At 44.6% G+C, this 282,378-nt stretch overlaps 3 protein-coding genes and 3 long non-coding RNA genes across 25 annotated transcripts; 3 read left to right on the top strand and 3 right to left on the bottom strand.

The window, feature by feature from the left end:
* Positions 1–67,782: 67,782 nt before the first annotated feature.
* On the bottom strand, positions 67,783–97,924 carry STAC3 (SH3 and cysteine rich domain 3). 4 transcript variants are annotated; one of them, XM_081900765.1, is made up of 12 exons: positions 97,678–97,924; positions 94,138–94,207; positions 85,011–85,239; positions 82,098–82,195; positions 81,145–81,205; positions 80,955–81,046; positions 79,725–79,791; positions 75,244–75,290; positions 74,264–74,355; positions 71,579–71,630; positions 70,745–70,894; positions 67,783–68,830 (listed from the first exon to the last, which is right to left on the bottom strand). In XM_081900765.1, exons 2-12 carry the CDS (start codon positions 94,204–94,206, stop codon positions 68,732–68,734), a joined length of 1,056 nt encoding a protein of 351 aa, XP_081756891.1. In that variant the 5' UTR covers position 94,207; positions 97,678–97,924; the 3' UTR covers positions 67,783–68,731. The 4 variants fall into 4 exon arrangements, with proteins under 4 accessions (XP_081756891.1, XP_081756889.1, XP_081756892.1 ...); XM_081900763.1 differs by having other exon boundaries at positions 85,011–85,272; positions 97,678–97,922; XM_081900766.1 differs by lacking the exon at positions 97,678–97,924 and adding an exon at positions 96,264–96,707.
* Positions 86,032–86,969, top strand: LOC309364066. Its single transcript, XR_014165713.1, has 2 exons — positions 86,032–86,175; positions 86,593–86,969. It is a non-coding gene; the product is annotated as an uncharacterized lncRNA (long non-coding RNA).
* Positions 97,925–101,367: 3,443 nt separating the features above from the next.
* Positions 101,368–167,578, bottom strand: R3HDM2 (R3H domain containing 2; the record flags this gene model as incomplete). Of its 9 annotated transcripts, XM_081900727.1 has the most annotated exons (24): positions 101,368–102,187; positions 105,673–105,757; positions 106,436–106,536; positions 107,170–107,317; positions 107,422–107,591; positions 109,691–109,791; positions 111,599–111,753; positions 113,894–114,129; positions 115,276–115,402; positions 116,709–116,951; positions 123,032–123,133; positions 127,054–127,205; positions 134,887–135,122; positions 139,626–139,679; positions 139,787–139,818; positions 144,000–144,095; positions 145,567–145,675; positions 146,627–146,767; positions 157,588–157,647; positions 159,298–159,376; positions 160,761–160,887; positions 162,457–162,543; positions 165,383–165,424; positions 167,414–167,578. In XM_081900727.1, 24 exons carry the CDS (start codon positions 167,576–167,578, stop codon positions 101,847–101,849), a joined length of 3,189 nt encoding a protein of 1,062 aa, XP_081756853.1. In that variant the 3' UTR covers positions 101,368–101,846. The 9 variants fall into 9 exon arrangements, with proteins under 9 accessions (XP_081756853.1, XP_081756854.1, XP_081756855.1 ...); XM_081900728.1 differs by lacking the exon at positions 139,626–139,679; XM_081900729.1 differs by lacking the exon at positions 123,032–123,133.
* LOC309364064 lies at positions 167,546–243,427 on the top strand. 8 transcript variants are annotated; one of them, XR_014165704.1, is made up of 7 exons: positions 167,546–167,637; positions 232,453–232,616; positions 234,823–234,953; positions 237,218–238,850; positions 239,232–240,065; positions 242,593–242,720; positions 242,864–243,427. It is a non-coding gene; the product is annotated as an uncharacterized lncRNA (long non-coding RNA). The 8 variants fall into 8 exon arrangements; XR_014165705.1 differs by lacking the exon at positions 167,546–167,637 and having other exon boundaries at positions 230,780–232,616; XR_014165706.1 differs by lacking the exons at positions 167,546–167,637; positions 232,453–232,616 and adding an exon at positions 232,702–232,902.
* Positions 243,428–253,819: 10,392 nt separating this feature from the next.
* LOC309363195 lies at positions 253,820–257,790 on the bottom strand. Of its 2 annotated transcripts, none has more exons than XR_014165294.1 (3): positions 255,908–257,790; positions 254,003–254,423; positions 253,820–253,904 (listed from the first exon to the last, which is right to left on the bottom strand). It is a non-coding gene; the product is annotated as an uncharacterized lncRNA (long non-coding RNA). The 2 variants fall into 2 exon arrangements; XR_014165295.1 differs by having other exon boundaries at positions 254,900–257,790.
* Positions 257,791–268,373: 10,583 nt separating this feature from the next.
* On the top strand, positions 268,374–276,370 carry LOC309363700 (inhibin beta E chain-like). The gene is made up of 2 exons (XM_081900078.1): positions 268,374–272,185; positions 274,551–276,370. Exons 1-2 carry the CDS (start codon positions 271,825–271,827, stop codon positions 275,270–275,272), a joined length of 1,083 nt encoding a protein of 360 aa, XP_081756204.1. The 5' UTR covers positions 268,374–271,824; the 3' UTR covers positions 275,273–276,370.
* The last annotated feature ends 6,008 nt before the right edge of the window (positions 276,371–282,378 follow it).

Consider the following 282,378-nt stretch of genomic DNA (forward strand, 5'->3'; position numbering starts at 1 on the left):
GAAATGGAGAGAGGAAGAACCATGTAGGGCACCCAGAGCTCCTTGGAGGAAGCAGGATAAAGGAGACCAGGGGCGGATCTACACTCGTGGCTTTTAATGTTAAGAAAGGGTGAAGGAATGGTTTTGATAACCATATGGAAACATGATGTCCTACTTTGAACGTTCATAATGCGTTTTAAAAAACTGACACCAGAGGGCGCAGCAGAGCAACCAGCAGCAGTGAGGCAGCTGTTTTGAGGGGGGAAAGCAAAGGTAAAAAACACTTTATTTTACAAGTGTGACGTTTTAGAATGACATATCTAATATCATTCTAATAACCTTAAACAGGTCAGTGTAGATCCAGCCCAGACCAAGCTCCACTTAAGCCCAACATTCTTGGCAAGCATCTCAGCAACCAGCAGGCACTAGGCTGCCACCAGAAATCGCCCAGGAATCCACCTGTGAATGTTCCTCTGCCCTTTGCCCATCCCAAGTCAAACTCATTGGTGTCTGTTCTGAGTGACAAAGACTCTCCAAAGTCTAAATACAAAAGAGCTTTCGTAGTACAGTCATTCCTCTAGTTGCGTTAGGTTCATGTTGTGGATTTTCGGGTTGCGAATGCGGCAACCCTAGAAGTGTATATTTCCAGATTTCGCCACATGTGCATGCGCAGAAGCACTCTATTGCACAGGAGCACTCTACTTATGGACTTTTTGGGGTGCAAACAGCACCCCGGAACAGATCGTGTCCATAAGTAGAGGTACCACTGTATAGTGCTTCCTAGTGTTTAAAGTTTTTCGAACACATTATCTTGTAATTCTTAAAACTACCTTGTAAAGGAGCTGAATATTAAACACCCCCCCCCCATATTTCAGTGTGGGGACTGGGACTAGGAGTCCCTCCTGGCCGAAGCAAGATCTGAACCAGGGACTTAGCTCAGTCTCTTAACCATTACGCCACACAAACTCTTCTTATTCTGCTTCTTACATTTTTATCCTGCCCTTTCTCCAGGGTGCTCGGGAAAGTGTACCTCATACAACAACTCTGCAAGGTAGGCCAGGCTGAGAAATGGTACGTGACCCAAGGCTACTAAATGAACCGTATGGCTCAGCCAAGATTGGGGCTCCGTTCCCTGAGTCCTTGTCTGAAACTCTGCTCATTAAAACTACACCCGCTGTCACCTTAAGAGAGCCTTCCCTGCGCTAGACACCAAGGATGCCAAAACTGAGAACTTTGGTATGCAAAACACCACTTTCCATTTAGGAGTTTTCATTGTGGGTCTCCAGAGAGACTCACAATGCCAAGGTCAAGGACGTTCACAGGGTGATGGCGGTGCCCCACAGCAGTGGCAGAGTGCAAGCTACCGCCTCTCAGGGCGGGTGTGCAGTGCAAGTCCCCAAGGGGGTCAGGGCACAGAGGGAGCTAAGGAGAGAGGTGGAGACAGTGCTGCCACTCTCTTCCGCTCCAACCCGGGGTCAAGCCTGACCCAGGAGCAGAGCTGCTGCAGCCCATTACCTTGGCAGCACCATCACACGCTGGAGCCAGGCTCCAATGAGGGAGCCGGTTGTGGGAGCACCTGGTCACACACACCCCTCCCTGCCCCCTCAGCCCCCATGCTACACCAGTGCCCCACAGCATTTAATTTCTAAATGTTTCTGGGGTGGGGTAGACAGATAACTCACCAGAGGCATGCCCTTTTTTGACAGTACCCCAAGTAGTGCCTGAAATTTGTGATCTGGGCCAAAACTAGCTTACAGAGCAGCTGAGCTCTTCCCTTCAAGCCAAGATATCAGATGTTGCACAAAGCTTAATAATTGGGGCTGGGGGCATGCAAATGATTACTTCGGGGGGGCACTCACTGGTGCAGGACTTGTTTGGACAGCAGGGGTCAGAATCAGTTGAGCCTCAGAGTCTTTTTGTTCTGTTTTGCAGTCTCACATTTTCTTCCAGACGCACCAGAATCACAATTCTTCCCCTTCCCTGAGTCTAATAAAGACATTGCAAGAAGCGACAAGGGAAAAGAAATGAGAAAGAGAGAGAGAAACCATAAAACCCACAAACACGGTCACAAAAGCATGGAACAGCTTGAAAATCCGAGTGCTGAGCGCGATCAGCCCCATCCCTGGCGGAGGCTCCATCGCTCCTGCTTTCCTTGGGCCTTGTAATGGAAATTAAATTTGGACACAAGTGCTTGGGCATATTTATTATCCTGCTGCTATTGATCTGTCAGGGAGAACAGAAAACTGCTATTTCAGCTGATATAAGGCAGGGAAGCACTGTGATTAGACTAATAGGCCTTTCATGGATTGAGATTTAAGTGCCGGGGTGGTGAAATTTGTATTACCCCCCGAAGCTGCTCTGTCTCCCTCACCCAATCCTGTTAGCATAATGTGCTCACAAACCTATCGCAGGAGCATCAGCAAATTTCATGTGCTTTTTGTTTAGGAATGCCAGGAAGAGAAGAGAGGGAAAGAATCATACAATCATAGAGAGAGAAAATACAAAACTAAAGCCGGTTGCAGAAGGAAATCAGGGGTGCAGAACAATATCCTGGATATAGAACTTCCTGAACATTTTACTGGGACTATGGCTGATAGCCAGAGCCAGCATTTTATGGGTCCAACTAATAAAAACAAGCTTTGTGAGGCCAGTAATGGGCTCTGAAAAGGTAGTGATGGTCACCCAACTCCCATGTAATATTTCAGGCTCCATTCTAGCCCCACCCCTAAATTTGACCAGCCAGATTCTGCCATAAACTTCACCCTGATGTTTTTAATAGTGTGACATTGAATTCCACCTGCCATAAGTATCTGGTAATCAAAGCCTAATCCCATACTATACCAGCATGTTCAAAAGATCAAACTAATGATTTTAGCGAGCAGCAAATAGAATTCAAATTTTATAACAGTTACCTAAATCTTAGCTAATCAACATGTTAGCTGGGAGCCACCTCACACAACAAAAATGTTGTATTTGGGGTCCATTTAGACAAGAGGCCTGTATCTCAAGTGGACTGCTTGCCTTAAGCATGAAATCTAGATGCTTAAAATTGCTAACTGACTAGAAAAAACAACACAGCATGGCTCACCCTTACACCTTTCATTGCAATTCTGATCTGTAGAAAACAGCACATGGAGCTTTAGATCGGGAATGATTAAGCTGTGGCCCTTCCACATGTTGCTGAACTACAGGTTCCATCAGTGAATGGCACCATGAGGCAAAATCGCTTACTTGACCTCCTAGCAGGTGAGTCACTGCTGCTTATCGGGAGGGAAGAAATGGCCGTCCTCCCCACTGCCTCTCCTCTCTCCATAACCAGCACTGACTCATCTGCTGGGAGGTCAGATAAGGGCCCCACCAGGCCATCGACTACTGCAAACACCACCTGCTGGTTAGTTACTCTATATTCATTGTTGTTCACGTTAGAGGAACAGGAGCCTGAGTGGGAGGTGAAGTGGCCACCCTAGCCATATTGTGTCAGTCATGATTTGATGAACTACATTATAACCCTGTGGTGAGCAATTATGAAAGGACCATTTTGAAGAGCAGACAGAATGAGGTGGTCCTGGGCTTCACCTATGTTTCCCAATATACCGCCTCTGAATTCCTTTCCTGCATCGTACATATTAGTAGAGCAGATTTGCTCTTGGGGCCTCCAGTTCCTTATTTCTATTGTAAAATGTTGACAATTAGGTTTACTCACAGTCACTTTGAGGAGGATATACATGCCCATGCCCACATCTCCTTTTCTTTCTTTCGTTCTGTTTCTAAAAAGCATATTTATGACAAGGGCAGAGAGGGGAAACTTCAACTTGGTTCTGCAACTGATGACTCAGATGGCGTGCCCAGGGGGCTCAAAGTGACCTGGGGTTTCCAGTTGCCAATCTTGGCAATGAGAGGGAACTCGCTGGTGCTTTCTGAGCATGGGAAGAAGCCAGCTGGACCACACTAAAAATAAAAATTTCAGAGAACCTGATTCTTGTTTTGCTTTTTGTTACAGAAACACGTTTTTCTTCAGCTTGACAGAAGAAGCCAGACAACACTGCTGCCTGCAAGGTCTTCACAGCTCTGAATTGCTGGCCAGCAAAGGTCATCTGTTGCTGTTGCTGAATGGCACATCTTTTGCATCCCAGTTCCTTCCTGGTCCAGGCTCTTTTGTCAGATATGACAGCAGCTGTCAAATAGGTAGTACAATGTCTGATTGTGGAAACGGACCAAAAAAAAGAATTCCACCCAGTGATGATTATATGAATTTGCATAGAAGAGGGGAGGGTCTCTCTCTCCTTCCCTTCTAGGCAAACATTTGTTTTCATCTGGAAGATTCTAAAATGGGATTTAATAGGCTTTTGTTTTGTTTTCAATCTCCTCTACCAGCAATGGAAGCTATCAACATTTCAAAAGTTTTGCACTAGCTGCAAAACTTTGCACAGGGTGACATGAAGAATTGGGTTGAGCAGCCTCCCCCAATTTCTGGCCCTCCAGACATCATTGGACTTGCTCCTATCGGCTCTGGTCCACATGGCCAATGAGCAGTGATGATGGGAGTCACAGTCCAACATCATCTGAAGGGCACCTGCTTGATAGGGTTGCCATATTTCCAAAAGTGAAAAATCTGGAAGAGCCATGCAATGGCGTGAGGCTGGGGTGGGGGCAAGGGAATGCAGCAGCAGCAGCAGAGAAAGGGAGGGCGAGTGTCGCAAACAGAGGAAGACCCATGGGGGGTGGGAGTCAGGAAGCCCAGTGAGATGCAGGTAAAGGAGGGGGGAGAATCAATAAGGTTGAATGTAAAAGTTTAAGTTTAAATTTTGCTTTGTTTGTGAAAATCAATAAAAAAGTATTCCCCCCCCCCCAGTTGGAGGAAGGGAGGGTCTCCCTGAACCAAATATATCCTCATTTTTCTGGAAGGAGCCCCCCCAAAGGGGGGAGAAGGGTGGTTGTGTGGGGGGAGGGATCATTGGATGGAAAATGAGAGGGGATGCGGAAGAGGCCCATAGAGGGGGGGAGAGGAAGGGGAGGGACAGAGCGATAGGCTGCTACTGATTTTGCCCTGGGGGGTTGGATTGGGCAGTGATGAGAGTGGGGTGCCGAGAGGTGGCTGCCTGTCTCTCGGTCCCCTCCCTCCTACTCTGTCCCTCTGCTACACTCGCACACTTACATACACAGCACACAAGCACACAGGCTGGCGCGCACAGCGCGCTCCCTTGGCTGGATCCTGCACAACCAGGGGATCCGCTTGCCTAGGAACTGAGGGGCGCAGGGAGAATTCACAGAGTTTCCAGCCAGACCAAAGCTCCCTCTCATACCCCCCTCCTGCCTTGGCTTTCAGTGTGGCTCGGCTTAGCACTCCTTCCAGGTTAGGGAGGGAGGGAAATAGCAAATCCGCCAACAGTTCTCTGAGAGAGCGGGAAAAGGCTGCCAAGATGGAGGCGCCACTGGCTGCTTCTCCTCTTTAAAAAAGGCCAAACCCCCCCACACACTTTCAAGAGGGGTTGCCATACGTTCAGGTTTCCCCGGACATTACAAAGGGAATTGAAAATTCCACCCGGACGCCATTTTTGGATGCCAAATCCCGGCGATGTCTGGGATTTTCTGGATGTATGGCAGCCCTACATTATGGGGAAGGCTGCAGTAGAGACCTGGGTTCAAATCCCACTCAGCTGAGAACTGTGGATTGGTAACTTCCCTCCTCAGTTTATCAACCTTATGGGGTTGTCATTAGGATAACATTTTAAGGGGAGCACAATTTAGTTCTGCTCTAGTGGTGATCCTAAAAGGTAAAGGTAAAGGTACCCCTGCCCGTACGGGCCAGTCTTGCCAGACTCTGGGGTTGTGCGCCCATCTCACTCAAGAGGCCAGGGGCCAGCGCTGTCCGAAGACACTTCCGGGTCACGTGGCCAGCGTGACATCGCTGCTCTGGCGAGCCAGCACCAGCGCAGCACACGGAAACGCCGTTTACCTTCCCGCTAGAAAGCGGTCCCTATTTATCTACTTGCACCCGAGGGTGCTTTCAAACTGCTAGGTTGGCAGGCGCTGGGACCGAGCAACGGGAGCGCACCCCGCCGCGGGGATTCGAACCGCCGACCTTTCGATCGGCAAGCCCTAGGCGCTGAGGCTTTTACCCACAGTGCCACCCGCGTCCCTCAGTGGTGATCCTACTGCAGTGTAAAATAAAACCCTCAAGAAGAAGCAAGAAAAATCTGCCTTCTCTCTTCTTGGTCGGGAAATTGAAAGCACATAGTCTTGTTTCTCCCAAGCTTCCCCCGCACGCACCCACAACGACTTCTGCAGGAAGCCCCATCTCTGAGAGTAAGTGGCTATAACAAGCCCTCCTCTCTCCCCAGGGGCATTTAATCTGAGAAGAGAAGACAGCTTTTGGATAAATATCATGAATATGCAGATTACATTTATGCTGATTTATCTGGAAATCAGTTCGCAGGCTTCTGGTTATTCTCTCCTTCACTGCAGCGTATTTCCAGCATTTTGATATTTCCTCTGTTGGACGGGCACTCTCCTTTTTCCAGATAACCCACCGTGGAAGCCTTGGCACTCATTTCTATACTGAAGTACGTGCTTGGCTATTTCCACAGGAAATCAAGAACTGATTATAAGTAATTACTAAAACTTATGGTAGGTGTGTGGGTAGGTGTTTAAAGTTCTCAAAGTCTTTGATCTAAACAAAAGAGAGAAGCTTTTTTAATGGGTAAATTGTATGCATTATTTTTTAAAAAAATCTGTAGATATATAAATAACTCAAAAGTGGGGATCAGTCTGCTTACAAGGGGCAGCTGTGAACTGAAGGATTTGTTTGTCTACTTGTTTATAACCTGCTTTCCTACCACATGGACCCAGAATGGCTCACAATAAGGCAAATGATTCAGTTTTAAAATACAACCCACCCCAGAGCAACCCTCTGCCCCACTTTTTTACAGGAGCATCTCAGAACTCCTCTAAGCTTTGCAGTTCGTGTAGCTTCACAGCAGAGGAAGTTGCTTCATACTAAGGGAGGCCACTTGGTCCTCCTGGTTCAGTACCATCTACACTGTCTGGCAGGCAGGGGTCTTTTCCAGCCCTACCTAGAAATGCTGGGGTTTGGACCTGGGAACACCAGCATGCAAAGATACACTACCCCTGAGCCACGACCTTTCCATCAATGAGCAAGAATTGTGGAAAGCAAATGGTGAGACAGCCATTTCCAAGTATCTCCACTGGCCCCTCTAGTGATGGTCATTCTTTACCCACCATCACTACCTTTAACCACTTCGAACAGGGATGGGGCACCTGTGGTCCTCCAGTTACTCTTGGAATTCAGGCTCCATCAGCCCCAGCTGGCACAGCCAAAAGTAAGGCATGATCATTATGGCAGCCCAGCAACATTTGGAGAGCCACAGGTTCACTGTCCCTTGACCTCTGAACCATTCAAGGAACGGCTGCACATTTCAGGTTGTGCTAAAGTAGCTGTCCACCCACTCTTCAGGCTCCAGCTGTATCAGTGGGAAAGCTCAGATGGCCAGACCTAATTAAATCAAGAGTTTTGTTATCGGTCTGTTACATCATGGTGCCAATCAGCTAATCACACCAATTAATCAATTAATTCTCCCCAGAATTTATATGAAATCAGGTTACTGGCCATGGGAAGTGGGCCAAGCACCTAGCTAAATTTCATGTGCAACTATGAAATGGTCCATTTGTCTTAACTCTGGGTCTGACTTGTGTACGATTTACCCCCAACTCCCAAAAAGGGGAAGGGGGAATATATGGCATTGTGCTTATTTCCCTGTTCTCCACCCCCATCCTGCCATCTTTCCCTTGCTACAATCCTTTTCCAAAGTGCAGGTGCTAATTGTGCCCCTTAATGATGTATAGATCGGCCTCCAGTGTGGTATTTTCAATTACCTGCAATGTCTCCTGACCTTTTGCGGAGGTGTCAAGAGAAATAGGGGTGATTAATCAAGTGGGTTCAGGCTTAGAGATGGGGAGATGGCCTAGGAGGAATGCGTAAGCCTCCCCCCCCATTTTTAGTGTGTGGCATGCTGGGTGGGGAGAGAACAGCACATTAGTTGGGGATTTTCACATGGCCACAAAATCTGGCCTGATTAAGCTGGTCTTTGCATATGGGCGTAGGTAGTCAGGATTTATTTTAGGAGGGGCAGAACCAAGTTATCTGTGATGCAATTGGTCAGTTAAGTCTGCTTGTTTGATGCAGGGCAGCCAGCCACCCACACCCCAGCGATGCCCATGTCTTTGCAACATGCTAAGAGGCAAGGGTGGCAAAATGTTTTTTTCTGTGGACATGCTTGTTAAATTATTCCTTCTGAACAAAACACAATGTGTTTAGAATTCAATGGGCGTTTTTTTTCCAAAAAAGAAAGAAAGAAAAAGAAAAAATACTGTAAGCGAGGGCAGCCTTACCTTTGTCACCGATTCCTGAAAAATCCACATGGATTTCCAATAATTGTGCAACCTTGACATATGGGGCTGCTCAAAGGATTTATAGGCCCTGGAGTGATTTGGGGCCTCCATTCCGGTTTTGGACCTGATCAACACCAGATCTACACAGGCCACACGCCTTGGGTCTAGTATATTAACACTTTAAAAGCTTCCTAGGAGGAAATGGTGGTGCTGCTGCTGCTTCCTCCCACTGGGAACCTGTCTTTAAACAAAGCTGTAAGTCTTCTCTTCAGGGTCAGGTGTTCTTTGAGAGTGGAACAAATTACTCAAACCAATCAATTTGCAAATAATTTTAATGGGCTGGGTGGGTGAATGGCTGGGTTGTACAATACTTTGACGACCAACCCTCTCTAATCTTTGGGATTTCTGCTGAGCCTGGCTCTCCAGTTCCTGAAATCTCACCATATATTTCTCAAGCTTACCTTTTCACCATATGGACTAGGAACTTTATATTTTAAAAAAAAACAAGGAAAGGAAAGGGGGGAAAAGGAGGGGAGAGATATTTGAACTCCTGTTTAACTTTTCATAGCATGAAATTGTTGAATATTTTCACCTGATTAATATCTACTGTCAAGGTACAGGAGCAAGGGGGAAGTAAAAAAGAAAAGATTCCTGCATTGCAGAGGGTGGGGACTAGATTCCAACTCTACAATTCTATGATTCTACGAAAAGCGGGCAAGCAGAAAATGGCAGCACGAGATACGTACAACCCCAGGACACGACTTCCCGAGGCTCCTGCCATAACCACCTCCCCAACAGGGCTGCTCTGAAGCTTTAGCGCTTAATTTCCTATTAACTGCTGATAAATCCAATTAGGCCCTGCCTATAATGAGGGACATCTGCTCTGTTCCTTCGCAGGGAGAGGCAAACAGCCTGCAGACTGCGAAGGGAGAGCAGACAGGGCTTGGTAGACCCCAGTGGCTCATTCACTCTTCCCAGCCCGGCCTGGCCTTGCCGCTTGCATCCCTCGGAAGCAGCCTGACGTGACTGTTATTTTCCAGATGAGTCTAATTAAGTTGTTCTTTTCAGTTTGTTAAATTAAAGAGGGGGAGGCGCTGGCTTCCTCCCCGCTCCTCCTGAACACACACATTCTGCCCTTCCTCGTTACACACACACACACACACACACACACACACACACACACACACCCTACTCCAGCTGCAGCAAATTGGATGCTGTGACACCTCTCTCGCTCTCCCTCCCTCCCCATCCAGAGTGGCGCAAGTAAATAAATAGACAAGGCTGGTAAAAATTAACTGTAGACGAGATGGGAAATGAGGTGGAAAATTGTACCGGTTTGCCGTTTAAAAGCTGCCTGGCATATCTTAGAGAATGAGAGTGACGAGTTATCTTAGCCTGTAGGTAAACGAACACCCATCCAGAATTTACTGAGGGCAGCGAATGTGTAATTGAGTAATTTGGGTCCAAAAGTTGTTAAATTAGGAGAGGGAAGGAAAGAGAGACCTCGATTCCCAGACACTTTGGAACGGTGCCACCCCTAAGCAGCAGCACAATCACCCCCTTGTTTTGATGCCACCATCGATTCATTGGGTTTGCTGTGTGCCAGGATTTGACCAGTCTGACCAATGTACGTAAAATTGTGTCCTCCTGACTTCTGTCAAGTAACCAGAACTGTGATCTGCCAAATTAGCAACCAATATATTTAATTTGTAACCTGCCCTGTGATTTCATGATGAAGTCTAATCTAATTAATCTAATTGCATTTATATCTAATTCATTTGTAACTGAAAATCAATAAAATACAGATTAATAATAATAACAGTTGTTGTTATTGCTATCATTATCATCTAGCTACTTGTCTTGCTGCCAGTATCTATTGCCCTGATGGCACTGAAGAAGCATTTCCTACCTGTACCTGCTGATGGGGTTGTGAACTGCTGCAAGATCTTATGATGAAAGGTGATATATAAGTCAAATAAATAAATTAAACACTGGAGGAAAGCAGCACAACTGCTGTGATTGACTGGCAGAAGAAAATCATGTCTGCTTGGAGAAGCAGGGTTTGCAACTAGAGTAAACTGCTTAGCTCATTTGGTCCCAACACCAATATGGACATTCCTGGAGCTTCCTATCTATGTATTCTTTGTTGTGGAATACGCCAACAAATGAGCACTTGGCAATGTGGACTTCCAAGTGTGCTGCTGTGACCTTGTGCATTATCTTATGAGCATGTAAGATGCTTACAGGAGGGCTGGTGCCCAATGCTACTTTGCCCCAAAACAAATAACTCCTTGACACAATGTGTGCGATGATTGCCTTCTAGGGCACCCTGTAATGTTATCAAGAGATTACTAGGTTACTGGGTGCTCAAGCCAGAATTGATAAGTAAATGGCCCTTTGCTACTACTGATATGAGCAGAAGGGTTACATTTGAAAAAGATTATCTGCAACATGGCTGAGTGGGCAGGAAAGCAGAGGAAATAAAGCTGAGATATTTAAGCGAAGATAGGAAGTCAGCTACTGCAACCTCTCTCCTAATGGTACAAGGCCATACATCATACCTCTCTGAGCCATTTGGAGACATTAGTCTGCTGATACTTTCTTTGCAGTGCACCTGCTCTCCGTTTCAGATTTATCTCTTCTGAGTTGAAAGCAGGGAAGGATTCCGCCATGTCCAAATGCCAGGCCTATGCTTTGATTGCTCGAGCTTTCATTGCAAAAAGCAGCATATTGAAAACACCTTTATTATTATTATTTGCTCTTGTGACATCACTAATGCTAATAACACAGGTGGTGGCTGTTTTCTTTCATTGCAAAGGGATTTCTGCCTTTTGCATGCATATCGAATACACATAAAAAATTAAATAATATATTTCATCTATCCACACAGGTCAGAGCCTTTTCTGCAATGGAATCCCCTGCATGTAGAGATGTACCATTAACCCTTCAGTGGATGGGCTTCCAGAACCAAGTCTAAACACACTCTTTCACCCTGGCTTTTAGTGATACATTGACACCAGAAGGTTTCAGAATTTGAGGAGTCTTTAGGTAGCCTACTGTATTTTTATCTGTATTCGCTGCTACATTTCCTGCCTAATGTTTTAAATTATTCTCTTATGTAGAGTTTATATCTGTATTTATATTTTTAGTTGTATTTTATTGATTGGTTTGTAAACTGCCCTGAGATTTGTTTGCATGAAGGGGATGAACTGCAGCTATTTGTTTAAGGTATTAATTGTTCAAAACAGCAATATAGCGGATAGGGAAACAACATCCTCCTGCTCCAGCTCTCCATCAGCTGAATTAGATTGCACCTGACGAAGTGAATTTCAACTCACAGAAGCTTCTGCCACAATAAAATTGTGCCACAGGACTCCTTGCTGTTTTTGTTGCAGCAGACTAACATGGCTGCCTCTCTGTAATTTTCAACTATTACGGAGGGCGGGGGGAAAGAGTTAAGAATATTCTAGGGTAGCCATATTTCAGAAAGTGAAAATCTGGACACAAAAGTTGTTGAGCTTTTTGGCCACTTCCTACATGTTTCCTGGTATGTCCAGGAAATGGCAACCCTAGAATATACTATTCTATACTATTCTGTAAAGTTGTGTTAAATATTGCTCTGCAAAAACAAAAAGGGGTCCTATGGCACTTTAAGTACTAAATGGATTTATTGTGGCGAACATTTATGCCCCAATAAATCTGTTAGTCTTTATGGTGCCATAAGATTCTGTCTCTGTGTGTATTTGTTTGCTGTGGCAGAGCGTCACAATGACCCCAGTAGTTTATGTGTCTATTGAGTAGAGGGCCCCCATTGCTCAGGAACTGGGTGACACATAACTATTGCTCTTTCCAAAGCACAAACTTCTTATAACTCCAGACAATGGCAGGCTGTCCTGAATGTTAGGACAGAGCTGAACATGCCTTACTCTGGATTCTATGTGGAGGGAAGAGATGTTCTCTTTTAAAACCTGTCTATTTCAAATTCAGCAGTTATACTCCTATTGCTATAGAGTTCATCCACAGTGGAGGTTAATGTGGATTGGAAACTGCTTGTGTTTTATTATTATTTTATTATTACTTTTTTAGTATCCACATGACAGCTTTCTCATGCAAGTGACAGCCTGCACTTCCCTCCCTAGCAAATTCGGATTTTCCCAATCTGATAAGGTCTCTGATAAGGGAAGAAACTTCAATATAAAACCACATGTTTCCCTGCTGTGGACACACTGAAGTGCTTTGGGGGGGTGTCTTTTTACATTTGTGGTGAGATTTCACTGGCCATTTCTATCACCACACACCCCGACTTCCATTTTGTTTCTATCAGCTCAAAGGAAAAGATGCTGCCTGTCCCTTTTCACCAGTTGTGAAGGCCTGTGTGTGGTACTTAAACAAAAAACGCAACCCACCTGATTTGCACAGAAGTGCCCTTGCATAAAATAACTGTATTAAAAATTACAGTAAACATAAAATTTGCTCTCATAGGTACAGGAAGTGGGAAAGGGAAGTAAAGGAAGTGGCAGCCGCAGCCTTTCATGTGAGAGACACCAAATACTGTATTTTTTGCTCTATGAGACTCACTTTTTCCGTCCTAAAAAGTAAGGGGAGAAGTGTCTGCGTCTTATGGAGCGAATGCAGGCTGCACAGCTATCCCAGAAGCCCGAACAGCAAGAGGGATTGCTGCTTTCACTGCGCAGCGATCCTTCTTGCTCTTCTGGCTTCTGAGATTCAGAATATTTTTTTTCTTGTTTTCCTCCTCCAAAAACCAGGTGCGTCTTGTGGTCTGGTGCGTCTTATAGAGTGAAAAATATGGTACTTGTCTGACTTGGAGCAATGCACTTTTTAAAAAAGGCTCTTCCGTACAAATTTAGTAAATCAGAAAATTTGCATTCCAAAACTAATAATGCATATTTTAACACTGTACTGCACAGGTAAACAAATACCTGTGTTCATGTCCATAGCTTCCTGGCTTGAAGCCACACAAATATATTTTAATGTTATTTTTACAATTATTATATTTACTATTATATTATTATTTTCTGCTCTTTTGAGCAAATCTGGTATATTAGATAACTTGTATGTCTTTCATTCACACACACGCATACACACACACACACACACACACACACACACACAGGTACACCCAGACAGATGAACTAATACCCAAACATATGCCCATAATCAACCTCGGGTTTCTAGAATTCGTAATATGATTCAGTTGGAGGGGGCAATAACACAGAGAGCAAGCATATCCCATCAAACACCACCCACTAGAGTGGACAGGAAACATTGGAAGCATAAAATTGAAAGTGCTCATGTATGGACAAACACACACACAGAGAAACAATGATCCATGTGCACAGGAATGCCCTAGTGTGGACCCAGATATAGTAAACTGATAGGGAACAGGGGCTAGAAACCTGTGGCTTTGCAGAGGTTGGGTACAACTCCCATCATCTCTGACTGTGGATTATGGGAGTTGGCCTGGACTCAACATTACTGGGTCAAATAGTCCGTCTACTATAAGGCAGCTTCTTACAGGTCAATGAATGAATGAATGAATGAAATGGGTCACTTGGTTAATTAAATTGTTTTTTTAAATTGTATTTTAATCAGCTTGTTTTTATTATTGGTTGTTAGCCGCTCCCTGTCTTGGCTGGGGAGGGCGGGGTATAAATAAAATTTTTTTAATTATTATTATTATTATTATTATTAGGCGTGATCCTGTTAATAATAATGATGATTCTAGGATGATTCTAATAGTCGAATCTTGTCTCACTTTAATGCTTTTGCCCTTTTGGTGAAATTACTGAGAAATCGTACAGTAACCCCCTTAGAAGAAGGGGGTTATTAGAGACTAGAAGCTAAAAGATATTTAATTCTGCAACCCCAAGTAGTTTTTTTAAAGGAGCTAAAAGCAAAAGAGCTACCTGCCTCTTGTAACTATTAAGGGTTCCTGTTGCTCACTCAGTAGATGGGACGGAGCTCCTTTTAGGGTGTACTTATCCAAGCAGTGAAACGAAACCATAAACCCCCAACTCACCCATTTTACTAGTGCCTTCAGAGGTTCCAGGGGGGAAGAGCTGTAGACAGGGGTGCCAACTTGAATAAAATATTGGCGGGGGCGGGCAGGTAAGCCCTGCACCACATAATCAATCACATGATGCTGTGCAGGCACACCATTTGAATGGCAATGTCTGTCAACATATTTTATTGGGGAGCCAAAGACCCCCTGGGCCACTAGAGGTTGGCACCTCTAACAGAACTATCATGAGGGCTGATCCATGCATGATTTCTCTCTCTCCCATACTATTTTATATATCTTTGTTAGCTTTCAAAATGCAGAGCAAACACTGCATGTTGCTACATGGGGACCGAAGGGAAAAGAAGGCATGGCTCTTGCTGCTGGAGATGGTGGATGAAGCATGAGATCTGGAACCAACAGAGAACCATGGGCATTGCAGCAAAATAACAACTCTAAAAAAACAACTAAGATCATAGCCACTGGGCCCATCACCTCCTGGCAAATAGAAGGGGAAGAAATGGAGGCAATGAGAGATTTTACCTTCTTGGGCTCCATGATCATTGCAGTTGGTGACAGCAGTCACGAAATTAAAAGACACCTGCTTCTTGGGAGAAATGCAATGACAAACCTAGACAGCATCTTAAAAAGCAGAGACATCATGCTGCCAACAAAGGTCCATATAGTTAAAGCTATGGTTTTCCCAGTAGTGATGTATGTAAGTGAGAGCTGGACCATAAAGAAGGCTGATCGCCGAAGAATTGATGCTTTTGATTCGTGGTGTTGGAGGAGACTCTTGAGAGTCCCATGGACTGCAAGAAGATCAAATTCTGAAGGAAATCCTTCCTGAGTGCTCACTGGAAGGACAAATCCTGAAGCTGACACTCCAGTACTCTGGCCACCTCATGAGAAGAGAAGACTCCCTGGAAAAGACCCTGATGTTGGGAAAGATTGAGGGCACAAGGAGAAGAGGACGACAGAGGACGAGATGGTTGGACAGTGTTCTCGAAGCTACTAACATGACCAAGTTTGACCAAACTCTGAAAGGCAGTGGAAGACAGGAGTGCCTGGCGTGCTCTGGTCCATGGGGTCACAAAGAGTTGGACACAACTAAAGACTAGGGTGGGTCCTAAATGCAGAACACTCACATTGGGATTAGGTATTAAGTGTTCCACATGGCCAAGAACAATACATGCATCTTTGCTTTCAGAGGTTTTTAGAAACTTTTAGACCTGTATTTATACGCTTACTTTTATTAATGTTTGGCTAAGCAAATGCAACAGCTGTATTTGAGATCAGAATTTCTGTACAATGTGTTTGTAAAATAGTTTTCTAGAGTCTAAGTTTGTTGTTGTTGTTGTTGTTGTTTAGTCGTTTAGTCATGTCTGACTCTTCGTGACCCCATGGACCAGAGCACACCAGGCACTCCTGTCTTCCACTGTCTCCCGCAGTATGGTCAAACTCACGCTGGTAGCTTTGAAAATGCTGTCCAGCCATCTCATCCACTGTCGAGATTCTAAGTTTAGGAATCTCTGTCTCCAGCCACATGACACAATACATGCAAACAATAAATATCATTGCTATAAAACTGCCTAGTCTTTTAATATAATTTCTTCATTGGCCAAATCCAGATAAAACACTAAGCACTTGTGGTTTGTCTCTCTCCAAACAAGCTAAAATGCATATCGGGGGGAAATGCTTCCAGAAATGTGTATATTAGCAAAAATGCATATAAAAATCTGTTTGAATTTGTATGAGGACTTAAATACAATTATGCTTATTAACACAAGAAATACAAGATGAACCAGAGCAAAAGCATTTGCCAATAATGTTTTCATTAATCAAGAACAAAAGTCGGAGGTTTGAAGAAGATCAGATACCATCATAGTTCCGACCATAAATGATGCTGACTAGTGATCCAGTAGCATTAATAATAATAATAATAATTTTTAAAACCCACAAGAAATATTAATCAAACAACAGAAATTCTCAATATTTGACTCTCCTCTTTAATATAACCCTCCCTCCCTCCCTCTGATTTAAGTCTATTCCTTCATACATAAAAATATAAATCTACTATCAGGCTCTGCCGTTCACAGCTGCCGATAGGTGCTGCTGCAGAATATAGCCTGACAATGGCCATAGAAATATTGGCCAACGGGAAACATTTTGAAAATGTTTGCAAGTTTCAAGTCACTGGCCATGTGGCCCCATGAAGAGCAATGTCAAAGAGGTACTAGGGATGTTTCTGCTAGCTAGCTAGCAAAAATAAAATAAAATAAAACAAAACATATTTATGTGGGGTGCACTATGCCTTATTCTACAAGGCATGAGGCCCCCAAAACCGTGTTTAAGGTCAGCATCCCAAAATAGCCTTTTTGGAGGAAATCCAAAAGTGGTTCTAAAAGGAGGTGGAACTTACAGTGAAAGGGGCACCTGTCACTTTTTTTTTAATAATAGATTGTTCGTCCTATATTCTTCTCTCCTGCATACTGCTGCTGAGCATCCCAGCCACCTGCTATCTTAATTTCCCAGCACTATCTATCCAAATACAATGGTATCCTGGGTTAAGAACTTAATTCGTTCTGGAGGTCCGTTCTTAACCTGAAACTGTTCTTAACCTAAGGTACCACTTTAGCTAATGGGGCCTCCCACCGCCACACCGCCGCCGCTGTGCAATTTCTGTTCTCATCCTGAAGCAAAGTTCTTAACCCGAGGTACTATTTATGGGATAGCGGAGTCTGTAACCTGAGGTACCATTGTACAGTAATCTGGCACATGTAAATAGGTGTGTGCGCCGATCCTTTACCTAGCAATGCCTCTCTTGCACTTTTTATTCCTTTGACTACAACTTCATGTTCTGCTGCCATGTGAGCCTTTTTGTGGCAAACCACAACTGAGAGTCTTTAGAAACAAACATATTAATTGTGGCAGGTGCCTTTGTGGACTGGAACCCGCTCCATCAGATGTATAGTGTCTTATCTTCTAGTTACCTTCTGTGTGGGGTGTTAAATAATAATCCTGATCTGAGGAGACTCTTAATTGGATTATTTTATAGCAAGTTAATGCCTGTGGCCTTCAAGACAAATTCCAGGTGGGGGGCGGGGGGCAGCTGGGTGTTTCTGTAATTCGCTGAAATCTCTAAACTACTACTGTGGCATCTGAATATAGACTGCATTTTTAATCAAGACTTATATTGGCTTATATCTTGATCAGGTTCCTAAATTAAATGGGCTTAGATTTTCAAAATGTTTCATGCCAGGCAGAAAAAACCTTGGCAAGAGGTTTTCTCCTAAGACAAGAGGGCCCCATTGATTTATGGTAGAAAAAACAATTCTCAAAGTCATAAAAAGGGAGAATTACATATGCTGCCCCAAGGCTGAAAAAACACTATTAAGAATGGGTAAATAAGTAAAATGATACCAATGGGCCTCACGTTAAACCTTGAGCTGAATTCTCTAAGGCCAGAAGCAAATGGGAAAAACATTTAGCTGACAGAAAAAAGAGAACATTTTTAGGAAATCTTCTAAAGCTGTTTCTTTCTCAAACTGAGAGAGTTAAAAAGGGCAATAAAATGTTGGGGAAAGGCAACTGGCTTGGCTGGAGAAGAAGCTTCTTTCTACTTTATTTTTAGGCTGGAAAGGGGGGTGAAAGGAGGAGTGTAAACTAAAGAGGCTTCTTTTAAAAGCTGTTTTTTACTGAGTTCCTTCCTTTTTACTTTGAGAAGCTTTATTCTTTTAAGAGGCTACCTATGATAATGTATGAAATATATTAGCTTAAATATATTGGCTTAAATGTAATTATGCAAAGGATTTAAGGAATGCTAGATTCTTATTTCATATGGTTGTAAGAGTTGTATTTATCCTGAAATTAAGTCAGCCACCAGCCTAGCCCCCCTGCCAGACAGAAGACGCCATCCAAGCACTCTTGATATATAGTTGTCAGGCATTTGTTTAGAAACCTTAAATGAAGGAAATCTTTCAATGTTGATGTGAACTCAAGATCCTTGACATCTGTTGAACATAAAAATGTAAGATTAAACATTTGTTTTAGAAGGCAATAGGGCAAGAGGTGAGCTGGTAATTAAGATTCCATGTAAGATATATTATTACTTATATGTCATATATATAGCTCTTTGTCTCCCTTATAAGGGCAAGGAAATGGGTGTATCTTTTGTGGGTGTATCTTTTGTGATTGGTTCTACCAAACAGCCAATAGGAATTCCAACCAGGCTGATTGGACAGAGGCAGCCACAGGAGGAGCAAAGGGGGCTGGATTAAGGGAATATAAGTGCTGGCCAGAATGGCAGGAGGCCAGGCCAGAGCTTGGTAACCATATACCACTGTGCCTCTCATTTATTTGTCTGACAAATAAATTAATATTTTAATTTCTCTATTGCTGCGTTGAATATTTCATTCCAGCTAAGCGTTAACCACAAGCAGAGGTGCTACATTTTATGGTGCCGTGACTCGGATAAGTGGTCTGCTGGAACGCAGCCCCTTCGCCCTACTGGGCAGGGTACAAGAGAGAGGACAACTGCTTACCCAAAGCGCGCACTGGTAAATTTTTCCAGGGGGAACGCAGAAGACTCGTCTGTCTGATACCCTGCTCACTGGCGGCGACGGAACCGGGGGAAACAGGGAACCAACCAAGGGTAAGTGCACAAAGGGATTTTTGGCCCTCCAATTAATTAGGAGGAAGAGAAGTCTTGATCAAACTTCTGCGTCTCAGTAAGGGGAAACTGAGTACGCTAGGTGGTTGGGTACATCAGATGGTGGTCTGGTGGAGGAAAAGGGAAAATTGGGAGGTAGAGTGTGGTGAAGTATCCAGCGCATTGTATGTGTGAGAAAGTACAGAGCAATCTGTAGCTGACCTGAGTGTGGAGTGGGCAGTACTTCGGTTCCTAGTAAGGCGACTTCACTAGGCAAGGAAACCCACAAAGCGTGTCTGTGAGTGACTGAGTGGATACTTCACAGGGCCATACAATGGGAGTTGGGGGTTCAAAGGGGGAAAATACACCTCTTGAGTGTATGTTAAATAATTTTAAGAAAGCCTTCTCAGGGGCATATGGAGTCAAAATGACGCCAGAGCGCTTGAGAACGTTATGTGAACTAGAATGGCCAAAACAAAATACTGAATGGCCATCCCAGGGAACCTTTGATATAAATTTAGTAAGCAAACTTTGGTCTGATATCGCCAAAGAAACTGGAGGGTGCCCAGAACAATTTCCATATATAGATTCCTGGCTGAGCACATTAAATAAAAATCCTCCATGGATAAGGGAATGCAAAGTCCAACGATGCAAATTATTGGCTGTAAAAGCTGAAGCTAGGAAAGGAATCTTGCCAAATAAACTTAAACCCATTTTTGAGGGACCAGAGGAAGAGGTGCTTCCACCTCCCCCCTATGCTCCACATCGAAGGGAGCCTAATCCAAACACTCCACCAGTTGTAACCCCGAGGCAAGAAAGTGGAATGAATAATGGGGGTGGAGTCACAGAGCTTGATTCCTTGATAGATTATGATAAATATCTTCAGGAGGCATTGGAGTCCTATAATAAAGCCCAAGCAGAAGTGGTTATTCCACCTGTGACTCCTAATAGACCTCCATCTAAAGTCTCCTTTAGTGGAACAACTGATTGCCCACCCCAAACCCCTGTACATCCAAGTCCTAGAGAAATATTACAGAAGTTACAGGGAGACCTTGATCGGTCAGCAAGCAATACAGCCAGGCGTATAAAGCTGCTAAAAGAACGCCTTGGAACAGATACCATCCCTTATGATTTGAGGCCCCTAGAGCAAAGTGAAGAGAAAGGTCACGTAGTAGCCCCTCTTAGAAGAGTATTTGATGCACTTGAGGAGCCTGCGCTGGTTAACGGGCAACCCGGACCACGGCCACCTCGAACTTCGACCCTGCAGTACATTCCATTCACAACTACGGATCTGATGAATTGGAAAACACACACCCCATCTTTTGCAGAAAAACCTCAGGCTATGATGGACTTGGTGACTTCAATAGTAAATACTCATAGCCCTACTTGGACAGATTGTCGCCAGCTCCTAAATACTCTTTTCACCACTGAGGAAAGGAGAGACATAATTGAAAAGGCACAGATATATTTGCGTGAGCAGGCCAGAGTGGGAAATATTTTTAATATTGACCGTCATCTCCAAGACAACTTTCCCTTGGAAGATCCTAATTGGGATCCAAACAATGCAATTCACCTGACCAGACTTACCACCTACCGCCAGACGCTTGTGCAAGGTATCCGCAGGGCATGTCAGAAGCCCACTAATATGTCTAAAGTTTCAGAAGTAGAACAGAAACCAAATGAGAGTCCGGGAGACTTTTTAGAGAGGCTGCAGGAAGCCTATCGTATATGGACTCCTTTTGACCCTGAAGCCCCTGAAAACAGCAGAATGATTACGGCTACATTTGTGGCCCAGTGTGCTTCTGACATTCGTAAGAAAATTCAGAAATCAGAAGGATGGGAAGGGATGCTGATGAGCCAAATTATGGCCATTGCACGCCGAGTTTATCGGAATAGGGATGAGGCTGAGAAACAAGAGAAGAAGAAGTGGCAGAAGGAAAAGATGGTGATGCTAGCCACAGCAGTGAAGCAAGACCACCGCCCCTTAAATGGAGGGAGAGGGCGAGGAAGGAATCCACCATTGGGAAGGAATCAATGTGCAAATTGCAAGAAGGAGGGTCACTGGAAGCGGGAGTGTCCTGAACCCTTGAGGTTGGAAGAAGTACGCCCAGGCCCAGGCCCAGGCCCAGGCCCAGGCTCCGGCCCAAGAAACCAGGGACGGGGACGGGGAATGATCCGAGATGGAAGATATCAGAGACCAGGACAGGGACGGAGTAGAGACAATTTTATTGGACTGGCAGAAGAGGATTTTACCCAAGACTAGGAACGACCGGACTCCATAAAGTTAGGCTTCCAGGAGCCCACGGTCACGATTCAATTAGGGAGCCATTTAATAGACTTTATGATTGATACTGGGGCTGAATACTCAGTACTCCCAGAACTATTGCAGAAAAAGGCATCCAAAAGTGTAGTCATTAAAAGTGCCACTGGACAGTCAGCTAAGAGGTCTTTCCTCCAACCTTTGGAATGCCAGATTGGGGGACATCGTTTAACCCATCAGTTTTTGTATATACCTGAGTGTCCAATACCTCTCTTAGGCAGAGATATGCTGTCCAAATTGCAGGCCCAAATCACCTTCACTCCTCGAGGTCCAGAAATGAAACTGCCATCAAAAGCAGCAGGAATAATTACCCTCTCAGTACCTAAGGAACAATCATGGCGCCTAATGTCAGCCTTGCAAGTCCAACCCACATTGGATACAGAATTAAACAAGCTCCTCCGAACTCTACAGGTGCCACCAGGAGTATGGGCCGAAAATAGCCCACCAGGAATGGCTAAGAATATAGCTCCAATTGTAGTAACCCTAAAACCTATGGCTACCCCTGTATCTGTAAAGCAATATCCCTTACCCCGGCGAGCAGCAGAGGGCATCCAGAAACATTTGGACCGCCTATTAAAATATGGTCTGCTTAAGCCTTGCCAATCAGAATGGAACACACCCCTTTTGCCTGTTCGAAAACCTGGGACAGATGAATACAGGCCAGTGCAGGACTTGAGGCTCGTAAACCAGGCTATCGAGACCTTGCACCCAAATGTACCAAACCCATATACCTTGCTGAGTTTGATCCCACCAGAAGCAACATTTTTTACTGTATTGGACTTGAAAGATGCATTCTTCTGTTGCCGGCTGGCACCACAGAGCCAACCTATATTTGCCTTCCAGTGGGAAGACCCTTTAACAGGAACAAAAGGCCAGCTAACCTGGACAAGATTGCCCCAAGGATTCAAAAATTCCCCAACTTTATTTGGCACTGCCTTGGCGAGGGATCTAACAAGTTACCCCTCAATACCGGGAGAAAAGGTGGTTCTGCAATATGTAGATGACCTTATATTAGCGGCAAAGGATTTTGATACCTGTAAAGAAGGGACAGAGGAACTGCTCCACTTGCTCTGGGAAGCTGGCTACCGAGTTTCCCAGAAAAAGGCACAGTTATGTTTAGAAAAGGTCAAATATTTGGGCTTTGACATCTCACACCAACAACGAGCATTGAGACCAGAGAGGAAAGAAGCTATTTGCCTTATCAAGGAACCTACCACAAGAAAACAACTTAGAGGATTCCTGGGAACAGCAGGGTTTTGTAGACTATGGATACCTGATTTCAGCAGTCTGGCCAAGCCCTTACATGAAAGCACTCGAGGTGCAGAAAAGGACCCATTCGTATGGGGACCTGAGCAGAAACAAGCCTTTTTAGTTATCAAACAACGACTTATGGAGGCACCAGCCCTTGGATTGCCTAATTCGGAAAAACCCTTTCAGCTGTATGTACATGAACAGAATGGGATTGCAGCGGCAGTCCTGACCCAGAGACTAGGAAGTTGGAACCGTCCAGTAGCTTATTTGTCTAAACAATTGGACTCAGTAGCAAAAGGATGGCCTCCATGCCTAAGGGCAGTAGCGGCCACTGCAAGCCTTGTCAAAGAAGCTGATAAATTTACCTTTGGCCAGACGATGTATGTGAATGTACCTCATGCTGTTCTGACACTCATGGAATATAAGGGTAGTTATTGGCTAACGAACCCAAGGATGGCTAGATACCAAGGCCTATTGTGTGAAAATCCCAGGATTCATCTACGAGTAGTGAATATGCTCAATCCAGCGACTTTGCTGCCCCTACCAGAGGTAGATGATGAAGAATCACATGATTGTCTCCAAATAATGGATGAAGTTTATTCCAGTAGACCTGATCTGAAAGATGAGCCATTGAAAAATCCAGATGTTGTATATTATACGGATGGTAGCAGTTACCTGCATGAAGGTGCCAGACGAGCAGGATATGCTGTGGTCACCAATGAGGAAGTTGTGGAAGCTGATGCTTTGCCTGCTGGCACCTCAGCACAAAAAGCTGAACTTATAGGCTTAACTAGAGCTCTGCAGTTGGCAGCTGGATGTAAGGCAAACATCTATACTGATTCTAAATATGCCTTCTTAACCCTGCATGCACATGGAGCTCTATGGAAAGAAAGAGGTCTAATCGGAGCCCACGGGAAGGCCTTGAAATATGGACCTGAAGTAGAAATCCTGTTAGAAGCAGTATGGGCTCCAGAACAGATTGCTGTAATGCACTGCAAAGGTCATGGACGAGGAAGGGATCCAATAACCAGAGGAAATCATGCTGCTGACAAAGCAGCCCGAGAGGCAGCCCAAAAGCCTGTGGGAGGATTTATAGCAGCCCTCATACCAGAGGTAGTTCCAGAAGAAGTTAAACCTCACTATACCCCAGAAGAGAGGAAGTGGGCTGAACAGGAAGGAGCGGTTGTGAAGGACGGTTGGATGATCCTGCCGGACAATAGGATTTATGTACCTCATCATCTAGCAGGCACAATTGTAAGAAATTATCATGAATCTACTCACCTTGGCGGTACTGCAACCAGAGAGAGTCTCAGTCGGAAGTTGTATATTATTAACCTATCACAATTAGCAACTTGCATTTCACAGAAATGTGTTCTTTGTGCTAAAAACAATCCCAGGCAGGGACCGGTACAACCTCCTGGAATTCAGCATGTGGGATACGTCCCCATGGAAAGCCTAATTGTGGACTTCACAGAGCTGGTCCCTTCTAAGGGATTCAAGTATCTCCTTGTGTTTGTAGATACTCTTACCGGATGGGTTGAAGCTTTTCCCACCCGAACTGAAAAAGCACGAGAGGTAACTAAGAGACTCCTCACTGAATTGATCCCAAGGTTTGGATTACCTAGATGCATTGGAAGTGATAATGGGCCAGCGTTCATTGATCAAGTAGTACAAGATGTATGTCGAGTCCTACAAGTAAAATGGAGACTGCATGCAGCATATAGGCCTCAGAGTTCAGGGAAAACTGAAAGAATGAATCGGACTCTGAAAACCCAATTGGCAAAATTAACCCAGGAAACGGGATTGGGATGGGTAGATGTGTTACCCATAACACTGTTTCGTGTTCGGTGTGCACCCACAAAAAGACTTAAGTTGTCACCTTTTGAGCTCCTGTATGGGAGACCGCCCTCCTTTGTTCAGGATATTCCAGCTGACCTTAAACAAATAGGAGACCATGTGACACAGGGACAAGTGCAATCTCTCTCCCGTGTTTTTGTTTCTCTTAACAGGTGGGCCCTCGAACGCACGCCGTGCAGCATTGCTGAGCCGATTCATCAGTTCCAGGCTGGCGATAGCGTATGGGTGAAAGAGTGGAAACGCGATCCACTTGCACCTAAATGGCGTGGACCTTACACCGTCTTGCTCTCTACTCCAACAGCGGTGAAGGTAGCTGAGGTGACCCCCTGGATTCATCACTCTCGTTTGAAGAAGTCCGAAGGCAGTTGGACATGCAAAGGTGACCCCTCTAATCCTTTAAAACTAACTCTCTCCAAAAACCCCTGTATCTAGCCCTACCGGGAACGGGCTAGGTCACGGGCAACATTTGACGACCGGCCTGCTGCAGCCACAACCTGGAAGCTGGCTGACCTGCGCACGCCTGAAGCTTGAGGAGCGTCTAAACCAGCGATTGTGAACGGGAAGATTCTCTTATACAATCGATTGACTGCCCCCTTGTGGAACAATTATAAGTGATATTACTCATTGGGGATCCTCGGGATATATGTTTTGGTCTTGGTGGTTCCCCATTTCTGTCATTGGGGGAATTATATTGGGGCTAATAATTATTTGCTATCACAATAAGGTAATCTTTTGTGGAAGGAATGCATATGCTAGACATCAACATGATTTCATTATTAATCCTGATCCCTTGGGAAGGGGAAGGGTCCATGAATCTGACCAAATTTGCTAAATATGGATTCCGCCATGACCACAATATGTGGGTAGGCTTAGCTGAGATGGTAGCCAATGTTGCAAATAGGACTAATTGCCTTGTTTGCTCTCTTGGGCCAGATGATTCAGAGGGAGGTATGCCCTTATTACCAATACCATTAAGTGCCATTGGTATGGTAAGCGAAATGCCACACCAAACAGAAGTACAGAATTTCCCCGGATGGAACTCAACTAAACCAATACGAGTTATACCTGTGCAAGGGGAAATCTGTGTGCATAAATCATCAGATGCAGCTGATCCTACCATGATAGGCTCTTCTCATTGTCACTATACTTGGGATTATATTAAGAATAGTCAAACCTGGGCAAACGGTACTACGTATCGAACTCGGAATACCTTGCCCTGTGCACCTCCTTTTATTCATGCATGGAAAGTGGTGTGGAACATAACTGTGACAGAAAAAGGCAATCTAACATACTGCACTGTGAACTCTCTACCCCTTTTGATATTTCGCCTTATGCACTCCACGTACCAAAAACCTCAGACCCGATGGTTGTGGTGGATATGTGGAGAATGGGCATACAAGAAACTCCCTTCCAAATGGAGTGGGACTTGTTTCTTGGGTTGGGTATTACCACCAATGTGGATTATGCCCACTAGTTCGGCCAAGCGTACACGAAGAAACGCTGATATTTCTCATATAGCAGGAGGAAGTACCCAAAGTTGGAGCGGTACTGATGATTGGCCGCCAGAGCGCATTATAGCCTATTATGATCCTGCCTCCTGGAATCCTGGTGAGCTCATACAAGGGGCACGGGATCCTATTTATAATCTAAATAGAATAATTCGATTGCAAGCAGTAGTGGAACTTGTAACCAATGCAACGGCCCAGAGTTTGAGACTTATTGCACAACAGTTGGATGAAAGTAGAGCCGCCATTTTGCAGCTGAAAATGGGAATGGATTATGTACTTGCCAGGCAGGGAGGCTTATGTGGAGTCTTGAACTTGACAGGGAATGCCTGTTGCTTTAACATTTCAGATAATGGTGAGGCAATCCGTGTGTTGGCTACAAAGATGGAGAATATAGCACATGTCCCAGTACAAACATGGGAAGGATGGGATATGGGATGGCTCACCAATTGGTTACCTAATGTCACAGGACTTAAAGGGATACTATTGTCTTGCTTGTTTTTCTTGACAGTAGTGGTAATGGTTTTATGTATGATGCCATGTATCATTTCATGTTTTAGAAGTACAATTAGCAAGATGGTTTCAAATGAAACTCTACCTCATATCATGGCCCTATACAGAGCTTTACCTCAGGAATATGATGAAGGTCAAGCTATCAAGGACACTTGGGATGAAGGTCCTTGAGCTTGAAAGGGGGGAATGTGGCATCTGAATATAGACTGCATTTTTAATCAAGACTTATATTGGCTTATATCTTGATCAGGTTCCTAAATTAAATGGGCTTAGATTTTCAAAATGTTTCATGCCAGGCAGAAAAAACCTTGGCAAGAGGTTTTCTCCTAAGACAAGAGGGCCCCATTGATTTATGGTAGAAAAAACAATTCTCAAAGTCATAAAAAGGGAGAATTACATATGCTGCCCCAAGGCTGAAAAAACACTATTAAGAATGGGTAAATAAGTAAAATGATACCAATGGGCCTCACGTTAAACCTTGAGCTGAATTCTCTAAGGCCAGAAGCAAATGGGAAAAACATTTAGCTGACAGAAAAAAGAGAACATTTTTAGGAAATCTTCTAAAGCTGTTTCTTTCTCAAACTGAGAGAGTTAAAAAGGGCAATAAAATGTTGGGGAAAGGCAACTGGCTTGGCTGGAGAAGAAGCTTCTTTCTACTTTATTTTTAGGCTGGAAAGGGGGGTGAAAGGAGGAGTGTAAACTAAAGAGGCTTCTTTTAAAAGCTGTTTTTTACTGAGTTCCTTCCTTTTTACTTTGAGAAGCTTTATTCTTTTAAGAGGCTACCTATGATAATGTATGAAATATATTAGCTTAAATATATTGGCTTAAATGTAATTATGCAAAGGATTTAAGGAATGCTAGATTCTTATTTCATATGGTTGTAAGAGTTGTATTTATCCTGAAATTAAGTCAGCCACCAGCCTAGCCCCCCTGCCAGACAGAAGACGCCATCCAAGCACTCTTGATATATAGTTGTCAGGCATTTGTTTAGAAACCTTAAATGAAGGAAATCTTTCAATGTTGATGTGAACTCAAGATCCTTGACATCTGTTGAACATAAAAATGTAAGATTAAACATTTGTTTTAGAAGGCAATAGGGCAAGAGGTGAGCTGGTAATTAAGATTCCATGTAAGATATATTATTACTTATATGTCATATATATAGCTCTTTGTCTCCCTTATAAGGGCAAGGAAATGGGTGTATCTTTTGTGGGTGTATCTTTTGTGATTGGTTCTACCAAACAGCCAATAGGAATTCCAACCAGGCTGATTGGACAGAGGCAGCCACAGGAGGAGCAAAGGGGGCTGGATTAAGGGAATATAAGTGCTGGCCAGAATGGCAGGAGGCCAGGCCAGAGCTTGGTAACCATATACCACTGTGCCTCTCATTTATTTGTCTGACAAATAAATTAATATTTTAATTTCTCTATTGCTGCGTTGAATATTTCATTCCAGCTAAGCGTTAACCACAAGCAGAGGTGCTACACTACCCATAGGCTGCTCAAGGCTATTAACAGTTTTGATTGCGTACTTGACAGCTGGTGACATTTGTGTGTGAGAGAGAGTTTAGGTTTAACCTCAGAAGTAAAGTTAGAGTACTTAAACCCATGTCTAAGGCCTGCGGTGAGGGCAGCCACAAAATACTCTCCAGAGAACCCTCAAGGACTTACAGCCCTTCTGAAATCTGAAGAGAGGTGGGCTGACTGAATAGCCACCATATTCTATAACAGAAGTGTTGAATAGTGGGTAGACATAGCAGACGACAGCGATTTCTCCAAAGCAGCTCTTTATTTGTAAGCTGGAACAGAAAACTGAACAGCAAACAGCTCAGCCGGCCTGCTTTTATAGGCAGCTGGCTGTCAACATTGTAGCAACAACAACCCAGGGTTTCCCGCCTAAAATAACTGATGTGGACCTGAGTGAAAACTACATACACAATACTCCTGGTGGCCAGGGTGAGAACTCCAATACATAACAAGTAGAGTCCTTCCTTTTCTTATCTACGGAAGCTTTACTTCTGTGCAAGACATTTGTTTCACTGAGGTGTGAGCATAATAGTAATAATAATAATAATAATAAATTTTATTTATATCCCGTCCTCCCCAGCCGAAGCCGGGCTCAGGGCAGCTAACAACAATAAAACAGTACAACAGTACAACACAACATAACACTCTAAAATCATTCCTTATAAAATTAACTCAAATCAAACCAATGGCAACCATTGGGCCAGAGCTCCGCGAAGATTGCCAAAGGAGGGAGTCAGGCTGTGCCCTGACCAAAGGCCTGGTGGAACAGCTCTGTCTTGCAGGCCCTGCGGAAAGATGTCAAGGCCCGCAGGGCCCTAGTCTCTTGTGACAGAGTGTTCCTCCAGATCGGGGCCACATCCAAAAGGTCCCTGGCTCTGGTTGAGGTCTGCCTAACCTCCCTGTGGCCTGGGACCTCCAAGATGTTTTTGTTTGAAGACCATAAGGTCCTCCATGGGACATACCAGGAGAGGCAGTCCCTTAGGTACGAGGATCCTAGGCCGTATAGGGCTTTAGAGGTTAAAACCTTGAACCTGATCCTGTACTCCACCGGGAGCCAGTGCAGCTGGTATAGTACCGGATGAATGTGATCTCGCAGCGAAGACCCCATAAGGAGTCTCACCGCGGCATTCTGCACCCGCTGGAGTTTCTGGGTCAGCTTCAAGGGCAGCCCCACGTGGAGCGAGTTACAATAATCCAGTCTGGAGGTGACTGTCGCATGGATCACAGTGGCTAGGTCAGGGCGAGAGAGGTAAGGAGCATGTCATTTATACCTTTATATACAGTGCTGCTGTTTTTTATCCTTCCCCTTTCCCCAATTCTTACAATAAATTCAACCTAAAACCTCCACCCAGGAAAAAAACCACACGTGTGTTTGGAGGTTGCCTGTCATGTTCTTTGCTGACTATGTGTTTAATAAAGCAGAACCAAGTTATATAAAATGTGTCTCTAGAGCACAGATTTCAAAGCACTGTTAAAAGAATTCCAAGGTATCAAACATAGAATAAATATCCATAAATGCACACATATCTAAATATATAAACCATGTGTCTGAAATAGTACAGGAGAGCAATCCCGAAGCAGTTTCTGACTCTCCCAATGACCTCAAATATTCCTCTGCAATAAGGGAGGCAAATAAGCAAAGCTTTCCCATTGTCTTTTTGCTTTCAAATTCTTCAAATCCTGTCTTTAGGGCGTATTTGTGTATAATAGGGTGAGCCTGTGACCTGGATATGATGATTTTGGGGTGGTCTTTGGCTAAGGGGGTTGGCCAATGTCAAAAGTCTTTAAAGGTTCCTGTACACTTTTGTTCTGGGCATCTCTCTCCTCGGAAGGAGGGCAGGGGACTCTGTTGCAACAGAAAAATAAATATATGCCTTGCTTTCCTCTGGATCCAGTCGCCATCCATTTTTCTCTGACCAATCATGGACTTAGGGGACTCAGATTTCCATGGGGAGTTGGGCAGCAAAAGCCAAACCCCAATTTTTACATCAGCACCCTGATTTGTTTTGATAGTTTCTCTGTTAGAGCTTTCCCCATCCTTGTTGGTACCAAAAGTCCATCACGTTAGCATCAAATATTTTCCAATGCATTGATATTAGATCTACCGAAAATTGCTTTGCTGTTTCTGGTGCTTGATTTTATTGTTTTTGTAGCCCGGGTTTTATTCTGCTTTCCTCTTGCACACCACTTTGATGGCTTTATGTTGTGAAGCAGTCTATAAATTTAAACAACAGCAACTTGGCCTCCAAAGCCATAGGCCAGCCTTTCCAGGTGTTTTGCACTACACCCCTGACCACTGACCATGCAGGCTGGGGTTGATGGGAGTTGTAGTCCAACAAGCTCTGCATTGTACCAGGTTGGAGGAGGCTAGCACAGGCAGGCTCTAGTTGAAGGTGCCCTGCTTTTAAAAACAATATATCTTGAGCTTTTGTTAATAGGGGTTCTAATAAAAAAAGCAAGCAACCCCAAACTAGATATGACAAGGCATATCAACTTTACATTATAAATCAATATTTGAGAGGGATCTGATGCTCAAGAAGCTCATTTGCAATCTCTGTTCAGGCTCTCATGGGTAGCAGGAAAGAAGAGAACCCTCCTTGTGGGAGTACAAGCAGGGCTGGGTGAGATGAACCAATGTATGAGGCAACCACATATATTCATATAGCATATCCCACTCACTTATCTACTGAATTCACATAAAGTCCCAGTAAAAGATTGATTCAACATAAAATAAGATCCAACATTATGTCACTACAATGACATGGGTTACGTTCAACAAATATGAGCAGTCAGAGACTATCATACTTACCCAAAATGAAATCAAAGTGTACTTATTTTCCTGGTAACAAGTGGTGGAGGATATGTGAATAAGCTTATTCACATCATATACGAATACGCATCATCACACGCTTACTGGCTCTCTAAGCCATCACAGCAATAAAGTACTCAATTAAACCAGTACGGAACTGAGCAATTTAAGAGGGGGTTTAAGAAAGAATTCCAGAATATAGAGCTCATGCACGGCAGACCTTCAACTACACTAAATGTAGCAGCTATGGCTGCATCAAAAGTTTGTGCAAATGTGTAATTTTGAAGGGGCAACAATATTAACTGAAAACATCCTTCTTGACACAGGTGCAGTTGTTTCCTACATCTGTAACAAGCTGTTGTCTTCCTAATCTGCTGTTAAAGCTTCAGCATCATTTTTTAAAAGGACAACTCAGGTGGGATTTTTCTTTGTCCCTGTTTAATCTCCACCAGTCAGGGAGTGGGCAGTGATCCTAGCCCTAACCCCTCCATTTCCCCTAAGCCAAGAGTCACGTATCTCCTGCCAGCTTTACTCAGATTCACAAAGGCAGTTAAGACACCTACCTGGGAGATGTGAAATGGGCTTTCGTACCTGACAAACACAACTCTTCTTTTTCGCAAAGAGCCAGGGTCCACTCCCTCCAAGGACAGCGGGGAGAGCCTTTAAAACCTGCCCTTTGAGTTTTATCCAGGCTGAATCTTCCTGTATACTGCCCAGATGGGGATCATCCACCTGGGAAGGTAGCCCATCTCAGAGAAGGAAACTGATCCTAAATCTCCTCTGCCTTGTGTTATATCTTAGGGATAACAAAAGGCTCAGGAGTAAACCCTACACAAAACCGGAGTGGAGTCTCCTGCAGCCAGGCTGGTGTTAGATGTATTGCTCTGCTTTCCTTTGGACTACATCAGTAAGGCCGAGAGGTGAGTCTTGCTGTTTGACTCCATACACACTGCCCAGGTGTGCACCCCGGGAAGGTTGCTTTGGTGTTGCGGTTTGACTTCACCCCTGGAGATGAGCTCCATTGTCTCTCAAGACAGCTGGATGCCAAGAACTGCTCAGAGAAACTGACCATTCTCGCTGCTTTCGAGTAAGTAGACTGTGATCATAGTGTTGTTAGTAAATAAGTAAGTAAGTTAGACACAGTTAGGTTTTGGAGTCATTGGGCTCCTTTGTGTTCAATATTTTTGTTTAACCTATTTCAAAACTGGGCAAGTGGAGTCTATATGCATTTTAAAGTTACAGCATTTGGGAATCCCCGAGTGCCTAGATCACTTTGAGTGTCACTCTATTGGAGGTCTGAGACCAGAGCTAGGAAAGCTAGGAATTGGCTCTTCTTGCAAGGAGAAGCAGAAGGATGGAGAATTGGCTTTATGCTCTGTGCAAATTGCAAGGGGTTGGCTGGAGGTGCAAAACATGCTGATCTGAGATCCCAGGATCTAACCATTAATTGGACATTCCCAGCTGTCCCCTTTCTCCTGGTGCTGGAAGGGACCCCAAGAGGGGCTGGTGGTAGCACTTTTGGGAACTTGGAGAACTAGAAGAGGTGTAAAGAGACTGTCCAAAGGCTGCCCTTGTGATACAGCACCTACATGTGGTTTTCTCCATTTCTGGAATGGGGAGCAGTTTTCTGTCCGAAGGCCATGTCCCCTGTTGGGCAGCCTTCCACAGAGTGTAAGCCAATGGTGGTAGAGGCAATAGTGGGTGGGGCCAGGTGCAAAAGTGGGTGGAGCAATGCATAGTATAATAGGCTGCGTTCCAACGATTGACAAGCCGGAGGTTTACATACACACACCAGCAATAGGCATCACTAGAGTTCCATTCAGGCCAAATTGCCCAAGCAGTGTGCAGCACAGGGCTTCTGAACAGTGTGGCCTGGGGTTTTCCTAACCCCCCCCCACTCTATTTTTTCCTCTCAACAGCTCTATACAGCCATGTCATGAAAAGATTACTGGCCAGAGATCACCCAGGAAGCTTCATGAGTGAGTATGAATTTACACCTAGGTCTCCTGGGTTTAAGCTTGGAATTCTGTCCACACAGCCAGCACAGCCACATCTGAGAAACAGTCTGAAGGAGGAGGGGAGCAGAGCAGCCACTAGTCAGCGCCTACCCTGCACTGAGGGCTGGCTTCCTGGCAATGGGACCTGACAGCCTGGCAAGGGGTGGGCTGGTGCCTGGTTGCTGCATCACTGTCAGCTTGTTTTATTACAAGGCCAGGCAGGGTTGCCGTGCGATGCTGTGATAGCGGTGCTGTGTCCTTAGATCAAGAGCAAGTTGTTTAATAACCCTTTGACCGTTTCATTACAGTAATCAAGAAGAATCAGTAGAGGTGGCAGGATGACTTAGGAGCCCAGGCCTGGCTCATTAACTCTGAACCGAAGCAGATAGCTGCTGGACAGGTTGCAATTGCTTTTCCCTGAGACTGCGGTGTGTGCGGCAAGGCCACTTTATTAGCGGTGGATTCATGAAGTTGGGGTTGTGGTGCCGCTCCCACCACTAGCCTGCCTTTGGCACCCGGCTATGGGTCTTTGGGGAAGAGGAGAGAAGAGACAAGGTGAGCATCCCAGTTAGTTCCCCATTCTCCACTCAAGACAGGACTCAATTACTTTTTCTGCAAATGGAGAGATCATATGGCTCCTGGGAGACTGGAAGCCATACCTTGAATAAAACACAGCCTGTGTACATGCTATGTGTTGAAAGCATGCGCACACACCCTTGAAGAATCCAGGGATTTGTAGTTTGTTGAGTGTGCTGGGAATTATAGCTCTGTGAAGGGTAAACTACAGTCACAAGGATTCTTTGGGGAAAATAATATGCTTTGAATATATGGTGTGTCTGCAACAAGAGGCAGCAGCCTAAGGGGCTTTGCACAGATAGGTTACAATCTTCTATCACCATCCCTGACTAGGCTGCATGCAGAAGACAGATGCTTGCCAGTGCTTAAGAAGTGCACTGACTTCCAACCTGTGTCCAAGCACTGTGTTTATCCTAATAAAACCTTTGGCCACTTGGGACCTGACACAATGTCAGCTTGCCCATAGGTTGAGGTCATCAGGGGAGACTGTCCTCCGGGTGTCCCCATCAACTGAGACAAATGGGAAGGACTTATTAGTGATGGCACCCCTTTTATGGAAGTCCCTGCATAGGGAAGCTTATGTGGTGTCCAATCTGCTTAATATTTGCTGCTAGGCAACCCTACCATAGCAACATTTTGAAAGACGTTGTAATGGGTGTGTGGGGGGGGAGAAAATCCACCCTCTGCCAGGGGGTAGACCAGACATGTCCAAGGAAAAATTTCCTGGTCAAAGACTATGGAAGCCGGGGCAAGGAGGGTGCCTTCAGACCTTTTTGTTGTGAGCTTGCTTTTCCTTTCAATAAAACACTAAGACCTGATCAACCTGGTAGTGTGGGAAGCCTTCTTTGGGAACCTGACTATCCGGAACCCTGTCAGCCCCCCTCTGGCTCTGCGGGATAGAACACTGGGCCACAAACTGCGCTCTGGGTTTAGCTAGTTGTGGAAGGAAAGCTCCTCCTCAGGCCTCCCTAGTTTACAACTGGATCCCTTTTTAACAAAACACTTGTTATAAATGCTCTTATGTTTCTTAGTTTTTAAATAAAATGCTATCAGCTGCATAAAAGAAAAGAAAAGGGCTGCAGAAACATGCAGAAGAGGCAAATAGCACCTTTCACAACATGGAGAAACGGATATATTGGAAACCAAAGAGGCCACTTTTGGTGATAGCATGGTTGAAGGGGCTCCGTACCACTGGCGGAGGAATGGGGGCGGGGGAGTGCACTGCCCCTGACACCATCGAGGAGGGAGGTACCATCATGGCCGCCCCCGGACATGTGCTGGGCACCCCCCCCCCTGTGCCAAGCGCCAGACCCCCGGGACACACGCCAGCCACGCCTCCGCCTGCTCTTACCCCCGGTGTCGGAGCATGCAGCTTCACCGCTGCTCTGTACACAGCTGAAATGCATATATTGTGCAATATGGCATAAAGAGGAGGGTTAATTGTGATAAATTGTTAAATAGTTGAGCTCCTTTTGCTCTGCACTGGAGTACTTATGCTGCTCATCTTTCTTTTGGGGTGTATATCTTTTGAAGTGATCAATATATCAGTATATCCTCACTAGATGGGGTTCAGAATTCAGCTCAATTCACTTTTAAAGGCAAACTTCCTGAATCTGCCCTTTCTAAAACACTATGTGAACTGAAACATTCTTCAAAATCTGCATTTCTCCAAACCTTCATCCAAGTAAAATGCAAATATGAGTGTAGTGTCTGTAAAAATGCATATATTAGTAAAAAGAACAAATGTTCAAAACTGTGTTATATATGGGATAAATTCTTTGCAAAAATATGCATATATGGAACAACTGCATTGACACTAAAATACTGGTGAATTTCAGGAATTTTGGGTGAATTTCGGGATGAAAAAGTTCTCCCAACTCGAATACAAGCATTTATAGTTATGTTCTTTTTTCGTTTTAAAAAAGATTCCCACCAGTTATGGGTGCTGTAGGATTTGGAAGTTTTAGAAAAACTTACAAGTTGAATTTGTAAGAGAACTTTGTCTCAGAATGTATCTACAAGGGTTTAAGTTTTAGGGTTCTTTTTTTAAAAAGCAGGGATTTCCAAAGAAAGTTTGTGAGATGGTACAAAAATTTAGACTAATTGCCGATTTGTAACTTCAGTTCCACCTTCCCCCCATCTCTCTAAGTCAGTTCTTGCAATAAAAACACTAAGTTCAATTTGGGGCAGAATTTTGAACAATTTCTAGGTCATCTTCAAGTGCATTCTCTTACATATTGTTTATATTATTTAGACTCTAGGCCTTTAATAATTGTTGAGGGAAATAAATGAAGCTATTCACATTCTGCATGTGTTTTATACTTCAGAACAGCTGCTTGAAGAAGGAACTCAGGAGAGAGGTTTGGGTCAGGGGGATCATAGCCCTGGGCACATGATTTTTAGGGGGCACAAGCCAGGTGCCCCCCTGCAGGGATTCCCCTCAGAGCCCAGCCTGGCCTCACCACCACGTCCCTGACCCCCTTGCTGAATGGTCGCCTGGCCAGTCTCGGGGAGGGAGATTTGCCCTCCAAGGGTCGAGAGCCTGTATGGGCAGGCAGGGGTGCAGCATTGCCCCTCTTGGCTCTGGGTGCCAGGGCTGAGCTGGCACACGGGCACTAGGATCCCTGTGCGAATGCGTCCAGCTGGCATGGCATGGTGGGTTCTGTTGACCACACACACACCCCGGCGCGCGTATGCATGCTCTGGATCACAAAAAAGGAAGCAACATCGCTGGTTTGGGTGGTCTTAAATTGAGCTGTGAGCTGAGCTGGTTCTTCTAGTAAAGGGGTGAATGTGAACTGGGATTAGTTCCTTCTTGGACATGTTGAACTGGAACTAGTTCCTTTTCAAGATGAACATTCTAAGCTCTAATCACAACACTATGCAGCCAGTTAGATTTGCCTACGAAATGACATCATAGAGCTAATTGAGAGCGAGAGCAATTGACCTCACTTATTCCCTGTCAGAGAGGTAACACAAATTCCTAAACCTGTGTGTATTTGTACTTTGCTGCTTCCATTTTGTGTGTGAAAAGTGCACCCCTTTCAGTTCAGAGCTAGTTGACAGACGGCTAGCAGAGGAGACGGGTTTTTGCTGCTGAGCGGGAAGCATGACCTTGCTCTCCTCATTGCACAGCACACATGTTGGGCAAAGAGAGGGACACCCAGACCTTTCCCAAAGCTCTCATTACACAAGGGAAAATAGACCAAAGAACCGGAGCCAAACAACTGCCTCTTTCTGTGGTGTTGCATCCATTTTGCTTGCATGGAGCCAAAAGAAATCAGACTGCCAAACAAAAATTAAAGCTGAGAGGAAGAGGAAGGCAGCTGTGTGGGAAGAAAGAGTGAGGGATCTCAGAGGATCTAGTAATTTAAGTGAAGTTCAGAGGAAAAACGGGGGCTGGATGCAGGGCATCGGAAGAGCTAGCAGGTAGTGTGGAGGTGAGGGCAGGGCATTTTGGTGAGGGCTGTGGGAAATCAGAAGTAGTTAAGTGAGGCTCTAATTCTGGAGCTCCCCCCCCTTCCTCCCTCCCCCCTCCATTACTTTGATGGGCCCAGGTTCTCGGGGTCTTTAATATTCATATGGCAGGGATGCCAGCTCCAATGTTGTTTGGGGCCTTGTGGTTCTGCCTGCCCTGATCCTAATTGGCTGTGACAAGGACAGGCACATAGATGGTGCCAGCTGCATCTTAAGCAGTGCCAGCCAAGGCAGGAGCCAGTCCCGGGTGAACCGGCACCTCCGCCCCACTCTTTGCATGCATTGCGCACTCACGGAGATCTGTCTCACCTTCCTTCTCAGCCCTTGCTGCACCTCTGATGGCCACTCTGGTCCCACCCAGCTATTTCATTCCCAGCCATCTCCCAGGAAAAAAGCAGAAATCAGAAGTAGTTAAGTGATCCAGTCTGGCTGGATCAGACCAAGTTCTGATCTGGTTCAGCATCATGTATCTAACGGTGGGTCAGCTGGATGCCTCTGGGAAGCTAGGTACCAAAACTAGGCAGTGGGGGCTAGGAAATGCTTTTTTAAAAAATGCATATTGCCAGGAATGTTAACAGGATCAGAGCAGGCATGGAAGATGGGATTTAACCCTTTCCTCACCTTCATGCAGTGCTGAAGAAATCCCTCCTCTAAAGCTAGCATTTGCCTTGGGATGAACTCCCCCTTTCGCTGCTGCCACCGTCAGTGCAAACAAGTAAGCACTCCATCCTGCCGCTTCCCATGGAAATCTTACTCAACACTGCCCACCCCTCCTCCTTTTAGACGAGAGGTGAGTGATGGGAAGGAAACTCAATATGCAGACAAGGTTCAGGCGCTGTCTGTCAGAGAGGAAGCCACGTTCTGTTCCTGGGGGTTTGCAACTGGTCTGGGAAGTGGTGCCAACTTCAAGGGGCCCAGGCACCCACATTTTTTTGTCGTTGTGGGTGGTCAGCCCCCAAACCCCTCTGCCCCTCTGCCATGCACTGCCACCGCTGCTACCCCCCACTGCTGACCCCCACTACCCACACCACCGAAGCTACCACGTTGCCTTACCATGAAACTGCATCCACAGGCCAAGAGAGGCCCAGGCCCCTGTCGAGCCTTCTGGAGGCCATGACGGGTCCCAGTGGGCCTCCTCCTGCCAAAAGGTGTCACTTGATGCCACAAGCCTGCACTGGTCACCCACAAAGTGGGGCAGAACCTCGCGCCCCTGGGTCTTGGAGTGCCTGCTCAACCCTCCACTTTCCCCCAGTGGGCTGAGCACGTCTAGAGCCTTCCTTGTGACCAGGGAGCCCCGACAGCATAGAGCTCCTGATCACAGGGAGATTTCTAAGCACAATCGGCCTGAAGATATCCCCCACCAGACCATTGGGAAGGTGTGCCTGCCCCTCCCTAGTTGAAGTCCTCACACTTCCTTTTTGAACTCCTTCTCTGGCCTGGCATTATCAGTAGAAGTCCAGGTTGCAGTGGTGGCCTGGAGTGCCTTTTACCAGGTGATGCTGGTACGCCAACTGCAACCCAATCTGGAGAGGATGTTATCCATCTGCCAATGACATTCTGGCTGGACCACTGTAATGTGTTGTACACAGGGCTGCCTTTTAATGCTGCTCAGAAACTTCAGTGGGTTCAAAAGCAGTGTGGGGGCAGTTGTACTGGTTTCTGGTGCATTTCAAAGTCCAGTTCAAAGTGCTGGTGTCCACCTTTTAAAAGCAGTGGTGGAAAACCCTTCAGGGCCCTTCAGATGTTGATGGGCTCCAACTACCATCAGTCTCAGTCAGTGGGGGATGATGGGAGCCTTAGTCCAACAATGTATGGAGGTCCACAGATTCCCTATTCCTGCTTAAATGGTTTGGGGCCAGATTATTTGAAAGGCTACCTTCCTTTATAGGGACGCGGGTGGCGTTGTGGGTAAAACCTCAACGCCTAGGACCTGCCGATCATCAGGTCGGCAGTTCAAATCCCCGCGGCGGGGTGCATTCCCGTTGCTCGGTCCCAGCGCCTGCCAACCTAGCAGTTCGAAAGCACCCCCGGGTGCAAGTAGATAAATAGGGACCGCTTACTAGCGGGAAGGTTAACGGCGTTTCCGTGTGCTGCGCTGGCTCACCAGATGCAGCATGTCACACTGGCTACGTGACCCGGAAGTGTCTTCGGACAGCGCTGGCCCCCGGCCTCTTAAGCGAGATGGGCGCGCAACCCCAGAGTTGGACACGACTGGCCGGTACGGGCAGGGGTACCTTTACCTTTACCTTACCTTCCTTTATATCAGCCTGCCTGCCATTTGAGGGCAGTTTTGGAGATTCTGTTCACGTGCCCACTGGTGAGACCTTTTACTGCAGATTTCCCATCCCTGAACAGCAGCAGGTTGCCAGAGTGGAGGTTAAAGGCCAGTCTCCATTCCCAGAGGACTATGAGCAGGAACTGGTGGTCGTTGGAAGGAAGTGATATTTTCTGCTATGTGATGAATTGACCTCGCTTCCTCCCATCTCAAATCTCACAGTCAGGATTCATGTAATCTTTGCGTGTTTGCAGTCCACTCCCCACCCCACCCCCCACCCACCATTGTTGTGCTGTGTTAAACACAAATGGACGGGATTAAGCCCCGTAGTTTGTTTTTTTCCTTTCAGACTGCACAGGAAGATCCTGCAAACTCCTGAAGGGCACTCAGGGAGCAGTAGCGAGACTGGCAGGCGTCAGCACCACTTAGCCATTGTGCCACTCAGGGCCAACGAGGCAGCTCCTCGCTGGGGCTGGGAGTGAAGCACCCAGCAGACTTCATGTCCACCTGTCCATTGCTGTCCATCAGGGAGGCAAGGCTATGATTGATGCCCTAAGAGAGCTGTCACCACTGGGAGCCTCTCCTGAAGATCTGTGTGAAATTGAGCTAAGCGTAGGAGTCAGATGTCCTGATCTCAGCGCCCTTCCAGTCATCCAGGGGGGAAATGCTTCAGAGGCAATTGGCACCAGTGGCAAGATTAGCTCTAGGTTTGAGGGGTCCCCGGCAAAGTGCCCCCAAGTGAGCCACCCCCTGAAAGCAGTGTTGTCCCACCACAAGCAGGCTTAACTGCTGGCAGCCCACAATCTGGGTTACAATGCCCCCAACCAGTACATTGGAGCCATTATGAGTAATCAAAATGGTACATGGACACAGTTGGTATTACCTGTGAGCCCTGCAGGGCCCCAGCAGTTGCATAGGGATGCTGGGTGGTTCATGTACAGAAGCCCACATCCCTGTTATGAAGATGCTATCTTCCAGCAGCAGTTCTGGGTGCCAGCAGTGTCAGTTCACAGCAGCCATGTCTGCTTCTCTGGTTGGCTAGATTGGGGTTAACCACACTGCCTTTTCCACAGGGTCTACACCTTCCAATTGTGGCACACAGGTTGTGGCTGGTAGGTGAATGAATGTGTTTTGGCAGGGGTGTGGGGCTTCCTTCACTGACAGAGTTGATCCACACAGCACCGTTAACCCATGTTAAACAGTCCTAGCTCCCTTTCGCCAAGGAATCACCAGAACTGTAGTTTGCTAGGGTACTGAGAGATTTTAGCAGATCCCTATTTCCCTTACAGAGCTACAATTCCCCAGGGTGGTTTAACAACCGATCTCTCTTTCCAGGGAACTATGGGAATTTTACAAAGCAGTATAATGGTTTTTTAAATGTATAGTGTGGCTGCGCCATAATCTTTTAGCCTAGAGGATAAGCATGGAATGAATCGCTCTGTTTGGCTGAAATAAGCCATTTGGGACTACTGTAGAGAAAGCTGAGGATTGCCTCCCTCATTTTATTAATTACTCATTCATTTGCTGCCTTATTTCAACTGAATGAATTATACACAGCTATATTTTGAGGGGAAGCATTAAGCTTTTCTAATCCATTGTGGTGGGTGTGGCATATAATTATGCAAAGCCAATGCCAAAACTAGACATCCAGAACTTTATACAAGGCAATGAACGTTTTGCATTGACTGGGCATTGTTTCCACGACTCATAATCTATTTATTTGCATGTAACCCACCCAAATAATCATTAGGACCCCACACACCCCTCCCTCATCAAAAGCTTGAATACATTCCGGGTATTCAGACATAGAATCCACCCCAGCAGTCCAAATGCCTGTTCACAACAGAACACATTAAAGTCATTTGCTGTTTTCTGTGAGTAAAGAGAGTTTGCTACCTAGTCTGGATCTCTCACTCAAGTTGATGGAAGGTTTCTTTCGAATTGCAAGGTCAGGATTCATTATGCACTGAGAATCTGTGTGGACACAAACCGCAAGATTTCAAATTTAGCAGATGCAAAAACAGAGCAATAATTGGCTTAGGGAGGAAATCCCCCCAACAACTCCCACTTACAGGGATTTGTTGTTATTATTAGTAGTAATAATATTATTATTGCTTTTGGGTAGGATTATCACCTCACAAGTCAGCCACCAGCCACATACCTTGAATTCTCCCTGTGCCGTGGGAGAAAGGGCAGGTCTGGCGCCTTCTGCTGGCCAGTGGTGAAGCTGCATGCTCCGCTACTGGGGGCGGAGAGTAGGTGGGGGTGTGGCCCGAGGCCCGCAGGGGTGTGGCACACATTCTGGGGGCGTGACGCACTGCCTGTGGGGGCGTGGTGCCTGGCGCACGGGGGGGTGCACGGCGTGTGTTGGGGGGGGCACCGTGATGGCACCCTACCAGAATAGTGGTGTCAGGGGCGGTCCGCTCCCTCCGCACTCCTGTTCCTCCGCCAGTGCTGCCGGCTCCATAGTTGCCCCTGCCATTCGGACTGGGAAAATATGCCAATTTTGTCTTCTCTCCATTTCTCATTTCTCCAATCTCACATTCAGCGCACCACAGTTCCTTATCTATATCTCTCTCTATCTATATCTACACACTCATGTTTCAGATTGAATGAGGGATCACATGTTGAGATTCCTGCATTGAGGGATGACCCTCGGGATCCCTTCCAACTCTATGATACCAGCCTACTAAAAATTTGTTTTTTCTCTTAAAGTACATATTTTTGTATGCTAGAGCTTTCCAGAACTTTTCATATCGGTGACACACGTTTTAGACCTGCATCATTTCGTGACACAGTAATTTGATTTTACCAGCAAACCAGAGGTTAAGCTAACCCCTTTCCAGCCCTGTGAGGAACATCGTGTGACGTGTGGAGAGCTCTGTTGCATGCAATCCCCCCTAATGTAATGCATTTTTGTATGTTATTTTCACTAATATACACATCTATATGCACACTTTGCCCTAGTTGATGTCACAAACCGATGTGGAAATGTGGAGAACTGAACAAAGAAACTGGAACAATGCATTTGTCCTTTCTATTGGAGACTGAGCCTGGAGTCTTTGCATCAAGCATAGGGGATTCTGGTCTTCCAGATGTTGCTGGGCTCCATCTCCCACCATCCCTGCTCCCTGGCCGTGCTTGCAAGGGCTGATGGGAGCTGGAGTCCAACAGCAGCTAGAGGTGCCACAGCTTCCGCTCCTCATGCGTATGCTCTTCCCCACCGCAACACTCAGGCAGGTCACTGCAGCACCGTTTGTTTTCAGCCTCCATTTGACAAACTGATCTGAAAGGTTCCTCTACCCTATTTTAAAGAAGGATAACAATCTAGCAGCATTGGCTTCTGCAAATAATAAATTCAATGTTCATAAACAGAAATGGAGTACAGTGGTATCTCTGGTTACATATGCTTCAGGTTACAGACTCCACTAACCCAGAAATAGTATCTCGGGTTAAGAACTTTGCTTCAGGATGAGAAGAGAAATTGTGTGGTGGTGGTGGGAGGCCACATTAACTAAAGTGGTACTTCAGGTTAAGAACAGTTTCAGGTTAAGAATGGACCTCCAGAACGAATTAAGTTCTTAACCTGAGATAGCACTGTACAGCTTCATTTGTCTGACCGGCCTGGGCAATGTCCATACAATTAGAGAGGAAATACTGTGACAGAATATGTGGAGGGGACAGCTTTCTCTACTGTTACCATTTCCCCCTCTTTTAAGGATTCCCCTAGAAAGAATTGTGATAGGCTGCCACCCCAGACTGAACCTAGACTAGCTGGTGGGGAGCGGGGCAGGGAGCCAACTGGGCTTTGTGAGGGCTGAGATTTTAAGCCCAACTGACAATAAAATTTCCATCCAGCCCTCATCTAGAAATAAGGAAGAGAAGGAGCTTTTAATTTACTTTCCTAAATCCCAAAGGACACAAAATTTAACAAAATACCTTTCGATTGCAAGGGTAGCTTAACCTCCTTGTGGTCTGGTACATGGGGGAGATTTTAGCAAGAAATTCCAGAGGAGTGCCCCTTTTAAACCAATAAAGCTCAGTGTCAATATATGTTAAGAAAATTTATTTGGAAATGGATTTGGACACAGAAGAAAAAAGGGCAAAGAAGGGTTGGCACAAAAAACACAGACAGATTTTCAAATAAAAACAAAATGTTGCTCTAACAGCTAGATTATATCTACAAGAATCATAGAACTGTAGAGTTGGAAGGGACCCAAGGGTCATCTAGTCCACCCCCTGCAATGCAAGAATCTTAACTAAAGCATCCATGGTAGATGGCCACCCAACCTCTGCTTAAAAACCTCCAGTGATGGAGAGTCCACACCCTTCCAAGGGAGAGAGTACCACTGTCAAACAGCTCTTACTGTCAGAAAGTTTTTCCATAAGTTTAGTCTGAATCTCCTTTCTTCTAACTTGAAGCCGTTGGTTCAAGCCCTGCCCTCTTCCATGCGACAGCCCTTGAGATATTTGAATATGGCTATCATATCACCTCTCAGTCTCCTCTTTTCCAGGCTAAACATACCCAGCTCCCTCAACTATTCCTCATAAGGCTTGATTTCTAGACCCTTGATCATCTTCGTTGCTCTTCTCTGCATGCATTCCAGCTTCTCAACATCATGGGCAACATTCTGGACACAGTATTTCCGGTGTGGTCTGACCAAAGCATACTAGAGTGGGACTATGACTTCCCTTGATCCGGACACTATACTTCTGTTGATGCAGCCTAGAATAGCGTTAACCTTTATTTGCTGCTGCATCACACTGTTGACTCATGTTAAGCTTGTGGTCCACCAAAACCCCTAGATGTTTTTCACAGCCAGGTGTCCCCCATCTTATATTTGTGCCTAAGTGCAGAACCTTACGTTTGTCCTTATTGAAAATCAATTTGTTAGCTATGCTCCAATCTGTTAAGGTCATTTTTAATTCTGATTCTGTCTTTTACAGCATTAGTTACCCTTCCAAGTTTGGTGAAATCTGCAATCCCACAGTTTACCAGCTTCCTCATGAGAATATCATGGGAGACTTTGTCAAAAGCCTTACTGAAATCAACACACACTATGTCCACAGTATTCCCATGATTCACCAAGTTTGTAATTCCATCAAACACTTGCTTATTCTTCCTCTTACTTTGGACATAGCCCAAATAAACCTTCATTATTATTATTATTATTATTATTATTATTATTATTATTATTATTATTATTATTTCTAATGTCTCTTGCAAGCCTGAGCTCATTCTGAGCTTTAGCCAGCCTGACTTTCTCCCTGCAACTGTTGGCTACTCATGTCTACTCCTTCTTTGTGATTTCCCCTTTCTTCCATTTCTTATACATGTCCTTCTTAACTCTCAGCTCATCTGTAAGCTCCTTATGCAAGCATACTGGTTTCTTTAGATGACTCCCACTTTTCTTTCTTGTTGGAATTGTCTCCATTTGGGCCTTCAATAGTTCTCCTTTTAGAAACTCCCATCCATCTTGGACTCCCTTCTCTTTGAGTATTTCTGACCATGGGATCACACCCAATAGCTCCCTCGGCTTTTAAAAATTGACCAGAGTGCATACCCGGCTATACTCAGCTTCCCCTTTCCTCTGTATTGTGAAACCCAATAGGGCATGATCATTTCCTCCCAAGTTTCCCAGTACTTCTGCTTCATCAATCAGTTCCTCCCTGCTGGTTAGGACCAAGCCCAAGATAGATAATCCCCTTGTTGCTTCATTCACCTTCTCTCAAAATTCTCTCACTGCAGCCCTTGGGGTTGTGTCTATGACATGCTCCTCACCAGTCTTGTGCTGCATCTTACTTAAACACTTTTGTATAGCTGAAATCTGTCCTCTGTCCAGCAGTGTTGCGTGTGCCCATGGCACCTGGGGTGAGTGGGGGCAAGCTCCAGGGGGTGGGTGCATGCTGGGGCGGGGAGTGGAGGGGCACAATGCAGCACCCCAGCAGTCCTGTCCATTCAGTGTGCCAAGGGAGAAACGAGCTCCCTTGGCCACAGCACATCTCTGATGCCTCCGCCCCCTACTGATTTAGTCCTCATACCTGGGGCAGTAAAAATCTAGATCTTCCAATTATTCCAATGTACTACATGTAAATTGTGTTTTTTAGTGGCATCTGTGCTCTTCAGGAGCAGCAGACAATAGCGATCCCAAATTAATTGATCCAGATTCATTGTGTGCATGCACTAACCCAATTATCCCAAGGACCCTCCTCCCAACCGATGTGCACGCATGTATGCCGTTTCCAATCAAAAAGCAAATATAGCTCTTGAGAAAACCGGAGAAAGCGAATGGGTGTAGAACTTAACCCAGAGAGCTGTCATTGCAAGACTCCCAGGAGCCCACAAGCCAGGTAGGTTAATGAGAACTGCATGAGTGAAGAGCCAGACTCAAGTCAGCTACCAAATTGCCTCAGAGACCCAGGGAGGAACCTATGTTCCATAGCAGCTGCACAAGCCTTGTCACCTCCAGAACTGAGCCTCATTGTTTGGAAGGGCGTGGTTGCCTGAACGTCACAGTCCTGGGCCTAGTTGTTGACCTTAAGAGCAGGTAAAGGAGCTATGCCTAGGCAGTACCACTTCAGACCGTGGTAGGGGTGGACATCTACTATGGTGATGACGCTCTTTAGGCTTTTGCATTAACAACTGGCGCTGGGTGGAGTAGCTCTCTCTCCCTGGAACACCAAGTGCAGAGCTTGGGGATCTTCCTGAACTGAGTTCAGATTGGGAAATCCCAGTAGCACTGGTGGTCAGGAATGAATTTTATCAACTTTGATAACTGACTGTGGTTCTTTTTAGAGAGGGCAGACTCAGCAACAGTGATTTGTGCTCATGTCACCTCCAGACTAGACTACTTATAATGAGCTGTACTTGGGGCTGCCTTTAAAAATGCTCCAGAAACTTCAGCTGGTTCAAAACACAGCCACTAGAGTCCAGATTGGGTTCCAGTAACACCTGCATTATACTGCTCTACTGGCTTCTAGTGTGTTTCTGGGTCCAATTTAAAGTGTGGGCTTCAACCTGAACAATTTGTGTGGGATTCAACTAAGTTTTACCTAGAGCAGGCCTACTGAAATTAATGGACCTGAAATTCATTACTTTCAGTAAGCCTACTTTGAGTAATACTTAGTTGAATATCAACCATTGAGCCTGAATCATCTGAGCTTTGGAGCAGCAGGGTATACATCTTTTCAATAAGTAAATAAGTCTTTAAAGGAAAAACGTGAATGTGTATTTTAACTTGCCAATACAGTGGTACCTCGGGTTAAGAATTTAATTCGTTCTGAAGGTCCATTCTTAACCTGAGGTACCACTTTAGCTAATGGGGCCTCCTGCTGCCGCCACGTGATTTCTGTTCTCATCCTGCAGTAAAGTTCTTAACCCATGAACTGGCGGAGGAAAAGGGGGGCGGGGAATGCACTGCCCCTGGAAGCCTGATCCCAGTGGGGTTCCATCGCAGCTGCCCACCCCGCCCGCACTGCCCCCCCACCTGCAGGCGGTGTGCCATGCCCCCAGAACGTGCACCATGCCCCTTTGGACGGCGCGCCACACCCCCGGGATGCACACCAGCCCCACCCACACCTGCTCTCTGCCCCCAGTGCCGGAGCATGAAGTTCTGCCACTGAACCCAAGGTACTATTTCTGTGTTAGCGGAGTCTGTAGCCTGAAGCATCTGTAGCCTGAAGCGTCTGTAACCCGAGGTACCACTGTACTTTAATGAGAGGCTGGGAGATGGGAAGAGCCAAGGCTTCTACTTTTTGAAACTAAGAGAGGAGAATTAGAAATAAAAGGTGGGGGTGAAACTCTCCTGGAGAAGCCAAATAGCGTGCAAAACCCAATTAAAGGTGGACCCAGCTTAATGAATTGACAAGCAAGCGATAACCTCTCAGCTGGTTTCCTCCCCACTGGACTCAAGCAGAAAGTTGTGGGGGGGAGCCCCCACCCCTTCTCCCACTCTGCTATTGCTGGCACTGTTTCTCCAGGCTCCTGTGATGAATTATTGAAGCTGCAAAGAACAGGCAGTGACAGGGCAGCGCTAAGAACATACCCGCGTGTCAACCTTTGATCAAGCTGGAGAGTGTACAGATCAATTCTTCAAGACGAAGCACAGTTAAAAGGGATGCAAGGCCATGCCAAGAATGCAGCAAGGTGGGGGGGGGGGACTGCTCTCTGCGGTGCTATCAGAATGGAGGGCAAAGGTGGGAGGGGAGAACCGCCTGCACTTCTACCTGGAGCCTGAAGATCCAGCCCCTCCCCTATCAATACAGGTGTGTCTGCATTGGAATTGCTATTTTTTAATTTAATGGTTTTTTGGGGAGCGGGCATATGTCCCAAATGACCAATCAATACAAGGTTTTGGGACAAGGAAATTTTCTTTGGGGAATTTCCAGCCACTCACAAAACAACAGCAAGGACGCTCTTCTCTGTCTCTCCATCTAAATCAGGTGGGAGGATCATTGGCCTGAGCTCAGCAATGGGCAACAGGTAAGAGGAACCGCGGGCCTAAAGCCTGAGTGCAGAGAGTGCAGGCCACACCTCTTCTCCCCAGGCCACACCTCTTCTCCCCAGGCCACACCCCTCAGCAGCCCTCCTTTGCACACTCCTTGAGTGTTTTTGTATGTGTCCCTGATTTTTGCCACTTGAGGCACAGTTTATTCTCTGTGGCATGGGATGTTTTTGGTCTTTTTGGTCTTTGTTTTTTAAATTAAAGATTACTTGGTTTACAAAAGTATGTGCAATGTCTTTTTTTTCAAGTTACATTTTCTATAGGTCAGTTTCATTTGTTGAAGGAAGAGGTGGAAGGGGTCATGGGGGGTGGGGTGGGGTGGCATGGGATGTTCAACTTGGACTTGAATGTCAGCTGGAGCCTCTCCTGGGACAGTCTGGCAACTGTGATCCATGATAAGGTAATATTCCATTTAGACTACTATAATGCGTGTATGTAGGGCAGCCCTTGAAGATGGTCCTGAAGCGGCAGTTAGTTTGAAACACAGCAGTCCAAGATGGCACACTGGGAACATACCTTGGCAGTTTGGAGAGCTCTGCACTGGTTACTGGTTCACTTAAGGACCTCTGTCTGAACACGAAGGTCTTCCACTGAGGCCCTCTTATAATGCCACCCTCCAGAGACAACAACTTCTTCTTCTTCTTCAACAACAGTGTCCCAATGAATTCTACCATTGAAAGTTTGTCTGTTGCTCTCTTTCTCTTACCTTTTCAAGATCAGGCTAAGATACCTCTCAGGTATTTTGATGGTTGGTATTTTCAGAATTAGGAGGATGCTGTATTTTGAACATGCACTTCACACTCTGCTGTTTTGGTTCTTTTATTCGTTTTAGTTGTCTAATTTGTTTCTTATTTCAATTGCTTTATTATAATAGTTTTTCTTTTAATATACATTGGAAACCATGTGGGAATCAGTATTATGAAAGGCAGCAACCAGAAATACCTAAATTGTTTTTGCATTCATTAGGGAATCTGCCGTTGCTTCAAGATCAATCCATTTTCTTAGCTTTTCCCCCTCCTCCTTTCGGATTCTAGCCAATCAGGAATCACGCAGGAATGATGAGCGGACAAGGCAGATTCAGGTGATTCAACCAAGTGGACCTGCCTGGACACAATGGGAAGAATGCAACACAGCTCTGAGCAGTTTGCTCTGTCAGCTGAAGCATTCCTGCTTGCCTGAGGGAACAATGTGCCCTCTCTTTACCACTCGTGCTATTCCGGGGGTTGTCTGACACCCCCCCCCCCCCGCAAGCCAATGCGCTGGGCATGTCAGGAGGAGGTGGGGGGAAAGCCTTGCACAAGCTTCTGCTGTTGGGACTACTAAGTTGAATCTGGCCCTATGGTAGAAACAAGGTATTCTAGATCAGTGTTTCACAACTGGTGGCGCCTCCCCGCCCCCCGGATATTCTATGGGGCCCACAGGTGAAAATTGCATAAATGGGGGGGCACAGCATGAGACTAGGGGGCCACAGAGTAAGAAGTGACCCTGCAAGGTGTAGGGTACAATCCACCCCAACGCTGAGTGGAGTGGTGCCACCCGAAGTGGTCGAGGGGTGCAGGGCCCTTTGGCAGCATCAGGCAGCTGGGCCTGATTCTGCAAGGCACGGGGTGAAATCCACCCCAGGACAACTTGCATCTAGAAAGCCACGCTGAGTTCAGTGGGCCTTACTTCCGGATAAGGGGGGTGGGTGGGCTATAGTGTTTTATCTAGGCAGCCAGGGCTCCTTCAGATGACAATATCTTTTTGTACCAGGTCAGTGAGGACCACTTGCTTTTTAAAATTCTCCCTGTGCACCTTTTGGACTGTATCTGTAGGTTTCCTCCTCTGTGTCAAATAACTGGGGTCAAATAAGTGTTGTTTACTTTTTATAATACATGGATCTCCCTCGGGAGGTTCTGGACTCTCCATCCTTAGAGGTTTCTAAGCAGAGCTTAGATGGCCACCTGTCATGGATGCTTCAGCTGAGTTTCCACCATTGCAGGGGGTTGGACTAGATGATCCCTGGGGTCCTTTCCAGTTCCATGATTCTATGTTTTTCTGCTTCAACAATATTTCATTATGGTCCTATCATTTTATAGAAGTCATGTTTCACCTTTAATGCTATTTTCGACTCAACTTATAATTTAGCTACCAGGACAGTAAAATAGTCTGTGTGTCCCCCCCCCCCCCTTCAGATGATTTGAGCCCATGTGCTTTTGGGTTTGATTCAGATGTAGTAGACACAGTCCATTGTGGGAGAATATGAATGAATGTAAGCGCAGTCTACTGTGTTTTGCACAGCACCTGACACTGAATTAGAGGGACGCGGGTGGCGCTGTGGGTAAAGCCTCAGCGCCTAGGACTTGCCGATCGCATGGTCGGCGGTTTGAATCCCCGCGGCGGGGTGAGCTCCCGTCGTTCGGTCCCAGCTCCTGCCCACCTAGCAGTTCGAAAGCACCCTTAAGTGCAAGTAGATAAATAGGTACCGCTTTATAGTGGGAAGGTAAACGACGTTTCCGTGTGCTGCTCTGGTGCCGGTTCGCCAGAGCAGCTTCGTCATGCTGGCCACGTGACCCGGAAGTGTCTGCGGACAGTGCTGGCTCCCAGCCTCTAGAGTGAGATGAGCACACAACCCTAGAGTCTGTCAAGACTGGCCCGTATGGGCAGGGGTACCTTTACCTTTACCTTTGACACTGAATTGGTGCTAAAGATGCTAGCGAGTAGTGGAAGCAGATGTTGCTACACATCGAGGCAAGAAGAAAATCTCCTTCACTGTGTTGCGCAAGCTGGTCTACTCAATACAAAATAAATCTCCAGTTGTGGCCAGTTCTAACGTTTTAAAATAGAAAATGAGATTTCGGGTGGGGAGAGGTGGAATCTGCAAAATCTCAGGAGGGAATTAAGTCTTGATCTCCAGCAGGGCTCTGCCAAAGCATCAGATTAAAAGTCATCAGATACAAAACCCTCATAAATTTAGCCAGATCTCTTGTAAATCAAATGCTGTTCTTTGCTCCCACACCTGGCTCTAGGGAGCAAATTTGCCCTCATCTATCCAAACACATGCCGACCTCCCCTGTATTATGCAACCCTAAGTAGGCTGCCCACATGCCTTGTTCACTCAGAGTCACTCCCTCCAGGCTAACCTGCTGGTGCTGCTGATGTTATCCCAGGGGGATGCTCCAGGGGGTTCAAAGGATGGTTCATGGAAGCCCTACCAGGTTCTGCCAAAAGCGATTGAAGTGTTATGTAGCCACAGAGGAAAAGCCCTGGGTAAGAGTGATCTGACTTTTGCTATAGTCCCTGGGCAAAAAGCTGAATTTAGGCAGAACTGCACACTTCCTTTTGAACTTACATGATATTTATATGCAAAATGCAGAGGACTCAGATTCACCACCTAAGAGTTCATACCCATGACATCAAAAAGCTGTGCGGCAACACTATGGTACAAATCATAGAGTCACAGAATTGAGATCTGGAAGGCCCCTTGCTGGTCATCTAGTCCAACCCCCTGCAGTGCAGGAATATGCATGGATACAAAGCCCTGGTTCGCATGGAGGCAACTTCCCTATTTCAAAAGGAACCTCCCCTAACACACACAAATCATCTTATCTGAGTGCTCAGCATCCTTGGCAAGTGATTGCTCTGCAAACAGCACGGATCCAGCCATTTGTGGCACCACCAGAGCACAAAAATGCAGATACATGTGAATCCTCAGGATTTTTATAAGCAGACTACAGAACCCCACAGTCTTATCACGTATGCACACAATGCATGTCTCACAGGAAGCTGCCTTATCAGCCAGCTCTATCTATCAAGCTCAATATTATCTATACCAACCAGCAGCAGGTCTTGGGGGTTTCAGGTAGGAGTCTTTCCCAGCCCTGCAGATTGAACTTGGACCTTCTGCATGCAAGGCAGACGCTCTGCCACTGAGCTGAGGCCCTTCCCTCTGCATGGTCATGGCTCATGGTTCTTGCACTTTGTAGTTTCATTGTAGATTGACTATAAAGCTCCAAAGCAAAGGTCTTCATGGTGCTTTCTATGATAACTCTCATATGCTTGTAAACTCACATTCATAGTCATGGAGTGCATCATAAAAACCTCAACTAGAGTTCTTCATGGCACCAATATAGTAGAAATATATCTGAGATGTAGATATTAGTTTTTACAGGCAGAGTCCTAATCCATCCTGTGTAAGAACAAGAATGTAAGAAAAGCCCTGCTGGATCCAGTCCAAGCCCATCTAATCCTGCATCCTGTGTTCACAGTGGCCAACCTGCCTGCTTGATGGAACGATCTGCCTTCTCCTCCTTCCAGCTGCCATTCAAGGGGTTCTCCTGACAACCCCACCAAGCCAATAGAGGGGGGGCACTGCAGTGGCAGAAAACCTTGCATGGGTTTCCACTGGCAGGATTCATTAAATGAATATGTAGTATGGATGGATGTGTGGATGGATAGCTAGACAGACAGACAAATTCTCCTCTATCTTCCAGGAATGCTATTCTCCCTGCTATAGGTGATGAAGCTGCTGGTTGAAAAACTAAGGTGCTGGAGGTCATCACAGCCTTTGGCAGTCTGGCTGGCTTCTATATCAATAAAGAGAAGACCAAAATGATAATCCAAAATATGGGAAAACAGGCAAAGAAAACCTTGAGAAGAGGACTGGTATCCAAGCAGAAAAGATAGTTAAATACTTGTGAATCTGGTTAGCACCTAGAAATCTGAACTTATTCCAAGATAACTACACCAAGACCAGGATAGAAATTAAGAAAGACCTCGAGAAATGGAATCAAATGAAGTTCTTGTTTCTTGGAAGAATATCTGCAATTACCGAAGATGATATTTTTGTTTCAAGTCCTAACATTGATAAACGGCACCAACTGTTTTAAGCAATGGGAAAAGGACATCACTAATTTCATTTGGCAGGGTAAACAGCCCTGGATCAGATACAAAATTCTAATCACTGCAAAGAACCAGGGGAGTGGATTTGGACTCCCAGACCTGAAAGTGTACTACGAGGCAGCCTGCCTTTGTTGGATGAAAGTCTGGGTGGAGCTGAAAAATTCAAACACTCTGGACCTAGAAAGATTCAATCTGGTGTATGGGTGGCATGCCTACCAATATTATGACAAAGCTAAGGCGCATAAGGGATTTCATAATGATGTGATTAGTAAGAACATCTACAGCATATGGGCAATATATAAAGATTTTCTAGAAAGAAAGATGGTGGATATCCCCCATCAAGACAGTGGCAGTAAAAAACCCTAGCATGAATAAGACATTGTGGCACAAAAAAGGGACCTCCTTCAGCATAGAGAAGGTATTGTGGTATTAAAGAGAAGAGAAGAGGTCCCAAATTGGGTATTGGATTGGTTCCAATACTTTCCATTACACGAGGTCTTTAGGAAAGACAAAGAAAAAGGTTTTTTGGAAGGGGGGTCAGAATTTAGGCAAAGGATTTGCATGTGTGTCTTGCTTTCTTGATTGGGAACCACAGTTGTAAATCAGATGCTCACCTACATGAAGGTATTATCCATCGGCATCCTTTCCATGTGAGTGGCTGGGAAACCCTGCCAGATGGGTGGGGTATAAATAATAAATTATTATTACTATACCCATCTGAATGCACATTCCAATTCTGTTGCAACGTGTCACATGGCAAATACTATTTTGCATATGACTTGAGCTGCATCAGGGTCCTAATGCCCAAAGATTGCAGGTCACATTCCTTGGTTGCATAAAGGCTGTTTCATTGCAGACCAATATGCTTTAAGGTTATAGCAACTAATTAGCACACATGCTGCTCCAAGAGGTACAGTGGAACCTCAGGTTGCGAACATGATCCGTGCGGGAGGCACGCTTGCAACCCGCAGCGCCACATCTGCACACACGTGGGTCGCGATCCTGTGTTTCTGCGCATACACAAAGTGCGATTTAGCGCTTCTGGCACATGCGTGAGCACCGAAACCCAGAAGTAACCCGTTCCAGTACTTCCGGGTTCGGCACGGTGCGCACCCCGAAAACACATAACCTGAAGCATCAGTAACCCGAGGTACCACTGTATATCAAATGCACAATGGACAAATGGATTCAAATCAATTTAAACAGTCCCTTTTCTCTTGGTGATTAAATCACTTTAGATTGCCTGGACTTAAATCCAGCTGCCATGATGCAAAGGACAAGAGGCACCTTTAATAAGCCCTGTCCTCATTTGCATTCAGTTATCTGATTGGTGGCTGAGGGACCACAGAGAATTGTGTGGGCATGGCAGAAGTCTTAGGAAATGTGCTAATTGATTGGAGAATTCTGCTTTCTTCCATGTAAAATATAATGGCAGGTTCGTCAATCCCTCTCTCCCCACCCTCCCGCCACCACAGAGCCCCCACCTGCGTCACCTTCCCTTGCTAGCCCGTTTCTCTCTCTTTCCCTCTCCAGCTGGGTGTTCAGGTGCTGTGAAATTGCCATAATTACTTGAACTTAGAGATAGTTTTATCGGCACTTCAGGATTTCTTACGTTCAACCCTTTTCTTTTCATTAAAGAACGCTGATGTTGGAAAAGGAAAGAGAATGAAAGCTAGACGGGAGGTGTGGGGGGGCAGCACTGGAGTTCAAAAGCACCCAGCACTAACGAGCTCCAGGGAATTGTTGGCTGGGCCCTTAACAGGCTTGGAAACCAGACACAGAGAGAAGGAACCTTTTGTTCAGGGACAATGAGACTCAGGTGGGAGACGTCTGTGTGGGAGAAAGAAGGACCCAGGTCCCCAAGCCCACGGATGTCTCCATGCTGCCCCCTGCTGGCCAAGATCTGTTTGATTCCAGCTGCTACTTCACAACTGGTGTGTGCGTGTGAATGAGCAAACCTCAGTTGAATACACTGAATGTGGGATGCAGGGACTTCCAGAGAGCAGCTCCAATACTTAGCCATGCAATCTGTTTTTCATGCCACTGTTCCACCCTGGAATATGCAGATAGATATGCAGATAGTTCACAATCATGTCTCTGCCTATAATTCTGGACCTTCGCACACTTTTTCCTTGCGCCACCACTGCTTGAACATTAAATAAGAACACTGATTCCATTGCAGTCAAATGCTAATATGCTACCCACCTATTCAGAGTTCACTCTCCCCTCCCACCCAATCCTATTAAAATGTATTACTGTATTTGACAAAATAATCTGGGCACATGTATGCCAGCAGAATTCTTCCAGCACTCGCCTTATCTCACAACAGTGAGCTGCATCTGCTCAATGGCAACTGCTGGGCTTCAACTTGACCCTGGGCAGAAGCTACCTGCCAGATGGGTTGATGATGTCATTGATGATGCCCAAGCTGGCCCTGGCCTAGCAAAGCCAGCACTGAGAGGTGACTTGCTCGGAGCAGATTCTCTAAAGCTCTCTCAAAATCCAGTCTTAATTGCATGAGGTTATTGCACACACACAATCAACCTCAAGGTTTGGGTATAAGCAGTATGCTCCGTAGCAGCTATGCTTCCTGATTATCCTACCTCACTTGAATCCAGTTGTGATGGCCACATAGATTTTCTTATGCTTCAGGATATTGACAAGTTGGAACATGTACAGAGGAGGGCAACCAAAATGATAAAGGGTCTGGAAACCAAGCCTTTTGAGAAATGGCTGAGGGAGTTGGGTAAGCTTAGCCTGGAGAAGAGAAGAGAAGAGAGAGAGGATAGATTTTTGTTGTTTTTAGTCGTTTAGTCATGTCCGACTCTTCATGACCCCATGGACCAGAGCACACCAGGCACTCCTGTCTTCCACTGCCTCCCGCAGTTTGGTCAAACTCATGCTGGTAGCTTTGACAACACTATCCAACCATCTCGTCCTCTGTCGTCCCCTTCTCCTTGGGCCCTCCATCTTTCCCAACATCAGGGTCTTTTCCAGAGAGTCTTCTCTTCTCATGAGGTGGCCAAAGTCTTGGAGCCTCAGCTTCAGGATCTGTCCTTCCAGTGAGCACTCAAGGGTGATTTCCTTAAGAATGAATAGGTTTGATCTTCTTGCAGTCCATGGGACTCTCAAGAGTCTCCTCCAGCACCATAACTCAAAAGCATCAATTCTTCAGTGATCAGCCTTCTTTATGGTCCAGCTCTCACTTCCATACATCACTACTGGGAAAACCATAGCTTTAACTATACGGACCTTTGTTGGCAAGGTGATGTCTCTGCTTTCTAAGATGCTGTCTAGGTTTGTCATTGCTTTTCTCCCAAGAAGCAGGATAGATTAGCCATCTTCAAATATATCATGGATTGTCACATGGAAGAGGGAACGAGCTTGTTTTCTCCTGCTCCAGAAGGTAGGACCCAAAACAATGGCTTCAAGTTACAAGAAAGAAGATTCTGACTCAACATACGGAAGAACTTACTGGCAGTAAGAGCTGTTCGACAATGGAACGGTCTCCCTTAGGAGGTTGTGGACTGTCCTTCCTTGGAGGTTTTTAAGCAGAATTTGAAGGACCATCAGTCATGGACTTTTTAGCTGTGATTCCTGCATTTCAGTGGGTTGGACTCGATGACCCATGAGATCCCTTCCAGCTCTACAATTCTATGATTTTGTTTCAGCCTCACGGGAAAAAAGCATTCTGTGTTTGCACAATTCCCATCATCTCTGACTGTTGCGCTGTTTGAAACTGATGGGAGGTGAATTTCAGCGGTATCTGGAGACCACTAGTTAGCAGTCCCTGTCCTCTAATCTTGCTAAAACCCACTGTATCATTTCAAATAATGATCTCATAAATGTATGTTATCTGATTTTATTTTCTTGTCACAACACTGCACAGTCACATTTTCATGGAAAAAACAAGCAGCAAAGCAGGGAGCCACGTCAATGATGGAACTGTTTGTGCAGTTTTAAAGCTATGAACTCCATTACACAGTGTAAGCTTGAGTGGAACATCTGTGAGAGAGATCGTTTTTGTGAAGTCCCAGGTCTGCAGGACTCCCAAGGCAATGTGACTGAGCGCTGAACCATCCAAAGCCTTCACTGGAGGCAAGTCAGAGCAGCAAAGGAACCAGACTGCAAATCAAGCCAGACAGGACAGAAACATTCAAGACTTTGGCAACCTGTTGCCCTAAACCAGGAAATATACCAGATGGCAAAATTCTTCTGGACATTTTACAACATCTCTGCATATTACAGTCATTTGCCTAATCAGCAATATAGCTCCAGGTTTGCTTGCTGGTGTCATATAGCCTTTCCATATTGCACTCATTCTATGGGAAAGAACAACTGTCACGACAGTTCCTAATTGCCAACATCCCGTCACACTCCAGGGTGACAAAGGAACCAAACACAGAATAGGACCTATACCAACTAAGGGGTGGGACTCTGAAGTGATGTAGAAAAATTGGTGCTTGGTTCTTGCTGCCCAGTTCCCCAAGGGACTGGGCCCATGATCAGTCAGAGATGGAAGGATGGTAGCAGGATCCAGACAGCAAGACAGATCTTTATTTTTCTGTTGCAACAGAGTTCCCTTCTCTCCTTGCAAGGACACCCCAAACAAAAGTGTCAAGGAACCTTTAAAGCCTTTTGAAATTGTCCAACCCCTTAGCCAGAGACCATCCAAAAAACATCAAACATACATCACAGAAGGAGGTAGTCTCCCACAGAAATTTGAAAGTGTTGCTTTTCTTCTGTCTGCCAGGATACTCAGATACTGGTCACTGATTGTGCTACCTGGACAGGTTTGCCATTCTTTTTGATGGTAAATACTTAAGTTCCTGAATCTCTTATTTACAAACTTACACCTATTGTCAGTTTGCTCAGCTTAACAGAAACTTTCCAGACTGGATTTACAGTGGGGGGGGGATAAGCCCCCTACATTCAAGACGGTTTTATTAACTGGATTTGCAAGTGAAAAGACAATTGGAAAACCTTCCCCATTTCCTTCTGCCTACTGCAGAAGAATATTTGTGCTCATTTTCAAAATGACTTTTTGAGATTGTTCTGTTTGTGTGTCTGTTGTGTGAGGGCACCCTAAGTTTTTACAACAGCAGAGAGGGACAAGCCTCGTTCTTGTTTGCTCATGGAGTTCTGTTGGTGATAATCAGGGGCCTTTTATTTTTTGTGGTTCAGGGGACCTGCCCCAGGGGCAAAAAGCAGGTTGACCAAAACCAACCCAGCTGTTGTCTACAGCTGAAGCTCTTTGCTTACTTTCCATACATCCAAATGGCTGTCCTTCTCTGTTGGAGACTGGGGAGTTCAAGCCTGTCCTTGAGGGCAAACCCCACCCAACATTGCTGCCATGAACCGGCAGTGGAGATTCAAAACATCTCCTGTGTGGAACTCTGCAGACATTGGCTGCACACAAGCCATGCATTTAAAGCACATCACTTTCCTCAAAGAATCCTGGGAACTGTAGTTTACCCTCCAAAGAGCTAGAATGCCCAGCACCCTTAACAAACTATAGTTCCCAGGATTCTTTGCATGAAGCTATGTGCTTTAAAGGCAAAGGACCTTCTCGGTAGTGGCACCCTCCCTGTGGAACACCCTTCAGATGTCAAGGAAATAAACAGCTGACTTTTAGAAGACATCTGATGGCAGCCATTTTTAGGGAAGTTTTTAATGTTTGATGTTTTATCTTGTTTTTACTATTCTGCTCCGAAAATTTTTACACATCACTTGGGAAGATAGACTACCGTAATATCAGTGTATTGGAAAAAGCAAAGATCACCAGTGTTGAAGCAAAGCAAATGATTCTTCAACATCAACTTCGTTGGACTGGTCAGGTGGTGCGGATGCCTGATGATCGTCTTCCAAATCAACTCCTCTATTCCGAACTTAAAAATGGAAATCATAATGCTGGTGGTCAACAAAAGAGGTTTAAAGACTGTCTCAAGGCAAATCTAAAAAAATGTAGTATAAACACTGACAACTGGGAAACACTGGCCTGCGAATGCTCCAGTTGGAGAACAACCTTTACCAAAGGTGTCATGGGCTTTGAAGACACTCGAACTCAGAACGCAAGGGAGAAACATGCTAAGAGGAAGGCACGCTTGGCAAATCCACACCGTGATCAACTCCCACCCAGAAACCAATGTCCCCACTGTGGAAGGACGTGTGGGTCCAGAATTGGCCTCCACAGTCACTTACAGACTCATTGTTAAAACCATGTTTATGGATGACAATATTAACAATCTTACTCGGCTACAAGTGATCACCAAAGAAGAAGAAGAGGAGTGACTGGGGAAACCTAACACATGGGCAGGGTATAAATTATTATTATTATGATTATTATTATTAGTTTGGTGTGTTTGCAGATTTTCTCCATACCTGCCTTTCTCTCTCTCTCTCTCACACACACACACACACACACACACACACACACACACGAAGAATAGCATACTGTATATTGTGCTAGTCCAGAGACCATAGCAGAATAAAGTAACAAGACTTCCAAGAAGTTGCAGGAATTGCAGTTAAAATTAGGATGTGAAAACTATATACATGTCATTGAAGTAAACAGAGCTTTGCATGCACACAGAGTGTGTGTGTGTGTGTGTGTGTGTGTGTGTGTGTGTGTGAGAGAGAGAGAGAGAGAGAGAGAGAGAGAGAGAGAGAGAGAGAGAGAGAGAGAGAGAGAGAGAGAGAGAGACGGACACACGTTTATTACTTTCCTTTAAACTAAGAGAGAGAGAGAGAGAGAGAGAGAGAGAGAGAGAGAGAGAGAGAGAGAGAGAGAGAGAGAGAGAGCACCCGCCCTCACTCTTTGCTGATTTATACAGCAGCAGCGGCCCGGGGACTGGAGAAAGCGCCGCCTCCTCGCGTCCCCTCCGTCCCGCCGGCCACCAGCCCCGGCAAGGCAATCCGGGGTGGGCTGCAACAAACAGGCCCCTCGGGGAGCCGCTCGGGGATTGTGTGAAGGCTGCAATTTGCCGGCAATAAGATTACAAGAAGGTATAACAAAGCTGGCTAATTTAATTAGGCTCCTGATCGCAGAAAGATTAAAGATGTGACAGACTGGCTGAGCGTGGAGAGAGCCAGCGCGCTGGGATGGAGGAGGGAGGAGGAGAGAATTCTCTTCCCAGGCCGACCAGCAAGAGGCGCGGAGAGGCGCGGGACCAGGAGAGCCGGGCTGGTCCGAGCAAGGGGGCAGGAGAAGGCGCCCAGCAGCCGGGAAGGGGCTTCTCCCCCGGCCTCCCCGCATTTCTCTATCAAAACGACACCCCCCCCCATCAAAGGGAAGTGGGAGCAGCCTCCATTTAAGCCTCCCCACACACCTGGCAGACTTCAGTCCCAGCTCTTGCTCAGAGGAGCCTCCGGGGGGGGGGGACACAGGAAACCATGCACTGGGGGGAACGAGTAAGGGGGGTGACTAATGCAGTGCCCATGGGCACCAGTGCACCCATCAATATTTGCTTGGGCGCCCATGCCATGTTGCCAGGAGCCCGCCGGATTTTCCTGTTCACTTTGGATGGCAGCCTCTGCTTGCCTTCGTTCTGGGCAGGAGGGAGAAAAGGGATCAGCACTGAGGGGCAGCACTGCCAAGCACGGGGCCTATCCTTTTGCTTTATCTACAGTATAAAGTGGTGCTGAGCCTAGGGCTTGCCGATCAGAAGGTCGGCAGTTCAAATCCCCATGACAGGGTGAGCTCCTCTTGCTCAGTCCCAGCTCCTGCCAACCTAGCAGTTTGAAAGCACGCCAAAGTGCAAGGAGATAAATAGGTACCGCTCCAGCGGGAAGTTAAACGGCGTTTCCGTGCGCTGCTCTGGTTCGCCAAAAGCGACTTAGTCATGCTGGCCACATGACCCGGAAGCTGTATGCCGGCTCCCTCGGCCAATAAAGCGAGATGAGCGGTGCAACCCCAGAGTCGGCCACGACTGGACCTAATGGTCAGGGGTCCCTTTACCTTTAAAAAGGTAAAGGCACCCCTGACCGTAAGGTCCAGTCATGACTGACTCTAGGGTTGTGCACCCATCTCACTTAAGAGGCCGGGAGCCGGCGCTGTCCGAAGACACTTCCGGGTCACGTGGCCAGCATGACGAAGCTGCATCTGGTGAGCCAGCACCAGCGCCGCACACAGAAACGCCGTTTACCTTCCCGCTATAAAGCGGTACCTATTTATCTACTTGCACTTAATTGTGCTTTTGAACTGCTAGGTGGGCAGGAGCTGGGACCAAACGACGGGAGCTCACCCCGCCGCAGGGATTCGAACCGCCGACCTTACGATCAGCAAGTCCTAGGCACTGAGGTTTTACCCACAGCGCCACCCACGTCCCAGTTCCCTTTACTTTTACCTTTATATTATTTTATTTATCATGACATTGTAGCTCCAAGAGCAGCAACGCTGGCACTTTTCAAAGGTGTATGCAACAGCTCTGGTCTACCTTGGCCTGGGTCTAAGGAGGTCCCCTGTGGGTGGGTCTCCTTCATGAACCAACCTCAGACTCACAAAGGGTGGCCTACACAGTGGTGTGTGGAGTTTGGCTCAAAAGAAATGGGTTTTTGATGCCATCTAGTGGCTGGAAGGTAGAATACCTGATATTGGTTTCAAAATAAGAGCTGTTCAGTACAGTTCACCTCTCACGTCCTCTGGAGGATCCGGCCCCCCAAAGGATCCCATCTCACTTTGCACCACAGGAGGTGGCAGTGAGATGCCTGGCCAGATCCAGAGGAGAGCGAGGTAGGAAGATGCTGGAAAGGGTGCTGTGGAAGCTGGACAAAACCTTCAAACATTACATGGTCTTTTCTCTCACACTTCCCCCCCCCCTTTACTCACACAGCATAAGTAAAGGACACCATGCTGCCTAGAGAATGATGAAGCTGCCCTTTCATTGCACCAGCAAGAGCTGAAAGGGGGATGTTCCTTTCAATGAGAATTAAGCTTGGCTTCTTGGCATTAGCCATCTGCTCTTTGCTATACTCTCAGTTTGGGTGCCTTCTGGCCCCTCATGGTCTCTTGCTGGGTCTCCCTGCCAGAACCCAGAGAAGCAAGTGACACCACTTGAATGTCTCTTAACACTCACCCACACCCAAAAAAGACTGTTAATAGTGGCTGGGCAACTTTGCTTTTGTTAGGGAGATTGCTTGTCAGTTTCAGGTACATGTTTCTTCAAAAGGAGCTAATGACTAGGAAATAATTGGGACATTCTTAAGTGTTCTGACGGGGATGTGGGTGGCACTGTGGGTTAAACCACAGAGCCTAGGACTTGCCAATCAGAAGGTCAGTGGTTTGAATCCCCACGATGGGGTGAGCTTCCATTGCTTGGTCTCAGCTCCTGCCAACCTAGCAGTTCAAAAACACATCAAAGTGCAAGTAGATAGTGCTCTGGCAGGAAGGTAAACGGTGTTTCCGTGCGCTGCTCTGGTTCGCCAGAAGCGGCTTAGTCATGCTAGCCACATGACCTGGAAGCTGTACGCCGGTTCCCTCAGCCAATAAAGCGAGATGAGCGCCGCAACCCCAGAGTTGGCCACAACTGGACCTAATGGTCAGGGTTCCCTTTACCTTTACCTTAAATGTTCTGAATGGGAGAGGTAGTGACACACCCCTTCTCCAGCCAAGGGGAGGGGGCTGACATGGAGAGGCTGGAAACAGCTGTTCTGGAAGAGAGTGAGATTTAGGTGAAGGTTGAATGCATCTTAGAGTACAAGATGCCACTTTCTGGAGGTCCGATGTGACCAGTGTCAGTCAGAGGGGCCCAGGAAGGCTCTTTAGCTTAGGCCTCAAGCTCAAGGGACAGGGACTCAAACCTGTTACATTTTCTTTGCATCTGATAAGTTTTGCCATTTGTTTTACACATATTAAATGAAAATGTGATTTACGCTCTCTGTACCTGTCAGGGAGAGCCTGGATCAGGCATAGGCAAACTCTGCCCTCCAGATGTTTTGGGACTACAACTCCCATCATCCCTGACCACTGGTCCCGTTAGCTAGGGATGATGGGAGTTGTAGTCCCAAAACATCTGGAGGGCAGAGTTTGCCTATGCCTGGCCTGGATGTTAGTGAGCTGATGTGAATCTGCTGCCTGGCAGGAGCATACATGCCACTCGCCTCCACCTCTGCCCTTGCTGGTTTGTGTTTGGTTTTTTTAAGCCAAGTAGTGCAAGCAGACCCATCAAAGCCTCCATTGCTCCCTCCTCCAAAGAAAGCCCAACCTTGGCAGCTCTGCCCCCTTGAACATCTCATCACTGCCAGGGATGTGGGAGAAATCTGGTTTGGTTCCCATTTCCAGAAAGAATGAGCAAACCAAAATGCAGTTATCCACTGACGTTTACAGCTCTATGAATTTTGCAATGCAGTCCCCATTCCCCCTCCCCATATACTAGGGAGAAGGTACACATGAAAATGCACATATTAGCAAAAGTAACATGCAACAATACATTATATTAGGAAAAAGTCCCATCATTCAGCCCTGACACTGAGGTCCAGCTCCGAGGGCCTTCTCGGCAGTGGCACCCTCCTTTCAGATGTCAAGGAGACAAATAATTATATAACCTTTAGAAGACACCTAAGGGCAGCCCTGTTCAGGGAGGTTTTTAATGTTTGACATTGTACTGTGTTTTAATTTGTTGGAAGCCACCTAGAGTGACTGGCATAACCCAATCAAATGGGTGGCATATAAATTATTAAATATATAATATAACATTACAGTAGTTATTACTAAGCAGGGCACTTGCACTCACGGGGGATTCCTGTTGAAGTTCAGTGACTGGGCTTTCCTCAGTTACCTGCTCTGTTTAACCTCCATGGAACTGCTAAAGGAGAGGCAACCTCGTCTGGAGGCTCAACATTTATTCCTGAACTGCACAGTTCAAGGAGGCTGCTGCTAACAGAAGGGGAAAGGAGTTCCAAAGAGGGTAAAGGAAGGCAATACACTGACAGCACTTAAACATTTCCCAGACATAAAAGGAGGAAGAGAGGGAGCAATTACTTGCCACATCTAGTACTGCATAAGAGCAAAGCACAGTTTGCAGGGCAGGGCAGGGCAGGAGACTTAGGTTCAATAGTTGGGAGAATTTGCTAACTATCAGCATAGCTCAGTGATGGACTCCACCTGGACTATGGAAGGAAATAATTTGTTGGGTGACAGGTATCTTGCCCTAGGTGCATGGGTTGTTGGGCTGTTTGAACCACTGGTTCCCCCCTCAGTATCATTCCATTAGCCTCCATCTCTCAGCAGCTCACATGTTCACCAATGTGGCCATTACTTTAGCATGTTCTGCAACAGATGTGGGCAAGCATTTGCCATGCCAAAGGTTGCACCCATCATACCTCACCATTGGCTATGCTGGTCAAGGCTGATGGGAGCTGTAGTGCAGCAACCTTTGGAGGGCCCCAAATCCTCCATCCCTGTTCTACAAGCTGGCTTTAGAAAACCATGAGGTAGGGCCACCGGGATTTGGTGGTGCAGTAAAGAATCTTTCTGCCAACTGTGCCAGATGTCATTGGTCTACAGCTTCCATCAACCAAGCCCATAGGGTCATGCCGACTGGGGCTGATGGGAGCTGGAGCCCAAAAACATTTGGAAGGCATTGTGCTGGCCGTCCCCTAGAGCAGACATGTCCAGCTCCCAAGAGACTGCCATCTACTCCCAGTATAAAAAAACTGGCAGTCATTAGAGGGAGGAGGGGCGTGCATGGGTGTGTGGAAGGGGAGGATTGCCCATAGTTGTTGAGCTTTTTGGGGGGGGTATACCATAAATTGCTCACAGAAAACTCTCATGCTAACAAACGCACGCAGTGCTAAAGCCAATTAACAACTCAACAATCGTCGTCAAAATAGCACACAATTGGCGCAAAGGAAAGACAGAGCGAGGGGGTGGGGCGGAAACATTATTGCAGCAGTTTTTTCAATGAGAAGATCTAAAAGCATCCCATGATCAACTGCAATCTCCAGTTGATCCACCGGTTGGACATTGCTGCCCTACAGCAGTCTCAAAGACCCCATTATTTCATCCACACCCTTTCTGTTCTCTCCCAGCCTCAAAAAGCCAGCTTGTCTGTACACCAGGATGAAGTAGCTGCCCAGTGCTTAGATTTAGTGGATGAACAGGATTGGGACCAGGAGTGAAAGGGGTGTGGGAAGTCAGAACTTCCTATTAAAATTATATTTATGAAACTTTTGCCTTAAGACTCTCAATGCAGAATAATGGGATACACACAAAATATCCGTGCATGCTCACCCCAGTGATCAAACACTTCACACCAGGTTGGGAGTTATCAGGCTGAAAGCAGAGTATATTTAGAAGGCAGAAGACGGAGAGAGGATCCAAAAGGTTTGAGAAGCATCATTCTAAACCTGAGATGCCAAATCCTGAAGGGCACTAGTGCCCCCTTGAGGTATAAAAATCATATGACTTTTTGTTGCCAAACTTTTCTTCCTGACTCTCCTGTTTGACCCTAGCAGCAATTCAGACACCACAAGTGGACAGGCAGCACCTGTTTGCTTAGGATCAAGCAGCAGAAACCCCCTATTCCACGCTCCCGCCTCCCCAAATGTTTGCTCCATCCATGAATTTTCCAATGACTTAACTGTGAATCAACAAATTCAGCTGCACCTGTCTCATGGCCCCATATATGGTAGCCACTAGGGCAATGCTCCAGTTCCCAGCGATGCTCTCAGGTTTCACATTCCAGTCAGGGACATGGCTTCTGGCTTGACTGTTTCCACTAGGCAAGAAGAAGCATGGTACATTTTCTGCTGAAAATAGATCCAATTTAGAGAGAGGAGGAGGGAGTCTAGATTTCATGCAACTCCACTCTCAACATGATAAAATGCTAGAGCTCTTTTCCAGAACTTGTCACAACTGTCTTCCCAAATAGCTTTTTGCCACATAGAACCTTATTAACTCAAAGGCTTCAGGGGGCCAACATCATGGTGCCTGCATTTGCAGGAAGATTGCACTGTGGTGCACAAAATTCTGTGCCCGGGTGGTTCACAGAATGTGCCAAAGTCAAATTCTGCAGCCCGAATCAATTATGCAAATCACTCTGTTTGTTTACACTTTTCACAGATTTTATTCAACTTCTACGAATAAAGCATACTTTGTGCCATGACAACTGGAACTCCTGTTCAGCCCCATCCCAGTTTGAGATTCCACTAGTCTTTTGACCAGCCATTTTCAATTTTGTCTCCAGTGGCTTGTGGATTAGAAAGATGCTTAAAAAACACAGAATGCTGAGATTCTCAGGATACTAAATTCCGCATCAGATACCAAATTCCCCATTTGTGCTGTGCAATGAGACACAGGGAGACTTGTATGATAGCCTTGTACCTGCCACAAACAGACACAAGTCCCTGGGAAGATGTTTCAAATATGTCCAAAACAATGGCTTCTCATCACCTGCCCTCATCTTATCATTTGAGATCAAATGAGACAAGAGACGGGTAAGGTGCTGTAGACACTGAGTTATGCTTGTATTAGGGACCAAAAAAACATGTTTGATTTCATGTTGCCTTATCTAGCCCAACTCCATCATTCCCACTTTGAATTGCTCTTCACAGATACAACCCTGAAAGGTTCTGGGACAGACAGCTGGAGGTGTATATTCAAAAGCACTTAGCACCCACAATATACATTCATTGCTCTAGCCATCTTGATCAGAGGACTATACCAACACTTCCTGCACACATATCCTGACAAGTGCATATTAACCCTGTTTGCTAACTTCTCTTCCTTGCCCACACAGGACTCAACTTGAGTTCTGAGTGAAGCTGAAATGTAGCTGGTAACACAAATCCTTTGGCGCAAAAATCACTTGGAGTTCATAAAGCTGCAAAGAAGGTAAAATGAGCAAGAGACAAAGGCTGCTATCCTAATTCCACTTACCTGGGGGGGTAAACTGCATTGAATTCAGTGGGATTTACTTCTTGGTAGACATGGTCAGGATTGTGCTGCAAGTACCTAGCCCTGCTTTGTTCTCCTTTTCACTCCCCCCACCCCCACCTACACTTATCTGAAACTGCAAAGTGCCCATTTTGGGGACACAGGAAGTAGACAACTTCCTATGCTTTAAACACAGTATTGGGGAACCTGTGACTCTCTTGCTGGATCAGGCCAAAGGCCCATCTGGTCCAGCATTCCTGTTCTCACAGTGGCCAACCAGATGCCTAAGGAAGGGCCACAAGCAGCACATGAGCCATTATGGCTAATAGCCATTGATTGCCTTAACCTCCCTCCCTTGTCTAATCCTCTTTTAAAGCTCTCCAAGTTTGTGGCTGCCACTGCTTATTGGGGGAGCATATTCCACAGTTTGGCTATGTGAAGAAGTATTTTCTTTTGTCTGTCCTGAACCTTCCAGCATTCAGCTTCACTGGATATCCGTGAGTTCTAGAGTTAAGAGAAAGGGAGAAAAACTTCTCTCTTTCAGGCTATCAGGATAATGGACATCAACAGATGCTATGAAGGGCACCAAAATGTGTGTGTGTTGTATGTAAATGTGGGTGTCAGCTAAGCATGCTTTGGAGCCTGTTGATTCCTTAGCGTGCTTTGGCACATGTGATCAACTGTGAGTAAATGAGACTGAGGAAGTGGGCTATTGCAAGCTTGCATGGTCTCTCATGAAACCAAATGTTGAGTGCCTCCTCAGTGTGCAGGTGTGAAAGTAAGCCCCGTACACCATAACTGCACATGAGAAGGTGTGCACAAATAAACTTTGTCTGTGTTCCATGTGAGTAGGCAGCAGGCTTTAGTGAAATGAGTGCAATTGCACCAAGAGTATCAGCAGATTGCATACCACAAATGAGCTGACCCCTCATAACAAGCCTAGTCATCAAATACTATCTGTAACTTTCTCAGCAACCCTAAATCCTGGCAATAACTCAGAGCAGGACAGGCTCAATTTATGTAGTATCCTCACTACCCTTGTGTCATTGTTCTCCAGTAATCTTGAATATTAGAAGGAGAAAACAGTCTTCTCTGTCATGCAAGGAATTGGACTTTCACTAAGGCAGATTCAAATGTACAAATAAGAGCTCCCAGACAAATAAGAGCTCCCAGACCACCTTCTGGGGCCTCTCTCCCACCAAGCAATTCAGGAATTCCAGATGAGCATGTAAGTGCATACCTCTGTGGAGAATGTGCACATGTGGCCAGTTCAGATATTATAATGCAAGCATGGAAAAATAAGAATGGGAGCATTACTTGTGGGCCCTTTGTTGCTTTATTCTCATAGCATCCAAAGGATCATAGAAACAGGCAATGCTCTTTTTCCATAAGATGCAGCTTTCCCACTTTGCTGTGGCCAAGTTATTAGTCACCTTGCATGCTCCCTCCCCCAGAAAGAAAGTCATAGCACTGACTGTGTATAGAGAAATGCATGTATATACATGTAAAGAAATTCAGTTGTCTAGAACATCTAGCCTCCCTCATAAGCAGACCAGAAGGTGCCTAAAAGGGAACAATCTAAAAAGATTCAGTTTCACAACAGCAGGGAAATGGAAGAAAAGGATAATGGGAGAGGTATATCATTTCAACATAACTGGAGCTGATTAGCCCAACCGAGAAAATCAGGTCACTTCATTGGACGCTGACCCCAAGTCCTGCAGCTTTATGCTAAAGTAGGTAAGCAGGCTACTGAGGGGTAGAGAGAGATAACATATATAGGCAAAACATAACAAAATCTAAGCAATCCAAATAATGGGGGGAGTTGCACCACCAGCAGCAAAGGGACAGCCATTTGTCTCCAAGTAAACACACACACACAAGCCTTGCGCCACCTGCAGGAGACAGCAGCAAATGCCACTTGTCTAGTCTGGCAGTCAATATGAACTATCAGTATCCACTTCCTTTGCAGACAGGAAGCAGAACAGCTTTGTCCGCATCCCAGCACCTCTGTGGCTTACATCATCAGTGGATTAATGGCTAAACACATTCTGGAATCTGCCACCACCACCAGAGTCCAAGAGGAGAGCCAAGGGCCCCCCTGCCCAAAGGTGACAAAATTATGTGCTCCTCGTCTTGTATCCTAGCTCAGAGATACAGGTCCTGGTGGAATATCTTCACTGGGAGCCACACAGGCACTCGCAGAACCCAGCTGCATTGCAGGGAGTCCTTGGTAGCTGGGAATCTCTTTCCAAAGAAACAACCTGGCCTTCGGCTCTGGCCATGAAACCCATAAATGCCAGGGCTGGGTCTCAGATCTCCTGCAGGAAGTCGACAGGGAAGAGCCCCACCTTGCGGCCAGTGTAGACTTTCACGTACCCATTCAGCTCCTCACCTTTCTGCACCACAATCTATTGCAGGATGAAGGAGGAAAGGGGAACAGGTAAGAATCAAAGCCAGATTGCTATATCACATGCTATTATACTGTTGCCACCTCTCCCAGAGAGAGTGAAAACATCCATGGCTCATTTCTGTAAGTCTGAATACCTTTAAAAGCAGCCACAGAGCAGCATGTAAGGCTTTGCTCTAAGCTAATACAATACACAAACAAACAAACAGGTGTTGTCGTGGGCCTTAGAACCACCCGGGTAAAGGCTTAAGACCCTGGATCTGGAACATCCAGCTAGTGTCAAATTCTGTGCCTGGACTGTTGAGGCCACATAACTCCAGTGCTGGAAATCTTGCACTGACTGTTCATACACTACCAGACCTGGTTCAAGATTTGTGTGTTCCTGTACAACTTGGGTCCAGGATACCTTAAGAAATGCCTGACTCCTTAGCTCCCTCAGATGTCCAGAAAAGTCACTGTTAGTGGTCCCCTAGGGCTCAGATGCACAGCTTGTAAATACCAGGGTCCATGTGTTCAGTCTTGTGGACCCCATTTTGTGGATGAGATTAGATAGGCAATAAAGCTTAACAAATAAGATACAGGTAACATGAAGTTGAAAACTACCTGCTGAACTTCCAGTGCCTCATGAGGACCTTTTGATTTCAGTAGGCATCTTAAACCACTTCTGATTGTACAGTTGGTTTTAAATTTCATGTTACCTCTATTGTATTTATTAAGCTTTATTGTACAGTGTTTAGAGACTATTGTAATTAAGTGGTATATAAATTGACAAAATAATAGAAATCAAAGTCATGTTCAGTTTGGCCCTAGGAGACGCTTGGGCTGGATGTACATTGATCTATAAAATGTTATCAACAATAATGTTATATGACTCACAATGCAGTTTTCCATCGTTGAAGGCTCGCTGCTCTACAGCGTCCTCTGGTGTCACATTTTTATAACACATTTCTAACGTCATAACTGATTAGTGTAGTGTTAAGTGCCTATATAGTGCCTATATAGTGCCTAAGAAATTGGATCTCATGGAAGAGAATGTTCAACACTGGGAAAGCTGTCACAAGAGACACTTAAGGACTCATTTGTGTCTATTTGTCATGTCTGAATGATTCTAACATAGACCACGGGGGCGAGGGTGTGGAGAGACAGAAACGGGCAGAGAAGAGATTCGTTTTTTCCGTTCAGTGTACAGAGCTGGAAAATGCAAAACTGTTTTGAACATCTGGTGTGAAATGGCCTAGGAATTCTGGAAACAAAAGTGTGTAAGGGCTGGTAGGGTTATTTCCTGTTTCTGGATCTGGTTTATGGGTCTAATAATGAGAAAGAGAAACACGGATGGATGTGCCTCTTTCAGATGGAGAGAATGGAGAGAAGGGTAAGATAAGCTACTGACTGTTAGCAGTGCATGGGTTTTAAGACAGCATGGGAAATATCTGTTTTTGGGTGGATGGATCATGAAACTTCAGAATGGCCTCTACAGGTCAGATGATTGAGCCACTATTTTCCTGCCTGCTCCACAACATTTAATCCAAAATTATGCCACAGTCAGTTAGGAACACTCAAGAATTTCATTTGGTCTGCATTTTTTAAAGGTCCATGATTTGCAATTCCTAGATGGATATGCAGATTGGAGCCCAATTATCCTTTGGTTTTCAACACTTCTCTGAATTTTGCAGTAAGGTTCTTGACTCAGGAAATGTACAAAATGAATATAAAAATGCATATTTGACATTAAATAATGTAAATTCCCATGTATGTGTTGTTGTTTTTAATGTAGAAATGCATAGAATGAGCTTATGAATGACCATATGTGAAACTGACTCAGATTGAGTCATCCATCCCTCCTGTAAGAGTGGCAGGCAGCGGGGAGATAGGGTGTTAATTGTGAGAGGATAAGAGTTGCCTCCAAGTTACTTACCTGATCCTTTTTTAGTGTGATCTGCCCAATCTCTTTGTTGCCCACAAAGGACCGCATCACTTTGTGTACCCGTTCTCCTGCACGTACCCGGATAATAAAGTTTGGTGGGAAGTATCCAATTTTATCACCAATCTCTCCAATCTTCTTGCCCTAGAAGAGTGCCGCACATGGGGTTAAGGTGTAAAGAAGTCAAACCACCAGAAAGCCACATTCTTCTGCTTGCCACTAATTAGGACAGTTCAAATGCATTTAAACATTTAAAGCAGCAGTGGTGAAAGGGGCAGGAGGTACAGGGCCCTGCACAAAAGTTCCAGGGTGGTGGAGTCTCCTTCTTTGGAGGTCTTTAAGCAGAGGCTTGACAACCATATGTCAGGAGTGCTCTGATGGTGTTTCCTGCTTGGCAGGGGGTTGGACTCGATGGCCCTTGTGGTCTCTTCCAGCTCTGTGATTCTATGATTCTATGGGTTTGGGAGCCCCTGGCAACATCCATAGTTAAACCAGTTTACATTTACCATGTGAACATGCCCTGACTAGCCCTGAAGCGGTAGATAGAAGCCCATAACTCAGATGTCAAGGGAGCTTGCAAGTCAACATCAAGGGGGGTAGTTCTGAAACCACAACTGAGACAAGCCCCAAATAATGTTTGTGGCCCCACCACTTATTAAAGTTCTTTTAATTTTTTTACATCGGTTCTAAGAGATCAAATACTTTCCCCTCAAATGACCAGATTTGACCCTGAAGCAGAAACACAAGTTATCTTCTGCTTGTTATGTATCTTCCCTGCCCCCCCCCCCATGGCACATCGCCTCAAGGCAGTGAGCTCCCTTTTCTTACCCGCCACCATTCTTCATTGGAGTCGTCAACAATGGCAATTTTGTCCCCCGGGCTGAAAGAGAATGAGTCTGGAGTTAAAATATCGCCACAAATGATGGTAAACCATATGTTCCAATTTGCTCACAGAAATTCTGGAGTCTTGGATAGGTTTATCTGTCCCCCAACCTAGGTACTTGACTAAGACCGGCCCAAACAAACCTCCCCTTTTATTGCTACCACCACTCAGCAAAGCAAGGAAGTCATCAGTGAGCATTGGTAGTTGCCTAGCAACTGCCATATTTATTCTTCTGCACCACACATCACAACAAGACCCAGTAGGTGGCCTTAGTGTGAAGGCATCAGCTGGGATATGTTTTGGGTGGGGCTCTGCTCTCCTCCCTATTTTCGCCCAAATCTGCACATGCGATGTCGTATTTTCATAGCACCCTGTTATGTACTGAGTTGAATACAATCCAAAATGCAGCAGTCTGATTGGTCCTAAAACAATAGGATTCAGAATGCAGCAGTCTGATTGGTCCTAGAACAATGCAGTGGTATGATTGGTCTGCAGAAGCCACCCAATCCAGCTCCAGGTGGAAGTGAATCCACAACCTGATTGGCCTACAGGAGAATCCCGGAATTAGCCAATCACATGCAGCCCATTGTGTAAATAATGTATATAAAGCAGATATTGTGGGGGAACTTCCATTCCTCCTTAGTACTATGAGCTGAATAAAGAGCATGAAATCCACTCTCGACTCCAAGTATATTTCACACCCCATGAGAAGCTGTTCTAAGATGGCTGTCAAGCTGTCAAGTCAAATCCCAGCATTCACCTTCCCATGTGGAATACTGTCATTCACTCAGGATTAGAGGTGCTTGAGGCAGAACCAAGTATGTCACCTTGAGCTCTTTGGAGAAAAAGTGGCATATAAGTGTAATAATATTTTTTTTTAAAGGAAATCCTTCAGTGTGAAGTAAAACCTGCCAATGGATCTTTTGGCTCAGCTCCTCAGTTCTAACTGTTCATTACATTGGCATCCCACCCTCAAGAATCAATGTGTGTTTACTGAGTTGAAGAGCTTTACTTTCCCCCTTTCAGCTGTGATCTTTCAGATGTTTTCCCAGAATGGCAACAGTATATTACTGAGGGGAAACTGAGTTTACATTTTATTATTCCAGTGTCATCACCACCAAACCACTAGCTATAAAATTACTGCTCATTCAACTGGGAAAAGCAAACTTTCCCATCACTGTTGTTCCCTAGCACAAATATTATTTTCAGTGTCAGAAATGGAAACATGAGCTCAGAGACCAAGACGATAAGAATTTTGGAAAAGATTGGGAAATGTTTAATGTATATATTAAAAAGTATTGCTAACACATTGGCAGAATTTTAAGAACACTTGTAATCTTAGAGATACTATAGGAGAAATTAGATGATTTTTAAAAATATAATAATAATGATATGCATTTGGAAAGAAAAATTAAGGAACCAGGGGAGGGGGTGGAGGGAAGTCACAGGTTTTGGGGAATCCTTTAGATTTGAAATTGGTTTTACATACAAGTAAGTGTGTGTGTGTGTGTGTGTGTGTGTGTGTGTGAGAGAGAGAGAGAGAGAGAGAGAGAGAGAGAGAAAACTGTTTTTGATATGGTTTTTAAATTTTTGTATAGTTTGTTAAATTTCAACATTTATAAGCCACCTTTCTTGACCAATGCCACCCAAGTCAGTGAACAAACTACAAATATTTTGTTTGTTTGTTTGTTTTATTAAATTTCTACTCTGTCCTTCCTCCCAAAAGAACCCAGGGTGGCAGAACACAATAACATTATAATTTACCTTTCAACCTTTTAAAAAATACTGGTACATCCCCAACAATGCATTAAAATATAATTCTGCCAGTATAAAAACCATTTCCAGAACCAAAGCAATTAAGCATCAATGCAACAGCAGCATGGCCAAAAATCCCATCAGTTAAAAGACATTGTAGAAGAGGTGCACTTTCAAAGTCCTTTTAAATACTGAAACCGAGGAGGGCCAAGGGTACAACCCTTGAGAGGCACTTCCACAAGGGAAGGAGCCACCACAGGGAAAGCCCTGTGCATAGTAGCTGCTAGTCTGACTGAATTTAAAGGAACTTTCAATGAGTGTGGCCTCCAACACCAGTCTTGAAGCACTGGGTTCAAACCCCCACTCAGCCATGAAGCTCACTGCGTGACCTTGGGCTAATCCCTCCTTCTCTGGCCTAACCTGTGTCACATGGCTGTTGTGAAGATAACATGTGGTCTTCTTGGAAGAAAGGCAGGATATAAAGGTAAACAAATATGTCTAGAGGCAGGTCCTTCAAATAACCTGGCTCCTCCAAGCCATTTAGGTTAGGGCTTTAAAAGTCAAACCCAGTATTATGAATTATGTCTGAAACTGCCCAACTGGTACAGAATGAGCATAGCATGTTTTGACCGTCTAGCTTCCAAGAGTAAGCAAGCAAGTAAGCAGCCACATCCTGCGCCAAGTGAAATGGTTTATAGGTGACAGCCAGGAGTAACCTATAAGATCTAGATTCTGTTGGCATCAGGTTGGCTAAGGATATGAGAAATACAACCCAAACATTTCCATGCTGGGACTTGCCTCTGCAAGACAGTGAATTCAAGATCATCTGAGCTTGGTAAACTCTGACCAACACATACAAATTCCAAACCACTTACTGAAAATCCAGGTCATCCTTCTCCAAAGCTTTGAAGCGATAGAGTGCAATGAAGTAGTGAGACTGCTGGAACCCAGGTTGCTGCTTCTTATTCTGTCCAAGGGAAGAAAAGGAGCCCATCAAGACTTAAGCAGTGGAGTTTAGGAGAGAATCAAACCCAAGGTCTCTTCAAGATTCAAAAAGAATGGCCTATACAAACACTTCCCAAAATCCACCCTGGCCACAGAAGCTGGACAGTTGTGCATTGCAAAAAGAGTGATTTTTGTACCACCTAAAACAATGACTTCAGTGTGCATAAATGCAAATTTAGAAATAGTGACTATAAAGAGCAATAGTGACTATAAAGACCAAAAGTGATTTGTGCGCCTGCTCAGTCTGTTCACCAGGTGCCGCGAATGGTTGATGGGCAACTTCAGTGCTTCTATTCTTTAGTTTTATGGATCTTTATCTTGAAATGAGACTTGGACAGCCCTCCAACAGAGGACACCTTCCAAGAGAAGACTCTCCACTGGCAGTCATTCAAAATAAAGGAATGTGTCCTGTGAAGTAGGACACAGAGCCACCTCCCCAACTGCCAGATCTTCAGTGGTGCACAATAACTGCCCCAGAGAGTTCAAGCAGCTCCTTGCAAGCAGGAAGAACCAGCCCCAGGCAGCCATGTAAACTGCCCTCCTCACAGTGCTAGATACTCTTGTCCCTGTCCATTTTGTAAAAGTATTTCCATAGCAGCCTTCAGTTAAAAAAAACCTCCAGGACAGTTTGCAACAAAAACCACAGGAAAATCAGGAAAAGGCAATGCAATAACAGCAGATATCAGAAGGTGGGGGAGATAAACCAGGGTATTTCTGGCTGTGGAGGAGAAGGCTTGTGGGTGGGTGTGAACGTGCCTCATCTCAGTGCTGCTGGCATCTCACTTCAGGAAGGGCAGACATTACACCCCCACCTCCCAAAGGGGGGAAGGGGGCAGGCAGAGTCAGGTACCTTATCATCAGGGGCATTCTTCTCAGCCTTCTGGGCTTCTGGATTTCCTGGACACAAAAAGAAAAAACCCAGCATTCAGATAGGGGCATAAGTAGGGAGAGGGGGAGATAAAAGAAGAGTGAAACTCAAATTTGTCCACTCCCCAGGCGTCTCTACACTCTCTCCTGGTTGAGTTTTCAGGGCCTAAAAATGAGGAATCTACCGTATTTTTCGCCCTATAGGACGCACCGACTCATAAGGCGCACCTAGTTTTTTTGGGAGGAAATAAAGGGGGGGGGGTTATTTTCCGCCCAGGTGCGGGGCTGGGGCGGGGGAAGCCCGAGCTTCCCCCGACCCCAGCCCCCAAACAGGCAGCTCTCTGCAAGCCGTGGGAGCCCAGCGCTGGCTCCCGCTGCTTGCGGAGAGCTGCGCGAAGCCTGGAGAGCGAAAAGGGTCGGTGCGCACCGCCCCCTCTCGCTCTCCAGGCTTCAGCAAAAGCCTGCATTTGCCCCATAGGACGCACACACATTTCCCCTTCATTTTTGGAGGGGAAAAAGTGCGTCCTATAGGGCCAAAAATACGGTATATAGCGAATCTCTCCCAATCTCCATTGTTGCTTTTACTATGTTTATTACCCTTACGTACAAGATTGCAGCATTTCCTAGTTTAGTTCTCTGTGCATTTTACTCACCCCTGCCTGCCTTTTCATGCTCTCTCTCTCTCTCTCTCTCTCTCTCCCTCCCTCCCTCCCTCCTCTCTACTAGAGACCAGTACAAGGAAGACAGCAACTCTCACCAGTATTACAGGTGCCAAGGTCGGCAGTGGCAGGGCCAGTGGCAGCGCAGGAGTGATGGCAGGGGCAGGAAGCGTCAGGGAGACAGCAGCAGGGCGCTTTGCCCAGTGTCAAAACATCCCGCACCCCCCCTTGACAGGTGCAGCCAACTGCCATAACTGCAACAGCCATTCAGTCAAAGGAGAAGAAGCAGAACATTAGGTCCTGCTTCTTCTTCTTCTTTCCTTTCCTGTTCTTCCTTCAGTGCCGCAAGGCAGCAGCACCAGTCTATCCACTCCTGGGCTAGTAAGGAGAGGGAAATGGTGGCCCTCCGTTAGGGGTAGGCCAATGGGGCAATTTTGGTTTCTCTCACTTTGTCATTTTTCCAGTCTTCAGTTTTCCATATTTCTACGTTAATCGCAATTTATTTATTCTGAAAAGTAATTCATCAGCATTTTAGTGTGAATTTATTCTAACAGACATAATAAAATGCATTTTGAATGTTATCTTCTCTAATACAGTGGTACCTCAGGTTACAGACACTTCAGGTTACATATGCTTCAGGTTACAGACTCTGCTAACCCAGAAATAGTACCTCGGGTTAAGAACTTTGCTTCAGGATGAGAACAGAAATCGTGCTCCGGCGGTGCAGCAGCAGCGGGAGGCCCCATTAGCTAAAGTGGTGCTTCAGGTTAAGAACAGACCTACAGAATGAATTAAGTACGTAACCCGAGGTTACCACTGTATATGCATTTTTTGCACTTTACCCAAATATATGACTATTTTTTTAAACTCATTACTTGGCTAGAGAACTGCCTTGTAAATTTGAAGGACTGTAGATTTCAAAGTTTGGCTGTAATTTGGTTCTCAAATTATCTTGGAGTTTGCATTTACATGTGAACTGGTTCAATTTTTTTGCCCCATCCTTAAGGGAAGGGGAGAGAGAGAGAGAGGAGAGAGAGAGAGAGAGAGAGAGAGAGAGAGAGAGAGAGAGAGAGAGAGAGAGAGGAGAGAGAGAGAGAGAGAGAGGGAGAGAGAGAGAGAGAGAGAGAGAGAGAGAGAGAGAGAGAGAGAGAGAGAGAGCTGTCCCTGCAGCACACCTGTTCCTGTTAGCATTGCCTCGAGGAAGATACAGACAGCAGCCACTTTCTCTGGAGCTTCATGCACACATACACCCACTGGCGGAGGAAGAGGAGTACGGGGGGGGGAGCGCACCACCCCCGGCAGCGCGATCCCAGTGGGGTGCCATCGCGGCTGTCCCCCTGCCAGCGCTGAGCGCCCCACCTGCTGTCCGCGACTCGACTGCATACACCCACCCACCCATGTGCCCAGTCTTCCAGTTCTTCAGAACAACAAATAAACAAACTGTCCATTTATAGTTTTGTTTGAAATGTTATGCATTCTACCCCTAAAGATGTCTGTCAGTGTTTTCCTACTCCAAGAGTGCCCTTGGCCGACCTGCAAAGAGAATCCAGCTTATCCCAGTGTTTATGGCAGTGTCAGAAAGCCCAGGAAATAAAACCTGGCACAAGTTCCAAAAGGGTTTGGAAGAATGCCACCCTCCGTAATAATCACTAGGCAATCTTGTCCCAAATACTCAATATGTCATTCCCTTGGAACCTAAGACTTGTTAAAGATGAGTTCACCAACATTTGAATTGAACATATATTAGGTAAACAACAGCAAGGGCTAACTAAAATGATTAAAATTATGCAGGAAGTTAACCCAACTTCTGCACCAAGACGAGCTGGATATCTCTATCTACATAAATTATGTAAAGCAAACTGGCACACATTTGTTAATTTTGCATCATTCTTTCTGCAGGTAAAGTGGCACTAAAGGAAGGTCCTGAAGTCCAACTCTTCAGAAATCCCAGTAAGACTCCTTCTGGTATGGTGAAGGGGAAGATGCAAAAAGTCCCCAACATATCCATATGGAACTGGGAATGTATACTGTCTGAAATTCTGTAAAGTTCCAGACTTTCTAAAGCTTTCGACTTTCCAGGGCCCAGTCAATGCAGACAATACTAAATTAGATGGCGCAATGGACCAGCACGGTATAAGGCAGCTTCCTATGTTGTTCCTATATCTCAGACCATATATTTTCAAGCCTATTTTTGCACACATAGAGGCTTGGAAGCTTGAGTGTGGGGTGCTGCTTTTAAAATCAAATCCAATATCCTCAATATGCCAAACTATTCAATCTATAATATAATATTATAGATTATGGCTGAATCTAGACACATCAAAAAAGCGTTTCAGGATCCCCTCTCTACACGCAGCACCCCGCCAGGGGTATTGCATACCAAATTTCCAAACAAATGTGGCATCATCAATAGCATCCCCACCAGATCTTGTTCAGACACATATACTGTATTTTTCCATGTATAAGACTAGGTTTTTTTCCTAAAAAATAATGTATAAAATTAGGGGGTGTCTTACACAGAGATATATCTCTCCCCCCCATTTTCTTAAATCTGAGTTCCCCAAAATAGGGGACGTCTTATACATGGGGGAATCTTATAGACAGAAAAAATATGATATATTATTATTAATCTTTATTACGATCCAACGATCCATAATATAGATACAGAATAAAATACAGACTCATGTAGACAACCCCGCAGGGAAGGGAGACTGAAGTGTTATTTGTTTAGTCATGGGTATGTTGATCTTGACGCAGGTGGCGCTGTGGGTTAAAGCCTCAGCGCCTAGGACTTGCCGATCGAAAGGTCGGCGGTTCGAATCCCTGCGGCGGGGTGCGCTCCCGCTGCTCGGTCCCAGCGCCTGCCAACCTAGCAGTTCGAAAGCACCTCCGGGTGCAAGTAGATAAATAGGGACCGCTTACCAGCGGGAAGGTAAACGGCGTTTCCGTGTGCGGCTCTGGCTCGCCAGAGCAGCGATGTCACGCTGGCCACGTGACCCGGAAGTGTCTCCGGACAGCGCTGGCCCCTGGCCTCTTAAGTGAGATGGGCGCACAACCCCAGAGTCTGTCAAGACTGGCCCGTACGGGCAGGGGTACCTTTACCTTTTACCTTTATGTTGATCTTTGATTCGTATGACTACTGAAAGAAACTTTGCCATGGCCACTGATATCGTTGGAAGTCGTCCAGAAGATATTTGATGTAGTAGGCTTCAGACTGACCCGGCCAATTTGCCAATAGTGGTTAAATCAATAGGTCCCTTGCTTGATCGTATTGTACGTAATGCAATAAAATATGCCTCATGCAGTTGAGTATATACGGTACAGTGGTACCTTGGGTCAAGTACTTAATTCGTTCCGGAGGTCTGTTCTTAACCTCAATCTGTTCTTAACCTGAAGCACCACTTTAGCTAATGGGGCCTCCTGCTGCCGCTGCTCGATTTCTGTTCTCATCCTGAAGCAAAGTTCTTAACCCAAGGTATTATTTCTGGGTTAGCGGAGTCTGTAACCTGAAGTGTATGTAACCTGAAGCGTCTGTAACCTGAGGTACCACTGTATATGGAAGAAGGTGTTTCATTAGACACCTGGGCCCTGGAGTCCTATATGGCTCTGTAGGTCCACATTTGTATGTACTGTATGATACAGCCTGGCTCGGTTTCATTCATGGTGATAAATTTCCACAACCCCTTTTTATTATTGTTTATCTGGTCTCTTCTAGAATTGGTCTACATGAGTTCTAGATCTAACAAATAAGCCTTTGGACTGCAGAGTCTTTGAAGAGCAGGGTTTTCCAAGGTCTGGCACTTACCTGCCTCAGGTTGGCCACCCTCGTTTTTAGGGGCCTCTGTTTCCTCCTCCATCATAGCAGCCAATGGCTAGAAAGCAGGATGGGAAATGTATCAGAAGGCATCAGCTTTGTTGCAGATGACTGGAATGAAGCATCCTCACTAACTGAGGCTGCATAAGACTCAGGGTTGGGGCACACAACAGGGAATTCTGGGTTATGTGAAACTAGGCAAGGCCTCAGGAGTTTCTGGCAGATATTTCCAAGACAATGTGCATAGGAGCATGAAGAGGATAAAGAAAGAACCTCAATTTGTGGGTGGTTTATATGGGTCTCCAGAGAAGCATCTGGAGAGACAGGGTTGCCAACTCGCAGCCAACCTCAAGCTGCTATATCCTTAAGTCTTCCAAGGCTGGGAAAAATGGTTAAGTATCATCTTCCCTGCTAAAGAGCTGAAGAAGTCAGATTTACCTACCCCGTCTATTGTCCAAGAACAGAGCTATACTTTACATTAATTAATGCAGTAGGAATGATGTCCCAGTAATTTGTATTTGCACATGCATAATTAAATGTTGACATGCCTGCTGCATTTTGTACTATGTTTTTAATGTAAACGAAATCATGTATTAAATATTATATTTAAGATTTTTATTGTGTATTATGTGTTAGATGCTAGCATTATAAGATATTTTGTATATTTCATAAATTTACTTGTAAAACATATTACTATTACTATTGGCTGCTACTGGCAACAGCAGTTTACGGGCACAACTCCTCTTCCCCATATTGTAGCTCTCTTACCCATGGTCTCACTTTACAACATTGCGCGTTTATCTACCCCACAGAAGCAGCAGCAGCAGATGTGGGCAAGAAAATGTCTACACCCTGGGATCTGATAAACTCTTCCTCAAGGTTATGGTTGGAAATGGGGAGCTAAGCTGCACAGCTGGTATTTTTAGCAGACTCCTGGCAGAATGCTTGAGAAAGAGGGCTGCAGCCTTGCAGCCGGTGGATAAGTTAAATGTATGGCAACACGGAAGGGGAGTGGGGTGAGGAAGAGGTCTGAAATACTGCACGCCACATTAACCCTTTAATTATTTTACTGTAAAAGCATTAACCCTTTAATTAAGAGCTAATTTAGTCCTGATTCCATCAGTCCTATCTGGAGGGCACTTGCCATGGCTGCTATGGTTACGAGACGATGATATGATACCCTTCTGTGTCATGATTGTTTCCCCACACCATCTCCCTTACGTTCTTTTTGTCATCCTGCCCTTTCTTGCGCTCCTTGTTTGCCATGACAACACCTGTCCGCAGCGTCTCAAACACAGGGTCACTTCGGTTTGCTGTGGAGTGAAAAGCAACAGCAACAAAATTAGGCTGCTGTTTGTGGCAATGGAAGCCCACCTTTGGAATGGGTAGAGGCTTGCAGCAGGTTACTTACCACCAGAAAGTTGTTCTGCACCGTATAATGGAGAGCTGTAAGCACGACGGAAACCCGGGGGCTGCAGGACAAAAGAAGAGTGTGACACACAAGGGAAAGGGAGAACCCAGCCTTCTCCAAAACTAAGGAAGGAGGACAACTCTTTCCTAAATACACTGCCAGTAGACCAGCTTATCCTTGGAGAGGCAGGAACATCAATTTTTGGAAATATTTTCACCAGTTGCAGAAAAAGCCTCTGGTGATTCTTTGGGGACTACTGTGGAAGGGGCAAAACAGTTGGCCCAACCTGGGGCCCTCCAGGTATTGTTGGACTACATTCCTGAAGTAAATATTATGAACAGCTTGATTCAATGCAGTTTTCTTTTTCTTAACTTTTAAAAATTGCTTTTCAGATATATACCAACAGAAGAACGAAATACAACTCCCACCCTAGAGGAACAAGAATCTATCTCATGGATTAAATAAATACACTTCTATAATACCGCTAAGATGCTGATGGTCCCACATCAATATAAAATGGTTTTTCTACATTTTCAAAAGCAATTATTGCAATATTCTCTGTCCTTGTAATTGTTTTTTTAATATCATCAAACTCAATACTATACCAGATCCATGCTTCTAATGACAGCATGCAGACACAAATTCTTCCTGTTTTAGCTCGATTTACTCAAGCTGCAAGCACTAAACTGCTCAGGAACACAAGAGTATTTTTAGCATACAAATTCTGTTATGTTCCCTATTAAAGCAATCAAAGAAATTTCTCAGTTCTCAGATTAGCATGTCTCTTTGGGGAAGATTTTATCTCCATGCCAAAACATTTCCCACCCTCCACCTTATGGTGGCCAAAGCAACCTCTGAACTTGGCGGGCCAAGCCTAAGGCACATGGCATAATATCATGTTAAGTGGCAGGAAGCTGGAACTTGGGCAATGGGGCCAGGCAGGGAATACTTACAATCTTGCCAAAGCAGCGCTGGAACTCCACATAGTGTTGGCAGCTGTGGTGGATGTGGGTTTTGCAGTTCTTGCAACGCAGGCCATATTTGTTATTGACTACAGTAGAAAAACAAACAAGCTGTGGGGGGCAATTTGGGCTGTAAGAGCCAACCCCCTGCCAACCGTGCCCCCCACCCTTGCAACTCCTGCAGACCAAATCATGAACTGGGAGCCTGAGGTCCTCCCAGTGTCACTGGACTATAACTACCATTGTCCCTGGCCACACTTTGGCCACGTTGCCTGGGGCTGATGGGAGGTGGAGTCCAGCAACATCTGATGGGTAAAATGTTTTCCCCATCCCTGGAGTAAACGCTCATGTCCTTTAACATGGGCCTGTCCAATCACATGTAATGCCAAGATGGAAGGTGCCATTTGAAGACCACTAACTGGATCATTTCCCCCAATTGGTCTCACCTCAGTATAGAGCCCAGCTTGTGTGTACCCTTTCGGCACTTTGAATCACACTGCATCAAGAGCTGTCAGGGCAGAAATCTTCAGTTCTGTGTGCAACTGCCCCATGTGGTGAGAACTGCAGCTTGGACCATTTTCTTGCCAGTGAAGTAGCCTCAGGCTGGCCCTGCCCCTCCCCCCAGCTGGCTATTGGGCTCTTCCAGGCCAGGCCGGCCTATAAAAAGGGCTCCTGATTGGTCTGAGACCTTGCCTAAGCAGCAATTCCTTTCTGGCTCGGGTACCCGTGGATCATTTCTTGCAGCTTAGCTTTGACACATTCCCTCCTTATCTGTCTTACACATCTGTGTACATGATATTTTTGGAGGGAGGGGGGAGGGGCTGCATTTTAAACCAGTGTTTTCTTCAGCACTTGCATTGGTCTCAAGATTGCCAGTGTCTGCTTTCAAAATACTAGAACTTATAACTGCCTCTGAGCAGGTGCATAAAGGATCTAGCTGGCTTCCTTTATAAAGGAAGCCAGCTAGATACCACTTTTGAAAGGACCAGAAAAGTCTGGAATGGAAGGACATATCAGTGAAACATCAATTGAATTTGTGGCTGGGGGCTGACTTTAAATCCTTTTTCTGGCAACTGGCCAAGAGGCTGATTGGTGTCATATGGGACACCAATTGTGCTGGAAGAAATTATCAATGAGCAAACCCTTTCGCATCTCTTGTGAATATCCCAAGTCCTCACCTCATAAGAGAGAGCTGCATTATTCATTCCCTTTCCAGTCATAGGTATGCATGTCATGATATGAAAGGAGAAGATGACAGATGGATCATGTTGCAAATTCCCCAACCCCCAGTTCTTTCAAAATTGGGAAGGAGCTATGGCTATTAACTTCATTCCCTCCCTCCCTGTTACATTACAGTTCCCTTGAAGCGGCTCCAGGCACTATGTACTCACTACAGCATAATAGGAAAGAGAGATGTGGGCTTTACCTTCTCAACTTTAAAATGGCCACCTTGAATGATGAAAACTCATCTCTGACTCAGTGACATTTTTTTTGGGGGGGAATGCTTGTGTGTGTATCAACTATATATTTTGGAAAGTTGTTCATCCATTCACTATGCACTGCTTAAGATAAAAATAAAGTTAAGGACCCCTGACAGTTAAGTCCAGTCGTGAACGACTCTGGGGTTGTGGCGCTCATCTCGCTTTACTGGCCAAGGGAGCCGACGTTTGTATGCAGACAGATTTTCCAGGTCATGTGGCCAGCATAACTAAGCTGCTTCTGGCAAACCAGAGCAGTGCACGGAAAAGCCGTTGACCTTCCTGCCAGAGCGGTACCTATTTATCTACTTGCACTTTGACGTGCTTTTGAACTGCTAGGTTGGCAGGAGCAGGGGCCGAGCAATGGGAACTCACCCCATCATGGGGATTCAAACCACTGACCTTCCAATCAGCAAGCCCTAGGCTCAGTGGTTTAGACTACAGCGCCACCCGCGTCCCAACTGCTTAAGATAAGGTAGCCAAATTGGACACCATTTTGAATCAAGTCGGTGGACTGAAACTTTCACAATGGCACTATTTTAACACTGCTTTCAAAACTGTACTGGTTTGGGGGTTTCTTAGAATTCCCAAGCTATGTTGGGTATAAGGCTGATAGTTATATATATATGTGAGCCACCATCACATCCAGCATTTAGCCCAGGCTTCCTCAACCTCGGCCCTCCAGATGTTTTAGCCTACAGCTCCCATGATCCCTAGCTAGCAGGACCAGTGGTCAGGGATGATGGGAACTGTAGTCTCAAAACATCTGGAGGGCTGTTTGAGGAAGCCTGATTTAGCCACACAATCCATCCCTTCTCCCATCTGTACCTTCTCTTCATCTTCATGACTCACCATCTCCCTGAAGCACATGCCTTCCCCATTCCCCCCATCCCCCTTCACTCCCTTCTCCTTTACCCATTATGGTTGCTACCATTTTACAGACAGGACTCGTGTGCCTAGGGTGGCCGTGTGTCCTGATTTATAGGGGGCAGTTTATTATTTGGATGCCAGTCCTCTAGGTGTCCTCTTGGACTGACAAGCTGAAGCCTTGAAGTCACCCATCAAGAGTTTGCAGCGCTCACCACTAGGACAAGATGCATTGCATTTCTATTTATAGTAAATCTTTCCAAACTTGCATCTGTGCATATTTATCAAATATGCAAATTAGTGTTCTTTTTGTATGGTGCACAATGTTTGGCAATGCATAACTGCCCATCTTATGTTTGTCTTTAACATGACAGACGGACATTCAGCAGTGAAACTTCCTCCCCCCACAGAGGTGCGGAGAGAGAAAAAGCCATACTTGTCAGACTTCTGCCTGTTATGCCATTGCCAAAGGCCCAAGCACCCTGCCAAGAGAGGGACGAGGCAAGCTTCTGACCACCACCATTCCCCCTGCAGTTCAACCCCCTCAGGTAGGACTCACGGACAATCATGCGGGCACAGACGTCGCAAAACTTGGGTTTTTTGAAGTAATGATCCTTGAATTTGTGAGGTCTGTCGTTAACTGGTTTCTCTGGCTCAGGTGGTGGCTCAGGCTCCTCCTCCTCTTCATCCTCCTCCTCCTCCTCATAGATGTAGTAGATGGGTCCTCCAGAGGGGCTGACCAGCTCCCCATTGGCCTGTGGTTCCTCTGGGGCAGGCTCCTCATTGGGCTTGCGTTGGAAAAGCTGCTTTAGCCGCTGCAGCTGAAGGTCCAGGATGGGGTGGGAGGGCAGGGTGGGGTGGGATGGGGGGTGGTGAACAATCAGCACTTGATAGATGCCAACAGGGAACCTTGGCAACCAGCGCCATTGGCATGCACGCTCCAAACTTGTCCACGAGTAGCTCAAAAATGAGGCAAAGTGATGGCAGGGGGAGACCCACGGCACCCCTTGGGTCTTTGGCAAACACAGGGGAAGAGAACCCTGGATTGCAGGTAATGCAAACAAATGTCCAGTGAACATATAGAAGCGGCATGGTGGCAGCCATACAACTGCATGGAGACTGGACCACAGAGCTCACCCATTTGCACATAGTGGCTTTTCCTTGCACCACCCACAAACTGATGGTCTGCAGTGGCAGAAAACATCCAGTGGCCACATCTCAGGGGGTGGAAGCCACGTCACAGAAACAATTTGCATTGTAGAACTCTCTCCATGCAATGGCATTCTAAGCATGACTAGCAACTAATTAAAGATATTTTCTGTTTTAGTGGATTAATCATCTGCTTTTTAGCGATTAACTGGTTAATAATAATTATTCTAAAAGCAGGTATATAGTTTCAAGTGCTTCACATATACTCATTGCAGCAAACCTTTTCTACAACCTTCTAGGGCAGAGCAGTACCACATTGCATTTTTTGGGGGGTGGGGTGAAGCTTAGAGGCAGCAGTCTGCTTTCTAGGTCTGTGGGCAAAAGGTAGATTTCAAGTTGAACAGGGGTTGGGAGTGCTTGTTGACTCAGTCTAATTTTCTAAACAAACAACACAACAAGAATAACTTCGGGGTAAATATGCACAGGATTACACTATAAGAAATGTGCTTTATTTGGGGGATGTGCTTTAAACATAGTTTAAATGAATTGTGTGTATGCAGCCCAAGTTACTGTAGGTGTATTGACTTCATGGGACTGGCAGAGATGACCGGCAGAATCCGTGACCAGGGGAAAGAGACAGTGGAAGAGGATTGGAAGAAATTTAAAATATATCTAAAAAATTGTTGTAAAGTTGAGGAGTGTTAAGATGTCAAGGGGTAAGAAGCAGAGAATTACAGCTGTAACTAATAAGTTTAAGGAAATTTAATGAAAGGGAATCAAATAGATAATTGACTAGAGGAGTTGCTAAAGAATTGTAAAATAAGGATGCAGCGAAAGGGAGGTATGGGGAAGTCAGGGGAAAGAAGGTGCATGAAAATAAGATTATGAAATTATACATGTTTAAATGTTTTGTATGTTTTGTGTTTTGTTTGTTTTTTATTATGTGTTTGGAAAATGAATAAAAATTATTTTTTTAAAAAAAGTTAATGTAGGTGTGCTCTTTTTAACTTGCTAATAATGCAAATTAAATTTTAAGTCCATGTGCCTATGACAAAAAACTCAAAAGATATCACTGGGCGAAAGATCTCTGCACTGCAGGGGTTGGACTAGATTACCTTCATGGTCCCTTCTGACGCTACGATTCTGTGATTCTAAACCTGCTCTTGGGTGGGTGGGGGGAATAGATATCAGAAGATTTGCTAACTTACAATTTAACATCAAAGAAAAGAAAAAAACCATCTAATCTTTTGATAACCTTCTTCTGTTGCAGAAACATAGCAGAAGCAAGACAGCCTCAAAAAAGTAAAGGGCCCTGCCTTTGCAGCCTTGCTTATTTAAAACGGGCCCATACCAATTAGTCAACAATTTTTTTGGGTCATTAATGTACTGCTTAACACTTGCATTCCTAACTTTAAACAGCCAAACCCACCACTGATGCTTTGTGTGCCTTTCACTTAAGGTGCATTCCCCCCCCCCAATATATATTATTTCAGCCGTCAAGCTGGTATGGTAAGTGCACTAGCCACCCTTTTGTGGCATATAGAATTTTAACGCAGAATCGAAAACTTACAGGAAGCTACCTCTGCCTGTTTAATCTTTACTCGTATTAGGAATGTAGGTCCCATCTCCTGAAGTTCCCTGCCTTGGTTGTGGAAGCCAGCACAGCACCACACGGATTGGCTGGAACAGTGGTGATGTCATCAACCCACTCCACAATCTCCTCCCACTGATGCTGCTTTTATTTTAAGAGGGAGAGATGACACATGCACATTTAATTGAATAAATGTACATAATAACATTTAATGGCAGTAAGTCTGCTGGAAAAATATGGGGAGGGGAGACACAGGCTAAAGAGCCATCGTTCAATTCACTAGCCCAGCAGTTGGCAACTTTTTCCTATAGACCTTACGAATCATAAATTGTCTTGTTGGACAATTTAATAATTTTCTGTACAAGCATATGCATCTCATATTTTAATAATCACAGCATATAGTAGCTTTTCTACTGCAATGGATGTGTGTGTGTGATATTTTAAAAAACATGTTTTCCTTTACCACTGGCATCATTAAAACCAGCACCAATTGTGAAATCATGGGACCTGAACCAGCCTCTTGTTGCCCTGGTCAAAAGAGTCTGAAGCGCCACCCTCCGGTAAAAAACAACAACTCAAGAGCAAGGTCAAGTACAGGCATTTCCAACTGTTCCACAACTTTTCTGTGGAGCTGCTGGACAGATTGTGAGAGGAGTAGTCCTGTGTTAGTCCCTTGTAGCAAAAACAATAAGGGAGTCACCTTACAGGCTAACAAAGCATAAACTTTCATGGACAGAGGCCAATTTCATCAGACACCTTATGTAAAATTTAAAAGAGAAAATTGTAATCTGAGAGCTGAAGGGCAACAAGATGCAAAAGTTAAAGTTAATGATTATTAGAGCTTTAATATATGTTAGCCACAGCTTTAATCTTTTACAGGGGCAGATTGTGAAAATTGCTGGGACACTTGTATTAACACCTATAGTGGGGCAGGAAACTATTTTGCAAGAAACCATTGTAGATACATAGATCCTGGCATTATTCAGCTAATTAACACAATACTGCAATAAAAACAGAGCTCGTGGTGGACCACATTCCTCTGCACAAGCCAGCACATCCATCTCCTTGATTGGCACCTGGGTGTGTGCCACAACCTCTGAATTCCAGTTTTTACACCACCAGTAACCTCATCCCACAGATGTGATAAAGTTCATTTTGACCCTGAGCAGTGCAATTTGTGAAAGGCAGAGGCGGCGAGGGGGGCAAGGGGAAGCGTCACTGACCCAGATGTTGCTTCTGCTGCCAGGGAGGGCAGCCAAGTCAGCTCACAGAGGACTCCTGGGGCATCAGTAAACTGGAAAGCATGCAGTCAGCGCTGCTTGAAATGCAACCCCACTCCTATGGTTACAGACGCTAACATGTCCCAGGGGAGGAGAACCAGCCAATACTCATCTCTCCTGCATTCATTCACATACACCTATTTGTGCACACACAGGGTCTCCTGGGATCTTCACATTTGGCAGTGGAATCAAATGTGGAAATTCTTGCAGAGCTTGGGTTACTGCCGCCAGTTTCAGCCACCACAGAAAGCTAAACACGATAACTGAACCGACTGAACTCTTGAGCTGAGGCTCAGGATCTTTCAAAACATTGTGTCAGAACACAAATAAGTTGCTAGAGGTAGGGGAACAGCCTTGTCTTCTCCTGAAAAGGAATTTGACCTGAATATTCCATGTGAGCGATCAAAAACTCTTAAGGAGTGTGTGTATTAGAGATATGCTCCAAGAGTCAGTTTCCCTCTGCTGTTGCTATCATGTCTCCATCCCATAGGAATTAAAAAGAAAAGACACATTAGTGGTTCCTTCAAAGAGGGAGGAGATCTGCTCAAAGCTGGGGGTGTGTCTGCCTCAGTTCTAATTGCAAGAATTCAATTACTCCCCCTAGAAGTTGCATATTTCCCTGCCAGCTAATTTTCACACACTACCTGGTGCTGGAGAAGTCTGCTCCAGGGAAGCCATGCAGCCTCCCCCTTCACAGAAAACCCAAAGCACTCCTGCATATTCACCATTGCTGGATAGTGCCAGATGCAGCACAGCACAGTGAGTGGCAAAAAAGACTAAGCCGAGAATCTGCAAGCTTCTTGTTCAGATCTCATCTCTGCCATCTCTGAGTCACTAGCAGGGACTGAGGCGAGCCCCCCTTTCAGCCTCAGACCCCTCATCTGCAACTGCCCTTCTTCTATAGAACAGCTTTCCTGTTGAGATACAACCAACATCCATTACCTGAACTTTCCAGAAACAACTGAAGGTATTTTTGTTCCAATGGGCCTCCACAGCTGGATAAAGTCTTTGCCACGTGGTTCTACTTGACTGGGTTTTAGTTTTGTTTTAAATGCATCAGATGTGGGTGTTTTTTGTGGGGATCTAACTTTTTTTACTGTTTTTTAAATGTGCATTGCCTGAAAACTATTGTATAGAAGGTGGTCATATTTAAGGTGATTGATAAATTAACAATGATAAAAAATAATGTCTGTGATAATACTGGTCTGCCTTAAAGGGCTACTATGAGAAATACAGAGAATGTACATGAAACACTTTGAACACTTAAGAAAAGGTGAATCTATGCAATGTTTTGTGTGCACATGTTAAATGCATGCTAAAGAACAGGAAAGACAGGATTATCAGGGATATTTCTAATTTGAGCACACATTTTTAAGCCCCCCCCTCACTTCACTCCACTTTACCCTTGCAATGCCTCTGATTTTCCATGTGTTCCTGTTCTTGCAATTCAGAATAATCTTCTATGCATTTTTTTAAAAAAAATCTTCGGCATATAAATCACATGACAACTCTATAAAGTAGGCTGTGCTTCCCATTTTACAGACATGGAATGGCTGAAAAATAGATGTGTCTAACACACCCCATGACAAGAGTATGAGCATGGTGTGATCTGAAGCCAGGACCTACTACAGTGTTGAAGTTAAACACTTTTATCTACTGCCATGCACTTCCTGCAGACATGCATAACAGCCGCTAGAGACAACCAGCACTGCCAAGTGCTTAATAAGTTGGCTGTCCTGATTACCGTAAATGGGCCTAGCAGCAAGGAAACTAGTAAGCGATCAGGGATGTAATAAACAGTGTTGGATCCTTAGGGCTGCCATACATCACGCGGATTTCAAAGGCGGAATTGGCGTCTGGGGGGAATTTCCGAAAAGTGGCTGCTTTGTGCTGGATCGAAAAACAGCTCAACAATTTGGGGTCTTTTTTAAGTTCAGCAACCAGGGTGTCTTGGTTTTTACTTTTTGAAATATGGCAACCCTAAGATCTTGCTTTCCCCGCCTTTGGAATGAGGCACCACTCAAAATATGGGCAGCAAAAAGCAGAGACAACTTTGAATTTGGAGAAAGGCAGAGAGCTGAAAGTTTAGAGCTGTGAGTTTACTGACTGGGGCTTTGAGAATCTGATGCAGGATCAATGCTTTTGCTGATTGCTTTTATTTGCTTACACTAGGCACTGCTTTTACGTGTGTAAACAAAAATGGATATGAGAACGATTTATGTTTCCAGTACCCTATCCAAGGGAAACTAGAATATCATGCCCTCCCCTGAACGGTGAGTTTAACATTAGTTCTGCAGACTAATTATTGATTGTTGAAGAAATTCCTGCCCCATAAAAGAAACATATTTAATTCTTTTGAGACCCAAGAAAGACATGCTACTAATTTCAATTATCTCCTTGTTTTTCCACAGGCAAGCTTCATTGCTCACAAAGACCCGCACATCTCCATAAAGTATTGGTAGTAGTGGTTTGTTTAAAGTAAAAGTGATGCCACAGAGCAGGAATAGCCAACATGGTGCCCTCCAGATGTTGTTAGCTCTTAGCTCCCATCATTCTCACCACGGGCCATGCTGGCTAGGGCTGATGGGAGTTGGAGTTCAGGAACATTTGAAGGACACCATGTGGCTATTCCTACTGTATAGGAATTTAATCTTAGGCACAGATGTGTTTTACAGGGTTTGTGTACCTCATTTCAGCAGTGTGAAGATGAGAGTATAAATTGGTCATTTGCTAAAAGGATATCAAAGTATGACTCTGGATAAGCCAGCATGGCCTCTTGCTTTCTAATAGTGGCTTCATAGAGTAAAACTTCACAGATGTGTCTGTCTATGCTGATGCACAGCTACACCAATCTGGGGGTCCCCAATCAGGCTGACCCACCGTGGGCCAACATGGGGATCACCTACCCTGCACCTGGTTCTGAATTAGTTCTGCAGCGGGGCTAATATTTCAGGGTAGTTGTTGTTGTTTAAAAAAATTCTTATTAAATATACAAATAGAAGGAAAGAAACTGACAGAGAGCTGGAGGGGTGGGGTCTAGGGGATAGTCCTTCACAAATGACCTCTCTTGCAACCCTGTATAATTGTTTCCTCCACTCAGAGGCATTTATCCTGCAGAGTACTGCTTCAGGGATGAGGCCTGACAGCTCTGGATAGCTCTGGACCATCCAACCCAACTTACAGTGATCCGTGGCTGTCTCAACTCAACTTGCTGATGCTCAAATCCCTCTGAATAGGGCTGGTTTGGTTTGGTACTTGGCTGAATCCAGTACACAGCTCTAGTGTCTCTCTGTGTGTGTGTGTGTGTGTGTGTGTGTGTGTGTGTGTGCGCGCGCGCGCACATGTGTGTATGTGTCTACAAGGAGCTCTGTTTGCACTTCCATCCTAATGTGTCCAAAGGGAAATTCAAATGGGAAGATGTGCAGGTTACCTAAAGCCAGCATAGCTTCCCCTTGTGAGATGCCTTTTAGATACAATACATTTGTTTACTGGCACTTTGTGCAATGCCTAAACTTATCTAGTCTCTGCCAACTCTTCCAAATTTCAGCAAACTGTTCAAAATTCCAGACTTCCACAGAATTACACAGCTTGAATACATTTGTATGCTTCACTGGAACAATACATTCCCTCCAAGGCAGAACTTTGACCTCTGTGCTGCAAAACTCCCAGCATGCCTTGCAGATTTAGACCAGGATCCAAAACAAAAGCACACCAGAAAAGCAATTTCCCCCACCAAAAGGCAGGTTGGGGCTTGAGTTTCTTGAACAGCAACCTTCCATACAGCAGGACAAACCATTATGGATTTCCTAGCTCAAGAAGAACATTGGACTAGATATTGTTCTATCCCATTTGAAATGGTTCTGCTTGTCTTAGAATTGTGATGCTTTTATCTGAAGGGGGCATACGGCTGACAATATGTGACCTCATTGTCACATCTACCAACAGGACGGGTTCAAGATCCTTGTATTAATTTACAAACCCTGGAACAATTTAGGTCCAGGGTCCCATAGGGACCATCCCAACCTGTATATCCATCTCAGTCACTGAACTCATCCATAGGAGTATAGCTGGTTGCCCTCCAAATTGGTGAGGCTCATTTGACATTAAGACAAAACTGAGGTTTTAGTGCCACCAGCCTAGCCCTGTGGAATGCTCTTCCAATAGAAATTCATCAGGTGTTTTCTGTATTGATCATTAAACATTCCTGAAAATTTCTTTGCCATGAGTCCTACGCAGTCAATTAAGTTAATCACTTTCTGTAATGCTTAGTTTGTGATCTGTATCCCCCCCCCCCATGTATGTTTTTTATTGAGTATAAATAATGGTAAACTGCTTTGATATTTTTAGTGAAACTGCAGTCTATATTTTTTTTTTTTACAAACAAACAAATAAACCTGTTTTTCTAATTTTATGTTCCATTGTTGTAACCCGACCTAGGGCTTATGGCGAAGGGCCGGTAATAAATCTAATAAATAAATAAATAGATGGCCTACACGGCCCCTCCAGATTTATGAAGAAGGGGAGGAGTTTGGATTTTATATCCTGCTTTATCACTACCCTAAGGAGTCTCAAAGCAGCTAACATTCTCCTTTCCCTTCCTCCCCCACAACAAACACTCTGTGAGGTGAGTGAGGCTGAGAGACTTCAGAGAAGTGTGACTGGCCCAAGGTCACCCAGCAGCTGCATGTGGAGGACCGGGGAAGCGAACTCGGTTCACCAGATTACGAGTCTACCGCTCTTAACCACTACACCACTCTGATGCACGTAGATAAATAGGTACCATTGCAGCGGGAAGGTAAATGCCGTTTCCGTGCACTCTGGTTTCCGTCATAGTGTTCCGTTATGCCAGAAGCAATTTAATCATGTTGGCACATGACCCGGAAAGCTGTTGGCGGACAAATGCCAGCTCCCTCGGCCTCAAACAGAGAAGAGTGCTGCAACCCCATAGTCGCCTTTGACTGGACTTAACCGTCCAGGGGTCCTTTACTTTTACCTTTTACTAAAAAAAAAAAGGCAGTCAACTTGTTGAAAACATCATGCCAATTGCCCTGGTGTATGAAGAGTGTTTTTTTTTTTTCTGAATGATCATCCAATCTAGACAGGCTGGCTTTTATTTTGTTATTTTAAAGTTTTAAAATTCTGGTTTGTTAGCAACCCATGGGTTATAGATTGATGGCTTTCTGTTCAAGAAAACATGTTGTTCTTAAATCCATGTTAAAAACCCATTCTTTAGTAGCTTCTTTGGACCATGGCAAAAAGATAACTGCTTATATTTAAAGTTGGACAAGCTGGCCCAATGGCAACCATAACCTTCGGGAAAACCATGAGAAGAAAGTGTGCCGTACTCTGTGCTCATAGAAATAAGGCAACGTCAATGGCTCTTCCCAAGACTTACATCTCAGGGTTCCAGACAGGTACATTGGTGGTTTGTTGGGATGGGATGTCCTCAGCCTAAACTGCAAAGGACAGGATATTCCCATCTGATTGGTTGCAGCCACTGTGGCCAAAACAGGCCAGTCAGAAGGTTCTGGCATCGTAGGACATTCTTAAGGAGGACTGAGTCCTTCCAAGAAAGACCCCATGGCTGATTGTGGAGGAATTGGGACACAGAAATGGGAGTCACCCCACCCTTGTCCTCCCAGAGTACAGCCCACAACAGAACTTACCCCTTCCGTCGATTTCCCCCCTTCAGATGTGGGTGATGCAGGTGGCTCAAGAATTTCTTTTTCTGTCATACTGCATGGGGAAGAAAGCAGGTGCAACAATAAAGACGCAAAGACATAACCCAGGCACCTCCACGGTTTGTAGGTGGGAGCCAGAAACCCATGGGACGGGTGGTGCTCACAGCATCAATTTCAGGTGAGTGTGTGTGCGCACACACACTCATTATTCGCAATGTCCCCAAACTCAAACCACACTTGATCAACAATCCTCCATCAAAGTGGGCCGGGGGAGGGGGATTTCCATAACAGGAAACCACAAATACCTAGGATAAGCTTCCAATCTGGTACCCTTCCAATGTTTTTGACAACGATTTCTCCCAAAGCACCTGGAGGGTAACAAGCTGGTGAAGGCTGACCTGGATGTTTTCCAGCATCAGGTGTCTAGCAAATAGGAGCCTTGGGATGGAAAGGGGGAAATTACACCACAGGCATCTTTGCGGGTGAATGGCTGGTAAAGGTAACACAGGTTCTCAGGTTGGCTGGGCTTGAAGCTAACCAGGACTTAGCTCTGGCACATGCAGAGTGCCCCTCCCCCCCCCCACCCCACTAGTATTGCCACTTTTTAACTGATAGGTTAGGAATAGTACAGCATTCTCTACCATCAGTGGGATGTGACAGGTGGAATCTGAAGGGGCTTGATGAGACTATGGATTTATCTAGTTGCATTTTTAAAACTATGAAATAAGAGTTGGCATTCAAATGGGGGCTAGGGAATTATTACCTACACAGGAATTTATATTTTCAAAAGTGAAACGAAACATTCCATGGTATATTTCTGTAGAATAACTCGCAGGAAAAAGGAACAGTTTGAAAAATCTTGATGCCCTTTTCTGACATTTATGAAATTGAATAATTTGATGCCTTCTCTGCTGAAATGAAATAAGGCTGTAATATTTTAGGAGGTGGTATGTGGACACTGAAGTTTAATGATTACAGAAATAAATGAAATCATGTATTACTGTTTATTATATAAAAGTATGCAATTTAATATTTATTAAGAAAAAATGGCGGGGGCGGGCGGGGAACCCTCACCTTTAAAGTTCTTTCATCACAACACAACACATATTCTTTAACCAGAAGCAGAGCTGACTGAGAAGATGCATGCAGTTCTCAGGAACAGCTGAGAGTGATTAAAAAGGGGTTTGGATTTTTGAAAAAAGGTATTTGGAGGAAGGGTGGAATATAAATTTAATATACTTTCTGCTGCTTGACTGATCAGTAGGAAGGTATGTTGTGGTTTATACAAGATTAGGCACTGGGCCAGAAGCAGGCAGTGAACAAAACCCAAGAAAGTATAAACACATTCCCCAAGGCCTCTTGGAGATTATGCATAATTGCTAGGGAATATAATAAATTCAACCAAGAAATTCACATTTCCCCAAGATGTGCAGAGCCTCTTAGACTGCCTTAGGGCAGGGATGGGGGAACCTGGGGCCTCCAAATGGTGTTGAACATTTAGCTCCCATCAGCTCCAGCAAGAACCGTCACTGGTGAGAGATGTTGGAAACTATAGTGTAGCAACACTGGAGGGCTAAAGGTTTCTCATACTAGGAGTAGGGTATGTAGACCCACAACTACCAGTACTCCTGGGGCTCCTGATGAATCCTCTAGTTTTCTTTCTTTTCTTTCTTTACCAACCAAGGCTGGTAAAAAAGTAGGCCATTTCCAATCCCGGGAAATGTAGCTGGGTCAAGATACTGAGAGCATCTTCAAGGTACTGAGAGCTAACTCTTCTCCTACACTTAACAAAAGAACTACAGTTCTCGTGGTTTCTTGAGAGTGAATGATTATTAAACCAGTCAAAATTTATAATAAAATCTCCTCAGAGGGAAACATTAAGGAAACAGTTGCACAATTTTCCACATAGGGATTTATTTGATCTAGTGAGGCAGAAGAGAAATTCACAAAGAGATCACCCCCATGGCTTCTACTGCTCACTACTTTCCCCATGAGGTTATGGGGATAGCTAACCAGAGTCCAACCTAGTTAGAACAAAATCAGGATTTCTAGGAGAAATTCATTCTGAAACCAACTTATACTTAAAAAGACCCCCAGAAATGCATTATTACCTGGTTAATGTTTGAAGAGAGCAGATGGATTGCAGCACTGGAAAAGGTATAAACAAAATACTTCATTTCCATAAACAGGCGCTGGGAAGCCCTGCTTCTTGATCCTGGCTGTATATGGACAGGCTGGGATTACTCAGTGGTGAGGGAAAGACACTCTGAGGTGTTTTTCTTTTATTATTATTACTTTTTCAAATGTTTAAGCCCTGGTGTTGTAAAAGAGGTGCTGGCACTGAGCCCTGACACACATTAAGTGCTGACCAAAAGTACACATACTTCCTCACCTGCCTAAACTGTCTAAAAACCACCAGCCTGCACAGTTCCCCGAAAATTTCCAAAGGAGCTCCTCTTCCTCAGCAGAATAACTGAGCCCCATAAATATCAAACTGGGAAGAAATTATTTGTTGATATGGGCCATTTCCTCCACTCAGCGAACCACCTCCCAAACCTTTATGAGAACCAGGAGTGGCCAACGGCAAGCATGGCCCATGCCTGTCATTAATAGCCACGTCACACTGCCAGGACATCAGCAGAAAAGCATTTGGGCTGTCCAGTGCGTAGCTGCTCCCAAGTGCCTGTGCTCACAAACGGACTCAAAGGTTCTGCAGCAGTCATAGCACCCCTCTGCCTCACATTCCTAGAGGTTTGCTCATGGCCGCCTGGCTGTCTGCTTGGACACTCACGTAAGCTGCACATTTTCTGGGTGGTGCAGACAGGCAGCAGAACACACTGTTGTACAACTCTCAATGTGTAAAGCAGATTCCCAAGGGCAAAAGTTATTTGCATTTAAAACCTACATTTAATCACATCAAGGCAGCTATGAGGACCACAAATAGTCTTCACCTCCCCCCCCCTTTAGTATCAATTTTAATTAAGATATTTTTAGAAAACAGCAGAAAAACTTTTTTTTAAAAAAAAGCATAATGTGCTAATCCCGTTTTCTTTCTCAGAATTGCTTTATAGCAGGTGCCTTAATATTCTTTGCTTTAGACTTTTAGTGGGAATCAACCCCCTGTGAAAGCCGGGCGACCGTGCTGCAAAAATGGAAAAGTACTTTAGGAAGTCTTGATCTTTCATTTCTAAAAGCACAAACTTACAACTTGTAGATCCCAACACATACCCTCTTGCCTGTGGATTATCACAAGGCACAATTATTTCCCCAGAAACGGTCATCTCCCCACCCTCTTCCAGAAAAGGCAATTCGGCCATTTTAAACCTCCACAGACTGAAACATGCATATTCCTCTACCTCTGAAAGCAAGTGGCTTAAAGTGCGTAAAATGAACTGCCTTGTTTGCTTTTTGAGGCATGGGTGGCATCTTTCATGGTTCTAAGTTCTGGGACTGAGACGTTTATGCCTCTGTGAGCCAAGAGCAGATGACAGTGGTGGAGGCTGGAGAGAGAAAAGGCACACTTACCTTCAGGAATAAAGGACACACACCTCCTGCAGGTTAAATCCTTCCAAAAGTATCAGGCAGTCCCCACAAACGCAGCTCTCCCTTCGTCCTGCCCAACATCTCACTTTAGAGATCCATGGGGGATAAAGATTTTCCCCTTCCTGAGTCTTAGCATGTAAAAGTTTGCCGTCCCAGCACCACAAAGAACTTGAGTGACAGGAGAGGGGGAAAGACAGCTGCCATCTATTGGGAGGGCTGACATGGAGAAATTGGACACTGAATAGCAGCTTGAACATGGCTTGTGGGCCAAACTGCCTGAGACAGCAACACAAAAGCTCAGTTGGGAACTGAGGAGGGGAGGGAACTGTTCAGATATTGGCATAGAAATGAGACAGATCCATTGGCCTAGGAGCTTTTGAACAGAAATCACTGCCTGGGATACAGCCTCCAACTGACCTCAATGCTGCAAATAGTGCACCTTGACAGAGTATCTCAGGCCATAACATAGCATCACAGACAGCTAGCCAGGAACACACAATCCCACTGGGCTTCCTAATTTTTCATAGATGCCTTTCTGTACAAACCTATCTTCCTTATGCAAGAGTGAAGACTATCAGTAACACGTAATGAACACGTTTGCTTTCTGTTCTCCATTACCTTTAACACCTGGCAGATTCTGCAGCCATCCTAAGTTGACCATTTTTTCTCAAGTTTTGCATGTAAGGCACCTGACATCAGTGTTGATTCAAGAAAAAGGAAAGCAATGTTCAGAGCAGGATTTCCCTCTCCCCCCCCCCCAATCTAGCTCTGTAAAGGGCAATCCATTCTATTTCATACCAGCCACAGATATTTACTTGCTTTTCGCCAACCAACCCAATAAAGGAAATCAGAGGATCAACATGCTTCATAACTGATGCAGTTTAACTTCTCAAGCCGCAGGCTAGCTCTAACAGACTGCCCTCTCCCTTGGGTTTCACCCATGAAGTCTAGACCAGTGTTTCCCAACCTTGGGCCTCCAGCTGTTTTTGAACTACAATTCCCATCATCCCTGACCACTGGTCTTGCTAGCTAGGGATGATGGGAGTTGTAGTCCAAAAACAGCTGGAGGCCCAAGGTTGGGAAACACTGGTCTAGACAAAGATTACAGAGTACACAGTGCACAGGAAGAACACAGGAAACTGCTTTAAACCCTGTCAGGAGATTTGTCCCTCTAGTCTGGTGGTACTGTCTAATCTGGCTGCAAGCGGCAGTCTCAGGGTGAAGTCTTTCCCAGCACCTGTTAGCCGAGATCCTTTGCTTAAACTGGAAGTGCCAGGGATTAAACCTGGGATCTTCTGCATGCTATGGTGAACAACAAACTGACCACATCTGGCTATCGAGCAGATGAATCATATGCACCTAGAACTTCAGAATTGTATTTCTATGTAAAGTGCCATATACACTGTACGTCTACAGTCCAAGACTAGATAGGTTTGTCTTTTTAAAAGGCCCTTGCCCAGTGAAAGGAACCCACATGTTTTAACCTACCTATTATAGATAATAATTAATTGGGGATGAGGATGATGATAATGATGGTGTGTGTGTGTGTGTGTGTGTGTGTGTGTGTGTGTGTGTGTGTGAAGGCTGAGAAATAGGAGTTTGCTTAGGCATCCCACTGAGATGATGGCAGAGGAAATAGATTCAAATCAATGAACATCTAGATCACAGCTCAGGATCTTAGTCAGTTGGAGAACTGTAAACTGCAGCAGCAATGGGGAGGCAGTGACTGGGAGTTCCAATGGTCAAGGGTTGGGGAAGTGGCACCCCACATAGATCTGTGTCCTTCCACAAGGCTAGAAGAAGAATGAATTGTGAAAAATGAACAGACATGTCATTTCATTACTTTGCATTATTTATATGGGGCTAGATTCAACTGAATAGTTGTACTAGCCCGCTGAAAAGCCCCCACAGCACAGCGGGGCTTTCCCCCTTCCCTCTGCACCCCCCCAAAAAAAACCCTGATGTGAAATGGTTAAGCTAAGGAATATTGCACTGGGAACTGGCATCTTGCAAAGAGCATCACAAATAGAAATAATGGTGTGAATAGAACCAGCATGTCTCTGGTTATAAGGGTGGGTGGGGATTCAATTCACCTGGCCAACTAAGTCAAAATAATCCCTGCCAGGAAGAAGGATGGATCTGCCCCAGGTCTCTGTGTGCTACATTTTCACATGGATGAAGATTATGATTCTAACATCCCAGACTTCATGTCTCTTCCTTATGTAGTTTGTCTAGTTTTAATTTCTAAACTTAAAAGATGTGGAAGATTAATGTTGCCTCGATGTTACAGTCTCCAAATCTGGAAACTCTTACCTCTAAATCCTAGATGTGTGGTAGCTGCTATGGTGAGCCGCAGACATTCAAAAGTATTCTGGTTTAGCATTCCATCACATGTTCCTGGGCTGAACCTGGACACTGAGAAAATACCCTGGGGTCCAAGCTAAGCCTTGATCTCCTCAACCAAAATCACCAAAGTTTTGGCTCCATATCTTGAGTAGGTTTTCCCCTGCCTGATTCCTATTGTAGCACATAAATAGCAACTTGCTTTTCAACTTCTCTTTTGCTAGCTGCAGAAGAGGAAATCTTTTGAGGCTGTTTTCCCGTTTGCAAAAAAACACAAGATTTTGGACTTTAACTCTGCTAAGAGTCTTGAAATGTCTTTTTTTCTTAAAGCCACGTAATTCAAAGATCATACTATTGGTTGAAGGTGGAACTAATTGTTACACTCAATGAAAAGTTGCTACCAAAATCACCCCAGCCTTGTGTTGAGCTCTCCCTGTAAAGTTTAGCCATCCTTAGCCAAGATTTTCCTCCACCCCTATTAGGCAGGCAAAAGTATAAGTTGTATGGCTGTCATGGTGGGGTGCTTCTTCAGCAGCAGACTCATGTGCAGTGAGCACCTAGCTCCCTTCTCCAAATGGGTGGCATTATTTTTATTTAAAAGGACTGTAGAAAGTTGTCTTCATTTTTAGCAGTATTCTTTGCTAAAAATTGGAAGCAAGCCTAAGCATACAGTCAATTCATATTTGGCCATTAAAAGATCTACAACCTAGACAATGTAATGGAATAGTCACATGTGCTTAGGGGAATACACCTTAAGTTAAGCGTGGTTTGGAAGCTTGAGATAATGAGGGAAAGGTGAGAATCTCTTATGGTAAATGCTGGATGCATTTGGATGTTAACCTTAAATCAGAGATGAAGTACTAAGTGGACAAGCATTGGGCTCATACACTCTCACTTCCCTCTCTTCCTCCAGTGAGGGAGAACACTGGAAGCACCTGTTTCCATTTTCAGCTAACTGCAATTGGTCACTGTACCAAACCGGGACTTCATACATTATACTTTTCTTACCTGATGTGTCTTTGTAACAGGTGTCATTTTGTACATTTTTAAAAATTAAATATAAAAGCGCAGTAGCCAGGACCAAAGGGATGAGCTTCACACAGCGTTTCACCTGGTTCTTGAATAGGGATAAAATTGCAGGTGCTTCGCTGCCCTGCTATTCAGGTACCCAAGTGTCAAATACTAGCCATCTGTCCCTGCCTAGATAATTTCCCAACAGCTCTCCACCAACCTCAGGTCCAAGCAACATGCCTGGGTTAACTCTGGTGAAAGACAAAGGGTCTGACCGCTGTGCCATCCAAAAGAGAAAAGAGGCAGGGAGAAAGCAGCTTTAAAGTGACAGACGATTTTTTTTTATATTTAAAAACCAAATAATAATATTATTAATAATAAACCCAGATTAAATAAAATGTACAGTGAACATACCCAGCCAACATCTGTATGTGCAATTAAATACGGCTCCGTACCGCGGCACAACGCTGAACGAAAACAATATACACGTGTTCCGGAGAGGGGTTGAGGGGTGGGACATGTTCTTTCACGCAAAATAAAATAAAAAAAATAAAAATAAAAAACAGAAACCCCCAAAACAAAGCAAAAAAAAATCAATGTCTCTCTCTTCATTCTGTCCATATAAATATCTCCAGAAAGATTCCCCCCCTCCCCCACCAAAAATAAAAAGGGGAGGAGGTGCATGTGGGATAAAAGGAGGAGGATGGTGGGGGAGGGCAGAAGAGGGCAGCCAAGGAGGCCCGAGAGGCCAGTCCAGTGTGCTTGTTGCCCCCTCCCCGCCACCCCTCCGCCTGCCCCTATTGGGAGCTGGCACGCTCCAGCACACGCAGGTCGTAGTTCTTTTTGGCCATGCGCAACTTGAAGCAGCTAAGTGAGTTGTTGAGACGCAGGGAGGCATTCTGCGCTGCCAAAGGGCTGGGGAAGACGGCCACAATGGTGTATAAGGCAGCAAGGTCAGAATGCCTGCCGTTCTCCGTAGTTCCATGGTTGTTGTCGCCTCCTCCTCCTGGACGCCCCTGAGTCTCTTTGAGCCACTGGATTTTGGCACCAGACATGGCAAGTTGAGTGAAGAGCTTGTCGGCCTCTGTACGCGTGATGCCCTCAGGTAGATCAGTCACTTCCAGTACTCGGCCCAACACTGTAGGGGTGGCCATGAGGGAGCAAGGAATAAGAAAGAGAAATAAACACTTTCAGTACCCTTGGCGGCAACAAAAATTGTGGGCAGAAAAGTGAGCGACAGGACCTAGAAGTCTTGGGCCCGGCTGTCATTTTGGCCAGGTCTTATGGATTGGAGTCACAGCTCATTTCGTCAGCCATACAAAACTGGGGTTAGACCCTAATCCCAGTTTTGTATGGGCTCTTTCTGTTGAAATGAAACAGTAATAAAACCTGTTGCTGACTCCTCTAGGATAATAATAATTTATTTATACCCCGCCCATCTGGCTGGGTTTCCCCAGCCACTCTGGGCGGCTTCCAGCAGAATATTAAAATACAATGATCAATCAAATATTAAAAGCTTCCCTAAATGATAAACAAATGAGCATGAGGCAATTGAACAGTTTGTTCCCCTTGTCCAGCAGGGGTGCCAACTTGAATAAAATATTGGGGGAGGGGGCAGGCAAACCCTGCCCCACATAATCGATCACAAGATGCAGCAACATATTCCATTTATACCACACACATTCACCACATGCGTGAGGTGTAGTCAAACTGCACTTACCAGATATATTGCAACCACAGCTTAGATCAAACAAAAGAAAACTGGCAATAATTTTCATAGGTGGCAATATTGTAAGCCAACATTAGAAATCATCTGTACAAAACAGATTGGTGCCAATGTTTCTGGCATTTAAATATGATGTTGTTGTTGGCATATCTGATATCTCCAAGCATACTCCACTTGATTACTACACACCAGAGAATGTTAATACAACAGATCTGTTCAAAGCCCAGCCTGATATAATAAGCACGCTATCCTGGATTGTCCACAATGCTTCTAAAGTGCACCAGGCCATTTTCAGGATTTTTGAGAGTGGATCTGGAGGGGTGCAGTGGGCGACCAAAGTTCAAATTGCTGCTCAGCCATGAAGCTCAGTAGGTGAATCTAGGGAAGTCACTACCTTTCAGTCTACATCTCAACTATTATTGAAATAGTAATAGTTTCAGATCAGTGGTACCTAAGCTTGGCTTTTATCACTTTAGTTGTGGGATCAACCTCCAAAGAATCCTGGGAACTTCCGCTTGGTGAGGCGCTAAGAATTATCCACAACTGTTGTGAGAAGAGCTCAGGGAGGCATCTTCTCCAGCACACCATGGTGCTGGTGGTCTGAATGGTAGGTAAGCAACCCAGATTGGAAGTGACGTTGTGAAGACAGAGCACCGAGGATGCAGAATCCTGGTCCTGTTCAAACATAGCCTACACCAACTGGCACCCTGAAGCAGCCACCTTGCTGAAGCAGTAGTAGGCTTTTCTGTCCTTAGTTCTGGGGGTCCCTGGTCCATAGAAAGAACCACAGGCCACAATCACAATCATTTGTTGGTGCTTTGAGTCTTTGACAGATGGCACTGTCAGTTTCCACAGAACCTTATAAAAGCCAGGGCACATGCTCTTCTACATGCTCATCCCCTCACATACTCTTAATACACCCCAGACTCATTTGTCTCCTTTCTGCGTCCCTGCCCCAGTCCATTTCATATCACTAACTAGTTTCAACATTTTCCTAAGCAATTTTTAATTCAGCCTTTTATCCTCCTGCCCCAGCTCCTACACAAATCCCACACTACATCTCCAAACTCAGGTAAATTGGCTGGGAGCAATCAGGGCCTTGTGGTCCACCTTTTCCCTTTCAACAATCTTGGTAGGGATATAATGAAAACTTTGAAGACCCTTGACTGTTTACAGACTAACTGCCAATCAAGCAAGGAAAACATCTGCCTCTTCCCCCATGGGCTCCCCCACATGGTCTGGGAAACATTGCTCTAAGCAGAAAAGAATTTTCCTCTCCAGTCAGTGCCAAGTTTGCTGCCAGTCATTTTCACAGATTCATGTGCTTGAGGAACTGGGCACTAGAGCCAGCGGTTGTGTCTTGGCAGCAGCTCCAAATCTGCACCCCAAATAAATAACTGCATGACAGTTCCAGTTTCCAGTTAGCAGTAGCAGTGCTGGGTCTTGGCAGGCAAGATTCTTTGCTAATATTAAACAGGCAGAGTAGCAAATATAGCAGACCCACCCCAGGCTATTTTCCACTGGGGGGTGGGCGATGCAGGTGGAGAGGTTTCATGCTCTAAAGAGACTCTTAAAGGAACAGCAGGACATCACCGTGTAGTTTGTTTACAGAGGGGCATTTTCAACACTCCTCCTCATTTACTGGCAAGTGGGTTTTACTTGCCGGCTTAGCTCATCCTGTCCAAATCTAATTGGCAAGCTTTAGCTAAGCTCATATTACCTCTACCTCTCTTTCAAATCAGAACCAGTGACGGCGGTGAAGATCCTGTGGAGGCGGTTGGTGGATGGATGGCGGCGAACAGATTGAGGTTGAACCCTGACAAGACGGAAGTATTGTCCTTTGGGGACAGGAGGTGGGGGGGGGGGGCTCCCTGGTCCTGAGCAGGGTAACCCTGCCCCTGAAAAACCAGATGCGCAGCCTAGGAGTCATTTTGGACTCACAGCTCTCCATGGAGGCACAGGTCAATTCTGTGTCCAGGGTAGCTGTCTACCAGCTCCATCTGGTACGCAGGATGAGACCCTCACAAGAGTAGTGCATGCTCTGGTTATCTCCCACTTGGGCTACTGCAATGCGCTCTACTTAAGTGGGCTTCCTTCTGAGTAGGCATGTAGGGTGTTGTGCAATTAGCAGCAAGTGGGGGCTGGCCCTGCCTCATGCTCCCGGGCTGTATCCTCAACTGGGGGGCATGGCTGGCAGAGGTGACAGGTTTGCCTTGGAGTGGGTCATTTTTTATCAGAGCTGTGAAGTTCAGCCACACACCCTCCCCCTTGATTTATTATTTCTGGAGTGTGGAGTCAATGCTGTTGCCCTTGTTCAGACACCATGGGAATTTGTAAGGGAGGGTGAAGTAGCCACATTTGTGGGTGGCACTCAGCATGTTCGTCTGCTGAATCCTTCCAGGCTGCTGCAAAGAGCTCTGAAAGGGCCTCTCCAGCTCCCAGCTAGGCAAATGGTTTTTTTTTTGTAGGAGTGAGACATGGCAGGACAGGAGAAGCCATTTTCTGGTTCACCTCAGGCAGCAAATGCCTTGAGACGGCCCTAGCTGCTCTCTTGGCACCCATGGCCATCCTTGAAAGAAGTTCTGGCAAAGGTAAGACATGAGTCTTTCTTGCAACTGGAGAAGACGCTCACTTATTACAGTCTGCTAGAACCCTATCCCTTTAACCAACTAGAGACTAGTGGTTGTGAACACCCTGCTAGGAGGAAAAAATAAATGCTTGAGTTCCCCCATATTCCTTGGCTGGATGTGGGCTGGACAGATGGGTAATTCCCATTCAACTGCTTTCCCCAGTTTAGCATTTGCTCCATTACTCTGGCACTGAGCATAAAGACAAATCTAGAGATCTGCTGTGGGCAACACTGATGAGGCCAGTGGTGCATGAATTTTGTCACTTGCCTACATCACTTGTTCCGAGGTCTGTGGATGCAGACTTGAGAGCCTGTTTCTTGCTTCGATTGCCATGCTTCATCCCTGTTTGTCCCTGCAACAGAAGAACAATAGAACTGATAGCATGGGACACTTTCACGCTTGATCATGTGCCACCCTTGGTATTTCAATCTGGCCCATTTCTGTGAAAGACCCCAGTCTGAACTTTAGTTTTCCTATCACAGTAAATAACTTTTAGTTCAGTCTTAGTTTATACAAGTCATACTGCATATTCATACAATGCACTTAAGCGTGTAAAGCCATTCACATGTGTTATCTTGGCCATCCTTGTAATTCTGTACAATGGGCCTATTATTCCCACATGACCAAGACCACCTAGGGCATTCCCACATGACCAAGACCACCTAGCCCACCATGCTGCACCTATATCACATCCACACTATGTTTCTCACAGGAAAGATCAGGTCTGGGGTCAGCATCTTATGATTCTACACAGGCTTTGTCTGGAGATGGAGCTAGACAAAATTCTAAGGATGAGAACCTGGTTGGTTATTCCATCTGCAATACTAAATAGGGAAGGAGGTGGAGATTTTTACAACAGGAATGGGGGCTGTGTATATGGCGTAAGGGGCTCTGAAAGCAGCTGTCCTAATGCAGCAACACACATACAGGACGACAAATAGCAGAAAGACCCCATAAGTACTCCTGCATTTCTTCTACATTCCCAACTTTACTATTATCCACCAGTGACTCAACCCATGTCCATTCTCACCTGGTGTGCTGTATAGCTGGACTGGTTGTGCAACAGAGGTGGGGGGCAGATGGAGAGATTGTATTGCAGTGGCTGGCCCAGCAAGGAATAGCGGCCATCACCTGGGAAGAAACAGGGCCAACAAGAGGTTGAAGAGGGCAGTTGCACCTAATGTTCAAGAAGAAGCATCTTGAGCAGTCATTTGTTTTCTTTGCTGTTGGAGGATCCTCACTTTCCCACACATACAGGGTTGAATCATTTCCAGCTTAACATCATGACAAAGACATTCCAAAACCTGTAAATTGCCAGTGTTCTTGGCTTGGTAATAGAGGTGGAAGGCTTCCCTCTGGACAAAGATTTGACATGGAAGCATTTGAATTGCATCCAACTCGAGTCTCCAGAGACTGAAAGGTTGTGGTGGTTATTTTGCAGCATGGACTTTAATAAGGAACTGCTCATTTTATAGCTCCTTAGGTGTCTCCTGTGAAGGTTGGTGTTTATGCCCTGCAGTGAAGCAGGCAGAAATTAGAAATGCAAAGGAACTGTAACTACCCACAAAGCATCTTGCTGGCCATTATGACATCAAACAAGAAGTTCCTTCCTTTGTGAGTCTCGAAAGCTAGGCTTCAAGCACACACTGCATATATTTATTGATGCAAAGGTTGCTGCAGCTTAATCATGGAGTTTTTCTCTATTGTAACTAAAAATATTTAAGTTCTTTAGCTATAACAAAGACTCCCCAGAGTTGTCCTTACCTTGTGCTGGGCCCACAGGCCGGGGGAACTGTGTAAGGACTGGGAGGGGGCTGAGTCCGGTGCAAACGCTGTTGAGGCTAGTGACAGGTGAAGGTGTAGGTGACTGTGTGGGGGATGTGATGGGACTGTTCAGCTGGGTGCTGTTGGCCTGGAGGAAAGAAAAAAATCGAAAGCAAGGTGGGGTGGGTGCCATCAACTGCATTCAACCTAACCATTTCCCCCTCTTCCATCAGATCCATCCCTATCCTCTACCTGAGCGCTGGTGTCTGGGTTGTAGATGTCTCCAGGCTTCTGCCCTCGCTGGTCCAAACTGTAGTACTTGCAGTGGTTCCATTGCACCATTGAAGGGTTCTGGGGAGGCTGAGGGGCATTGGGCACATTGAGCTGCATAACCACAACACCAGGTCCTGCGGGAGACACCCCTACAGAGGAAGCCAGGAGTGGGGAAACCATCATCATATGCATAAGAACACTATGTGAAATGTCAATCCTGCTTTCCTTCCCTTTCTACCCTCCCACACCAATAGGAGCTCTGTGAGCCTCATAGTTACTGCTACTGCAGTTACAGTGCCATCAGCGTAAGTGGCTCTTTACAGAATTAGATAAGCAAAGGCAGGTTGCCTGCCCTAATGAGCTTACAATCTAAGTAGAAGAGAGAAGAGAGGGGTGAAATTGAGCAAGTGCAGCATAGCGTGCTTAAACTTTGATACAGAATCTTCCAATTCACAACTGAAGGAGGAAGAAAACTTCTCTGAATTATAAGAACAAACCTTGGCTACAGCTCATAGTTAAGAGAGGAGAGAACTTAACAACAAGCTCTCTCTTAACAACAACAACAACAACAACAGCGAACTAAATCAAACCCTGGCTTAGTTCAGTGATGGGGGGGAAAAGACAGGGGAGGAGCAAAAAAGTGGCTGAGAGCCCCTCTCCAGGAGTCAACACAGACCCAGTAAGCCATAGTTGGGCTTACCATGACGTGCAAACACGGCTATCAGGGAAAATTAGCTCTGGTGTTGGAAAGCTAGAACACAGCTCAGTGGAAAATGTGCAAGCTTCTGCTCCAGTGATGTTATTAGCAATAGTTAAGAAGAGCCTGCAGCAGCCATAAGCACAACTCGTCTTCCTTTACAGAAGAGGCAAATGACTGATCTCAGGATACAGGATGGAGAAACAGAGCCATAAAACAAGATGTCCATTATACCTGGGCCAACTCAACAGATTCTAAGGTCACTGTGGTTGCTCCAAGTGGGAAATAATTCATTGAGAAGCAAGGCATGTGGGCATTGGTGACCCTCCCAACTCCAGTTTTTCCAATTCAGCCCCTTTCCCCAGGCTCCACTAGGCTGACTGATCAGTTTCCAGACCAAGATTAAAACTTTATAATCCTACAAGTGCCTGGAGGCAGGGCTCAAGGGAATTCCCATGTCAAATTTTACTCTGGTGATGAAGTGGCATTCCCATTGCTCCCATGGGCAGCAGTCTAGCTTAGCAGGTGGAGGGCTGGCCACATGGCACACAAAACTCTCTTTCTTCCAACACTTTGCTGCCACTTCCTGCTTCCTAGCCACCTGTCACCTGAGATGGCTCACTCTGCCCAACAGCAGAGCTAGCTCGGAATATAACTAAAAAAAAATTAAGGACTTCTTCATTTCCAGGTTTGGAATAGACAGCTGGGCACCCAAGGAGAAGATGCTATTTGTGGTAGCCATTATTCTTATCATAGCTATGAACAAATGTATATGAATACTGTACACTGCTAAGTCATAAGTGGTGGTGGTGGTGGAGGAGGATGAAGATGGTGGAGGATGAAGGCTTCATGTCATTTCACATGAATGCACTTACTACAGAAAAGCTCTAAATAAACGAATAGGAGTTTGGGGTGTTAATTAGGCAGCCCCAATTTTTTTCACAGGCATTTCACTCTTTTCTTGGACTGCCCTGTTGAACATCTCCATTTGATCTGCCTCGCTCCTTCCCCTGCTTCCCACAATATCAGGGGGAAACGAAAATATTTTACCAGCTGAAAAATTTAGGAAAGGTCTGAACTTTTACCACATTTTCAACTAAAGAAATGAGGTCCAAGATATATTTATGTACATCTTCCTTATATTTTCCAGTGGGTGCCGAGCAGGCGACACCATATCTAAATTTGAGCCCCATGGTCTGTGAAGGATGTTTGACAGAGGCAGGGGGAGCCTGAATAGGACTGGCAGGAGATACATGACAGACCGGCTTTGAAAAATGATGGGCGTTTTTCACAGTGACCACTAGATCAATACTGTACCAAACACTGGAAGTTGGGAGTTTGAAATCAAGTGTTCTCTTGATCTCATGATGCTCGAGTCCAGTCTTTTAACAATCTTAAACCAGATCACTGAGATCTGGTGATGGTTGGTAAACTCACAGCATTCTGGTTTCAGTGTTTTCTGCAACTTTGCACATAGTGTGTGTGGGGGGGGATTTTTTTGGGGGGGGGGTCACATTCTGCTAGGCTAAGTAATAGAGTAAACCGCCTTACCTGAATACTGCTGCTGCATCTGTGGTGGGCTGCAGGGCGAAGGAGATTGCGGCATCTGATACTGCTCTGCCCCAGGAGGCTGCAGGAAACCAACCGAAGGGCTGGGAAGGAAATAGCAAGATCTGATGAAGTAGCAGAAGCAACAGGACGGAGACAACAGCTGTGCTTCCCTTGAGAGACAACGAAGCCCAACTGCACTGAGTAATTTCCCGCATCATTCATCAGTTTAATGCTAATTGCTGTGATTCCTGCTCCGATCATCTTTCAATTAAGGGGAATGCTTATTCAGTACTTCAGGGGGTAGGGATGCCACACGCATTCTCATCCTCTTATTCTCGCTCATACACAAGGAAGCTTCCCCACCCCCACTCCCCTTCTCTAGCTAGTTGTTTCTCCATCTTGAAAAGAATCAGAGTTGGAAGAGACCCTGAGGATCATGTAGCCCATCCCTGGGACTATTCCAACCCAAAGGGATGCAGGTGGGGCTGTGGTCTGAACAGCTAAGTCTCTTGGGCTTGCTTTTGTGCAGGAAAGCACTGCCTGCACCAGTGTCAATAACCTCCACCATTTGCCAAGACCACATCTCTAACCGCCGCAGCAGGGGAGATGGAGCAGAGTTGCATAGAAACCAGCTGGGCTTCCAAAAGAGGGACAGAGGACTCGGCTTTGCTAGCCTGGAGAAGCAGAGCACTCTGTCCCCAATCTGCCAGGCCAACTGGCTTCCACACTCTCCATGCAGGAAGTGGCTTCATTCCACCTCTGGTTGGCATGGAAGCCAAATCAGGTTGATCAAAGCAGAGTGCTCTTTCCCTGCTTCACTGGTTCCATCGCTTGCCTTTATGGAATTCCTGGTCATCAATAGTAGATTGATTTTTGTCCTCTCTGAGAGAGAGGTATACTTATATAAAATTAGAAAGGGCAGCCAGAGAGGCCTGTAGACCATACATGAAAAGGGTATTGGCTCTTACAACTCCCTTCAATCATCATCTAACTTCGTGCAAGTAGGCAGATCTTTCCTTAAGAATGATTGTCAGCTTGAGAGAACATCACATATTGTTCTTTCAGCAGGGACAAAAATGCCAGTAACTCCTATTTCTCATTTCTGTTTCCTAGAGCAGAAACTGGGAAAGCCAAACTGTGACCCCTATTAGCAATTCATTGGGGTTGTCATGGATATGAGATGGCGATGGGGAAGCCAGTTATGGATCTGGACAGCAACCCTGTCGATCTCTTGGAAGAGGTTACTTCACACTGGATGCCCAACTTCGCTGACTGCTTTTGTTGCTGCACATTTTTATTGTGCTTTTATTGTTGCTTTGTACTACATTTTTAAACTACTGTGATTATTATAATCTTAACAGAAAGGTGATACACACACCCACAGACCTATTCTGGTTCCCTTTTACCTATTTTCTTACATTTCTATGCCTACCAACTTTGCCAATGAACCCTCAAGGCAGCGTAAAATAAAAAGCAAACCCTAAGGAAATATCCCATCAGCGCAAGCATTTCTGCTTTCCCAACAAAATGGTGTCACCTTTTCTCCCCATGTGCACTGCTCTGGGGATTCTCCTAGCCCTCCATAATAGATTTGGGGGGGGGAGTGCTGGGGGGCATGGGAAAAAGAGATGGGGAAGTCCCACTGCACTGGCAGGAGTCCTTGCTCTGGCTTCCACTAGCAGAACAGGTTAGTTGCATGCTGTCCAAGGAACTCAAATAATTCCTCCTTCCTTCCACCAAAAGCCTGGGATGACCAAGATAAGTTTTGGTTCTGAAAACCCATCAAGGAAGGAACCCTGCAGACCTATTGAAAAGGGGAGTTCCAAAGAGAACTATGAAGGCTCTGCTCCTGGTAGTCACACCTGCCAAAGAAGGGACACTATACAGGGCTTTGGCTCAAGCTCTTACCTGGTGCCATTCTGCTGGGCTGGCGGGATAACACTGTAATAAACTGGCATCCCCCCTGCTTGTAGTCCTCCTTGTACAGACTGGTTTGCTGGCATCAGCACAGGCTGCTGAAAGGGCTGTTGGACCACGCCCTGAGACTCATTAGCCACTGGAACCTGCTGGCGGGGGCAGAGGGAGAGTAAAGGGAGAGAACCTATTAAACAGGGGGAAAGACAACAACATACAGTAGTTTAAGGCAGTGTTTCCCAACCTTGTGCCTCCAGCTGTTTTTGGACTACAATTCCCATCATCCCTTGCCACTGGTCTTGCTAGTCAGGGATGATGGGAGTTGTAGTTCAAAAACAGCTGGAGGCACAAGGTTGGGAAACACTGGTTTAAGGGGCACTGAATGCAGAAAACAACAGTGGAGGAACAATGGGACACCTCCTCCAAGATCTGGTCTTTAGATGAAAAGTAAGTGCCTAGGTCTCCTGCTCTTTGCTTCCAACACTTTGTGAACTCCAGGGCTTTGCTTTCACTTCACTTCTATTTCACTTCATTTATTTTATTTGACCAGACCTTATCTTAGCCCAGGACAAAAGCCGGAATACAAGGTGCATATGGTAGTAACTGAAAAATGAAAACTAAACATATGTCTCTGACTTGTCGTCCTTGTTGCCTAGTAAGATACAAATGAATCCCAGCAATTGTTATATCTTGCCAAGGTACACCTAATACAGGAATGGCAGTGAAAAGTTGATGTAATTTGAACTGCTGAAACACACTCACTAGATAGCTACTTACTTTAAAATAGGCTGTTGTGCTAAAACACTTTTGCACTGCATGGAACACATGATCAAATAAGGCAGGAGTGGTGAACCTGTGGCCGTCCAGATGTTGTCTCACTCCAACTCCCATCAGGGACAGTGGAATCTGGAGCCCAGCAACACCTGGAGGCTGACCTCTGAGAGAAAGCTTCTTTTGCATCTTTTATGCGGTTCAAACAAACAAATGAATTGAACCATCGCTGCATTTAGAATTTCTGGTCATGTAATAAGGATTTTTAGAATTCCCATTCTACTGTAGATTCTAGATAAGCCTTTAGCACTTTTGCAGATAAAAGGCAGAGTTCCTAGGGACATTGATGAAATTTGCACAATTCTTCCCTCACAGCAAGTGGACTCAAAAAAAGGCATTCCAAGTTGAAAAGTGTATGGTTGTTTTCTAGGTACACCCCAGCTGGGTACTTCATCCACAACCCAGAAAACTGCATAACTGACGTCAAGGAGCCCTTAGGGCTTTATACATCTCAAGCCCTCTCCCCTGCCCAATAAAATTAGGCAAGGTCAATTGCTGAGGTGTTTGTAATATGGTGGTTTGTAATGTGGGTCAAAAGCACAGACCTTTCAATGTGTGCTATGTAGGCTTCAGGAATGAGCCCTGTAAGTTTTCCCACATTCGGTGCAACTCGTACCATACTGTTACTACTAATCACCTTGTGGCTTTGAAAAGGCTTCCCAGAATAGGCATGGCACTGGGGCTTCCAGGGGAAAAAGGGTGTCATGGAATACAAAACACTCATTTATGCAGGCCTTTGAAAATGGACTTAGGGAGTTCAACTGTCTCAATTAGGTTGTCACAGTTTACTTTCAACATCAGCAGCAACCTCGGGTTGCTAGCTGCCGTTTTTGGATCTGTAAAACAGTTCCGATCTGTTTCTAGGTTGCTGTTGACCTGTTATGATTAACAGAGGCTGTTGCCAAAACAGCAATCCTGCATCAAGTCTCCCCCTATTTAATGTGCAGCAAAACATGCCTATCCCCTGATGTCATTAAGTTACACATTTCTTCATTCCATCTCACATTATGGGCCTACAATGGCAGCGGATGCACAACACAGAGATGCCGGATGAACCCAGAAACATAGCAAGCTGCTTTATGCTGAGTCCGACCATCTATCCACCTGGCTCAACAATGTTGACATTGACTGGCAGCAGCTCTCTGGGCTCAAGAGAGTGGGCATTTGCAGCCCTTACAGGAGATACTGGGGATTGAACCTGGGACTTATTGTAGGCAGAACCACGGCTCTACAATAAAAGAGGGGGAAATGCAAAAACTAGAGATGGTGCTGCCAAGATCAGTCCTTCCGTAAGTCACATACCTTGATTTGCACCTATGCCTTTGAAGAGCATGGGACAGCTTTCTAAACTATCACAGGGATCAAAAGATTGCATGAATTCACTTCTGACTTACCAAATTTCCACTTCCAAATTCCCTTACCCTCACCATATTTCTTCTTTCTTTTATTGCCACTCACTTGATATGAAGGCAGTGAAGTGTACTGGGTCATCAGGCCTTGCATCTGACTGCCCATATTTCCTCGCTGGTTGCTAAGGAGGCTCTGGCTCTGAGACTGCTGCACACCCATCATGCTTTGCATCTGGCCACCCATGTTGCTGCGCTGGTTGCTGAGGAGGCTCTGGCCCTGTGACTGTTGCATTCCTATCATACCTTGGTACGTCTGCTGCTGGCTGGACATGATTGGCTGTAAACCTGCATCGGAGCAAGAGGCTGAAGGTTAATACTTTATACCAGTGGGATCTGCCTGTCTCCTCCAGCATTACGTGGTCACTAAAGCATGCTCAGTCCTCATTGGCCTGTTTTTTGTTTTTTAAGGAAGGGAGCTGTCCCCTCGGTTTCCCCCCTAAATATTTTTCCTACTTCTTCAAACTTGGCAATCGCCTCCTCCTTTGCATCTCAGTGGTCTCACTTTGGTTAAACAGCCATCATATTTAGGCACTTTAGGTGGCCAACAGTATATATGACTGGTGCTCCAGGAGGACCCCTTCATTACCCTTCATATGCATCTCTTGTGTATGCACATGCATGCAGGTGGTGCTGTGGTCCAAACCACCAAGCCTCTTGAGCTTGCCGATCAGAAGGTCGGCAGTTCAAATCCACGCGACGGTGTGAGTTCCCATTGCTCTATCCCAGCTTCTGCCCACCTATCAGTTTGAAAGTATACCAGTGCAAGTAGATAAATAGGTACTGCTGTGGCGGTAAGGTAAACAATGTTTCCATATGCTCTGGCACTTGTCATGGTCCTCCGTGTGCCAGTAGCAGTTTAGTCATGCTGGCCACATGGCCTGGAAATCTGTCTGTGACAAACCTCATAGTCACAGTCAGTCACTTAACCATCCAGGGGTCATTTACTTCTACATTATTATTATTATTATTATTATTATTATGCTACCCTTCATTCGAAGATCACAGACGTATGTCATTCACATCTTCCTTGTAGACCAGAGATTCAAATCTTAGAAATCTTTAAATGAACGCTTCCTGACAATCAACTCAAGCGTTAGTTGATTAATTCACCAAGGGTTACAGCCCTTCTGTGCACATATGTTTTAGATCAATTATCAGACCCAAACAATCAAATGTATGTAAAATCGAAGGACAGTAATAGCCTCAACTACCTATAACCCAAGGGGACATAGGCCTTACAGCCAGCTACATTCACGCTTGCAAAGATTTTTAATATGCAATGACCTGAGCTCTATAAATAGGCTAACTCCCCCTTGGCTCCAAGAAAGGGCAAGCTGGCTTGGATCTCCCTCACAGCACTAGAGCACTGATCTCCCGCCGCTGCCGCCCCCACTTGTTCCTTCTTGGATGCTGCACGTGCCGCCCCCTTACCAGGTTGCTGCGACTGCTGAGGCAGCTGTTGGCTGCGCTGGGGGCTGTAGGCCACCGGGTGAGAGAGAGGTCGGTATTGCTGGCTAGAGTTTGGGTACTGCCCGGGTGGGTAGTAAGAAACCTGAATCTGTCAGGAGGGGGAAAAAGCAGTCAGTAAATAAGACAAAGGACATAACTGTAGCAGAGCTCTGGGCTTCTGACTGACAAGCCGCTCAAGAGGACACCAGTTGCAGCAAAAGGTTAGCCTCAAGGGGACATCAGCAGGAGACACACGGTCACAAGCACGTGAAGTTCAGACAGACACACAGGAGTAGCCACAAGGAACCAAGGATCCTTGGAGAACCCTCAAAAGAGAAAGCATACAAGCATTTGCAGAATGACAGCCTCTTGCTACACCCCTCAAAACAACAACAGCAGCAGCAACAACAACAACAAAAAAAACCCCAACCCTCTCACACTTTCTGGGCTTTTCTAACTCAACTGAATACACAGATAGAGAAAAGAAAACATGGCTTTGACCAACAGAACAAGCAGTCTCTGGAAATTCAATTATTTCATAGTTAGGCAGCATCCAACTTCCAGCTTTCATAGTTGGGTAACACCTGTGCAGCTTTGTAGGTGGAGATGGAGTGGAGCGAGTAGGTTCTGCAAGAGCACCACAGGCAATATTTGCAAATGAGGCTGAAAACTCTGCCCAATATTCTGTCCATTTGCATTTCTTACAACAGAAAGTGTTGATCTGATGTTTCCTATTCTAATCCTATTTCCCTCTTCTAATTAATTCTAGAGGGTTCTGGAAGCTTCTCTGTGTGAAAGAAACAAGCAGAAGGTTCATGATGTTTGGGTTATTACTTCAGAGAAGCTGAGTACAGCTGACTTAAACTGGTTCTGTTATCTCTTCTGTCAGGGTCATGCTGACTATAATAATAGGCCAGAAAGAGCCTTGGTTTCACTTTCTCTTTCTATCTCTCTTCTTTCTGGTGTGGTATTCTGCATACAGTGTTAAGGTTTAGTCGTATTATAACTTATTGTAAGTTTAAGTTAAGTCTGCTGCAACTGGATTTCTCATGGACAGTGCCAATCTTGAATGTATTGGATTTGTGACCGTTTTGCTCATTTGCCTTCAGTAGCAATAAAGCTCTGCTGGATGAAATATAATTGCCTCTGGTCTATTTTTTGGGAATCCTGCAACGTGTTTAAGTTTTTACTCTACACTGGAGTTCTGCTCTGGATCATTATTGAGTAGAATTCCATGACATATACCCCTCAAAGCCTAAGCTAGCTAACTTGACCCAATGCTTAGATACCCTTAATGCTCTGCCCAGCTCAGGCCTACTTGGAATGGTTTTCTGCACCCCTTTTAGCAACTCCTCCTCATCATCATTTCATGTTCACTAAGAATCTCTTTCACACATGCACACACTGTCACTTACTTGCTGCGGGGGCTGCATATAGCTCTGGGGCTGCAGAACCTGCTGGGCTGGGGCGTTGTGTCCCGATGCAGAGTAGGTGGAGGCTGTGATCGGCTGCCCAGGAGAAGCCATGATGAATCCCGTCTGCTGAGGATGCTGAGACATGATTGGCGGCTGGAACATGGATGAGGACGGATCTGGTGCTTCTGTGGAACCCTGGCGGCTGAGGCTGATCTGCCCAAAATGGTTGCTGAGCTCATCAGCCTGTAGCCAGAGGACAAGAGAAGGAAGCACTGAGTAACTGTGACCTCAAGTTGTTCGCATCAGCAGGTACATGGAACCACAACAGCCCTCCCTCTCCTGAATTGAAAACAGGATCAAGCAATTAGCACAGTGCCCAGGAAAGGTGTTCTTAGACAGTGTGAATATCAAGAAAAACAACAATGAAAGTGACTATTTGACTTAAAGGCAGATGTGCCAAAGAAACAGCACTTGAAGAATTAGGCAGAAACTCGAGAAGGGTGGGGGAAGAGATTACCCAATGATCCCTCATACCACTTTAGTGCCTCAATGCTTTGTCCCTTCACGACATAGGCCAATGCAAGTGACATAACATTCTGGATAAGTCACTCTACGTAGGCAAATCCCCTTCTCTTTGACTTCTCATACTCGGACACAATCAAGAACTGCAACCTAACACCTTGTGTAAAATAAACAGGCCAAAATCGGCCTAATTCCTATATCAGTGGGAATGGAGAAGGGGGCTAAGACAGGGCTGGATTAACCAAAGATGCCAACAAGTAATTTCCCTATACTACGGTTGCCATATGTCTGGGTTTTTCTGGACACGTCCTCTTTTTCAGCATTATAATCTCCATCCAGGAGATCTTCGTTGCGCTCTCTCTCTCTCTCTCTCTCTCTGTGTGTGTGTGTGTGTGTGTGTGAGAGAGAGAGAGAGAGAGAGAGAGAGAGAGAGAGAGAGAGAGAGAGTGTTTCCCTCCTCTCCTTTCTTGGTGGGACTCCCGCCAACCTTTGCCCACCTGGCTGCTCCCCATAGTGGAAGGCAAGGAGGATGCCACAGCTCCAAGGGGGAAAGGTGGCGAGTCAGGTGCCGCTAGGGGACTTTCGGCTGCAGGAGATGGGCAAGGGGCGGCTGAAGTGGACCCACAAGTGGTTGCATCCATTGAAGCAATGGGATCACACCACACGGGTTGGTGATAGGGGGAAGGTGAGGAAGAGGAGGGGGTGGTGAGAAGCTGGACAAATCTGCAGGATGGCACGCAAGCTGGGAGGCAAGAGCAAGAGCACAGTGGGCACTGGGCAAGGCAAGAGCGCAGTGCAGCGAAGTTGCCCGGCTCAAGATGCATTTGGACTGCCACTTGCTGTGCCAGAGACGTGGGGTCTGGTGAGCAACCCAGAGCTCCCTCTCTGTCGTCCTACTGCTGCTGCTGCTCAGATGGGACCCAGTGGGGAAGAAAGGTGCGTGTGGGACCCCCAGCGGGAAGGGAGGCTTCTTTGCTTTTATTTTTTGGTGGGTGAGTGCAGAGGAGACCGAAAATGGCACTGCCCACAGGGGAGGCCTAAGCCAACAAGGGCCTCCTGTTGAGGACGCTACCCTAGCCCTCAGGAATGGCTCTGACCTCCAGACATAGCAATAATCATCCTCATCCTTATTTTTAAAAATAAAATATAATTTTAAAAAATCCCCCCCCTTTTTTTGGTTTGTTTAGTCATTTTTCTTTTCTTCCTTTTCTGTGGGGGAGGGAAGAAAATCCCTTTCTTCTTTTAACTATATCTCCCCTTCTATTTCTACTTTACTTTCACTGACATCTCGTAATCATCCCCCCATTTTTATTTTTAACTTTCATTTTGATTTTTTATCAACATTATTAAACATTTTAATACACCTTTTATCCTTTACTGCACACACACACACACACACACACACACACACACACACTAGTACTACTATTTTTCTTCCTCCCCCCCCCTTCCGCTCCCAGCCCACCTACAAATGTGTCCTGGTAAATGTGCCCTCTTTTTTGCTCTTTGAAATATGGCAAGCCTACTAAGATCTGACTTCTGTGTATGAGACCATGGATTCCTTTGAGTGTGCTGCCACAGGTGATGAGTCCCCACTTATTACTATGCTACCATGATGCAGGAATCAGCTGCCAATGGCAATTTCCACCTCAAATACATGTAGGCACGTAGGCTTGCCACATGACTGTATAAATGCAATGGATGTGCAATTTCCTCCATGTTATTGCTACTGGAATGGAAACAAGCATTATGTGAAACAAACATACTATTATGCAATAAACCCTAAACAAGTTGTAGTATGGCGCCTCTGTTATAAGATCATCATCTAGAACAGGGGCAGGCAATGTGGTGCCCTCCAGATGTTGCTTGAATGCAACGTCCACAATCCCTGACCACTGGGCAATGTAGGCTGGACCCGATGGGGTGTTGCAAACTAATGTCATCTGGGGGGCCAAAGGCTCCCCATTCCTGATCTAGAATATCTCCACTGCTAGACACAGCATGACTCTTCCACTCCACAGACAAAGTAATCATTTTGACCATCTTGTGACAGAACAACTAGGTTCTCTATCTTGCCACAGTTGGCTCATGACACTTTGCCATGGTAAAATACAGATGGCATCCCTCTTGCTGCCCACACCCATCCAGTAGCTAACAGGGTATTAGGTGGCATGGTCTGTGCCTGCTTCTGCTAACCTAGCAGTTCGAAATCATACCAGTTCAAGTAGATAAATAGGTACCGCTATGGTGGGAAAGTAAATGGTGTTTCCATGTGCTCTGACATTTGTCACGGTCCTCCGTGTGCCAGTAGCGGTTTATTCATGCTGGCCACATGACGCTGAAAGCCCACACGCATCCAGTAGCTAACAGGGTATTAGGTGGCATGGTCTGTGCCTGCTTCTGCTAACCTAGCAGTTCGAAATCATACCAGTTCAAGTAGATAAATAGGTACCGCTATGGTGGGAAAGTAAATGGTGTTTCCATGTGCTCTGACATTTGTCACGGTCCTCCGTGTGCCAGTAGCGGTTTATTCATGCTGGCCACATGACGCTGAAAGCTGTCTGTGGACAAACGCCAGCTCCCTCAGCCTGAAAAGCATGAGCACCGCACCCCATAGTTGCCTTTGACTGGACTTAACTGTCCAGGGGTCTTTTACCCTTTTACCTTTCAAATAACTAACATAGTCTGGTTCTCTCAGTTTTAAGGCCTGTGTTTTAACTTGGGGATTATGGTGAATTTAAGTTTCCTTGCATATTTATTTTGATTTTGATTTCAGGGTTTGTTTTTTATTTCTATATGAATTGTTTTTATATATCTTTCATGTGAGCTGCCCAGAAAACTTTGGGTTATGGGGCAGCATACAAATGTTAATTTAAAAACTCACTGGAAAATTCTCCTGTGCAAATTGGGTTGAAATGACCAGGAGTTGTGGAAGCGCTCTTCTGCAGCTCTTGTTCATTTCAACAAGGCTCAATATGACATGTGACCAGATCTCCTTCCTGCTGTCCTCAATGGTACCTGAAGTCTGCCTGCCTCTCATAGGAAACTGACTGAACTTTGGCAGAGGTGTATAGCTGTCAAATGTCCCTTATTTGGCGGGAAACTCCCTTATCCCAGCGCCGTGTCCCGCTGCTATCCTGGACTGATGATGTCCCTTAAATTTCCCGGGTTTCAAAGGACGCAGCTCCTTTCCCTCCCTCCCTGCCGGCCAGGGAGGAGGGAGGCTCCAACTGTGTTGCTTGGCTGCCTGGCCTGCCCCCCTCTGGCCTCCTCTCACCAGCCTCGGCCCCGGGAGCCCCTCCCCGCTGGGACTGGCGGGAGCCTAGGGCCCTTCCGCCACCATCCTCCTTGCGACCGCCAAACTGAGCGTCTCTGCCTGGGGCCTCCCCTCTGCCGGTTGCCACCACTCCCAGTAGGCCATACTGCAGCTGCACCGCCGAAGGACCTGGATGAGATGGGCAGCCTGGCATGGTCTATGAATTGCTGAGGAGCCTTGAGAGGAGAGTGAGGGCAGCCATAGAGAGGAGGAGGAGGCGGAGGCGTGGGGAGGTGTTCCAAGGGCTAACCATAGAGGGAGAAAGCGGAGGAAGGACCGCAAGAGCTTCTCCCACAGATTTGTAGTGGTAGACTAGCATAGATGGTCTGATCTGCGGGTTTACTTCGGGCGCTATTTCCTCCCCCCTTCCTCCCGCCCCACCTGATGGAACTGAGAGCTGCAGATGGAGCACGAGAGAAAAGATACAGAACTGCAGCAGCATCTTTGTAGCTTGGACTTCGTTTTGCGTGAAAAGTGGTTGCTACTTGTAGTTATTTAATTGCAGTGTTTCATCAGCTGGTGTCTTGAGCAGCAACCTCTGGAAACGAAGGGCTAAAACCGGCGCTGCTCTCCCAAATTATCTGGTCCCTTTAACTTCGTATTTCAGCTGGCTGGCTAAAATCCCTTATTTTGGCTGCTGATCCCTTATTTTCGAGGCTGATGGTACCTTATTTTCAAATCTGTAAGTTGAGAACTATGCAGAGGTGCACAGAACATAAACCAACCAACCCTTCATTATGTACTTTAAATGCTGAATATTTAAATGGTTAACTCAAGATCAAGAGGCAGAACTGCCAGAGCATCAGCTCCCCAAAGGCAGTCCAGATCATCAATGTGCTGTGGGAAAGAAACAGGAGGGAACAAGGTACACCATAGAAAGACAACTCAAACGCCACACAATCTGGATAGCAGACTTCTCTTCCTCCACCTCAGCTACCACTCTACTGATTGCAGGCTAATCTGGAAATCTTGCCAAACTCATTTCCCCTACATAATATTCATGCATGCAGAGAAAGTAAGATAGGATGCAGCTTAAGACTTATAGAGCTCAACAGTGTTTGGATCAGCTAAATCAGAGGTTTTCAACCCTTCTGAGTCTACGGATCCCAACTACATTCTTGCTGTGGGGCTCAGGAGCCCAGTTATGTCACCCCTTGCCTGCAGAGCTGGCAGCCTCTCACCCTTTTTCGGGCATCCTCCCTTGTGGAGTATTCCCTCAGTCTCCTCTCCTCTCCCCTCTCCTTGGGAGTCCTTTGGGCAGCTGTTGATGCTGCCCATGGTCTCTGAGCTACCCCCAACCCCAAAGAGGGGTGTCTCCTCACACTGCCCCACAGGGGCCTGGGACTTGTCTGTCCATTCCCAACAGCAAGGGCTGGTGGACTGGCTGGCTGGGCTCCCTCACCCACTTGCTAGCTTATTCCAAGTCTGCCTCAGCTCCTGGCAACCAGCACACCCTGGCCAGCCACAGAGGCACCAATCGCTAGTCAGGGCTGCAACAAACAGCTGTGCAAGACTTTGGGAGGCAGAGACGAGACAGGGCATCAGAGGAGGGAGGGAAGGAAAGAGGGACAGAGGCCAGTGTTGCCAGTGGCATCCCTGACCATCATTCAAGGCACCCCAGGGAGCCACGGCACACCGATTGAAAACCACTGACCTAAATGTTCTAACCCCACATTTGCCAACTGCCTTATCAGTCAGATTTGATGACCTGTGTGCAGGAATATCATCAGAAAAAGCACTGTGCAAATTGAGGAATCATATAGCAGTGGGCAAAACCAAGTTTATCCAACTGTAACACATTACAGCCATGCCCTCTGGTGGCTGTTACGGCCACATCTCATACAAAACCAGGAAAATGTCCTTTGGTACACATGCCCTGTTAGTTCAATGTGTTTCACCATCAGCTAGTCTCTCACAAAAGTAATTTGGGTGGCAAAAATTAATTAGTGAACACTTTCATGCAACTGCATTCCCTGGAAGTGGAACAGGCCTGCAGACTGAGGAAGACACTTCATTTTCCCATCCACAATAATATTGCTCTTTCAGCAATAGGAAACTGTAACAGGAGCTTTCTTTTAGGAAAGACATCTCGGAGCCATATAAAAATTGAGCAACAATTGTGCATTTGTTGCATTATAAATAAAAAGCCATGAACACACTTGAGAGATGGAAATTCTGTCCTGTTGAAGCAGAGCCCATCATCATCCTATGTAGTAGTATTTGTGTGTGTGTGTGTGTGTGTGTGTGTGTGTGTGTGTGTGTGTGATGTTTTTATTATGTACCCAAAGTGAACAAGCAGCTAACAAAATCAGCACTGAAATGCAGCACATTCTTTATTATGCCAAAGAGAGAGAGCGAGAAAGAGAGAGAGAGAGAGAGAGAGAGAGAGAGAGAGAGAAAGAAAGAAAGAAAGAAAGAAAGAAAGAAAGAAAGAAAGAAAGAAAGAAAGAAAGAAAGAAAATCTAAGAAGTTGGGTTTTTAATACCATATTGTACTGCTGGGGTGGAGAGACTGGCAGGAGGACTTGGGGGCAGGAGCTTGGAGAGTACTGAACAGGCTGCGGAGAGGGCTGCAGAGCTGGGACTGGCTAAGAGTAGAAAAGGAAAGGAAAGGAAGAAACAGGCATAAGGAAGCAGGGGTGGGGGGAGAGGAAAGGAGAGGGCAAGGGCAGAGGGAGAAAAGGCAGAACAAGGTTAGTCATTATACATAAAGACATAAGAGGTCTGAAAAGATACCACCAGCTACAGAGCTGGCTCTCCATCTGCTTTAGAGAAAAAGAAAAACCAAGAAATAGAAGCTCTGGAAGACTTCAGCCAAGGGGGAAAGGCAATAGGAATAGCAAGATGCCGAATACCAATTTCTGAGAACTCTGACATCAACATGCATTCCAATTCAGGTGCCTAGTGGCACTTGCGGCCTTAAAAGAAACCTGCCCTGCAACTGGCAGGGCTGTAATGATTAGGAAACAGGACTCTGCTTTTAGCTGCCTCCTAAGTTTTACAAATCCTGCAAACCTAGCAGTTCGAAAGCACATCAAAGGTCAAATAGATAAATAGGTACCACTCCAGTGGGTAGGTAAATGGCGTTTCCGTGCACTGCTCTGGTTCGCCAGAAGTGGCTTAGTCATGCTGGCCACATGACCTGGAAGCTGTACGCCGGCTCCCTCGGCCAATAAAGCGAGATGAGCGTGCAACCCCAGAGTCGGTCACGACTGGACCTAATGGTCAGGGGTCCCTTTCCCCTTTACCTTTAAGTTTTACAAAAATAGCATATGATTTAAAAAAGATGAAAATATTTGTCCTGATCACATAAATAATGTAAAGTAAGTATTTTATTCTTCTAGGCGGCAAAATCTGGAAAATACACAATTCATCAAGTGGAGCACACTGGACATATTTGCACATCATGGTAAACCACAATTCAGAGTGACATAAATGAGCCTTGTGCACATAGTCTCCACATGCCCTATTCTCCTCCTGAACAGCTGGGAGGAGTATGGACCACTTTTGCTTAACAACAGTTTGTTGTTTCGCCTGAAGTGACAGATTGTGCATAATATAGGTAGCCATGTTGGTCTGATGCAGAGACCAACTAAGTTTGTTCTTGGAATAAGCTATCATTTGCATGCACACTTCTTCAGATAACTGTGGTTAATTAAATTTTGTTTAGAGCAAAAAAAAATTGAACCCATGCTACACTGGAGGAGACAGGAGTGAGCCCAAGGCCTGAATAGGCTTGTTCACATCGTACAAAACTATGGATACTGTGACATGCAAACATAGCCATTCACTGGTCTTAAACCAAAATTGGATAAGCCAATTTATCTAAATTGCTAGTTTCGGTTTTCCAGTAATCAGACAATCCCCCTTCAGACATTGATTCTGATTATTGTCAAGTATATATTATTTACGGGGCTGCAGTAGGACATAAAATCTAACCAACAAATAAGGATGTCTAATTTGACAGTTGCTAGGTATGAGGATGAAATAATATCAACTGCCTCAACAACTTTGTAAAATATAGCAGAATATCTTCATTTATCACTACCCCTTATGCTATGGAGGGGTTATTTTTCTGAGCTTTCCCAGTGAATGCATGTTTCTTCTTTTTCTGCGTAACAATGCTGAGGTCTACATACTGTTTCATGGCCCAGATGATTCTATTTTAAATAGGTCTACTCAAAAGTAAGTTACAACAAATTCAGCCTTACTCCCAAGTAGGAGTGCACAGACTGTAGCCAAAGCAGCAGAAAAAAATCCCCCATACAAAATTTCACATCTCTTCATGGCCCTGCTAAGGTGAGTCTAACCAACAATTCTTCTGCTTCAAATTACTATCCTTCCTGTAAAATTACTAAATAAAACTATACCTTATGCTCCATTTGAGCTAAATTAAAAGGTCTGCCACGTCAAGCAGCAAACAAAAAAGAACGATCTGAAAATATTTCAATCCTGCTGCTCTCTGTGGCGACTGAAGGAACTGAGTAGGAAGATGTCCACATTCCTAAGGACTGAGCAGTTTGGTGCAAACCTACCGCTGAAGAGGACAGCCAGAGCCTCGTGTGTCTGTCTCAAATTGTTCTGCTGAGGCAGGGGCAGACCTGTTGTGGAACATGCAGAACTGCAAAGCCCCCACAAACACACCTTCCAGGCTTTCCAGATGCAAATCACCTTAACACGCATCTGTGAGCATTTTGTTAGGATGAACCTCTGTCCAGTTTTCTTTGGTTTCTTCCAAAGAAGAGAGGCAAGTACCAGACGTTTTAGGGCATCTCCCCACAAGACGCTCTTTGTTTTTGATTTAAAAAATAATAATTTTAATTAAATATTTTCTTGGTTTACAAAAGTACGCTCATCGTCTCTTTTTTCAGGTTGTAGAGTTTTTTCTACAGATCAGTTACATTTGATGTGAGACATTGGTGTTGTATACAATATAAGGCTGGGGAAGAACTGAGGGGGGGGGGGAGACACTCTTTGTGGTTGGGAATAACACATCAGCTGCTTCAAATGATTATATCTCAATGGAATCAGCCAAGATATGAATTGACATTTTGCCCGAGTGTGTAGCCCCTTTGCTCCTTCACAGAACACTTGAACGCAATACGGTTGTCTTCACTTAACCAGTGTCCTGCCTCATCTGAACTGGAAAACTATGGTAACCAGCTTTGGAACAAGCCAGGATTCCAAGGCAAGTTCAAATTATAATTTAGGCTTTGTTTTGAAGCTAGGGAACATTGTAGCCCAAATAAATATGGCTGATTAGATCTCTTCAAGCCGAAGACATCCTGAGCTGATTCTCACTGATCACCTCACCCCTTTTCACAGCAGGAAAAGGCCAACAATGTCAGCCCAATGCAAGAGGTCAGGACAGAGCTTGCCCCTGCTGTATGATGTAACCTTCACACCTAGGCATGTGTGCGTGCATGCGCACACATAACGGTTTAAGAAATTCCTAATTTCTAATTAGGAATGTGTCCTAATGATATAATTCTATTCCACACATTGTGTCTGGTATTCTTCTTCTTCTTTTTTTCAAGTATTCAAGCATTCTGAAAAAGACTAACTTTCCTTGGAATGAGGAATTTGCAGTGATTGCAAAATTACACATAAATATGGGCAATGGCTAGTGAGATCCAGGAAACCAGAGTGAATTCTAGTGCACAGGGTGGAGGACAGCAAGGATTCATTATCCCTCCCTTTCCCTTCCTCACTGCTAGCAGAACCAGCTTGAATTATTCATCTTGTTATGTACTGAAGTTCTCACCCTGGGCCAGCAGGGGGATACTGTAGATAGTTATGCGAATAAGGCATCGAAAGTGATTGGATTCAGTGATTGGATAGTTTTAGAAAGTTGTTACAATTATGTGTACTGGAGCTCTATATAAGCAGGCTGACCTTCAGTTCAGTTCTGTTCTGGCCTCTGAATAAACAAGAGCTGTTTGAAGAATCACTGTGTCGTCTGATATGTTCACCCGCAACTTAACACGTCTATTTCACTGTTCTTAGAGCAGAATTCAGGGTCTTTTTTTCTTTGCAAGTGCAGAATATAAGCAGTTCTGCCTTACAGTCACCCTTTTTGCAGTTGATGCTACTGCGTCCCTGCAATGCCACATTAGGACCTATGCCAGTGGTGGGGAGCAGGTGGTTCTCCAAGTCTGATCAGCCCCAGCCAGCAGGACCAATTGTCAGATATGGTTGGAGCTGCAGTCCAACATATGCATCAAGGGCTACAGTTTCCCCATTCCTGATTTAGGCCTACTGAAGCAATGTCGCCCCAAACTGCATGTTGTGGGAAGCCAGGTTTTGCTACCATGACAGAATCAGTTTGATGGGACTGGATGGGAAGGGAGAGATAAAGAAGGACAGTTTGTGTAGATAATTAAAACAACAACAACCCTTTTCTAGCAGCAGTAAGAATGCTCAGGCACATTCTTCTGTTTCTGCTTCCTGGCTAAGGAACCACAAGAAAACATTCCCTAGAACCTGGTGACATTGAACAGTGACTCACCTGTGATATGATGTGATTACTCATCGACGGCTGTTGCTGGGGTGTGGGTGGAAGTGGTTGCTGTTGCTGCTGAGCAGCACATGGCAAGAGTCCTTGGCCAGGCTGAGCAGAGGAGACTTGGCTGCAGGCTTCTGGGGTACTTAGTGACAGACCTTCACAAGGAAACAAAATGCACACAACAGATGTTAACAAAAAATGTGCATTACTTCTGAAAGGAGAGGTGTGAGGCTTCAAGCCTGGATAGAAGAAACACCGTAAGGACGGAAAATCATTGATGTATACAAAAATGACTCCGCACATGGTCAGGGGCACCTTTGTCATTGGCCTGGCTAGGCATTTCTACAACAGATTCAGTACAGAGCCATGGCTCAGTTGAAGCCTTGGTGCACAACACCCTACTTCTCTTAGCCTATTTCACTTTGGTGCACTGATGTCTGGGTTCTGCTGTTCTTGTGAGCTGCTCTGTGCATTTCTGTTATGAATAAATGTATATAAAATTCCAAGGTAACCAGATTTTCATAAGTTAATATGCTAGGCAAATGGAGCCTGAACTTCCCTGCACTTACAGGCAGACTTTCAAAATATATCCGCCTTCTCTGTAGCAGCTGGACAATCATCACAGCTGCATCTGAGCAATTTCGGGCATTAGCTGGTGTTTACTCCCACAGACCCTCTGTGAGGTAAAGGATTTACTTGTTAGTTCCATCTTCCAGGTGGATACAAAGGGTTCTGGTCATATTTTTACAGACTCAGCCATGAAAATAACTGAATGAACTAATCTCTCCTAGGTCCCTTTGGACCACCCCACTGAAGAGTTTTTGTGGCACAAAAGGAAACTAGAAGTATAAAGAACACTGGTTAATTGCTCTGCTTTGTGGCAAACTTGGAAAGGGTAGCTGCATTAAGTGTCTATCTGTACACGCTTTAGCTCCTGGAGAATGCCAAGAACAGTTGCTGCAACTGCCATCTGGTTCAGGTCCTCAATAAAGGCCTCACTTCTGGGTTTTGTCTCAGGAAGTTGTTATATAGCTAGAAGCTAATTCACAGAATAGATTGGGGAAATGTATCCATGTTTTCCTACATGGATGCAAATTGCAGGGCATCATGGCTAGCTGGGGATTCATTGTGGCATGTATGCTCAATATGTGTCTGTTCTGTATTCTGTACATTATTTTGTCACATGTACATTGTTTTGTATAATAGAGATATTCTAAAACCATTATGTCTGAAGCAGCCTTAGCCTTCCCATATACATCCCAACTACAGTGGTGCCCCGCAAGACGAACGCCTCGCAAGACGAAAAACCCGCTAGACGAAAGGGTTTTCCGTTTTGGAGGCGCTTCGCAAAACGAATTTCCCTATGGGGTTGATTCACAAGACGAAAAAATCTTGCGTCCCCCGGCGGGGTTTTTTTTTTTGCTTTTTTTGCCCTTTTCCTAAGCCGCTAAGCCGCTTATCAGCTGTTCCGCTGATAAGCCGCTTAACAGCTGATCGCTGGAAGCCGCTTGACAGCTCTAGCACTAATCCGCTAAGCTGTCAATGGGCTTGCTTCGCAAGACGAAAAAACCGCTAGACGAAGAGAATCGCGGAACGGATTCTTTTCGTCTAGCGAGGCACCACTGTAGAATCACAAAAGGAGAGTTGGAAGGGACCTTGAGAGTCCAGCCCCCTGCAATGCAGGAATCTCAACTAAAGCATCCATGGCAGGTGGCCATCCAACTTCTGCTTAAAAACTTCCAAGGAAGGAGAGCCCACAGCCTCCCGAGGGAGACTGTTCCTTTTCAAACAGCTCTTACTATCAGGAAATTCTTCCTGATGGTTAATCAGAATCTCCTTTCTTGTAACTTGAAGCCATTTGTCTGAGTCCTACCTTCTGGAGCAGGAGAAAACAAGCTTGCTCCACCTTCCATGTGACAGCACTTTAGATACTTGAAGATGGCTATCATATTTTCTCTCCTCTATTTGGATTTACCACCAAGGAAGACAAACCAATGCTCTTACTTATGAGCAATCTTACAGCAACATACTGCATGTTTTATTCATCTGCTGCTGCTCTTTGTACTGCATGTACTGCAGGTGTGCAGGGGAGGGGAAAGGGCATTGGAACAAATGAGAGACAAGAGTAATGACAAGAAAAAATAAAATAAAAATGAAGTGACCTGAAAATGGCACTATTCAGATGCGACTTGATTCCCCCCCCCCCCGCCTGCTTCTCTCCCAAGGCCAGATATCTAGCACTTTGACCTCAAGAGATATCCTTTGTAATCATCAACACCACCATCATTTTATCTGTATGCTGCCTTTCCGTAATTGAAGCCATGCTGAAGGCATCTTACAATATGAAAAGATTTACATAATTATAAAAGTAGTCACAAGCAATAAATAAAACACATCAAGAAGTACACAAGAAATCTTAAACAAATTCCACATAAATCATAAGATATAAATATACAAAAAAAACCCGATCAATAACAGCAACAACAAAAACCAACAAAACCACCTAAACAAAACCCCTGAATAACCAGATCTTTGTCCAGTTTCACTTATACAGTGGTACCTCGCAAGACGAAACTAATTCGTTCCGCGAGTTTTTTCTTCTTGCAAGTTTTTTGTCTTGCGAAGCACGGTTTCCCATAGGAATGCACTGAAAATCAATCAATGCGTTCCTATGGAAACCGCCTTCAGACCAGGTCCGGGGACAGTCTGTCCCCCGACCTCTTCTGAAGGCTGGGGGGGGGGGGACAAGGGCTTTTCTTCAGAAGGCTGGCGGTGGGAAGGTGGGAAGAAAAGCCCTTCTCCCCACCTCCCGCCCCGCAAGCTCCGGGGACAGGAGGGCTTCGCTGCCGACCGGCAGCATTTTAAAAGCTCTCGGGACAGCGGAGACTTCTCCGCTGTCCCGGGCGATTTTAAAATGCTGGCGGACGGCAGCGAAGCCTCCGCTGTCCCGATGTCCCGGGAAGGCAGGCGGGGGGGACCTCTTCTGAAGGCCGGCAGTGGGCGAAAGTCTTTGCTCCCGACCGCCAGCATTTTAAAAAAGGTCCCCGGAGATTTCCCTATGGGCTTTCTTCTTGCGAAGCAAGCCCATAGGGAAATTCGTCTGGCGAAGCACCTCGAAAAACGGAAAACTCTTTCTTCTTGCAAGTTTTCCATCTTGCGAGGCATTCGTCTTGTGAGGTACCACTGTACCAAAATACACTGTCATAGCAAAGGAGGGGGAAGAATTGTCACGGAGAGCAAGCAACAATGGATAGAGGCAGGAGAAATAAATACGGGCATTTCAGTGCCTGTCCCTGAAGTTCAACTGGAAGATACTTGTAAACAGGGTGAGTACATGGATGGCTGGATATGAATCATTCCCAACAGTGAGAGAGGAGACATAATGCTGCTGTGTTCCACACCCACCCCTTTATTGATATTATTCCAATTTCTGAGCAAAAGAAGAATAATTAGTACATCTGTAAAGCCATCATCCACCCTCTGTGCAGAGGAAGATGACTTGGTGATGCTGCAGAGTAACAGAAGGGAGCCTGGAGACTGCAATTCCCTCCATGCCGACTTGACTGGGAAAATAGAACAATATGTTTTTCATATAATTAAGATGTATAAGCAGAGAGCTGTATTTTTTTGGCTAACTGCAAGGTGATCAATTCAGCATCCTAAGAATTTCTGCCTGCTTTCTCCCTCTCCTTTAGTCACTGGATTATACAGCTAATAAAAAATAATAATCCGTATTATCTGACGACATCTCAGAAGTCAGAGAGATGGAGCAACATTTACAGTAGCTGGGGAAGTGGGGCTGCAGGGTCCATGGCAGGGGGAAGGGAGGCTGTGGGGGAAAAGGCTCAGGGGCCCCTCCATATCCTTCCCTCTTTTTATTCCCTGGACAAAACTCACACACAAAATTAAAGCTATTTGGAAACTCAGATCTTGACAACTTAACAAATTAACTTAGGAAATTATCCTCCCAACAAAGAATTCTGAGGGAATGGGGTGGGCTGGGTTAATGTACTCACATATTATATGGAATGGTGGGAAAACAAAAGTAGAACCAAGTAATTTTGAAGAGTTTGGCAGGGAATAAATTCCACCAATCAAAAACAACAACAACACTTGGATAATGTCAGTGGTGCAATACAGGAAGTTCAATACAACACAGTTCAATTGATGGTACATTCAGATCTGGGCATGAATGAGAATTCAATAGTGCTATGTTTAGCCACTCCTGTCAAGCCTTAAATCAGCTGATATTTTTCATGAATGACACAAAAACTTTGAAGGTAAATACAACGTTTTGGACAGGCAACTCTCACCATTTTGTGGCATTTTCTCTTGGGAATTATAGGATCAAAACTACCTAAACAGTACCGAAATTTATGTATGCAGCTACAGCTGCAGGAATGTTATTTTCCCCCAAATGGAAAGAGGCAGTAGTCCTGACGAGAGAAGAATGGCTACAGAATGGATTATGCAGAAATGGCAAAACTTACCAGAAGAATAAGAAATCAGGACAACAAACTTTTTATAAGGGAATGGAAATGGTTTATTGATTATTTACAAACTATAAACAGATTAAAACATTGGCAGGATTATTGTTATAGCTTGCAGCTTCAAAAACATATATGAGAAGAGATGAATAAAAGAATAAGTCAAGATAATTTGGAATATGCAGGGAATGATGAAAATAAATTTAAGGAACCACAGAAAGAGGGAAGGAAGCTGAAGTTTGAAATGTTAGAATTATTGTTGAACTATTGTTGAAATGTAAATAAATGAAAATTATAAATAAAATTATATATAAAAAAGAGAATTCAAGAGTGCTATGTTTAGCCATGTCTGTCAAGCCTTCAATCAGCTAATATGTTTCATGAATGACACAAAAACCTAGAAGGGAAATACAACATTTTGGACGGGCAACTCTCACCATTTTGTTGCATTTTTTCAAGACAGAAAAGTCATGAAACTCAATTTTCCAGAAAATCCAGTTGTTCGTCACTAGGAAGAGTGAAACCAGTTTCTATCATTGATTCATCTAGCTCTGCTTTATCTGTAATGAGTGGAAATAGCTCTCCAGGGCTTCAGACAGGAATCTATCCTGGGTCTACTCTGACTTGTTGGGGGATTGAACCTGGGACCTTCTGCATGCAAAGCTGATGGAAACTGCTGGTGGAAACCTTCTACTACAGTCTTCTTGTTGTTCTTGTATTGCCTCATCCTGACCACTATCCATCAAAACACCAGTCTTCAATATAAATGGTAAATCTTACTCTTTCATTTTCAGTAGGTGCACTCCATCTCCCTTTGCTTAGTTTTCCCCATTATGATGGTGTGGAAATGCTAGTTTCAAAATCACTTTCCCCCCACCCAATTTATAGTATTAAGGGACTAACAGCTCATTTCGTCAATAATTTTCTTTTCCAAGGTCTACATAACTTTTGCATTTCTCTTGATTTATTGGCCTGTGAGTTGCCTCAAGATGGGAACAATCTATAGTTATTATTGAAATGTGCACTAACTAAAAGAACAGGAGAACCTAAGAATTGAGGGTGCAGACTGATTTCCTCACCAACCCAGGAGAATTATGCAGGGCCACAGTTACTAATACAGCCTTGGCCGTCTTTCTTGTTGAGTGCAACTGCCACTGATGGAAAAAGAACCAGGACTATTCACATGAGTTGCTTATGGAAGGCATAGCTCCTTGACAGACTCATGCAAAACACATGTGTCCAGTTAGCACTCACCAACACTGAGGAGACTTGTAGCATGGCTTGATGTCATCACTTGAGAGGTACTAGAATAATACTCTCTAAAGCTACTGCCTTTCTGCACACACATGCACACCCTGTGACTGTCACATACAAAGCAGCTGTGTAAAAAAGGAGTATACACTGCGACCTGTTCTATGAATTGTTCTATGTAGAAAAGCATCACTGCGAGGAAAAATTATGCAACTCATCTGCATATCAACATGTGTGCATCTGTCTCATTGAGTGTACAGAATTTGAAAATCCATTAGTTACAGCATCCCAATACCGATGAATGGCAAAGGAGAGATATACTTGCCATAGTGGCAACCTAACCACAGAAGTGCTTTCCCTAAAACAAACTGGTTGCAGTGCCATCAAGCCTTGAACGGGAGTACCAGACCTCCCAAATCTCAAAGGCAACAGAAGGCTCCTTGGTAGTAAGTATCCATTTACAGAGGTGACCTAGACATCCTATACAAGATCAAGCCAAGGGGTGTACAACAGCAATTGGTGAGGCATCACAGAGCATTGCTGCCGCTTACTGAGAGAGGGAGGGGGCAAGGAGTGGACAGTGACAGGAGCATCAGATTGGCTCTGCTGCCACATTTGCACCACACTAAGCTCCCAGCAAATTGATCCTTCACCTTTTGGTAAGGGGCAGCAATGTTCAGCAATGGAAAGCTAGGCAAGCAATGCTGCCCTCCCTGTGGCACCCTGCTGACTGCTGCTGGGGTGCACATTCATTCTACACTCCATTAAAACCAAAGGGCTTTTCCTCTTTCTTATTTTTGTGGATTGGCTTTGCAGCCAGTATATAAAACCGAACGGTTTATGGGCAATTCAAGAACTCAGGGTGAAGAGGGATAGAGGCCACAACAGCAGTGCCAACTCTTTAGAGAAAGAAAACTGCTGCTTTGACTGTCACTTTGGTTAAGAGAGAATGCAGCATAGAAATCAATAAAGTGAAATTTTAAAAGCACATGTGGGGAACTATGAGGAAATTACAACTAGCAACAAACTTAGATGGGATGGTGATGAATGGCTGGAAGGGGAAAGCAAATGGTCTTGAAGCTTTTAGTTTTATCATTCTGGCCCATATCAAAATTATTACATTTCTCAGTCTTCCTAAGTTCTGAAAATAAGAAAGAACGCAAGAGGCAGGGTCAATAAGGTGCAATTATCATTTAATTAAACTCCAAAGTGTTTTGGCTGCCTTCATAAAAAGGAGACTCATTTCTGCAGTCAGTTAAATAAAAAATACATCATTATGCAGAGGAACAATCAAGCTAGGAAACATGAGAACTAAAACTAGAATTGCACTTCATTGGCCTTGCCTTTGCAACTTTGCCTATAGGATCTTTTTACATATTGCTTTTCACCAAAGCCACAAAGTGGCTTACAAAACAAAAGCATACAACATTAAAACCATAAATTAACTTTTGAGTCTGTCAGCATGTGGCATTAGTTCTTCCTCCTGTATATATTGCTGACAGACTCAAAAGTTAATTTATGGTCAATCCCTGGGATGGCGGCTAGAAGGGAGGAATCATGAAACAATCATACATGGATCACAAGCAATTTGTTGTCAAATCCAGGTGTAATTCTAACCTGGTTGAAATCAATGGTTTTGTCACTGAGCCCAATGACATGAAGATGACTGAACTCACCAGGTAGGATTAGCATGCACCCAGGGCTTAGAAATCTGCACAGTCATCTGGGTTTATTTCTGGAATGGGACAATCTTCGCTACCAATTTGTTTCCTCTTGTTTCCTCCCGTTTTCATTGCTAGCACATTTGCTACCCCACTCCAAGCTGACCACATACCTCACTGAGCCCTATCCTCCTCTCTCACAGGATGTTTTTCAGGTCTTCTGTCTATATAGTTGCAGAGTAGCACAAGTGCAGCAAAGAATGAACTGGAGGCCCCTGTCCATCTCTCCACTGACAACAAGAAAGCAACCTCCAGTTCTTTATTGGGTGACAACTACCGGTAGTTTTAATCCTGGATTGCCCAAAATGGACTCACCACAAGCCACAAGGTTTTCTCTCATTCTAGCGGAATGGGGGAAGTAAAGAGGGAAGTGATACCTGGCCTGATAGTCCTGCTGGCACTGCTTCCTTTGCCGATGCCACCGATGCTGTCTCCTCGTGTCAAAATGGAAATGCCGCTAAAGCTGCTAGCTTTGGTGACAGGAGGACGTAGATTGCGAGTAGAGCCATCTGAGTCTGTGCTGCTCCAAGGCCTGGGCTCAAGTGACTTCAGATCGCTCTCGGTGCTGCTCTGGCGGCTGCCCGAGGCCCGGCTGAGCCCATCCCGGTTACCCCTGCAGCAGAGATTACAGCGGTTAACGCCACTGAGAGCTAGAAAGGTACAGCATGTCTGGACATTCAAGGCATCAATGTGTTGTTTGTGTTAGAAGAACAGACAAGACAAGCACAAGTAGCTACACTGAGAAGGACCAGCTCAGCGAATACCACCCATCACATGAATTAGCATGGAGGCTGGTGAGTTTTACAGGCAGCTCCTGGCAATGTGGGCTGCCATATGTGTAGAATGGTTTGTACCGTAGCTGCTCAAAGCCTACCCAGAAACAGAGATCTAAAAGGCACATTGACCTCCTAAGATACAGATCAGGCAGGGAAAATAATCTGAATGGACTTGGTATCTCTTTCTGATCAGACAGCAGACGAACTGGATCTCTCAAACAGCAGGCCTGGACCAGATTAACCATTGAGCAAGCAGCCTAAGGCCCCAGCAAATGTGGGATCTTCCCTTCCGAGATACATTTATTTGGAAGTTCCCCAATGTAGCACACCTATCCTGCTCCTGGCACACATCATTTTCAAAATGCCTCAAAACAAAAATGGGACCTGTCTCTCATTATGAGACAAGGAGAAAATAGAAGCCACTGTGAATCCAGCAGAAAGAAGAAAACATCAATGGCTGGCTGTCTGGCATGAGAAGATAAAGGAAATTGTAGAACATTTCAGAAGAACAGGATAGATAATAGAGAAGGAAGCTAGTTCATTGCAGAGTTACAGAGCAGTATATGTAAGCAGAGCAGAAAGGGATGCTTGTGATCAGAGATGTCTAGACCTCTGAGAATACAGCTCAACCAGAAGGACCCCCATGCTAAGCACTTCAAAAGTAAATGATGTATTTGGCTTTGAGGCTATATTTGTTTATTCTGTGACTAAATTTATATCCCTCCCTTCTTTCCTGAAAAGACGGCATGGGCAGCTAACAACATTAAATCAACAAACAAACAAACAAATATTTGAACATCTATGGTATTTGGATGTCCGTACTCCCTTCCAAAGGACTGCACAAATAAAAATGCCTTTAAATTCTGCCTGAACATGGCCAGGAAAGGGGACTGCCTAATCCCCCCAGGAGGGAGTCCCAGAGATGAGGTGCTGCCACGGAGAAAGCCCTGTCTTTGCCAGTCACAACAGAGCCCTTCTCCCTCTAATTTTAAACTTTGTGTAAATCTCCCCCACCCCTGCAGGGAACCAGTCGCTTAAACTTCACAAGGGAGTGATCTATCAATAACAAGGTGATAAGACACCCTCTGATCACCACTGAATCACTCCCAACCCATTCCATAACCAAAACAACAACAAGAACAATCAGACTAAATATATGGCCCACGCTCTGTGTTGGACTACTGATGACTTAAGACAACCCCCTGATTGTCATGGCAGCCATGAAGTCCTAAACTGATTTCCAACAGGACTGCTTCCATATGGACACTGAAGTCCTTCATAACCAGCATACTAGGGTTCTACAAAACCACACCAGAATCTGCATCTGCCAGTTCAGGGAGGCTACTGGGCAGCAGGATGGATGATACACCAGCAGAATCCGTATTCTGTATTTTTGGCTAAGTATCAGTCTGCATCTGTATGAGAACTATTTTAATTCTTTAACATGTGGAATAGTTTTAAATGTTGGCAATGGTTTTTATATATGGAAACAGTGCTTTTTTCCTCAGGGGGTACTCAAGGGTACGCAGTACTGCCCCCCCCTTGTTGCTAAAAAGTGTAGCACTTACGGGAACAACTTCATGGTGAGTAGCAGCACCTATTTTTCTAGAAAAAAAGAACTGTATGGAATGGAACTGTTTTTAAACTTTTCTTGTTTTGTGGTTGTGATTGTTTTATATTATATACTGTTACACACCTGGGGCCTTATGGTAAAGGGCAGCTAAAAAATCTAATAATGTAAATGAATATCAGGTACACCAGCCTATATCTGTCTCACAGCTTGACTGGCTTCCTGCTAACACAGATGGAATCGTGGTTAACTACTGTGACATTCCTCTATACACACGGTTTTGCCCAGTGCTGTATGGAGTACTTGGGCAGAAGGGCTCAGTCAGATCAGGAAAAGTTGAATGAACAAGTTAACAGGAAGTTTAGTTTATTTGCACACTTAACATGATTCCTATAATGAGTTAGACAGAAAGTTAGTTCAGGCACAGAGACTTGTCCTACATCTTCCACTGTGAAGACAGGTACAAGAATTCATTCAGTTACTTTAGCACTCTCTTACTCCCTTGTTGTCCAAAGATCCAACCACCTCCCTGGCCAAGTTCCCACTTCTAATTGCATTTGTTGTCATTTAGTGATTTGCTCCTCAAATTCTTTTTTTGCATTCTGTACTGTCGGCTTGCATTTCTCAGTTATTTTCTTGGTTTGGTCTCCTCATTTGGACAAGAGTTTCATTTTCTAAAGTCTTCTTCCTTGATGCTGCTTGTTAAGCAAGCCAGAATCCTCCTGACCCCTAGTGGTACTTTTCCTAAATTGGGATATACATTCTAGCTGAATTTCTATTATTGCTGCTTTGAACAATTTTATTATGTTTTTAGATATGTTGTAAGCCACCCACAGCGGCTCGGGAAACCCAGCCAGAGAGGTGGGGTATAATGATGATTAATAAATTATTATTATTAATTCTCAAGCATTCCAAAGAGATCTGACTCTTTACTTTTCCTCTCAACTTCTTTTTTACCAATCACCTGCTTTTGGGGAAGTTTCCTCTTTTGAAGTAAAATGTAACTGTGTTGGATTTCTTTGGCAATGTTGAACATGACAGTAATTTAGGCACTGTCTCCAATCAATTTAACAATATTTACATCATGGACCAGGTCCTGAATTATTTTATTAATAATAAAATTTAAGTCCAGAGTCACACACACACCTGCCTCGTTGGTTTCATCTCCAACCATTGTATGGTACAGTGTTTTAAGATATTTGGAAATTTAGTGGCACGACAGTGCATCAGGGAGAACATATGACGCGAGTATGAGGTTTTGTTTCTTAGATGTCAAAATGGCTAGGTTGGACTCCAGGTGGCTGAAAAGGTATGAGGTGAAGAAATGTCTGTCCCTACAATGGCAAACTGCATATAAGCCACTGTAGACCAGAACTGGAAATGAAGGAGAGGGGAGAAGTTCTAAAATTTTCAACACTAAGCTGTCTGCTGAGCAACATCCCCTGGAGCATGTTCTTAGCTGCATCCTTCCACTAGAAGGGGAGCTGCTGTGCCTGTACATGAACTCCTCACCTGTGCTGAGCTCTTGCTTTAGTTAGATTTGCACATACATTAAGGGCAGCAAAGTAGGAAGTCTGATCCATGGGGCACAGGCTGAGTGATGCTACATAAGGATAGTTCGACCTCAAGGGATCATTAAGATTTTAAAAATATTGCATTGAATTGCCTCTTGTTCTGTGGCCAGAAAAGTAGGAGCTCTGTTGATACGGATCAAGAAATGTGCCCTGACATTCCTTTACCCAGGAACATTTTAAATTACATTCATGTTAAGCTAGCCCCTGATAACATATTGTTGTACTGAAGGGTGAATGGGGAATTAAGTAACTTTCGCATCTTTTTTAATATCTACCCCACTGAAAAGCCATTTTTATCAGTTTGCAGCATTAGGAGAGGACAAGAGGTAGATCTTGAGCTCTTTTCTGTCTAAGCAGATGCAGTTTAGGGAAAACTCTGATTACCGCCCCCCCCCCAATAAGAGATTGCTCATTCAGATGCTCTGCTAACATAGAATGTCTTGCTGCCTTTATTTAAGGGGTAAAGAGGACCCCTGACCGTTAAGTCCAGTACTTGCACTTTTGGCGTGCTTTCGAACTGCTAGGTTGGCAGGAGCAGAGACCAAGCATTGGGAGCTCAACCCATCATGGGGATTCGAACCACCAACCTTCTGATGGGCAAGCCCTAGGCTCAGTGGTTTAGACCACAGCGCCACCCGCATCCCTGCCTTTATTTACCCACAAGTAATTCAAAGAGAAAATGAATCTCACAACAAGGTTAAAAAAAGGATGGAGAACTTGTGGCTCATGAGTTAGGGATGATGGGAATTCCGGTCTAACAGCATCTGGGAAGACCACAGGTTCCCCATCCTTGGATTCAAGACAGCCAAATGTTCCATGAGATTATGCAAGACTCTATTCTCATAAAGGTTCAATGCATGGTGAAGATGGCTGGATCCAGATTGAAATATTCCCAATTCTTGTATCCAGTCCCCATGCCTAGCCTCCATAAAATTGAAGTTCTAAGCTCACTTACTTGAAAGTGAGCTACAATGAAATAAGTGGAACTTACTTCTTAAGTATATGCGCTTGCACACCAGCAATCTTTTGAATACACCAGTGTTTTAGTTTTATCTGTGTCTGCATGTGTGTGGGAGAGGTTGGACACAAAGTGATGTTACAAAAGATGAGACAATTTGAAGGACTCCACAAGCAGCCATGCATGGTGCGAATTTGCTCTGCAAGACAAATGTATGCAAGAAATCACACAGAGGTACCTAAAGATCTGCCGCCTTTTGTGAGAGCTAGAAGAAAAGCCTTCTTTGGAGAGTCTGTTGGTTAACATCAAAGAAAAGCATTGTTATGGAGTTTCAAGATCCTCTCTCCCTTAAGAAAGGCTGAAGATGGAAGGAAGCATGCATGCATGAGTTGTACTAACCTGCTGTCGTTCAGGAATCCGTTCTGGCCAGACTACCAGCAGACAGAGCCACACAATTTGAAATGGAAACAAAAAGAACAGCTCTCATAAGATATTTGTCCTGGCAAGCTGAAATCAAGGGGCAACTAGGCACTCAAAAAGAAAGGAGCCAATAATTTATAATCCAATGTGTTTTGGATCTATCAGGTCCTTCATCAAAAATTTCTTTATTTTAACCTTTTTCTGTTACAAAATTGTACAGACGTAAATCATAAAGTATGACATTGCTGAAAAAATGGGCCACTACATATATTGTTTTACAGTGATTACAGTAAATCAGTTCAATTAATTCTTCAACCAATCAGCTTGGAAAACACGGAATAATAGGAGTGAGCTAATGAGTAGTGCCAGCTTACACTATATTGTAATATATGTTGCAGGTATTTCTCATCCATGTGTTGTTTCATTTGCATATTTAATAAAATCATAGAATCATACCACACAGTGTAAAAATTGTCTCTTTTTTCTATATCCTTGCCATCTTCAATTTTTGCAACAACATTTCCATTTTGGCTGTTTGCCAACATTCATTAATTGCAAGGTTTTCTGACTTCTGTCTGTTACTGTTCTAGCAACTGTTCATAAATGTGTAATTAATTCCTTACTTCTTGATTGGTTTTTATCTGAAGTATGTAAGTTAAGTAAGGCTAAAAACGAAGTTAATGGGATTGTCTGAGCTGTAATCTGAGGTGTCTCTTTAAAAACTTCCTTCCAAAATAGTTCTATTTGTGGACATTTGTGGATATTTCCACCACAGTTTCCTAGTTCTGCTGAATCTCTCAACGGCTTTTGATACTATTGACCATGGTATCCTTCTGAACCATCTAGAGTAGTTCGGAGCTGGGGGCACTGTTAAGCAGTGGTTCCACCCCTTCCTCCTGGGCTGTGTACAGAAAATGGTTGGGGGGGGATGAGTGTTCAGACCCCTGGGCTCTCACTTGTGGGGTGCTTCAGGGCTCCGTCCTCTCCCTCATGCTTTTCAACATCTATATCAGGGACGTCAAACTCCAGAGAGACTGCGATCTACTCCCAGGAAGAAAAAAAAACTAGCAGTGATCTACCCGGGGGGGGGGGCAAAGTTGTTGAGCTTTTTTTAAGGGGGGAAAGCAATGGTTCTGCCGGTTTTGGGGGGGTGGACGAGCAAAAAAATCCCTAACAAGGTAGTAAGCCCAGCAGCTATAGCTCTGTCTTCAGTTTTTTGCAAATGAACAAATGAAGGACAGAGCGAGGGGGCGAAGCCGGATGCTCCCCACCCCGCTTTCACCTGGGGACCAACCTGTCAACCGGATGGACATCCCTGATCTATATGAAGCTTCTGGGAGAGATCATAAAGGGTTTGTGCTGGGTGTTCACCAGTATGCGGATAATACCCAACTCTACCTCTCTTTCAAATCAGAACCAGTGAAGGCAGCGAATGTCTTGTGTGAGTGTCTAGAGGCAGTTGGTGGATGGATGGTGGCTAATAGACTGAAGTTGAATCTTGACAAGGCAGAAGTACTGTTTTGGGGGACAGGGGGTGGGTGGAGGTAGAGGACTCCCTGGTCCTGAATGGGGTAACTGTGTCCTTGAAGGACCAGATGTGCAGCCTGGGAGTCATTTTGGATTCACAGCTGTCCATGGAGACACAGGCCAATTGTGTCCAGGTTAGCTGTCGACCAACTCCATCTGGTACGGCACCTGAGACCCTACTTGCCTACAGACTGTCTCACCAGAGTGGTGCATGCTCTGGTTTTCTCCCGCTTGGACTACTGCAATGCGCTCTACATGGGGCTACCTTTGAAGGTGACTCAGAAACGATAACTAATACAGAATGTGGCAGATAGACGGGCGACTGGGAGCAGCCGCCTGGACCATGTAACACCAGTCCTAAAGGATCTTCACTGGATCCCAGTGTGTTTCTGAGTACAATTCAAAGTGTTGGTGCTGACCTATAAAGCCCTAAACAGCCGCAGCCCAGTCACTCCAGGGGTCTTCTGGCGAAAAGTGAAGTTACAGGGAACCAGGCAGAGAGCCTTCTCGGTAGTGGCGCCTCCCTGTGGAACACTCTCCCATTAGATGTTAAGATAAAGAACTACACAACTTTTAGAAGACATCTGAATGCAGTCCTGTATTGGGAAGTTTTTAATGTTTTAAACATTTTACTATGTTTTCATATGTGCTGTAAGCTGCCCAGAGTGGCTGGGGAAACCTAGCCAGATGGGCAGGATATAAATAATACAGTTGTTGTTGCTGTTGCTGTTGTTGTTGTTGTTGTTGTTGTTAAGTATGTACCTATAATTTGCATCCTCTTCAGCATAATTTAACACCTCAGTGTTAAATACCATTCATGCACAATTTTGAGTGAAAGTGCCATAGTAGTTGCTGACACTGTTTTATATGGTGTTTCTTATATGGTGTCTCTTATTACTATCTATTTATATTCTGTTTGCTTGTGGCATCATTTTAATTTGTTTAGTTTTAATAAATTATCTTAACCAATATCCTAACATCCATGAAATTTTATTATTTTCTAAACCTATTTGCATCTCTCCTACTGTAAGAGGTTGTCCCTTACTATAATAAATTTTAAAGTAATATAAATGGTTTTCTTTCCATTATATGATCTGTTTTTATTTTGAAATAAAGGATTATGTTGTATCAGAATTATAGGTGGATCCTGGGGATAAAACATTTGACCAAATTTTCCCATATTCAAAATGATGTGAGTGTATAGGGGTTGGGTAAACCAACTCATTGATCAAAGTTTATTTTTCATTAATTCTAATGCCCTTATAGAAGCATTATCAATAGCTATATCCCATGTTGACAACTGGATTCTCTTACTGGATGACATCAATTCCACCATAGGTCTAAGTTGGCTTGCTTCATAATAATTCAGGGAATTTCAAAATGCAGAAGCTCAGTCTTTTGTTATGCTGTCTCTACTTTCTAGTAAAAGGGGAGACAGCATAACAAAAGATTAAGCTCCTGCATTTTGGAATTCCCTGAGGGATCCAAAACGTGTTGGGCTATAAACTACTGGACATAAAAATATTGGGTATTTCCCCTACCTCTTTGCTTCCTGCTCCCCACCCCATCCCCCACCCCAATAACTAGTCTCCAACTGAAATGTAAGTATGCTCACTGACCTAGGGAGGGAGATCTGTAATTTGATTTATACATGCAGCTCAAGACACACATTTTTATGTAGAACTTATATAGTTAAAAACACCCAATTACTATTAAAAAGGAGATACTTTTTTTCTCCCTAAAAATAAGGAACGAGCAGTTTACAACCGAAAGGTTAGCCATCTTGACAGTTCAGCTCCCTTCATTTTTGCTCTCCCCTTGCTCTCCCTGCTTGTCCTCACTTCCCTGATGCTATTCATTTTTTTGGTCTGATGGTGTTAGCAGAAGACTGGGGGGCCCTTTGGCTCCCAATGGCCCAGTTACTGTGGAGTTACATTGGAGTTTGCCTGCTTTGGTTGAACATCTGAGGTCTAAGGGTGTAGTAAAACAATAGAGTTTATACAAGAGTGGGGGGGGATTGTGGATTATTATTTTTTAAGCTAGAGCAACTAACTTGTATTTCTGAGGTTTAAATTATCATTGTAAAACAGCTTTGTTTGATTATGTACATTCATTTTGGATCCATGTTGTTCATCCAGCAGAGGGTGCATCCAAATCCCACCCACTTTTGTTAATCATTTAGTTAAGTAATGTTAATTCAGTATGGACCATTCAAAATGAATTTCAACCTCCTTGCCCAACATGGTTGGTATGCCTAACTGCTCAGCATTTAAAAGCACCAAATTCCTTTAAATCCATTAAGTACTGATAGTAAATCAACACAAGATGGTTTTAAAATGAATAAACAGAATGTTTAACAACTTCTGCATACAGCAGCAATGATATCCACAGCCCTGACTGAAGGCAAATGTTGACAGTGCTGGACTGTAGAACCTTTCCTTGGTGACTGGATAGGAAAAGGATTAACTGTTTAAAATCAGATTAGAACTCATGGTAATGCATGAGAGAAACCTATTGAAAAAGACAGCTTCATTAAGTATATATTTGAATTGTTTGTGGATACTCAATGCTACCACACTGCTGAAGCTAAATAGGCATGAACCTAGACAACTAGAATAGAAGATCATGTAGGAGTAGGATTTTTTAAAATGGTATTCATGCTCACCTCTCGTGCAAATATGCGTTCTCTAACCCTTTGATACTCCTCCTCTCGCTCCTCTATGGATTTACTCCTCCGTCCATCTTGCAGTGGGATTCTGATCTAGATTGACAAACAGAATTTACCTTAGTTAAGACCTTAGTATACATTCACCACAGCAGCAAGGAAAAGTATGCAGTGAAGAATTGATTTATGAACACTATAAGCATGTGGAGGGATCACATTGACACAATGCTATGGTGCACAGATTTGCAACCTAAATTGTGCATTCCAGAAGCACATTTCATTTGGCACAACTCTTCCTTTTGAACTAAGAGCATCACTTCCAGTGAGCTGAGTGAGTTAACTTAGAAAATTTTGTGTAAGATGTCACTGCTGCTGAAGAGTACAAATGGGAATTATTTTGCTTCCAAGTATCACAATCAGCCAACATCAATCAATTCCCACTGTTCTGAAACATGCAGTCCACACCACAGGTAGGCACACCTACACAAAAAGGTGATAATGCAAACTGCACTGCTTCCATCGTGACATCTGTCGCCTCCCCATTTACATTAAAAGTTACCCCTCTTTGTTAGGAGGAAAGGCCAACGTTAAAATATTATTTACATCTCCATTCACTATTTGGATAGCATTCTTGAACAAAAATAAACCTTGAAAAAAAAAGTTGCTCTTAACTCTTAGCCCCAGCAGTGAAGATTGGTCCTTACCAATGACTTAATCAAGGGAAGTTTTGGTTAATTCAGTTAAACCAGCTAAAGCCTGTAGACCTATTCATTTGTTGGGTTTCTGTTAAGGGTACTTTACATGGATAAAGGCCTGCACAAGGCCAATTGTTGAGGCCGAATTTGAAACAACACTGGAAAACTCCCAGTTTCAATTCTGTGCGCTGACCATCACACCTTGCTGATTTGTTATGTGTCTTCCCTCATACCTGCCTATGGTTTTACCATGGTGATGACTTTAAAATGTGGCAAAACAGAAAGGCAGCTATCAGGCTCTCTTGCATGTCTGTAGAAAAACTCAGTGGCAGAGTTTGTGCTTTGTATGCAAAAGGTCCCAGTGTCAGTCTTGTCATCTCTAGTTAAAAGGACCAAGTAACAAGTGGTAAGGAAGAGTGCTGCTGCCAGTCAGAGCAGAACAAATCAGATTAAATGGATCATACTGGACTAGATGGTGTAAGGTATTTTCCTATACTCTGTGCAATGAAAATTTTACTTACTACATCGTTTTTCTACAGTGCCCTTCCTCAGCAAATCAACAACAACTATCAACCAGCAGGCTACCCACCTCAAATCCAACTTCTTCTAAGTCCCCAAGGACTTAGAAAGCAGTTTTTTACACAGCTCTGTAAGCTGTTGAATTTCCCATAGTTCCCATATGGTGCACTCATCTGTATGCAACGATAGGACACCTCAGCAAATTTGTTTTCCCCCTTTGTTTGAGGGCTCTATAGAGAGAACTGGACACCTAGTGCAGAACAACTGCTATGTTTGTGCACATAAGCCCCAAGAGAGCCCTTGGCATTCACATCACACAAAGACTTAAGGAGTGTGAGATGCACCTCTCTCACCTGATTATCATCTCGATCAATGCTGGCGTCATCTCGTTTGAGGATAAACCTCTGCGGAAACTCAGAGCTCTTCTCATCTTTGATGTGGTCAGAGAACCTTTGTTCAGGGCTGTAATGAAGAGCCAAAGGAGCTTTCATGAGGAAGGGTGGTGAAAAACTAAGGAGACTGAATGCTGTATCAGCACAGCTGGCAGCGTTTCCCTTTTTTTAAGGGAAATTCCCTTATTCCAAATAGGATTCCTTGCAAGAAAAGGGAAACGTTGACAGCTGTGGGTATCAGAGGAATGCATTCATCATCCCTATCAACCAGGACAGGAAATGAAAGGACTAAGAAAGGCATACAGTTGCAATCGAAATTATTCAACACCCATTGCAAATTAGGTTCATTATCAAAATTTACAGACTTTCAGCTGTTTGCAATGAGCAAAACAAACAAAAGCAATTGATGCTTCAAGTGGTTTCCCCAAATTCAGCTGAAATTACAACTTATACAGGCTTCCCCAGTCTCACTATTCACAAGAGCACAAATACACCAGGTGTTGTCTCAAGCATACCTGATGCAATTAATCAAGGGCTTCATTAGTTGCACCAGGTGTGCTTGAGCTGGAACACATGAAATACCTGGACTGGCCAGGGCTTTGCTGAGTATCAAATTTAGCTGCGTGTTAGAAATTATGCCTAAGTCAAGAGAATGGTCCAAAAAGGTAAGAGAAGAGATCATTGCCCTTCACAAACAAGGAACAGGATACAAAAAAATAGCAAAGGCAAGTGAAGTAGAGACTAAGCTGCAACCAGGAAGCCGCCAATTCAAATCTCACATATGCCAGGAACTCAACAGGAAACCTTGAGCAAGTGATTTTTTCACATACGAATCCTAACAGAGGAAATATGGAAATAATAATACTATCCTGACATACACATATGCTGTAAACATTACTGAGATCATATGGGAAGAGCTCTGAACACCCAAAAGAGATATATAAATTATAAGTATTAATTTTACTAATTTTATCTCCCTCCCTCCCATCCACTAACTGGCTTAAACCCATTCTTGCCTTACATTCTTGTGTTACTGGTCTTGTTGATAATGACGGCTTTCCCAGTTTGGTCTACGTTGTGGTCCATGCCAAAATAGGCAGCAACCCGGTGTAGAAGCATTCTGTGGTATGAGGTCATTTGGGGAAACTTCTTGAATTGATTGCTGACAGCAGCCAAGTTCAAATGGGGATGGAGAGGGGGGGAAGAAGAGAAGAGAAAAGAAGACACATTCTTAAATTTAAGCAAGCATTATCTTAAACTAGAGCCTAGGGCAAGGTGACCTACCGGTAGTCTCACTGAAATGAAAGCAAGGGTACATGAAAGCCCACAGACTCACGGGTTATCTGCAACTGAGCATGACTTGTAATTTTTTAAAAAGAGTACTTCACTGCTGGCTCTGCTATGTAAGGGGCACAGTAAAAAAACAGAAGCACCTAAGGAACCTCTTTATTGGAATACTGTCTTCCGTAACAAAGCCAGGGGCTGAATTCAACATAGTGCGAAGTGGGGCGTTCAATTGGACTTTTCCACATTTCCATTAACTTGTTCTGGGTCCTCCCCCATCCTATAAAGCAGATTTAGGAGGTGCAGGGAGGGACACAGGAGTCGGGGAGGAATGGCCAAGCATGTGGGAGGACCCCACTCTGCACACCCAACAATCTAGTTGAATCCCACCCAAGACACATGTTTTCATTGGAACATTTGATTATTGCAATTCAGAACCTAAGATTGAACCGCTAGGAGACCCCAGAACTGTGCAAGTTCACTGTGACCAGAGTATAACAATAAGAATTTAACAGATCACAAACTGGTTTTTTCATAGACTGCTAACTGGCACTCCTAAATCTTTTTCTGGACAATCTTGAACATCTGCAACAGGAGTGGGCAGACCTCAGACTTGCGGGATCTGTTTTGTTTTCTACTAGAATCCTGGGATCTACCAACCAGAGCCAAATGCAAAGCAATGACTAGGTCAAGCAGACATATGTTAAGAGTTAAGAAACAGGATGCCTCTGAACACAGGCTCATTCCCGGAGTTTGTAATCAGTTCCCTAATCTAGCTGACAAGAGCTTTCGCTCAAAAATCCACACCAAAAATTAGTCCATCCTCCTATCCAAGAATTATTTTTCAGCAACCTAATGTAGGTGGGGGAACTTTTCATTGTTGCTACAGGTAACTCACATCCTATGCTTATTTTATGTACATGATTGCAGCTTTGTGCAGGAAAAATAAAGCGATAAATGGGGAGAGAAGGAAACCCACTCTCCATTTATTTATTTATTCCCCATGCAAAGCTTCCCTGGCTTTAGAAAGGCAGTGAGGTCTGGCAGCGTTAGAGCGAGGTGCCGGGCTTTGGGGCGGAACCCTCCTGCCTGTTTCCCAAAGCCTGGCAAGCACTTACCAGGCTTTGGGAAGGTGGCAAGGGGGCTCTGGGACTCTGCCAGAGCTCTCGTGCCACCTTCCCAAAGCTGGGGAAGCCCAAGATTACAGTTGTGCATTGGTGGGGTGGGAAATAAATGGAGATTGGGTTTCTTCTCTCTGATTATTTATTTTCACCACCTACACACTCAAAGTTGTGATCATGTTAAGTAAAATAAGCCCTTGTCTCCTTTCCAAAGCCAAGCAAGCAGCCCTCTATCTTGCATATGGGCAGTTGTTGTTGTTATCATTTACTGAATTTATATACTGTCCTATACCCGGAGGTCTCAGGGTGGTTCACAGAACAAAATCAAAATATAAACCACAAAGTATATAATCAAAATAAAAACAACAACCCAATAACCCCTCCCCACATTTTAAAAGGGCACAGGACTCCTGGCATTTCTGCTTTTACATGTTGACCCCCATAACTGACCCTTCATATAAGATGTGAGTTACAGTGGTACCTCGGGTTAAGTACTTAATTCGTTCTGGAGGTCCGTTCTTAACCTGAAACTGTTCTTAACCTGAAGCACTACTTTAGCTAATGGGGCCTCCCGCTGCCACCCCGCGATTTCTGTTCTCATCCTGAAGCAAATTTGGATTAGCGAAGTCTGTAACCTGAAGGGTCTGTAACCCAAGGTACCACTGTACTTGTATTGTTAATGGGGAGTCAGAGACCTTTGCCAATCTTGCTGTAACACCCCTGCTGAAGATATTCAAGATTGCCCAGAGAAAGAGCTATGGAAACTTAATTGTTTCCATAGTGAGGGTGCCCTCATCTCGAACTCCCTAAGATTTGAGAGATTTGGAAATATCTGTTGTTGGTTGGTCCCACAGTAGAAAACAGAATTTTTTATTACCGTGAACTTCAGTTTACAGATTAGGGGGACAACATTCCTGATAGAGATGACTCCCCCTACTGAAGACAGGCAGGGTCTTCAACTTGCAACATCCTCTGTTGGAATTCTAGCCCGTCTCAGAGGTATGTGCCTATCTGTTCAGGCACCGGCTGAATTCCTTAGACCTCCCTCCGGCGACTCCCGGCAGGAATAAACATACGAGGTCCGTTCCGGCGATTTTCCTCAGGCTGTGAGGAAAACACACCAACTGCTCCTCCTCCCCTTTGGTGTCCCCAGGGAGGGGAAAGAAGCAGACAGAAATCTATTTACATCTTTTATTCCTGTCTTTTACTTCAGTACAGAGAAAACATGTCTGCACTCATCAGCAGTTAGAATAAACTCCACAACACTCCACCCATGTACATCCTGTACAGGTCATGTGACAAACCCACTGAGCTAACATCCGGTGCTCAGTACAGAATGGACTGCCCCTTTGTTCCCATGGCAACAGTCACAAACTTCCTGTTTGGCTTTCCAGCCACAAGCAGCAGTCTTGGCTGCTATAGCCTTTGCTTGCTGCCGCATTGCTGCTTTAGAATAACATACTCCCCCTAAAGTATCAATGCGTGCTGCGAGCAAAGCGTCATCCAGAGAAGAAAACAAACAGTTGTTATACTTATAACATTCCCCTGTTGTTTCAGTTCCACCCTTGGAACTACCCGCCACTGGTTTTACCAATGTACCTCTCTGGTTGTGTGACTTCCAAGGAATGAGTGCTTCTGCATTACCTTGGTTAGCAACTCTCTGTTGTGCCTTTGTCTCTGACTCAGACACAGCTTCTATCTGACCTTGGTCGTTTACAACAGCAACAGCTAAGTTGGCAAACTCTTGTGAATACCTCTTGGGTGGTACACCCTTCGTTGCTCTCTCAGACCTACGTAAGAGGTGCTGCTCTTCTCTACTTTCTGGTTCAGCCTTTGGACTCTTTGGAGAACCAGTACCAATTGTAAACAGTGGTTCATCCTCCTCTTCTGAGGGTCTAGTCATTATGTGAGATTTCCTCTCAATGACTGTGACAACTGAGCTGTCTGAGCTATCGCTGTCATCATCAGTACTACTGAACTCAATAAGATCAAACTCATCATCATCATCATCAGAATCATTATCACCTGTGGGAAATGTGTGAACAATCACTCTCTCCTGTTCAGGAGCACTCTCTAGAAATTTTGTGAGAATCACCTTTCCAGATTCTGACAAAATTACTCTGTAGAGACCCTTTTCATAACCCACAAAAATGCCTCTGGCATTCTTTACCCCACCTGGAGCTTCTGTTCTCACATGAGACCCAAAAACCTTGAAATGGGCAACAGAAGGTTTTCTGTGGAACAGTTTCTCAAAAGGAGAACATCCCAACTCTTTTGAAAACTTTCTCAACCACGTGTAACAAAATGACATTAGCGACTCAGCCCAGTACTCATGTGGCAGATGTGAACTTAGCAACTGCGCATGCATTCCCTTTTGCAATTCTTTGTTCACTCTACTACAGACACATTTGTTCCAAGCTTGTTCGGAACTAGCAGTTTTGTGTCTTATCCCTTTCTTCTTCAGGAACCTCTGGAACTCCTGTAAAAGAAAAATTGGCTTCTCATCTGTGCAAAGACAATCTATGTCAGCATCATGCATGTTTTTAACCTTGTCACAAAACTCTTGAAACCTTTCTAAGGCTTCTTTCGGTCTCTCCAAAAGATAAAGCCAGACAAAACCTGTAAAAGAATCAACACATATTAGGTAATACTTTGCATTGCCTCTAGAAGGTGCTAGAGGACCAATCACATCAGCATACACCCGCTGAAATGCCCTGTTGACCCTCGAGGTCACCTGCTTGGTGTTCTTCTTGGCTACACCTGTAAAAGAGATCATGTTAGAATCACAAGAATTACATTCCATGTAATCACTTTGATCAAAAGTCAACAATTACAGTCCATCTTTCTCTTTGGCAGAAAGATACAACTCTCCATCTTTGTAGATCTCACAGTTCTGATCATCATAGGACAGTTTTAGTCCCTTCTTGGCAATCTGCGAAACACTGAGCAGATTAAACTTCAAATCTGGAACCAAATAAACATTGTTTATAGTCAAGTTCAGACTTTTAAGATACACAGTCCCAATTCCGGTCGCTTCCAGCTTTTGACCGTTGGCTAGTTGCACAGCGAAGCTTTGCTTCTCAAACGTAGAAAATAGTCCTCTGTGTCCTGTCATGTGAACCGTCGCGCCCGTGTCTAGAACAAAGAAGTTTCCCACCTCTGGTGTGGCTTTTAGCGACATCAAAGCTTTTGCAGTCTTTGCCTTTGGCTTGGTGTGACTTTTGTCTGACGCCTCAGACTTTGTGGAGCTCGCCTTGGCTCCTCTGTTCTGACGTGGCTTCTTGCAGTACCGCTGAAGATGCCCAGTCTGGTCACAATTGTAGCATCGGACAAGGTTTAAAGCTACAGCGTCTCCTCCAGTAGCAACAGCAGTGGGGGCGTTAGAACTCCGTTCTCGGCTCCCCCTGTCCTTGACTTCCAGGGCGGCAAGTCTGTCATGTTCATTCAACACGACGGCAAAGACCCTCTCCGAAGTGAGATCCGCTGCTGGGAGAGACCCCAGCTGACTGGCAACTGTTTTGTAAGTCCGATTCAGGCTGTTGATCACCATGAAGCAAAACACTTCCTCCTGCAAACGGAAATTGCGTTCCACCATCTGTTGACGCAGAAATTTCATTTCCGTCAGGTGCGCTTGAACATCTCCATCAGGCGCAAGCCTCAGGTTGGTCAGCTTCTCAAAATACAGCAACGCTGAAGAACCTGCATCTCTCTGATGTGTCCTTCTCAGCGTGTCCCAAACATCTTTCGCGTGCAGTAAATCTTGTACGTGGATCAGCTGCGAATCTGACACGCACAGAATTATAGCAGTTCTGGCCTTCACATCCTGTGACTCCCAAGCACGCGTTGGTGCTGCTGGAATGGGGTTCTCAATCACCCCAAACAGTCTCTGATTCTGCAGCAGGGCCTTCATCTTAATAGACCAAGATGCATAATTGTCACTGGTCAGAAGGGGCGGAGAAGGCAAAGCTCCCTTCTTTGCATCCATCTTGAGTCCTTGCATTGACTCTCAAACACAAGCCTCTAAAACCCAATAGCTGGCTTGTTTGCACTCTGTGCACCTGGCAGCTCTCAACGCTGGCTGCGTTGGAATTTTCAAGAGCTCTTCAGACTGTGTAGTCAAAACATTCCATTTTAACTTTCACTTCTCCTCTCTGAGGCATGGCCTTCGTTGCTAAGCAACAGCATTCCTTTTCCTTGGACAGGAAAAACCACAGGAATGTTTGGAATGCAGAGCTATTGTCTCTCGGAGCTGTGTTTCCCAAACGTTGCTCCCTCGAAGCAGAGAATGAATCAATCTGCATTCACACTTCTAAGCCCGAAAATCTCATACCTGGGCTCCGTTGCTTGGACTTTCAGATTCTTCTGGTCAGCTTCTGGCTGCAGAGAATCAGCCTTCTCACCTCAGGCTTCCATGGAGGCCACTCCTTGATGCAGAGGTCGATGAAAACAGCAACCATCCTCTGCTACCACTGTTGGAATTCTAGCCCGTCTCAGAGGTATGTGCCTATCTGTTCAGGCACCGGCTGAATTCCTTAGACCTCCCTCCGGCGACTCCCGGCAGGAATAAACATACGAGGTCCGTTCCGGCGATTTTCCTCAGGCTGTGAGGAAAACACACCAACTGCTCCTCCTCCCCTTTGGTGTCCCCAGGGAGGGGAAAGAAGCAGACAGAAATCTATTTACATCTTTTATTCCTGTCTTTTACTTCAGTACAGAGAAAACATGTCTGCACTCATCAGCAGTTAGAATAAACTCCACAACACTCCACCCATGTACATCCTGTACAGGTCATGTGACAAACCCACTGAGCTAACATCCGGTGCTCAGTACAGAATGGACTGCCCCTTTGTTCCCATGGCAACAGTCACAAACTTCCTGTTTGGCTTTCCAGCCACAAGCAGCAGTCTTGGCTGCTATAGCCTTTGCTTGCTGCCGCATTGCTGCTTTAGAATAACATCCTCTCCAGAGGGGAGGAGTCATCCCATCTCTCCAGACCAAGTAGCACAACAGAAAAACACCTCAACCCTTAAACGGGTGCCTCTACACCAGCCAAATAAATGGGGCACAGACCTAGAAAGGAAGAACACTCATACACAAAGCATGTGGTTAGGCTAAGGTTACCAGATTTTTTTCAATGAATCCACAGACACTTTTCAGCTTCGATGGATTTTGTATGGGGACTGATTTGTAAATCCGAGGACTGTCCCCGGAAAACAGGGACTTCTGGTAACCTTAAGTTAGGCAGCAATGCCAAAGGTAAAAAGGTAAAGGTGCCCCTGCCTGTACGGGCCAGTCTTGACAGACTCTAGGGTTGTGCGCTCATCTCACTCTAGAGGCTGGGAGCCAGCGCTGTCCGCAGACACTTCCGGGTCACGTGGCCAGCGTGACGAAGCTGCTCTGGCGAACCGGCACCAGAGCAGCACACGGAACGCCGTTTACCTTCCCGCTATAAAGTGGTACCTATTTATCTACTTGCACTTAGGGGTGCTTTCGAACTGCTAGGTGGGCAGGAGCTGGGACCGAACGACGGGAGCTCACCCCGCCGCGGGGATTCGAACCGCCGACCATGCAATCGGCAAGTCCTAGGCGCTGAGCTTTTACCCACAGCGCCACCCGCGTCCCTATGCCAAAGGTAATGCCCCATAAATTCTTCCCCATATCAATCTAGCAAAGAACAACCGCTGCCACTACAGGCGACAAATGCTGTAATGCAGGGGTCAGTAAACTTTTTCAGCAGGGGGCTGGTCACTCTCCCTCAGACCTGGGGGGGGGGGCGGGCGGATTATATTTTGAAGAAAAAAGATGAACGAATTCCTTTGCCCCACAAATAACCCAGATACGCATTTTAAATAAAAGGGCACATTCTACTCATGTAAAAACACACTGATTCCCGGACCATCCGCAGGCAGGATTTAGAAGGCAACTGGGCCGGATCCGGTCCCTGGGCCTTAGTTTGCCTACCCATGCTGTAATGCATTGAACCAAAGGAAGATAGAGGAGGGTGGAATGTCGTCGTCCCCATCTGTAAACTGAAATTCACGGTAAGAAATTTTTCCGTTTTTACCAGGTGTATGGGGATGATATTCCTGATAGGGATATACCAGAGCAGAATCCCAAAGTTTGAGAGGGCTTCCTCTACCTCCAGTTCCCTGTGGAATTACTTTCTGCAGCACCTTGCAACCAAAGGCTGCATCAGAAGAATTTTGTAACACTTAATGAAAGTATGGAGAGAGGCCCATGTAGCAGCCCTACAAACATTTGCTATTGAAAAACCTCCCTTACACGCCACTAAGACTGCTGCCCCAAGCAAGAAATGAGCAATAATCCCTAAAGGGGGGTATTTGCCAATTGCTTGATAAACATGAAAAATGGTCCGATGGAGAGTTGGAGACTTTACTACCCTACAATGTACCATCAAAGGAAACCCTCTAGACTTGTGGAATGGAGCCGACTGATCTAAATAAAGCTTCGGGGCCTTGTGCACACCCAATGAATGCCAAATACGCTCCTCTGGGCAAAAGGGATTAGGACAGAAGGAAGGCAAAACCATTTCCTGTGATATATGAAAAAGGGAATTCGTTTTAGGGATAAATCCCGGGTCAGGTTTGAGAACTACCTTATCCAGATGAAAGAAACAAAGTTGGGGGTCAGAGGAAAGAGCACCCAACTTGGAAATCCATCTCAGCGAAGTAGTGGAAACAAAGAAAACTGTCTTAAAGGTAAGCAACCTTAAGTTAGAAGAATCCATAGGCTCAAATGGAGCCAATTAACCCTGTTAGGACCCAATTAAGATCCCATGTAGGAAATCTATGAACTATCCTGGGAGCCAACAGTGCAACCCCTTTCATGAAAGGTTTAGCCAAAATGTGAGCAGATAGAGGATAGCCCCCTAAATTGGACAGAATGCTTATAAGAGCAGAAAACTCCTTCTTAAGGCACTAAGTCCTTTATCCAGATCTGACTGTAAGAAACCAAGGAAGTCTGAAACCTCCACTGACAGAGGATTAACTCCCATATCTGGACCCTACAAAACAAAAACTGTCCACATAGTAGAATACACCCTATTAGTGGAGTGGCGCCCAAAGCTAGAAAAGTAAGCAGGACCTTGCCAGAAAAAGGCAGGTCCAGCAGCCGGAGCTGAACAGCTTCCAATCTGTCAGACATAACAGCTCTGGTCAAATACAAAATAATGGGCCTTGTTTCAGAAGGTCCCTCTGTAGAGTGAGACACCATGGGTCCTGGACCACCCTGTTTACCAGGACCAGAAACCAGGGCCTCCTGTTGAATACGCAACCACCAATATGTCCTACACTTTCAGAAGAGGAATCAACAGTACAAACTTTCATTCAGAAAAAAAACTACTGCAAAATGATTCCTTCACCTTAAAATTTATTTTGGTTTTCCTAGCAATGTTAAGTTATAGGATATTCAAGGCCTTTGGGTCACCTAGGCTCCAAAGTTCAAGAGCATTACAGATGTTCGACTCCTGCACACGATATGCAATTGGAACCCCATAACATAAAGGCACTGGAAACTGCCGAATTGGCTTAGAGCACTGGTGACCATCTTTTCCAATAATTGTCTATTTAGACAAGCAGCAACTCTCCAAAGTTTCAGGCAGGCAGAGGTCTACCTCAGTATCCCTTCCCTTTCCAAGATCCTTTTTCATGGAGATGCTTGGGACTGAACCTGAGATCTTCTGCTCTTCCAGTGACCTATAGGCCCCTATCCCATGAGTAACCTGATGTTCATGCACTGAATAATATCTAAGTGTATGGGTTCAACATATATTTCCTATATTTCTGATCCAAGGCTTCAAATGTTTCTGCAAATATGAAGTGGGTGTTATTAAGCATGATGCTGATCTCCCACTGTGTATATCAGCATAGAAATAAGCGGCAGGATAGGGAAGCCTTGTCCACTTCTGGATGCCACAATTTAAGATGGCTGTTGAAAAGCTGGAACATGTACAGAGGAGGGCAACCAAGATGATCAAGAGTCTGGAAACCAAGCCTTACGAGAAGCCCTTGAAGGAGCTGGGTATGTTTTGCCTGGAAAAGAGGAGACTCAGGGGAGATAGGATAGCCATCTTCAAATATCATAAGGGCTGCCATATGGAAGATGGAGCAAGTTTCTTTTCTCCTGCTCTGCAGAGTATGGCACAAACCAATGGATTCAAGTTACAAGAAAGGAGATTCCAACTAAACATCAGGAAGAACTTTCTGTCAGTAAGAGCTGTTTGACAGTGGAACGGTCTCTGCCGGGAGGTGATGGACTTCCCTTCCTTGGAGGTTTTTAAGCAGAGGTTGGATGGCCACCTGTCATGCTTAGCTAAGATTCCTGTATTGCAGGGGGTTGGAGTAGATGGCCCTTGGGCTCCCTTCCACCTCTACAACTCTATGCAACCCTACACCAGCAATCTTGCATTTCTTCCTCACTGAACATGCGCAAGCTTGTTATGGGTAGAGAAGCATGACTCAGAGAGGTCTCTATTTGTGACTGAAGCTCATGTTCATTTGGAAAAAGCTCACTGGCAAAAAATGTGCTTTTGGTAGACATGGAGAGAGTTTCCAACCCTGGAATTCCCATTTAGAGAATACTAGAGAAGGGCTTCTAACTGAAGGCAGAACAAGATGATACAGATAACACCTGAGTCCTGGTTCAGGCATTCATAGAATGCATGAAGACATATGCGTCCATGTACTGGCCTCACCCCCAATGTTCCAACCCACTCAACGCCTGAATGTGCTTACAAGCCCCATTCATACCCTCCCATTCACTGAAGAAAAGTGAAGAATACAACAGGTTGAGCACATGCACCCGCAACACACTTTATCATCATCATCATCATCATCATCATGTCTATGGTTGTTAAAGTTGCAGCCCAGCACTTCCTCCTTCTCTCATCTCCAGAAATGTTCTGTGAATTTCAATGCATGACATTATGAGACACATCTCACAAGTGAGAGAGAGCAAGGAAACTCCATGTGATATCACCATTCAATCAAACTTAGTAACAGTAACTGGGAAAGAGGTGAAGAAAGGGAAACGTAGGGTAGCTGCACATTCTTCATATTGTACAGTTCTAATCCAATGCCCCAGAGCAGGGGTGACTAACCTGTGGCACATTAGCTGCTGTGGAGCTACAATTCCCACCACCCATGACCACTGTCCACAATGACTGAGGTGCTGTAGTTTAGCAACATCTCAAGGAACACAGATTAGCCACCCCCGCGTTAGAGCAGAGATAGCCAACAAGGTATGCTTCAGAAATTGTTGCAATATGATTCCCATCAGCCTCAGACAGTATAGGATGGGAGGGATGATAGGATTTCAATCAGGGAGGGTGTGAGTTGGAGGGCACCACATTGATTACCCCTGCTCTGGGGGTAGTCACAGTCATTTAAGGAAGAATGCACAGGGCTAGACAGACTCTATATAAAGGCAGCCTTCATGTGTCAGATAAATACTGTATACATTCCTAAGGATTGTTTGAAATCAGCAGCTTAATTAGTGAACATTCTCAAACAAATCAGTCTTTAAGTCACTCTGTCTTACAGACCAGTACATTACTTACTTGTTATCGTTAATAAATTCCAGAATCTCCTGTTCCAATTTTAGCAGCATCATTCTGTCCCTTGGAGGATGGGAGAGAGAGCAGGGAGAAAAGGAGAGGAAAAATCATTCAGAGCACAAATAGCTATACAATTGTCTCTGAAAAATCTGAAGATTAATATCCTCCTCCACTCCAATATTAATCAAAAAGTTCAATGTAATTCAGCATTGAAGATATCACTACCCAACCTACATTGGCAGATGCAGAACAGATGTAGCAAGTTAAAAGTAGACCAATCCTGTTCAGGTGGATTCACTTTGGTGCAGTGATTACACTTCTAGAAGCACAATATCCCATGGGCTCTCATTGTGCTTGTATTATTGAACAGAAACAGTACATCAGAACATAGGCAATGACTGGCATTCCGTTTTGACATTGTTTATTAGTGAGATGGCAGGAGGCACTTTACAGAGAAGTATTTGGAAGCTATTTATAGGTGGTTTTTAGAGCTGTTAAGATTCCTTCCTGACTAACTCATTCCACACTTTTCCTCTTTCTGTTCTTATGCACAGTATATGAATGCATCTGTTTTGTTAGTCTGCAATGCTAGAATTATTCTAATCTTGCTAGGATACTCCAAGAGCTCCAGTGAATACTGCATAGTTACTGAAGCAAAGTGGATATTGGATGGGAGACCACTATAGTCTCCATATAACAACAGGGCTAAATATTAAATATTTGTTTAAAAATAATTCCACAGGAGTTTGAGCCAGTGTGGTGTAATGGTTAAGAGTGTTGGACTAGAACTGGGAGAGCAGGATTCACATCTTAACTTAGCCATGAAGCTCACTGGGCCAGTCTCCATCTCTTAGCCTAACCTACTTCACAAGGTTGTTGTGAGGATGAAATGCGGAGGAGAACAACGGACACCACTCTGAGATCCTCAGCAGATAAAGGTGATATATAAATGTAATAAATAAGCAGTAATAGGAAGAAGAATACGATGGCGAAGAATACGACGGCAACTAGACCAGGGATGAGGAACCTGTGGCTTTCTAGTTGGACTCCAACACACCTCAGCCCTAGCAACAGTATAGCCAATAGCCAGGGGTGACGGGGATGAAGTTCAGAGATGTAGGGGAGGGGGGATTCAGGTTCCCCATCTCCAGCCCAGAGAGCCCACTGGATACTTTCTCACTCTCTGAGCTTGGACCCTCTTTCATCTCTTACTCATGGCTAGAACAAGTGATCAGGCAGGTCAGAGCACTGAGAGAAAATTAATTTTAAAGGAAACCCCAGGGAAGGCATCCTTAGTGGACCCTAATGAGGTGCTGCCTAAGAATGTCACATGCTGAGACAGGGTCTGGACCCCAAAACCACTGAACAGTCCGCTTATTCCAAGGCCTCACCATGGCCACTTTATGCTCAAGATGCTGGAAAGTAAGATACTAGCATCCTATCACATGTGCCTTTGAGGCTAGCAAGGCTGGACAGAGTGCATTCTAGAGGATTCTCAATTAGTGCTCTTAAACTTCCCACATCTCATGAGTTAAAGAGCCCATTGATAGGTGCTTGCCTACCTCCACTATGCAGCTGCCACCACCATAGATTCTAACAGTTGCTGATACTTTCTGTTCCCTCTCCCATCCTTTCTCCTTAACCATGCAAGCTTGCAGGAACACCTCCTTATTCCCACTTGCAAATCTGCCACATAATCACCGAGGAACCTACCTTGGGTTTTTCTTCAGTGTACTCACTAAAAATTCATGCAAATCTATTCCAGTGGAGTCTGTGTATTCCTGGCTGGAATCTATAACAAAGAAAACAGCAACATACTAAAGAAATGCCATGCTCACAGGGAGAATATCCATGGAGTCAAAACAAGCCAGAATATAAAAGGGGTTCTGACAGTGTTGGAAGGACCAAGTTAACGGCTGCCTCTCCCATCACCACAGCCATGGCTTCCTTTGGAGTCAACGGTGGAAAGACCATTTGTAGGACATAACTCTAGCACTTTGAAAGAGCAACAGGCCATATTTGAGGGCAAAGTTACCACCCCAGAACCTTCAAATATATTGATTTCTTACCCACCATTTAGCTGCTTGTTCTACCACCAACTGCCTGAGCAATCATATGCTAAATTATTGTACCTGACAAGATTACTGGCTTTACACAAATCTCAGAAGGAGAACTTCTTAAATTTACAACAAGCACTGCTTTGTGGAACAGAATGTGGACCAGAAAGGAAAAGGTAATTAATTAAAGGCTTATCTCAGCAGTTAAGGTGTGTAATGACTGTTTTCTCAAGATTTTCATTAGTGGTCTACCTGTGCCCATGTCAGCAAAAAAATTCAGAGTGCTAAGGAGACCAAGGACATTTGATATTTGCAAATTCTAATCTGAATTGATGTGGACTGAGTCAACCATTGCCTGTAACGCATGTATGTACAGTGGTACCTCGGGTTAAGAACTGAACTCGTTCCAGAGGCCCATTCTTAACCTGAAACTGTTCTTAACCTGAGACACCACTTTAGCTAATGGGGCCTCCCGCTGCTGCCGCACCGCTGCAACTCTATTTCTGTTCTCATCCTGAAGCAAAGTTCTTAACCCGAGATACTATTTCTGGGTTAGCAGAGTCTGTAACCTGAAACACCTGTAGCCCAAGGTACCACTGTATACAGATGTGTACTTTCAAAGATATGTTTAAAATAATTGTTGAAATATATACTTAAATGCAATTTTCTGCAGATTTTTTTTATTGTAGATTAACATGAAAATGGAATGGAATGGAATAAACTTACAGGTGGACACATGCAAATGTGAATCAGTGGGGATGGGAAAACTTTGGCTCTCCAGGTGTTCCTAGACTTCTGCTATCATCCATCCCTCTCTATTTGCCCTGCAGGCTGAGGCTGATAGGAATGGGAATCCAAGAACAGCTGGAGTGCCACAGGTTCCTCATCTTTGTGATATAGACTGGAAATCCATTCCTGAGAAGTTGTGGCAGATGCCCTTATTAGACAGACAGACGTTGACATATAATATTGTAATACTCCTTTCCCCTTGTCATGTGGTCAGCTTGAATGCACAAACTGAAAAGAAAGTCCCAGACCTCTGGTAAATAGGGAAACAGAAACTACTGCTCATCTTTGCCCACAGAAACCAAGTTCATTCCAGAACTGAGACTGTCTTACCTCTAGATAGCATTTTCTTGGGTGCCTTCTCCTTATTTTTCTCTTTTTCTTCTTTTTCAGGGCCATCTTTTGCAGACTTGTCATCTTCCTTGTCAGAGGGGCAGCTGACGTGCAACTGTATGATATCCTAGCAACAGGAGAAAATCCACACTTTGAAGGCCTCAGAGCTGATGTTTTGCAACCAACAAAAGCTGGAAATATGGTATGACGACCAATTTGATTCCAGTAAGAAATTTTACTTCTGGGTAGAATGGCTAAGAATATCAGAAGAGCTTGCTGGATTAGGCCAGTGGCCCTTCTAGTCCAGCATCCTGTTCTCACAGTGGCTGAATAGTTGCCTGTGGGAAATCAGCAAGCAGGATCTGAGTACAAGAGCACTCTCCCTTCTTGTGGTTTCCGGCATCCGGCTAGTCACCCTGGGTGATTTTTGCCTCCCTGTGCAACATGCTTGCTCGTGTGATTTATGTAGAGTTATGATTTTTATGCTATGAACCTGTTCTTAAGTTAAAAGGTTGATTGCAGTGGATAAGATGTCCTTTTAGTCCATCTGCGTCCCCTCTCCTCTCCAAACATGACATTACTCCCCCCCCCAAAAAAATAGAATGCATTAGATTGTAGGTAACTGATGAGTAATTACAGTATATATTCAGGAAGTGGGGGATTTTTGCCAGGTCAGTAAGGAACCCTGTAGATTTTTGCCTTCCTGCCTACAATGTGGCATGGCTCACTTAACTAATCTGTACTATTCTTGCAAGCCCTTGTGGTAGGTATATTTTTGTTGCTCATTTGTTGCACTTTTACCCCACCTTTTTCTCCAAGGAACACAGACAGGGTGGTGTAAATGGCTCCCTCCCTCCCCATTTAATCCCCTGTGAGGTAGGTTGGGCTGAGAGGCAGCAACTGGCCCAAGCTTAACCAGTGAGCTTCATGGCTGGGGGAGGGGGGGTTGGAACACTGGTCTCCCAATCACTAGTCTGAGATTCTAACCACAGCTGTCTCTGGCACCTTGTTTGCTACTGTTCTTAGATTGCAGCACACTATATACAATCTGAACTCGGTGTGGCTCTGCCGTATAAATGCATGCTATGGGTGCGGTTTGCTGCTATCTTATGGCTTTGAGGTTAAAATCCCCTACAGTGATCTGATCATAGGTATAGTTTGGTATCACTAGAAGAAGAAGAGCTTATTTAATACACCCTGAAAACCTTCTCTGAATTTGACTTTTTATGGTTTTGATCTGATGGCTCGAATATGCTACGTTTCAATAGGAGCTCCTATAGGAAGGTATGCTTTTTAGACTTGGGAGACAGTAAATCAGAACAGAGGTTTGCTATGAAAGCACACACACTAGCATACAGTAAGCCTGCAACTTACGCTGGGTTTGTGTTCCAGAGACTGCGCCTAAAGTCAAAATTGAGTGTAGTCAAAAGCCATTGGGGGGATTGCCAAAGTCATTTTTCCCAGAACCCTGCTCCCTTTTTATTTTTATTTATTTATTATTATTTGCCATGCACATAAAACATGCACAAGTTGTGGGCTTATGGCAGCCAGATAACAAATATACAATTTAACCAGGACTGTCATTTTTTCTTTTAAAGGTAAGCTTTCAACCTTGATCAGAACTATTAAGAAAAACCATCACTGAAAGCAGTCTCTCCCGTGGCTGGAAAAGTGATGTGACTACAACTAGGCTTACCTGGGTATCCAATGTCCCATCCACAAAGGGGCTAGAAGACTCTTCACATACAGCCAGGCTCCTGACTAGCTTCAGCTTTGAATTTGACTGCAAAAGGGGGGGGGGGAATCTGTAGTAAGACATAGGCAGCTAGAATTCCCTTTCAATATATGAATGAGCTGCTGTTCAACTAATGCTAATTAAGTTAGCTCCGTACTAATGAGAAATGCAATTACGTTTTGTCCAGTAGTAACACATGGCAAAGCAGTCAAGCAGAAGATACCAAGTGCATAGTGATTTTCTCTCCCTTAACATGCTTGATAGAGATTCTAGTCTGCCACCTGTGGAGGTACTTAGCCTCTGCTAACACAGTGACTTGAATGTCATATACATTGATAGGGCTTCTCTGAAGCTAACCAACCCATTAAATAATCTGCACACTGTTAAACCACTGATGGTAAGTGACAAAAAGGAATGACTAACTTCTTCCTGCCTTAATTGAAAGCCTGTCATTAAACGGCTGCCTTCTTGACAAACGTAGTTATTCTGGGTGATCTACTATAGTAGCATTTAAAGAAAATGCTTAAAATAAATGTCTGCCTCAGACTGTTTGGTGAATGGTCCTGAAAGTAAGAGAGTGTGAATGGAGCAACACAAAAGTATTTTACTTGAACAGAAGTAGTCATGGTGAAATATGGTCTGGGAACCATAGTTAAGATATTATCAGCAATATAATAAAGGAAAGTTAAAGGTGCATTGGCAAGGGCATAAGAGAATCAAACGGAAGAAAAAGTTCAGTGCCATAGCAGTTTAATCTCATAAGATTTGGGGCAGATACAAATTACAAATACTATAAACACAAACTCTGAACTAATACTAGGTCTTAGTAAAGCAATAAACCACCACCTGGGCTTTGCTGTTTTTGGACTGCAATTGTGAGCAAATGCTGCTCCATAGAAAATGAAGGATTCTAGTACCTCCCTTCTCCTTAACATTTTACCTCTCTATGTGCAGGGAAATGTTTTGTATTAAGCATGTGAACTCTCACCCGCAGTGTAGAAGTTGTACAAGTCAAGACACAGGTTTATCACCTCAATGAGATGACCGCATCTGGACACTTAAAGCCAGACCAGAGATAAGAGTTTTCCATAAAACTGCAGAGCCCAAGGGTCAACTAGCCCAACCCCCTGAAATGCCGGAATTTCAACTAAAGCGTCCATGACAGATGGCCATCCAACCTCTGCTTTAAAACCTCTAATGAAGGAGAGTCCACCACCTTCCAAGGGAGTCCATCGCACAGTCTAACTCCTCTTACTGTTAGAAAGTTCTCCCTGGTGTTTAATTGGAATCTCCTTTCTTGTAACTTAAAAACACTGCCTTGAGTCCTACCCTCCTGAGCAGGAGAAAACAAGCTTATGCCATCTTCCATGTGACAGCCCTTTATATATTTGAAGGCGGCTATCATATCTCTGTTTCCTCTTTTCTAGGCTAAATATTGTGCATGGCTTCCACAAGATACACAGGTTTCACTCAGTTTCCAAGAGGAGGCAGTTTCATAGCTGTGAGGCAGTCAATGAGAGCAGTGCCTGTAGCCCCGTGCAGCATGTATTGTGATTCAGAGGACATCCTCAGCTGATATTAAAAATCACAATGAAACCTAGGAGTAAAGGGCAACCTCTTTGACATGCTGAGGCCTTAACTGGTTAACCATTAAGCACAAATGATGAACAGTGAAAAGCAAGAAGATATGGGATAAAGGAGCAAGAAGAGTCATATCTGGAGCACTGATAGGAATGAGAGATTCTGGGACTCAATGCCGAGGATCAGACCGCCTATCCAAAGGTGGAGGTAACCAAACTGGCTATACTTCTTTTCTTTTATACAAGGGGAGGCCATTATGTTCCATCAACCATTTAGGGTATTTAATGCAAAATCTGTCTCTCAACTCCTCTACGCCTCAAACGTCTGATTCAATGGCTCATTCACCAGGTTCGAAGGCTTCCAGGCAAAGTTTCTCCGGTCCCTCCTACAAGTTCCAAATTGTGTTCCAAATGCAATACTATTTTTAGAAACAGGTGAATGTCCTCTATCAACTAAAGCATGGTGGGCTGCCCTGAGATACTGGCTCAAGATCTCAGTCTTTGGCCTGGGGAAGGGGTAACTTCCATATGTAAACATCAAGGAGTTTACCAGCTCATGGATGAAAATTATGGTTAGAAAAGCCAGTTTGACTGGTATGCCACCTTCTCTCCTGTACCATCTGGGCTATGATACCACCCTTGAATCTCTGAGGCAAAGGCTCTGGGGCACATCACATAGTGATCTCCGATCTCAATCTCATGTTAACTGTGGCCCATTAGCAGTAGGAATTCACTATGGGTTCAATTTTCAGACACCTGCATATTTTAGAAATTTGTCTGTATCAACGTATCGGTGTCTTTTCACCAAAGCCAGATTAAATGTATTCCCATCAGAAGTGCTAAATGGCAGACTGAGAGGCATCCCTTATCAAAATAGGATCTGTGTATGCTCTCAGGACGTTGACTGTATGAGGCATATTTTAATGCATTGCGGACAATATGATCAAGCGAGGGAAATATTGATTAAACCACTATTGGCAAACTGGCCGAGCCAATCTGAAGTCTACTATACCAAATATCTTCTGGACGACAAGTCCAGTGATATCACAGCAGCCATGGCAAAGTTTCATACAAATCAAAGATCAACAAACCCATGACTAAACAATAACACTTCGGTCTCCCTTCCCTGGGGGGGGGGGGTTGTCTGTATGAATCTGTATTTTATTCTGAATCCATGTTATGGGTCGTTGGACCGCAATAAAGATTATATATATATATACAATGCCAAGAATGACTGCAGAAAGATCAGAGTCATGTAAGTTCTTGCTGCAGCATCACCTGGTAAAAAGAAATCAACAGTATCTTACCTTGGCTCTTTTTCTAGCATGCCCATGATTGGAGGTCCGCCTCTGCAACAACAACAAAAAAGGAGAGGAGGAACAATGGTGGAAAAATCACTCCCGTTGCGCATTCTATGAGATGTAAGATTAGGAAGGGGGGAATCACAACACATTGGGAGGAATTAAATGTAACAGTAGGGGAATTGTTCCATCAACACAAGCGTTTCAGCGTTTCAGCTTGCTGGAAACAATGTTCTCTCCTCTCCCCACACATTTTTCTGGGGGTTCTCCTGATACACACTCCTAGGCAATCTGGGCAGGCACAGGGCTGAGGGGGAGTCCCACTGTGCTAGCAGAAGTCCATGCCATATATTATCTTGCAAGAATCTAATGCAAAGAGGTCAATTCTGCATACATTTTGCAAAGGACCAAAGCCAGCTATGGCAGGAAACTGCCATAACCATGTAGAGATAAAATAAGGAAATAAAATGCAAGACAAACATTGTGTGGTCAAGTCCAGTTTAACCATCCAATGTCATGGATTTAAAAGGACGCCTACAATTGAGGTCTGTTAAAATCATGGTGTCCTTTCTCTCTCCTACAAGGGATGCGGGTGGCGCTGTGGTTTAAGCCACTGAGTCTCTTGGGCTTGGGGCCTACAAATACATCTCAAAGCTCATCTTTTTCTGTGAAGTTTTTGACAAATTTCACGCTTCTCTCCAAAGCGATGTCTAGGTGTATAAAATTGCATTTGTCCATATCTCTCTTGCTCATCCCCTCAGTTCTCTTATTCACTGCTTAACTTTAGACTGCCACAACCCTTGGAGCAGGTATTTAATTGCTATGCCTTCTGTGTTTCTTTGGAGCAGGATTTGTGTGTCTGCAATATAAAGTGGCTTGAACATCTTCCTGGGTTCATGTCCCACTCTTTTTTTTAATATTGAAGAGATGAAGCCATCGTGACCACACTAAATCAGCAATTCTACACACACTTATCTGGGAGTAAGTCTCACTGAACTCAAAGACTTACTTCTTGGTGGATTGTACTGCAAGAAGTCCATAGGATTCATTTATGTGATGGGGTAGAAAAAAAGACACAAGAATCACCTCTCCTCAAACAATCTGACCCAGACCCTGCAATTATCATCTGAGGTCTTTCTTCGTGTGCCTCCTCCACAATAAGTTTGGAGGGCAGCAACATGAGAACGGGCCTTTTCTGTGGTGGTTACCCATTGGTGGAATGCTCTCCTCAGGGTGGCTTGCCAGGCACTTTCATTACGTATCTTTAGGTGCTAGATAATAATGATTCTCTCAAAGCAGGCCTTGGACTGATTAACATTCTGTGTCCTTTTACATATGTTTGTGTGAGTGGGGTTAATGTTTTGTTCTTGTTTTTATTATGTCTTTTGTGTTCCCATTTTGTATTCTTATGTTGTGAACCGCCCTGTGATCTTTGGATGGAGGGCAGTATACAAAACTAATAATAACAGCAGCAGCAGCAACACTGGCCTGGAAAAGATTTCCTAAAATGATCCAGCAAAGTGCAGTGGTACCTCTAGTTATGAACTTAATTCATTCTGGAGGTCCGTTCTTAACCTGAAACTGTTCTTAACTAGAGGCATGCTTTCGCTAATGGGGCCTCTTGCTGCCGCTGCACCGCCGGCACACGATTTCCGGGGCAAAGTTTCTCATCCTGGGGCAAAGTTCTCAACTCAAGGTAACTCTTCCAGGTTAGCAGAGTTTGTAACCTGAGGCATTTGTAACTCGGGGTACCACTGTATATGGCAGCATGACAAGAACCTCACCACTGATTACCATGGCTCTTTCTCTAACAGTACCAGGTTCACACCATGCTGAGATTAATGAGTAATTTCGTGGTAGAATACGGTACTGCGGAAGTCCAGAACTGCTGGAACCCCTAATTAAGTGAACTTAACAAAAGGGCAAAAAAGGGACCTCTGCCTGATATACTGCAATAGGGAGTCCAAGATCTGCTGCCAGTTAGCATTGGGCTTTGATGGGTCTGTTGGTATACATGAAATATCTTCTTCCAATTACCTGTGATTCTTGCCGTGTACTGATCTCCTCCCCATCCTTCTCAACTTCCTCTTTGCTTGGTGACCTGGATACAAATTTGTTTTTGTTCACAGATTCCTCAACCACTTTCTTTTCCAATTCTTTCATTATCTCCAGTGTCTCCTGTGTTGTGTTGCTGTTAGACATCTTCAGCACAGTATAGCGTTAGTGATGGACACCTGCAGGTAGGGACAGAAGGGATGGAGGTCAGTGCAACCAAGAATAAAGGCTTCTCTTTTTTTTCTTGTTTTCCCATTCCCTTTCTTTCCCTTTTCATTTTTAAACAGAATTCCCTGTTTCCTTGCTCTTTGTCACATACTGAAGCTATACTTGCTCAGGATCTTGTCTCTAGAGTCCTTCTTCATGTTATTGAAGATCTGACACTACACTTTCCATATCTCTTTATGTCATCTGCTGGAAGGGGGTGCAGATGCAATATTCCATTTGGAGTTTAACCCTTTCCCTCCCCACTGCATTCCTGACAACACAATACAATCTAAATCAAATACCTAATGAATACACACTGGAAGTGAGGAACGGGTTTCAGGATTTCGATTTGGTGGACAGAGTGCCTGAAGAACTATGGGTGGAGGCTCGTAACATTATACAGGAGGCAGCAATGAAAAGGAAATGCAAGAAAGCAAAGTGGATGTCCAATGAGGCCTTACAAATAGCAGGGGAGAGAAGGCAAGCAAAATGTGAGGGAGATAGGGGCAGTTACCCCATTCAGGGAGTCCCCCACACCTGCCCACTGTCCCCCAGAAACAGTACTTCTGTCTTGTCAGGATTCAACCTCAATCTGTTTGCCCCCAACCACCTCTGGACACCCACACAGGACGTTCACTGCCTTCGAGAGGTAGAGCTGGGTATCATCCACATATTGGTGTACACCCAGCCCAACTCCCCTGATCATAGAATCATAGAATCATAGAGTTGGAAGAGACCACAAGGGCCATCGAGTCCAACCCCCTGCCAAGCAGGAAATACCATCGGAGCACTCCTCACATATGGTTGTCAAGCCTCTGCTTCAAGACCTCCAAAGAAGGAGACTCCACCACACTCCTTGGCAGCAAATTCCACTGTCGAACAGCTCTTACTGTCAGGAAGTTCTTCCTAATGTTTAGGTGGAATCTTCTTTCATGTAGTTTGGATCCATTGCTCCGTGTCCGCTTCTCTGGAGCAGCAGAAAACAACCTTTCTCCCTCCTCTATGTGACATCCTTTTATATATTTGAACATGGCTATCATATCACCCCTTAACCTCCTCTACTCCAGGCTAAACATGCCCAGCTCCCTTAGCCATTCCTCATAAGGTTTTGTTTTTAAAAAGAAGTTGTCGGGCCAGGCTGGCAAGTGAGGGCCGCAATGGCAAGTGAAGGCTCGATTGCGCCCCCTCCTGGCTTCCCTTGCTATAGCATGGAGACCTCTGTGCCAGCCGGCCAGGGCTGTGCTGAACGGAGGATCTCTCATACAGCATGGAGGAGAGTACAGAGCCCTGAGGCACCACACAAATGGGTGCCCAGGGGTCCATGCTGCTAACTGCATCATTGCCAGTGAGAGCTTCCTTCACAATGCAAATAGCAGTGGACTGGAGGAGGCCATCTTCATCAAGATTACAGTGGCAGTGGGGGGAAGCCAAGCTCAACTTCTCCACTCAATGCAGTTCCAGCTGAGCACCACCATGGCAGCTATTTTTATTTTAAAAACCAGTCATATTAAACACAAAAACTCATTTATGCCTGGCCCTCAATGGCTTTGCTTACCAGGGGCATAGGTAGGTTTTGCCTCCCTCTGCCACTGTGTGTGAAGGTACCTCTGAACTATATCACCAGTAAATGAATGCTTACTTCCCCACATAGAAATGCCTAGCAAAGTGTTGTATCTGGTGACACTCGTCTCGTGAAGACAACACCTACTTCCCCCGCCTGGTCTCTTGCATTAAAATGGATCTTTGTAGTTCTACTTGTGTATCTATCCACTAGCCTTTGCCTTTCTGTATCTGCTCACTTAACTGAAGTAAAGCCATGATAACCTGCACATGAACCCTTCAAGAATGTGTTAGACCGAAATGCCTGTACAGTCATACCTTGGATTCTGAACACCCTGGAACTCGGATGTTTTGGCTCCCGAACGCCGCAAACCCCGAAGTGATTGTTCCTGTTTGCGAATGTTCTTTTGGAACCCAAATGTCCGACAAGGTTTCAGCGGCTTCTGATTGGCTGCAGGAGCTTCCTGCAACCAATCAAAAGCCACAATTTGGTTTTGGAAGTCGAACGGACATCCGGAACAGATTCTATTCGACTTCCAAGGTACGACTATATATGGTATAGCAATACAATCTCTCTCTTTTTTACCTTGAACATCATAGAACTGGCCAAAACCTGTTTAAACTGCTTATACCTACCAAATGTGCCCAGACCACTTCTGACTGCTTTTTGTCAATACGTAGTTTCCTGCACCTGTGTCAGGTCTTTGTGTAGTCTTGAGTAAAAGAGAAGAGCACCACCAAAGCCCTGGGTCAGTCCTCTTGGAGCGATAGCCCAGGGAATTGACCATTCAGCACTGTTTTCAAAATAAAGTCTGGTTGTGCCTACTTTCATGTTTCCCGACTCCGTCTGTTGATAGGGAATTTGGGCTCTACCTATCCATGGAACCAACAAAGGGCATATTTTTGCCACAGCTCCCCTACCCAACACACTAGACACTGTGTAGCCTGGTACACTGAGAGGGATCCCACAGTTGTGTGCCATAGAAATGCACTCTGCCAACCCAAAGTACATGTGTTCTTGCAACACACAAGCTACACATGTAACTCATCATAATTATGGGCAATTTCTCAGTGCTCTAGAACAGAAGGTCTGCAATGTAACAGAAATGAACTTTCTATAAAAAAATATGTTGTAATTATGCCACTCTCCTGCTAATTACACTGCATTCAATGTGGAACGTTATTTTGCCATGTTTTGTTTCATTATTTAAGACCTGTAAATCACTTAAAGATCCCTTTTGAAATATGACGTGGTTCAGAAATGATTTTAAATAATAAATAAATAAATAAATAAATAAATAAATAAATAAATAAGGGGATGGTGAAGAAAACAATCTTCCCCATGAGAAACAAAGACAAAGCCAAGCTATGCATTTCAGGAACCGGAACTCAATTTTTATTTCAGGCTGGGAAAGGCCTACTAAAAGAGAAGCATGCAAGGTTTAAGTACGTAATTTAAAGTCAGCCATTAAATGAGCAAACATCTGTATAGGGATGTGAACCATAGTCTCCCACAGTTCTGTTACGCCCTTCCCTGCATTTAATTTGATTATGACAATCCCTTCTTTAATAAATTTGTTCTTAACACTACTGCTTTCACCTATTTGTGTTTAAGAAAGCCGTTTTCCAGATCAAGTGCCATAATACCAACTTGGTATGTTTATATAAAGACATACCAGTTTACAGCATGAGATCACAAGGAACACAAAGAAACATTAGTAATTTTGACAGATGTTTATTCAGCAGAATCATAACATGCACCAAGAAGAAGGTGAGATGCTCTTCAGGCATGAGGCATCTAACAGAGGCACCTAAGACCATTTATGCAAAAGCTGAGTCCCTACCATGACCACATATTTTCACCAGCCTCCCTCAAAACTCCTTTTTTGAATCACCTGAGTAGAAACTGCCACGTGCAGATCAAAATTTTACTTTAATGTGTTGTCAATTTTGCACATAGGTCTCTTGAAAAGTGGCCATTATACTTACGGTAAAAGGTATTTCTGGATCCCATAAAAAGCTGCCACCAGATTGGGTTTAGGTTTGGTGCCGCCCGGAAGTCAATAGGCAACACTGCAAGCTTGCAATAATAAACAAACAATTCAAACCGGAAGCTTGTATCTCAGCTCCTCACTCCTTCCTCCCTCAGTTTTTTAGATTACAGGCCAGGAAGCGATGAGATTTGGTAATCGTATAGAGTGGGAGACAGCATTCAACAGGAAAATGTTGCCTAAAAGATTCACTGAGACTGGTACAGTAGAATGATGGAGGGGAATCAGCTGCTGGTGGCCTAGGTGGGCTCTGGAATCAGCTTTACATGACCCAGAAATACCTTTCACAATAATTATAACAGCCTTTTTCAAGAGACCTATGTGCAAAATTGACAACACATTAAAATAAAATTTTAGGTGTTATGAAATACCTTTCATTCTAAGCATACAGGCCTTTTCTGGACAGATTGGGATGTACAAAAGCCTACAGACCCATGAAAGGTGGGACAAATAGAAAACTGCTGTTTAGATGGCTAGAAGGACATACTGTAATGCCCCCCCTGCCAAAGGCAGCCTCAGCTGAGGCAAAAATGTGTCAATAAAGGATTGCTGAATGTGACAATCATATGGGTGCTCTGACAATCTCTTGTAATGGGGCATTTAGGGAGAAGGCTGCAGGCCTGGTCAAATGAGTCTTCATTCGTGTAGGTGGAGGGAGACATAAGCCAACAAGATGGATCCTTTTAGCCATCTAGCTTGGGCAGTAGATGAGACTCCCCATCAAGGGAGGAAGAAAGGAGGTCAAGAGCAAGCTGGTCCAACATATGGATGGTGTACGATGAATGTGGACCTTCCATGCTTACTAAGCATCAAGGGACTGTCATGTCTACTGATTGATGCACCGGGAAAAAGCCAAATGACAGAAGGATCAGTTTCTGTTGGCAATGGAATTGTGAAAATACCTTTGGAAGGAATGATGAGTTGGTTCACAGGATTAATCTATTCCTGTAGAGAAATCCAATGATGTCTCCAGGGCATCCAGTGAAGATGCATGTCCGCTGTGGCAGCTGCTGCTTTCCTGCTGACAGACAAGCTGCTCCACCTCATTGCCAGGTGAAGGTAGTGCCTTGAAGTGAGGGCAATCAGCTGCCCTGTTCTCCATGGGCATGAGGGAAGGCAGCTCAGATCAGCAGTCTTATCGGCTGAAATCATCATGCAATATCGGTGGTGCCTTGAAATCAGCTGCCCTGCTCTCCCTCACAAGAGGAGCAATATATTGCTGCGTATTGCTAGGTCAAAATCGTTATCAACCAATATATTGAAAAATTGCAAAGTGCTGAAACAGACCATAAAATTTGTGATATCACCATGCAAAAATGACAAAAATTTGAGGGGGAGGCAAGTGATGGTGCCTCAGACCCCCTGGGTGCGTTTCGTGGACACCCACTGGTCCTGGACCCTTAATTGGGAACCACTGGTCTACAGTAGTGAAGCGATCAACTTCTGCTTCCCCAAAGCAACTGGTTATGAGATGGAAGTTCTCTGGATGGAGTTTCTATTCCCCATGGTTGAGAAGTTCTCTGCTCAGCCAATCGGCAGTATCTTGTCCACTGAGGTTTCTACTCTTATGGAAACTTACCTAGAGGAAGAATTTGGAGGTCTCCTGCTGCAAGGTGCAGGTTTTCTTACCTCCTTACCTGTGTGTGCTTTTACAATGAAGACTGATCATGTGAATCAGGACTGCTCAAATGCACCTGTGAACTGCAAGTGTTGTAATGTGAGTGCGACCACTCAAAGTTCCATGATGTTGGTTGATAGGAGGGCTCTTCCCTGGACCAGGGGTCCTGGCCTGGATGTTCTTCACAATTGTTCCTCACCCTGTTGGACTGACATCTGAGGTTATTAGTATTAGAGGGCGAACACTGTCTAGGGAACCTCTCTGCAAGTTCAATGAATTCAGTCACCAGTTCAGAGAATCCTCAGCTGACCTGTGGTGGATCTCTGATGGGGGAAGAGGAGTCACTGCATGAGTTGTATTGTATTTCTGAACTCTCTTGGAGAGGTCTGATGAGACTGGAGAGAGTAGAGTTTGTGTGGAGACTAGGTTTAATTCCAGGCAAAGACCATTGCGGATAGTGCCCAGCACCCATTTGTCTGACATGATCTGCTGCCAACTGTGGGAGTATCGCATGAGACATGAGTGTAGGAACACTGGTGAGTGATAGGATTGTTCTGTTGTAGGAGTTGATTTCCTTTTAATCCTCTGCCCTGCCTGTTCTGGGGAGTGGGGAGGGCCAAAAAAAATCCCTTCCCTCTATAGGATCTTGAGACTTGACAAGAGTAGTTTAGTGTCCTGATCCCCTGGCCTACCTGGCAGCCAGTGTGCCAAGACCAAGTCCAAAACCCAAGCGTCGATCAGCATCTGCAAAGCCCACAGTCCGAGATCTAAAGTAGAAGGCTGACAGTCAGGAAATGAGGTTCAGGGTCAATCCAAGTCCGAAGTCAGGATGCAGTCCAGCGTCAAGCCTTAAGTAGAAACCCATGGATGTCAAACAGTATCCAAGACAAGGTCCCTCAACATGGGCAGTCGAGCAGTCACAGCACCTCAGCTCTGCTGCCTTCTTACACTGTGCCTGCTGATTGTAGTATCTGGGCTTGATGAGGCAGGTGACTCTCACCAACTCTCAGCTTATCCCAGCTAAGGGAATCACATGCCTTCTTCTCCACCTGGCCAGCTAATGAACTGGGCTGCAGGCCCTGGCCTGCCTCTGCTTCCTGGAGTGCCCCACTTGCTGTTCCCTACACCTCAGGATCCACTGTGTGAGGACAGGGGCGCCTCTGGCTCTGACGAAGGGTCATGCTGCTCGGCTTCCTGCACACTGAATCCCATCCCCGTGCCATCCTCTATCACTCCGTGAGTACTACCTACACAAACCTCTCCTCCCCCATCCCCAGCATGCCCATTTGTGTCCCAGCTGCACCCCTCACCAGCATCCTCTTGTTCCTCCCAGAAGTCCTGCCAGTTCGTGACATTTGGCTTATAAGGATGGAAAGGACAGCGTGTGAAAGACCTATCATCTCCTTTCTTCGGCACGGGTGTCAACTGGGTCGTCCTTTAATGCTTTTTCTTGAAGGGTTTAATCCATACAAAAAGGTTCAGAGACCCAACTGTTGTGCACTGGCCTTCTGGTGTACTGGAAATCTTTGCCAAGGACTTTTAATTTGTACTGCTGCTGAGCAATGAACACACATTATTGCTTGTTTTGCAGCTACTGGCCTAGGAATTAACAATATAGAATTACCAATTACTAACCAAAGTATGATTTCCAGACAATTACCATAGGGAGGCATGTCTAGATTAGCCATTAATGAGTTAAGAGAGTAGGACTTCAAGACAAACAGAGACCCTGTCAGTGACTGGCTGGACGAGGAAGAGTGGTGGCAGCCAGTGGCCCAGGAGACACCTGAGAGGGAAGGGAGCTTTGAACCAGGTTCAGACTGGTGGGACAGAGAAGAATCATCAGCAGGGAGTCATGGTGAAGGGGAGAGGCTTGAGGTAGCCACAGACACTGATAGAGAAGGAGAAGGAGCAGGGGCTGTGTCTACTGCTCTGCAATAGAGTAGTGAATTGGCTCCTTCCTCCAGCCCCATTCTGTAAGGTTCTGAACTTAGGCAGGAGGAACCAGATGAACAAATATAAGATAGGGGGTACCTGGCTTACTAGCAGTACATGTGAAAAGAATCTATGGGTCTTGGTAGACCACAAGCTGAACATGAGTCAACAGTGTGATGCAGCAGCAAAAAAAACCCCTAATGCTATTCTAGGCTGCATCAACAGTAGTGTCCAGATCTGAGGAAGTAATAGTACCACTCTATTCTGCCTTAGTCAGACCACACTTGGAATACAGTGGTATCTTGGTTCTCAAACTTAATCCGTTATGGAAGTCCACTCCAAAACCAAAGCGTTCCAAAACCAAGGCACACTTTCTCATAGAAAGTAATGCAAAATGGATAAATTCGTTCCAGACTTTTAGAAACAATCCCTAAAACAGCAATTTAACCATTTACCTCTATTCTTAATGGTTCTCTTGACTTTGCAGCTTTTATCCATTTCCGCAGTCGCACAATCAATCAATCAGTAGCTGAACTGGGTTCCACACAGTCACAAAAATAAAACAAAAAGCCACAAAAACACAAAATAGGAAAAACAGACAGATCTCAGCGTAGCACTCAGAAAGGAAGTGTGGCCCTCAAAACATAAGTTTGGCACTCAGAATGGAAGCGTTGCACTCGAAATGGAAGTGTGGCACTCAAATCAGAATTCTGCATAACACAAAACTGAGCACTTTCGCCTTCTGAAAAAAGTTCGCAAACCGGAGCACTTACTTCCGAGTTTGCAGCGTTCGGGTTCCAAGTTCCAAATTTTTCAAGAACTAAGCTGTGCCACTGTACTGTGTCCAATTCTGGACACCACAATTTAAGAAGGATGTTGACAAGCTGGAACGTGTCCAGAGGAGGGCAACCAAGATGATCAAGGGCCTGGAAACCAAGCCTTATGAGAAGCGCTTGAAGGAGCTGGGTATGTTTAGCCTGCAAAAAAAAGAGGAAACTGAGAGGAGATATGATAGCCATCTTGAAATATCTTAAGGGTTGTCACATGGAGGAGGGGGGATGCTTGTTTTCTCCTGCTCTGGAGGGTAGAACTTGAACCAATGGCTTCAAGTTGCAAGAAAGGAGATTCTGACTAAACATTCGGGAAAACCTTCTGACAGTAAAAGCTATTCAACAGTGGAACAGACTCCCACAAGAGGTGGTAGTCTCTTCTTCCTTGGAGGTTTTAAAGCAGAGGTTGGATGGCCATCTGTCATGGATGCTTTAGCTGAGATTCCTGAATTGCAGGGGGTGGAATAGATGATCCTTGGGGTCCCTTCCAACTCTAATATTCTATGATTCTCAGCGAAGGAACAAAGCGTCTAGCAAAAGGCTGGAACAATTAAGAAAAGCTGAGTCACAGCAAAAAAATGCAATAAATAAATAGGGGGGGAAGGGGGCAGGAACTTTAGCTTCTGCAGCTGACTTGCTTAGCTGAGGGATCTGCTTTATGCTATCTCCTTGGTTACTGAGCAATAAAGTTAATTACTGCCAAGCCGTGCCCATTTCTGCTTACAGTGTTGGACCATGGACAGAAGGGCTTTTCTGGCAAACTGACAGGCCCATGTAGTGCTACCCAAAGAAGGAGAGGCACACAAGGCCATTTACTACATGTTAAGGAGTGACTAATATCACTTAAATATGTTGCAGCAATCAGGGCACTTAAAAGGAAAGACTAATGGACAATAATGTGTGAAGTGGGGATTCTAATTCACGTTACTGTCTTGAGCACAGAATCAGTGAGCATTACTTGTTCAGGCTTACTTAACAGAGGGTAAAATCTTGTGTATGTAGTGCAAAACCACCTGTGTGATATTGGTCTGTCAATTCCATTCTCCATGTCGAATTTCAAAAGCACCCAGCACAGTTCCTAACATTGTGGTTGCTGCCTTAATCAGACCTCAAGAAAGTAGTACCTTTGATTTGATTGATTTCAGCGACTTATACCCCACAGTTCTAACAAACTACTCAATGAGGCTAAGAACAATATTTTAGGCAATTTCACAAAGTATTTTTGTTCAAGCAAGCAAACCCAATAATTCTTAAACACATGTTCAACATGAATGAACAGTGTGTCAAATTGGCAATTATGGATATGTCTGGCAGTAGTTCCCATTGTCATGGCAATATATTATCCATCTGTCTGGACAATAAATTTGACCCAGCATTTGAGTTCTGACTTTGCCAATTCCACAGCAGACCAGTGCTGGTCTCCCTACCTCCCTACACCTTGTCAAATCTGGGGTTAGACTATTGACATAGGGCTTTGATGGCAGGTATATTTATTGAGTTGCATCCAATGCTATTCAACTCAGAGTATACTCTTTGAAATTAATGAATCTGAGTTAGTTATATCTGTTAATGACAAGAGGTCTACACCAAGTCAGACGAGTACTGGATACCATTCATGAAGTGTGCAGCTTGGTTTTCTTACTTCAATTACCTGGCACTGTTAAAGAGGAAGTCCCAGTGCAGCGTGCTTGTCCTATGCGTGTAGAATAGTGAAGTTTGGACTGCTTAGCTTGATCTCTAAGAACCAAATTAGATGGGCCTTGCTGGGATCCAGCAAGAGAGTTGTTTTGGTTCTGTCCTGCACCATGTCAGATCAGGTGGCCATTTTATTCCCTATTCTGTGGTTCTCTACTCAAAAGATTCCTAGACACATAAGTGACTTCACTTAAAGTGGATTGGTTATAAATTATTTCAATAGTCCTTTCACACATGCAGTAGCTAATGAGCAGTAATAGCACAATGCAATTTTGGAGAGTGGCAATTCCAACCTATTAACAAGTTCAAATAGAAAGCTAAGAGATGGTAGCTCTTCATTAATTTGATCCAAATACAGACAGCCTGGATAGCCTGTAGTGTCCCTACCTCAAGCATCTATAAAATAGCAAGGTGCAAAGTTACTTTTACAAAATGCCTTACCAGGTTTGGCTACTGCATATTCCCTGCCCCAGTGGGGGTACCATTCTACCAGTAATGGGAGAGCGGCTCTGTGGTGACTCACTAAAGCCATGACAGCGCCCTCTCCTTTGGCCGCTCTCACGGGGCAGCCATAGAGAGAGGGAAAGGGTAGGCTCAGAACAAGGCCTTTCTCTAGGGACCTCACATGGCTCTTCCATGCAGGTGGGTAAGCCAAGCTGCCTTCTTGCCTCTTGACTCTGTGTGACCCAAAAAGGCGGTGGCGGCAGCATCAGCTTGAGCCTGGCTTTACCTCGCCTAGCCTCTCCAGATACCTCCACTCGGGACTAAGCCAATGAGGTCCTGGACTCTGGCCCTCAGTGTCTCTGGAGCCCCCTGTGCTGACCTGCAGCTCACTTCAGAATTACCCCTGTGACTATTATGCAGGGAATGCTCTGGGACCACTTTTGGGGTCCAAAAAAGGGGGATGTGACTATTACATGGTGGCGAACAGTATGCGGTGATATACAGTAGGTAGAAATAGATAAATAAAAGAATGCACCTTGTTCCTGCATCTTCTGTTAGTTCGCTTAAAGAAGGTAATTTCCAGGGGGGGAAGTGAGTAATTTTTTATGAAAAGGGGGTGGCAGGCCAAAAAAGTTTGGGAACCTCTGTTCTAAGAATTTGCTTTGAATGTGGTGTTTTATTAAGAAATCAATGCAGCACTTTACCTTTTGGCTTAAACAGAAGGCAGGCACATGACTTGCAAAAGCTATCCACTACAGTAAGCATGACCAATGGCCAGTGATGACAGGAGATGTAGTCCAACATCTAAAGGGTAGGAATGCCAGGAATGGGGGTAGCTAGATTAGCTATGCCTGCCATAAAAGGTGAGAACATAATCTTTGGTGCTCACTCATAGCCAAATAAGATTGTCTTCCATGAACATGGTCTTAACAGTGATTCCGTAAGTGACTGTGGAGGCCAATTCTGGATCCCCATGTACTTCCACAGTGGGGACATAAGTTTCTGGGTGGGAGTTGATCATGGTGAGGATTTCCAAAATGTGCCTTCCTCTTAGTTCATTTCTCCCTTTCATCCTGAGTTCGTCCATGACACCTTTGGTAAAGGCTGTTCTCCAACTGGAGCGCTCACAGGCAGGCCAGTGTTTCCCAGTTATCAATGCTTATACTCCATTTTTTTGGATTTGTCTTGAGAGCATCTTTAAAAAATTTTGATGTTCACCAGTATTTCAATTTCCATTCTTACGTTGGAAATGGAGTAGATGCTTTGGAAGATGATAATCAGGCATCTGAACAACATGACCAGTCCAACAAAGTTGATGTTGAAGAATCATTGCTTCGGCACTGGTGATCTTTGCTTCTTTCAGAACATAATGCACAGGTTGACTTGCTAATTGCATCTCTATCACCACTACCTAAAGTGGCCTCACTGCTGCCAGACATCAGGGGCAGCATGTACTGTTTTTGCCACTTGAGACAAAATGGGAACTGCCAGTGGAAAAGCACCAATTCAGCACCAATTTCCAGCAAATCTCACCAAAATCTTGCAAGATCTCTCACACTCCATTAGATCTCACCAGAAATCAGCACCGATGCCAGTGCCACTTCAGTGCCAGTGGTACAGACAGCATGGCGGGTGAGGTGCCCATGAGGGAGCAATCTTGGGGCCTTCAGCCACCCGAGGCAACTACTTCACCCCACAAAATTCCCCTCCCTTTGTGAAAGAGAATAACAGAGGATAACAGCTTCCTATTGGCTTTTAATTTTTGCTAAATTAGCCAGCTGTTGCAGGGATTCTTTATTTTTTTGGGTGCCACAATCTATGACGAGGGATTCTTCTAAGCAAACAAGTGCTTAAACACACACAATCGCAGTCTTCATACTTTCTAGGTAAATACACAACCACAAATTCACAAATGGTGCAGTTCTGAAAGTAAAGAGCTTTTTCATATGTTGATTATTTTGCACAAGGGAGGGGAAATGGCCAACATTTGTCACCTTCGATGGCCTGTAAATGCAATAAGCACACACACACACACACACAGACCCCACTCAATGCTTTGAAACTGAAGTGACTGTACTAGGGGTGGTACCTTTGCTTGCTTTTAGTGACGCAAAGACAGTTACTTCCTGCCCGCCCCTGGTGGGAGAGAGCTGAAGGAGCTAACTAAATACGTTCCCCATTCACAAGAGGCTGGTCAGTATGTTTACAGCTATCAAACATACAATGAACTCCCTCTGGATTATTTTCCCCCAGCATTCAAACTAAAAGCAGCAGCATTCTGTGCTCCGCTGAAGTTTCTCATTAAAGAGAACAGAAAAGGCTCCTTCTCAGAAGGTTTTCCTTTCTGTGTGAATGAATCAGCCGCGCTCCCCCAGGACAAGCGTGGGAGTAAGCAAGGAGGCGGCTGACATGATCCACTGTGGCAAGCAGGACTTGCGGAGAAGTGGAAGTTCACAGGGCTCAGGAAGGAAGAAAAGGAGGTGGGCGACGAGGACAGGCAGGCTATGCCAATCACTTTCCGCCAGGCAGATAAAACAAATTATATAGCTACATCATCAGGAAAGCTCCGCGTTAAAAATCTGGGTCAGGGAAGGAGAACACACACAGAAACAGAGAGAGAGAGAGCAGCAGAGGAGAGATGCCGAGTCTTCTATTAAGTCTGAAGAGCTAAGCCAGGTGGAAGAAGCCAGACACAGCATCTTGAAGCACCAAACAATAATGGGTTTCTTCCGCTTGACCCACTGAAGCCAATGCTCGAATTACAGGTCCCCTTACTTACTGTGATGCCCTCCTAGCTGCTGCTTTATTATAATATTTTTTATTAAGTTTCTTAAGTTTACAAAAATACGTGAATTGTCTCTTTTTCAAGTTGCTTTTACTACAGATCAGTTTCATTTTCGAAGGCTATTGGGGAGGCGGAGCATGATTTGGCTAAAATTGGGAAGAGTCAGTGGTTGAGATTTATGGGTTTATTTATGGGGGGCCCTACTTTCCCTGCCCCGGCAACAATTCAAGCATTGACTGAAGTGAAGGCAAGCTGGCATTGTTCCATCATTTTACCCGTCCCCACGGAAACTGATTAAAGAAAGGAAATAAAGCTTTCTCCTTGAGATTCACTACAGCTAACAGCAGCCTGCTCCCTATCTGAATCAGATGTCAAAAACCAGGCTGAGCACACTAACAAATGTAATCCAGTCAACATCAAGGACCTTCTTCCTGAGGGTAGCTAATTCTCTCAAAGGTTGCCATATGAAAACTTCAAATAAACAAAGATGCTGAGGAAGTTTTTCTTTAACTTTTCTCTGTCATGTGGTCATAAAAAGGCTCCCTTTGGGGTCAAAAGTAATTATATCATATTCAATCTTACTATTATTATTTTTTATCTGAGAATTCAAAAGGAATCCTCCTATCCATTTCTAGAAACCAGATTCCTACACACATAGCTGTCCTTGGAATATTAAGTGCATCAACTTATTTTCAGCTTCCAGAGCCATTCTTAAGCAAGGTAGATGTCCATGGTAGACAAAGAGTGGAATTTAACATCACATTCTTCCAGTTGTTCCATCTGCAAAAGCATTTCAGCTTGCCCTTGGTCATCCTGGTTCATGACATTTGCCAGGAAAACGGCAGTGAGAGTGCAGCCTTCTTGGTTCTCCTCAACTTCTCAGCAGCTTTTGATACTGTTGACCAGTCTTCACTTACCCCACTGTCCTGATCACAGTTGTGAAGAATATTCTTACATCATGCGTGTTCTGTGTCACCATCAAGAAAAAGAGGTAGGAATAGGCCAATATATATGTGGACTGTCCCTGGATCAAGTGACCTTTCTTCTTTAAGTTCTCAAAGCTCTTACGCTAGCTCAAGGGTGTCATCTGAACTAGCCAGTTTAACTGAGAATCAATCAAAGTCAGTCCTTCATTTGAAAAGTAAGACTTTAGAGCCATCTTGCCAAAAATGACATGTAGACATTCCATTTTGGCAACTGCAACCTGGGTTTAAGGAGCCATTTTGTGCTTAGCATGTGTAGCTGCGTTTCTAACACTGATTTGGAGTCAAGTGATATTAGTGGTGATGGCACCCACTTCAGTCCCTCCAATTCATCTGAATCAGGAGTGGCAGTTCAGGTGCTTGTCTGCTGCCTGGAAGTGGCAATGAGCTGTATGTGGACCAATAAATTGAAACTGAATCCAGATAAGACAGAGGTACTATGTGTTGCAAGTTCTCAAGTTCAAGAAACATGGGGACTGCAAGTTCTGGATGGGTTTGCACTCCCCTGGAAGGTACAGATGCATAGCTCGTGGGTACTCCTTGATCCATCTAGGTCTCCTGAGATCCAGGTGACCTTGGTGGTTAGGAGTGCCCATTTCCAGTTATGGCTGGTTCTTAAACTATGACCCTTCCTGGATAGGATATTGTGGTCACAATAATTCATGCTCTGGTGATTCCTAGTTCAGACTATTGCAATCAGGTCTATGTGGGGCTGCCCTTGAAAACAGCTTGGGAGCTGCTACTAGCGCAGAGTGCAACAGCAAGGCTGCTGCTGATCATCTCTGACCAGACACATATTACGCTGGTTGAAAGATTTGTACTGGTTGCCAATTCACTGCCAAACTGAATTTGAGGTGTTAATAATGATACATAAAGCCCTATATAACATGGGCCCAAAACATCTGAAGGAGTATCTCCTCCCATATCAACTTTGCCTGGGAGTTATGATCAGCAAGGGAGGGCCTGCTTGTAGTGCTACCACTACAGCAGAAGGGCATTTTTTCAAGTGACCTCCACTCTGAGGTGTGTCTTGACCTATCACTGTACACTTCCAACAACTGGTCAGGACACATTTCTTTACACTGCAGTTCTGTGTTTTGATATTCTGATGTTGGCAGGGTGTGTGTGTGTGTGTGTGTATTAATGGTTTTTATTATTCTAATGTATAGTGTATATATTTTTAACTGTGGTGTTTAGGTAACACAACTTGGGCCATTTGGAAACAAGCAAGATGTAAACACAAATAATAAATGAAACAATTTTGGTTTTCCACAATATCCGAACTGAGGATTGTGGCTTCATCTCGGCAGTTTGTTCAGAGCAAAGCAGACACAGGTACTGGTTTGCACATAATGCTAAGCCAGCGCACTTCCCAGCTTTGGAAGGGGGGGGGGGCTGACACAAACTTAAGAGTTAGCATGCATACTCAGTAAGCCATGGTTTGGCTTATCACAGCATGTGTACTGGGCCTCTACTCAGACCTTAACAGTGTCTGTTCAGACAAACCAGAGGCGGCAGAAAACACAGCTTTTGTCTCAGTTCTTTCCAAAACAAAAATTCCCAGTAGTAGGAGCAAATGCTAGTGCCTCAGTTCTACAACTCTGCACAAGGTTTTGGCATTAACGTCACATCTCACTAAATTAGACCATTCTGCAAGGTTAAATGACGATGTTCTTGTTCTCTATTTGCACACTGGCCTCTGGGTCAACCAATCTGAATCATGCCTCCATGGCAACAGGCTCCATCACTACGAGCAACAAGACAAGTTTATTATAGTGGTACCTTGGTTTATGGACATAATCCGTTCCGGAAGTCCGTTCTTAAACCAAAGCCATTCTTAAACCGAGACACGCCTTCCCTAATGAGGCCTCCCGCCGCTGCTGCCCTTACACCATTCAGATTCTGTTCTTAGACGGAGGTAAAGTTCACAAACCGGGACACTACTTCTGGTTTTGCGGAGTTCATATACCGAATAGTTCATAAACAGGGCTGTTCTTAAACTGAGGTACCACTGTATTATTATTATTATATTTGAAGGTTTCTTTTTTAAAAACCAAAACCTGCTGCATATGTCTATCATGCAACACAATTTCAAAACAAGCAGGGTCCTTCAACTGTCAGAAAACAACAGATTTAGCATCCCAATGCAAAGCAAAATCATGCTATCTACTAACCCAATGTAGAGAAGCCTGTACAGATCGTGGTGGGAGCAAAGAAGAGAGGAAACCAATTCTCAGAACAAACATAGCTGACCCAAAAGAAAATAATGCGTGCTTGACCCATTTTGTCCTAATGGTGAAGGGCATTTGATTGCATTAGAAGTCAAGTGTTTTGGGCCCACAATGCAATTTTCCAGGGACCTACAGTAAGTAACTAAATGCCACCTAAAAAGTAAGGGGAAACGTGTGTGTGTGTGTTATGGAGAGAATGCAGGCTGTGCAGCTATCCCAGAAGCCAGAACAGCAAGAGGGATCCCTCTTGCTGTTCTGGCTTCTGAGATTCAGAATATTTTTTTCTTGTTTTCCTCCTCCAAAAACTAGGTGCGTCTTGTGGTCTGGTGCATCTTATAGAGCGAAAAATACGGTACATTTCAAAAATCCACTTAGAAGGTGGGAGACCTGCAGCTTTCAAATGATGACCAAGCATCACTCTCCTCAGAATTACACAAAACATATTCTGTGATTTTAAAGTGTTTTAAAACCTCAGAGCCTACAATGGAAAGCTTCCTTATGGAGCAATCTTCACTGTGCTAATATTTATTGATTTCAGTGGTTCAAGCATCTTACTGAGCTTTGAGAACCACTGGGCTCAGCTTCCTCAAGAAACCAACACTCCAGCGGGCAGTGACTCCAATCAGCCAGAGGCAAATAAGTACTGGGGCTTTCAAGGCTTGAGAAAATTATTCAGACACTGAGAAATCATTACTTGAATTGTATTTCAAGTATTTGTAACCTGAATTCCATTTCATCAGTTCCCGTCTTTTGGTAGTTTGGATGCTAATTTTATCACAATCAAGGCTAGGTAATATTTGTAGACCCATGCAAGTGGGGGTATTTCAAAATAAACTTAAAAGACATGCAGGGTAGCTGGCTTCCCCCCCGACACACACACACACACACACACACACACACACACACACCCTTTTTAGGGAAGTCTGTCTCACACTTTTAAATAAACTTATTTTCTGAGATGAACCCTTTCTATTCTTTTCCTGCTCCCTACTCCAAGTTCTTCCTAACAAATGAATTCTTCAAAATGCTAGGGGTTCATTCTGCACTAGAAAAACTGCAGGATCCCCTCGGGGCACATGAAATTGAATCCAAAACAAAGGCTGAGTAAAGGAACAAGAATCCATTCATTCTCATCCCTACAAGAATATTACCTCTGCTCCATTCTCGTTAAGTGGAGCATGGCTTCCTTTTATCTAGATAATGCTGGAATATCTTGTATCCATCTTTGTGCAGAGTACATAACTGAGGAAGAAGAGATTTTCTCAGACATTACAGTGGCTAGACGGTCACTTCACACTCTGTTCTCAGAGCAGCTGTTAGAATGCTAATAGCCTGGATAGCTTGAGAGAGAGAAAGCAGCCCAGAGGTCTTCTGACATACAGGTGCAATCAGCACCTCTAATTAGTACAGCAGCCAGTGACAAAACAAATCCACCAAAGGGATTAAAATTATTGCCACCAAGGATTTCACTTGGCTGGCTGGATTTTCATGACATAACTCACACCAAGTGAGCAGAGTTTGCAAGCTCGGCAAATCAAGACAGATGTCACCTCGTTGCTCATAATATCCCCACATCATTGGAACTGCTTGCCTAAATCTCTCTCTCGTGACACAGCATCACCAATGGTATCAGAAAGGCAGAGCGTAAGTAGAGAAAAAGGACAGAGAGGAAAGTTGCTGACTAGGGACACAGCTAGATTGGTAAAGAAAAAGTGTTTTATATGCGTTTTATATGCAATATAACACTGTGACACCAGATGGCGCTGTGGAGTTGTATTTTTGCCAACATGATTTCTCATTACAGTGGTACCTGTGGATACAAACGGGATCCGTTCCAGATCCCCGTTCACATCTTGAGGCAAACGCAACCCACGTGCGCAGGTCTCGATTCGCCACTTCCATGCATGTGTGTGACATCATTTTGACCGTCTGCGCATGCACGAGCGGCAAAACCTGGAAGTAACGCGTTCCATTACTTCCGGGTGGCTGCGGTGTGCAACCCGAAAGCACTCAACCTGAAGCATATTTAACCCAAGGTATGACTGTATAAAGGTTACAATGCATTTTTCTGAAGCACTTCTTTGATGTGTCTAGATCCAGCCTATGTAAACGCAGGCAACTATTAGTTAACAACCAGCCAACAATCTCATGCTGACAACCAATAGTGGTGAATCTGCAATAATGTCCCGGGATTTAAGTACCTCCATAAACATAGTGAGAGACATACAAAGATGCTCATTCACCACACAATTATATACATGTAGCATGGGTGCAGTTTCATACGACAAAGCAAGAGCTGTATATTGGAAGCAGTTTCCAATGGCCAGTAGAGAGGGCTATGGGTGAACTCCTGCAGGGGAGAATTCAAGTCCAGCTTTATGCTGTTAAATCCACTGAGTCAAGCTGCCAGCCCACCCACTCCAGTGGTATAGCTGCAGAGGTTGGCCTAGCCTAGCATCTCAAGGTGTTACATCATGTTTCTATTCTTGTCATGACATCTTCACCTCTGGTTGTCATGGCAACAGGTCCCCAGCAAGTGGCCTTCAGAGCTGCCTCTGAACATGGAAGCTCAAGATGGCGATCATCTTGAATTTGTCTGGTCTCTTCTTGAAGCCACCTAAGCCAGTGGCCCCCACCGGATCTTGTGGCAGTGAGTTTCATAGTATGCTTGAACTTGCTGCCCATCAATTTAACTGGACGATCCTCAATTTTAATATTATAAGGCAGGAGAGGAACACTCTCTCTCCCTCTCTCTCACTCACACACGTATAAATACCAATTGTGTCCCTCATGATCTTAGGAACTATTTTTCTGAACCCCAAAGCTCTGGATGCTGAAGGTGTTCTAATCCTTTGTTTGCACGGCATGGATGAGCTCTATTTCCCCCTCCACTCTTCTTCACAGCATCAAAATTAGACAGCCTGAAGCAGCAGTTTCAGTCATCTCTGGGCTGGTCCTAGACCAAAAGATGCCCAGCTGAGTAGCATCTCTGATACACACCTTTCACAGCTTTTAATTTTTGAATAGTGTGTGTGTGTGTGCGTACATATGTATTAAAAAACTGCAGTTGTAACTCATTTTGATGACAGTTACAGATAGGTAGCCGTGTTGGTCTGCCATAGTCAAAAAAAAAAAAAAATCCTTCCAGTAGCACCTTAAAGACCAACTAAGTTAGTTCTTGGTATGAGCTTTCGTGTGCATGCACACTTCAGATACTTCTTCAGATAGGTATCTGAAGAAGTGTGCATGCACACGAAAGCTCATACCAAGAACTAACTTAGTTGGTCTTTAAGGTGCTACTGGAAGGAATTTTTTTTTGTTTTCATTTTGATGAGTGATTTATCCCTACCACATAGGATTACACATTTATTTTAATTATTTTGTTTCATAAAATTTATACCCTGCTTGATTTTTTAAAAAACAAACAAACATGGACCTCAAAACAGCTTACAAAAAGTTAAAACAAAAAAATTATCAATAAGAAAAATTAACAAAAATAATTTAAGACTTTCAAAAAGTTAAAACAACAATAGACTAAAAACAAATCAAAACTCATATCAACTTTTTAAATTTTAAATGAGTAGGTTCATTTAAACAAGAACGCTTTTAGCAGGCACCCAAAAAAGTGCAGTAAATGATTATCATTAGGTGAGGCGTTCCGAAGTGCAGGTGCTGGACACTAAAAGATCAAGTTCTTACATTTGCATGCGTAGCTCTGGTTACAACTGCTCATGCACACTGTTTCTCTGAAGGGTGCCAATGAGCGGCAGCACCCATGGCATATGAGCAACCATATGAGTGCATTAGTGTTCTAACAACCCCCTCCCCCCAAAAAAAAACAACCTAACACTATGCTTATGATAATATTTTATTCTCTTGTTAATTGTGCTGTTTTAAATGTACATTTTATATTTGATTTCTTTCAGTAATGTTTTGCTTTGAAAACCTTAAGATAATATTTATTTTCCTGTTAATTATGTTGCTTTGAATGTATACTTTGACTTTCTTCAGTAATGTTTTATTCTGGATTGTTTTATTTGAAGTTTTAATGTCTTGTAAACCACATTAAGATTTTTTCTTAAAAATATAAAGTGGTATAGAAATGAATAATAACAACAATAATTAACGGCCTGGTCTATGTGTAGCATTAGGAGATATGGGGGGGAGGGGAATGCTCCAAGTGTTTTTTAAAAATACACTTTTAGAGCCAACACATCAGAGATAAATATTCTAATCTAGCTTGCTCCTTAATTAAAATGGGTTTTAGTTCTGTTTTACAGAAAGACATATCTTTCAAAAATGTGATTTCGTACCTGTAGTACCAAGTGGTGCAGTCCGCACTCCTATCTCTTTCAGTTGCATATGTAGATCAGGCCAGTCTGCACTATTCTATTCATTCTTACATTGACATCCTGCCTTTCCTGCAATAAGCTTCACACTTATTGAGAAAAGCGAGGAGGAGGAGAAGAATGAGTGCCACATCAGTAAGGTATTAGCAGCTATCTCACCAAGGTTTAACTAAAGAAAGGCTAAAACAGAAAAAATGCAAGGGATGAATGTTGCCATGGAATCCAATATTTGGAGAAGCCACTAACAGAAGCACTCATGAGCCACTGCTGCACAACCTTATCCAACTCAGCACTAGGCCCAAGCACCTGTCTCAAGCAATCTTATTGGACTGCAACTCCTGTTATTCTAGCAAAAATACCTGTAACGGAAATTACATTGTCTGCAGTCCTTTGGAGGAAAACAAGGAGAGAAACTTCCACTGTCAGAGGGAATTGCTTGTGAAATACAAAAGTGGATGCCCATGTTTATTTTAACTACCAGGATGAGATGTGGCAGTCACAGACATTTGGGGATGATGCCACAGTAGATTTGGGGGGGGGGGAGTGACCTCAAAAGTTTATCATCAGGAAGGCTGCTTCAGATAGTATGTCACATCCTCGGTGGTCATTAGATGGCAATTTGTCAATGTCACATTTGAAGGGTTAGCTGCTTTCGTTCTAGACACATACAGTCAGGATGCCAGACAAGTCACTGCCCATATGGCTACACTGAAAACATTATATAACTTATGGATTTCTTTAGGACAATATGTTGTGAGGGGCTACACGCAGGAATCATTTTAGGTGTAGTTTTAAGAAGTAGCTATGAACACCTTCTACCAGTTATCAGGCACCACTGCTAGAAAAATCAATATGAAAATAAACAGGATACTAAGGCTGGATCTAGATACAACGAAGAAGCAATTCAGTTAAATGTGTTGTAAACTTCATACAGGGAAATCCTGTAGACAAAAGACAGGACTCCACAGTGCCATCTGGTGTCACAGTGAAATAACGCATATAAAGCGCTTTATCTTTACGAATGTCACTGAGTCCCACTACTACATGTATGTATGTACTGACTGTGTATGTATACCACCATTCAAAGATCTCCGGCCTGTTCGCAACAGAAAAATATAAAATGAATATACAAAATACATAATAAAATAATGTTGATCATGCTCCGCTTGTGCATTTATTTGAGTCATCTAGCTGGCCATTATTTTTAAAAAGGTGGAGGGAGTGCCAGGATAGACATATCTTTGGTTGATCCAACATGGCAATTCTTATCTCCCAATAGGAAACTGACAAAACTGTAGTTGTTCAGATGTGATGTCTGACAAGGCAAATCTTAAGATCTAATTGTAATTAAGACATATCAGCTGGCACAGCTCTAATATCTTTTCCAAGGACAGAATTGCAAATCCACAGGAAAAAGAGGAGTGCATGGCCACATATTCTGCATTATTTTTTAAAGGGTCTTGCTACTATTCATGTTCTGAAATAAGTCAGGAATACAGAATGACATGGAAGAATTTAGTGACTTATTCTGCAGCCTGCTCTATTGCATCTTGTTTCTCTCCCTTTCTCCCTGCAAACCCATCTGGAGGTTAAAAAAAGAGGGGAACAATCAGGATACGTTTTTTCTATGCATTCTCCATTTATTCTCAAGGTTTGATGAACGGTTATACAAGGGCTCACTGTTTTTCCCTCCCCCATTTTCATACTCCTCCCATTTAAGGGATGCACCAAAAGAAAGCAAGGGCTTTCCCTTTTGATGACGCAAAAGCCTGGAGAGAATCCTTTTCTGTCTAGCCATTAGGAACAGGCAGGCATCCACATTAAAAATCATGCAGCAAGGTTGGAGATTTTGCTATGAGCATGAATTCTGCAAGCTTCACAGCCGCAGTCAAAGTCATTAAGAAGAAATGAGCTGGTCTTGGGGCCGGATTATCTTTTTCGAAGCACATATTTACCAGTTTCACATCAGCTACTGTTTCTCTGTTGAAGGATGTTCACTGCACCCACATGCAGACAGGAACTGCCATCAGTGACGTCAAAGTGGTCTCCTGGCAACAGTTAAGGGGGCTGTCCACCATGGGGATTTCCTGAATATCTAGCATGAAAATTATCCACCTCCTCTGTAATGTCAAGATGTGTGACACTGTGTTGGAATTCCTTTTAACCCTTTATTGTGGGGCACTGCTGCTCCTTACCACAGCTCTATATGCCCAATGGCAGTATTTCTTCAGAAAACGGTGATTGGAGGGGGAGAGTTTGTTAGTTTCTTCAGCCAATTGCAAATACAGGGCCAGCTGCTTGTTTCCGGAATGGCGGGGGGGGGGCCAGGGGGCGGACATGCTCAACCATAAAAATAGATCTTAACTCTTTCCTATTCAAAGTCTGATGAAGTGTCTGCGCTACACAAAATAAAATATGAACGAAGGAAATCAGGTTGCACTGCATCTCTTTCAAAGGCAAATCACCTTAAATTTCATAAACAGATTAAGTCCAACTTTTCATTAACTTCTGCTGTCCACTGAACAAGTGGGCAGTAAAATGTCAATGAATGGAAAACCAAAAATGATTTTAAGGGAACCTAACTTTACCTTCACTGAACAGCAAATAAAGGTTCTAATGTTATATGGAGTATATGTTAATGATTAGGAAAACTGGTTGAAGGAGGTTCTGCTCATACCCACATCCTCTACTTTCTTTCCTATCTGACCATTAAAAAAAGAAGCCTACAAGTAAACATACTGCAAATGACAGCCGTTATTGCAGCGTACTTTGATGTCACGTATACCACATACAGCAATAAAGCAGACATTAAAGTCTTGCATTTGGAAGCTGACAAGCAAAAAGAAACCCCCTCTTAGCTGAGCTACCAGATGCATTCAAAGATGCCATCTACTAGGAGTGGGGCTTGAAAAGGAGAGGCACAAAGGGGAGTCAACAGCAGTTCCATCGCCCGCCCACCCCCCCTCTTGCTGAACATTGGTTTCATAAGCAGAAGGACAAAAACAGAAGAGAACACCCACTTGCTGAAGCAATTACCATTGCACAAGCAACAAAATACCTATGGCACAGCCACCTAATAGAGGCAGCTCTCATATTTTTGTCTGCTTCATCAATCTGAGCCCAGTTTGGATTCTGAAAGCTAGGGATGTATCAGCAGTGTTTATCATTCATACATACATACATACATACATACACACACATACACATGCACATACACATTTATATATATATATATACACACAAACACTTATTTCAGCCAAAGACAGTATGAAGATTTATCCAGGAATATGAAAGATGAAAGAGAAGAGGATAGACGGAGCACTAGATCAGGTTCAGGGGAATTCCTCCCGGAGAGCCGAGTCCAACACAAAACCCAGCTTGACCATCAAGGCAAACAAGAAAGAAAACCAATAGGCATCAGTTTACTCCAATTGCGTTGAATGGAATATACATGGTCAAGTGGCTGCTCAAATATAACAGCCAACATCCTTTCCTCAGATCTAAACAAATCCTTAAAGGGGGGAAATGTGCAGGATTTGTGAATGAGGATAGTGATGGCTGCTTGGCTTCCCATCATAAAAACAAAGCAAGAGTTAAAAAAAACAACGGAATCCCAGCACAAGTCCAGCAGGGAGACCTCCTTAATGACACAAAAGAGCTGCGTATGTTTATAGGGGATTCCCTTCTTCCCTCTAGGTGGATGCATAGCATATCACACAAAACTGATGACACAGGAGCCACGGAGACCCTGCAAGCCTGGAGGAGGAGGAAGCATGGGGAGAAGAGATGAAATCAGACTCCTGTACCATTCAGAAAAAAAACCATTCTGTAAAACCTTATAAAGGCAGGTGCCCCTCTCACTGACGTACCAAAACAGTCAGACTGCTACACAATTAAATTACAAGGATAGTTAGTTCCACTGCAATCAACAAGACATTTATCTTGCTTTCTCTCTCCCCACCATACCAAAATCATCAGAGACTTCAGTCTAAAAATAAACTCACCCCAGTGGAAGCTGCACACTGAGTAGGTCATCTATTTCCCCTTCTCAACAAGGACCTCATTGCCATGAACAGTTACCAGAGGAATTTTGCCAGGAGACCTTGGTTCTTGGAATCCTCCGTTTCTTTTCGGCCCCCCCAACCCCCAGCTTCAAATGCAATGTGAATGCTCCTCGCCACTGCTACAGCCAGCTAATTGCTCTGACAAGCTGCTCAGAAGGACCAGACCCCAGCTGCTTGAAGAGATGGCACAGAGAGCTCTGCCAATGGCTACTTCCACACCCCCTCTCTCCCTCATTCAGAGACTTGAGTGTAACTGCCTCCTCAAGGCTGAGGAAAGGAAAGGCGTTTAAAGACACAGCATCCCCATTTCCACCAACAAGCACAACAATAAAGAGAGAATGCCCAAATTAAAATGAGAGCATGTTTTTTTCTACTGAAGCTATGCTCACTGGGAAAGAGAGAGCCTTAGCTGCAATGATCCAGCTTAAAAGGGATTCCCATCCAGCTGAATCAGTTGTTTACATCCACCTGATATTCAAATTCAAACTCATTTTCTACTTGCAAATGCTTTCTTCTGTTGTCCTGATCTCAAAGGGTAGGAGATAGTCTGGATCCAACTCATTATACCTGCTTCCTAAATCCTATTCATTTATCAAAATCAACATAAGCAGAACTTCTAGATTCCACTCCGAATTTGTGTAGAGCAGGGGTCAGCCACCTTTTTCATCAGTGGGCCGGTCCACCGTCCCTCAGGCCATGTGGGGGGGGGGCGGACTATATTTTGAGGGGGGGTGAACGAATTCCTCTGCCCCACAAATAACCCAGAGATGCATTTTAAATAAAAGCACACATTCTACTCATGTAAAAACACGCTGATTCCCAGACCGTCTGCGGGATGGATTGAGAAGGCGATAGGCCCATTTCCAGCCCCTGGGCCTTAGGTTGCCTACCCCTGGTGTAGAATTTACTCCTTACTCTTTTCTTCTCCAGAAAATATCCCACAAGGCAGAGGAGGTTTAGAATCAGAGTTTTCCTTCTCCTAGATGAGCTACCTTCCCAGGTGGATGAGTCCCATCTGCCTCTCACTTCCCTCTACACCACATGCAACAACTGCCTTCTTGACCATTGGACCCACTATTGGTCTTGTCGGCTCGATCTGCCAGAGCCTGTCTTTGCACGCAGGCAAAGGGTTTGAGACGCATCAGCTATCCTCACCTGGTTAGGCCAGCCAGCTGAAGCCATTCCCTGGGTGTGGCTGCTGTCACATGCCAAGTGCTTCTAGGAGCCACAGGTGACAGCTGAGTGCATGGTGGGGCCCAAAGGTGGGCAAACTACCCCAGAAGGAACATGATGTGGGAGTTTGAGTCCAGCCACCACCCTCACCACCACCATCTTATCAAAAATGGGCACATATGCATACATTTTGATAATTCATTTAAGTACAAATTTTGTGTTTTGTTTCCATTGTAAAGAATTCTGATATAGAACCATTGTTTTTGGCACAGTGGACAGAATATAACCAGGAATCAAGTGTGGAGTAAACTATACTCACCTGGTCATCATTGCAGAAATCTTACTATCTCAAACAACTGAAAATGCCACGTCCTGCCATTATGTTCCCCACGTTCAAAACCAAACTATCAGGCACCTTTAAACACAGCAATTTGGCCAATATCTCACCAGAATCCTTTGCTGAAAGCCAATCATGTTGTATTAGCAGGTATTAACTCTGAACAATAGCTGGTTTTAGTTTATTTCTGAGTTAACAAAATTTGATTGACTGTTTTTCATGAACAAAGGCAAAAAAATGACAAGTATGTCTGCAGTAATTACCTGGCGTTACCTTTTCGCCATAGCAGGGATTTTAAGACTGTTCTAGGGAGCCCTAGGCTATTCTCATTTAGAAGCAATTTATGGGAGACAAAGCTCCCTGAAAAAGAAAAGCTTGCCCAGAACTTCCCATCTTTCCCTGCAATGTGCAGCCATGGGTAAGTGCTTGCTGTACATTCTTAACAGGGTGGATTGATTTAAATCAGGGTTGGACACAACTAAGGCAGAATCTAGACACATATTTAAAAAAAACCACTGTGAAAATGCCCTTTTTATAGTTTTGAAAAATATATTGAATTTGCCATAACTCAACATCACCACCTAGTGTCATATTTGTATAATGCACTTTACAACACACTTAAAATGTTTTATTTGTGCAGCTAAAGTTCCACTCAGGATAGCACATCTAATAGTATAATCATGCTCATTGATTCAAATAGATCTGCTCTGCAGAGGACGAACACTGGGTAAAACCCATAATTTGAATCACCAAGAAAAAAGTCATTTATTTAAATCCAGGGCTCATTTTGAAATTGGAGTATTTCCTGAGCAAGCATGCATTTTAACTGAAAAATAAGAAGAAAAAGCATATTGGTTTGCATGTAAATAGAGGCTTAATATCTAAAAGTGTAATTCAAAGTCTCTGGCCATGCAGTTCAGATTGTCTTCTGTACTATAGAACCATGAGTGGAATTCAACATCACACTATAACTATCATTCCATTAGTGCAAACATTACTGCTTTCCAGACAAAACAATCTCTTCCCTCCTTCCCCCATATATTGTTCCAGGGGTTCTCTGGACCCCATCTAAGCAGATTTGGAAGGGCAGGGGGAGCGCACCCCAGCTGTGCTAGTAGGACTTGGTGCACTGGCCCCCGTTAGCACAACTGTTTAGCTGAAGCCAGCCCAATATCTGTTTATAGACAAGCCATGCACACATGTAAGAACACTAAGCAAATCATTTACTTGAAGGTTAAGGCCTCAATCCTACGTACTGTTATTTGGCAATATGTCTCAGTTAACAAAGAAGAACTTGTTTCTGCATAAATATGAGTAAAATTGGGTTGCAATCAAGTTTCCAAAAGCAAGAAATTGTAGTTACTGAAATGGAAAGTGACTTGTTCAGGTAGTTTGGTCATCAATATTAATAATTTTAAAACTGAATGCACTGCAGGGCTCGGCTGCTTGGGTATAAAATACTACAAGATCATGCATATAATGGATGTTCCTGGTGAGATACAAGAGGGCATCACCTGGATTCTAGTGCCTATACTTGCATGTTACTCCCTGTATTTGGTCACTATACAAACAGATTAACTATTGTGATATGAAGAAGTTTTCCATACTGTTTTCGCTTCACAAGGAAAAGTAGCACAATGAGATCAGAAATTCAGCTTTAGGAAATTTTAAAAAATCATTAAGTTCATATTTATTTTTAAATCAGCTTAATTTTAAATGAGATAATTGCATCTGAAACTTTAAAAAAATCATATTTTAATTTTAAAATCTGGTTTGGATTTTATTTCTCCCTGTCTTTATCCATTCTAATTCATGGCCCATGTAAGGCAATACCAAGGTGTAACAGGGCTGGCCCACTTGAACTCTGCATGTACCCCTGAATATTCACTTGTCCCCAGTATTTTCAGGTAGAGCAAGAGGTTCCTCAGTAAACTAATGTGGGATTAGAAGAACGGGTCATCCAGAGGTTTGAAAGTTTGAAGGCTCTGTAATATTTGCAGACACGGGAGTACACATTTCCGTAAAAAAATAGTCCTTCATCTCTCAGCTACTGTATCTATTCCTGAATCACAGAGACACAAATCCAAGCAAGTCTATGATAAAAACTAAAATGGACAATACAAGAACTAACAACATTTTGGTGCAGGCATGTTTTATATTGCTGTTAATTTGGTTTGAATTTTCTTTAGAAAAGCAAGCAATAACATAAGACACAGGGAAAGAGAGATAAAATACAATTTGCAGGATGTGAAAAATATACCCTGCACAGGAGATAAATGCCAAATTATGTATCAATTTATTTCTTTAATAGTTCTGTTTGGAACAACCTGACAGTCTCCAGACTGCAGAAGAACAAAGAATTCAACATGTACTTTTCCTTAAATTTCATGATTTCAGAGGGGGGGACTTGAGCAAGATATCAGAAAATCAAGCTTGATTTGCTCTACACTACAGCTTGACTCAGTAGTTTTGAAAACACAGGGGTTACAGCCCTCCTGCCACCACCCAGACACTGTGGATGGAAAGCTCAGCAGTTCTCTAAATGGAAATGCTCATTGGGAATGAGCAGTGCTTCAGTGCCTAGACCTCTGCAGAAGCTTCTTTAAGGCCGAGAACTAATAATAATAATAATAATAATAATAATAATAATAATAATAATAATAATTATTATTATTATTATTTTATTTTTAATACCCCACCCATCCGGCTGGGTTTCCCCAGCCACTCTGGGGGGCTCCCAACAGAATATAAAAAACACGATAAAACATCCAACATTAAAAACTTCCCTAAACAAGGTTGCCTTCAGATGTCTTTTAAAAGTCAGTTAGTTGTTTATTTCCTTGACATCTGATGGGAGGGCATTCCACAGGGAGAGCGCCACTGTCAAGAAGGCCCTCTGCCTGGTTCCCTGTAACCTCATTTCTCGCAGTGAGTGAACCACCATAAGGCCCTCAGAGCTGGACTTCAGTGTCCGGGCGGAACGATGGGGGTGGAGATGCTCCTTCAGTTATAATGGGCAGAGGCCATTTAGGGCTTTAAAGGTCAGCACCAACACTTTGAATTGTGCTCGGAAATGTAGTGGGAGCCAATGTAGGTCTTTCAGGACCAGTGTTATATGGTCTCAGCGGCCACTCCATCACCAATCTATAAAGTTGAACCTACTCCCTGGTCTTCCACCAGCAATGAGCATTACCTTCCAGTGGAAGTAGTCTCTCCACACACATGCAGACGGGTCACTCCATGGCTACAGAATTCACCAAAGCAGTAGAAACCACAAACCTGAATTGACATTAAAATCCTAAACATTATATGTGACAATATATGTTTAAGAACAACCCAGAGTGTGGTTATATTCCAAATTACTAGATCTTAGCTTTAAATTTTTAGGTGCCTGGGATTTGTTCAGTTCAGGTAATGAGATAAATATGATGGAATATTATGTGCATGAACTTGCGTGAATTTTCTTCATACAAGAAATAGAAGCCTGAAGATATAACATGAAGACTGTCAGATAACAATAATAATATTTTTTTTTTAATTTATACCCCGCCCTCTCCAGCCAAGGCCAGGCTCAGGGCGGCTAACAAGCAATAATAAAAACAAGTTGAATGAATAAAACTTATTGTATTCATACAACAGATGCAGCCAATTCAGTCCCAGTTCTTAAACACTGTACCATCAAGAAAGCTCATGTTCCAAAATTGCTCCTCAGTAGGAAACAAGGTCATAGGGAGTGCCACATCTATACTGCACCTTTCAGCAAAAAAATAAAAAATAAAAAATCCAGAACACACACTCTCTCTCTTTCTCAAACACATAAACAGTCATATATAGGTTGGCAGACACCTAGCGTTTTCAACCTGCAGTGTCTGGGAAACTTGATTTTATTTTAGAACACATTTGTGCTCATAAGGATTTCTTTAATGGTAAATCTTTTAGAGACAGCGACTCCAGGGTGGAAGAACTGCAAGTCAGCTCTCCTGACAAGCCCAAATGACAATGCGGGATTGAGCCACACCTCACATACCAACAGCCTGTTCTTTGTCTTTCACACCTCAGTGCCACTTATTTAAGCATAGCAGGTACATAGAAAGGAAACTAGGTCAGAGACACAGAAGAGATGCTGATGCATTTGTGCTTTAGACTTGCAGTAGCAGAGAAAGGCCTCTGTTTTTCAAAGGAAAAAAGAGTCACAGCAATGGGAAAGGTTTAGAGAAGAAAACACTTGCAGGGCAGGGCCACAGACATTGATTGACCTGAATGAAACACCCACCTATTCTCTCCACTATGGCCTGCTCCCATCCCATCAGGTCAACTGGAGACCTCACTTGCCCTGGAAACACTCCAAGCGACAAGCGGATATGAAAATGCCAAAATCATACCATCTGTACTGCCTATTCTCTGACAAGCAGCAGCTCTCTAAAGTCTCAGGCAGAGTAACCATTCCCCTCTCCAGTCATGCTACTTGAAACTCATTTGTACTGCACATACCAGCCTGGAACTCTCTCACAGCAAAGCATGCACTCCATCTCAGAGCTATGATCCTCTCTATCTCCACCAGTGGCTTCCACCACCCACTCTTCCTCACCTACTGTAGCAAGTGGGGTTTCACAAGGAAAGGTAGAGGGAAAATACATCAGCAAAGAAAATGCTTTCTCTCTGCAGCTCTACATTTCCCTTCCCATCTGTTGTGCATTATAACTTCATATGTAAATCAGGATCAGTCAGCCGAAAGCAAGACAACCTTTTTTGCTAACCTAAACAAGACAGGAGTGTGCTCCCTTGGTATCACAAAGAACTCCAGATCACCCTTTCAAAGTTTGGTCCAAGGAGCATACTTCTTTTCTGCCCTCAAACTGTTTCAAGAAGTTCAAACTGGGAGCTGATAAAGAAAGTGCGGAAGCGGGAGATGGGGAGGAGCAATGGCAGCTTTGGAAAGTCTTGGAAAGCTTGTAACCAGTTATCTCTAATCCTAAAAACCAACTTCCTCAAAACTTAGGGTATTAATTTGAGAATAAAGACTGAAAATAGAGATAAAGGGTAAAGATGGCCCTGACAGCAACAGCAAAGGGTGGACTCAGCCCGGGCGCAATCCAGCCTCCTTCCCTCCGCTGGCTTGTTCCATGGGAAGGGGGGAGACAAAGGCGAGGCCGGCCCACCCTCCTTCTCGCTTCCCTTCCTTTGGAAATCAGGAAATAGGAGGAGAGAACAGATCGTGCATGTCCCCACTTCGAGTGCTCCAGGCTAGATGGCTGGATCCAGCGGCAGCACTTTCAAGATGTCCTCAGCCCCCTACCCTTTTGCCCTAAGCAAATTTCTAGCCATTTTTCCACCTAGCTCAGTTTTGCCTACACTTCTATGATTCTAACAGTACTTTTTTACTTTTGTTATGGATAATTCCAATTAATAGAGGGAAAGGATTGAATTAACACAGGACATTTACTTTCATTTTTCTCTCTCTCAGGTTTTTAAATGACTCACAAATCAGATGCTTCAACCAAAAAGATCTTGCAAAGAAAAGGCTTTCTCCCAAAAACTCTAACAAAACTGTATTACGGTACTTTTTAGCTCATGCAGTTGCAAATCTCAAAGCCCAGCCTAAACAATGCAGCAAACAGCCTTCTGGGCCCATGACCTGCCAGCTTCAATGAATTGGTAGCAGAATAAAAATGCTTAAAACACCATGAGTGGTTCCAAAAATGACATAGATGCAGCATTCATTCAGCAGAGTTTACTGAAGCTTAACTGTTTCAAAAAATCCAGATCCCTAGAAAGCACAGTCTCTTAAGAATCCAGTTGCTGCAAAACTTAATAGTAAAATCTTAAACTTAGCATTAAACATACAATGTACAAATCACCACTTAAGTGAGAGAGAAAACAAAGCAGGTACGGAGTAGAGAGAATGTAGCTAGAGGAAGAGAGAATGGAGAGCCCCAGTGAATGACAAATATATCCTCTTCACTCAGTGGCCTTGAGAGAACAGTAACAGGGTCAGCTCATAATTGCTTAATCCAGCTGTGTCCAGTTTCTCTGAAGGAATAACCCAAACATCAAGAACCTTCTGCTTGTTTCCCCAGCAGAATAGAAACTTACTTGTCAGCTAGAATGTTCCAACTTTCACCAGCTTCCAGCTTGTATCATACAGAGAAAATACCAGAAAACTTCTACCTGTACCCATAGACTAGAAATGATCTCTACAGTTTTTAGACAAACAGTGTGTGCACTGATCAACTGAAGAGTGTCCAGAGAAGGGCAACTGAGGAGGGTCTTGAAATAAAGTCCAATGAGGAACAGTTGAAAGAGTTGAGTATGTTTAGCCTAAAGACAAAGGGCTTAGGAGTTGTGGGGAGGATGCCTGTACAGTGGTGACTCGCAAGACGAGAAGCACGGCTATTAACGGCTTAGCGGCTTTAAGAAAAAGGAAACAAACTCACAAGAACTCGCAAGACGTTTCGTCTTGCGAAGCAAGCCCATAGGGAAAATCGTCTAGCGAAGCGACACAAAAACCGAAAAACCCTTTCGTCTTGCGCGTTTTTCGTTTTGCGAGGCATTCATCTTGTGGGGCACCACTGTATTCAAAATATATGATAGGTTGTCTTGCAGAAGACAGACAAGGCTTACTCCTTTGCAAAGGGCAGGACTGGAACCAATGGACAGAGGCGGAGCTTGCTGCTCCAGCACCCGGAGTGGCGCACATGGTGTACACCCAGGGGGAAAGAGATTTCAGCTGACATTGTAAGAAACTTCTAATAGTAAGAACTCTTCTGCAATGGGACAGTCTGCCTCAAGAAAGAGTAGGCTCTTCTTTCCTTCAGGTTTTTAAGAAAAGGCTCCACACCCACATGGCAAAGATGCTGTGGTTTCATCCTGCACTGATCAGGGGTTGGGCTGAATGATAATCAAGGTACCTTCAAACTCTTTTTATTCCATCTCTGGTCAAACATCATAGGGCTCAATATTCAAGCTTTACCTAATACTTCATTTCAGATGGCCCTTATGTGGAGGCTTAAAAAATTACCATCAGTGAAACCAATGGGACAAATCTGAAAGCTTTCGAAGGCATTAGAATTGTAGAGTTGTAAGGGATCGTGAGGGTCATCTAGTCCAACCCCCTGCAATGCAGAGATCTTTTGCTCAATGTGGAGAAATGATAGCAATGTGGTAATTGAACAGGTTAGCTCTCCTAGATTACTCACCAGGCAGCCCTGCCATGCCACATTCAGGCAGCCTTCAAAGCATTACCCACTAGAGCAGCCTTTCTCAACCTGTGGGTTCCCATATGTTGTTGAACTACAACCCCCATCACCCCTAGCTAGCAAGGCCAGAGCTCAGGGATGGTGGGAGTTGTAGTCCAACAACATCTGGGGATCCACAGGTTGAGAACCGCTGCACTAGAGACTGGTTTTGCTCTCAGAGGATCACTTGTGACCCAGAGAGCACTGCATGCCAACCACATGCACCCCACACCACTTGTTACTTCTGCAACACTTAAAAATGGCCCACAAGAACCTTGGGACAGCGTTTATAGAGCAAGCTGGGAATAACATTTGGAGTCAGCTCAGGGGAGTTACAGCTGGCTCGGCAAATGTTTGAAACCAGATTTCTGAAATTAGGTCACAAGCAAAAAAATTAGCATTTTGCTAGTTAAGAACTGACAAGAAACTGCTTCTGCCCTAGATTTGAGATATCTAGCGGAGGATGAATTACAGAGGCATCATAACAGAAAAAGCACTGGAAGGCATTGTGCTGGTCTGCTGCTCAGGACTAAGCATTGATGGCAGACACTGCATTTTGGAGATTCAAAGTTGTATGCTGCCCATCATGTTGCTCAGTTTACTAAGAGGCAAGTCTTGGCTCTCCAACTCTCTTCCCTCCCCTCAAGACTTTCTGATGCACAGCAGTAACAAAGAGTGATCCAGTGTGCTGGAAGTAATGCACCTTTTCTGTGCCAATGAGACTTTGTTCTAGTCACAGGAGGGGACAGCCTGCTTTTGTTACATTTGCTGCCTGGCCCTGGCATAATTCATGGTGCTAGGAGAGGGGACACAATCAAACTCTCCATTCTGAAAGATTTGGGAAGGTACTGTCCTGGCTATTACAAGTCACTGTCTACCTAAAGCAGAGACCTTTGCAGCACACTCAGTCCATGAACCAAGAAGCCCCAAAAGGAAATTCTGCAAATTCAGTGCAAAGAAATCAGATTTTAATTGATGTCCAAAAGGGAATTAGTACTGGAGCACATTGGTAGATACAGGGAAGCTGACTCACACATAATGCCAAACTACATGCATGAGCTAGAACAAGCCTAAGAGAAACCTTGGACTGGCATTCTCTCCGTCCCCAAACAGCCATGAGAAAGACTTCTGCTGCTTTTCCTTTCACTTTCAAATAATCGTGGATTAATGTTACAAAACTCAATATTATTGTCAGTTTCTCTAGGCAGATTCTAAACAAGATGTTTCATTATCCCTAGTTTTAAGACATTTGGGATGGAAACAGACCAGAACAATTAATAACAGAAGCAACAGGCTGTAGTCAATGCTAGTCCTACTCCAAGTAGACCCACTGACTAACAGGATCATTCACTTCAATGGGTCTACTCTGAGTAGAATTAGCATTGGCTGCAATTCATTGTTTCTATTATGATTGGTATTTTGTGTTTCTCACTTTGCATTCTGAACTGAAGATCTGCATTTTGCTGTATAATGAAAGGAAGTAGCATTGCGGGGGCAAATATAAGAGCAAGTGAGTAAGACAGGGAACACTAGAGCAGTGTATGCACAAAAGCATTTTTTCCTTTCTATGTGATTAGGTACAAAGCACATTGAGACAAGTGTGTGAATCAGGGTGGGAGATAAGGGTACATAAAGACAGTGATACAATAGCAGCTGGAACTAGTGATGTCATTTAAAGATCTCTAATTCCCCCACCACCACCACCACACACACACAAGCACACAAACTTCAAACTAAAATTTTGCCACACAAATTGCTTGAGTACTCACACACATGACCTATATAGGCTACAGAAGTAATTCCCCCAAAACATATATACCAATGAAATGAGATTAGAGCAGCTTTGAATGCACCACATTCAAATTTTTGTCAGGAATTCTGCATGCACAGAATCTGACTAGATCTTGTCTTCTTTAACAGACTTGTGACACAAGTTAAATTGATAGGTAGTGGCCATAGATTACTTAGTGAATTTCTTGACTTGGAATCTGAATCCAGTCTCTCCAATCGAGCACTCAACCTACAAGACAAAACACAGCAATGCCAATCCCCATGGTGTACCCTCAATTTCACAATGAAAATCAGGCATTCCTATGCCTGAGTGGGTGGAGTAAAGTACAGTTTCCTGGTGTGCTCTGATGTACAACAAACCACAGGGTCAACACAATCCAGACATAAGTGTGCTACAAGAAAGTGGGAATTTGAAGTACATGCAAGCAGATGGCTCCAGATAACTAGAGCAGTATGACAGGCTACAGGCTACAGTAAGTCAAAGACGCATATATGCTTAGATAAAGGTACATCAGGGTCATTCCATATCAAGTGATCCAATTTTTTTACCTCATGTCATCCAATTTTCTTAATATTTTGCACACTTGTTGAATGATCAAAACTAAATTTAAAATTTTATTTTTTTATCTCATCCTGTTTTTGAGTTATGAGGGTTTGAAATTTCAAAAAATAATAATGAGAATTTTGGCCTTGCCAGACAACACAAAAACCATAAAAGCTCAGCCCAGAATTGAGTTATTTCAAAACTAAAAATGTCAATCTCTTCAGAATTTCATGGGCTTTAATATGGTATCTCACATGACAGACTTACTTTAAATTTCAAACTTACAAAATTTAAATTAAAAAAATAGTTTTAAAAATTAATATGATTTAAAATTTCCAAAAAATGTATTGATTATTTAATATTTCTAAGAGCTACCTGCAAAATTTCATCTTGGGATCTGAATGGGATCAGTTTTTTAAAAATATTTTGTACATACATGTCTGCCTTGCTGAGTTTTATTTAGGATAAATGGGTCTTCTTGGGAGTAAAATATAACAGAATAAACAAGACTTCAAACTATAATATCAGTTACTTCAGACATTTCTTTAGAAAGTTATTCAGTTAAAAGGTACTGTATCTGAAAAGCTAGTCAGGCTTTTCTTTTAAAAATGTGTTCCAAAGCCGAGTGACAGCATGCTATTGCATGATAGGATTAATGCTTGTTAGTAATGTACTTCATTTCATGAGCATTACAACCAAGTCCCCATTGAGACAAGTTTTACTTTTTCACACATACCGTACTTTCACCCATGTACATGACACATCATAAAAAAGAAAGAACAAGTCCATGCCCTGCTAGGTTCACAGTCAAGCAAAAAGCAATACAAGGGAGACACAGGCGCAGACATGGGAAATGGAAGCAGGAATATATGGAAAAAACTATGCAATCAGTGTAGCTATATGTACTAGGCTTTGCTGAAGCAGCCGGTGGGGATTGGGGTTTGCGCCAAGAGCTTCATGGAGAAGATCAGTAATTACTGTCCAACTTTCTTGGAAGAAAAATAAAGATCACCACTACAGATCTGAGTCTGCAACATGCAGATATAAAGGTGCATTATCAATTTGTATTGAGCAATATTGAGGCCAGATAGGAAGGCCTGCCAAAGCCAGCCCCCCAGAGGTGAATGTAGATCTTTCGTTGGGGCATTCCCCACAATCACCTGCAACACCCAAGAGTTGTATGATATGAGGGGTTACTTAGCAGATATAGGAAGTGCTCCCTATGCTGCAAAACGTTAAGTACATTTTGGGGATTCTTGCTTTTCTCTGCTCTAGACAAACAAAACTAGCACACACATCCAAGCACTCAGAAGCTCCACACATTTAATGAGGGCCTCTACCTATTATATTCTGATTCACAATCCAATAATATTCTTGTCCTCCCACTGCTTCTGTACTCCATGCCTTATGCAACATGCAAAGGCAAGAGCAACTGGCCAGCAATTTGACAACACTAAACAATATCTGTCCTCAACAAAGCCCCAGTAGGGAACACAGGACTGTGGCAGCAATCTATCCTTCCTGCCTAGGCAGTAAAAAGATTAACCGTATATTTTAATGATCTTGCATTATCACAGGCTACGGCCATCCTCTTCTTATTCTTTCCCAAGCTGGAGCCGGCAGAATTTGACATGAACCAAATCTGTCAAAGAACTCAAGACAGACACGTGGGTCCTAATGTGCAAAAGGGAGGGGAGGGGAAGGGGGGGCGAAGAACCATGCCACTCCATTCAGTTCCAAACAATGATAAATAATTCAGGACGAGAAATGCCGCAATACAGAACACACAGAAGGGTTTAAAAATAGAACACGCTGAAGCCAAAGGAGGAGACAGAGAGCATGAAAGTACCATATAGGAACAGGGATCTGTGTCAACAAATCAGAAACCACCAGATGCTGTGATCATGACAGAGCTGACTGCTGCCAGATTGCAGTGATCACGACATCCTGTTGTCACCCAACACACTGTGCATTTTTTTCCCTTCTAAGCTGGTTCTTCCTACTGGAATTCTCCAAGTAATTATGAAACAGGTATCAATGCAGGAAGATAAAAAAAGAAGATTGGCTATTCTTGCTAACCATTTGAAACTGTCTAATTCTCAGATAAATAGATAATAGATAAATAGGGACCACTTTCTAGTGGGAAGGTAAACGGCTTTTCCGTGTGCAGCTCTGGCTCGCCAGAGCAGCGATGTCACGCTGGCCTGCAAACATGAATTCTCAGATAAATAGATAAATAGATAAATAGGGACCGCTTTCTAGCGGGAAGGTAAACAGCGTTTCTGTGTGCAGCTCTGGCTCGCCAGAGCAGCGATGTCACGCTGGCCACGTGACCCGGAAGTGTCTTCGGACAGCGTGGGCCCCTGGCCTCTTGAGTGAGATGGGCGCACAACCCCAGAGTCTGGCAAGACTGGCCCGTACAGGCAGGTGTACCTTTACCTTTACCTTTTAATTCTCAGATGCCAAATGCTAGAGAAAGGTATTAGGAACAGGAGCACTCTCAGGCCCAAGGGCAATGCAGGCCCCCTCCCTGCCAGATTATGTCCCTCAACACCAGCCCTGCTCCATGCCCTCCTTGGGTGAGGCTTGAATGCACCTATAACTGTAATAACACCTTTTGCTTGGTATGTTATAGAAAGCTCTGTGACTTTTGTGTATGTGGCTGGAGTGCATAGCTCATGGCTCAATACAAATTGATAATGCACATTTGTGGCTCAGCCCAGTTTTGCCTTTGACCCATTCGATACTGGCATGAAATCCCCAGAGGACTGCCCAAGAGGGAAATGGTTCAGGCTCAGAAAGGTTTCCCACCTCTGCATTAGAAGAATAACACTTTGCCCCTGTAATTCATACTCTAGCTAAATGCTCATAATTTGTACATCCATTATCTTTTGCAAAATGTTATATGCATGAAAGCAGGCACTCGGAAAACAGAGGAGAGTTCTGAGTGGAAGCAATCAGGGCTCTGGCTTTGTCTTTTCTGCTGTATGATGGCAACAATTTTTGAATGATTCTTCCTCAAGCAATTATGTATTTCTTTAGAACGTATGTATGTGTCTCAAAATTGGGGACAAGGAAGGTAACTATTCAAGGTCTAATGTGACAAAGCAACAAACAATTAAATGAACCAGCATAATTGTTTAGGTATGTGGACGATCATACAGCTAGAACCATTCCTGCCTTTTTGTTCTTTATTCATATACCGTATTTTTCGCTCTATAGGGCGCACCGGGCCATAGGGCGCACCTAGGTTTTTTTGGGGGGGGAATAAAGAAAAAATATATATCCCCCCCCCAGCCCCAAAGAGCAAAGAAGCCAAGACAGCCAGCGGGATCCATCCCGCTGGCTGTCTTGGCTTCCTCTTTAGCCACGCAAAACCTCTCCAGCTTGGTTTCCTTTTTAGCCACAGGGCTGGGGCGGGGGAAGCCCAAGCTTCCCCCAACCCCAGCCCCCAGAACGGGTCCGGGAGTGGGGGTGAGGTTACGCGCAACCTCGCCTTCACTCCCGGAGCTTGCTGCTATCTGCAAGCCTTCAGAGCCCGGCGGGAACTCCTGCCAGACTCCGAAGGCTTGCGGATAGCTGCCCAAAGCCCGGGGTGCGCAGCACTGTGCTCCCCAGGATTCGGGCTGCAGGCTGCTATCCACAAGCCTTCGGTGTCCGGCGGGGACTCCCACCGCACTCCGAAGGCTTGCGGATAGCTTCCTGAAGCCTGGAGAGCGAGAGGGGTTGGTGCGCACTGACCCCTCTCGCTCTCCAGGCTTCAGCGAAAGCCTGCATTCGCTCCATAGGACGCACACACATTTCCCCTTCATTTTTGGAGGGGAAAAAGTGCGTCCCATAGAGCGAAAAATACGGTACTTATCCTTATAGTCCAAGTGATTCTTGTTCTTTCACATCCAGCATGCTATTGAACCAATACTGAGTCAGCTAATTACATGACCAAGGGGACAGGGTCCCAACCTTAGACTTTGGCTCACTCTCCTGCTTTGATATATCCCTCCTTTGTCAAACACGAAATTAGGCCATATCTGACCTGAAAGAATCCCAGGAATCTACTGGAAGGGGTATCATACAACTGATCATGCAACACTGAAAACAAACATGGGCAAATCCTAAGTCCTCCTCCTGCAACTGCACCTTGCAGGAATCTGTTTCTGCACAGGAAGATCAGGAGTCTGTTACTTGGTACACTGCAAATCAGAGAGGCCAGCTGTACATCAGCAAGTATCAAGAACAATCAGAGATAGCTTGCATTCTGGCAGATGCAGGCTGACTTTGCCTGTGGCTTGGCTCCTAAATCAGCAATAGGAAACTGGAAGTTATTTCTGACTTCACCAAAAAAGACATTCCCTGGCGAAGAAAATGCAGTGTTCTTGTATAAGGAGATGACTGTGCTAAGAGGTTAAAGTTCTCCTTTTCCCTGCAAACATGAATTTTAAAATTTTTAACAGTACTATTAATGTGTGCCTCATATTAAAGTGAGAATCCTAGGGAATTGGGAGGGGGGCATGCCATGCCCTAGATTTGAGCTGAAAGTGAACAAAACTGTTTCTCAGTCTTAATCACCAAAGAAGACATAAAGCACTGCAAGGCATCACTGGTCCACTTCTCCAGTATTGAGTATTCAGTATTCATGGAAGCCTCAGCTGTAATTAGTCAAGTCACTGTTCCAGTTTTAATGGAGTGCTCTCTGTTATCTTGCCTAGCTATGATGACAATATAAAGCTGTCACATTTTTACCTCTAAAACATGGAACACTAATGTCTAATATAGTGTAGTGTGCCTTAAAATAAAGTCAAAGCTGAATAGTGTTGCATCTGAGAAGTGTAGACGTTATATCAGTATTTTGATTTTTAGTTAAGAATTCTGCCCATGATGAATGCAATGGCAGACTGAGAGGGCATGGCAAAACAAAAACAAAAAACCACACCCTCAGGCAGGAAGCTGAGGTAGGAACCCTCAAAGGTCTGGTGAAGCTATCCCCATGAATGGGGGCAAAGAATGTTGTCCTTTCCTGAAATCTCCTTTCCAACAAATGGCAGAATGTGGGAATTTTTTCAAGCAGGGAAACTATGAGAGCCTCTCCCACAACCTAAAGAAAGGTTGTTCACCTGTTGGCTTCTGCCTTCTTCTAGAAGTGGGCTGGTTAAAAGGGAGGAGGGAATCCACAACACACTTTTAGATTCTCAGGGGAAATATAAATGAAAGTATGAAGTCTGAGGAATTAGAAACATCCTACTAGCTCCCAACATCAAGAATGCTATAAAATATGCTTCTAGATTACAATTTTTTTGCTTTATGTTGCATTTTTGTTCTAATTATATTGTTTTAATATTGTGCACAGCTTAGAGGTTTTTAAAATATTAAGTGGTTTACAAACGCTTTTAAGCAAACCAAATAAAATGAAGTGATGTGTTAGAGAGACAATTTAATTGCCATCTCCTGGTCCGAACAATTCACAATACTGGAGATAGCTCACTCAGTTGGTTAGACTTGTGGTGCTGATAATCCCAAGGAAGGCCACCGGTTCGATCGTCATATCGTATTCCTGCATTGCAATGGGTTAGACAAGATGGTCCTCAGTGTCCCTTCCAACGCTACAGTTCTATGATTTTATGATTAACCCTGGGTCCCCAGATGTTGTTGGACTACAACTCCCATTATCACTGACCATTAGCTAAGCTGACTGGGAAGGAGAGAATTTGTAGTCAGCCAGTAGATTTTATTGTTTATAGCCAATGGCCATCACAATACAGTATGAGCACAAATCAAACAACTACAAAACAAAATGTATGACATGCACCAGACCAGGACAAATCTACAATGCCCAGAAATCAAAAACATTCCTTCTAGTCAGCATCCCTAGGGGTTGGCACTTGCACTGAATTTGCAGACAAGCAACATCTGGGGACCCAAGGTTGAAGACCTCTGAAATATTGCCCAAGGGATGACAAACCAGTCTTGAATTCATGAACATGTTGAAAACCATGATATTATGCAGGGAACAGGACTGGAGGCGGAGAGGGAAAGTGTCACATCAGAAAGAAAAGGAGATTGGTCTGAAAAAACAGAAAGGAAGACGTTGTCCCAGACAGAATGTATGATTATTTCATGTGTTTCTATACCACATTTAGTCACCAAGTCACCTCAAATCATTTCAGATAAGATGAGTTTGTGTACAGCAGATAGTGCAAAGGCAAAGATGAGGAAGTGAAAGATATGGGTCTCATACAAATCCCACTTCTTGTCTTCAGAAAAGAAAGATCACTAATGAATCAAACATCTAAGCAGAGGGGAAAACTTTATAGAGATGAAGGTCTCCAGCAGGTGCCTCCATCATCTGAGATGAGACAGGTTGCTACCAACTTCTCATTAGTGGCAACTCAGTTACAGAACACACTCCTCAGAGAGGTCTGGCTAGCACCTATGTTTTTGTTCTTAATGTGCCAAGCAAAATTTTATTTTCCCAAACTTTGATACAATCTTAATTTTGTTGTTTTTATACAATTTTTAGAATTTTTTTGGCTTTTAGTGTACTATGCTTTTTGTAATTACAGTTTTAATTATTTTATTATTCTTTGTAAACTGATCTAGGGATATGATTGAAGGAGATATCGACAACAGAACAAACAAACAGCTGCAATATTATGCACAATTACTAGGAAAAAAGCACAACTGAATTCAGTGGGTCACTTCTACACAAACATGCACAGACTCTGTCTAGATGAATCCAAAAGTGCTCTCTGGACCACTAGTGGCACTCATGTGTTGCATGTAGGAAACATTAAGTTTTCCTCATGTAGATTTCTGTTCAAAAATCTCTTGGTTCCCGATGGAATGTTGCACAGAAGCTCATGCATTTTAATTCAATCCAAGCCTTCCATTCTCTTTTTACATTCACTGAAACATGGTGAAATCCCCAGAGACTGGTCACTCTCATGGTTTTTTAAGCAACAAATTCATTGGAAGCACAGCACTTGCCAAAAGCAACTTGTACTCCTTGAACTGTATGTTTGCTTCAAAAAAGACTGCAGTTACAACAAATGGCCAGTAGGAAGTATATTTATTATGCTTTTAAAAAAATAAAAGCTCTCTCTTTGCCAAGCACCTGGCAGTTTGTGCACATTGGGGTTCCCCTGACTAGTTCCCTATGAATGACAATTATGGCCTCTTGCGCTGCCTGCCCTCCCACTTGGGTGACTGAAAGTGAAACAGGATTTCTGTCTTTACAACAGAAAAGGAACATTCTGAACGTTTCAAACACTAGAGCAGGAGGACTGGGCAGAACAATGTTGCATTTCATCTTTACAATCCCAAACTGTTGCCTCTTAAGTAAATTCTTACACATTTTTACAACTTGGACTCAAACTGGAGGCTTTCATGGTACTTGCTTACAAAATCAGAGGTCATGTGCAGAATGTTTCTGACACTATAATACAAAAAAAAAACCAGATGTGAACTTTATAGCAATCTGAATTACACAGTTATGTTGTCACTTTATTCCACTAATATTACAGGGCTGAAAGTACCTTCTCTCTCTCTCTCTCTCTCTCTCTCTCTCTCTCTTTATTGCATTAAAGGATAAGTAAATGCCCTCAGAAGTGCAGCAGAAAACAAAAAATGATTTACTTTTGAAGTATTAATAGGATTTGAAAGCAAACTATAAAAGTAGCTTACAAAATCATTCAAATGGCAATCCAAATTTAGTTTTAAATTAGCTCTTGAAGTAGTTCAGGCACCTAGGAGTATGGGAGATTATTAAATTAGCAGCAGTCAATGATGACCTATTCTCAAACCACCCCTTCTCTGAAAAAAAAAATATTTGGTCACATTCCCTCTTGGTAGATCATACACATCTTTTGTCCTTGCTTCTTCACAGCATGCCTTTTTCCAATGTTCCTTTTGTAAGTATAAACCTCTTATGTATTTTGTATTCTCATTTTGTATTTTTCTGTTTTGAACAGCCCTGGGATCCTCAGATGAAGGATATTATACAAATTTCATTAATCTTAATACAGTGGACGCTCGGGTTGCAAATGTGATCCATGCGGGATGCACGTTCGCAACCCGCAACGTTCGTAACCTGCGTCTGCGCGCGCACGTGTTGCGATTTGGCGCTTCTGCGCATGCGCGACTGCCGAAACCCAGAAGTAACCCGTTCCAGTACTTCTGGGTTTCGGCAGTCTGCAACCTGAAAAAACGGAACGTGAAGCGGATGCAACATGAGGTATGACTGTAATAATAATAATAAATTTTTATTTGTATCCTGCCCTCCCCGGCCAAGGATCATCATCATCATCATCATCATCTGCTGTTACTGCTGCTGCCTCCTCAATAACGGTAATAAGTCTTTCCTAAATGTTCCTCAAATCTGTGAACACATTACTGGAGCCACCAGTCTGTGAAACTGTGGGCACCAAGGACTCCACCATCACAGTACCAAGCCTGTAGTCTGACAAAGCCAGTCATGGAGATCTTATAAATTAAAAGAGAGGATTGGAATATTGCTGCCTGAAGTGCACACATGCAACTCAGGTTGTGTGTGCTTAACTGGAATATACATAAATAGGTATTTTAAACTAAATCTTCCACAATACCAATGGGGAACTGAGATTCTACATTTCTAAAGCTGTATGCACTCTGGTTATTACTCAATAATCTTCAATAATCCACATTCACAAACTGTGGTCTTCCACTTCTAAAACTGTGATTACTTCCTCCACCCCATTAAACATCTCAAGCCCTGTCTGTTTTCAGAGTTCAAACAACTTTTTGCTATGGTCTCGGTCTATCCCCTCCCCAGGAAAAGGCTTCCTTTAAATCCATAGTGGAGAGTTTGATAACAATCAAGTGTTTTACAAAGCTTATTTACCGTATTTTTCGCACGATTGGACGCACCGGACCATAGGACGCGCCTAGTTTTTTGGGGGGGAAATAAAGGAAAAAAATTTTCCCTTTATTTCCCCCCCAAAAGCAGGTCAGGGAAACCGAACCAGGTCGAGGAACAGCGGGATAGTGGCGCTGCGCCTCCCTGCTGTCCCCCGAGCTTGTGGGGCTGGCTGATGTCTGCCTAGCGCGCGGGGCGCTCTGCTTCAGGGCGCCCCACCCGCCGGGCGGCAGGCTGCTATCCGCAGCTTGGGGAGCCTTGCGGGGAACTGCTGCAGGGCTCCCCACGCTGCGGATGTATGCCTGGCGTGAGGGGCGCTCTGCTCTAGGGCGCCCCACCCGCCGGGCGGCAGGCTGCTATCCGCAGCTTGGGGAGCCTTGCGGGGAACTCCTGCAAGGCTCTCCACGCAGCGGATGTGTTCCCGAAGCGCCAGGCGCTCTGCTTTCAGGGCGCCCGACGCTCCGGGAAGCAGGCTGCTATCCGCAGCGTGGGGAGCCCTGTGAGGAACTGCTGCAGGGCTCTGCACGCTGCAGATGTCTGCCCGGCGCAAGGGGCGCTCTGCTTCAGGGCGCCCCTCGCGCCGGGCGGCAGGCTGCTATCCGCAGCGTGGGGAGCCTTGCGGGGAACTCCTGCAAGGCTCTCCACGCAGCGGATGTGTTCCTGAAGTGCCGGGCGCTCTGCTTTCAGGGCGCCCGACGCTCCGGGAAGCAGGCTGCTATCCGCAGCTTGGGGAGCCTTGCGGGGAACTGCTGCAGGGCTCCCCAAGCTGCGGATGTATGCCTGGCGCAAGGGGCGCTCTGCTTCAGGGCGGCCCACCCGCCGGGCGGCAGGCTGCTATCCGCAGCGTGGGGAGCCTTGCGGGGAGCTCCTGCAAGGGTCCCCACGCTGCGGGTGTGTTCCTGAAGCGCCGGGAGCTCTGCTTTCAGGGCGCCCGACGCTCCGGGAAGCAGGCTGCTATCCGCAGCCTAGACCCGGCTAGCGGAGCGCTAATCCCGAAGCTTGGGGCGTGCGGAGCTCAGCGCGCCCCAAGCTTCTGGGCGCCGGCAAGGTCTCCGCTAGCCGTCGCGGGGCTCTCCCAGGGCTAGCGGAGACCTTGCCGGCACCCAGAAGCTTGGGGCGCGCTGAGCTCCGCACGCCCCAAGCTTCTGGATTAGCGCAGTGGTCCGCTAGCCCTGGGAGAGCCGCGCGACGTCGCGGGGCTCTCCCAGGGCTAGCGGAGACCTTGCCGGCACCCAGAAGCTTGGGGCGCGCTGAGCTCTGCACGCCCCAAGCTTCTGGATTAGCGCAGTGGTCCGCTAGCCCTGGGAGAGCCGGGCGACGTCGCGGGGCTCTCCCAGGGCTAGCGGAGACCTTGCCGGCACCCAGAAGCTTGGGGCGCGCTGAGCTCCGCACGCCCCAAGCTTCGGGATTAATGCAGCGCTCCGCTAGCGGTGGGAGAGCTGGGTCTCCCACTCCTAGCGGATAGTTTCCTGAAGCCTGGAGAGCGAGAGGGGTCGGCGCGCACCGACCCCTCTCGCTCTCCAGGCTTCAGCGAAAGCCTGCATTCGCTCCATAGGACGCACACACATTTTCCCTTGCTTTTTAGGAGGGAAAAAGTGCGTCCTATGGTGCGAAAAATACGGTACATTTGAACAATAGCTTCATTCTTTACAAAGGAAAGTTTATAGAGTTTTCAAGTACAGTGGTGCCTTGCAAGCGTCTAGCGGTTTTTCCGTCTTGTGAAGCACGGCCATTAGCGGCTTAGCGGATTAGCGCTATTAGCAGCTATTAGCGGCTTAAAAAGGGGGGAGAAGGGAAAAAACTTGCAAGAACTCGCAGGACGTTTTCGTCTTGCGAAACAAGCCCATAGGGAAATTCGTCTTGCGAAGCACCTCAAAAACGGAAAACTCTTTTGTCTAGCGAGTTTTTCGTCTTGCGAGGCATTCGTCTTGCGGGGCACCACTGTATACAGAGAGAAACTTTAACAAGAAAACTCATGGACTCCAGTTAAATCAATTGGAGACTGAAAGCAGGGAGGACCATAAAAATTAATAATGAATAGCAAATACACTTAGATTTTGGAAATTGTGTCAGGCTTCAAATAAGATTTCTCAAAGTTGGCTTAAGAATAACTGGAATTTGTTAAAGCAGAGCCCGGTGTAGCATTTTAAAGGCTAACATACATACTGCAGCACAAGCTTTTGTGAAAGAAAAACCACTTCCAGCTGATGCATGAAGTGTTATTCTTAGTTGGCAGGGTTGTGTGAGAGTTGGGGTGTTTGAAAAAAACCCACACAGGAACAAATAGAAAAGTGGGGGAGAGAATGCTATTACCTAGATAGACATGTGACATTACTAAATGGAGCACTAAGGAAAAAGAAATCAGTTCAACAGAGGGAAATCAGAGTGGACATGATCCTCACACAACTGATGAAACAAGATGAATGGTGTATGCGAAAATATAAAGGAGAAATTACTTTCAGTTATTAGGTAGCCTCTACTGAGCTCAAGTTCCTGAGAGTGCCGAATCTGCAAATGAATGCCATCTGGCAGCTCCTATTCTGGAGACGCCCTTTCAAACCTTGCTAAAGTATGGCAACTTTCTAGTTTGATCCAGGGAGACTGGAACTCCTCCATTGTTTTCTGAGTGTTACAGTTCTTAATGTCTACAGTGGTGCCCCGCAAGACGAATGCCTCGCTAAACGAAAAACCCGCAAGACGAAAGGGTTTTCCGATTTTTTGCGGCTTCGCAAGACGAATTTCCCTATGGGCTTGCTTTGCAAGACGAAAGCCCATAGGGAAATCTCCGGGGACAGTGGGGAAGCACAGCGCGCCTTCTCCTCTGTTCCCAGACCTGTCCTGAAGGCTTGCGGTGGGAGGTCCAGGAACAGGGGAGAAGGCGCACAGCGCTTCTCCTCTGTTCCCGGGGCTTGCGGTGGGAGGAGGGTTTTTCCTCCCCACCGCCAACATTCAGAACAGCATTCTGAATGTTGGCGGTGGGGAGGAAAGCCCTCTTCCCACCGCAAGCCTTCAGGACAGGTCCGGGAACAGAGGGGAAGGTGCGCAGCGCTTCTCCTCTGTTCCCGGACCTGTCTTGAAGACTTGCGGTGGGAGGAAGGTTTTCCTCCCCACCACCAACATTCAGAAGGCTGTTCTGAAGGCTGGCAGTGGGAAGAAAAGCCCTTCTCCCCCACCAGCCTTCAGAAGAGTTCCCCGCAGGGCTGCCTAGGCTGCGGATAGCAGCCTGTTGCCCCGCGCGAGGGGCGCTCTTAAGCAGAGCGCCCCTCGCGCGGGGCAGACATTCGCAGCTTGGGGAGCCCTGCAGGAGAGGGAGTCCTTCTCCCCCCGCCTGTCTTCAGAAGAGGTCCGGGGACAGACTGTCCCCGGACCTGGTCTGGAGGCGGTCTCCATAGGAACACATTAATTGATTTTCAATGCATTCCTATGGGAAACCGTGCTTCGCAAGACGAAAAACTCGCAAGAAGAAAAAACTTGCGGAACGAATTAATTTCGTCTTGCGAGGCACCACTGTAATTTGTGCCCACTTAACCCTCTTGACTGGAGTCAGTACATTTTAGTCAATGCAAATGGCAACAGTGTATTGCTGGCAAATGATGGCAACTCTTGCATTAGGAAATGTGCAGGTGAAAAAGCTCTTGATGGTACGACTTCTGTTGAGTCACATTATAGAGTCCCTTGACTAGATATGGGGTAGACGGTAGACACATGCATTTGTACAGCTGTGCAGAAGGCCAACTGTTGCTCAGAAGCTAAAGCTTCAGCTTGGAGTGGCCTATGTGTATTGATAGATGCTAAAGAAAAAGAAGATACGAGGCATGCTGCCTATGTTGGTTGGAGGAGTGGTTGTTATTAAAGAATTCACATATTTTAGACTTAGAAGAAAGTTAAATCTTGCTCTGCGCAGGTGAGGGTTGTAAAGGTGGGCATCACTTTAAAATTACTGAAGCAAAGGGAAGTTGGACTTCAAAGAGTACCTTCCCCTGTATGAACTAACCAAATCAGCTGAGACCAACTTCTTCATTGGCCATATACAATCCAGGAAGGCATTTTTGGTGGCAACTCCTATAAATTTTTGTTTAAGGAGAAGACAGTCACACTTTGTTAACAACCAAACCACTCCTGAAATAAAGCTACCGGAAGTTTGCATCATGAGCTTTGTCAATGACACAAAAACGTGGCTTATGGCATTTGGATGCAAGTTTAATTTGGATGACAGACACAAAAGCTATCTTTCTTCCCCAGTGCTTGCAGAGACTAGATATTATCTGTCTTGACTCTTGCTAAAATTCCAGGAGATCTCAATTCCAAAGCTGTACTAGTGTCTAAATTTAGCAAGGTAATGGAAACATTTGGAAGGAAAGTAATTCATTTTAATATCTGCACTTTTATGTTGCCAGGCAGCTAATTTCTGGGTGATCTTAAAGCACTGAGCCAGAAAGAGAAGAAAGCAACTGGGACATAAGCACACAGTAGATTATAAACTGATATCACTGCTAATTATTCTAATTATGATACAGTGGTACCTCAGGTTACATTTGCTTCAGGTTACATACGCTTCGGGTTACAGACTCCGCTAACCCAGAAATAGTGCTTCAGATTAAGAACTTTGCTTCAGGATAAGAACAGAAATCGTGCTCCAGTGGCGCGGCGGCAGCGGGAGGCCCCATTAGCTAAAGTGGTGCTTCAGGTTAAGAACAGTTTCAGGTTAAGAACGGACCTCTGGAACAAATTAAGTACTTAACCTAAGGTACCACTGTACTCCTATCTCGAATGGGGCTATGGTTAAAAGAGGAGTTTGGGATCAAGATTTAGAAGTTATGTGCCGCCATTGCAAAAGAAAATCAAAACAATGAAAGCACAGGCACTGCCTTGCAAAAATAATAATACTGCATCCTCAGAATCCCAACTCTTTTTATACTTCTTAACAACAACACTTAACATTTTTATAGCACTTTCAAATACATTGGGGAGGGGTTGACCTAACAAGCCCCATCAGCACAAGTACTTCAAAAGTACTTCCACGTGTACAACAAAGCTTTCCCCCCTCTCCCACCCGGTATGCCCCCCCTCCCATTAAGTTATTTGCCCTGGCAGCCATCAGTCAACAGATATAATGAGGTGTATTTCCAACCAAAAAAGGGGGGGGCATGGGAAAGGCTAATGCTCTGCCTTTTGACTTGCCTGACACGTCTAGAAGGATAGTCAATGGTGATGCTCTCCAGACGTTGTTGGACTGTAACTCCCATAATCCCTGACCACTGGCCATGTTGGATGGGCTGATGGGTGCTGCAATCCTCAATGTCTAGAAAGCACCACGTTCTCTTTCCACAAAGAGTAGTGTGGTGGCATAATGTGAGCAAGAAGCAGCACATGAAGAAAGACAACAGGCATGCAGTTTGACACTTATTGTACTGTTTGGGGACAATTGCGACTTGCATGTAAGAGGTAAATTCCTTTTGTATTGTGTCTACTAGGCTGTGAACTATGAGCAGGAACTGTAGGACTGTATACTTGAGTATAAGCCGACTTTTCCAGCACATTTTTTATGCTGAAAAAGCACCCCTCGGCTTATACTCGAGTGAGGGTCCCACTTACTATGGGGTCAGCAAACTTTTCCAAACTTTCCAAAGGGGCTGCTGCTTTCCCCCCAAATCCTAGTAAAGGTAAAGGGACCCCTGACCATTAGGTCCAATCATGGCCGACTCTGGGGTTGCGGCGCTCATCTTGCTTTATTGGCCGAGGAAGCCGGCATACAGCTTCTGGGTCATGTGGCCAACATGACTAAGCCGCTTCTGGCAAACCAGAGCAGCGCATGGAAACGCCGTTTACCTTCCCACTGCAGTGGCACCTATTTATCTACTTGCACTTTGATGTGCTTTCGAACTGCTAAGTTGGCAGGAGTCGCCAAATCCTACTTAACCTTAAAACTGCAACCTATAGCAGAGACTTACTGTGGCTACAATCCCTTTTGGGTTTGAATCTTCATGCTGATCTTATGCCTGTAGCATCCTACCTGCTCATTAGACACCTTTGTTGTTTTTTCTTCCCCACCTGCGCTTTTGGAAGCAAGTACATTGGTGATAGACTCCGTGCAGTACATCTGTGAACAAGTAGCTGCTCTTGTGTCAACTCAACCTCTTCTCCAACAGCACTGTATAGCCTGGCAGCATTTACTCTGCAAGCAACAGACCACACGGGGCATAACCGAGAGAGGGGATATTTGTGTGTGTGTGTGTGTGTGTGTTTTAAGGAGAGCCAACTACAGACGTACAGTCGTGTTATTGGAGGCGCAAGACGGGCCTCGGCTGCCTGATGCCACCCCCCGGTCGGCGCTCGCAGGACTTTCTCTTTCCGCCTGATGGGGGCGGCTACCCATCCGTCCGCAGCCACGGCGCCCCGCCACAGCACCCTCCGCCGAAGCCCTCGCCTCTTCTCCCCCTGCCCGGTCCTCTTGGCTCCTTCTCTCGCCTCCAACCAGTCATGACCACTGCGTGTCTCATTCATCCGCAGTGCCAGAGAGCACTGTTCACCACACAGCTCGTTTGCGGAAGCTGCTTGAAGATGTCGAGCTGAACTACAACACAGAGGATGAGGGAAGGGGCTCCCGCTGGCGGCTGCGCCATGTCCCTGCCTCCTATCACGCCACACCTGCTGCCGCCCCCCCCCCGACTCCAGCTCCGGAATGCGCAGCAGCCAACCCTGGGGTCTCCCAAAAAGGCACAGTGCCTCCCCTCGCGCCAGCCAAGCCCCCTCGGAAAGGTTGGGACCCCTGGAGTGGGACCCTCACTCGAGTATAAAGCGAGGGGGGATTTTTTAGCATAAAAATGTGCTGAAAAAGTCGGCTTATACTTGAGTATATACGGTATATACAGTATGTTTTTAAATAAGAACTAATTAATTTTCCCCCATGGCTAAATTCTTCTCATTTGAGTGTTAACCATTTTAGGAAAAAAGATAAGCATATTGCACTCAACTTGCATTATCAATTGCAGCATGTAATTGGCTGTGTTCATGAAAACAACATGAATAATATGTTAAATTATGAATGAAAAATATATTTCAAATTAGTTGCAGACCTTCAGAGCTCAAGTCAGATTTTCAAAGTGATCACGGTATCTTTACAACAAATGCAACTAAAAATGAATGAAGGAGGATTTGGCATTCCAAATCTGGAGTTATATCACCATGCTTTCTTATTGTCAAGTATAAAATACTGGAAGCCCACAATTGGTGTTAATTTTCTGTTCAGGGGAACTTTAGAATATACATATATAGCATATTTGGTTTGATGGACCCTGGAAACAATTAGTTCAGTTAGAAAGATATGCAATATAATGTTTAATAAAAATAGATTTGACTCCTTTTCCCATGCTAAATTGACCTTGACATTTGGAATGCATTTATACAAAATATAGTGGGTTAAAAATAAACATATATGTATTTGGAAAATAATAATACGTTAGATAAGTATATATGGAATGAAATTGTTAACTTTTATAATGATATAGTAAAACTTCTATTTTATGTTGTTCAATTAAACGGTTCTCTTTTGTAAGACAGATTTCCACTGAAGCCCTTGGTACTGAACCAATTCATTCACCTCACCACAGGTGCTGATGAAAAGAAGGAGTTAGATGTGTCCTGCCATTGCTACAAATAGCTGCAACTCTTTGAGAACTAGTTTTCTGTGTGATGTTGCTGCTCTCTCTGTGCGTGCCTCTCTGTGTGTTTAACTCTTTCCTGTCCAAGTTACTTGCTTCCTTGCTCCCGTGATCAAGCTCTCGTGTGTATACGAGTGTGTGTGTGCGTGATGATTGGAGTCCCTTGTTAGCTGTCTGTGGCACTATGCTGCTGCAAGTGGGAGGAAACTCCCTGCCCCCCAACCCACAACACAAGCAGTGGTGGCCTACGAGACCTCGCGGTGGTGACGGGAGCTGGTGGAGTAGCAGCGGCCGCCTGTGGGGCCTTGTGGCGGCGATGGGGAGGCGGTGGCAGTAGCAGCAGCAGCCTTCAAGGCCTCAAGGTGGCAACAGCAGACTGTGAGGCCTCGCAGCAGCAACAGAAGCTGTCAGTGGTGGTCACCTGCAAGGCCTTGCAGCGGCACAAGCAGCAGCAGCTTGTGAGGCCTCATGATGGCAGCGGTAGGTGGTGGCAGTAGTGGTGGCACCCTGTGAAGCCTGGCGGCGGTGGCACAACAGGAGATGACCTTGGCTAAGCTAGACCCAATCAGGTCTAGCAGCTTATGTCTATAGTTCAAATTTCAATTTGCATCCCTTTAATTCCTAAACCAATTAGAGGGACCTTGCAAATTCCAATCTATTCCCACCACTTTTAATAGGCAGCAATAGGCCTTTCCATTTACAAATGGACAGCCCAAACTACTCTTTCACAGCTGCAAGTACCAACAAAAATCACTAAACCTACACATAATGATTTGCCTCAAGGCTATAGCCTAGCCTCAAATCCCTTATGAAGTTTCAGCATGTCAACTACTAGCAAAGTGAGGAGTTACAATTTGGACAAGTTATCCAAAGTCTTGCTTCACATCCTTCTTCAAGCTGGATAAAAAGCAGGCACAGCCAGGGAGAAATTCCTCATCCTAGTCTTCTCCATCACCAGTAAAATAACCAGTATCACAATTCCTTTATACTAATCTGCAGTCTGGCCATATCTGGAATGTTATGTATAATCCCAGTCACTCAAAAAGGTATTATGAAGCTGTAAAAGGTAGAGTGCAATCAAAGCTTTGGAGCACCTTCCCTACAAGAAAAGGCTGAAGTGTTTGAATTTGGGGCCGGGGTGGAAGGAGTCAAGTATGGGATGAAGATAAGACAGAGGTTTACAGAATTATGCATTCATTGGAGAAAGTGGATGGAGAGATTTGCTCCCCCCATAATACTCAAACTCTGGGTCAGCTAATGACAGGCAGTAAATCCAGGACAGACACACACAAAAGCACTTCATGCAAAAAGAATGTCCTGCCACATAACTTCTTTTACTTTAAACCATATTTTTTAAAAAAATGATAAAAAAGAAAAAACAGTTCCACATTTCCACAAAAGGTAACATAAATTAAGCATTTCTTAAATTACACTTCTGCTCTATTGATCTCACATACCTGTCATTTTAAGGATTTGGGGTTGTTTTTTAAATTGGCATTACTTATGTTTTAAGGGGGGGGAGTGATTTCAAATATTTATGTTGTTACATCATGATCTTTAGTTTAGAGCAGGCACGTCCAACAGGTAGATCATTGGACGTCTGTGGTAGATCACTGGCTCCCCCCAAAGAAGCCCAACAAGTTGGGCTCCCCTAAAAAAAGCTCAAAACCTTTGCCCTGACCTCCCAAAATGGGGCTTTCACGCTCCCTAAAAAAATAAAATAAAGCTCAGCAACTTTGACATGAACCCCTCAAAAGGGGGGTAGATCACTGCCAGTCTTTGAGTAGATCGCAGTCTCTTGGAAGTTGGCCACCCCTGGTTTAGAGAATCCAATTCTATCTAGTTCTGCAATTCGATTTCCAACAAGTCAACGCTGGTATCCCATTGGCCCTATTTTAATCTTTTACCAAGGATACATCGGCTTGTACTGTGCCTCCTTCAAATGAAGCAAGCTTCTTTTCTGCTGCTCCAGAGGGTAGGGCCCGAACCAATGGATTCAAGTTACAAGAAAGGAGATTCCGACTAAACATAAGAAAGAACTTTCTGATTATAAGAGCTGTTCGACAGTGGAATGAACACCCTGAGGAGGCTCTCCACTGTTAGAAACTCACCAAATGGCTCCTTGTACCAAGGTTGAAATCACCCAAACAGACTGTCTAGTTGCCATTTTGGGCACCACGGCTGTAAAGTCTTATTTTTTAAATGAAGGACTGACTGTGATTGACTCTCAGCTAAACAACTGGCTAGTTCAGATGACACCCTTGAGATGGTTAAGAGCTTTGAGAACTTAAAAGAAAAGTCACTTGACCCAAGGACAGTCCACACATATATACTGGCCTATTCCTACTGCTTTTTCTTAATGGCGACTGCTCCTGCCTATGCTGCACAGAAAAAGCAACTTGGTTCCAGAAATTCATTCCAACTGTGCAAATAACATGTAATGGATAGAATTCTACAGGATGGGGTATTAGTGTGTGAAAACTGTCCAGATCCAGTGATCCCCAGATAGTGGATATGTCAGGTGCAATCCTGGTGCCCAGGCATCTTCAGTTGGTCAGAAGTGGTCAAAAGGCAAATGCAAAATGCACCTGGCTAATTTCTAACACTGGGGCTCCCCATTGGAGGTTTTTAAGCAGAGGTTGGATGGCCATCTGTCAGGGATACTTTAGCTGAGATTCCTGAATTGCAACAGGTTGGACTAGATGACCTTTGGAATCTCTTCCAACGTTATGATTTTATTATTTTAATTCCATGCTCTCCAAGCTCTCCTGCCATTTCTCTACATTAAAACCAGCTATATGCATTATGATATGCATATAATTGACAGTTTTCTTTCACATCTGATTTTCTGATCCAAAAGCTCTTCAGATTTCATTAGCTTCTCAATTCTTAAAATTTCCTTTGCTGTTTGAATGAGAAAACGCTGTGTTCGTAAAAACCAATAAAACTAGTATCTGTATAAGCCATTCATTTTCATCATGATCTGCTCAATCTTGAATTCCATTACCATTTTAACAATAAATGCAAGCTTCAATATGTACTAGCCCATACCCAGGTTAAAGAACTTAAAGGCTCCAACCCAGCTTTGCATCTCTATTAGCATAGAGGCAACTCCAGCAAATCCAGTAAGGCCCAGATGATCATTATAATGGGATTAAGCATTCACACGGCATATGTAGTACAGAAGCTTGCATCTATGCACGCACCTTCCCTTATAGATCAGGTTGAGTTTAATGGTAACCATACCTTGGTTCAAAATAAAGTAGCTCAAAGGTGGTTCTCCATCTTCATAATTTTTTCAAAACAGCTACCTCATCATGGTTGCCTTTCATATATGCCCAAGTAGAAATACTTTCACATGAATTGTTGAGCACACATTGAATCATTTTAACTCTGGATATTCCCTTATCTAATATTTAGGCAAGTTTTATTTAAAGGATTTCTCAGGTTCAGTGTGTTTCCCATTTTAAGTCTGCTGTTGCTTCACAGTTTTCATATTTTAATAATTCAAGTTAAACAAGTCATATTGCTGCTAAAATTACCCCCAAAAAGCATAGAACAGGATATTAATTAATATCAAAGCTATAAGTCTCTGGAAAATCAAGAATTTTTTTTATTTCAAATTAAGATATAGCCATTCCATCCTGCCAACAGCATACGCATTCATATTGTGGCACATCCAAAATGGAAACAGGAAGCACATTAGACATCAAGTCTTCCTTACTTCTCTGCAGCCCTTGCCACAACAATATTCAGCTCCTCTGACCTTTGAGCTAAGAAGGCAATCAGAGTTGGTCCTAAGCATGATAAGCAAAGAGGAAATACAGAGGAAAACTCAATAATTTAACTAAGTTCCGACCTCCTGGCTTCCAGGGCACCTTGACAATTCCAAGGTTGCAGGTTTGATCCCCATAAGGGACAGCTGCATGTTCCTGGATTCCAGGCGGTTGGACTAGATGGTCCTCAGGGTCCCTTCTAACTCTGATTCTATGAGACATCTAGGAGTTTTTGACCACATGTACCCTATAAAGGCATCTATATCTTTCCCAATAGAGACTCCTACCTATCCAGAACTCCCACTCTCTCAGTTTAAGCAGTTTGGATGACCGCATGTAGACATTTTACTTTACAAATACTGTAAACAGAAATCCCCAAATGCCCCTACACTAAATCAAGTTTTCCCTGGTTTTCACCCCATTTGAATTGCTAAAAGCAATAGAGTACAAGCCAAACCCTCTTAACACCTCCAACAAAACATCTTCTGAAGGGGCAGATGTCCAGCACAGAAGCTGCCTTGTCACAACTAGTAGTATCCAACAAATGAGCAATTGAATAAGCCTGAGACAGTCTCATCCTTGCTTCTACAGAGTCTTTGGCCTAATAAGAGGAGGAATTTCTATTTCCATAGAAATATGCCAAGCTAACTGGGGAAATAAATGGCTTTAATAAGTCATTTTAAAGCTGCAAGTCCAGCAGCTGATAAGCTACTGATTCTGTAAAAAGAGACTTCACTAATTCTGTAAAAATTTCACTAATTGAAGAACTACCAATTTGAGCTTTAAAAGTAGGGTGAAGGTCAGCAGCTGCCAATGTTATGCAGAGCACAAAGGTAAAAGGAGATATCTTCATTATTCTAAATGATGGCTGACTTTTCAATGCTGAATTCCACAATGGTTTCTACCCTACAAGAACTGATCAACTGTCAAAGGTCAAAAGACTCCATTGATATTTGTCACTGGTGGAATTCCTTTCCACAAAGCTGTGGATATAGACGAAGTCTAAAATTAACTCTGCTGCCAGCTGTGTTTTCTTTTGTAGGCATGCACATGTGTTCATCTGTTCCATTTTAGCAAGCAGGATAACCACTAAACTGTAAACTGATGGAGGTGGGAAATTCTTGTGCATATATTGTACATCCAAGATTAGAGAAGGTAAGCAACACCACAGAATCATGATCAATGCTGCAGTATATCAAGGTGTTGTTGTTTTTATCTAAGGGGAAACAATTCTATTCAGTTATTGTCTCTGCTGTCCATTATGATAGTAGTGAGCAATCGTAAAAACTGTCTGAATATTTTCAGTTCATCTGATCTAGTACATAAGGCAGCTTCCAAAACTCAATGAAAATTTGTGCTCAATGCAAAGTCCAAGAAATGGAACAAAACTAGACACCTTTTTAAAAAGGAGGATATACATCTTCTCACAAACTGGAAGTCTGACTTTTACTTACTTTCAAAACAGGCATGGGAGAAAATGTTGGAATTCCTTGTCACCAACACCGTGGGAAGATATCCAACTAAGTCATACTCTAAGTAGACCCATACTCAGAGTATGACTAGTGTTTTTAGGAGCCAGCCCTGCCGAAATCTGAAATACTGCAACTGATAAGACATACTGGAAGGAAAAGATGTGGGCATGTCCTGTCAAGGACTCTTTCTGGTGAGAAATTACTGCTTGTATTAACTTTGATTTGGAAAAATCATTGATATTTGCAGAAGTTCATACACTCTTAAATCATATTCCTGGAATGTAGGACCCAACAGATGGACAAGGAAAGTGGAACCTACAAGCCCTTAAAGTGTTAGAAACTCAGACATACAAGCTGATCATCAAATGGCAACGTAAACCTAGGTCACAGTTGCCACAACAGGCTGTCTAGGCGCCATCCCTCTCCCCCCCCCCCATAGAGTTTATTGTTCCTATTTATTTTTCATTGTTTATTGGCGGACCACAAGCTTAATGTGATCCAGCAGCTAAAGCTATTCTAGGTTGCATCAACAGAAGTATAGTGTCCAGATCAAGGGAAGTAATAGTACCACTCTATTCTGCCTTAGACCACACCTGGAATACTGTGTCCAATTCTGGGTGCCACAATTTAAGAAGGATGTTGACAAGCTGGAATATGTGCAGAGGACGGCAACAAAGAGGATCAAGGGTCTGGAAACAAAGCCTTACAAGGAGCGCTTGAAGGAGCCAATGATGTTTAGCCTGAAAAAAGAGGAGACTGAGAGGAGAGATAATAGCCACCTTCAAATATCTAAAGGGCTATCACATGGAATATGGAGCAGGTTTGTTTTCTCCTGCTCTGGAGGGTAGGACTTGAACCAATGGCTTCAAGCTCCAAGAAGGAAGATTCCGACTAAATATCAGGAAAAACTTTCTGACATTAAGAGCTGTTCGACAGTGGAACAGTCTCCCTCGGGAGGTGGTGGACTCTCCTTCTTTGGAGGTTTTTAAGCAGTGGTTGGGTGGCCATCTGTCATGGATGCTCTAGCTGAGATTCCTGCATTGCAGAGGGTTGGACTAGATGACCCTTGGGTTCCTTCCAGCTCTATGATTCTACATTTATTATTATTAATTTCATTTCTATACCATTTTATATTTTAAAGAAAAAAATCTCAAAGCCATTTACAACACATTAAAACATCAAATAAAGCAATCCAGATTAAAACACAATCAAGCTTCGTGTGGCATGAACTATGGAATGTAAATCTGAAATTTACGGCCTGTACGACATTGAAGGAGAATATATGGAAAATAATGTATAGGTGGCCTCTTACGCCGGTGAAACTGGCAAAGATGTACAAAATGAAAAACAAGAAATGTTGGAAATGTGAAGAGGCGGAGGGAGGAGACCTCTACCACATTTGGTGTACCTATGGTAAAGTGAAGGGCTTCTGGGAATTAATTTATAATGAACTTTAAAAAGTTTTTAAGTACACTTTAAAAAAAAACCTCCAAAGCCTTTCTATTGGGACTGACAGGGAAGGAACTTAAAAAGAAAGATAAAAATCTTTTTCTGTATGCCACGACGGCAGCATGAACTATGCTGGCCCAGAATTGGAAAACAGATGTAATACCTACTACATGGAATGGCAGGTTAAAATGATGAATTATGCAGAACTGGCCAGATTATCAGTAAAAATACAAGACCAGGATGAACAGAAGTTTTATGAAAGTTGGAGCAAATATTTGGTGTATATAAGAGACAATTGTAAAACCTTAAAGACACTGGCAGGGTTAGATTAACTCTAACAGCATGGGGTAAAGCAGATAAACAAACAGAATACGGGATGTAAGAAAATATATTATACTTACCGAAGGGGTGGAGGGAAGTATGAAGCTCGGCAGAATCAAAGATATATGTGGGATTTATTTGTATAATGAATGTATGTTTAATGAAAATCAATAAAAATTTATTGGTTAAAAAAAAAACCACAAACAAGCTTCAAGGGAAGTATTTCAGATCCTTCTCTAAGTGATATTTTGCTTCCCCCTTATTTATTTGCCTACTAAATTTATATAGCTGTTTCATAGCAGAAGTACTCTAGGAAGCCGGGGTGTTGTAGTGGTTAAGAGTGTTGGACTATGACCTGGAAGGCCAGGGTTCATATCCCCCCCTCAGTCATGAAGTTCACTGGGTGACCTTGGGCCAGTCACAGTCTTTGAACCCACCTCATATGGTCGTTGTAAGGATTAACTGAGGAGGGAGGTGAACCATGTACTACTTGGAGAAAAAGGTGGGATATAAATGCAATAAATAAGCTCTTCTCCTTACCTGCTGAAGAAAGCTGGAGGGGCCAGCCAGATGGAGATGTCATTCACCAACCTGGCATCCAGATATCTCCATGTGGTCACAATTGGACCTGTGCAAAATGTGCCTGGCTAATTTCTAACACTGTCTTATGGTTGCAAAGAGACTTACACCACAAGGCTGGAAGAATAAACACCAATCATCTCAGTGCTCTGAAAAGTTCACCACCTTTTCTACATTTGAGTGTACAGTTTATAATCATCAATATCATTTTGATACATATTTGGGCATATAGGTTGCCTACATTAATTTATGAGTCTAAGTCAAGATGGATGGAGTATTTTAACTATTAATATCAGTGAATTGAGTTGCTTCTTTTTTATACTGTATCTGCAAATGAAAAAACAAAAACAAAACCTAGATGCAAGCCCTAAACCTTACTGAATTTTTCTATCAACTTCTTAGATGATAGCTACTTGTTTCTAGATGCTTGGACTTTTTTCAAAGTTGCTCCACAACCCAGGCTGTTCCCACAAATCCCCTATCTGGAGTATGAATGGGCAAGGAGCTTAATGTACATAAAAGGATAAGTAAAATGATCTCAAGTTTAAGGGAGAGGAGACACAACTAAATTTGAAGACATGGACAAGTATAGGCTCCTGCTCTCCAGAGTTCTAGTCTGGGACACACATGCTCCTACCTTCTGTCAACAGGTGAAGATTTTGTGTGTATGAGAGAGAGAGAGAGAGAGAGAGAGAGAGAGAGAGAGAGAGAGAGAGAGAGAGAGAGAGAGAGATGACTTTCCAGGGTACTGACTGAATTCAACCACCCTAGCAGAGACAAAGGACTGCCATCACATTGTACCAACCCAAGGAGAAGGGCGACGGCTCAAAGGGGGGAAATCAGCTTTACATGCCAAAGGTCCCAGCTTTGAGCCCTAGCATCTCCAGGTAGGGTTGGGAATGCCCCCTGTCTGAAACACCGGAGGGCTACTGTTAGTCAGGGCAAACAATATTAAGCTAGAAGGACCAATGGTATGTCACAGTATAAGCAGCTTTCAGCACAATGAGAACACACTGTTGGGAACCTCTCTTGAAGTGCAATCCTATATCCATCTACTCAGAAATAAGTCCCATTTTCATGAGGTCCACTCTCAGGCAAGGGGCTTGGAATTAAACATAAATGGCCAGTCTGCTTTGAATTTATCTCTTTCTGGGATAAAAGTCTAGGCAATGAGAATCAATCCCATGCCACTGTAAAACATGGAAACAAGCCTTCATGACTAACTGCCCTCTCCCTTGGTAAGATGGCAAGGTCAGAAATAGAACCCAGTGTCATCAGAAATTCTTAGAGAGGTCACTGTATTTTCACTCCTACAGATTTTGCTCAGTTCCCTCCCCTGAAGAGCTCACAGTTTCTATCTTTAGATGCTTACATGGCCGCAATACATCTGTATCCTAGTACATAGTCTTAAACGTATCCGTCCCCAGAAATATCCTGCCCAGGCAAGGAAACAATATGGATGGAAGCCTAAGGTTTTTCCAAGGCTAGCAGCCCAGATTCTGACATGCAAAACAAACTCGGGCACATTTATTCAACATATCCCACTGAATTCAATTCTACTTATTCTCTAATAAGTGTGTCTAGAATTGTAGCCTTGAGCACATTTACTTAGAAGCACTGTTGCCTTTAAGAGAATTTACTTCCAAGGAGGTACTTTTGGGTTCACAGCAGGAGTGGTCTTCCCCAAGGAGTATATATCAAAGCCAGGTAACAAATAAGACCTTCTACATACTAAAGTTGAGCAACTGAACAGGTTTCCCTTTTCACAGAGAAAATAAACACTTTATTTCAAATATACCACAAGTAATGTTGCTGCATAATCCACCCACTGCAGCAAAAGTTGCTTACTTGGACTACCTAGGACCAGTGAATGGCTGCTATAATAATAATAATAATAATAATAATAATAATAATAATAATAATAATAATTTATTATTTGTACCCCGCCCATCTGGCTGGGTTTCCCCAGCCACTCTGGGCGGCTTCCAAGAGAAATGAAAAATACACTAAAATGTCACATATTAAAAACTTCCCTGAACAGGGCTGCCTTCAGATGTCTTCTGAATGTCAGGTAGTTGTCCATCGCCTTGACATCCGGTGGGAGGGCATTCCACAGGGCGGGCGCCACCACCGAGAAGGCCCTCTGCCTGGTTCCCTGCAACTTGGCCTCTCGCAGGGAGGGAACCGCCAGAAGGCCCTCGGAGCTGGACCTCAGTGTCCGGGCAGAACGATGGGGGAGGAGACGCTCCTTCAGATATACTGGACCGAGGCCATTTAGGGCTTTAAAGGTCAGCACCAACACTTTGAATTGTGCTCGGAAACGTACTGGGAGCCAATGTAGGTCTTTCAAGACCGGTGTTATATGGTCTCGGCGGCCGCTCCCAGTCACCAGTCTAGCTGCCGCATTCTGGATTAGTTGTAGTTTCCGGGTCACCTTCAAAGGTTGCCCAACGTAGAGCGCATTGCAGTAGTCCAAGCGGGAGATAACCAGAGCATGTACCACTCTGGCAAGACAGTCCGCAGGCAGATAGGGTCTCAGCCTACGTACCAGATGGAGCTGGTAAACAGCTGCCCTGGATACAGATTTGACCTGTGCCTCCATGGACAGCTGTGAGTCCAAAATGACTCCCAGGCTGCGCACCTGGTCCTTCAGGGGCACAGTTACCCCATTCAGGACCAGGGAATCCTCCACACCTGCCCACCTCCTGTCCCCCAAAAACAGTACTTCTGTCTTGTCAGGATTCAACCTCAATCTGTTAGCCTGCTATCTATCTTGAAAGGAAACTGACAGAGGGCATCTTGTCTCCATTCAGCAACTACCACTCTTGAAACACCCATTATTCTGCCCCCAACGTCCTCTGAAGAAAGTATCAGGAGGCACGTCACACTCAGGTCAAGACATGAAAGGTCATTTATTTACAAGGGAATAAAATGTTAGAATATTTTCCAATATTATTATTGTTGTTGTTGTTACCGTATTTTTCACCCCATAGGGCGCACCTAGTTTTTTTTTGGGGGGGGGGGAATAAAGAAAAAAAAAATTTCCCCCTCCAGGCGCAGGGGCAGGGAAAGCCCAAGCTTTCCCCGACCCCAGTCCCCAGAACAGGCTGCTATCCGCAAGCCTAGGGAGCCCGGGGGGAAGTCGTGCCGGTCTCCCCAGGCTTGTGGATATCTTCTTGAAGCCCGGGGCGCGTGGCTCAGCACGCCCCAAGCTTCGGGATGCAGGCAGCTTCCACCGCCAGCCTCCAAACCAGGTCGGGGAACAGCGGGAAGGCGCTCTCTGCCTCCCCGCTGTCCCCCGAGCTTGTGGGGCTGGCGGTGGGGAAAGAGAGGAAGAGCAAGCAAACAGGGGCGCCCAGTCCACCTTTGACATTATATCCACCTGCTGACAGCCCCTGACCATATATCTGATAGAATGAGGCCCTCAGCACTAACAACAAGTCCCCTCTGTTGCTGTGGATCAAAAGTCCCTCTTCCTTAAAGAACGAAGATGGTCCTTGGAGTGACTTCACAAGAACAAAAAAAAGAAAATGCTGAATAAGTTGTAGCAGAAGAGACATGTTGTAGAACATCACACCCAAACCACAGGGGCCACTACTTAAACTTGCAAAGCAAAATAAATAAATAAAGGGGCACATCATGCATACTTAACTGGGAGAACCTACTGCATGAGAGTACTCAACAGCTTGGCAAGACCAAATAAAGGACTATCTGTTATTCCCTCGAAGGAGTGATAGTGATATGAACCCATTTCCGGATATCATCACAAACACACACCAGGAACTTTTCTTGCATTTCTCAAGCCCTCTGTGTAAAACTGTTACTGAAGCTGGGAAGGATTTTTGTTCGGGGGGGGGGGTAGATTTTAAGAAGATAAACAGTCTTGCAAAAGTGTTTCACCACATTTTTGTTGCTGTTTTATTTCAGGAAGATACGGGCTGCAAGTTAAAAGCTGCTGGCTACCCTGAATGTTCCTCAGAGAGAAAGATAATGCAGAAAGATATGGGCTGCAAGTTAATGAAAGGACCCCCCCCCACGGGCTCCCCTGAATGCTGAATGTTCCTAAAGTCACCCCAGGGTGCCATAGAACACTGGTTGAAAACCAATGCTTTAACTCATTTACAGGTAGACTTGTTTCCAAAAGCTGCTCAGACTTGGTTTTTGGCAAAATCACAATGGGAGGAGTTCCAGAATTGAGAGGCTGTCAACACTGAGAACATCTCCCTGTCCTCGCTTATTGAACCCAACACACAGCTGCTATCATTAGCATTCTCCGTATTTCTCAGAACTTTACAACATCATGCTGCTACCAAATCTCCTGACATTAGCAGCAGATGAAAATGCTTTTTACACCTCCACTGCTGGATATTTAGGAGCCACAGGCAACCAGGAGATAAGGTGATCCAGCCTGCAAATAAGCAAAAAGCAGAGCCTCTGTACCAAATCTACCAGGGTGAGAATCTCAGAGCATGGCTGGGATAAAGGAATATGCCTCAGCTCTTGCAACTGCCACGGCCACAGCTTGATCTGCCCCACTTGACCGAGAAATGAAGATCTGAAGCGCTACCCTGAAGGAGGGCACAAGAGTCTCTGCTAAGATTCTCTCGACAGCTGCGTTCTCTGAACACGAGGCGGGAGCGAAGAGGGAGACCAAGCGGAGCAAATAGTTTCCGACGGCACACACCACTGTCCATCATTCTCTGCTTCCACACAGACTCCAAATACTCTCTTAACCCCATTCATTGTTCGGATTCGGACCTGTTGCACAGGTGGAGCAGGAAATATAACCTCCAGTATCTCCTACATCCGGGACAACGAAGTCTTCCCCTACGCAGAGCACTAACCGTGGAAGGGGCTTTAAACAAAACAAACAAGGAACCTCTAAAGCAGCAGCAGCACCTCCACCCGCCTTTGCCACCCCCAAAATCGCCCGAACCCCGAAACTACAACTCGCAATACCAAAAGCGGAAAGACAAATTGGGGGGGGGGATTCCAATCCCAGCCCCACTTTGGACGAGATCGCGCTTACCTTGGGGGGAGAGAGGAGGGGAACCTGTGCCCCCCTCCCCTCGCTGCCGTGTCCGGGCGGTGCTGCTGTTGTCGCCGCCTGCCTTCCTCCTCCTCCTCCTCCTCCTCCTCGGGGCGGGGAAGGGAGCCCAAGGACCCGCTGTGCTCCCCGCTTCCTCTGACGTGAGAGACGGAGCGGAGGTAGAGGAGGCAAAGAGAAAGTGGAGGTGGGGGGAGAGAGAGAGGCGGCGGGAGGAGGCCCTTCGGAGCAACAAGTGCAGGGGGGGGGCTGGGGCTGGAGGGGGGCGCTGAGGGTCGGAGGGAAGAGGGAAATGGCCTCAGCCGCCCCGGCCGGCCCGTCCAAAGCTTGGCCCCGAGGCGGGGGTCAAGGCCCGGCAGGCCCAGCGAGCGAGCAAGGCAGGCGGGCAGGGGGGGGCCTGGCGCGGCGGCTGTGGTGGTACCTGGCCGAGGGGGCTCGTGAGGACAGGTAAGGCCGCCGCCGGTGTGGAGAGGGGAGAAAAGAGGGGCAAAAGAAGAAGAAGAGGGAGGGAGGGGGAACAACAGCACCTTTCTCCAAAAACAATATTTAAAAAAGGAGGAGGAGGAGGAGGAGAAAGGGGGGGGAGGAAGAAAGGGGGGGAGGAAAAAAAAAAAGAAACAGAAAAAGGGAAAGAAGCGCCGGCCCCTCCCCCTGGCCGCGCGCGCGCGCGCGTGTGTGTGTATGTGCATGTGCGTGCGCCCGCCGCTTGCGTCACTCGCCCCGGTACGTGAGGCCGTAACCCTGCGCGCGTCACGACGCCGCCGACGCCGCTGCCACCGACGCGCCTAGGTCACGGTTGCCTTGGCAACCGCGACGCGCCCGCGCGCCAGACCCTGGGCCGCTTGGCTGGCCTTGGAGAGGGAGGGAGGGAGGGGGCGGACGGAGCGAGGCGCTGGCGGGTCCCCCGCAGGGCGGCTGGAATAGCGGCCCGGAAGAGTGACCGGTGCGGAGGCTGCCGACGTGGGAGGGAGCAGCCAGACCCAACAAATTGGCGTGAGAAAGCATGAAGTCCGCAGAGCTGTATCGCTGCCAGGCAGGTAGAGAGGGCTCCGTGTGGCGTCACTTTCCTTCCTCCCCGGAGAGCATGGAACATATAGTACTAACTACACTACAGTACCGTTGGCTAGTTATTACTTTTTACAGATGTTAATATCTATTAATTTTATGTACAGATTTTGAGAAAATCTATCCTGTATGGTTTTTTTTACTACACTGGTACCTCGGGTTACATACGCTTCAGGTTACAGCGTCCCCAGAAATAGTACTTCGGGTTAAGAACTTTGCTTCAGGATGAGAACAGAAATTGCATGGTGGCGGCAGCAGGAGGCCCCATTAGCTAAAGTGGTGCTTCAGGTAAAGAACAGTTTCAGGTTAAGAACGGATCTCCAGAACAAATTAAGTACTTAACCCGAGGTACCACTGTAATGCCATTGTTCTGTCCCGCAGAGCAAGAGGAGGGCTCCCAGGGTTCGGGATACTCAGCATCCCAAAGAAAACTATCCACACTACCAGGTTGATCAGGGTGTAGTAGTTTATTTAAAGGAAAAGCAAACTCACAACAAAAGGTCTGAAGGCCCCCTCCTTGGCCCTGCTTCCAGCACATTGTGGGACAGACTCCACAGCAAGGAAATGGCTTGTCTGCAACCAGGCCCTGGAGCAAATGCTTTCTATACAGTAGAGCAGCCCACAGGTAGCCATGATCTCCACCACACCCAAGGTTCCCCACAGGCAGCTGATATTGCTCCAGTTAGACCTGGAACATAGTATCACACACCCATGGATGGTGGTAACTGCCTTCCTTGAGCAGGTCAATTAGCCTGCTTCCCAAGTGTGTTACACGAAAGCTTAGCGCTACAGCTGCCACCAGTTGTGAGGTTGTCTTGAGTACTCAGCTAGTGCTAGCAAAGCTCCTGGAACAACTCGCCTATGGTTCAACACAGCCATTGCTGTGAGCCAATGCATGTTTATGAAGTAAGTAAACCTTGTTTTCAACTTACTTAACAAGTTGTTACCTGATTCCTTCTTAATGGGGGTGAGAAGGAGGAAGCCAGCTTACTTCATAACTGGACTTGCTCAAAACAAGGTTTTACATCCTACTTCCTATGCTTTTAATTCTGCTGCCCTTTAGGCTGGCAAATCCTCTGCATGATTACTTGGGAGAAAGTCCTCATTACACACAGAGAATATCCCATTAGTTGGATAGATATACATAAGGCGCTTTTCATTTCAAGGTGAACAGGTGTGCAGAATGGTGGAAATGTGGTCGGAGTTACACTAGGTCATTCCCCACCCCGCCTGCATATTTAGGGTTTTCAACACAAAGCCTCTTCAAAATATCTTTATTTATGTTGAAATAATTTGTTTCAGAATATGCCCAAATGCCTCACCTTCTGCTGTAGATGTTACCACACCAGAGAATTTATTATGGCAGAAGCTTTTATGAACAAGAGTCAGCTTTGTCAGATGCATGAAGTGTTATCCGAAGTTACCTGAGTGAGGTAAAAGGAAAAGCAGAAAGTTCTGCAAAAGTCTAAACTTACGCAAAGGTGTAACAGCAGCCACTAACAATGTAGCATTGCATCCTGGCATTGGTAAGCTAAGTAATGCATGTAGTGGAATTGTAAAAATAGACATACACCCATTTTCTCAATTCAAGCCACAAGCGATAAAAGAGAGATTACTGTATAGTTAAGCGGCCCAAGTGCTGTCAGTCAGCCATTATCAATGGTGAGTGCTGGAAGGAAAAAGAACGATGGGGTTGAGGTGGGAGAAGGGACTTTGAAGGGGAACTCCCAATGGTTAAGAGATGAGTCTACATGGAATCTACACCAAGCCAGGGTTCCTTTGTCAAGGGTGTCACCCAGACAATTCACATAGTCCCTGAAACTAGCTCCACCCATCTATTGGTCACACTGCAGCATGCGCAAGGAAGATTGGGCTTTTAGGTATTAGACCACATTTATTTAGACATGTGCTTCCTGCTAGGCACCATGTTGCATATCCATAAAAACTGCTTCAAAGCAGGTTGATCTTCCAAGCTTCAAGCATAAAAAAGTGTGCCAAACAGTGCCATAGTCCAGAACGTGGCACATCACCAGTACACAAGTTTTGACCTTCAATACACTGCCAATATCAACACATTATGCACCTTTCATTGCTAATGCTAATTTGTATTGCATTATTTCACACTTTCCAAACACCAAAAAGCAGGATGTTCCAGGTCATTTTGCATTATCATTCTCCTTGGGAGGGCAAAGACTAACATCATTTTTGAAATATCAGTTTGTTTACAAATACACAAATCAAGCTGCAGCAAACTCATTGGCCACATTTGAGTTACCCTTAACCTGCAGGCAGACCTTCCATGTGAGTCACAGGCCCCCTCCCCATTGCTCAGCTGATCGGTGGTGGAAACAGCTGAACAACATACTGATAGCCAAGCCCCTCAACAGTTTCCAGCAGAAATCAGCTCTGCAATGAAGGGAGGTGCATGATAGGATTGTTGTTTCATAGGCAGTGGTTAGTGCTAAAGCAGCATCAAATCCAAAAGAGAGTCAGCCCTGAAGCACCAAGCTCCAAAAATATAGCATTTATTTCTCTCTCTGTGTGTGTGGCCAAATTTAAAATGGCTCTATTTATATATGTGTATATATAGCTCTTCCATAGCTCGAGCCCAAACTTTTCTAAAACCACCAAACAGTATGAAAAACCCCACACCAAACTCATTCAAAGGACAAATTACACAGTAGTTAAGTCAATGGAATGAAAACTACTCAGAGCAATAATGCAGTTATATCCATCCAAGACTGAAAAAATGCCTGGGTAAAATGAACCTGGTGGCACTGAACTATGTCTAAGTATGAGGCCAATCCAAGTTCCCTAAGAATGGAGCTCAAAATAGCAGGTGCCACCACTGAGCAGATGCTGCTGCACACCCCTTGAGATTCTGCTTGTGAAGGATAGGAGCGTTTACGGGCATGGTGAGGTACACATGGGAGAAAGCCCTCCCTCCTGCCTTTTGGCCCATATCTCACAATCAGGGTGAGCAAAGCAAGTTCACAGCCTCCACCTTGCCTGTGTGTGACCTGACCATCCAAAGGACCAAGATGATATTTATTATTAGTGGCCCAGCCATACCAAAAGTGAAAGGAGGCATTGAACAATAAGAAAGCATCACTCATATTAAACATTTTTAAAAGGATTGGTCTTTCCCCCACCCCACCTCAAATAGGGTCCTAACAAACAAAAGGGCAAACATAAGACTTGCTAAGTGTGGGTACCTTATGATGAGAAGAGTCCTGGACTTTCTTCTGGAGCAATAAGGGACTTGCAAAAAACCCCTCAGTGAATGCTATATGGTTTGGCGGGTTCTGAGTGTATGTTGAACCTAAAAGTCCAATGGAAATGCAGTGTGTCATCTCACACTGGGTTCCTAGTTAACCAGACTCTGTCCAAAGTATTCTTATCAGCACTTTCAGAAACAAGAATGCCTACATCACTGAGGGCTCTACAAAAATCATATTGCCCCCCCCTCCCCGCCCACCTCTGGTATCTTCAGCAATAAAATGTCGTCTGTACTGTTATATTTATTCAGAAGAACACATAACAAATATAAACAACAAGGGTTGTCGGCTACAAGATACAAAACTGAGCTTAGTTAGAACACACAAAAGGATCATCACAAGAAAAGTCATGGGCAGTAATGCAGGAAAACACAAATCTAATTTAGTCTGATAAAAGCCCAGTGTGTACATCCCTTCAGATCTGCAAGGAGAATTGTGAGCCACAGGAAATCCAAGTTCTTCCAGATGAGAATGAATAATGCCTCTTGTGGTTTCATCTCAAGCCACCCTACAGTGCTGTGTAAGTTTGTCAGAGCCAGATACCCCATATTGTCATACCATCTACCAAGAGAGCAGTCTTCTGTTCTTTCCCAGTTAAGTGCTACTTCCATACACATGGCCGCATGTTCGGAGATCATATGGGATATCATTATTGCACCTGCTAAAGAGGGAAAACAAGACTAGCCCTGACTCCACGGTGCAACACTTCAGAGATAATTTTAAAGACAGCTTACCCTAACCTTGGACACTCCCACCAGAGTGGCTTGACACCCCCTCCAGTATAGAGATGACACAGAATGATTAATATAACTACCTGTAAGTTTCACTAGGCTCCAGTGCTACATGTGAATAATGTTCAACATTGACTCTTTGATCCTAGCAGAGATAGTTCTGGAAGGAGGTGCACACCACATTGTCATCCATTCCCCTTCAGTGACAGCCTCACTTCCCAGAATTGCTTATGCCCACCTCCATCTCTAAATTAATAGTCCAGAATTATGTTGTATATATCTGCTGCTGGGCCCTTCACTCATCTGGTACTGAACAGAGTAAGAGATGATGGTGCTCCCTGAGTGCAACCTCACAATAATGCATAGGATGACACCTGCAACTTTGAAGCCAATTGAGGGCTTATCCACATTTCCTCTTGTCCCGCTGCTTTCCCTTGGGGGAAACTGCTCTTTAACACTCAGTCAGAGCAAACAGCCATCTGGGTTTTCCTTGGACTCCCATTTGTTCAAGTGTGGGTTTTACCTGGAAAAGGAGCAGGCCAAGGGGAAAACCGCTCAGCCCCCATGCTTTCTAAGCACAACACAAGCAGAAGTGGGGATAAGTCTTAAGTCCCAGCTCCTCCAGCTAAGCTTCCAGCTGTTGCATTGCCAGCAGTTTACACCTCCTGAACAAGTCTTGAATTCTGTGGAATCCCTTCCTTTCTCACCTACCCCACCCCCCCGGCAATGTTGCTTGTATTGAAATGGTTCTGGAAATAATGGGTGGCCCACAAAGAGAGTCAAATTGGGCAGTGCAGGAGCCAAACACTGCACATATTTTGCCCACACTTTAAAAGCGGCCTGCAAAACCATGTTCTGTATACGTATCTATTTACATAGTTCTTTTTGTCTGTATAATTCTAAGCACCATATCATGGGTTCCCTGGTGGTCTCCCATCTGGGCATCTCAGCTGACCCACCAAGTGTCCCTATTTCCAAGGGACAGTCCCAGATTTACAGAAGCCATCCCAGTTTCTGATTTGACCCCGGAATAACCCACTTTTCCTTAGGATATTTCTATTTTCGTTGGAGAAATGTTGGAGCATATGGAGCCAAGGAAATAAGTAACCAAAGAACCTTTAGAAGACATCTGAAGGGAAGGGGGGGGGGGGGTTGGTAATGTTTAATGATGTTTTTGTATATGTTGGAAACTGCCCAGAATGGCTGGGGCAGCCCAGTCAGAATCATCATCATCATAATTATAGAATAGGACATTCCTATTATCATGGGAGAAATGTTGGAGGACATGAGACAGATATAGGAGATAGCTAGTGCTCGTAAGGTAAAGGTAAAGGTACCCCTGCCTGTATGGGCCAGTCTTGACAGACTCTGGGGTTGTGCGCCCATCTCACTTAAGAGGCCAGGGGCCAGCGCTGTCCGGAGACACTTCCGGGTCACGTGGCCAGCGTGACAAAGCTGCATCTGGCGAACCAGAGCCGCACACGGAAACGCCGTTTACCTTCCCGCTGGTAAGCGGTCCCTATTTATCTACTTGCACCCGGAGGTGCTTTCGAACTGCTAGGTTGGCAGGCGCTGGGACCGAGCAGCGGGAGCGCACCCCGCCGCAGGGATTCGAACCGCCGACCTTTCGATCGGCAAGTCCTAGGTGCTGAGGCTTTAACCCACAGCGCCACCTGCGTCCCATCAAGCTAGTGCTCGGGAGATGCAGAAACAACTGCAGCTGGAATCCAAAGGAATAGGCACATTTCGCATTTTATAAAAAGTGGAACATGGAGAAAACTTAGCAGTGTCACTTAAGAGGAGCAGTGCTTGTGGCTGCTGGTTTTCTCAGGGCCCAGGGTTGTTGGGTTGTGTGGTTCATTGTGACACCTTCCCTCTGCTGGCTCATTGGTCACCAGAGTGCTAAAAGGTCTAAAGGTAAAGGACCCCTGGCAGTTAAGTCCAGTCGTGGACGACTCTGGGGTTACGGCGCTCATCTCGATTTACTGGCCAAGGGAGCTGACGTTTGTCCATAGACATTTTTTTCCAGGTCATGTGGCCAGCATGACTAAGCTGCTTCTGGCGAAACCAGAGCAGCGCGTGGATATCATTTCATCTCCTAAGACATGTAAGTAGGATTTCTCTCAGCATCTGCATTCTGTGATGATAGTGAGTTCCTCTTGAGCTTCGATGCGTGAATGCCAAAACCAGTTTAGGGACGCAGATCAGGAGAGTACTAACTGTGGGCCCCATTTCTCTCATTTTTCTTTCTTTCCTAGGCTTTCGAGGTTGAGAAAAGTTTTGTCCCGCTTGGGGAGAAGGAATAAGGTCTCACCTATCCTGGAGAACATGGGGAAAAAGACATGAGAAAACTTAGTCGTGTCACTTAAGAGGAGCAGGGTTTGTGGTTGCTAGTTTTCTCAGGGCCCAGGGTTGCTGGGTTGCGAGGTTCATTGTGACATCTTCCTCTGCTAGCTCATTGGTCGCCAGAACTCTAGAAGGCCTGGGGATCTCCTATACTTGGATCATTCCGAGAGAGAGAGAAAGGAGAAGACATGTAAGTAGGATTTCTCTCAGCATCTGAATTCTGTGATGATAAAGAATTCCTCTTGAGCTTAGATGCGTGAATGCCAAAACCAGTTTAGGAACGCAGATCAGGAGAGTACTAACTGTGGGCCCCATTTCTCTCATTTTTTTTTAAATGAATATTTATTAGCATTTTCAAAAAAAGGAAAAACATATAAAAACAAAAACAAAATATAAACAAAAAGATAACAAAAATACAAAACTTAAAAACAATTAAAAACACTTAAAAGTTCAAATACTTATTTTCTTTTAACTTATTTCTCAGACCTCCTCACGCCTCCCCTTCTTGTATTCCAATTTAAATTATTAGCTCAGCAAATCCTTAACTCACTTCTCCATTTTGACTTAATTTAATTTATTCTAACATGTTATTATTTTACTTTTCTTCTTTCTTCCATTTCCTCAATTTATATTTACAAACCTTATTTTCATTTAGTTTAGACCATTTTAATAACCAATTTTAACTTATCCAAATTTACTCATCAATATTTGTACCTCATTATTTTTTCTTAAACATTTTTCCTAATGTCGACCAAAATTTCCCTTCCACGACTTTCCCAATTTCCATACCAATAGCAAAGCAAAGTAAAAACAGAACAAACTATATTTATATACCCTTTGGATTCCCAAACTCCACCCACCCTTTTCCCGGTTTCAGTCCTCAACAAAAATCCATCAGTCTCAATATACTGTTTAGCCTGGAGATCTCACGTCCGAGGCTCTCAATTCTCTCTCAGTTCCTCTCTGCTGGTCTTTTTGATAGTCCTTAATGTTAAACTCCAAATCTTGAAGTAGCTCCGGCCCAACAGGATCCATGTTTTTACCAGCCAGACCTCCATATTTAAAAGTAAAGCCTATGGGGTACTTCAAATCTTGTTTTATACTCTTTTCAGGTCCAAATGCCCCCCAAGCTCCAGCTTCCACCTCCAATTCAGGCCAGGCTCTCCACATCAGATTTTTATTTTCCTTTTTTGTCATCATGTCAGGCCTCAAATTGCAGCTCTCCTTTAACATCTGCAAAGTTTCAGCTCCTCCTTCATTTTCTTCAGGAGCAACATATGTCACCTGCTCCATATTGTCAAAGCTCTCCGTTTTCTCTATTTGTTCAGTTGGATAGGCTTCCTGTTTCAAGTCCTTATCAGGTTCAACAATGTTCTTTACTGCTAAGTCCAGAGTTGTAACATTTGTAGCCAAAACATCGGTTTGGCCTTGTAACTTTCCCAAGAGAACAAATGCTCTGTCCAGTTCAGCCTGAATTTTCTTTCCTCCAGCCATTCCTGTAATGTCACTAAACCCCTCTAGGAGGGTTTTGGTTCCTTTATATTCCTTTCAGCTCAAGTCCAAAAGTCAGATTATTTTGTATCAGCCCTTCTTTATTTTCAGCAGATTATTACAAATTAACCAACAGAAGCAACAGAAACAAGGTTCTCTTTTTCCGTCTTGACAGCTAACTTGACAGCTGTCAAACTTTTCAATATTTCATCAACAGGCTCTCTCGCGGGACACTCCCGGGTCCGGGGGGGTGAAACTTCAGCTCCCAAAATTAATCTTATTATCCTCCAGTAGAAATTCTTATAATGTCAAAACCGTGGAATTAAAGTCTTTTACTAAAGAGAAAGAAACGATTCTCTCGACCTTAGCTAGCAGGTCCTTTGATTTAAGTTGTTTACGAAGAGGGGGGGTGGACTTTCTTTTTAACCCTTCCCCGCTCGTTCCTGATCCACCAAATTTTTCTTTAAAGTTCCAATTTCTGTATTACGGGTTGATGTTTTAGAGTCCGAATGTTCCAAGGAAAAAGTCAGCACTCTCCGATAATGACTTGCGGCTTCACTCTGCAGATGCAGGAGAACTCTCAGCACCGCGCCGCACCCCGTCCCCGATCCGAAGCCTCTAAAAAGACTCCTTCATGGATTGGGGGGGCGCAAATGGTGCCCGCCGAGTCACTACGCTCACAGGCTTCTGCGCCTGTGATTTTAAGGGTCCCTGCGTCGCCGCAGCGGCAAGACCCGGTCTCTGCAGAGCCGATTCCCTCCGGAGCTCGGAGGGAATCCGCCATTAATCGATGGCGCCAACCCGGACGTCCCCCCATTTCTCTCTTTTTTCTCTTTCTTTCCTAGGCTTTCGAGGTTGAGAAAAGTTGTGTCCCGCTTGGGGAGAAGGAATAAGGTCTCACCTCTCCTGGAGAACATGGGGGAAAAGACATGAGAAAACTTAGTCGTGTCACTTAAGAGGAGCAGGGTTTGTGGTTGCTAGTTTTCTCAGGGCCCAGGGTTGCTGGGTTGCGAGGTTCATTGTGACATCTTCCTCTGCTAGCTCATTGGTCGCCAGAACTCTAGAAGGCCTGGGGATCTCCTATACTTGGATCATTCCGAGAGAGAAAGGAGAAGACATGTAAGTAGGATTTTTCTCAGCATCTGAATTCTTTGATGATAGAGAATTCATCTTGAGCATAGAGGTATTAGAGAGTGCTGTGAGTCCCATTTCTCTTTCTTTTCTAGGCTTTCTAGACTGAGAAGTCCTTTCACACTTGGGAAAAAAGAATAAATTTTTTCCTCTCCCAGAGGCCTCCCCCTCGCCCACCGCCTCCCCCTCCCCCTCTGGACCCCTCTTTAAGAGGACACAAAAGGTAAGACCCTTCAGCATATAGATATTGCTTCCAGAGTAATGTTAGTCCTTAAAGTTTCTTAGGAAAGGTCTCTCTGTAACTGAGGCCTATTTTGAGGTTCAGAAAAATAAAAATATCCCATGTGTCTCTTTGTTTCCCTGTAGGCTCTGCGGACCTCCTGCTATCCTGGTCTGGAGGAAGATGGCAGGAGGAAGAAATGCCAAGGAAAACATGAAGGCAATGTCTATTTCCAAGGATATGTTCAGAGTTAATAGGAAACTCCCTAGAAATCAGTTCTACTTGCTTGCCTTCTCTTCTTTGCCATTCAGATGATATGATAGTTGAATACCCGGAGGGAGAGCAGGGGCTTTGAAGTTCTCCATCATCTGTGCAGACCGAGAAGACAAACAGGTCACCTAGTCACAGTCATCCCTGCTATGGGCACAGGACTTTGGTTATAACATCAATATGGAACAGTGGGAAAGGTTATGGCAGCAAGATATCAAATTTACATCATGTTATAATTTGAGGGAAAATACCATGAAGATGCTCTACCGATGGCATCATACCCCAGCTAAACTCACCAAAATGTATAAAGGAAGCTCACCAATATGTTGGCGTTGCAAAAAGGAGATAGGATCTTATTACCGTATGTGGTGGACTTGTATGGTGATAAGCGAGTTTTGGAATAACATATATGATGAATTAAAAAAACTATTTAAACTTAATATAAAGAAAAGACCGGAGGTTTTCCTTCTAGGAATATTACCAACAGAAATAAAGCAAAACACAAGACCACTGTTTATGTACTCAATTACGGCCACAAGAATACTCGTAGCCAGAAGTTGGAAATGTGAAACAATACCAACAATAATAGACTGGCAAACACTCATAGTAGAGTATTTTCACTTAGCAAAGCTGACTGGAAAAGTTAGGGGAGCCCTAAATCAAAAAGTATAGAGAGAATAGATATTATTCAAGGAGTATATAAGATCACACTGTAAAAATGAAATTATCCCGGCAGAATTGAATGATACTTGTGTATAATAAATAATTGGAAAAATATATTAGAAAAATATGCAGAAAAGGCTATAAAATAAACTGTGTGATAAAATTAAGATATTAGAAAAAGTATTATCATATCTTGACTAATAAAGTTTTGCTCTAGAAGAACAAAACTTTATTGGTCAAGATATGATAATATAATCAATATTCTTTTATTTTAATGTTAATTCTTCTTTGTTTTTTATTTTTATTCTTGTTATTCCTTTTTCATTTTTGTGTGAAATTCTGTTGTAATTATTTGTAATGTATTTGTATGATAGTATTTTAAATCAATAAAATTAAATAAAAAAAAAAAACAAAGTCATCCCTGCTAGGATGAGAGACATCCCTGCTATCTCTTCCAACAGAAACAATTAGCCAGAGCCAAAGAATGGCAGTAGGGATGATGATTTAGGTAAACCAATTTCCTCTCATGTTCTCCTTTGTAGTAAAGGTCCGGGGTGAGGAGCCATGGAACTCTTTGGAACTTGCGGAAGGGCTGTACCTCAGTGGTAGGCAGTCTGATTGACATACAGGAAGCGGACTGATGGAGAAGGGGTGGAGCACCTGCCCCTTCTCAAGTGGGCTGCAAGAGGAAGGATGCTCCTTCCTTTCCAACCAGCATAGAAACACTGCTCTCCACCTTTCCACTGCCAGCCGCTGACCGGCTAGTAAGACTTTTTGCAGGCTGGTAACTTGTGTGTGGTTCAATTGTCATTTGTGTTGGTGACTAACTTTCCCCATTGCTGGTTGCTATGCAGGCTTGAGGCCATCATTTGGCAGATCTGCCCTCATGCTGCCGTTTTCCAGCACTACTCTAATAATAATAATAATAATAATAATAATAATAATAATAATAATAATAATAATATATTATTTATACCCCGCCCATCTGGCTGAGTTTCTCCAGCCACTCTGGGCGGCTCCCAATCAAGTGTTAAAAACAGTACAGCATTAAATATTAAAAACTTCCCTAAACAGGGCTGCCCTCAGATGTCTTTTAAAAGTCAGGTAGTTGTTTACTTCCTTGACCTCTGAAGGGAGGGTGTTCCACAGGGTGGGCTCCACTACCGAGAAGGCCCTCTGTCTGGTTCCCTGTAACTTCACTTCTCGCAATGAGGGAACCGCCAGAAGGCCCTCAGTGCTGGATCTCAGTGTCCTTCTCAGTGTCACTCTCCTTCTGTCGCTTGGTTCCTCAAATGTCGGGGGACGCAAGCACAACCATGAACCACAGAAACTGAACACAGGAGTTTTCCCTCACTCTCTACCAATGCTGGGCAAAGCTCAACCACAGAACCAACCAGAGCTGTATTTCCCATAGGGCTTAGTGGTGCGCTGCACCAGGGCGCCGGCCTCTCAGGGGCTCCCCAGCAAGTGGGGGAGCTGCACAGCTTTGCCGGCAGCCTCCCCTTTCCCTGCACACACCATATGGCTGGCGGGCATGCAGCTTGCCTTCCAAGCCTCTGCAGGAGGAGAACAATCCCTGCAGAGGATTCGGATGGAAGCTGCGCCCCGCCAACTATATGGCTGGTGGGCACGCAGCTTCCCTCCCAAGCCTCTGAGGGGATTGCTCTCCTGCAGCGGCATGGGGGAGAGTTGCGCACCCCCCCCATGGCTGGCAGTGCACAGCTTTGCTGCCGCCCCCCACTATCTGTGGTCATTTGGGGGCACTGAGTGGATATTTGCACCCTGGCACCGCATCTGCTAAAGACGACCCTGGAACCAACCTCACCATTTCCCAGTGAGCGTGTCTCTTTCTTTGGGGCTTCTGCATTTTGGGGCTGAAGGAGCACATTGGCCCAACTGCAGCATGCTCTGAGAAACAGCTTTTCGGTGAACATGGCATGCTGTCATGAATGTCACCTTGCAGCTTGATCTGTCCTTCCTGTGAGACAGCCGCCCTCCTGGGGCACCAGGGCCACCCGGGTCACGGTGAGTTATGGAGAGGAGCGAGGATGAGGGAAGAAGTGCCAGTGCTGCTATGGGGGACCAAGGGTCAGAGAGAGCCAAGCCCAAGTCCCCCCGGAGCCGGCCCTGCCCCCCTACAAAATGTTGAGAATGGTATTAGTAGTTAGCTGTAAAGAAGGGAAGAAACTACTGTTTCCATTATCCCTAACCATTCTAGTTGGGGTTGATGGGAATTAGAATTCAAGAATATCTGGTGAAATATATATTCCCAACCCCACTGTTAATCCTGGAATAAGTCCCACTGAATGCAGTTGCGCTTACAACTGCACGGATAGGAATGCACTGCCTATTTCGCAAATAAAACTAGCCAGATAAACAAACATGCTGGAGGTAGCATTGTATTCTCCTTCTCTGTTTATTGGGCAAGTTTGTACATAAGTTGTTGTACTATATGAAATAATTGCTTCTGCAAAATGATACTGTGACTTTTAACTTTTCCTGTTTTGGTTGCTTCTGTTTTATAATTCTTTATAATTCTTTATTTTATTTTTCTTGTACTCTTCATATAATTGAAAATCAAATAAATTTGGGTGGGGGTGGCATGTAGCATGGGGAGCACAAGGCCCTATTAATGTTATCAGACTCCCATCAGCCTCAGCTGACATCGCCAATGGTCATGGCCAATGGTCAGGGAGGATGGGAGCATCTAAAAGACCATAAGTTCCCTGTCCATAACTGAACATAACATCCAAACTGCTAATATAACATCAGATATATATCATCAATACCTCTCCTACAAATGAAAAACAAAACAAAATAAATCTCCTGGATTTCCATGAGTTATAGTTTTCATATATGTATTATTAATAAAATACACATCAGTAGTTAATTAATCTATATATCACTGGACCATCATGAAGTCTCTCTAGGATCATGAGGAACCTGTGGCCCTCCTTTTGTAGCCAGACTACAAAATCCTCCCATCCCTGAACATTGGCCATGCATGCTGGCTTGGGCTGCTGGGAGTTGGAGCTGGAAGTTGCATTCTTCCAAAGTTTCAGGCAGAGATAAGGCTTCACCAATCCTGTTTCTTGAAGTCCTTTTAACTGGAGATGTCAGACTGAGACTGCAATTCCAAGTATGTTTACTGGAAAGTAAGACCCAATCCATTCAATGTGACATACTTGCAGATAAACATGTATACAAATTGCAACCTGAATTTAGGGTCTTCTGCTCCCAGAGCAATCAATATGTGCTCCGCCTTTGTGCTACTGCCCCTCCCTGACATCACACAAGAGTCCTGGTGGGCAGTCAGTAGGTATTGGCTCCAGTGACAAATCAAGAACAAGGCTTCCCAGGAGGGATCAGATCCAGCAATAGTCTCGTGTTGCTGGCAAAAGTACATATCCAGCATGACTGATTAGGCAATTCCTGCATCAAACAGGAATAGACTCCAAGCTCTCGTCATCAAGGGGCCCAAGGTGATCAGCTGTGCAGCAAGGGAGATGGCAACACATCAAGGTTCAGGACACAGATTTCATTCCTTATCTTATTGGACTAGCTGCACTGGGTGTTGCTATGGGACAAGATCCATGTTTGTGTACAGTGCAACTCTCCAGGGTCAAGTTCCAGCTTCAGTCTTGCCAGTGACGCTGGTCCACTTCACCTGTCACGTAATGCTGTGGGACCAGTTTCTTCTCATCATGAGCCTTCTGAGCTTCAGTGCCACTGCTAGTTGAATGTGCCAGCCATCTGCTCAAGAGCCCTGCAGATCACTGAAATTATGCACTCCTTACCCAAAGACCTGTAAAGGTACACTAAAGTCAAGGCAAATGAGGTTGGAGGGAATCTGAGAGGTTGACCTGCCCATGCACTTTTATGGTTCATACCAGGAGAAAGAGGGTGAACTCTTTTGAAATGGCTGTTCCTTCTTCCCCTTCTCACCTAAGCTCCTGTTCCGCTGTAGCACATTTCCTGTTCACACACACAGAGAAGCACAGGAGGGTGGCTTATGGCTGCATCCAAGGCAACCTGTTCTCCTTCCTCAGAGGTGGACAGGAGCTGGGGAGGAAAGACCTTTGTGCCTCTCAGCTCCAGGTTCTGGAGAGCCTTTGGGCAAGACACCCTCCATGGACCCTGCCTCAGGGCTCATCCACACTTCCATTTGGTCCGTGACTTCTAGGCATGGATCCAATAGGTTTTTCTTTTGTCCTGCCATTTCCCCCAGGATAACCCGTGGTTTACTGCTGAATCAGAGCAAACGTCAATCAGGTTTTCTGTGGATTGACCCTTGTTCTGATTCAGCAGTGAACAGCAGATTTTTCCGGGCAAAGGAAAACCTATCAGGCCCATGCCTAGAAGTCACGGACTAAAAGGAACAAAATTTGGGACCAAAGGAAGTGTGGGTGAGCCCTTAGTCTATCTCCTCATTGCAGGGGACCCTTGTTGTAGGCACCTGTGCAGAGGTGTCATTCCTCAGCAGATGCCCAATCCTTGACACTATGGCAAAAGAAGGCCAGGTCGCCTTTGATTCGATTTTCCTCCTCGAAAGATCCACCGATGAGGAAGTGGCAGGAGGAGGCTGTGGACGCACCAAACCTTTGAAGAAGTTCTAATGCACGTGGCTTCCCCTCAAAAAAAACCCAGGGACTGTAGCTTGCCTCTCGCAGAGCTACAATTCCCAGAACCCTTAATAAACTACAGCTTTCATTATTTTTTTGTCAGGTGGGATGTGCTTTAAACATACTTGACTCCAACTTGGATTTGAGCAAATGGCACTGTTCCTTGGGAAATTGAGCAGCCACTGCTGCAAACAGGCTGTGTACACACTATACGTTTAAAGTGTATCTGAAGAGCATTCTTTCTCTCAAAGAATTCTGGGCACTTTAACCTGTGCCCAGAATTCTTTGAGTGGGGGAATGTGCTTTGAATTTGCTTTAAAGGTTTATAGTGTATATGCAGACACACAGAAAGTAGCTACTTTCTGGATAAAGCCATTTTCTGGTAACCATCGCCACCCAATTATTATTTTCCTACTTGACCCTAGGAGAACTTCACACACACTTATTGATCAAGCTGTGCTTTTGGTTCTTAACTAGGGAGGACAGGGCTTTTGAATGTTTAGGAGTAATGTAAAAGAGGAGAGTTCAGCAGAGGAAGCTTGTCATGCAAGGTACACCTGGCAAACTTCCCTCTTCGGCACAATAATTTAAAGGTTCAGGAACCCTGCCCTCTTTTTTGCATCTGGCCAGCCTACTGACCTCAGGGATACCATTCCAAATTTCAGAGGAGGGGAGAGATTTCATGGAGAAGGCTAGACCCACAGCAACCATCCGGTCCAGTGTCAGTGTCTGGCACCCAGAGGAAGCTGCTATGGTTTCAGTGCCACACCATTGCCCACTGGCACTGAAGCCTGGTCTTGCTCCCTGGAGGGGTCTGCTGACTGTGTTGTGCAAGGGGCATTGTGGGAACTTCAAAAAACAGCAGCTAATAGCTGCTCTCTGCTGCTGCCTTCAAATAAGCTAAGGACTGGATGTAAAAAGAGTTCCACCAGATGGCACTTTGAGAGCCCCTTCAAACCTGGAGCCAACCCAGATAGCAAAAGCAATTCAGTTTGTAGAACCAGCAAACAGGTAAAAAATGGAACAGTGGACTTGGAGAAGTGCAATGGAGAAGGAGAACTGCCCCCCCAATAGTGCCCCCACTGATGCTTTCTGTGCTGAGGGGGAAGGGTACCTGCTTTTTGCAAGGACAGTTCTCAATGCACCCGGTAGAGCACTAGAGGGTGTGTGTGTGTGATGTGGGAAACTAATGTATGGACAAGTTTTCCAGTGTCTGCCTGGAAGCAAGCACTGGCACCCTTGGGACACCTGGAACAAGAATGGAATCAATACCACCCAACACATGAAGATCAATGCTGTCTGGGAAACCAACCAGGCTATGCTTGCGCAAAGATAGAGAAAGCGTGTTGGTTTCCCCACCTGGCTCCCTGTTGCCTCTTCCTTGCCAGATTTCACAAACTTATTTGCTCAGCAAACATTTGGAGAACCCTTCATTGAGCTCCCCAAATCATTATCCACTTAGTTAAAAAAAAAAACCAAGATAATTTGTTACCGTTATTGTGGTAGAATTTATAATAATGTTGGTCAGAGGGCAGGTCTCTGTTGCATCTGGTGCTAAAACAAGAACAGGGGACGGGGAGCAGGTGCTGTAAGTCCCCATGATTCTTCTACACCCCCACCATTTTTTCCTCTCATTGGAAAGAACTCAAAATAATGCTCTTCTAATGGTTCTGTCAGTGCAAGCATTTCAGTTTTTCAGACTGACCACCCCTCTCCTTCCCCTATGTGCTATTCTGAGGGTTCTCTTGATACACACATGGGAAGGCATGGGGGGAGGATAGGAGTGAAAGCCCCACTCCGCTACCAGAAGGTCTTGCATGAGCTTCCACTAGCAGAACTCATTAGTTGAATCCCACCCTAAGGGTCCTTTATGCACATAAGTGATGCCAATGAGATTTTCAGGAATTTGCACAAGATTAATATTCAACGCCATGGTTTTCCCAGTAGAGATGTATGGAAGTGAGAGCTGGACCATAAAGAAGGCTGATCGCCAAATAATTGATGCTTTTGAATTATGGTGCTGGAGGAGGCTCTTGAGAGTCCCATGGACTGCAAGAAGATCAAACCTATTCATTCTTAAGGAAATCAGCCCTGAGTGCTCACTGGAAGGACAGATCGTGAAACTGAGGCTCCAATACTTTGGCCACCTCATGAGAAGAGAAGACTCCCTGGAAAAGACCCTGATGTTGGGAAAGATTGAGGGCACAAGGAGAAGGGGACGACAGAGGATGAGATGGTTGGACAGTGTTCTCGAAGCTACAAACATGAGTTTGACCAAACTGCAGGAGGCAGTGGAAGACAGGAGTGCCTGGCATGCTCTGGTCCATGGGGTCACGAAGAGTTGGACACGACTAAACGACTAAACAACAGCAATATTCAACGCAGCAGCCCAAAGAGGAGCACCACTGCAAGGCCAAGAGACGTGCATAAACGTACACATGTGTGTGACAGTTAATAAAGAAAGAGTGCAAAAAGTATTGTAGTGTCTCAGAAAGTTTTGTGAGCACTTCATATACTGCACAGCTGAGCCCTGACTTAGGACCACATTACAACTGAAGATCAACCTTATCAGGGCTTTTTTCCCCAGTCATAACCTACCGGAACTGAGTCCTGGCACCTCTCAGGTCAGCGCCATTGCCTTTATAAGAGAACAAGGGAGGTGTTCATGGTGAGTTCTGGCACCTCTTTTTCTAGAAAAATAGCCTTATAAAGGTCTACTCAGACTTGAGTTCCACTGTATTTACTACGCAAAAGCCTTTGACTGTGTCGACCACAGCAAACTATGGCAAGTTCTTAAAGAAATGGGAGTGCCTGATCACCTCATCTGTCTCCTGAGAAATCTCTATGTAGGACAAGAAGCTACACTTAGAACTGGATATGGAACAACTGATTGGTTCAAAATTGGGAAAGGAGTAAAACAAGGCTTTTGTAATTGTCTCCCTGCTTATTTAACTTATATGCAGAATTAATCATGCGAAAGGCTGGACTGGATGAATCCCAAGCCGGAATTAAGATTGCTGGAAGAAATATCAACAACCTCAGATATGCAGATGACACAACCTTGATGGCAGAAAATGAGGAGGAATTAAAGAACCTCTTAATGAGGATGAAAGAGGAGAGCGCAAAATATGGTCTGAAGCTCAACATCAAAAAAACTAAGATCATGGCCACTGGTCCCATCACCTCCTGGCAAATAGAAGGGGAAGAAATGGAAGCAGTGAGAGATTTTACTTTGGCTCCACGATCACTGCAGTTGGTGACAGCAGTCACGAAATTAAAAGACACCTGCTTCTTGGGAGAAAAGCAATGACAAACCTAGGCAGCATCTTAAAAAGCAGAGACATCACTTTGCCGACAAAGGTTAAAGCTATGGTTTCCCCAGTAATGATGTATGTAAGTGAGAGCTGGACCATAAAGAAGGCTGATCACCGAAGAATTCATGAAGCTGATGCTCCAATACTTTGGCCACCTCATGAGAAGAGAAGACTCCCTGGAAAAGACCCTGGTGTTGGGAAAGATGGAGGGCACAAGGAGAAGGGGACGACAGAGGATGAGATGGTTGGACAGCGTTCTCGAAGCTACCAGCATGAGTTTGACCAAACTGCGGGAAGCAGTGGAAGACAGGAGTGCCTGGCGTGCTCTGGTCCATGGGGTCACACAACTAAATGACTAAACAACAACCAACACTTGTGCTCAGAATTGTGCTCAGAAACGTACTGGGAGCCAATGTAGTTCTTACAGGTCTGGTGTTATATGGTGTCGGTGGCTGCTTCAAAACACCAGTTTAGCTGCCACATTCTGGATTAGTAGTAGTTTCCAAGTCACCTTGGAAACAACTAAACAACAACAACAACTCTCAGATACGATCCTGAACAGAACATAAGACATGACTGCATGTCTGTGCATGCATGGGTCGCGTTTCGCCGCTTCCACGTATGCGCGTGACATCATTTTGGCCGTCTGCGCATGCGCAAGCGGCAAAGCCCAGATGTAACACGCTCAGTTACTTCCGGCTCACTGCGGAGTGCAACCCGAAAATACTTATCCTGAAGGCGTATTTATCCCAAAGTATGACTGTATATCGGTTTAGAATTGCACCCTAAATGTGACCTTGCATTTGAGTCTGTGTGTGTGTGTGTGCAGGCCGTGATCCTAAATTGTGGGTGGAGGGGGGGTTCAATCCTTTTCTTCTATGATGCTGTTGAAAACGACAGGTAAACTGCTATTTCATCTGAGAAGGTATTCCTGGATTCACTTTGAGTTAGATTCAGCTAAAGAGATGCGCTACTGGGAGCCAGCGCAATTAGTCCCGTTAGCACAATGGGGCTTTCCCCCTCCTCTTCTCCCAGCAGGCAAAAAACTCAAGTGGTGGGGGAATCAGGAGACAACCCGCCAGAGCACTGCACTGGGGAAGGATCATTCCATCAGACAAGCAAAAATGCTGGCATTGACAGAGCCATCTCCTTAGTGCTACTTTGAATTCCACCCTTTAAATTCTGCAACCTGGGAGCAGAACTAGATGTGACACTACTCCCCCACCCCTTTGGACACTCATGGCTGCCATTGCTCGTTCTTCCATCCCCACCTCACCTAATGGCCAGTGTGGGGAGGGGTAACCTAGAGAGCACTGAACCCTAGTGTCCCATAATGTGCCCTCTTCTACTGCATGTTGCCAGGATGAGGCGAGAAACAGGGAGTGATGGCAGCTCAGCATCTCTCATTAACATCTTGCTCCACCTGAACCCTCCTCAAAAACCCTCCCAGGTTTTTCTTTTGGCTTTCCTCCAAATCCTTTGGGATTTTTGCCTGGGGGGGGGGGGACTTCAATTTTGCATCAGATTTCACTTTGCAAAATAAAATGTCAGTTATTTTCGTTTTCGTTAAGCAAATGCTGAACCTGTGTGAGGAGCAGCAAACGAGGGAGCAGCAACTGAGAGGAGGAAACAGGTGGCTCGCAGGGCCACGGGATCTGGCTGGAAAGGCATCTGGCTGAGGTATTTATAACCGCAAGGAGCCTCACATGAAAAGTGACTAAGAATCAAAGGGCTGTATTTTTAAACAAGCTTTGACGCAAGTGCGAACAAAGAGCTATAAATTAACCACCTACATCCCCCACGCTCTGTGCCTTCCCAGCCTAACAGGATGCAGGGCTGTTGAGGAACTAGGACTGCCTTGTCACCAACACCAAAATAAGACAGTTTTTCACCTACTTTTCTGGAGGCCTACTGAAGCTGGAACTCTATATTTAAATACATGTGTAAAAATTATTTATTTATTCAATTTCTGTCCCACCGTTCCCTCCCAAAGGAGCGCAGGGCTGAGTGGCAAGCACATTGTTAAAAGCAGTATCATTGAAAACCTTCTAAAAATAGTTTCTATAGCATTCTAAAAGCAGTTTTAAAAATTCTCTCAGCCAAGGATTTCAGGGTTGCCAAGAACAGTATCTCTCAGCCATCAAATACCTTTGTAAATCAGGATTATTATTTTTTTTAAATCCAAAGTCTCCAATAAGGGAGACAGACATTTCTCACCAAAGAGGCCGTTCCACAAGCAAGGAAGAGCCACTGAGAAGGTCCCATTGCGGGTTAAACACAAACCAGGCAGCCCTCAGAAGTGGCACCACAAGCAGGGCCTCACCCGCTGGTCACACTGCTCTCTCTTGAACTCAAGCTCTGTCAGGAAGGCTAGCGAGGGCACAGGTACAGGGTAACTTTCAATGCTATAGAGGGCCTCTCCAGACATCCTCCTTATAAAGCACTTACTCTGATTTACTTGCATATAGCTTATGCAGAGGTTAGGTTATATCCATTCTTTATTGATTTTTCATTCTGATTTGTTTGTGAGGTGGTTATAACAGGCATTTGTCCTGCATTCATCTTGAATTGCTTGCATGGTGTTTAGGCAGCCTCTGGATGGTCAATTGTTCCCACACTTTCCAAACAGCGAAGAGTCTGTTTCTTTCTAAAGTGGATTTGTTGTGCCAGGGCAGGGGCATCCAATGTGGCTTTGGGCTCCAACTGCCAGTCAGGGATGATGGGAAGTGTAGTCCAAGGACGTCTGAAGGGCACCACATTGACTACCCCTGTGCTAGGGCGACTCGGCACTTTAATCCCCTTTAACTGCACAAGTTCAGTGTGCCCTTGAATCCCTCCTGCAAAATAGTGACAGTGAATATGAAGCATAAGTGAAACGTAAATAAATTCTGCAGCAGTTAATATAGATAAGAAAATCCGCATGAGAGTGCTATCCTATACAAGACAAACTGAACTCAGTGAGACTTACATACCTCACGCATCATTTTATGTGTATGCCACCTTTCCATAGTTAAAATCATGTTCATGTTCAAGACGGCTTACAACATGAAAAAAATTACGTAATTACATAACAAAAATAGTCATAAACTAGGGTTGCCTGGAGAAAACCTGGACATGTCATGGGGGGGGGGGGCAACATGCCCACCTGAGAGGATTTTTACATTTTAAAGGAAATGTCCGGTTTTGGGGAGTTTTTTATTTTTTATTTTTAAAATAAAGATGAAAATAAAGATACAAAGGATTCATATAAATAACAGCAACAACCCCCCTCCAACAACCCTCCCCGGCCCAAGAGCCTGTTCAGCAACCTCACTTTTTGTAGCTGGAGTCAGTCAGCCCACACTCTCCCAGGTCAAGTGGGAAAGCCCTGCAAGGAGGGAGCAGGTCTTCCAGGAGTCACATCCAAGACTTGCTCCCAAATAAGAGAGTAGAGGATACTACTTTTCTCAGTTATCAGAGTTACATAACTAAGTCCGCTTTTGCTTGTCACGGAAAATAGCAAAGAGATATGTGCAGCATGTATACTCTGGTCCCTAAAAGTTGCACCTCATTCCAGCTTCCAAAATTGCATGAAATATTTTTGTTGTCATAAGGACTAGAAATGTTTGAGTGAAAGATGGGATCTCAGGTTGATTAATTCAGCCCCTCAAAACCTGTTCTCTATCTACCACTTACAGCTTTGTCTTTCCCTGTTCCCTGTTTTCAGTCTAGCAAGGGGGGGGGAGAGAATTAGAATTAAAAACAAATATTAATAAAATCACCATCATGAAATTCAAATATAAAATCAATAAAACTTTTAGAAGAAATATTGGTAGCTAAAATCATGCTTGCTGCAACAGAGAAAGTTTTCAGCAGGCATGTAAAAGACTGTGATGAGGCTGCTGACTAAAGTGTGCAGGTGCTGCCGCCACACTAGAGAACCATCTCCTCACAAATGTGGAACAGACATTCTGAGGCACTTGTAAAAGTGCAGGTTCCACAGATTGAAGGATCAGATAAATGCACATATGGGGCAAAGTGAACACCTTTATTTTAACTGCAAGATAGAGCCAAAAGAGAAAATAACAGAACACCACTAGTAATCACATACAGCTCTCAATCAGAGATTTGCAACATCTCTTAGATAATGGCAGCTCTCTTTCCCGAGCTCTGAGAGGAAGACCTTTCATTGCCTACAGAAAGCCACCCAATCTTAAACCGCTCCTCACACACAATAGTTCAACAAACAGACTTAACATGGACACTGGCACAAGAGCCTGCAAAAAATCTAGATGCCAACTTTGCTGCCACATCATTATTGGCCCCATAACTTCAAACATACCATCTCAGGCCTATTTAATTGTTCATCTTCCAATATTATATATGCTATCAAATGCCAACAGTGCCCTTCAGGTCTCTATACTGGACAAACAGGACAAACTTTATGCCAAAGAATAAATGGGCATAAATCTGACATCAGGAATCATAAAACAGAGAAACCAATAGGAAAACACTTCAGTCTCTCAGGACATTCTACACAAGATCTTAAAGTAGCTGTCTTATTGCAAAAGAATTTTAGATATACACTTAAAAGAGAAGTTGCTGAATTACAATTCATTACTAAATTAAGAACTATGGAGAGACCTGGTCTGAATAGAGATATTGGGTTCATGTCCCATTATACATGCTAAAGCTAATTTTGGTCATCTATCCCTTTAAAAATGCCTTGCCCTTCCCGGTGGAACCAACTGCCATAAAAAGTCATCAACAGTTACAAGGTTGAAGCAACCTTTGCTTCAGAGTATCTGACAAAGTGTGTATTACACATGAAAGCTCATACCTTGAAAGCTTATATTTAGTTGATCTTAAAGGTGCCACTGGAATTATTAAAAAAGATTGTTTTCATCTTTCACCTTGTTATTTATTATGGTCCCAAGCTCTTAGTGGTACCATTTCGCACTGTGCATTTTCACAAGCAGGTTTGTCAAGCCTCAACCTGAAGGTGTCTTTTGAAAGCTCCATGGCACCAATGCAGTTATGCAGCCATTTCCACCCACCGCCAGCTTCTCCAACGCCAGCCCCTTCTGCCTGCTGTGGCAAGCAGGATTTGAATTCTGTCCCACAAGCCGTGGGAAAGAAGTGATGAAATGGCAGGCGAGGAGGCATAACAGCTGGTGGTCAGCATTTGAAGAGACAAGCAGCACTAGATTCACACTTGGCAATGTTTCAGATCTAAGCCTTGTAGCCAGCACTAAGCAGTCCCTATGCCAAAATCAAGACTGTAATAGTTGCTTTTGAAGAATTTCCTGCCAAAGTCAATAACTGCAAGGTCCAAGCCACTAGACTGAAATTTTCCCAAGGTCTTCATGTTTGTTGCATGAAAGGCTAATTTTTAATTTTACTATCAAGAGTGTTATTCGGCTCCACCATCAAGGTTATCTTCATCCCCCTCCCAGGTTCACTGTGGAAAGGAAGCCGTACAGCAGTGCATATAGCTTGGTGGAACAGCAGGTGCTTTCAATGCAGAAGGAATCCGATTGAGTCCCTGGCATTTCCAGTTAACAAAATCTGGCACCAGCACTGAGAAAGACCCTTCTTTGCCTGTGACCTTAGGGTGCTTCTGCCAGCCAGAGTAGACAAAACTGAGCTAGATGGAGCAAAGGTCTGACTCCAACTCTGCTTAACACATTTTCATATAAAAGCCAATTCACAGGAACAATCTGTTTCCCACTCAGCTTCAGGGGGGCGGCCTGGACACAAAGGAGTGCTCAAAACAAAAATCAAGGGGGAAAGCTTACATGGTAAAGAGTGGCAGAAAACTAACCAAATATATAAATACAAGTATATGACGAGATTTTTTTGTTAATATTACAAAGCCAATGTAAATTACAGTGTTAAAAAGCCCACCCTGAAAAATCACGCTGGTTCGAAAGGCAGTATCTGCCAGCTAATAAAGTACAGCATGAAGACATTAAACTTTAACAATGCAATCAACAAATGTCATTATATTGATAAAATTACTATATATTATAGAGCTCAATGGGAGTCGGTTCAACCCGCCCACTTCACTGCAGGCTAATCATTTGTAAACTGCTTAGAAGTCTTTTGTTTAAGTAGCTAAATAAAGCATGAGCATAAGACCGAGTACCTGAACACATCCTGGAATCAATGCTGAATAGTGAAGAGGATGACTGTCACACCTGTGTGCTCTCCATAGGTCTTGGACCAGCATTGCCAATGGTGAGGGATGATGGGAACTGGAGTCCTAAACATCTGAAGGGTCATAGGTTGGGTAAAGTTGGCCAAGAGGGTGAGTTCTCTGAGTTTTTGCTTTAAGATGCTAACCATTTCAAGTTTTGCAATAGCTCCAAGTTTTGCTGGTTTCAAGCAGCTAGATATAATAATATTTCTTGGCTGCAGGTGCATCTGTAAATAAGAACTCATTGAACTCAAGTTATTTTAGGCAGCTGAAATAGATGGTGTCATTTCAGGCATATTTTGTGATACCCATTATACAAATGTTAATTACAAACATTATATAACATTCACATTTTATACAAACATATAACTGCTGAATCTCTATAATGTCAGCAACTGGACAAAAATACCTTCCAAAATAAAAGGGTTAATTTCATCAGAAATAACAGTCTATGAAAAACACTGTAATATAAGTTTACAATCACTATGTGGTTTAAAATTCAGGTAGTAGCCGTGTTGGTCTGACGCAGTTGAAATAAATAAAAAAAATGTCCAGTAGCACCTTAGAGACCAGCTAAGTTTGTTCTGGGTATAAGCTTTCATGTGCATGCATACTTCTTCAGCGTTGCCGTGTGCTGCGCTGGTGCAGGCTCGCCAGAGCAGCTTCGTCACGCTGGCCACGTGACCCAGAAGTGTCTTCGGAGAGCACTGGCCCCCGGCCTCTTAAGCGAGATGGGCGCACAACCCCAGAGTCGGTCACGACTGGCCCGTACGGGCAGGGGTACCTTTACCTTTACCTTTAAGGTGCTACTGGATAATTTTTTTATTTATGTGGTTTTAATCAAAGATACCCAAAAGGAATGACAGAAAAACAGAAATATCACAAAGAGCCAGCCAGCCACTTCTCAAAGCAAAAAAAGAAAAAAAATACACTGAAGTAACAACATATATCTGCCACTTGATTGTACACAAACTTCTAAGCAGTTCACAAAAATATAAACCAAAGCATTAAAATTATCAATAAAAACAGTTAAAAACAGGTATTTGAAGATATTCAATAGACTTCAATAGCAGCTAAAAAACCACAAACAACGTGTAACATCCAATTGTCCGGATAGGCTTGCCTAAGCAAAAAGATGTTTTCAGCAGTCACCACAAAGAGAGCAATGAATGAGCCTGACAGATGTCAATAGGAAGGAAGCTCCAAAGTGTGGGTACCGCCATACAAAAAGACAGATATCTTACAAATGTGGCACCTATAACAGTGTCAGTTCCTCAGACTGAAGCAGTTGAAAGAGCATATACTGCAATTTCTGGAAGCCCCACACAGAGTGCATGGCGGCAGTCCTATCTTGAAGTCACCAACGCCTGGACCACTGCGGCCAAGCTCTCTTGATCCACAAATGGTAATGGGTCATTCCATGCCAAATCACCTGATTTTAATACTCGGCCATGCTCTCACGACTCATATTTTCTTCAAAAAAAAATTATGTGTAGATACCTATGAGATAAGCTCAAAATAATATTTTAATTTATTTTTGGTCCAAAAATGGGTGCAGGAGAATTTTTTGAAAATTTTGATTTTTGTGAGATTTAGTCTAATGCAATTTCTGCATCAGTGTAGGGAAAAAACCTCCTGTTTCGCTTATTTTTCAACTGATTGGGCTTATTTTGGTATCAAAATAAAGCTAATTGTGGTCTCTTTCAAAATAAGGTACAAAAATGGTCTTAAGTGCCACAAAAAAGGGTCACCGACCAGTGGCGTAGCGTGGGTTGTCAGCACCCGGGGCAAGGCAAGTACTGTATTTTTTGCACCATAACACTCACTTTTTTCCTCCTAGAAAGTAAGGGGAAATGTCTGGGCGTGTTATGGAGGGAATGCCTATGGGTAGCATGCCTACGGATTTTCCTCCTCTAAAAACTACGTGCGTGTTATGGTTGGGTGCGTGTTATAGAGCGAAAAATACGGTAATTTGTGCCCCCTAACCCGTGGATTTGCGCCCCCTAACCCTAGCCCCTGGATGTTGTGCCTAAATTTTCAAAAAATTCTCTTGCACCCAATTTTGGACCAAAAAAATCTTATAATATTTTTAGTCTATCTTTGAAGAAAATCTGAGTCGTGAGAGCACATGGCACCAGGTGATTTGGCGTGGAATGGTCCTAATACCTCTTGTACCAGACAAAGCAGGGAAAAGGCACTTCAGCTGAGCCTACCTGGGCTGCCAGAGACAAAGCTGGATCCAGAAGTCATACCTTTTATCAAAGGCAGATCTAGGGGAGTGTGACCAGTGTGTTCACACCAGGCATGGAGCTTCTGGGCACCACAACTATGAGATCCAATGGAAGGCAAGAGGCAGGTGGCACAGGGCGCCACAGAAATTTGAGACACCAAGGTCCACCTCTGCTTTTATAGAATATAAGCAGCTAAGGGCCCAGTCAAGATTGTGAATTGAGATGGCTTCATATAGAAGTAACACAATACAGAGCATTTTGACCCCTGAGGCGAACCACAAAATGCCGCCTCTGTGCCACCGCCAGGGAAGATCTACATCTGCAATGAGGGGTGAGTGAAGGTGGGGGGGGGGGGTCAAACAGTTGGAATCAAAGACGATTGCAGGGTGTGGGGAAGGGGCTTGCTCTGAATCACCCTGGGCAGGTGCAGAGAGCAGGAGACCCCAAAGGGCAGCCCCCACCATTTCTTCCTTAGGGGGGAAGGAGACCGGCAGAACCTCCTATTTGTCGAGAGACTGCTGTAGAGGTGACATTGGCGGATGAGTTGCCAAGGAGGTGGCACACTTGGTCTCCAAGGAGCGCACACAGCCGTCGCTGCCATCAAAGCAGCAGCAGTGGGTGATGCATTTCTTGGAGGCCAGATCGGCCGCCCCTGTGGATCCTGCCACTCAAGGCAGTTGCCTCACTTTGCCTCATGGGTGGGCCGGCCCTGACACATTATTCAAATCAAACCAATTACATTCATAATCAAAAACATGTTTTAACTAATAGAAAAATGGACAGATTTGATCAGAATGCCGAAACTCTATACAACATTACTTGTCCTGTTTTTGTGCATGGAGATCCATGTTCTCAGGATCTAGCTTAACCTTTTGGGGGCCAAATGCTGCATTGGTATATGGCCAATCCTATTGGGGCCAAAGTGCAAAAATGGGCATGAGCATTTAAAAAAGAAATTTAATGACACCTTTGGGGGTCTTGGCATCACAGCAGGGGATTTGTGGCAGCCAGTGTAGGAGGGGATCATGGCAAGAGAGGATCATGATGCACAGCGGAGCTGAGGAACCTGTGGCACTTGTTGAACTCCAGCCCCCACCAGCATGGGTTTTCTGCAAGAAAGCGGCAGGAAATGTAGAAGTGTGGAGGGCTGGGAGACCAATTGTTATTCCCAACACTGCCACTGGGTGGCAATAGAGTTGCAGTACATTGCTTCTTTAAAGTCTGTGCAAATTATCAATCGGTATCAAAACAGCAGAAAATCAGAAGAAGGGTCTAGATTATATTTTTAAAAGCAGAAGCACTATAGCAGGGGAACTGCCAATGCCCAAACAGCTATGAATCTCATATAGAGACTAGCAGGCAGTTATGCCAGAGACTAGAAAAGTCTGTCTGCCATATAGGGATGAGCACTAGAACAGGGTTTGTTTTTGTTAAACTGCTAAGCAGATTTTAATTGGTGTCTAAAACTAAAGGGATTGATCTGCAGTCATAAAGAAGTACAGGCCATGGGCTCCTTGTGAATTTGCCAGTGGAAACACGGTCTAATTCAGAGCTGTCCATAGGGTGTGTTTCTGTGTCCTCATCATAGAAGTGATGCTACAATGGGCACACAATTCATCATTCTGAGAATCTCAGCTTGGTGTTCACAAGCTTGAAACCTTGGTGGTGAAGAAGAATCTACAAGCGCAGACACATTTATGAAGAAATCAGAATTCTGCTTTTCTTGATGTAGAATTTGAGTTACCTGGGTGTAGAATGTTGATTATTTGCTTAAGGAAACGAAGTATATGAATTTCTCAGTGTTGACAGGAGCTAACCATTTGCCGTCTCACACAGAGCCCCTTTCCTTTGTTCCTCTTAATGGCTCGTCACCCAGGCTATCACCTCACCAGGAAGTTAGCCTGGCTATTCTAAGAATTAGAAGTCTTGGTTAAATTTTAACACTTGCTGGATCCAGGGATTAGAAGAGTCTTGGCATACAATTTAACACCCCAAACTCATAATAATACATAAATAAATTTAAAACATAATCAGGATAAAACCATTCAATCATTGGTGCTGTTCAAGTGCCTGGGAAAACAAAAATGGCTTTGGTGCCAAAAAGATGGCAAAGTTGCCACCAGGCAGGCCTCCCTGGGGAGAGCATCCCATAGATGGAGAGCTATCACAGAAAAAGCCCTTTCTCTCGTTGCCACTTTACAGACCTCCCTTGGAGATGGCATCTGGAGAAAAAACTCAGATGGTGATCTCAGAGTCCAAAGACGCTCATATGGGAAAATGTGGTCTTTTAGACATAATCTGGTTCAATCAAATTTGTTAAAAGCCTACTCTTTCATTTCCATGTCTTTTCCAGTTTGGCTATCTCAGTTTTCAATTTTAAAAACATACACAACAAAACCATTTCTCGCCTTTAAGACTGCAAAGATAGGATTGAGACTATAAAGGGCAATTCCTAAAGGGCATTTGCAGACTCGTAGGCTTATCCAGAATACAGTGGTACCTCACGTTAAGAACTTAATTCGTTCTGGAGGTCCGTTCTTAACCTAAAACTGTTCTTAACCTGAGGTACCACTTTAGCTAATGGGGCCTCCCACCGCCACCGTGCCGCCGCTGTGCAATTTCTGTTCTCATCCTGAAGCAAAGTTCTTAACCCGAAGTACTATTTCTGAGTTAGCGGAGTCCGTAACCTGAAGCGTCTTGTAACCTGAAGCGTCTGTAACCCGAGGTACCACTGTATATATATATGTATTCAGGCACAAATGCTATGATTGATGTTGCACAGGTAAAGCCAGCCACGCCTTTCGGCTTCTCATTAGTGTGTGAGTTGGATTGGGTGCAAAGTTTGTTTTCTGGGAAATGCTCCATTGATCAGCAGCTTATGCAATGTGTACCATGACTCTCAAAATACTGTACTGACCTCTGGCCTAGATTCCCTTAGATGCTTTTTGGAATAGGGATGGAGCTTTGGGAAGCCCTGCACAAAACACAACACGGTTTGGGGACACCAAACGCTGTTTGTCTGGGGTTGTAGATTCCACTATGCTCCCTCAAAGCCCTCCCTCAAAGTAAACATGTGTTTACTTCGTGACTGCAAACATACGAAACACCCAGAAGGTTTGCTTTGAGTGATATCCAGACATTGCATGCATCACTCTGATTTCTGAGAATCCCCAAACTGTTGTGCGTGTTTTAAACCCACCAAACAAGTTCCTAGGTCCCACAGTTCCAGGGGAAAGGTTGAAAGGGTGAAGATAGTGGGTACTTTCTGAAAACATAGGTGCTGAGGCTCGTTGGCAAAAAAATAATACTCATGCTCTCCAACCTAGAAGCTCATTCTTTGAGTTCCTGCTGTGTGGAGGCTGGCTGTGGCTACTTACTGGTGAGCAAAGACGGGGTAAAACTAGGCTTCCTTTCACCCAGGTCAAATATTCGGTTTGACATATGTGCTTGCAGATTTGTTTTTAAAGGGCATAAAAAGTAGGGAATATATTATTTGAATACAGAGTTGTATTTTTTATTTAATTGATTCCTTGCCTTTTCTTTCAGCCCCTTCCTCTGCGGAAGACAGGCAGGGTAGTATGTACTGAGCGGTCACCCATAGAAAAGCAGTAAAGAGCAACTTGCCAACTTGCCAAGCTCCTCTGAGCCCCTGAAGTGACTTTTATGGTTGAGCGGGAGACCAAGTGGCCTGACGCAGGATCAGGCAGTTTCATGGGTGGGTGGGTGTTTTCCCCCTTCATGTATTGCTAAGCAAAGGCAGCCCTACTTCTCCCCACAGCTTAGAGGTCCACATGTCAAGCAGTTCCCACAAGAAAGGCTCTCCTTGGAGCCAAGATATAAATATAATTATGGAAACTGTGAGAATGATCAGGCATATATCAGAGTGTAAGTCCTATTGAATGCAGTGGGACTTACTTCTGAGTAAAAATGCTTATACGGTAACTGCAGTATAAGACTGCACAGTTCTTACCCAGTTAAGGAGGTCTGATCTCTCCACCATTTTTAATTGTTTTCTGAGATGCGGAGGGAAGGAAAAAGGAAGAGAAGAAGACATTCTATTATTCCCTTCCTTATATTTAACAGCAAAGCAAGCAGCTAGCAGCAACAAAACATGGACATTTTCAACTTTGCTTGGAAGTCCGCCTTCTCCCCTCTCCAGGATTTCCCTCTCCCTGCAAATGAGATCGGGACCTGATGGTCGCCTGCAGCACCAGTAACTTACATAGTTGCAAAACCCAACAGGGGACCCCATCTTCAGCTTCATTGGGGAAAGAGGAAGGAGGAGGATCACTCACTTTTAGGAACAGAGAAGGCAGGTGTGCAAGCAAACTCCCTTCTCTTTCTTTCTCTTCATGCCACACCCACTCACACACAGAATCACAGAACGTCAAACTTGTAGGGTTGGAAGGATCCATGAGGATCATCTAGTCCAAACCCCAGCAATGCAGAATTTTTTCACCTAACATGGGGCTTTAACTCATGACCCTGAGATTAAGAGTCTTATGCTCTACCGACTGATCTGTAAAAGGATTAGACAAATTCATGGAACGTTATCAATGGCTATGCTCTTCCACAACAGTGGGAAGCAATATTCCTCTGACCAACAGCTGCTGGGAATTGCGTTCACATCCTGCTTGCAGCCTTCTCGTGAGCATCGGTTAGTCATTGAGACTAGGATGCTGGATTAGATAGGACTGATCCAGCCAGGAGGGCTCTTTTATGTTTTTAAGACGTTAAAAATTGTAACAGGACTTAGAGGAGATGGTTTCTAAAACCTGCTTAAAACTCTTCTTTCTACCCAGGCATTTTCAGAACATTGGTATCAGCTGTGTGCAAACATGCCTCTGTTCCTTACATAATTTTGCTGGATTCATTCTGATTTTATGCAACACTGCTCAGTGAATTATTTTAATATGAAAGTCTCTATAAACATCCTAAATAAGTAATTAAATGTTGGATCCAAGCCATTTGATAGTTTTAACTAGTAAGCAGCTTTCATCCTTACAAAAATAATGGACTCATCCACTTCTGTTACTGGAGAAGTACAGAAAACTCTAATACCAAATTGAGAATGGGCATACAGTTCAACATTTAGTTGAAAATATAAATTTTATTCCTAAAATTTGCCACACTGACGTTCCAGAAGAAAGTAACCACTGTTAACATTGTACTTGTAAAGGACAGCATGTTTGTAGTACATGTTTATCTACATGAAAGTAGAGTTGCCACCTTTGGTCAGGCAAAATATGGGTTGTGGGGGGAATTGGGAGGCTAAAAATTACCCGGTGCAGAATGAAATTACTTCAAAACAATCCATTACAATGGGTTGTTTCCGATGCTGGTCATACTCAGAGTACAAGACACTGGCGGAGGAAGAGGAGTCCGAGGGGAGTGCACCCCCCCCAGCAGCATGCCATCGCGGTTGGCCCCCCTGCCCCTGCTGGGCACCCCGTGTGAATCCTGCTCTGTCCCAGGTGCCCAGGTGCTCACACGGCTGGCAGGCAGGCAAGCGAGGAGCCCCAAGGGCGCCTTTGGGAGACTTCACCAGGAACAAAAGTCCCCCCCCCAACCCCCGTAGCTCTGGCTCTGAGAACGAGATCTGATATTTCCAAAATTTGTGTTCCTTGGAAAAAGGAAGTTCATATAGCCCTCATAGCCAATCAGGAGAGAAAGATGAGGGACCCATAAAGGGACCCCAAAGGCAACTGAACGGTTTGGAGGACATTCTGTTTTCCAGGCTTCCCGGGACAGCAGACGCTTCTGGTCCCTTGAGTCGGCTTGCCTGCTCTCCATTGAACTGTACACAGCCGAGGGGCCTCCACTTCGTTTGATATTTTATGGGGTAGATTGATAGGAAGGTTTCCAAGTCTAAGGCTTAGAATAAGAGGCATTAGGAAATCCCATTTTGCAGTGCTCCAAATGGCAACTTTAAGAGGTACATGACAAGGCAGTGTGCAGGACGAAATAGGCCTGTGGCCTGCTGCAAATTTCACAGGTTGGAAGTGTCAATGGGGACTTTCCCCCTAAGGCTCCTGGTTGGTACCAATTATGCTCAGGACTGCAATACCTCAAGGACCACCTATTCTTATAGGAAGCGACCCAGATCCTGTGATCATCACCAGAGACCCTTCTTTGTGTGCCTCCTCCACAAGAGGTGGCCTTTTCTGTGGTGACTCCTCGCTTGTGAAATGCTCTACACACACACAACTCTTGAGTATAATTTATTTGGATACAACCCATGGCCTCAAATTATTTCTGCTCTAAGGGTATTCCATCACTCTAATTCATTTGCTTCCCCGACTTCAGCTACTGTCCTAGCCAAGGGTCCACATAACCAGACACTTTCAGAGTCAGGATGTAGAACGTGATGAATAACAAGCTTGTCCCAGCGCAATAGTTCTTCCGTGCACAGTAGCTGGTGTCTCTGAGCCTTGGCATCATGCCAGGGTCAGTTGCTAACTATTTACATTCCTGGCCTATTCTGGGAGCTCAGTTGCCAGCAAACTTAGTGTGCTGTGAACTTCGGCCCTGGCCCTGCAGTTGCATCATGTTGCACCAGTGTTTTTTTCCCAGACAGCCATGTTTACACGTTGCCTCTTTCTCTAGCCAAAACCAACTATCCCAAGAACTTTAATCCCATTGTGCCCCTCTACCCTACAGCCAGATACTTGAATGTCAGCAGAACTGCTCCCCGCCAAGGCCAGTTGTGGAAGCTGTGCAACTGGTGGACTCAACGTCTCAGGTCTTGGGTTCAAATTCCTACACAACAGAAGCAGCAAGGAGGGGGAACAGGAACAGGAGGGGGGAAAGCAGACCCGGGCACTGCTTCCAAACAACGGCTGAGGGAGAGCGGGATGTCGCAAACATGGTGTTGTCCCTCTTGCCACCTATCTGTAAAGGTGCATCTATAAAGGTGGTTTTGTTGACATAAAGGGCATGGGCACAATTCAGAAAGGCATGCCCCACAAATGTTACTATGGCAAGACTGGAAGGATATACAACATTACCCAGCATGCTGTGGGCATTATTGTGAACAAGAAGGTTAAGGGCAAGATTCTTGCCCAGAGAATTAATGTGCACATTGAGTATATCAAGCACTCTAAGAGCAGAGACAGCTTCTTGCAGTGGGTGAAAGACTATGAAAGAAAGGGGGGGAGGAAAAGGGAATTTGGTTTGAACTAAAACACCAGCCTGCTCCTCCAAGAGAAGCCCACTTTCTGAAAAAAAAAAATGGCAAGGAGCCAGAGCTGCTGGAACTCATTTCATATGAGTTTATGACATCCAGTGGTACCTCGGGTTAAGTACTTAATTCGTTCTGGAGGTCCATTCTTAACCTGAAACTGTTCTTAACCTGAAGCACCACTTTAGCTAATGGGGCCTCCTGCTGCTGCCACGCCATCGGCGCACAATTTCTGTTCTCATCCTGAAGCAAAGTTCTTAACCTGAAGCACTATTTCTGGGTTAGCGGAGTCTGTAACATGAAGCGTATGTAACCCGAAGTACCACTGTACTTGTATATGAACAAAATGAAATATCATGTTGACTACCTAAAAAACAAAACAAAAACAGAAGCAGCAAGAAGGCAGAAGTAGTTACCTGATAAAAGGGAGGGGATACCTTGTTTTGGAGGCTGGTTCTGCTCTGATCAATAGCTTACAGTGAGGTTGAAAGTTATACCCAAGTGTGTATAATAGTCTCTGTGTTAAAAAAAGTTGCACAAAGGAAAGCCAAATTTTGCACTCCACATTAATTTTTTGTTCTTCTAGTTATCTCTCAGAAGGGCAATGGGAAAGCACTGAAGCCCCCTGGAAATCCCCTCTTATTCAGCTTCTGTAATTTCATTAGGATTTCCTATATCTTCACAGCAACGGTCTAGGAACTTCTGCTTCTTCTTGTTTTTGGGTCATTCCATGTCAAGTGATCTGACTTTTTTACCTTATGTCATCCAATTTTCTTAATATTTTGTACTCTTGTTGAATGAGGAAAACTAAATTTAAATCTAGAATTTTAGCATTTTATCTCATCCCATTTCTGAGTTATGAGGGCTTGAAATTTCAAAAAAATATCAATTTTGGCCTTGTCCGACTACACAAAAACCTTAAAAGCTCAGTCCAGCATTGAGATATGTCAAAACTAAAAACACCAATCTCTTCAGAACCTCATGGGTTTTAATGTCACAAGATGGAGTTACTTTAAAATTTAAATTTAACTCACTGCAAGAAGACCCGTTTTTCCTAAATAGTGATTTTTAAAAATCACTTTTTAAATTTTGTAACTTAAAATTTAAATTTAAAGCAAGTCCATATTGATTTTTTGGCTCGGGTGAAGCCATTGAGCTCCCAGGCTGGGTGTAAGTGTATGCAAATGTGCATTGGGGTGGTGGTGTGGGGTGCCAAACTGGGCCCTTGACCCGGGTGAAATAAAGCCTAATTTAGCCCCTAATATTTGCCCCATCTCAATCTGCTTCAAGTTTTTGAATATCTTCTTCACCTCTTAGGAACAGATCACCCTGGAGCCCATCCATACATGGGGCTATGTACACCCATGTCCTCTAAATATGGTATCAGAGGTGGTATGAGCAGTTTTTGCCAAAGATGGGAGTCATTTTGGGGGCACTGAACTTGTGGCTTTGTACCCAGTGGTGGTCAGGCCAAAGGATGCTAATCTAAGTCCAGCAATCTCCTCACTGTGGCCACCCAGATTCCCTGTATTGCAAGGTGTATTGCCAGATGATCCTCAGGGACAATTCTATTATTCTAAGTATGCAAGCATTTGCACTCCTGCTATCCTAACCCAACACACACACACAGAAAGCGAGTGAGACAGAGAGAGAGATTTAAACTAGGCCGTTCAGTCGCCAGAGGTGAATATGCAAGAAAGTGCCTGGTTTTTTGCCTGACAGAACACCTAAGGAGCCAGATCCCTGGTTCAGGTAGCTCAGGACTGTCTTCCTCTGGATTAGCTGCCAGCAGCTCATCAGGGTTTCAGAACAGACTTTTCCCAAGCCTTACCTGGAAAGGCTGACTGAAGTTGTGGCCTTTCACATGCGCTGAACTATGACCTTTCCCATTTAGTATCTTGTATGCTGCATGAAAAAGGCCCCCAGGTGGGTCAATCCTTGGAATATCTAGGTGAGGCTGGGAACAACTACTTGCAACCCCTTGGAAAACCATTGCCAGGCAGTTTAGAACTGGGACGAGGAACCCAAGGCTTACAACCTAATACCTACAAGAGACTGAGCCTTTCTGCTGTGGGGAGGGGACTCTGCAATCTTGCAGTTCAGCAGACACTGCCCATTTGGCCTTGACCAGCTATTAGCTGCAGCTTCAAAATGATTTTTCTTACAGGTCAATGGTAGGGAAAAGGTTTCCCACCCCTGGTAGAACATGGAGCTAGATGAACAGTTGCCTGACTCAGGTTCACCTGCTGGTGGCGTGAGGGGGGAGGGGTAGTGATGGTAATAGTGGTGAGTTCCGCCACCTTTCCCCCCAGATAAAGGCACTGCTAAGAGCTACTGTCTCCATTCCTCTGCCCATGCACATACTTCTTCAACATGACAATGGCGCAAGGGGGATGCCAGCATTAAACATGGGAGTGTGATTTATTTCACATGCTTGATTCTCATCCTTGCAATCCCAGCATATCTCAACAAAGAGAGAGAACCCACGAGCTTCCCAGCCTGGTGCAATCAACTCCCTTTTGATTTCTGCTAATTAACTTAATAGTAATTAAGTTTTATCCATTTTAATGCTGTGTAAGTATTTTGAACCATTTGGTTACTGTATAAAAAATAGGGCGTGGGCTATCTAGCCAGGTTCAGTGCTTTTCATTCCCACTGAATTCAAAAGAAGTATTATGAATAATGTTTTCTCCCCTTAGAATTTATGGGGCATGGAATATAAACCATCTTGAGTCTCATTGGAGAAGGTATTGAATCAACCAATTATTTGTAATAATATGTCTCTCCCTTCTTTCCAGATTTAATAAGCCTCACCTTCTGTTGCCAGAATTTGTAGTGATGCCTTTGTAGGCAGTTTAATTCACAAATAGCATTGATACTGACGTTATTTCTGGTGTTGCTGGTGGTGCAACAATAATCTCACCACCGTGGCATGTGATGGGGTTCATTTCCTTGTCACAGTCAGCCTACTAATATGTAGCACCGACCATTTGTTCCTCCAAGTGTTTCTACTCTCTGGGGAAACAGAGCAGCAGGGAGTCCCTGTGACTGGGCAATAAAGGAAAAGGCAATACAGAACCCCAATTACACAGCCAGAGTTAGGTCAATGAAGTAAATTTGCACAGGTTCTTTAGTTTACATTGTATATTCCAGATACGAAACGAAGCTGCAGAAAAGTGGTTCCAGAAGCTGTTAGTACTGACAGCACTGCAATCCAAAGGTTTGTCTCCATCATAGAAGTTAAGATCGCAACTCCAGCGAGGGACCTTGGCACCTGAGCAAAACTTCGCTGATGTATCAAGGTGATGGAATCCTGAGCAGTGCAAATAATGTGGCATCTCACCTGCCACAGACGTCATGTTACAGAAAGGGAAACCAGTTGATAATCCCAGACACATTTCCTCACCTTTGTTAATAATCACCAGAGGATTTATTGGCAGCAGATAAGGAGTTTGTGGCTTCTGAAAGATGAGAGTTCCAGGAAGCAATCATTTCAGAAGGCTTTTAAGTAATTTATCTGCTTGCTAGCATACTGTGGTGCTGGATAGATGTGATTAGAGGTTCTACCTGTTCTTACCTGTATCTTGGGAGTTTTCTCTGTGCCCGCTAACATCTTCTCAAAATTGTTGCTTTAAAGTTTAAAGACTCAGAACCAGTGAAGGTGGTGAATGTCCTGTGTGTGTGTCTGGAGGCAGTTGGAGGATGGATAGTGGCTAACAGATTGAGGTTGAATCCTAACAAGACAGAAGTACTGTTTTGGGGGGACAGGGTGAGCAGGTGTGGAGGAATCCCTGGTCCTGAATGGGGTAATTGTGCCCCTGAAGGACCAGGTGTGCAGCCTGGGAGTCATTTTGGACTCACAGCTGTCCATGGATGCACAGGTCAATTATGTGTCCAGGGCAGCTGTCTACCAGCTCCATCTAGTAGGCAGGCCAAGACCCTACCTGCTTGCAGACTGTCTCACTAGAGTGGTGCATGCTCTAGTTATCTCCTGCTTGAACTACTGCAATGCACATTTTCTCTGGGGTTGTTCCCACATCCCACCCCTATGCTTTGCCATTTTCTCCCGCCTTAAGCCCCTCTTCACTCTGGGGCCGTGAAAAGTCCTTCCCAATGCAATCCTACCCCTGCTTTGCTTTACATCATGGCAAATTGTGTTCCCTTTCCTCAGGCACCTGTTTCCACCAAAGGGAGCCTGTAATCTCCTTTTGCTAAGCCCTTCCTCCCCAACTAGAGGAAACCTCCCTGGGGCACTAGGTGAGCCAGCCAATCAGAGAGGCGCAAAGGGCAGGGCCAGACTGGCTGAGTGACAAAAACTGAGGCACATAGCTGCCTGACACTCTGGAGCAGCCAGTCAATGAGCTGAGATCTCTTGAGTGATCAACACCTGCTTCACCTCGGCACCAGCAGCAGATCCACCCAGCCCCAAGAAGCAGGGAGAGCAAGAGGAAGCAAAGGAGTTGCCAGGGGTTAGCAGTAGTTCTCCTCCTTGTACCCCGGGCAGATTGCCATTCCTTTTAGACTAAGATGCAAGCAGCTGGTCCCAGCGCAGGCACGGTTCGTGAGTTCTAGTTACTGTCACAAGAACTACGTGGCAACAAAACCACCTCCTCTGCTGCATCTTGCTACCTACCACGCTTGGGTTCTTCATGGCTCCCACCTACAGCCCCCAGGGCAGCTGGACTCCTCTGGCCACGCTGGCCCTACTATGGACTTCTTTGGCCTGGATCGAGGGAAAGCCTGCGTGTCCTTCCTGTAAGGTGCCACCTCTGGAGCCCGGTGCTGAGAAAGCCTTTCTGGTCGAATTAGCCAAGCAGCAGATCCTGCAGAAACTAAACTTGAGCGAGAGGCCCAACATCACCCACCCTGTGCCACGTGGGGCAGTGGCCAATGCCCTGCGCCGCCTGCACCTGGGCAAAGCCCGGATGGACAGACTTGGGCACTTCTCCGGCTGGCAGAACCCCGAGCCTGATGAGCAGGGCTACGAGATCATTAGTTTTGCAGAGACAGGTGAGTCCTCATAGCTCTTCCTGGCACATGGCCCAGGACTTGAATATTATGGTGGAGAGAATGTAAACTTGCATGTGCCAACAGCTCCCCCCACCCCCGGCAAATATTTGCTGCATACAAAGTGCTCTTGAGAGCAGAGACTTGTAGTTATTCATTGCACTGTAATTTCCTACCCATGGGAGATCTGGGTAGATTCTGACTGTGCTGGAAAATATCAACTGCAGGGGGAGAAGGGCAATGTGTGTGGAGGAACTAGTGGTGGTGGTGAGAGTGGACAGGTTGCTAAATTTCTCATTAATCCAGTTTTCTGTGGCATATCTCAGGCTGCAGACAGATGTTTTTTCTGAGTGAGAGAGAGAGAGAGATGAGTGAAGAGGGTATTAGTGGAAGTGGTGTTGTCAGCAGTGTGCATTTCCATGCCATTATCACTTCTTTAAAAACCTGCAAAACTTGTTCCACCAGCAGTTATAATGCGGCAAAAGAAATGAGTCTGTGTGCCACAGACAGTGATGCCGACGCCTCTATCATACTACCTTCTCTCTTAAAAATGACTTCCTGCCACCATCTGCCCTCTCTGCTTCATGTGCAATATAGGATGGGATCACTGGAAGTAGCTAGTAAGCAGGATGAAGCTAGTGTAGTGTTGCTACCCTTTTTATACCTTTAACAGCTGTATGACAGGAAAAATATAACAAGTGGGGGGAAAGCTTCATCTGTTGGTTTTTGCCTGTTATTTACTATTCTTCCAAATAGTGGCAGTTGGAAGAATATCCCACACCACTGTGTTGCTTTCTTGCTTGATGCCTAATTTAATTAACAACGTAAGATGGCCCATCAGCAACCTGTTCTCACATGGGCCAACGAGGTCCCCTGTCGGAAGCCCACAAGCAAGCAGAACCTGTGTGCAACAGCCCTGTCCCCACTTGTGGTTCCCAGCAAATGGGTATTCAGACCCATACACCTCTGGCAGTGAAGGGAGAACACAGCTGTCACACACACCCATTTCTCTGACCCCTTTCTTTCTGTGTGCTCCTGAGAACTTAGGCACCAAGGGTCTTGTGCTGCTTCCTATTCCTCTCAGTGAGGTGCACTCAGAAGAATGTCTAGATCAGGGGACTGCAGCTCCCATAATCTCTGGACCATTGGCCATTCGGTTGGGGGCGTTGATGGGAGTTGTAGTTCGGCAATATCTGGAGGATTGCAGATTCCCTACTGCCCCCCCATTGGGCAAGGAGAGATTGGTCATATTGTGGTATTAGTGATAAGCACTCAGAATTTTCATGGGCTTATTTAGGTATTTGTACAATTTCTTGCTGTTTCGACTATGGAATGACCTTTGTGACCATTGCATGGCAGAAATCCACCTGGACCTAGTGTTGCAGGCTCAACATCTGTTTGGCTGCAAATAAAAAATATTTACCAGAAAAACCCATCCATTTTTGGCTGGTATGCGACCCCATGCTGAGTGAGACTAAGCAATCAAGCTTCTTGGCATATTGTTCTAAGGTTGTTGGGTCAAGTGGTTAAAAAAAAATATCCCAGGCTGTCCCACCAAAAGGGGGCAGTGATGTTGCTCATAAGGAAAGTGGAGGAAATGGCTTTTTATAAGAGAGTTATAGTGGGGAGGTGTGTGGAAGAACAGCTGGGGAGAACCAGTGTGGGGTAGCAGATAGGTTTTCATTTCAGCAGTCTCCTCCTTTAGTTTTTAATTATGTTGTTCTTTATTTATTTGGGATTGCTTGCCTGCTTCATCAGAACCTGCCTTCCCACATGTTTTGTACAGGGCTTGACTTTTTTGGCAGCCAATGAACAACAAGAATCTATTAGAAAGACCATTAGTGCTTAGTTTGGAGCCATGCTCTAGTAAGAAGAGCACCCTTAGGAGAATCATGTTATTCACCATTAGGGTCAGGCATTATTTCCCCAAGTGATAAAGACTGTGAAAGGGGAATAGAGTACACACTAGTACACACTGTATACACCAGTCCCAGCCCCTGCATCCCTACCTCTGTTGGTTCCATCAGCATGATCAGCGTTCCCCATCACTAGGAGGATTCTCCATGCTTGAAGCACAATGCACAAAGCTGCAGCTGGCCAGGATGGGGATATTGGGGACGCCTTGTGGGGTTCTGCTGCTCCCTCTGCATGTTCGCAGGTGCACTTACCCTCAGCCTATCTACCTCATGGGGTTCCTCAGAGGCATAATTCAAATGTAGAAAATAGATGTGAAATGAGGGCAAGGCAACTCTTGGACATATTTTTGACCCTAATCAAAGGACTCTGCTTCAGGCATGTTGGTAGCTTTTCTGGGGCGGGTCAGGATTAGCATTCCTGATTTTCATCTTGATTGTCTTCCCCTCTACAGAGCCCTCCGGGGTCCTGCAGTTCCAGCTGACACATCCGAAAGGCCAAGACATGCATATCCTCCAGGCTGAGCTGTGGCTGTACCTCAAGGCTCACCAAAACATCACCCTGCAGGTCTACCTGGCAGGGCAGCAGCGAGTGGCCCTTGGGGAGCGGCAGCAGCTGGAGAGCAAAGGCAGCAGCTGGCACACCTTCTCCCTCATGCCAGATCTGCAGAGCTTCCTTGAGCGTGAGGAGACGGCGCTGCGCCTGGAGCTGCAGTGTGAAGGCTGCCACCCCACCATTGACTCTTTGCTGACTGCCACCGGCAGCTCCCAACAGCCCTTCTTGATGGTCAAGGCCAAGATACGGGAGCCCGGCCACCGGGTAGCTAAGCGCAGCCTGAACTGTGACCAGAACTCTGACCTGTGCTGCAGAAAAGACTATTACGTAGACTTTCGGGACATTGGTTGGAATGACTGGATCTTTAAGCCAGAAGGTTATCAGATAAACTATTGCATGGGTGAGTGCCCCATGCACCTGGCTGGCTCACCTGGGGTAGCAGCCTCCTTCCACACGACTGTCTTCAACTTGGTCAAAGCCAACAACATCCAGACTGCTGGCCGGTCTTGCTGCGTCCCCACACAGCGACGGCCCCTTTCTCTGCTCTACTTTGATCCCAATAGCAACCTCATAAAGACAGACATTCCTGACATGGTTGTTGATGCTTGCGGTTGCAGCTAAGAGCAGGATTCTAGCCACAGGGAAATCTGAGAGGGCAGAACAGAAGATGTAAGACTTTTCCCACTACTCCTATTCATGGGTGTAGCCGGGATTTTTGTTGGGGGGGCAGGACTTTGTTAGGGGGGCAGAACTGGCATGATTGGTCAGTTAGTTAAGTATTTCTATTGTTTTACTTGATCTAGGGGGAAAGCTGCCCCTGCCCCCCCATGTCCCCCTGTCCATGCTCCTATTAGACACCCATGTGACAGTCATGATGCTTCCTTCTAAGCTGGGTAGGGTGGTGTGTTGGACTCTCTTCACAGAGCAACCTTGGTTTCTGCAGAGAAGAGCAAGTTGCAGGAGGCCTTAACCAATCCTGCCTTCCTCAGGACAAAAGCATTCACAGTAAAGCACATAAATAGTGCCAGGCAGGGCTACCAACAGGACCATTTGGACTTTGGACACTATTGTCCTCGGGTTCCACTCTGGAAGTGGCAACTCGATAGCCCCTCTGACCTCTGCTTTTCCCACCACCACCAGACACACACAGCAGATTCACTTGCACCTCTTCCCCAACCCCTAGCTATGGCCCGATGGGATCAGTCCAAATGCCAGCTGGGGGAAAGCCAGCATAACATATCCCCCAGGAATGTAGGTAGTCCACATGCCTACTTGTCTCAATCCATTCAGTTCATTTTTAATATATGCTACTGATGCATTCAAGATTCCTAAATGCAACTGGAGAGAATTAACCACAGAAAAGCCCTTCAGACCTGACCAGTTAGATACAGTGGGATAGAATTTGGGGTTCTTGGCTTTGGGTAGTTTAAGGATTCTCGTGGTTGTGGCTCTCACTTTCATTGTGTTCCCGCCTGTGTCTCTGGCTGGATTAGAAAGTGTTTACTTGGGAAAAGCCTGCAAGGAGTGTGCAGAAAAATGGGGGTGCTGAAGAGTCAGAGCCACACATTCAGTCAGTGACAATGATGCCAAAGGTGCCCTTGATACCATTAATACCTTTTTTATTCGTGCATGGATGTTGCACTTATGTTAATGTATCTATCTATATTATTTTATTTTTGAATTACATCAATAAAAATGATGTGTTTTTTTTTAAAAAAAGAATCCAGCATGGTTTGAGAAATGTTTTTCATCCACAAAACTGTCCAGATATGTTTTTTTTTTAAAAAATAATAATAATAAATTTATTAATGAACTTTTCCTTGATGTGCATCAAACATATAAATGAAGTGCAATACAGTCTTCAAAACACACGCATTAAATATATATATGGAGAGGAAGAAAGGGGAAAGAGAGATGTCTTCCAGCCTTAAAAGGCGACAACAGGGATTGAATTGGGGACTTTTTGCTGCTGAGCAAAAACAAACAAACAAAAAACCTCTTAGCAGCAGATGTAGATGTAAAGGTAAAGGTACCCCGTCAGTTAGGTCCAGTCGTGGACAACTCTGGGGTTGCGGCGCTCATCTTGCTCTATATGCCGAGCAGCAGATGTACCAACCACCGTAAGGTTTTAATGTCATTCTGCCAGTAGCCCCCACCCCAGCTAAGAAAGTAAGAAAAGTGCTGCTGGATCGGCTAAAAGGCAATTCTTATCCACATGCCTATGGGAAGTCCAAAAGGAGGCAGGGCCTGGGGGCAACAGCTCTCTCCTCACCTGTGAATTCCCACAGCAGGTATTCAAAGGCATAGTGTCTCTTGACAGTGACGGTACCGTGCAGCTCTCCTTTCTTTCTCTGCTCTTTGGTTGCTTATCTGTTCCCAACAATCCTGTGTTAGTACTGAGCACCAACCCATTATTCTAGGCCATGTTACACACATGCACTGAGGTCTCTGAGTCCAGATCGTCAAACTCTCTGTCTTTCATCACATTGCAAGAGAACCATTGCATGCAGGGTGTTCTACTGTGGCTTCATACTGAAGTTAAGCTAATGGCATTTGCAGGATACGTTAGCGAGTTTGCCTGCGACTATCAGTTACAATTTTTCTGTGGTGTTTGGGGGCATAAACAAGAGCCCACGTTAAAGGTTCCTGCAGCAGACTGAGAGGAGAGACATGTAATATTTAAAAGCATTGGAAGTGGTTAGTTAGAGGCTCTGCTGGCCTTGGCAGCAAACAGTATCACACAGCTATTCCTTTTTTTTATTTCTTTATTAAATATATACCACCCTTCATCCACAGACCACAAGATAAAAGCACAGGATAAAAGCACAAATAAATAGAACCAAAAATCCAAAAACAAAGCGGTACACCCCCCACTGTCATCTCTAGTCAACGGAGTGTGGCAGGTTTTCAAAACAATACAAAGGTATTCTAAACCTGCTTACTATAGACAAAAGTCTAACAAGTATACAGTACATATCATAGTACATACGCTTAAAAATTAAAAATTCACATGCCGTTCTAGCATACTCATTAGACAGCTTTCGTGTGCTATGCTGAAGCAACCCAGTGAACCTAATGCAAGAACCTCAGAAGAGGCTGCTGGCTCAGGCCGGTGGTCCACCTTGTTCCGTATCCTGTTCTCACAGTGGCCAACCAGATGCCAGTGGGGAACCTGGTAACACACCTGGCTTGCTGCAGCATGAAACAGCCCTTTGGAATCCTCCTGTTTTTGCTTGACCCTTCAGTGGTAAAGAATGCAGTTTCAAGAGAGAGGAGGCGGCTCAGCTCCAGTCCTGATAAGGGCTGAATAGGACACTTTTCATCTTTGCCTCTGTTTTGTCTTCTTCCACTTGGATATGTTGATGGGGACAGAGAAAGAAGCCGAATTATTTGCACTTTGATAGAAATATATAAGCCATCTTCCTTTCAATACGAGAAACTGAAATAGCTCACAGAAGTTTCAGAGTTGACAGTATCCAAGACCTGAAACATAACTGCCAATTTAACACAGTCCACAATATATATTTAATAGCAAAACCTCAAAAGTTTCCTCATTGCACCCTTTTAAAACCAGTTTGTATTGCATGAAATGCTTTTTCTGTGGATTTGTTCCACTTAAGTACACTTCATAGGATTACAAGCACCACCAAGCAGTCGCGAGTGTGATGCATTTGAGAGCAATGGAACCCAGTACAAACAATGAGAGATCATGGGACTTCTTCACTGGGCAGATGTGGCACCAGTATGCGGCATACCTGGGCAAGAGCCGAGGTGTTATGGGGCAGGCCACAGATGTCACTGGGCTGCCATTGATATTACGGGAAAGAGGAGCTTCTGCTGCCATGTCCACAACTTTTTCTCCTCCTGCTCCTGTGAGCAGCCAGCAGCCCCTTCCTAGACACAGCAGAAGTCAGGGAATGGGACACTGCTTGTCAATGACACGCCACTGAGCAGGGTCCCAGGGGTGTCTGCACCTCAGCTTGCGGCCACCACTAACTTATGCCGGACCCACTTCTGATGTCTGCCTCTCAGGTCGGGGCTAGCATAATCCAGATGCCAGTACCAACGAGGATGGACAAATATGCCAGTTTTTGTTTATCTCATTTTCTCATTTTTGGTTTCTTATTTTTGGTTTATCTCATTTCCTCATTTTTCCAATATTAATCTCAGTTCTCCACATTTCTGCATCAGTTTGCAATTCTTTTAAAGCCACCACAAAATTCATCAGTGTTGTAGCAACATGAAGTGGGAAATGGAATTGAAGATGTAATATCAGTTGGTCAAATTATACAATGGGCAAAAGATGTGGGGCACATTAATGAGAGGGCAGCGTGGGAAACGTTATGGGAAACAGATAGGAAATTTACTGATTGCTAGGCAATAAAGGAAAATGATAGGAAAATGATATATAGATGGTATTTAACACAAAAAAATAGCCAAAATCTATAAAGCGTCAAACAAATATTGAAAACATAAACAAACAGAAGGGTCCTTTTTTCATTTGGTGGACTTGTAGAAAGGCAATAGGCTTCTGGGAAACGATATAATGCATTTTGAAAGATGTTTAAAATAGCTATTCCCAAAAAGTCTGCAGCATTTCTTCTGATGATTTTAGGGGCAGAGGTTCCAAAAGAGATGGTTAAGTAAGTTGTTTATGGATGCTACCAACACAGCCATAATCCTGTATGTGCAGAAATGGAAAGAAGAAATCCCAAGGAAAGAAGAATGAATTTTAAAGGTAATGGACCATGCAGAGATAGTGAAGCTGACAGCAAAATTAAGAAATTAAAAAGATGAGAACTTTGTTGAAGAGTGGAGGTTCTTCTTGGACTATTTGAGAAGAAACTACTGTATAGTCAAATGAAATCACGAGCAGGATTTGAATAATAGGCAAGGGAAGGAGAATTAATAAATGATTGTAATATAAGTTACGATAAAACAGAAAATAAATGGCAGCTATGGCAGCAGATAAAGGAATACAACAGGAACAAAATGGACATAAGAATGGGAAATCAAAATGTAAGCAATTATTATATTGAAAGTGAATTGAATAGTGTTGAATTTTGTGTAAAAACTAATACCAATTAATTTTTTAAAAGCATTCTAATGAGCTTATCTCCTAATATACACATTTTTGTATTCCATTTTGCCTAATATACACTTTCTTGCTGGCAATTTCCCCAAATACAATGCATTTTGGTATATTTTCACCGTGCATTGGTGTACTCATTTTTGTTTGGAGTACCGCACTGCAAAATTCAGAGATTTTCATAGAATCATAGAATTGTAGAATTGGAAGGGATCCCAAGGGTCATCTAGCCCAACCCTCTGCAATGCAGGAATCTTACCTAAAGCATCCCTGACAGATGGCCCCCCCCAACCTCTGCTTAAAACCTTCCAGTGGAGGAGAATCCACCACCTTTCGAGGGAGTCTGTTCCACTGTGAAACAGCTCTTACTGTCAGGGCAGCCCCGCTCCGCTCTAGTGTGAAATCCCTCATCTTGCCTGATAGCTTAGACACGCAGGCCTCAAGTTGCTGTACCTTTCTCTTCCAGCAATGCAACCACTTGCTGCAGGTGTAGCTCTGCATATTCTCAGGCAAGAAGATAAACGTGGCACAGGTGTTGCAGGCTACTGCAGCAGAGCTCCCTCGCTGTCCATGCCTCTTGTTCCTACATACACCGTGAGACGGTACTCCAGGCCTCCCCTTCAAATTCCCCTGCTAATCACCCTCACGTATTTTGAAGGAGAGCTGTAATTTAGTTCACAAATTGGGTGGGTTCATATTAAAATGGAAACTGAACTGAATTGCTCTCCCATCTCTAGTCACCACTACTACTATTATTCTAAAGCACCCTGCCTGCCTGCCGCAACAGCCAGCGGTCCTAGGGCCCATTCCGGTTATGTTTATCTCACAGGTGGGACCGGAGCAATTAAGAGGGCGGTGCTGGTGATTTCTGGTGGTTGGACCCAGAGCTGCACTCAGTGCCAGCCCCCTGGGCAGGCAGGTAGCCCTGTAAGCCACAGGGTGGGTTTCATCAAGGTGAGCAGTACCAGAAGGGGAACCCTGCTATGGACATCTTGCTCTGGAACTGGGCCCAAGATTGGACAGATCAACTGTTACCTTACAGGCTGGTACAAGTCCAAAGACATGTGAATGGGTATTCTGCACACTGGCAATAAACAAAAATGTTCAGCTGAGTACCAGACCAAAGGCGTTATGTTGTTGTTTAGTCGTTTAGTCGTGTCCGACTCTTCGTGACCCCCTGGACCTGAGCATGCCAGGCACTCCTGTCTTCCACTGCCTCCCGCAGTTTGGTCAAACCCATGCTGGTAGCTTTGAGAACACTGTCCAACCATCTCGTCCTCCATCGTCCCCTTCTCCTTGTGCCCTCCATCTTTCCCAACATCAGGGTCTTTTCCAGGGAGTCTTCGCTTCTCATGAGGTGGCCAAAGTACTGGAGCCTCAGCTTCAGGATCTGTCCTTCCAGTGAGCACTCAGAGCACTTCAGAACGGAGAGGTTTGATCTTCTTGCAGTCCATGAGATTCTCAAGAGTCTCCTCCAGCACCAGAATTCAAAAGCATCCATTCTTCGGCGATCAGCCTTCTTAAAGGCGTTATACATAGTTGTATAAAATGTTCTCCCAACTTTTTTAAAACAAAAAGGAGCCTTGGGAGGCTGTGATCAGGAGTAGAAGAGCACCATGGGGGGAGGCAGAAAGCCAGCTGTGGTTCCCAAAGTGTTTTGATGACACTCTTTCTTAAAGTTTAATGCCTCTTGCTAAAAACTGCCTCCCTACTTTGGCTATCTTAAGCATAGTATGCTTTTCAACGTTAAAGTAATCTTGAGAACATTACATGAATCTGTGGTTGTCATCAAGTGTACAGTTGATAGGGAGCTGCTGCCAATTCTAGCTATTTGATTGGCATATCTGTATGAGATATGCATTGCCAAACATATTACTGTCTAACTCACACGTTTTTAGATGCATGCTTGGGGAAAAGCCTTAGGTATACTCTTGAGAAACATAATGTGTAAAGCAGTCCTCAGCTCTGCATGTAGCCGCACTATATTAATATAATCAGTCACTTCTATAGCAGTTCCCTTTTGAAGACCTCCTACAAATTGGCTATCTAACAACCTGGAGAAAAAGTTGAGGCTCACTGCCTTACCCAAAACAAGATGTGCAAGTGCCACTTTGTTGCACTGCTGTGCGTTTTAGAGTCCCTCCGCTGCCCATGCACAGAGCACAGCTCAAAGTCCAGTGTTACATGGCAGCACAGAGGCATCTTATCAACCCTCCAGCCAGACCTGATCCCCTCCCCCATGGCCGTGGGCCTACCGCTTGGCAGAGTACAGCTCAGAGAGCAAAGGGCAGCTTTCATCAGCCAGGACACTTTGTGCACAGTCCACGGCTCAGGTCTGGCCGTTCATGAGGGGATCACAATGTGATCCTTGCTCTGGCCCATTAGAGATGAGTACAAATCCTGACAGTCTGCCCCCCCCCATGGGCTTGTATTCGCTTGCAGTGTGTACTTTCTGCTATTTTGAATGCAGAGTTTCCATCACCCCCCCTTCAATTCCAACCCCTTGACTCCCAGTTATAACTGCTGTCTTCCTTTTAGGGCGACCAGTTATACATTGCCAAAGAAGAGGACAAAAGAGGATAATTTACATAAAATTTGCATAATTTATATGTACAGTTGCAAAGAGACACAATTTTAC

Source organism: Podarcis melisellensis, assembly GCF_964234715.1.
Source record: "Podarcis melisellensis genome assembly, chromosome: 2".
Classification (NCBI taxonomy): domain Eukaryota; kingdom Metazoa; phylum Chordata; class Lepidosauria; order Squamata; family Lacertidae; genus Podarcis; species Podarcis melisellensis.

Bases quoted from the DNA above. Each gene is read 5' to 3' on its own strand.
- STAC3 (XM_081900763.1), bottom strand. From the start codon at position 94,206: ATGACAGAAAAAGAAATTCTTGAGCCACCTGCATCACCCACATCTGAA. The intron at 85,273-94,137 runs GTAAGTTCTGTT...CTGGACCTTCAG, and splicing joins GGGGGAAATCGACGGAAGGG to CTGCAGCGGCTAAAGCAGCT. The intron at 81,206-82,097 runs GTAAGTATTCCC...TTTGTCCTGCAG, and splicing joins AGCGCTGCTTTGGCAAGATT to CCCCCGGGTTTCCGTCGTGC.
- LOC309363700 (XM_081900078.1), top strand. From the start codon at position 271,825: ATGGCTCCCACCTACAGCCCCCAGGGCAGCTGGACTCCTCTGGCCACG. The intron at 272,186-274,550 runs GTGAGTCCTCAT...TCCCCTCTACAG, and splicing joins CATTAGTTTTGCAGAGACAG to AGCCCTCCGGGGTCCTGCAG.